Below are 284,524 nucleotides of genomic sequence, written 5' to 3' on the forward strand. Positions count from 1 at the left end.
ATAAATAATTGTGATGTGCTTTCAATTTTGAGCAAACTTTTGAAACACATTGTTGTAGTGTCATCATCATAGACTAAAGAAGCCAACAAATGCACTGGGTCAATCGGCAATAATGTTGTTGTCATTTGTTGTCAGTCGGGTTACCCCAATATTACTTCTTTGCATGTACATACTTTTCTTTGAGAACTCTAAACAGTGAAATAAATATTTAGACACAAACACTGCAGTGACACACGGAAAAATCATATGACAATACTCGTAGGCATAGACCACAACATTCTTGTTTGTGTTTTTTTCAACAAATCTGTGCACCCCACTGCCACCTTGCAGGCCAAGACGAGCACAAGTCGTGAAACAGAACCATATTAGAATGAATTTGCGTTTTGAAAAATGTTTCATTGTGTACATAAGCGTTACATGTTCATTAAAACTTTAACAGCATGGCAACAAACAAGGTAACATTGTCCAATCGCAAGCTGAGGACCTATCCAAATGATCTTTCAGCTGTCACTTAGAGCAGTTTTAAATGCTGGAGGCTACACCCATGACTTCTGATTGCATTCTGTGTGTCCTGAGTAGCATGCCACAAAGAAATGAATCAAACTTGTGATAAAGCAAGGCATAAAAGCATACATTCTTAGATTTGTTGGTGTCATTGTGATTTGATGAATTCTGAAGCTGCAAGGCTTGACTGAAAAGCAACAAAAGCATCTTGTTTGTAATCGACAACACAATGCGCAACTTTGGCAAGGAAAGGCGATTCCATTCAAAAAGTGATTATATAGAAATCAAAGTCACTAAATTTATTTCGGACTTTTAACTGAGCTCTTGGTGGAAAGAATGAATAATAAGGGTGGGTTTTTTTTTCTTCATTTTTTTTTCTCTTTCCCTCACTTCCCTTGCGTTATTTCCTGAAAGGTGGCCTGCCGCTGGCTCCAAGCAGCATTAGCAAGCTCACACCCTCCCACAGACACACACACACACACACGCGTACACGTACACACACATACACACACATACACAAACACAGTGGTAGCCGCCCGTGACATTCCTGCAGCTGCGGCGCTAGCTCCCCCTCGCACGCGCCCCCCCAGCAAACTCCCTAGGGGACGAATGCCTAATGAGTCACGCGCCTGTCTGCCGTTACCTCGCCGTGTGTGTGTGTGTGTGTGTGTGTGTGTGTGTGTGTGTGTGTGTGTGTGTGTGTGTGTGTGTGTGTGTGTGTGTGTGTGTGTGTGTGCGTGCATGTGTGAGTATGTGTGTGGAGGCGGGATGGCGGGATGGCGGGCCGACTTGGCGTGAGCGCTTTGGGGAAGGGGAAGGCGGGGAAGGCGGGTGAAGAGATGACAGGGAAGGGGTGGGGGGTGGGGGGGGGGGGGGGTGGCGGCAGTGTGCACAAGGCATGAGGGCTCAAATAAAAGCTCAGAAAAAAGGCCAAAACAAACAGCATGTCCTCTGTGCACGAGCTCGAGGCCCACTTCATCACCACGTAAAAAATCTTATTTTGTTTAGTCTTGCCACCTCATGTCTGGCCCAGGCGCTTGGAAACCGAGGTGGCATTTTCACAGGTTCGTGCCTGGGCAGTGATTAGCCACTCGCTAGTTAGATTGAGATCACTCAGTATGCAAACATGACCAAGGTAACCTGATTACTGCCAATAACAGGATTAAAGTACTAGTAGTTGATTAAAGTGTTCCAAGGCTGGCAGTAACCACATTTCCCCTCAGCTAACCATCTAAAACGCTGGGTATGATTTGCGTATTCAAGACAATATCAGTATGAAATTCGTTATTAGTGCCAAAATTACGTGATTACAACGTGTTGCACCATCACACAGAGAAGACAAATGCTATTGACAGTGCTGTTGCTGTAATGGCAAAGTAACTTTTTGTTCACCAAAACACACATCAGCATCACACGCAACTCGTGGCCTTTGTGACGCTGAAAGGACAAATACATTTAAGGCCCATGGCCAAAAAATAAAATGGCAGCATCAACCACAGTACAAGCAACATAACATCATTTAGGCACAGCAAATGGGAGGGGAGCAACTGTCGTGTAGAGGCTTCGAAATGAACAAGGATGTTGAAGAACCACTGTATACCGAAATATTAGGAACGACTCATCATCAAATAGCCTACAATGTATTTAGCCCATCAAGTGATTCCGTAGTATAGTGGAAAAAAACTTTGTTGTGTGTTTTTAGGCTTTTTGAGAGACAAGAAAAGTGAGAAAGCATCGTGAGGCGGGCAGGCATGCGACCAAGTCCCCCACCTTCCCACACGCACACACAAAAACAAAGACACACACACACACTCGAATTCATCTGCACTCTTGGCCCCCACGCGCTGAGCCGAGCGGCAGTTTCAGCCCAATGGAGCGGCACAGGGCAAAGGGGGAGCGGAGAGGGTAGGGGGGGGTTGCTGCAGGGGGGTTTGCGGTGACGGGAGGGGACGGCGGTGCACAGAGGGCAAGAGGGCGGCGAGGCGGAGGGAAGGGGAGGAGGGGTAGTGCTGGAGCGGCGCTGGGAGGTCAGTGGTGGTGCAGTCAAGCGTGCCAACGCGCCTCTCACGCTCCCCTGTCCCTCTTGTCTCAACCCAACCCCGCCCTTCGCCACCCCCCTCCTCCTGCTCCCTCATTCTCCCGCCGCCTGCGTGTTTGGATTGGACCGCCGAGACCACCGCGGGGGAGCTTTCCAGACAGGTTGCTACTGGATCTCTGTGACGGCGGAAGTGGAGGCGAAGACAAGGTTGTATCAGAAACACACCTAAGATGAGTTTCTTAACATGAAATGGCACAATTAATTAAAAACACCACTAAAACGACACCCCCTCGAGGTTTAAACAAACACTTTGATGAGGTTTAGTCACGCACACACTCACACTACCTCTATAGAATGCAATCATTTGGAATCATCAGTTACGTCAGGCAAAGGGAATCAAGATAAACTTAGATTGCCCGCGTTTATCTCCCAGCATTTTAATTCATCCACTCTTTATCTCAACTTCATCTTTTTTATCATCAATAACAATCAAAAAGTCATTCTCACAATATGCCAGTTGCGGCATCATCATGTGATTTCTATTACCATGCTGACGAACAGCCAATTTAACTTCTCTTCAAGCCTTCTTGTTGGAGCTTGTTGCTAATGTATGGCAGAAGATGTTTCGGGAGTCTGCGCAAGGGCCCAGCAAGACATCAAACTAGCAGAAGTTACATGTTGCAAAAGCGTGCGCCCACAGATGTTGGGAAGAAGCTTTCACAACAATCGCTCTTGGCTTTTATTGCGAAAAAAGTACCAAACTAAGAGAAGGATGCTTTGACTGATTTACATTGTTTCACACTCAAAATGAGCCACGCAATAGAACGTTCAGTTTTTAAACACAAACATAGATTTGGCTTTCAGTCCAAATAGCGTGTTTGAGAAATTGGACACCAATTAAAGCCAATCATTACCTAACTCAACTTGAATGAATTTAGGAGGGGGAAAACAACCGGAGGATGTACGGACAAGTGTCGGCAACATGTCTGGCACATGTCGCCGTTATTATTGATCTCCATTAGCGTGCTTAAAGGAGCACATCCTTGGAGTCTCACTTAGTCTGAAAGTGCACAAACACACTCCATGTGACCACAATTCTGCACACTTCTCAGCCAATAGCCTATTCGGGCGTTACCATAGCAACATAGCTTCAGCAACACATACGCAAACACAAGCCCAGTGACCCAATGAAGACTCCACCTCACAAATTAGCTTTTATTTTGGAGCACAATAGTGTTTGTGGCCATTTCCACCCATGTTTGTGAACGTGCGGGTTTTATTCCGTTTTGCAACAGCGTGGAGGGATGGGGGTGGGGGCATGATTGGAGGTGGGGGGCCTTTATGAGCCAGAGGAGGCGACTGTAATTTCCTCCCATCCTCCGCCAGTTCCGCTGAAATAACAGAGTAGAGGAAGCCGAGCTCTCCCGGGAGGAGACGCAAACACACGCATGCACACACAGCTTGCTAATCAGCCGGCCACCCTGGGCTCACCCGCACACACACGCACACACACAGACGTGCACACATAAAAGTGAACAAACACCACATTTAGAGCGAGGGCCATAGTTTTAAAGTTCCGCCGGAAAGTTTCTGTCTTTTATGGACCCAGTTTTGCAGACGAGGCAGCATTTAATACATCCATTAAAGACCGTTCAACACCTGATGATCACATACAAGGCTAAGGAGGAGGGAATAGCATGGCAATCAACAGCCTATCAATCACTCAAGTGTGAACACATGACGTTACACATATAATTTCATCACTAACTGTCAAGCGTTTGTGTGCCAACATGACAAAGAGCTCCAGTCCCCGCTGACGCTGCAATTATACTTGCACGAGGCCTGAGCAGGCAGGTGGAACGTCTTCCCACCAGCTGCACCTTTTTTCTTTCTTTTTTTTTTTTTTTTTACGAACGCTCGCCTCATGCCTATAGCGAAGTGAGATCACTTAAAGTTCAGCTGTCAAACTTTCAAAATAAATGTCTGCATGAGGTAATTTGTGTCAGTAGGCAGGCGTATAGTGTGTGAAAGGGAGTGAGAGAGGGATGTGGGGATGGGAGCGGGGAAGAGTGGCGGAGGGGGCGTCGGGCAGTGCTGGCTGCCATGCCCTGAGGGGAGTCAGAGGGGAGGGGGAGCGACGCCATAGAGGCCATACAAGCCCCACTGCCTTCCCTCCGCCGTCTCACCCTCGCCGCCCTCGCGTGAAACTGCTGACATTCTTAGCCTGCGTGTGCGTGCAAGTGGGAGTCTGTGTGAGTGTGTGCGTGTGTGTGTCTGTGTGTGTGTTCGTATGTGTGTGCGTGTGTGTGCGTGAGTGAGTGTTCGTGTGTGTGTCTGTGTGTCTGTGTGAGTGTGTGTACATGTGTCTGTCTGTGTGCGTGCATGCACGCTGTGCACGTGGGTGTCCTGAGACGTCATGGCGGTATTCACTCGCCGGGTTAAACTTTAGGCTTCGCCGCCAGACGAGGAAACGAGGACCATAACAACAACAAGCTTCGGGCCCTCGTATCCCCGCTTACGTCAATAGCAACGTTTCACTCCATCACGTCTGCAAATTGAGGTTGAAGAATACGTGCCCAGACAAGCAAAAAAGTCAATCAACGATAACGCTGCACTTGAGCGTAAACACATGCAAACATGCTGAAATGATCAAATTCCCGGAAAAAAAGAAATCAGACAGCATCTGTTTTCTCAACCCTTCCCTCCCTCAGGTAACTGGCTGGGGCCGAACTCTGCTTTTGGGTAGAGCTCTTGCGAAAATGTCACCAGTTTACCTGTATCACTTAAACCCCTCCGTCTTATCTAACGCACCCTCGCCTTGCGTGTCTGACACACAATAATCAGCGGTAGCCACACTCAGTCGCTCGCTAAGCTTCTTACACCCTTCCCTCAAGATTAGGGCTCGGGGGCGCGCCGTGCTGATGAAAACACACACATGCAGACCCACGACTCAGCGCACCTGTGTGAACAGATCTGCCGTGCGTGCCTGTGATCTTGCGCAAAGCCGACACACGCACAGAAAGACGATGCCTTAATCGTGACACATCTGCGGGGCCTCCGGGTTTGGCGCGCCAGGGCCCCCTAGTCAAGGCCCGGGGGCCGGACGGGCAAACAACAGCTTGTCCGCCAGGTGAGAAGCTTGACTGGAGAGTGACCGACAGTAAACACCAAATGCGCCTGCACGCACAAAGCCCGACAGCTCATTGTCTCTGGATAAATGGCCGTTTGATGCTCGGCGTCTGAATGGCTGGAAGTGCATTCGGTATTCACGCTGAGAGAAAATTACTGTCAAATCTGTCACAGTGTGCCTGTAGGGTCTTGAGCGGAAAGGTTATAAACAAAGGCAGCGCTCCCCAAGCACGCTTACCCATCATGCATCTGTGCGACAACACAAACACGGCTATGAAATATTTGTTGCTGCTTTCTGACACAAACAAGATCGTCCGTGGTATTTAGTCGTGTTTATTAGTAACACTCTGATTTCTTTCACAATTCTAAGTTATGTCATATTTTTTGGCACCTTTTTGTGGGTGGAACGAGACACGCGGCTGGCCAATGATTGGTTGACAGAAAGGACATTTTTGGGCTGAATTCTCTACACCCAATCTAGCTGATCTTTGTCAGCCCATAACACAGGCAAACGAAAACAAAAACGTTGACAGGAGATGAAATATCCTTACCACGGGAGAGGAGATTCGACAACCTGGACAATCACAGATTGGAGGATGCACCTGTAAGATTCCTTTAGACATGAGTGTCTTGAGACTTTTCCCTGCAACACAAACAAATGAGATGCTACGAGTGAGTGGAAAAGTACGTACCTGAACACACCACAGGCGTCATACATGATAAGTTAACAACCCTACTTTTAATATTCTTTTTGATCGCCAATAAAGCAATGTCATGCTATTCATAAGAAAGATTTTTTTTTTTTCCTTGTGCATGCGCGCCTGGGTGTGGGGTAGAAATATCATCACTTTTCAACCTCACATCTGAAAAAAGTCTGTTCAAAACATTTTGAGTCAACTCAACTTTTTAAAAAAAGGTTTGGGTACCCACTCCCCAAAAAATGAAAAAAATAAAAATTGATGGAAATTATTTAAATAAAAAGTTTATTAAACAGCTGGAATGTTCATATTAGCACTTTTATGAGTAAAATAATCATGAGACCACACCCCCTGATTGGGTATCCCTGCACTACCGTATGTATTTAAAAATAAAACTTGTAGACAGCCATTCCACAACAAATCTATTCATGATGACAGTGTCCAACAACTTCAAAAAGGCGTAGCCTATTTCTGAGATTGGTGTGTAACACTGCAGATTTTGTGCACAGCTAAATATGCACACTTTAGATAAATCCTGTTCATAGAAATAGTACATTTTCAAATCTCCCTTGGTTGATGGTGTTCCCATAAAAGTATTCCAAACATTTTAAGCCACACATCCACTTCAGTATCCAGGCAACCCTTAAAAAAAAATCCAAAACAAAGCCTTTCATAGCCACTAAAGTTGTTTCATTGACAGTTATGCAAATGTGACCATGAGGAAGTACTCACGTCAGCGCTCTTAATTTGTGGGAGTGGGGGCAAAACAATTATTGAAGCGGACCGGCACCCCTAAAGGTGAGCGCACCACGATTTGGGAATCCCTGCCTAAAACGTGGATGAACGCAAGCAGCTCTAGACTGAACATAATAAAAAGTAGAAAATAATGAAACTGCTTTAATGAAACTACCACAATATTTACAACTTCGGTTCAGACACAAACCAAGAGGAAGAAAGTAGGCTAATGTAGTCGTTCTGTTTTCCCACTTCAGCCCCGATAAAGAGCACTGATGTTGACTCTTGCTCATGTAAAGTGGAAGAACTTTACCTTAACTGCATGTAAGAACTCCACTCAGCGAAACAAAAGTGAGCCTCTTAATGTATCCGCTCCCGTGCGATGATGCCGCGGCTTACCTTTGTGTCGAATACTCCGCTTCCAGTCTTTGGCTGTCTCCCGGCCACTGACAAACTGGAACTCGTTGGGAGTAAGCCACTCGCCCCTATATTTAATGGAGGGTCCTTTGCTGCCTTGACACAGTTTGTTAATGTAAAGCAAAGCCTTGTTTTCCCCGCACTCCACCTCGATGCACGGCTCGCCGTTGTCAAAGAAGGGCTGGAAGTCCGGGATGGAGGAGAACCTCTCCAGCATCAAGTCGTCCGTGGCGTGCTGGAGGTGCTGGTGATGCAGCGTCGAGTCGTGGAGCCCCAAATACGCGCGGTGGTGGGCCAAAATGTGCTCGTAAGGCGGCGGGTGCGGGGTCACCACGGGGATCGCGGCGGCATTTAAAGGGGCCAAGTATTCGGACTGGTTAAAGGCGGCCAGAGCCATGTCGTCGCCGTCCAGGCGCTCCTTCTTGATGGCAGGCATGCTGCTGTTGTGAGCCGCTGCAAGTCGGGAACAAGTGCGGGAAAAGTGGACGTCCGATCCGAGCTACTGAGCGCGCTCGCCGCCTGTGGGTCGGCCCGAGCCGCACTTGGAGACGCGCCGCTTGGTTTTACGCAGGGCGCGCGTATGAGACAGCGGTCTGCTGGAGTTGCCGGATAGATTCCCATTCAGCAGTGTGACGCTCGAAGCGGCGGCAGCGCTCTCCGCCAGCCCCACAGCTTCCTACAGCTTCCTACCTCCCACATGCACCCACACACACTCTCTGCTAATACCTGACATGCTGCGCGCGCCGGGCGCGGACATGATGCTGCATACGGGGATCATTAACGCACGCAGCCCCCCTACCCCCGCCTCTTTTTTTTTTTTTTCGTAATGATTTATTGCCTTGGCTTAGACTGGAAATTATTTCTGCGGTGTCACTCGTGTTTCGTTTTTGCACAATAAAGCGTGTATCTGTACATTAAACCAATTCTCTCGATATATATTTGTATTTTAGTAACTTAAAGTTTAGGGGGTTGTTTTTTTCACGCCATCGTGTGTTTGCGCACGCGCGTATGTGCGTGTACGAATGTGCGCGTGCGTGTGTGCGTGCCTATGTGTGTGTGCGTGTGTGTGTGCGTGCGTGTGTGTGTGTGCGCGCGCGTGTTTGAGTGGAGTCAGGCTGAAGTTCACAGACGCAGACCAAACAAGATTTGCACTCACCGCCGCGTCTCAACTTGGCCCATTTAAACCGCGGAGGCTTGGCAGCAGGCAGCAGCAAAGAGGGGGCCCGCGACATACGACGCCATTTAGACTCAAATGAAGGACCACATTTTAGTAGTGAGCATGGGACAAGTTTGATTTACACTTGCATATGGATGTAAATCACCTTCATGATACGATGCATACTCATACATTTGAAAATTGCAATTGGATACTATACCACCCTTTTTTGCAGCTACAGCATCCCCCCAAATATAAGATTTCAGTCTGATTTGCTCCATTTTAAATGCAATTATTTTCTAATAATAAGACTGAGTGGACTTTGCTCATCCCAGACATAGATCATGTGTGCAACTGTCTTTATACAGGTATATAAAATAAAACTACTTGTATGTAGATGCCAATTCACAACAATTCTAACCAGTATGTTACAATAGTAACTTCAACAAGTACTTGGCACAGAGCAGTCTCAAGATGACAGCAAAACATTTTTTTTGTCTAAATGATTATGATATGCGCATATAATTGATTATCAGTTATTAGTGTTCTTCCACAGACCATATTAGGTACGGGACAAGAGCTGACTTACATTACATCTACAATTATGTATGTAAACAAACACTGTGCAGCTCAGCCTCTTGCTCGCGAACATCATGGCTGGTTCATTTTAAATCATTCTTTATGCCTTTTGTTCCCTTACTGTGCTGAACGTGAACAGAACCGTGACCTTAAAACTGATTCATTCCCTGGGATATATTTTTTATGTCTTTTAAGAATCCAGACATTCAATCCGAGGTACATATTTTTATGTCTTTTACGTCTTTTCATGTGGGACGATAAAGGAGGGTCCAAGAATGGCTGGCATTAAATGAGTTAAAAAAAATAAGGTACTTACCTAACTGTGGTGGTGTGGTGGTGACACCCCTGCTTCATACTAATTTCAGCAAGTATTACTCACATAGTTGTCATTGTACTGAGTGCAAAAGTGTTATCAAGCTCAGATGAAACGCAAGTGCGGGACACATGCTTTTTGAATCATTGAGTCCATAATTGAATTGCATGATCAGGCTAAAACGTCCAACTAAAAACATTCCGTTTCATCTGTGTTCCTCAGCCAGTCATATGTCTCAGGCCAAAAGCAGGTGGAACTGGAGAATAGTTCAGAAGAAACGGATGCTCAGATGTGTACTTGCACTGCTGGAAGCATGCTGCCTGAACCTGGGAAGCACATTTGGTGAAAGCACCTTCTTGTGCAGGCACGTTGCCCTGAGCTCCTGGAGCTCGTAAGCAGCTCCACATCTGACCCCCATCAGTGGAGAACCACCCAGGTGGATTCCCCACTGACACATGGAATAGCCATTGGAGCAGGAGAGGTGGGGTCCAAAGTGCTGTGTGTCCGGGGCCCATAAATCAGGCCAAACGGCCTCTGACACACACTCACGCACACACAGACTCACGCACACACAGACATAGACACACACACACACACACAGGAAGGAGGCACGCCGCACCGCAGGCGGACGGGTTGCTCGGGAGGGCCAGAGACCACAGAGCGGCCAGATCTGGTAAAAGGCCCGCAGCCAGAACCGGGCAGGCATAACCGCTGCAGACATTAACAAAAACACATGCTTGCTAACCACAGCAAAGAAGAAGACGGACAAGTCTCCTTTCGGAACTCGTAGGCTGTGACGTGTCGAGCCAAAGGTGGGAAGAGATCAGAAAGAGACACAAATCAGAGCGTATGCGGCTTTAAGAATGAAAGCAGATATATTTGGAAATAAACAATAATGTCACTTGCCCCATTTATGAGTGCACCTAACAGTAGCACTGACATAAATCGCGACTCGCTGACATTTATGGTGTGTGTCATTTCTAGGAAGAGGAAGACTTAAAGATGAGAAGCTTTCAGCTTGTATCAAACCAACCTTTATCCAAATGTCAAAGTATCGTCACGGAAACTTGAGTTGAGCAGGCGGCCCTGTCAGGAGAGCCGTGTTGAAAGCAGTCGGCAAAGGGAGCCCCCATGCCCACTCGCCCACACCCACTTCACGCCCCGAGTTGTGACTCATCCTAGAGGGGTTCCCCGAACCTTTACAATGTCAACGCCTCAACTTTCACATCTTCAGCCAGTCGTTTCAACTCATTGCAGACTTTTCCATCACTCTTTCTGCAGTTTGACATGAGGGGAAAACTTTGCTTAACCTTCACCTCTGTGAGAAGTAAAAATAAAAAAAAATCTCAGCTTTTACAACAGCGTAGAAGGAATACCCAAGGCTGCAACAGTGTTCAGCACAGTGAAAACTCTGCCACGGACAAGTATTCGTCGATCTTTTCGGCAGTGCATTACAACTATTATACTACAATAAGCAGGGCATTTTCCATTGCAGCTAAAATTTGCTGGATTTAGTGCCCCAATGCAAGCAGACTGCAACGGCAAATTCTCAATCTACGTACGTACATCTCCATCCAAATCGCATTCTATCTGTTAGCACATCTAGGGTGATTTGCACTGTTAGCATTGTGCTAGTAAGGGCTCCTAAGGTTTTAAACACATTTTAAACACACTATGTGTTTTTCTTTTTGATTTCTGTTTATTTTGACAATAAACCACATCTAGGAGTTTTTTGTGTCTGCCACCTGTTCTCATCAGCACAAAATCTTGTGTCTATCAATCAGCTACCTCCGCCACTCGTGTCTTGTCCAGATAGTCCACATTGTCTCGTCAGTTGGCTTGTGTCTACTTCTTTGGTTTCTTTCTGACTCTGTTGGATTGTTGCTTTTCTTGCTTGTCTCTATTATTGTCTGTAGTCCTGTCCTCCAGTCATGTCAAGTCTTGTCCTAGTGTTTGTCTGGACTTCTGTCAATGATTTTGGTATGTACACCATCTTTGCTGTTTGAATTTAAATACAATTTCTGGAGCGCACTCGCCTGGCCTCCCTATGCTTGGGTTCTCAACCAGAAAAAAACATGAAACTCGAATCCTCTTTCTTTATAACAGCTGGGGAGTATTCCAGAAAGCAGGTTCATCATACCCTGAGTCTATCCCTGAACTCTGAGTTGACGTACTCTGAGATGGGAGACTGAGTATTCGGTTCCAGAAAAGCTGATCTGAGTTAGTTCAATCAACTCTGAGTATGTTAACTTGGAGTTACGCGCGTGCACAACCACTATAAGAAGCCATCATCAATGGAGCCCCGATACCAACTGAGGTAAAAAAGATCACCTTATTTTACCACGATGGAGTTGGAGGTCCTTATGCAGGCCTACGGTGAGTATGAACATATTTTTCGCCGCGAATCTAATACGGCTGCAGCAGCGAAGGAGGCACAAGACATCATGGGAGGAAATTGCTGCCCGAGTCAATGCCTAAGTTTGAATGTACTATTCCACTGATGTAACATTTAACCATAAGATTGTAGCATAGCCTATATTTATGAATTTAAGTAGGAATGAAATCAGATTTTCATCTAGGTGTCACGTCTCATCACCGGGTGCTTTATTATATCTAGGTTGGTTTCTGTTCGTGTCGCCCCTCCCCTCCTGTGTTGCCGCACAATCATTGTAATCAGTCACCTGCCTCTTGTTACCTGTAGTGTATTTAAGTCCTGTCTGCCCTGCACTCCCTGTCGGATCGTTGATGTCCTTTGTCTCTCGTCTCGTCTGTTGTCGTCGTTCTTGTCTTTTTTTCAGTTCTACTTGTCCCTAGTCGAGCTTCTTGTAGTCTGTCTTTTGAGTTCTCCAATAAACCCTGGTCCAAGCTGCATTTGGTCGCCCTGCTCCATTCGTTCCGTGACACTAGGTGTAATCCAACAGGAGAAAGGTAAGGCATATTTGCTAGGCTGTGATTGTGCCTCACTTTGATTTGAATGTAATTATTTTAAATGGATTTAGACCAGGGGTGTCAAACTTTTTTTTTTTTTTTTTTTTTTTTTTTTCCTCAGGCCGTATTGTAGTCATAGCTTCTTTCGGAGGGCCATTATGACTGTCAACCCAAATAAATGTATGAGCACCTCATATATACAGTAAAAGCTACAAACAAACTGACAAATAACTCGTTTTCAAATCAGATGAGTAAAAACTGGTCAAATCTTTAAAAAATATATATATTATTAAAAGTGAAGACAATTTGCAATTCTAGTAGTGACACACGAATTTGATGCACAATTTGTCTTCGTGGGCCACATAAAATTATGTGGCGGTCCGTATCTGGCCCCCGGGCCTTAAGTTTGACACCATTAAAAGTCAATATTTATTTAAACTAAAATATTAATTCAGTGTCTACTTTGAATAATTTAAACCCCCCAAAAAATGTTTTCCAATGTCCTCTCAGTTAATTCTACACTTTGTAGATTAACACTGGAGACAAATGAAATTTGTTGCTAGAATATAATTTTATTTTTACCATACAATCACGTGGCACGGCTGAGAAAATCCATGCAATTCATTTGATCGGTGTTGCTGAGTTTGCATTTGTTGTGACGTTTTGTAATGAATTATGGATGATGATCACTTATCAGTTGAATTTATAACATGGGTGTTAGAAGGGCAATTGGAACGAAAAAAGAAGGGAGCTCATGCAGTTATAGTCTCCTATGGAGTGCTTTTTAAAGAACTCTTTAAACAATTATTTAGCCTTAATAAAATGATATCATAGGACTAAAGTCTACAAGTGACATGCAAAGAAAGTGACTTGTTTACAGGTCCATTGCGTTTTCTGTTCGTCCGTCGGCGAACCCCCCAGCCGCGGCCCCCGCCTCTGCGCCGCCGTTACTGGCAGCGGCGCGGAGCCGCAACGCTGCCGGCGGGGGAGAGAGGTAATAAATAACCCGGGGAGAGGAGAGGAAAGGAGACCGGCGGAGACCGGCGGGCGGTGCACAGTCTGACCTGACAAATACTCACTGGAAAACCATCAGAGGGCTGGAGCCCACCCCGGGCGCTTGGAGCCACTCTTTCAGACATGAGCTGCAAAATATATAGCTGGCTAGGCCGGAAAAAGACAGAAGCGTCGCCATGCCCCCCGCCCGCGCGCCATCCCCCCCTGTCTACACACACACCCAGAGACGGTGCGAGAGTAATTAACTATTTAAAGCACTGAATCAATTCTCAACTCTTGAGGAAAAAAAATGCTGATCCGTTCAAATGCAAGTAGCCCAAAACAGATGATAAAGAAACTTTTTTTCTTTGTATGAGTTTGGGTTAGACCCATAATTAAATTCTGCATAGTTAACCAACATCCTTTTTTTGTCCCATACCAGAATAAAGTATAATCGCACATCCTGTGATGCTCTCATTTGTTTTGATTTTGTATTTCAGGCAAATATAAACAAAATTGACTTCAAATCTTTTATGTTACAGACTATAAGATACTATCAAACGTATCCCTGTCAATAATTTAATCTATATCTTTTCATCAGTGTTAAGGATACAATGTTATGTTATAAGATGTATTTGTAACAATTTCATTGACAAATAACGAGCTGGTCTACTGTTTCAATGCCGGGACGGTGTCATATAAACAACAGACATATTTCCAACAAAACAGCTCCGTAAGTGTTGGAACAGCAAAGTTCTGAATTTGAGAGTTGGCGAACAGGGTAACACTAGACCAGTGATGTGGATGTAAGGGGACGCGGCGATGGAGAGGGCTGGGGAGGGGCGGGTCATGGTGTCGTGCCGGCGCCCTGAGCCTCCCCCGGTGGATCTGAGGGGTCAGGCGGCTGTCTGTGATCCCACACAGCGTCCTTTTCCACACGGGATTTATTTTCTTGCTGGATGGGCAGGCAGGCGGCCCATGAGGATTCTCATTTTAGACCAGCAGTCTGTAGCTGTCAACGCCAGTCGACAGAGGCGAGCGGACACCCGACCCCGGGTATCCTCCCTCAACACCCCCCTTTTGACTCCCTGCTTTTATTCCTTGATCACACATGCACATAGCACATGGACCGCCCAAGCACACAAACAGGCACATGTATTTACATATACATGTACGTACTCAGAGTCTTATTTAATTGTGATGTTGTTGCATCCTACATGATAGTCTATTGAATTTTTACTTTTAAGCAGTGATAATGCTACATTATAGTCCATAATAAAGCTGTCCAGTCAGGTCTCTGTAGCTCAAACAAAAAAAAACAAAAAATGCAGCACGTCTCCTCCCCTGCGCTGTTAATAATTTGTGCTGTAAAAGATAGCATGCCTCTCTGAGTTTGTGGGAGTTATTGGCACAGTATTCCCCACCATATTTGTGCGAGGCAGTGATAGAAACATAAATTATTCCTTATCTCTTCTACAATCCATTTTTCAAAGGGTTCATCTCATGTTTGAGTGGTAGCAACAGCCACAGCCCAGGTAGCGGGCTAATTCAAGAGATGCAAGGCGATGATTTCAAACCCTAGAATGAGAACATGACCCATTGGTTACAACTGCACATATATGATCTTTAAAGCACTTTGTTACGGCGACAGCTGTTGGGAAAGTGCCATATAAATAAAGATGTAATGTATTGTTTTGTACTAAATGAAGCGCATAGAGCATTAAAAAACAAAGGTGAACAAATGCTGTGACGTCCTAAAGATCCAAACAGAAAAAAGATTCTTATCAAATCAGTTCTGAGCCACATTGCAATTTATTTCGACATGAAAACCCCTTTTTGGTGTGAGTATATAGAAATATTTTCAGCCTAATCGCTGAATTATGATTATGGATCGAGCCAACAAAAATCCAAATGGCCACCATCTCTCATCCTCTTTGACTCGTAATCACTTTTGTAAACAGTTCGACCTTGCTAGTTATCATTCTAGTTTAATCAGCATTGTGTTGTTTCCATAGCACCCGGCAAGCTAAAGTGAAAATGTCTGGTGCACACTGAATCCTTTGGATGAAGTCCTTGTAGAATCACAGGCCACTTTTGCCCAACAAGGCCACTTTGGTGCTTTGCTGAGGTCAAGAGGTTCTCTCTCAGTGGAAAGAACAGGAAAAGATTTTCAATTGAAAAGTCAAATAATAGCTAAGTCTGGCTGCTCCACAAAACTTGTCCGTAGCAGTACGCAATTTAGATACACACAGTGCGGTCTGATCTGCATAGACAAAATGACAAATGATAAATATCAAACCCTCCGCTTCAGGGCATTAACGTTTCCATGCAAAGAATAAACCCGAGCTCTCCTGGCTATTATTGATTTTTTTTTCTCTGTGTGATGTGAAACCAGCAATCCGCACTCAGGCTGGCAATAGCTTGAAACGGCAGCCGAGACGTCGATGAGTCGCCAACACATTTCAATTAGCCAGCCGCCCTGGACGATCTCTCCCCTGGGGCAAAGAGCAGGAAGGGTGGGGCGCACTAAGCCCGGGTCCACATATGGTTCTGTGCTCACTCAAATCAATCAGATAAGGCACTGAAGGGCAGTTTATATAGGCTGCAGCCAACTGACTGATCTAGTTGTAGCTTGTGTCTGTCACAGGGTAAACTAGACACTCGTTTATGTGTTGATTGACACAGGCGGTGCAATGGTCACATGGTTAAACGCTCACTAGCTCTTGCAAATTCCTGCTCAAGCACGTCATACCAATATTTCTCCCAAAATTGTAGCACATCCGTGGTAGAAACCTCTAACGTAGAAACCCTATTTGCCTTTACAAGACAGTTTACCACCATTTTTTGACTTGTTCTTTTGTACGAGCAACAATGGTACAGAATGGTGAGAAGAAATCATCTAGGCATTAATTCGGCTTCAGTTGGCATATCAGAGTGATAGGAAATACAAAGAAGTTTAAGAAAGAGACACTAGCATAACTCTTATCAGCTGCAAAAAAGAATATTGTTCCATTTTATTTGGGCAAATGACTTGTGAGACGCATTGTACGAAAATTCAGCCAACTCGCTGCTCCTGTATTTGTGCATGATAAATGCACAAGCTAGCTTCCTAATTGGCTGTTGTTCCTTAACACGTCTGTCCCGTGGCTCGATCATAAACATGTTTAAAATTTAATGTGGTCAGCCCGACGGGTTGCCGGACTGATCGGTAAATAGAAATCACTCTTAATGCAGCCCAAACTACAAGATAATTGCTTGGAATAATTATTTTTAGAAACATTCCACAATTGAGCTGGTAGTGACTTTGATTAGAAAATACTCTTTTCAAAAAAAGAATAGAGGAGGAGGACATACATAAACTCTAATGGCGATGTATTTGGGGGAACCTCCAAAAAAATTCCAACCCATATCAGCCCTTGTTGAATGTAGCAGTTTTGCACTCTGAAGGTTTACCTTCCAATTTCTTCAGCATTCTAGATGGCTAAATGTTAGCGTTTGTAACTACAAATTAGCTTTTAGGGTCCCACAAAATTGTATATAACTGGAGTCAGGTGTTCTAATGAGGAAAGACAAACTGTTGTTGACTACCATTTCAGAAGATCCACATCACTATTGTCAGTGTAATTACTGCTGTATCAGCCAGCTATCTATTTACTTCACCGTAGGGCAGTCAACAAAAAAACACACAAAAGTGGGAACATTTTGTGTGTGTGTGATTCTTTTGAATCAATTTGGAACAGTCTTAGCATGTTATGTGTTGTGACATAATCGGCTTTTAAATGCAGCCTCCAAAAGATGCAGTCTCCAAATTGGGACAAAATCCAAACACTTAGTCAATGATTATGGATTTTATTACTTAAATGTTTTTCAATTTCTTGAGTTCAGTGGTGGATAAAATTAATCTGGATTCAAACAGATTCTAAATCTTAAAGGCACAACCACATGATGCCGTCGGCCTTGTTTCATTTTCTGACAGCTTTCACTAACAACAGATTAGTGCAGCTATCGTGTGTGCATGAGTTGCATGCATGCAAGCATGCGTGTGTGTACGTGCTGCTCATTGCCCATTGAGGGGCCAGGGGGTTTGAGGCTGGAGCCACGGGGACCACAGCGACAACCCTCCTCCGCCGTGCCCCATAGAGCCCTTCTGGCCTTTTGCTCCTCGCCTGGCCGGCAGCCAGGCGAAGAGCAGGCAGACCACAGGCTCCACCCTGTGCACATACACACACCACCACAATGCCCACACCTCCCGACATCCTCACAACAGACACACACCACCTTGGTGGGTCGATACAGCTCTCTTTGCCTTTCATCTGACCAGAGCTTTGTAGGAGCCGCACTTCCTGGAGCAAACCCAATACAGCGCCCCCTCCTAGTGTGTTTGTGTGGGTGGGTGGACGGATGTGTACTGGAAAGATTGTAAAGGCTAACAAGCCTGAAACTGGATGGATGAATGAAAAATAAAATCTCTCGTCTCATATTTGTCTTTAGATGTCAAACCCAAATGTTTTCAGTTAACCGCAAAAGTAGCTTTACTGTTCCAATACTTTTGGAGTGAAGTGTATATACAAGACGTGCCTGAAAAGTTTGAGCACTGTTTTCTCAAAAAAGACATTTTTCAAGTCAGGTTTTTGCCCTTGCAAAGGTCTCTGGTGTCTAGCGCACTTTCCCAGCCTTCTCGCCCATGCCTTCATGCACTCTTGGGAAGACTCTTCCGGGATCCTCCGCGGCATCATCGTCACGGCCATTTTGAGGTCATCCGCATCTTCAAAAAGTGTCTCCTTGATGAGCCCTTTGAGCTTGAGGAAGTGGGGAAAATCACATGGAGCCAGGTCAGGCATGCAGGCAGGTTGATCCGGGACTGTGTTGTGCAAGGAACTGTCAGAGGCTCAGGGCACTGTGAGCTGAAGCAGGAAGGAGCTGCCCTGCTGCAACTCTCATCACTTCTCACACAATAAACACAGCAAACGCCACAGGATCGCTTTGTGAAGCTGCTCCTTCATCTTCTGGCCCACAATGAAGGGGAAAACTCGTGATTTTACGTTTGACTTTCTTTTGTGACACCAGTCCTACAACTTTTATGACACACCTCACAGATGTTCTATCCTGATTGGTTTGGACTTGCAGCACAGCTTTAATTCCCGATCGTTGTATGTTTTACGTATTAGTAGTAATGTGGTACAATGAGCTTGTGGGTTATTGTGTCTAAATAATAAACCTTGTGGGGTTGATCACTTGTAGTCATTTGGATGATTGCTCTATTGTTGCTTTTGTTAAGCAATATTTAGTGAGAATTCTGCTTTAATTTGGTAGGTTTTTACTTCCATTTTGCTCTCACCCCTGCATACTTGATTGGAAAAACAAATCAGTTGTACAGTTCATTAAGTTTGGATGATGGTGTTTGGACTCTGGAAAGCATTCTTCTGAATATAAATGCTCTAAATGAAAAATTATCTTGCAAAAGTCCATAAAATGGGAGTTCGACCAGGATCACGGAATGGACAAACTCTGAGGTAGAACTGAATCATGGGATTTAATTGACATATCTCCAGAAGTGTAACCTGCATGTAAAAAGTAAACACATGAACCAATCCTAAATTGATCACTCCACAGAAATGTTTTTTTCAATGTTCAGAAGGGGTACAAGGACATTTGCTCAGTCCAGTAGTGCAACATTAAACGCCGCCGTTTTCAGGTGCGAGTTACGGTCACTTGGCTGTTCCCTGCGGTCAGACGGAGGGAGGAGATGAGTTTAGAGGGGTGGAGGTGGGGAAGGGGTCCAGGAAGGCACTTGGCAGCAAGATGAAGAGATGAAGATCAAACGGGCCAGCGAGAGGGTGATTAATGCAAAAGGAACATGCAGGATGAAAGCAAGGCAATAAATCAGCCGTTGGGCCTCTGTGCTAATTGTAATTGAAATTAATTAGTTTGGAGCATGGTGTACGGAATCGCAACTAGTCCAAAGGATGTGAAGCGTCGGGTATGGCAATTCCTAGTCAAGGTCAATGCATCATCTAGCATATACAGTATAAGTGGAGTCCATCAAATAAAAGATGCAGAATAAATTCAAACTTGACATTCACTCAGTATTTTTGGGTGGGAGCGGGTCACTGTTTACTTGGTATGTTTTTTGAAGACTCATTTCTCTTAAAAGGGCAATTTTGAGTATGGAGGAGCTTAACCAGCCAACAAAGACTCTCAGACTGCATGTGCTTGTTGTGGTCTAACATGTCACTAAGTCAATGCCTTCGTAGATGCAGAGAGTCATCCATTAACTTGCAGTCCATCCCTCATGAGCAAGCAACAAGCTGCCTATTCATTAACCCAGCAGCTCACCAGCTAATTGGCACATGCAGAGACCTGCCTGCGTACGTGCGTTTACCTGAAGTGAAGGGCAGCCAAACAACACGGACCTAAAGATGACGAATAATATTATTTTGGGTTTTTCAACGTTATACGTCAAGTTACTCTTCTTGTATTTTGCTGCATGTCTTCCACTTGAGCTCAGTACTGCCCGGCATGTTCAAGTCAGAATGTGATACGACACAAACCTTTCCTCCCTTTAAAAACTCCCTTTCAAAAATAATCACTGAAAATTTTGCAATATAGCGAGGGACATGAAAGATGAATGGTGGCGTAGCAGGGGTTCACTCTATAGCCATAGCTGTCACAAAACAGCATCCTCAGGTACGAGGGATACGTGTTGTGTTGAGGACCCAGTGGATTTTTTCACAACTTGACTCTCTGTGGGATTCAGTCCCCAAGTTCAGATCTAATAAATTGCCCCCATGAGACCGCGGATAGCAACCATGCTGCAGCAAAATAACATCCACTGCTGTTCGCACACAAAGAATACCTCGAAAATCGCCTTCATGGAGAACCCTTAGCAAGGTACGGCACACGGCCGCATCTGGCCCGCCCACAGTCTCTGACCAACTCGGTCGTAAAATATATGGTGCTTGTATTTTGAAAATGTTGTCTTTATTTTATGTGCACACGTGTGGAAAAAAATGAATTGCCCACCCCTGCTTTAGATTATAGTACTTTATACTACTACCAGCACAGTGGGTGCAAACTATAAATCGCACTCTTATACAGTACATATTGTGATCGGCAAGCATTTCTATGGTGAGAATGATGGGAGGGAAAAAACTGTTTTGAAATTATCTTTGCCATTTTCAATTGCAGACGGTTCTGAGTTTACAACCGTCCCGGCATATGTTTCTAAATTGTAAACAGCGCAATGACATATCAGTGTGTCCTACTCACTGCTATACTCGTTGTTTTGCCTTTACTTTTTTGTAATTATGGACTCAAATAGTTTTTCATACAAACAGCAATTCCTATGCTACCACGTTGGTATAGGTCAGTGATCGACTATGTGTTACGAAGTAGAAAGAGGTTGTGATGTACAGTGGTATCTTGACATGCAAGTTTAATTTATTCCTTCACCGAGTTCACGACTTCATTTATTCGTATGCTGAATCCGTTTTTCACTTTGAAAGTAAATGGTGCTAATCCATTCCAGCTCCTCCAAACCACAATTTTTTATGACGTGTTTTTAATTAGAAATAACATTTTATTTAATTAAAACAATAAAAAGTTCCAACAACTGTTTGCCTGAGCTGTATGGGAGGGAGATAGAGGCTAGTGATTGTACTTCGGAACATGGCGTGTTCCGTGAACCTCTGGATGGGCGTTTTGGCGATAGCGACTTGCAAGTGTTTTCATCTTGCAAATAAAGCAAAAAAAAAAAAAAAAAAAAATCAACCCAGTGAGCTATGGTGCTGGTCTAGGTCCTTCTATAGCTTTGACGGTTTTGTACAGTTATCTACAAATTTCTGCTGCGGCGTGGGGCCTTTGTCCTAGCTGTCGGGGCTGTTTGCTCGTACACACTCTTTGTTAGGACCTGGGGCTTTTCTCTGATTGCACACTCCCTCCACCACAAGCACAGCTCCCCTCCCCAACCCCCAACGCCGTCCTTCCCCTCCGTCAGGAATCTATATTTCATAAGCGAGCTGTGGAGCTCCAGCGCCCAATTATCAGCAGATAAGGCGCAGGAAGCCCTGGAGCGCCGGCACGGCTATTTAGACGGGCGGCGGGCGGGATGGGGGAGGGAAAGGGAGGGAGGGGGGCGGCAGAGCGAAAAGGCAGGCAGGCAGGGACTCAACCCCCCCAGGGGTGCGTCGCCCTCACCACGCTATTTTTTCCCTCCCTTCCCCCCCGCCTCTCCCTCATTGACAGACCCCGCCATCCCCTCCATCTCCCCCCACCCCTCACCGCAAACCTCGCTTCCCTCCCCCCATCAGAGGCAGAGTTCAATTAGTGCCGGCGGCGGCAAGCACCCGCAGCCTCGCTAAGCCTGCGAGCTGAAGCGTCTATCAGCACACACCAACAACACGCAAGGCTGACTTCATCCAGCGCGCTTGCGTCACAACTGACTTGCAAAACCTCTCAAGTGAGCTCAACAAGGCTAGCTATAGATTTTACTTCGTCATTTTTTGCTCTACGGTTTTATCCCGTGGTTATTTTAATTGACCTTAGATAGAGACGCAGTCTGCAATCATAGCAGGGCGTAATTTAATTGTCGACTATGACCATATGCGGTGCTGAGCCGTCGCCTCATCCCAGCGGGCTTAAAACTTGACGTGCCTCTCACGTTTTCAGAGTCCGATGGAAAAACAAACGGCGAGCAGCACCGCTGAGCAAGGTCAATCAGGGGTCAGGCACAGCTCATGGATATACGAGACGGATATCGATTCACGGGGACAGGCCGCAAGCATGCGTACACACACTTTCTTTCCCCTCCTCTTTTTCCTCTGCAGTCACAGGGCAGGCGTCAGCCAATAGATCAGCCAGGGGCAGGAAATGGCCCAGGTCAGAGGGGACAGCAGTGCGTGCGTGCGTGCGTGCGTGCGTGCGTGCGTGCGTGCGTGCGTGCGTGCGTGCGTGCGTGCGTGCGTGCGTATGATGAAAAGACTAACAGCCTGCTGAAAGCCGCTCTCAGACAGAGCCGTTCAGGACCTTCTGGCTTTGTCAATTCACCTCGAATCAGCAAAGAAAAATCGCCCCGGCTAAGCACTGATGGTTTCTATTTTACTGCCCCTGCATGTCTTACATCTCCACACACACGAGTCAGCCACTATCGGCAGGATTTAGTGTTGGCCAGAGCCATGCAAGTCACTGTTTGTGAGTGCATCTATCCGGTAAGATGCTGTGATAACGCAGGAGGGGTGCGCACTCTTGATGCCGTGGCACGGGGATAAGATGGAGGTGAGGCTTTGGCCGACTCTGGAGGACCCGTGGCTCAGCTGGAGTCCTGGACGTACAGCGTCAGCCAGAGCACAGGGCGTCATGTGTGTGCATGTGCCATGTATGATTGCTGTGCATGACTGAGTCTGTATAGGCCTGTGTGTGCGTGCGCGCGCGCATGTGCCCAAATGTGTGTGCATACCGAATATGTGAGAGAAAGTCAGAGGGCAGTGAAGCGGAGGAGGCCAGGCGACGCTTCCAGGCATAGAAAGCAGGCCATCTCCCACTATGGATGCGTTCAAAGAGGAAAGGGGGGCGGCTGAGGGCTGAAAGAAGTGAAGCGGCCGAGGATTGCAACCTCGAAGAGTTCATTTGCATGAGATAAGCTTTTCTATTCCGGTCACACCAAATAATAAGTGCATATCACAGCAAGTCTAATGGGGGAGTCATGTAAGTGTTCAACGGTGGTTTTGTAACACTGAGGGATGGCCAAGGTGACACAATCTGTTTCCAGAAGAGCCAAAACACAGGTTGTTCGGACTTCAAAGCATTAGGGAAGGCTTTGAATGCCACTTTGCTAACTTCACCCGCAGTGTTCAGTATTTATTGGGGGATTTTTGTTTTTCACAGTCCCGCTTTCTTATCTTCTCCAGTGAGGGTATTGCATCAAGTCAAATACCAAACATATGACCTGCAAAAGACGATTCGTGAGTGTGTTCCCCCATATCGTGGCGCCCCTACTATATCTAAGATTTATGGGATGCGGTATCATACTTATTGGTCTGTCTCAGAAATACCCCCCCAAAGCATGGAAATTTCTCATTTATACCAATCATTTTGGGAGGTTTTTTACTGGAACACCCAGCATGAGGAATTTTATTTTATTCTATTTAATTTTTACCTATCTATATTAGGCGATTGAGAACAAATTACTTTCTGTAATGCTAAGATGTCTCCAGACGGCAGACTAAATAAGGACAAAATAAAAGCAAAAAACCCCAAACAAACATGGAGAGGAGAGCCACAGCTACCACATTCCCCTGCAGCCATTTTTGAACATCGACATGAAGCAATACAATGCGGAAACAAAAGCTGCTGTTGGCCACAGCTTACAAGCAGACAAACACTCTTACTCAATGGGCGGTTCATAATATGGTTGCGTTTCCTACATTTTTTAGGTCCCTGAATGCAGCGTACGCATGAGCGGTTGAGAGCGTGACTGTTGCTTGATTTTTGGTGGAGACCCGGGAAGCGAAATAGTGTGCTCAAAAGGAGCCTTCGCCCAGCGCCAGTCACCATGGAAACCAAGGCCAGATTTCAAGGCTAGATTCGAAGGCCGCTTGAGTTTGCAGACTGGCATGCGGTCGAGGTGCCACAGAAGTTGCGTTATGTGGCCTTGAAATTTATCTTTGGAGGACGCAGCTTTGGACTCAGCTACGGACAAGCTTGGAGCTCCACTTGGGACGAATGAGCAGGTTTGCTGTTGATTCCTAATAAACTCTCTGGAAAGAAGCAGCATCTCAGGGCCTCTGTCAGGATGCTACAATATTTATAATCATGCTAGCACTGTATTTGATGATGAACTATACAGTGGACATGGAGGGAATATTGACTGGAACTGATTTGGCATCGAAGCCTGATCTTGAGGAGAAAAACTGGTACTTGAGAGTCCATGTCTGACACAGTATGCATCCATCATGCAACCGCTAAGTTTTTTGTGCATCTTGGTTGAATTCCACACAGAACAACCAGAGGTTTTTCATGTACTATATATGTAAGTTTGTTGGTGTGTTTTTTCTTCATTAGTCTCACCAGACAAATAAGCTGAAGACAAACGACAAGCTCAGAGCAAGCGCAAAAGAGCTGGCGGAAGCAAACTTCCCCAGTTGACACTCCAATTCCACGTCGAGAATCCTCCGGCAGCTAACGTCAGACATCTGGTTTAATTTAGCTCCCAGCGCCTTGACGCGTTTCCTGTGCTGCTGCTTCACGCAGGGCCAGCCGGCCACGATGCAGCTCTTCCAACGCCACCAAAGCCGAAACCTGGAGACCATCCATTGCGTGACTTAGAGACCCACGCACAAACACATAACAAACCACATGAAAGACAAATTTAAAAATCACGTCTAGTTTGGCTAAAAAGCTTGACGATCAACATGAGAGGACGATGACATCATATTTGTGATCTTTTGACTTTGCTCCGAAAGCTAAATGAGAAAACAGCAATGGCAAATAAAGATTTAGAATACCTGGCAGTAAATCCAAGCAAATGGAGGATTCCAGGCCAAAATTTGGCAAATTCGCAAAACGAAGCCTTGTAGCGCTACAGAAGAGCCCAGCAAGCTCACAGGTCACACACGGGATTATGGGTAGCAAAAGTAGTAACGAGGGTGTCAAAGCATAGAAAGACAAAAAAGCAAAATCACTGCAATGAAGAGGAAGACACAGTGACAGGAAAGAGCGTTTGAAAAGGATTTCCTGTATTGGAACGACTCCCTCACATGCACAGCACCCAGAACAATCTTTGGGTTGACACAAACCCGCTTAATGATGCACTAAAACACCAAGAAACGTTTTTTGGGAAGTCCCGTTTTTTAGAAGACAAAAATGTCTTGCAGATTGGGACGATTTGGAAGACCACAAGGGAACCATTCAGAAATAGAGACATCCGAAAATCGGGACTTTGATCGCAGGAGGGAAAATGCTCAATTGTGGCCCAATTGTCAGTATGTGTGTGCGCGCCACTTTCGTCTTGGTCTGTGTGTTGAATGTGTTGTGTTTCCAGCCACAGTTTTGATACGTCTTCCAGCAAGAGCATGCGCCTCCATTTGCACAAAGTTTAAATTCCAAGAACAAAAGTTCATTTCAAGCATTAAATCACACTTAAGATTTCCATTTCCATACTAGTACACACACACACACACACACACACCTTATCGTATTTTTAGCGTACTGTTTCCTATCTAGCCAAGGCTCCATTTTTTCCAATCTGTCTGGTGTGAGTGTGAACAAGGACGAATGAAAGTTTAAGGAGGCGGTATCGATTTGTGTGAAGGTCAGGGTCATCGCTATCGAAAAATCAACAAACAGCCGCCAGCACCCTCCTTAGCTAAGCCACTCACCTTTTGACCTGGTCAGCTGTTACCATGGCGAATGACCCTGAACGTCAGGACCTATATTTTTGCCCCATTGCAGCGCTACGCAATGATGGCAGTACAGCCGCCGCTTAAACATCTTAGTGAACACCCGCTATATGCATGCTGAGGGATACAGACTGAACCCAGCTACAAACAGTGATAAAAAAAAAAAAAAAAAGACAATTGCCTTTATTCATAGTGCAAACCAGGAATGGGTAACTTATATGATGGAAGGGGCCACCATCTCTCGACATGGACCACTATTCTTCATCAAATATGACATGAATGTCCTTTTAAAGGCATTGCCTGTTGTGAATCATCACACTGGGCTGTAATGAACATCACCCGAACGTCACCACTATGCAACCGTCCAACTCATCCCCATGAGACCCGTGGCTCACCCACTCTTTCCATCACGCCTGCCTCCAACTCACCCCTTCATCCCTTGCTCCCGCTCATGCCGCTCCCTGCGAGGCGGGCAAGCGGTGCGGTGAGCGAAGCAAGCCTCTGGCAGTGTGTTCCTATCCTGCAGGAGCCCTCAGGTTCCAACCTGTCAATATCTTGGGAAAGAATCTTGGCTCTGCTGTGGCTCAGTTAACTTCCTCACCCACCGCAAACGCAGATGTGGGGGGGAAGGGGGGGGGGGGGGTTCCTGTCCCTCTGCCAGCCCAGAGGCAAGCGCCGTCCGTCACCCTCGGCCTATCGCCGCCCCCCCTCCGCGGTCCCTCTGCAAACACACTGCGTGCGCGGCCATAAAGGCCAGCATTCTGGCAGCCACAGCGAGCAATATGGCAGCTGAAGGCAGTTTTTCTGCTTGCTGACGTCTTAGATGTTTTGGATGGCGGTCACGTCGAAGCTCGCCGAGGGTAAAAGGGAGGGGGGAGGGGTTGGAGGGGAAAGCTAGTGTCCTCAAAATTAGAGGGAGAGAGAGAGAGAGAGAGAGAGAGAGAGAGAAGGCGAAAATGGAAGACATTTTGAAATGATGTAAGTTGGGTGACAGAAAGTTGGTCTGTCTACTACACGCACATATGCCTCATCCCAACGTGTGACAGCATGTCTCTGTGTGTGCACGCTCAGACACACACACACACACACACACACGCACACACACACACACGCACACACACAGTTCCTGACTGCGAGGCACCGCGGCTGTCTGCTTGGAGCTCAGGTTACTGCCAACCGGCGGGACAGACTTTATGGAAGCCTGCTCCCACACCCACTCTGCCCGTCCACAAGGCTCCGGAGGAGGTATCGGGTTGCTAGTTCAGCGCCGGACAGGCTTTGCGCTGGCGGCAGCTTGTGATCTTAGTCCTATGTGTGTGTGTGTGTGTGTGTGTGTGTGTGTGTGTGTGTGTGTGTGTGTGTGTGTGTGTGCGTGTGCGTGTGCGTGTGCATGCATGTGTGTGTGTGTTTTATCTCCCACTCTTTGAGGTTAGCAGCGTACAAAGCTGCCGTCTCCTCCAGGTATGTAGGTGTGATTTACAGTGCAGACGCCTCAGCACACACGCAACCGCTTCCTCCACCACACAACGGCAGGAATATTCCAACCTGTGCGCTCTCTCTGCCTCTAATAAAGCATGATGAGGATCTTGATGCCGCTTCATCATCTTTGCTTTGAACTCTGGGCTCCACTAATTGATCCGAGTCTGCAGACCTCAGAGCCCTAATATTCCATTAGGATTTCTGTCATATATTCACGCCTGGCCATTCAGCAAGCAATTTATAGACCAGTCGTTGAATTTCTGGGGGAAAATTCACATCTTCACTGTTTTTGTGCTCAGGCCAAGCCCCTAACTAAGGGCTAAAAGATTCATTTTGCGGCATCTCGGTGCCAAGGAACTAAGGGGAAGTGAAGGGAGGCAATCGGCCTGTTTAATAAGACAAATAATACCTTGCTGGCGTCCTGTGGCATCTGTGGACAATTGAAAATTGTTGTAGAGGGGAAAGTTTTACCCAACTGACTTTTTTGTATAGGATAGAGACCTGCCAACCACTGTCCAGGGAAGTCTGAAATTAGATTTGCAAATCAGATATCCGCACTAAATTGTAATTGGGCACTGAGACATGCATTGTAAATCCAGCCTGGGCAGTGTAACAAACGGAGCTGCAGGCATGACGGAGGCCCGTGTCAATGTTCATGGCCCCGGGTGTCTCTCTTTGGAGTTGTTGGCCCGGCAGAGTCGGGGAAACTGGGACGACACACAATTGCCAGTTCTTTACATCCTGTGACGGCATGAGGGAGCAGCAGTCCAGACGTGCCACCCAGAGGAAGCTCATTCAAGCCACAGTGATGTCATTCTTTCAGTCACGACCCAAAGCTTGTGAGCGTGACAGAGTGGAACATAAATTTTCTGCTAAATGGAGATTTTCACCCTCAGTCCATGCCAGGGAAGTTGGCATTTCCGCCTTTTTCAGAGGAGAGCTGGGAATCCCGACTTTTAGGTGATGCACTGCCCCCTATTGATTGAAAAAGTGTTTGAAATTGTGAGCCTTACAGCTGGCGCTTTCATAATTGAGTAGATTCGAAAGGTTTGAAGCTTCCAAAAGACGTCATCCCAACTGAAATGGTGTTGCAATAATAAAAATGAGCTGAATCTATAATTAAGACAATTTTCTTCTCCAAGCCCACATTTGTCAGAAATTACACGAACACCTTATTAATCTGATTTTTCTGCCTGCACGCTAAAAAGACAAGTGAGCTCTGACATGAAAAGTGACCTATTTGCACGGAAGGGGCACTCCAAAGGTCAACATTGAGGAGTCCTGCTATATGCAAAGACCTTGCGATGCTTCTCCAACTGGCTGGCTCGCTAGCGTGGCATGGAACGGCACTCATGCATAATGCATGGGGACATCTGCCACCCCTGAATTATAGATCTGTGCCGTCCAAGCATATGGGAAAAGCCCAGCAAGCGCTAATGGCCAACTCCCCGTGACAAAATATGGGTTAGAGACACGTGAACGATAGTCGGGTCGTGCAACCTTTCAGTCATGTGACTGCGAGATGGACTGTAAATGTGATTATTTACATGCGAGCCGACACGTGTAATATGTATGTGTGTCGGCACTGCTGCGAATCTCCAGTAAATGAGCTCAAGGGATTCTAATGTGTTGGGGACGTATAGTGGATCCTTCCTTGCTAACCGTCCCGCAGAAAAGCCACAGTCGTTTCCACGCTGCTCAAAATAGAATATTCCATGTTAGTTTTTCCACACAAGGAACAATCGGCCCTTTTCTTTCTTAACCAAATTGAACTTAGTAAGTTGATGTAGCTTGAAAGGATCCTCCAAAAGCCGTCGCCTAACAAGCAATGGCTAAATCTTTGAGTCTTTCATGCAGGCTTACTCCACTGAAGTGCAGACTGCTTGAATATTCTATATGGCCCCCTTTAAAGAAGCATGGCAAAATAAAGGAGGTGGGGGGGTTGTTGTTGCCGTGAGTTTTTTTTTTCTGCAGCCCAGCTGAGCAGGAGGCCCGGTCTAGAGGGGACCACTACGATCACTGCCTTTCACTGCAGGATTATCCTCTTATCAGCGCCGTAAAAGCCCGGTTAAGAAGCAGTGGTAATTAGCCCATCTTTAATTAACGAGCGCCTGGTTCCAAAGCCACCCACGGCCCACGCCAGCTCCCGTTTGGAAGGCAGTCAGCCCAGCATCAAGACCAGCTGACTTAATCTTGTTTTTGTCTGAGTAAGAAAGAGTCAACGCGCACAAAGAGGGCAAAGTTCATCTTGGGGCGGTCACACCAGACAGAGGCTTCCCCCTTGTTTCAAAAGGGTCTCCTACCAGCCTTGTACGCTCCATGTTGCTATGCGGAAGAAGCCCCGAACATGTGTTGCGCTTCCAGGGTATGGATGGATTAGTGCAGTCAAATGATGCCTGGAACCATGTGAAGACGAGGGCCAAAGGTCAACATAAAGTCTGTGACATGGTGCCAGAGAAAGCCAAAATATTGGGTTAGTCCAAGGAAAACTACCTGTTTTTTAAAGGATATATATGTATATATTTTTTGCAATTCAAAACAGCTGCGTGTCATATTAGTCCACGAACCGGACAGTGCGTGCCTGCTGTGTGCTCGTGTTCACATCTTTCCGGACTCTGCTGTGCATCGGGAGCGGCTAGCGTGCTATCACTCTTGATGTTGACTTCTTGTTTTATTTTTCCTGTGTTGTTTACTTGTATGTGCGTTGTGAACTCTGTCTTGTCACCCTGGGATAGTGAGAAACGTAATTTCGTTCTCTTTGTGTGTCTTGACATGCGGAGGAATTGACAATAAAGGAGACTTTGACTTTGACTTTGACATTCCAAAGACATGCAAGGGCATTCTGAATTGTCTTTAAGTGCAATTGTGAGTGTGAATGCTTGTTTGTCTATGTTTGCCCTGTGATTGGCTGGCAACCAGTTCACTTTTGCCCAAAGTCAGCTGGCTCCAGCACGCCCGCGACCCTCATGAGGATAAACGGTTTGGATAATGGATAGATGACACATGGACATATTTGAAGTGGAAAAGACTCTGGTGGTATCTGAGTAATTTGTATTGGATTAGCCAGTGTTTCTGTGTCATTTCTGTCATTGACTGAGCCCAATTATTTTTTATATGTAGTATATTAATTGAAGTTTAGAGCAATCCGTTTTATTTTGGTAAGCGGTCGCTTACTGTTGCCATTTCCGATAGCTTGTAACTTATAGTAAAGAACTTTAATTTGGGTCTTCTATGATGTCATACATTTTGAGTGCATCTATTGGTCCTCTGCTCGAGCCAAGAAGGAGCTCTGAATGAAGCTGCAGACTACTTTCTTATGCAAGCCTCTAGCTAGCGACATGCCGACTGCCTAGCTGCCATATGCTTCTCACATGTGATTAAAAGGGAGAGTGGTTGACGTCTGTAATGTTTTCATGCTTTGCATTACAGTGGGACTGAGTTTATTTTATACCTATCTAAGAGTTAGCTCCAGTAATCCCACCACTTGCTACTGAGTGATACGCTAAGGATGGGAATTCTTCTTTTATTTTAAAAATTGCTAGGTGACATTAATAAGTAACTTATCCACTTTGACATCAAAACAACACCCCTGAACAGATTGTGTTTTGCCAAAGAGGTTAAGCTGTAACGATGCTTAGCGTCACCTACAGTGGTGGAGGTGTACTTATTTCAACCAGTCAGTGCATCATCCTCCCGTGCATGTATGCTGGAACAATACAAGTAACATAATTTGAGGTATAGTGGCAGCTTATCTAAACTTTGCATATAAACAGATAATGGTAGAAACCCCAACACAACATGTCACATTTCATTTCTGCATGACTGGTGCACTAATTGTCGCATGCTAATAGAATCCAAGCGCACAAGGTCACAAGAAGGAGAAAACAACGTGATGGCTCAAGACAAAAAAGTGCTAAAGGGAGAGCAGGACGCAGAGCTGGCCCGGACCTGGCACAGACGAGAAGGGGGGCGGGAAGGCTGCCCCAGCATGCATACATTAGCAGTGCTTAGGCGCACTAATTGCTTCTCACTTAGACAAATCTCCTGCAAATCACGACTGCGCCGCCAGCACTGCCCAGGCCCCCCGGGAAGTAGAGACGGCAGGCAGGCGGGCGGGCGGGAGGACGGAGCGGGAGGCTGTGGGAGGAAGGGGAGGAGGAGGAGGAAAGGGGGGGGGGGGGGGGCAGTGGCGAGTGGAGCGTGTGTTGTAGAGGCGCCTCAGAGCAAGATGGAGGAGGAAGAGGAGGAGGGAGGATGCTCCCATGGGAAGGAGGGAGGGAGAGAGGGAGTGAGAGAGCGAGAGAGAGAGAGAGAGAGAGAGGGAGAGAGAGAGAGAGAGAGAGAGAGAGAGAGAGAGAGAGAGATCCTACTCTAGTCTTGTCTTTCTCTCTCTATCCTTGGTCAAAGCTAGGTACCACCCTCCCCAAACTTCTTCCACCCATCCTACAGAAGCCAGATCCCCCCGCCCCCCCAATATCCCCCTCCTCTCTGATCTCACCCCTTCTCCCTCTCGCTCTCTCGCCCAACAGAAAAGTGTAGGAAAGATGAAACTCTACAGGGTGGGGGTGAGAGGGGGGTGTTGATGGGGGACGCGGGAGAAAATCAATAAGACAGATGGATAGCCGGATAACAGGGTCCGGCATGCTTCAGCGGTGAGGCAATCCAGAGGGTGCCCACACAACTTCCACACAGACGGCGGCGCAGACAAAAACAGGACGTGGGGAAGAGCGTGGTGATCAGCCTCAGGAAAACGGCGTCATCCGCAACACACACACACACACACGCGCACACGCACACACACAAACACACACACACACACACACATGCAATGGAGAGATTTAAGCACTAAAATCAGAAAGTAGAGCTCCACATAGGATGCAATGTCAAAAGGCCTGATACACATGATTTTACACACGACAAGGACAAAATGGCTAACTTTGTTCTGATGGCTCTACAGGGTGACCAACACCACACAGCACACAACCAGGTTGCAAACTGGTTTATTTCCATCCCTTTATTCCACAAAGGTCATTTTTGACTGTGTAGAAAATTTACACACACACAAAGGTATCAGTATGATTCATCTACTAGTTTTGGTAACATGTCAGGAAATGTGGCAGAAATGTTGATCATTCTTTTCTAAATTAAAACCAGGTGATTGCAAATGGGGCGACATGGTGGGAGACTGGTTAGCACGTCCGCGCCACAGTTCAGAGGCTGCAGGTTCGATTCAAGCTCCGGCCCTCCCTGTGTGGAGTTTGCCTGTTCTCCCCGTGCCTGCGTGGGTTTTCTCCAGGTACTCTGGTTTCATTCCACATCCCAAAAAATAACATGCATGGCAGGCCGATCTACCACTCCATATTCTCCGTAGACATAAATGGCTGTGAATGGTTGTTTGTTTCTGTCCCTCTGTCCATCTGTCCGTCCCTCACCACTTCGCTCATTCACTACCAGTGCTATTTACTGTTTCCTCGGTTCTCTTCATGCCATGCAGAGGGTAAGAACAACATTTGAGTCTGGCGCCATCAAGCGACCACAAACCTACAGCGCACCTCAAGGCTACAATGACATAATTTCCAGTCTCTATAGGTGTAACCATCTTACCGCCCAAAGACCACTGGGATAGGCTCCTGCACGCAAGCGAACATTGTGAGGATAAATGGTTCCGAAAATGAATGGATGGATGGATGGATGGATGGATGGATGGATGGATGGATGGATGGATGGATGGATGGATGGATGGATGGATGGATGGATGGATGGATGGATGGATGGATGGATGGATGGATGGATGGATGGATGGATGGATGGATGGATGGATGGATGGATGGATGGATGGGTTAGTGGGTTAGAACTAGGGTTAGTGTTTTATAGCAGTGTTTCTCAACCAGCACACTGGTGTGCCGTGAGAGATGTTCAGCTGTGCCGTGGGAAATTGTCCAACATTAAATACCGAGCGCATTGTAAACAGGATCGCCAAACCACAGGTCAGTTAGCGCAAGGCCTGGTCAGCCACTTGCTAATCGTGCATGCGTGTAAAATCGGAGAATCTTGGGATTTCATGTTGTGGCATCGGCACATACTCAGTTTATTTGTGTGCTGCCGTTAGTGTTGGCTCGTGAGTGAACGATTCGTTCAAAAGAACGATTTTGTTTTCAGTGAACGTGAGTGAACGAATCATTTACTAAAGTGATTCGTTCTTTTTTCAGTTCATATGACTTCAACCAGTAGGTGCCGGTAATGCACATTGAAGCTGGTGCCACCTCGCCGTAAAACAAAACAAAGAAGAAAATGACGTAACTTCCTGTTCACGAACGAGTGGTGAATTGCATTTCCCGTTCACAACGAACGAATCTGTGAGTGAACGAATCAGTGAGTGAATGATTTGCATTTCCAGTTCATCACGAGAACGGATCAGTGAGGGAACGAATCCTGACTTTCCCGTTCGCGAACGAGTCAATGGGTCAACTGCCTTCCTTCCCGTGCATCAACGGATCAGTCAGTGAACGTGTTGCGCCTCCCTCCTGGCGTGAATTATGTAAGCCAGAATGTCGATTTACGATTTGCCAAGGAAAGAAAGAGCCACTCACTGAAACACCACTTCTTTTATGCGTGTTTTCTCCATGCTATCGGCTAACTTTATTGCCGTTATGCAATTACGGGGAGATTATGCTTCTCTTTGGGTAATCTTGGTTTTATAACACATGTAGTAGTTTTTAAATAGCGTGTATGCATATATACGCCTAAATATTGTTATCCAATATATCTACTGCAATTTCACATTGGATTGCTGGGTTGAAATGTAATTTTATTATTATTATTTTAATAAACAAATATGTTAAAACTTGTCTGGTGTTTTATTCCTTGTTTTTATATTCGCCAATTAAAACATAAAAATCAGACATTTGGTTCACTGCTTTATATGACAACATGTGTAGGTACACGTCATGGACACTTCAATAGGTACACTACACGAGGTAAAAAAAAAAAAAAGAATAAATAAATAAAGGGTTAATTGCACAATAAAAGCACATTCAAGCATTTTCTCACACCCGGGACCGAACCAAGATCTTTCCGACCGAGAGCCCGCATCACTAACCAGTCGACTGTTTCGACATGACAGGTCATGGTCGACTGCACTGTTTTGTACTAGTGGTGTGCATCACAGGCCAATAGGGAAAAAGCTTAAGTGAAAGTGAAAAGTGCCACACCCGCCCTCAGTCCCACCTCCTGATTGGCTGTTTGAGCTGTGACGTCACTTGGACACTCCATTAGGTACACCGCCATTTTCAAGTGTACCTAATAACAGGCCACTTTATTAGGGAAATATCATGGTCAAAGGTCACAGGTGTCAAGCTCTAGTCCTCAGGGCCGCGTTCCAACATGTTTTCCAAGTGACCCTCGTTAAGCGCACCTGCGGGAAAAGTTTTTGGTCACATTCACGTTCCGCAGGAGCTAAAACTTTTCACGCAGGTGCGCGTAACGAGGGTCACTTGGAAAACATGTTGGAACGCAGCCCCGATAACTAGAGCTTGACACCTGTGACCTTTGACCATGATATTTCCCTAATAAAGTGGCCTGTTATTAGGTACACTTGAAAATGGCAATGTACCTAATGGAGTGTCCGTGTGATTCCCTCGTTAAGTGCACCTGCGTGAAAAGTTTTAGCTCCTGCGGAACGTGAAAGTGACCAAAAACTTTTCCCGCAGGTGCGCTTAACGAGGGTCACTTGGAAAACATGTTGGAACGCGGCCCCGAGGATTAGAGCTTGACACCTGTGACCTTTGACCATGATATTTCCCTAATAAAGTGGCCCCTTATTAGGTACACTGGAAAATGGCGGTGTACCTAATGGAGTGTCCGTGTGATTCCGTCATTAAGTGCACCTGCGTGAAAAGTTTTAGCTCCTGCGGAACGTGAAAGTGACCAAAAACTTTTCACGCAGGTGCACTTAACGAGGGTCACTTGGAAAACATGTTGGAACGCGGCCCCGAGGGCTAGAGCTTGACACCTGTGACCTTTGACCATGATGTTTCCCTAATAAAGTGGCCTGTTATTAGGTACACTTGAAAATGGCGGTGTACCTAATAGAGTGTCCAAGTGATGTCACAGCTCAAACAGCCAATCAGGAGATGGGGGTGAGGGCGGGTGTGGCACTTTTCACTTTCACTTAAGCTTTTTCCCTATTGGCCTGTGATGCACACCACTAGTACAAAACAGTGCAGTCGACCATAACCTGTCATGTCTAAACAGTCGACTGGTTAGTGATGTGGGCTCTCAGTCAGCAAGATCTTGGTTCGGTCCCAGTTGTGAGAAAATGCTTGGATGTGCTTTTATTGTGCAATTAACCCTTTATTTATTTATTCTTTTTTTTTTTTTACCTCGTGTAGTGTATCTATTGAAGTGTCCATGAAGTGTACCTACACATGTTGTCATATAAAGCAGTGAACCAAATGTCTGATTTTTATGTTTTAATTGGCGAATATAAAAACAAGGAATAAAACACCAGACAAGTTTTAGCATAAATGTTTATTGAAATGATAATAATAAAAGTAAATTTCAAACGAGCAATCGAATTGTGAAATTGCAGTAGATATATTGGATAACAATATTTAGGCGTATATATGCATACACGTTATTTAAAAACTACTACATGTGTTATAAAATCAAGATTACCCAAAGAGAAGCATAATCTTTGGGTGCATAACGGCGCATCCCTTTATGCAATAAAGTTAGCCGTTAGCTTGGAGAAAACGTGCATAAAAGAAGTGGTGTTTCAGTGTGTGGTTCTTTCTTTCCTTGACAAATCGTAAATCGCCATTCTGGCTTACATAGTTCACGCCAGGAGACGCAACACATTCACTGACTGATCCGTTGATGAACGGGAAGGCAGTTCACCCATTAACTCGTTCGCGAACGGGAAAGTCAGGATTCGTTCCCTCACTGAGCCGTTCAGGCGATCAACTGGAAATGCAAATCACTCACTCACTGACTCGTTCACTCCGTTCAGTTGGTGAACGGGAAGTTACGTCATTGTCTTCTTCGTTTTGATTTACGGCGCGGTGGCACCAGCTTCAATGCGCATTACCGACACCTACTGGTTGAAGTCATATGAACCGAAAAAAGAACCAATCACTTTAGGAGCCCAAATGGCTTGGATATTTCACCAACGTAAAATACACAGTCAAGTCGACTGTCGACACCTCGACTGTGATAGCCACTCAGCCGCTGTCAGAACAGCAGAGCGTCTTTAAAAGTGACTTTCTTCTTAATGTTGCAATATCTTATAAAGCTAGTCTAAAACAGTAAACAAAGCCATATTGATTCTTTTGGATTTTGATCACAATCACTCTCAATAGTTTATTCCTTACTCTGTCTAAAACCTTTTTTCAAAAACTGTCACTTTCAATTACAAAAGAAATACAATTTAAAGAATATTTAGTATTTATTTGTATTCAATTATTCGACTCTTCAAACATATATAGGAATAGAACTTTACGTCTTTTGTTGTAATATAACTGATTTTAATATAGAAGCTGGTGTAACACTTAACAGATTTTTGTTGGTGGTGTGCCTCGATATTTTTTCCAATGAAAAGGTGTGCCATGAATGAAAAAAGGTTGGGAAACACTGCCTTAAAGCATCCAAAGATCGCATGACAGCTGATGCTGAGCTCTCATCAGGCAATCATCCACTAGAGGGCTGTATACACCAAATTTTAAACCCAGTATCAATGCAGTTAGGTAAAGAAGGCATGGTCAAACTTTTACTGTCAAGAGCCACATCTCAGTTTTAAAAGAAATGGTTGGGGTACGTAATTTGAAGATGAGGTTAGATATAATTTGAATTTTAAAATATGAATGTAAATTATGTGCAATAATTTCTTATAATATACACGTACTAATAATTCCAATGGCACACGAGTTAGGAATCATTAATTAAATCATTTTCCAAACCACTTCTCTTCAAGAGGGTCGCGGGCGTGCACAAGTCTAGTTTGGGGGACACCCTGATCTGGTTTGCCAGCTAATCGCAGGGCACACCGAGACGTACACCTCCGATCATAGTTGCAGTGACAACTATATAAGAATGCAGCACATATGTAAGAATGTATAACATAAGAAAGTGAAGGAAAACGGGTTGCAAGTTAGTTTAATGGACAACTATAGCTTCTGTGGCAGCATACTTTACGGTGTGTACGCGTGTGTCTCTGTTCTTTGTTGTCAGCAGAGCATATGCCGCAAGGCCTCGTTGTGTTTCCTCAACAGCTGCTAAGTCCATTAAATCTGCAGCCAGTCAGCCACCGGAGGGGAAGGCTTACAGGGAGAGGGGATGCAGGAGCTGTCTGGTGGTGGTGGGGGCTTAGCTTGGGGATAAACCATCAACTGGAACACCTCCTAGCACCTCCAGGCTGCTGCAGAGCAATGAACATACTGCCAAAAGTTGACGCATAATGCAAAATGTGATGTATTATGATTTCAATCACATTGGGTTCTTTGGGCAAACAAGTTAAGAAATACATTCACTGCAAAACAAAAATTAGTTAAAGCAAATAGAATGTTACTTTAAATGTTTTGCACATTGCTATTTCATTGCTACATCCTTTGTTTCCAACCTTAGTCTGGCACTTTCAGCAGATTGTTTGTGTTTGCACATTCTTCAATTCAATAAAGAAAAAGACAATTCAAGTAATTTTCTCTTGTAAGGTGAAAGCACCTGGATGCTAGGGGTAATGGAATGGGTGAAAACAATGAGAAAATGCCAGAGAGTAACAGCTCAGAGCAACTTTTTTTTTTTTTTCTTTTTTTGATTGAATGAAGAAAACTATGAACTTTTCATTTTTGGAACAATAAAGTTAGGTAATAAAATTTCAATTATGAACTATGAACTTAAGTTATTTTTAAAATTTTTGAACTGAACTTTGAAATAGTTGGTGTAGAAAATTAACTTTCCGAACAGTGCTCACATTCCATGGTCATTTTTTCACTAAAGAAAGTCATGCAAATCATGTTTTTTTTGTTTTTTTTTTTTTACTCCACTCATTTTGTTCAGGTTAAGGTTTACTATACATTGTCTTTTTTTTTTTCCATAGAAAAAAATCCTTACTATACATGCATGGTCTTTTTCTCATCCTAAAAAGAGCTTTAATGTACATGGTCTTTATTCATTTAAAAAAAAGCTTTACTATACATGGACTTTTTCCATAAAAAAAGCCTTACAGTACATGGTCTTGTACTGCTCTAGTCTCAATTGTGAATGCTTGTCTATGGTGTGTGTGTCCTGGGTCGGCTGACAACCATGCAGTTTCTAACACTCATGAGGATCCACAGTGAGCTGAGCCTATTCCAACTGAATTGGAATGGGAGGCAGGGTATCCCTCACCAGTTAGAAATTCTACAATGTAGCTCAAGGGTGCTTAAAAGGGCTAAAATAGATTCAAATATCTTCTTTTGGTGCCCACAAGAACTTTTCAATGTGGTGGATTTATCAGGCAGCATTGCACGCACACTGTCCTCCATGGCCTCACATTGGAGCTAAATTACAACTTGGAGGTAAAGAGGGACCAAACAATGGCCAATCCATCTGAGTCAAGAAACAGCGGACAGCCTCTCGGTGCAGCGGCTAAATGTTTTGGCAATGCCATCTATCACACCTGCACAGCCATTACACAAACAAGCTAGGAAGGGGGGGCTCATTGTACCTTCTGCAGCCCCCCACTACCATGCCATGCCTACCCCCAGGTGTGTCAGCAGTATTATTGCAAAAGGTGGCTAACTGACAGGCCGTAGACTGAGCTGAGGAAATTGTGGAGGGGGAGAAGATGTACAGGCTCTGATCGATTTATGACAAGCGGCCTTTATGAAGCTCCCACGGCAGGTATGACACCCAAAGTATGATGGGAGACTGTGGGACTGAAGGCAACCAATGGCATAGACCAGTGGTTTCTTAACCTGGGTTTGATCGAACCCTAGGGGTTCGGTGAGATGGCCTCAGGGGTTCGACAGAGCCCCCACTGAGGAGGTCCGAACAAACCTGTTGTGTCGTGTAGCTTCTGATTTGCCAGTATGTAATTTGTTGCGAGTTCATGCATTGTGTTGGTTTTGTTCTTTGAACAAGGTGATGTTCATGCACAGCTCATTTTGTGCATTCGTAAAAAACATCTATGTCTTGAATTAAAAAAACACACAAACATTCAGGAGGACACTCCGCCTCATTGAACGTGAAGTCTCTGCCAGCTGCATGTTTTATGACAAGGCATTAAAGAGGAGCCTGCAAGTCTCGCCTGCTGCCAACAAGCCAACCTGCTACGCTTTATTGAACTAAGCCTGTCTGCTTCGTTTGCGGTCTCTTCCCTCCAAAATCAACCAACAGAAAGAAAGAGGAGAAAGACGAGGAGGAGTGGAAGGAAGAGGAGTGCGTGGGAGTTCGTGAGATCTGCTGGGTGAGGAATGCACGAAGCGGGCTAGTGACCACACTCGGTTGACATACGGGTGAGGACACAGGCTAGGATGGGAATGCTGGAGCAAGATATTATTTGACGTATGAGAATTGTAGACCAGGTCCCAACACATAGCAGGCGTTCTCGCAAACACACGCACAGTGAACAATGTTACATGGCAATAGAATGACTGTCATAGCAAATGAAAATGGCTGGGTAGCTATCAAACAAATGCATCTGAGAAGTGAGTTCAGCAGCCTTGAAGAAATGAGCTGTAGCACGAGGAGGAAGAACAAGAGAAAGAGCTCAAATAAGGACTGGAAGAGCAGAAGGGAAGGCAAGAACTGAAAGGGCAAAGCTGGAAGCTCCTAAAGAAGGAGTTGCAGGAAGACAAAGAATAGGCCCAGCAGAGACACTTCTGGCTCAATTCTGGGCCAAAAGTTGTTTACTTTTAGGACATGACGTATGTTTCCATGGCTACAATAGAACAGACACAGATTTATAAGGGAATGTGCGCCAGAGTGCAAGGTAGCAATTTAAGTATTTTACCATCCTGCAACTTCCCCTGTGTAGTTATCACTTTACAGGAAACATCACGTCAAACCTTTGCTAGAAATATAAATGCTCGTTTCCTCCTAGCAGGGCTGCTGAAATGCACAAACTGGCCCCATTCCTGGAAAAAAGGCACATTAATGTATTCTAGTGTCCCTGCAATTTGTATTTGTTGAATTACCTTGACTTGCGAGCATCACATTTCCACAGAGGCACTCACTTAACAAAGCGACAGTTCACATAACCACTACGTTCCCGAGTTTGCAAAAGCAGCTGCTCCAATCTCGGTGGGAGACAGTCTAAATAGGCCGAGCTGGAAATCAGCAGTGAGCCTCTCTAAAGCGTGTTGTGTTATTATCTAGCTCAGAAAAACAGCAGAGGCACGTTTCCTCTGATTCAACAACACGGTTTGAGAAACATGGCGGCTGCTACCTGCTGAAAGAACACAGCGGCTTTTCCGAGTAGCACGCAATGTGGGAAAGACGGCGGGATGATACTGCGGTTCAGACACAACTGGTACATTTTGTGTGTGTGTGTTTGAGTTGATGTATCCCTGCATGACCGCCTGAGGGGTACACACAGCGTCATGAGAGGGATTTGACTTGACACGAGTCGCAGTCGCTCCATCCCCAACGTGGAAGAGGAGGAGGGGAGATGAATTATTCAACCAGCCAGCGCTTGGCCCTGACGTTGTGTTGTCTAATCACGAGGAACTGAGGCGGCGGCGGCGGTAACAGCAAGCAGCACCTCCTCACTGCGAGGACAGAACAGCCAGCCTCCATTTGCTTGAGGAAAGGCATTTCAGAGCAGGAGTACAGTCAGAGCCAAAAAAAGGCTGCCATGGCGGCGGGTAGCATTAGATTGCGGGTTCATCACTCCCCGTCGTGATATCAGGAAAGTTTCTTTCAGCTTAGCACGGCTTAGACGTTGTTATGCCACTGCGGCGTAATATCCAGCTCGCAGATTTGCTACCTGCTGTCGAGAGCTCATTTTCAAAAGCTCAGGCCTTGTGAAGGAAGGTGAAAACGAGACATTCTTGATCCGCATTCCAATAAGTTCCCCATGGAGCAAAGAATTTAATATTCAGGTGTTAAATGGGGTATAATCAGAAGAGACTCAGTGAAAGAATCGTAAAGAAATTTCAGCTTGTTACGCTCCAAATAGTTTCATTGTACAGTGGTGACTTAATCACTTGACTCTGTTCTGTGAACAAGCTTATTAATGAATTGAAATGTTATCAATCTGTTCCAGCCCCTCCAACAAAATACCACTAAAATGTTTTTTAATGAACAAAAATACAAAAAACAAATATGTAAACATAATGAAATATAACACATCAGTCATATAGTGGAACTGTGCCACACGCACACACACAGTTGGGGTGCCTTATTGGGTATGGCGCCTAGTGTTTGACTTTAAGTCAACCCTAAAATTTCTTTACAGTCATCAGAATGAGCTTTATTGACCAAGTTTGTGCATGCCAAACAGGGAATATGAAATTGGAGAATTAATGTGATTGGCAACCCCTCCTTGTCATACAAAGTCAGTCATAAGATCCAACTCGTAGTAGAAAATATAGATATTGTTGTTACCCTCACTAGTAATATGTCACCAATTCAAATTTGAGTCATAAATTGTGGTGTAACTTAGAAGTTTATTTTAATTCCACAAATTTTTCAAAAAAATTACAAAATACTCAAATGGAGAGAACACAGGACTCACAATTTGTCTTATTCTTTCTACTTTTTGTTTACATTGTGTCATCCCATGGCGACTACTCATATATACAATAAGCTTCAAGATACCAGTATATATAGAAATCTCGGCAGTCAGAACGGACATTCTGCTGCTGCCGCTTTGAAACGAGAAGCTAAACCATTGACAACACTGGACACCAAAGGTTTGGAGACACAAAAACAGGGCGGGAAAGGCAAAGGACGCTTGGGAAAGGACGGGAGGATGAAGAGTGCGTCAGTAAGAGAAGGTCAGAAGACTTTCTGCTTGCAAAACATAAAAATAGTGCTCCGAGGAACTATGACATGGTCATTTAAATGCGAGTAGTTTCTTCATTTGGCAAAAAGAAAATCATAAAAAACGAATAAGCCACAGTTTTGTTGAAATCCATGACAAGTCAAACAGTCTTCGTGCATCGAGTTGGAAAACTTGAAGCGCACAATAGTGTGAGACACACACACGCACACAATCAAACACGATCATAAGCATACACACAATCATATGCACACGTACGCTTCCTGATGGTCGCATGTTGGCAGAGCACAGTGAACATGACGGGAGAGGACGCCACCGTTAAAAGTCCTACGGGGCTCCTGTGATATATAAAATTCACCTAGCATAAAAAAAAGAGACTTTTGGCACTGTCCAAATTGTTGAGAAAAAGGTCATTTTATATTAGTTGCTGTATTGGGCTTAAATGACAATGGTGGGAGAGGATAAAAATAAATGTCAGTGCAAATGTCCGTTGTAGTTGTCATCGTGGATGAATTGAAGCTTCAAGTGTTTCAAGTCTCAAGGTCAACATGCCGCGTTGACACATTCTGAAAAAGCTGGCGTGTGTGTGTGTGATGAGTGGGTGTGACAGGTTTTGGGTCGGGGCGGGGACCATCACATGGGCTACTTGGGACTAAATCTAACACGGCAATGTCAGACCAAGGTCACAATTCAAATGGCTCAAATCATAAGAAGAATAATGCCATGGTGCTCCCCTCTGAAACAAGGGATAATGCATCAACACAACTGCAGCGGATGTTGAAACAACTGGTTTGTCCACACCTAGTAATAATAATAATAATTATAATCATCATATGTTTATATATACTATTTACAAATTCCAAAAAAGGAAGAAAAAAAACTCCATGCGGTAGCTCTTTTTCAAATGATTAAAAAAAAAAAACAACAACAACGTATTAAAATAAATGTTGAATTTAAGATAGCACTTGTTATTTTCCATAAGCGGCCACATTGTTTTTTGGATAAGCACAGTGTGTCTTCTTGTTCTAGCACCTACACAAAGATGTCAGGGAAGCTTATCATGCAGGAGTCTTCAGAATGTTGTGTCACGTTTACTGGCTATATACCAAAGAAATGTCTTGGGGGGGGGATAAAAATATAAAGCATAGGATCCACTTGGCCTTTTTGCATTCTTCAGCTTCCTGCCAGCTCCCTCAACACGTTACAACTGCTTGTCACTCTCTTTCTTCAGTCGGCTGAAGGACAAAAATAAAAGGCACGAGACGTGTGAGACAGAGTGATTGTGCAGAAAAGAATCTACGATTGCTTCTGGCCTGACCTGTAGTAGTCCTCCTGGCCGGGCAGCGGACCTCCGTGCATGTGATGGTGGCCGTGGAGCCACTGCTGCTCCATGGCCAGCCTCTGGAGCTCGGCCGACTGGGCGTGCATGGCCTGCAGCTGGTGGGCTGCCGACATAGGCGGGGGCAGGTCCCGCGGATACGGAGCTCCTGCGCGCAACAAACATTTCAACATCCTGATTGATGAATTGGCTACATGCGAGCCTTACTTAGGCTTGCAAAATTGCAGGAAATGTTTTTTGTTTTTTTTTGATGAAAGGTGCATTTGTTTAGTTTTGAATGAGTTGGGTCAGCGAGTTAGGCTTCTTTGACTGTACCCTAATGAGGGGTTAAGAGTTGCCTACCGAAGACCGGGTGGCGTAGCATCTCGTGTTCGTGCGGCGGCTGTCCAAGGAGTGGGTTGGGGATGGCGCCGGGCGGGTAAGGGAAGCGAGCCAGGTGCGGTCCGGCTGCCAGGGGATCTACGGCCAGGGGGTGGGGCGCCGAACCTGGAGGACACACAAGACATTCACCACCACCTGCTGGGTGTCAGAGCCTTACGTTCAAGGTAACATGGGAATTCAACATACAAAGTCACAAATTGTTATTCATTGCCATTACTTTGTTTTGCCTCTTATTGTTACTGTACAGAAAAGCAGTGCAAAGTGAAGCTAAAACATTCTACTATGAAAACAAAATCATTTCATCAGCTCAAAACATTATCTTTATCTGTATTTATTTGAAGGCAACTAAAAAATAAGTGTTTAAAACAATATGTTCCATACAACTCCTTAGGTCTAAGCACTATCATTAATTATCACTTGCAGTGATTTTCAAAGGAAGCATCATGACTGCTTGGAATACACATTTTTCTGATTTTGTTTGTAAATCACAAACTATAATAATTAGTTTATAATTTTTGAACCGGGCAGACTTTGCAATAAGTCATAATAAAAGAGGTCAATGAAAATATGAGTGATGTAAATTTTATCTGAAACAATGTCAATGTCATGACTATAATAACCAACATTAAAGGCCCAGAGACACCGGTATATGTATAAATCGGTTTTAGTTAGCTTATGGGCTTACAAATATAAACTGACGATCGAAACAACGAAAAGGAAACTGTTGCTCTGAAAAATATAATTTAAATTTGCCGCGCAGACTAGTTTGACTGCACCGAGCCGCCAGCCGGAAGTGAAGTCTCATGACGTCTCAAGTTGTACGCGTTTAGCTTCAGTGAATGTGAACAAAAAGAGAAGAGGGGCCAGCGCAGAGACATCGGGCCAGGCTTGCGGCCAACCCAGCTCGCCCAGCCGTGCCTTCCATTCTCCTGGCGTACGTTCGTTTGCGGGACGACAAGATGGGTTGCGTTCGTCTGATAGGATCCACGAACCTGACAGTGCGTGCCTGCTGTGTGCTCGTGTTCACAGTGGCCTGGTTGACTGTCATCTTTCCGGACCCTGCTGTGCATCGGGAGCGGCTAGCGTGCTATCACTCTTGATGTTGACTTCTTGTTTTATTTTTCCTGTGTTGTTTACTTGTATGTGCGTTGTGAACTCTGTCTTGTCACCCTGGGATAGTGAGAAACGTAATTTCGATCTCTTTGTGTGTCTTGACATGCGGAGGAATTGACAATAAAGGAGACTTTGAGACTTTGAAAAGTATGTCGAAGCGTGACGGGAGGGGCACAATTCAGAAAACGTGCTCAGCTCGTCGAAAAAATGCGATTTCAGCAATAAAATTAAAAATGTGCCTAAAACCTAAACCAAACGCTGCAGATGTTCATTTCTTCATGCGCAGTGGTCAACTCGGCACTCTAAAGCCCCCTGAGAACTTTTTACTATGCCAACCTAACCACAGTGACGGGAGAGGCACAATTCAGAAAACGTGCTCAGCTCGTCGATAAAATGCGATTTAAGCAATAAAATTAAAAAAGCGCAAAAAACCTAAACCACACGTTGCGTGTGGTCATTTCTTCATGTGCCGAGATCAACTCGGCACTCTAAAGCACCCAAGAGCACTTTTTACTATGCCAACCTAACCAGAGTGACGGGAGGGGCACAATTCAGAAAACGTGCTCAGCTCAGCCCAAGTGAACTGCTAGATTCATCATATTCTGCGTCAAAAGAGGTTTCTGAAACGGATAAAATGATGCTAATATTGCCGCTAGAAACGGAGCTGTCGCTATCATCTGCCATGTTGTTTGGGTTTGTTGAGATCCGGATGTACAACTTGTGACGTCACAGTAATGGCGCCACCAGTGTGGCTGCGTGCGGAACCCGATCGATAAACTGGCATTTAATTTTAGTTTTATTCTTAGTAATCGGTGTCCATTTTTAATTTCCAATGCGGCAAATGTGTTCTCTTTATACATTCTATCAAATTCCGTTCTAATTGAAAAAAAAAAAAGGGATGTCTCTAGGGCTTTAAAATACAGTAAATCTAGCTAGAACATGAATTAACCCATTCATTGAGAAGATGTCGTGAGGAATATTTTACATTGCGAATCAGTGTCAAATGAGGAGACCTGGGACCTTTACGGGGATCTAAATTTGACCTCAAAACTCCAAACTCCAGTTGGATGTTTTTGAAACTTTTGATGAATGAAATATCTGTTGTGAATTTTGCAGAAGTTATGGAGCTGGAGAACAGCTAGTTGTGCACAAAGTTAATGAAACAGTCAACGAATTAAGTTGTGCATTTAAAAGTTTAGGCCAAAAGAAAACGCTTTGAAAATACTTTGAGAATGGGATGTAATGTTTGTGTATAAGCAGGACTTTATTTTACCTTGGTGAAGGGGGTCTTGCTGGTGCAAGTGCAGATGGGAGTGGATGTGCGAGTGCTGGTGGTGGTGCGGCGTGACGTTGAACATCTGGAGCCTGGCGATGGGGTCATTGGCCACGGTGGCCATCCTCTCAGCGTGGAGTCTCTCCGCCGCCAGCCTCTCCGGGTAGCTCATGTCCTGCCTCAGCTGTAGGTTTTGGGCCAGCCGCTCACGCTCCAACGGGTTCAAGCCCGGGTGGAAAGAGGCGAAAGGGTGAGGGCCGGCCATGGGAGGCAACGTGATGGCCCCGTGCCGGGCAAAGTGCTCCATGGGGTTTGTGGAAGGGTGGAGCGTGTCCATTTCGGGAGGTTTGACCTCAAAACCGGGCTTCATCCTTTCCCGCAGCTCCCGCTCGCGAATCTCCCGCTCGCGCATCTCCCGCTCTCGCAACTCGCGCTCCCGCATGGCCGGGTCGGCGTTGTAGAGGCCGGGCATGTGGTAGGCCAGCAGTGGGTCTGCGGGGTTGAGGGACACAAAGAAGGGGTGGTTTCGATTGGTGGGGGACATGACGTGAGGGCGGGCGTATTCGCTCAGGGTGCGCAGGGCAGGGGTGTCAGGCCCGATGTACGGAGGCACGGCTGCAATAGTGGTGGGGGGTCCGTCAAAGGGGGGACGCATGTGGGCGGGCCCGGCCATCTGCGGTTCGCCCATTCTGCTCTCGTGGGCCGAAGAGGAGGCTTTCTGTGAGGCGAGAGCATCCGTGTTTCCAAAGCGTTCACAAGGAAATGGCCCCAAAGTAAAACAAGCACGCCAACTCACCGCTGCTCGCTCGGCCTCCTTTTCTCGTTCCCGCTCTCTCTCCCGTTCCTTTTCCCTCTCTTTCTCTCTCTCCTTCTCTTCCCGCACTTTCTGCTCTGCTTCTCTCTTGGCCTTCTCCACAGCTTCCTCTCGTTTCTTGGCCAGTTTGGACGAGGCCAAAGGAGTGAAGTAGAAATCGGTCCTTGCGCATGAGTTGTAACCGCGGTCCAGATGCTTGTAGAACCTGTGTTCACAAACAAAAGGAAATAAAATCAAGATTAGGAGCAGTGACAGAACTAGCCCACCTCAATCCCCGCTGGTCAATCCATAAACGTTGATTGTGTTGTTTTGTTCATCAAGTTTATCCTCGTTGGCACACCACCAAAATACAAATAAACAGCTTTACTTGCGTTCAAATAAAATATTCCACTCTGAACGATTGCGTCTATTCGCATTCGTTTGCCTGGCAGTTTCAGAAGCACTCAAGGACACAAAATACAAACTAACATTCCAACGGAGATTATCTTCCTGCTCCTCTTACATAATTTCCAGCCAGCAGCCAATTGTGGCTCGAAATGACTGAGGTTGAAGAACAGTAAATTCTAAAGACTAACTGCTGTCGCACACGTTCCGAGTCATTGCCAAAGTAATATGAAAAAATCTGAGCTTGTGCGATGCAACCATATCGTATCAAAATCTGCATTGGAGTGGAGAGGAAAGCATACCGTGCAGACTGGCTGGCATGGCTCGGCGTGTTGACGACGGTGGGCTCGGGGGAAGGACTTCTCTGTGGGGGCGGGGGGCTCTCAGGCTCTTCCGTCTCGTCCAGCGGCTCCTCTTTGATGTGAACGGGCGGGAGCCCTGTGCCCAAGCCGCCACAAGCGACGGACGCAGGGAGCGGCATGGAGATGGAGGAGGGTGGGACGGAGGAAGATACAGGTTGCAAGCCCGGCATAGAGTTTGATGAGGACGCGGAGGGGCCAGTTGGAGGTAGAACTGTGCTGTAAGGATGAGGGGAGAAGGGCAGCTGTGGCGGCCCATTGGGGTGCGACGCCCCCACAGAGGGCGGCAGCGGAGGAGCTGAAGGAGGCTGGTGGCTGGATGATGGAGGGAGGCTTTGGGACTGGGTGAGAACCGGAGGCTGCGCTGGGGGAGGCTGAAGCTGCTGCCCCTGAGGCATGAGCTGAAGCGGAGGCGGGTGCGCCGACGGAGGGTGGTGGGTGGATAGCGAGCTGAGGGGCTTGAGGGCGGGAGGCGGAGGCAGGTTGGAAGGCATCTGCGGGAATGGAGGTGCCGACACGTGCGGCGCGTGTTTGTGGGACTGTGGGGTGGGGATCTGGGAGATAGGTGTTGTCGGTGGGGGCTTGATGTGAGGCATTGACATAGGGGCAGGTGGAAGCGGCTGCTCCCGGGGAGGCTGTCCTCCGCTGTGAGAAGACGACTGAGAGGGCGGGGTGTGCGGCCTTGGCTGCGACTGGCCTGAGATTGGCGGGGGCGGGACCTGAGACTGACTGACAGGGAAGCCCTGGGCAGGCAGCGAGTGAGGGTGAGGCATGTGCGGGGGGCCGGGCTGCAGCGGATGCGGCATGGGGCTGTGATGCGAGCCGGGTAATGACGGCGGTGGCACCGGGGGACCTGGAGGTGGGGCTTGAGTCAGTGGTGAATGCGGAGAGGGGAGCCTTTGAGGATGGAGGGAGGCTCCCGACTGGATGAGAGCCATGGGGCCCGCTTGAGGTGGCAGAGAGGCGGAGGCCGCCGTAGGGGAGACCTGTGGGGGCAGTGAAGGGGCCGAGGCTGCGGGAGGAGGCGGTGGCGGTGCAGGGGGAGCAGCTGATGAGGTGCTTGGCTGACACTGGATGACCAGAGGGTGCTGGCTCTGCAAGAGCTGCTGTTGCTGGGCAGAAGAGTCCGAGTCACTCTCATTGTCGCGGGGACTGGGGATGCTTGGAGAAGAGCTACGGTTGTCCTGGTCAATGTCCTTAGGATCGCTGCTGAGCTCCTCATTGATACTGCGTCCATCGGAGCTCTCACCCTCGCCCTCACCTTCTCCCTCACACTCGGAGGGGGAGTCTGGTCGACTGAGCTCCTGAGGAGGAGGAAATAGAGAATCATGAGCCCCAGAGGTTCATGCACATACGGATGAGACAAACAACTAGCGCAACTCACTTGTGTTTTGGACTTTTTGGCACAGGCCCGCTCGGGTTCCTCCGTGTCCGAAGCTCCCTTCTCTCTCTGCCGTTTGGCATTCTTCATGGGTGAAGGAGCCTCTTCTTTAATCTTCTGTTGGGGCCACAGATGGACAGGCATGATTAGATATTCAAGAAACAAGTTGAAGGCTGTCTGCTCCACATTTACCTTGCTGGGCTTCTTCATGGTGTCCGTCTTGCTGTCGGTGCTGTCAGTACTTGCAGCACTGGGCGAAGTACGTCCGCTTGAGCGCAGATCCTCATTGATAGGCGAGGCTCGGCCATCGGGACTGGCTGTTTGCTTCTTACGACCACTACGTAGTGTTGACATCTATTGACAACAAGTGGATCATATGAACCTCATGTCGGAGAGCTAAAACGAATAACACTTTCAGACAAAGTATGTTAAGTTGGCTTAAGATGACGCACCGAGCCTCGGTTCCGTCTGGTCCTCATGCTATGCTTGCCGCTGAGCCCATCCTCTTCCTCTTTGACAGGTTTGAACATAAATGGCGGTGGGTCCACAGGCTTCTCGATGGGAGGCAGCTCTCCGTACTTCTTGAAGTGAATGCGGCAGTCTGTGCACAGCAAGATGTTCTCTCTTCCTCCGTGGTGCCAGTCCTTGGAAGCTGAAGGAGTGGGAAAAAAAAATTAACAGCAGCGTGAAGCATAAACAAGACAAAGACGTGACAAATTGTCAGTAATGACAATACTAATGAGATCTGTAAAGCTGCGAGATCGACTTAGTGGCAACCCTCATTGTGGCAGCGTTAATCTGCGTGCGATCAAACGGGAGCCAGCTGCGAGTCGAGAGGCGATGGATAATGAGGTGGTGAGCGATTGAGCTTTGGCCTCATGTCTGATTTGATCAAATTAGTCTCAACTTCATCTGATGCCCATCTGTCTTACAGCGCGGCGGTAAGCGGTGCGAAGCCGACACCTTCCCGGCAAGTACCAATAAATGAATGACGGCGGCGGCTTACTTGTCGTGAAGCAGTGGCGGCAGGCGTAGCCCTTCAGCTCCTGTTCACTGTCCTCGCTGTCAAAGTCATCTTCACTGGCTGAACTGAGGTCCACTGGAAGACGAGAGGATAGCACACATTGTATACCTATCACCGGTGCATACGAGGTCTGTGGCCACACACCCGCGTGTGTGCCTGTTAGAGGGTCTAAAATACGTACAAAATTCACTAGAGGGTGGACGGGAAGGCGTATTGACAGGAGTCGAAGCCGTTCGTGTCTTGATGCGCCGAAAAACTGGTTGGCGGCGATGTCTGCGATGGGCTCGACAGCTGGCCGCCTCTGGGGTCTTCTTCCAATAGTAGTAGAAGGTAATCAGCTCACCCTGAAATAGAATACAAGTAGCGTCAAGATGGCGAACAAAACAAAACAAACAACACTTATGAAGAATACAGAATTGTCAATATGAGGAACCGCAGCAGTTCAGTCCATGCCAGGATTTGTGGCTGGCTTGGGCATGTTTGTGCCGTGGCCCTGTCTGTTCACGGATTAGCCGAGAAGGCTGAGTGAATGCGAGCATATTAGGATCAGTGCGCTGCTGGCTGCCTGGGTGGCAGCACTTTGAATGCGAACAAAAGAACATGTCAGGCAGCACTTTGGAGCTACAAATAGGGAGTGAAATGGCTCCTCGCCCCTTCACTGGAAAAGTCAATTGAACTTTAATCAAACATTCGGCCAGGCCATCTCGCAAGCAAATAAATCCAGCCTGCAGAAAGGTCCATCAGGAACTCAATACCCAAATGAAACATTAACACTTGCAATCATGGACAATAAAGCACCGCCTGTATATATTAACTGCAGATCGTAAAACAAGCATGTTGCCTGTGTGTCTCGAGCTATTTTCCCACTTGACTCAAGACGCCCCCTCCCACAATTCTAAATTCATGGAGCCGTTGTTTGGTTGCAGGCTGTATTGTAAGTCCACAAATGTTTTTCCATTTGCCATCTAGAATAACAACAACGTTCCAAAGGTTTAATGCCGAATGAGGAAACTTAAGATTTGCAAAGGCATAGATTCTTGGGTGCATCAATAGTATAGCATCTCTTAGTATAGCATATTTTATCTATTAAAAACATGCAATCGGAAAATGTTTACTATAAGAATGAAGAAAAACAATGCATCTAAATTCCTATTTTGTGAAATGTGAAAGTAGTGAAATGTACTACTACTACTACTACTACTACTACTACTACTGAGAGCAAGCTGATGTCTTGTTTATTGTGAGAATTCATTGGGGGGGAGATTGGTCAGTGGTTGCTCATTAAATGCCGTTCCATGTTATGAGTAGCAGACGCGAGAGAGTGAATTCATGCTTTCTCTACGGCTGCTTTGATTGGCAGAAAATGATTACTCGCTTAGTGGACTCAGGCTAGTTTAATAAGATCTCCCCTCACAGCAGCCGAATTTATGCTTACAATGCCAAGAGGACTTTCTTTTCTCAGGCACGTTGCAAACACTTGCTGCTGCTCTGTTTACAAGAAAGTAGAGGCTCTAAAGTTCCCCTAGCTCAAAGCTACTTTTTGCAAGCTGGATTTGGAATAGATGAATGGATGGAAATGGAAAGACAAGGCTGCTTGAAATGAATGTTGTGTATGACAAAAGGATGTTGAGCTGTACGACAAAACCTTCTTGTCTATTTATCCCTCCTCTTTGGCCAGCATTGCATTTGTGCATGTGGTAACCAAGTAGAAACAAGTTAGCAGTGATTTTCTAGTCTCCTTTAACTTCAATATGGCCAGCTGCATGGGGCAGACAGGACTCAGGTGCTAAGTGAGGGAAGGAAGGCAGGCGTCCTGATGTGACATCTAATTGAAATGTGCAGATCAAAAGTGTCGAGCGGCGGCGTGCGCACGCGCCATAAGGACTCTTCTCGGCGGTGCCTTTCTGCCTCCTTGCTGGAGGCCGACAGCTACACGGCTTCAACAACAGCTTGGCAAACAAAGGGGCAAGGTCACGCTGCTTCATCATTCACACCGTGTCGAGTACTATTGCACTGGGCATGAACTTGAGCCCTTGAATGGGAATTAACAGCTGCCCAGATTGAAAGGCTGCTGGATACTAAATGTGTGTATGCTAAAATAGTGTAACAGACATCTTTTTTAGGCGACAAAAACATTACATTGGTATATGGGTAAGCGGAAAGAAGAGCAATCCAGAGTGGCCTTGGCTTGCTGGGCTATAATTCCCCACGCCCGTCCACTAAATAAGACCAGCACGGTACAGAGTGTGCTGCCACTCGGCAGAACATGAAATAGTGACAACATAAGCTCGGCATTATGAGGCCTTTTACAGCGCTTCCCATCTGCAGGAGCTTTCTGGTCGGTGGATTATCCTACATAGAAAGGGCTTACTCGTCTAACACGACACTCAGAGCTTCCATTCCATTCGTTTATTGCCACTTAAAATGGTTGCCTTCAAATAAACAGATGTGTGACATATTCAAGGAGTGCGGGATTCAAGTGTGCCAATGTTTCCACTCCGTAAAGACAGGGCTGAGAAACTGAGCAAGGACTTGGATTGCAAATGGAATAGGAGTGATGGGGATGACTCACACAAAAAGTATTTAAAGAAGCATTTGCATCAAGGGGTGAGTCACACCATGTTAAATGACGCTGACATAAAAAATCTCTTGTTTTTGACCATTAGACTTGATGAGGTTCCATTCATCTATAGCCTGATTGCCGGTCGCAAGGCCAAGTGGGAATGCTCGAAGGTTCCGAGCGCACGGGTACGACTGAGGGCCACGGCTAAATTTGTGCATTTACACCCTCGTCGCTGCTTCGGCTAAGGCCTGAACAGATGGTTTCTGTTTTTCCTGGCAGATTTGTGACAGAGCCACAAAAGGCCCCTGCTTTGACAGGAAGCCAAACGGTTAAGGCCGTTACTGGCAGGAGCACGGGAAGAAAGAGCAAACAGAAAAGCGCACAGGGAGGGGGAGGGCCGAGTGTGTGGGACAGCCGAGAAGGAGGAGGAGTAAAAAGCCAGCAGTGGATAACAATGGACAATCAAGCACACAATCCGACCACAACCTTTTCCAAAACGGCGCTCGGAAAATAAAAAATCTTTGCACTAAATGTCGGCATCTGAGCGCGCAGACAAAACGCCTTCACCACTATTTCTGGGTTACGGTGACTGATGGCGAGCTGTGTAAACATCATTAGTGCAAGCGAAACTGGCACTCTTCCTGCTTTACTGACGTGGCACCAAGCACTACAGTTTACTTTGTTTCACCAAGGTGAGAGTCCAAGAAATATTTCCGGATGTGGTAATAGTTGTAGCAGCTAGGTAAACGTGATCTAAAAAACTATATCATGGCAATAAATACATTTTTGGGGGTGCGTCAATTATATAGATAGCGGAGGTTTTACTGTACTCCACTTTTAAACCTGCATTTGGTACAAAAAGGGAAGATTGTTAAAATGAGGTACAACAACATTCGTGTGCTTTTTGCCATTTCAGAGAACGGAACTTTGGAATAGTGTGTACCACAAACAACTAAATCAAGCTATAGTTCCACAAATATATATGTGCTTTCTTGTCCGATTAATTGTGGTCGTACCGGGCTATGCCTTACTGCTTCTCTGAACTGAAACCCTATTGATTAATTTGTAGGCCATCTGGGCCGTGACGTTATCAGGGCCAATACGTACTATAGAAAAGCGGGTGTGTAGAATGTGCATTAAGAAGTACCAACAAGTGTTTAAGCACTGTATAACTACTGTTCCTTCTGTTTGTAGCTCAAATTCCCATAATTGCCATCCCAAAAACATGCTTGGTAGGATGAATGACCACCCCAAATTGTCCCTAGGTGTGAGTGCGAATGGTTGTTGGTCTCTGTGTGCCCTGCGATTGGCTGGCAACCAGTTCAGGGTGTCCCCCGCCTACTGCCCGATGACAGCTGGGATAGGCTCCAGCACGCCCGCGACCCTCGTGGGGACAAAGCGGTATAGAAAATGGATGGATGGTATCATGATTCAAAGTGCCTGCAGCACACTCATACAAATAATTTAACTATTAACTAAAATACTGTAGCTACATTTTGTACTCAAGTTTAAGCCTCGTAGTTTTCAGAGGGTATCAAGTGAATAGCAAAAGACCTTGGTTGGCAAAGCAGCGTGCATGTGAAAGGCGGTTAAATAGACAAGCCTTCCCCGCTGTGCGGAGCTTTTCAGCGGGAGAATGACTGAATAAGCTCTGCTTTCATAGGTCAGGGATGCACAAGCTGAAGAATCAGCACTCGTGTTTTTCCTGCTGTAAGCGCTTTTCCCAATGAAAGCAGATTGGATGACAACAAGAGTCTTTTTTATTTTTTTATTTTGCTGCAGGCTTGAGCCTGTTGTGCTGATAAGCCTGTTCCCAAAAAAACACAACATGAAGGCGAGCAAAGAACGCAATTATAAAGGGAACTATAGCTGTCTTTCAGGCAGAAAGAGGGGCTTTTGCCGAGCCCCTGCCTGCTTTTGCCTCTTGTCAGTTAATAGAACATCAATACGATCAGAGGCGAAAGCTACCAGCCCACAGCCATTCCACTGCCCGGATGAGTTAGATCATTTGCTCGACACGGATGCCGTTCTGTGCCACTTGTGACAGCTGCCGCTAACTGGCCCGTTTGTAGCTGCTTTAATTAGGGTTTCAACCCAAGTATTTATAAATCAAGCTCATGCCCAAGGTTCTGGCTGCTGATCTAAGGACTTGACAATTAATTTCATTTGACGTTTGAACAGATTGGACGAGGGCAAACATCTGCTTTGAGGTTGAGTTGAGAACAGTTTTTTCCTGTTGGACATTTTGTTAATGACACGACCCCGAGGGATGCAGTGCTCTCTTTTCTTTGAAGAAATAGCGATTCCACACTTTCTGGCCTACCTGCGCACCAATAAGGTGACGCTCAGAATTTTTTTTTTAATGGTTCACTGTTTAGGCAACTGGGGCTCTAAGATTGCAACGTAACAGTCAACCAACAGACTCAAGGCGATTACAAAATATAAGAATGAAAGAAATGCAAAGTGACAATTTGGAATTGCCGTAATTTTTGGACAAAATGTCACTCCGGAGTACAAGTCGCATCAGCCATAAAATGCCCAAAAAAGTGAAAAAAAAAAAACATATAAGGCGCTCCGGAGTATAAGTCGCATTTTGGGGGACAATTTATTCGACAAAATCCAACACCAAGAACAGACATGAACGAGCAACAACAGGCTAAACGATACGGTATGCTAACGTGACATATACACAAACAAAGAGCTGAGAACGGGCCTGACGTAACATTCAGAGTTATTAAAAAAAACTATTACATAAATAACACGATTAGAAAACCATCTGTGTCACTCCAATTCATTAAATCTATTGATCGTCCTTTGTCAACAATGGGTGCGCGCCGCTGACGGCGCTTGCACTTCAAAATATTCCACAGGCCCATATAACGATATATAAGTTAGATATCAAATAACTATTATATAAGCAATGATATTATCAAACCATCTGTGCACTCTAAATCATTAAATCGATCAAATTCCTCGTCTTTTGTCAACAACGCCGCGCGTGCGCCCTGACGTCAGCCTCATCGTTATTCCACAGATCGAGTATATAACTAGATTGTAGCGTTAACAAAGTACAAGGAAAGACGTGGGTTTGGTAAACAGCTCTTTATTTAACAAAACAAACTTCCAGGCGTGTGGCGGCGTGGACTTCCAGCCACGGAAGTGGAAGAGAGCTCTATAGAATAGGACCGGGCGTGCGTAAAAGCCATGTCCGAGCTCCATCCACCGTCCCCGGACAGCCACCCGGCCGAGCCCCAGCCCACGACTTCCATCCACGGAGGTGAAAGAGAGCTCCGTAGAGTAGGACCGGGCGTGCGTAAATGCCATGTCCGAGCCCCATCCACTGTCCCTGGACAGCCACCCGGCCGAGCGCCGGCCTCCAACTTCAATCCACGGAGGTGAAAGAAAGCTCCATAGAGTAGGACCGGGCGTGCGTAAAAGCCATAATAGTTTTTCAAACCTTCTGTGTCACTCCAAATCTTTAAATCCTTCAAACTCTTCGTCCTCCGTGTCACTTACAAACAAAGCCGCTAATGATGCCGGTAGTACGTGGAGCCCTTCGTCATTTTGTGATCAATCTTTGTCCTTTTTGTAAACAACCGCCGCGCCACAGTCACTTGAAATTCAAATTACAGCAATCCCTTGCTACATCGCGGTTCCACTTTTTTGGGGGGGGAAAATTTTTGAAAAAAAAACATAAGTCGCTCCTTATTATAAGTCGCCCCCCCGCACCCAAACTATGAAAAAAACCTGCGATTTATAGTCCGAAAATTACGGTACTATAATAATCTCAAGATGTGTATTGTTGTATTGAAGCTGTGCAAGTCACAATATTTAATTGACAACCACCTGAACTCAGGTACTAGTACCGAATTCTCCACATACTGTATCTGATCCATCATCTCATTGACCCTATTAAAAGAAGGGATTTGTTGAATTCAACAGTTTAGATATTTGTTTATGTATAGTAACATGCATACTAATAAACATGGAACGCTGATATAGTAACATTCAGTCTTTGGTGAGAATGATTCGACATCTGAATGGTTCTATTTGAATTTGTCCACCGAGCTGAACAGCAAACGGAACTTAAATTCATCGATATTGCTGATGTTCCCTTACTCCTGTCATTTTTATCTACAAAAAAGGGGGAGGGCAGGAAAAAAAAAACCCTCCAGTGACACTTATTTAGATCTGCTGTTTCTGCATGTTCTCTTATTTAAACTTATCTAAACACTGGCAGCAGCAAGCATGTTCCCTCTGACGTCCACTCCGGACTGAAGGAAATGGTGGCAGCAAGGCCGGTCAGACGACACACCCACTTCCCCCTCTGGGCCTTTTTGTGATTTTATATGAAACATTCCTGAGTGTTAGTCAGGCCTGGTGTGTTTACACAGCGCCGGGTGCTCTGCCCTCAGCCCAGACTGTTTGAGCCACACTAAACATTCTACGTCGGCTTGGCTAATAGTGTTTAAACGTAGGAACAGACAGAGTAGCGGAACCCTAAAGCCTCCGAGGGTCTTTATGCTCTGCACTAAAGCTCAATCTTGTCTCAAGTAAAACAACATGATGCAATGTTTTTGTTTTGTCTTGCAGTAACACAAATGTATGTGTGGAAATAGTGGCAACATCCAGAATTACTGTTGGGTTCGTGTTTTAGAGGTAGAAGGAAATAAGAGCTTTCCTACGGGTATTAAATGGCACTCGCTTCGATCAGCACAAGTTCAGTCATAAGCAGTTTGCCTCTGTGTGTCACAAGTCAGGCTGCTCAAAGTCGACCGTGAGCTAACGCCCAGCCTTCTAAGCTTTCACTGCTTGCTGTTACACTACACTGCTCTGTCATTTTCTCCCTTTTTTAAATGCGTTTAAAGGGCAGTTTATTTTCCATTTGCACAGGGAAAATTAATCTTCCCCTGCCGTGTGGTGGTGGCAGACCTCGAACCTGGAGGAGGTCTATTACTTCTCCTGCCAAGATGACTCCCCTACAGGTTGAATTGCACTAAAACCTTCTTTATAGCCAATCAACTGGACCAGGCATGTGTTTTAGAAATAATTTAACAAGGTTTCGGTGACAAACTGTATTCATTCAAGAAATCCAAGCTGGGCTTTGATAACTAAAAAATGTGGCGTTCAGGCAAAAATGTAAAACTAACAGCAATAAATCCCTAAAAATACGTTACATACTTACATAAACATTTTCTATGAATAATCTGGCCCATTTTACTGAATTGAAAATGGACTGTGGCTTGAGAGCAAACAAATTTGCCAACCCTAGAAGAACACACTGAACAGTTCTTGGGGCAAAGATACAACATAGGTATGAGAGGTAGAGATGGCATTGTCAGTTCCCAGCTGAGAAGAAAATGAACAGTGTAAGAATGCCACACACTTTTGATTTGGTTCCTCACAGGAACAACAAAGTTTGCCTGACTAGGAGTCTAAAGTTATGAAAAGTAATAATCGCCCCCAACCCCAAGTCAAAAGAGTACAAGCTTGGAGCAACATGAGCATTCACATATCATATAGTAAACAAAATCAAGTACTTTAAAGGATAAACCCAAAAGGACAATGTTTACGCGTGAGAGGCCATGTTTTGTTTTTATCGTAGTCACACTTATACGTGTTAATTGTGCTCTGCTTTAGATTTGACCCAGTTGTGCCATTATACTGGTGACACAGTCAGTCTGGGATGATTAACACGCTGTAGGTTGAGTGCACACAATTGCGCATCTCCCCAGCCAGTGGACAGCAACAAAACTACTTTTTGGATTTGTTGCTTTCAAATAGCTTTTTCATAACAAGGAACTCTTAAGTCCTTAATTCTGGTGAGTCTAATTGGTTATTTGACAAAGTTAAGGATAGAAGCCACAAATAACACTTAATATATTACGACAAACATTACTGCATAAAAATAATTATAGAAAAAATGATCATTTAAGAGGAAGTCCGATAAAAAGAGTACTCGCTTGTGTGCCGTTAGAATTCAATGGAACCTGGAACTACCTGCTTTTAAAGTACCAGTCAGTGGTCTCTAAAATACTGCACTGAAAAAACTCCCCCAATGTAATGTGATTAGATTCCCAATTTAACCCATTAAAGCTTTCCACTTACAGGTGGCACATGTTTGCTCTTTAGCCATGACAAATGCAATAAACGCAGTGACGCATACCACAGCTGCACAACTTGCTAATGCAGATTAATTTCATTTCAATTTTTAATCTTTTCATGGGGGTGGCGGGTGTATCACATTTTTTACCGTGTCCTTATAAAATATTTTTGGCCAGCACTTTAAATTATTTTTTTCTGGTGGGGGCAGTGTTACTTGTTCAATCATTCAGTAACATAAAACTTGGAAAAAGTAAATTGAAAAAGGAGAAAAAAAAAAGTAACTGTACCGTTTCTTTGTTAGGCAGGAGCTCCTTCCGGATCCTGAAGAAGTTTTTGCCGAACTGTCTCAAGCCTTTAATGAAGCGTTTCTGCAAATTTTACAAACAAGACCACTATTAGTATTTATGATTCAACAACACTGCAAGATGCATTGTTTCATTTCACTCAAAATGTGGCCCAACAACCAGCATATAAATAGAAAACTTGCAGAAGCAATTTAAATTGTGGTGCCAGAAAACATAGTCGTGTCAGAATAAAAGTCAGGAAATGACAAGTAGGGCAAAAGAGATTATGTGCGGGGCAGATGTAAAACAACAGACACACCGGGAGGACATGTTGATCACAAAAGTGAAGTTCAAAGACTACACCAAAACTTCCTCCCCAAAATAAACCTGACACACGACCAGTTCCCCCCCTCTTTTTTTTTTAAACATTTGAGATAGACAAACAGACCTTGATGAAATTGACAGATGACAGAAGGTGACACTTAAGGTGTTTTGGCAAGGTCTGCAAAGCGAACGTCAGCTGAATGAGAAATGTTTACAAAAAAAAAACACTGCCCAAATACATCGCTTCTCCTTTAAGAGGCATAAACTGCAAGCCATAAAAAGCAGAGGCTGAAAACATTCATAACCAGTGAAGCAGACAAGCACCAGATTTACTTTCTTGTTCCAGAGGCGAGCCCCCCGTTTCCACCAAGTAACTCCAACTAAAAGCAGGCAAAAGTCCAGACGGACAAGCGCAAACCTCTAAATCCAGCCGAGGGAAAAGAAAGAATCAAGTGATAAATCCACAATTTGCGTTGGTATAGCGCTATTTTCCCCTGTTGTTTTTTTGGTTTACAAGCAAGAAATAGCTTGTCACCCTCGCTCTTCCACTACAAAGGGGAAGGCTTTACATGTGATCTTTCTGCAAGAGAGCCTCTGGTTTGCAGCTGGGGGGAAAACCTGGAGTGGAATTGCGTACTGCCAATCTGTGTCGTGAAAAGCCATCATTCCAAGATGTTCATACTTCACACCATGTCTTGCACACCGCACACAAATACCCAGGCCATTAGATATAGTGTCATTTTACATGATGTTGACGCACATATAGAAGGAAGGCAACAATCCCGAGCAGGATGATATGCGACGTGTGGAGGGCACAGGTCTCGGACATGGAAGGAGGAGACAAGCAAGAGGGAAAACCTGACACAGAATTTTCCAAAGTCTTAGCAGTTCATTTTCCATGAAGCGTACTGTATGTTATGTAACCAACACACTGTTTACCGGCTGGCGTGGGGAACAAAAGCCAAGTTTACAAGACATAAAATCTGCTACAAACAACAACAACTCTCTTTTAGGAAAGAATGTCATCATTCATAAAAAGGCAAAAGATAGAGAAATCTCTAAGTTGAATGTGTTCATTTCGTTCAAGGAAACAAGCAAGGAGTCTATACGTGTCGCAAGAAAGGAAAAAGGTAAATAACAAAACAGCCCACCACACACAAAAAACGTTGCAGGACTGAGGTGGAGGTATAATTTGCACTAAACACACTGAAGGTGTAGTATCCGATTAACCAGCAGATGGCGCCATCTCCAACTGACATACTCAGGCCAAGCTTTATTGCCTCCAACCACACCCCGAGGGTTGAGATTAGCAACTCAAAAGTACAAGCAACTCATGCTGACATTTGGCCATTGAGTATGACAAATAAAGGCAAAACAATATTTACCATTTGTCGACGAAAACCTTAAGGATTTTAAACATGCAATGGCAAAATATTAAACCAGAAAATAGTGACTAAGTAATAGAGAATTCCCTGCTATTCGAATATCCTATCAAAAAGAACTCCTTGATATTTCAATAGCCTACTAGGAATAAGTTTTGATGTATTTCCATGTAATGCCTCCTATAGCCTTGAGGTTCAATTTGGTTTATATGTCTGTCCTAATTATGTCACCTTAATTATGTTCCCAACTATATAATTTACACCATCTGTCATGGGCTCCCCCCTGCTCCTCTTCACTTCAATTTTCTTTCTCTTGCTGGCTCCCTCCTCCCTCTCTACATGTCGGCTCCAGTTTAAGACTCCATTTCAGCTCACTGCTCTCCAGCCCAGCTAATAAATCATCCACCAATCTGCTCCCTGAATCACTCTGCCCCTGCTCCTATTGCTCCAGCCCTCCGTTGCTGGGCAACACAGTACTGGAGGAGGGGTTTGCTGGAGACAGAGAATGAGGGTGAGGGAGAGGAAGAGCGAGGGGGGTTAAGGCTGGGAGTGCTACCAAATGGCCAGCCGCTGTGCAGAAACAGGTCTAGAGAGCTGCCGCTTTTGGCCAGCCCCAAGTTTCCCGTCTCCATTGTGAGGTGGAGAGGGAACATAGAAAAAACTCAATAAGTCTTTGTTGCATGTGCGCACTTCCTGGTTTTTAGTTCATTGCTGGAAGTTGTAAAACTGGTTTGGATAACGTGTACATAATCATCACTAAGCTGTATCACGATTGCATTACATTATGACTGCTATTTTGTGAGAACACGATTGCAAGTCCGGCCTTGCCCAAAGAAACCTCTTTCATGCATTATGGATCCATTATAGCCGACTTGTTAAACGTCAAGCTTGCTGAGCTGGAAGTGTATAAACCTAGGGAGCCAGGGGGCGATGGTACATGGCCACCCAAAGCCAAGAAGCACCGCTATTTTTAATATGATTAGCTCTTATATGACAAGAAGTCCCAACATGACCACAATTTTACCCTTTCGTCAAATAAATGCCTTTTAGCTGGTTAAGATATTTCATATGTAGTTTTCAGAGTGAACATTGTTTGTCACCTTTGTATGGCTCAGATTGTGCAGAAGTGGTGGGATGATACCAGAATATTGACTTGAATACTACACCGGCATGAAGTACCTCGATGCCTGTAGTGAAAGGATACCATGATACAAACTCAAAACATCAGTACAAAAGGGACTACTAGTTCACAGCCAAAGTTATTTATGTCCCCTAAAAATCATGAGAGGGTACTGGTACCTATACCGTACATACGTATATGTACACATAGAGCTCCCTCGGTAGACCACACAAAAGTCACCTCATTTAAAGTCTGCCTCCCACCTCAGCACTGTTTGCAGCCAGCTCGGGGCATCCATCAGCTGAAGACGCAGGCGGAGATAAGCCGTGGCACAATGCGGCTGGCTGAGGAATATAGACCTACAGCCCCACCGCAGTCATAGATCTCTGACACAGCCACAGACTGCTGCAACTGCTGTTTTGTTTACATGGCAGCGCCTGTGGTTGGCATTATTGGCACGCATCAAGTGAGCTTTCATTGTATAAGGCTTACAACAACAACATTTTGTTGTGATGGGAAAACAAAGGAAATGTTTCAAAACATTAACAACTCCTTCACTCCCAAAGACATATAAGTCTTTTCAGACGCTGCACGTTCAATGCCAGGTACTTGCTTGTATTTTTTTCAAGACTTAAAAAAAGGGTCTGACAATGGTGGGTACTGAATGATTTTTCATTATGGCAAGATGTCCATTTCAGCAACAATGCAGGTTGTTTTCTTTGGTATGCAATATGCATGACGATGTCAAGGAGCTTTTTTCTCGTACATACAAGCAATTGTTGTTGTTTTTTTTTTTTAATTTTCAAGTACTTCTCTAATAAGCCTGAACGATTCATTGATTCCATTAGTTCCATTTGATAAAACACAATTTGCTACTAATTGCATAGGCTACAATTTGACTGGTCTGCTGAGTCGCAATGCCTTCTGGCAAGTTTTTAAATTCGAAAGATGTTATGTCACAAGAGGGTTAAAATAGTTTTGGAATCATTTTCAGTTTTGTCTGATTTTGATTGAGTGATTAATTGACTAATTAATACAAATTGATTAATCTATTGAATATTTTGTCAATTAATTGGACGAATGTCTTTTACTTTGTAATTTCAATACCTCAATTAAAAAATAGGACAATAGTACAGAATTATTTAATTTTTGATTTAGTTAATGTTGAATCTTGATCACTGTTTTCCAAAGTACACTCAAATGTTTTGATTCAGTACAAAGATAATCAGTCTGCTTTCATGGTGAATGACACCAATCAGAGAATACTTACTGTTGACAAACTGAAGTTCTTAGATTTGGACCATTTTAAATCAAAATAGGTATCTAAACCATTAATGGATTATCAAAATTCATTGTGGATTAATTGAATGATCAATTAGTTTTTAATTAATTGATTAATCATAGCACCTTCAGTTTTAATTGAATTTCAGAGCATTTTTTTCATGTTTAATTATTTTTTCCAAAAATACATGCACTTTAGTGCTGAAAGCAGATGTTGCATTTGCGCTGATGGAGCCACCTACGTAATTATCCTAAAGGTTCAAGCCACAACATCTTTTGAACACGCCCATGTCCTATTTCGATGTCTGGAAGAGATTAAGGCCCTGTTAAGCTTTTGATGCCTCAATTGACTGGGAATACAGTGTGAAAATGGCTGGTGGTAGCCCACCAATTGTCCACGGTGCCTGATAATGTAATTTTTAGTTAGAATAATGGTAGAACATCAATCTATCCGAGTCTACTCATGATGACATATACTCTGTGCAGGAATGACAGTCAGATATGTGGAGGTCCAGGATTATGTGTCAGCAGCTGCTGCCTGAGAGAAGTGTGAGGGCAAGTCAAAGTGGAGGAGGGGAAGGAGGCTGACAAGTGACCTTGGAGACAGGCCACTGCTATCATTCCAGCGGCACCCGCTGTCACTCGTATTCACATCTCTCATAAGTACAGAGGGGGGGGAGGAAGAGCAGGGAAGGATAACCAAGCTCAACCTGGAGGAGAAGCCATGTAAAAGGAAGGCACGGCCGGTGATAAATAAATGAGGAGATGCTGAGGTTGTTACCGTGGGCTAAACTGAAATTGTGTCCCTCGAGGTCACGAGGCTGAAAAGGCACAACTGGTGAGCAGATTGCCAGGACCTACTGGATATCCAACTGCCCTCAAGTTGTTGTATAAATGGCCTGTCTCCATACGACACGCAGATACTACAAGTGCAGACGATTAGCTCCCGATGGAGTGTCAACATTCCTGTGTGTTTCCGTCGCAGTTTATCCTGGTGCCTGTCTGCAAGTGTGAAAGCATAACAAGAACTCCTAACTGGGCCAACATAAGGATGGCTGACTGAAATACCTGCTGTCAGCTTGGCTTTTTAAAAATGTGCCCATCGTGCTCAATTAGGCACAAAAGAATACTGCTTCGCTCGCACTGCATCTGAGCCGCTAGACACAAAACTAAAGAAAAAGAGGCCAAGCTTTAAAAAAAAAAAAACCAGAAAAAAGAGGAGGAACAAGACCCCACAGAAGCAATGCGGTGAATGTGCTTCACTAAAAGAACAAAGAAGGGGGGACTATTTAGGTGCGGCATGTTGTCCCTTCCTATCCGCCATTTTCTTATTCCATTCCTTGAACAGCTGTCTCGAAAAGCACATCTAAATTCAAATAGGTGATAGGATTACCAGCTCTGAGCCTGTACCCTTTCCAGCCAGCTACCCTAAAGATTTATTCTGTGGGTGATAAACCGGATGCAGCTGCTCTTAAGGGTGGGAGGAGCTGGGAAGTGCTTTGCCTGATGTCTGGGGACTAGGGCCAAAAGCACCACTTCAACTTGATCTCAACGGCGCCCTCCACAGGCATGAACTTGTCTTTGTCAGCTGCTCAACATGCAATGCAACAATAACACGCAACAGTGAGAACAAGTTGAATAGACAAGCATCCCTTCAAGAATTCACTTTAAGCATCGCAAGCATGTGTCGCCAAATGGCCGCTGTGCTTCTCTTACCACTTCATCCTCGGACCAGCACTTCTCTATCAACTTTGGCACTGGTTTCTTCACCAGGCGCTGGAGAGCTTTGCCAGCATCATAGCTGCTCTCATGAAGCTGTGGGAAACAGGTAAAAAAAAAAACATTAAAAAAAAAAAAAAACTATATGCAATTAAATGTAGCAGACTTTTATTGTGAAGAGTGTAAAATTTTAAGACCCTGCTTGCTTACAAATTTATTACATCCCGTCATTATTTTTAATCATCAATTTTTTTTCTTGATCTAAAAAAAGGTTTCTGGGAGTACCTTTTTCTCCTGAGTTGTTTGCTTTATTTATGGTATTTCCTGTGTCTTTCGCAATTTAAGTCCCAGTGGAAGCATTCCTCTCATCTGTTTGTGTGTGTGTGTCTTTTATTGCGTTCCTACATTATTACAGACTACAAAGTATATATCAAAGAATGGAAAGTCTCAGAAACCTCAGCTTGATCATGAAAGGAAAAGCGAGATGCCAAACAACACAGAGACAAAGGAAGTCGCAATGCAGCTTTGTGCCTGGTGTCACGTTAAATTGGCTGATAAATAGACATTAGTAAGGCTATTCCTCGGAAGAAAAAATATGTACAACTCATTGGAATTGCAAATCCTCAGAGGAAGGTTGACAGACAATGACCAGCCGGCTCCGTTAATGCGCCGGTTTATAGAGTTGGAATACAAATGCCCTGTTTACGACTCCTCTCATCTCCTCCATAGGCTTTTATACCTCTGGATTTAAATTCAGAGTGACAGACACATCTCTCATTATAGCTGAGGTGTTAAGAAGCCCCCGAGGGAGAGTTTACGACACGAGGGCTGCTCTACTGGCTCGGGGGCCGTATTATTACCATCACTGAAGCACATCTGTAATGAGTGGACTCGTGGTGATTCAAACTTTACGACGGCCTTTTTCACTACCTACATGAAACCCAGTGTTTAGAATGATTGTCCTTACAGTGTTGAGCGCGTTTAATGTAGTGTCATCTCGAGAGGCTGCAAGACATCCATCCTCTGTTGAGCCTCCGTCACACATCCCTGCAAAGGCGGCCATGCTCCTGTGGATGAGGCAAATGGTCAATATGAATGAAGCGCTGCAATGTCCCTTGAGCGACAAATATTGTCTCTCAGGGGCCAGTGAAAATAAATCATAATCAAGTGAAAGAAAATGAAATTGATTTGGGTAACTTAAAAAAATATAAGAATTTTACATTGTATAATCAAACACCCTCAGGTGACTCTGAGGAATGAGACTCAGGCTCACCTCGCAGCTCTGAGGTACATAAGAAGGTCACAGTCGTTGACTCCCGGCATCCAGACCAGCTCCTCGTTCTCCGTCACGGCCTGGCCACCAGAGGAGGGGAAAGGCTGCAGCTCTGGAAGCTTGGCCTAATTAGGAGAAGAACAGATGGTGTAACACTACAAATAGCAGGCAGGCTTGAAGAAAATATCAGCTTTCCAACCCGTCATCAACATTTCAGTCTGCGTGCCTAATCGAGGGCGGCGGCGTACAAGAGGACGGCGGGCACAAGACGCAGATGCGGCAACTTTTTTAAGTGGGTCCTTCTGTGCACCAAGCATAATAATATCATTATAATATAGCAGAATATAACTACTCTTCAGGAGGCAGATATTACTATTGTATTTTTTTTATTATTTCAAATTGATCGATTGTGATAAATGATAAAATCACCAAAGCTCAAAACAACTCAAACCTTGGCCAAATGATGTATTTTTGTTGAAATGACAAGAATTTGCCACCCCCCCCCACAAGCATCCCAAGATTTTAAGATATTTTTATTAATTTTCTATTTCTTTTGTTTAAATGTATTCATAATCAGAATTTGGAGGAACCTAAGTCTAACATTATTTGAAATAATTCTGTTAATTTCAAGCATCTCCTGGGCTCAGCAGACAGTGCCAAAAAATGTTGGTCGGCTGCTACCATCTGGATTTCTGGATTGTCCCGTTTCTGCTGCTTAGTGGGGGGATTATTTTCTTTTCTCTTTTTTTCCATAGGGAGCAATCGTAATAAAAAAAATGTTTTACCTCATTTGCACTCGCAGTGAAATGTCTTACAGGTACATATATTTTGCACTAAATAGGTTATAGCCTATCACTTACGTTGAGGGTTGTTGAATAGGCTATGCCTGATATTTTGTATGCCTTTTAATTAGATTCACTGAAAGTATATTTTAGCTGTATAATGCTCGAGATATTGAACTTTTGACATTTTCCAATGGAAAGGTAGCTTACGCACTTTCGTTCGGCGCAATGACTTACTTGGTGACTGGGGCCCACCCGGATTTCCCCCTGAGTGCTGTTGAGCCGCCTGGGGAGACAAAAGAGAGCCGATTGAAACGACATACAGGATCTACTTGGAAGCCTTTCAGTTAGCTGAAAGAACGCAACATGCATTGTACTTGATGAATGAGTCTGTGCTTTACTGCGAAACTCAAACAACTCTTAAATGTGCCAACACAATGAGAAGGACCACAACACATTTGTAGGCTTGATATTGGGAATGCATCCATAAAACCGAGTCTGGGGTTCGGATGGGGGGGAGGGGGGGGGGGACTGGGTGTCTACAAGGGCCTCTACAACGGCTGCTGGTACAAATGTCGGTAGCCATAGCAACTGCACTTTAATAATAGTGTTCCGAATCTCCAGCTGCAGTGGATTAAAGAAAATGACTAGCTGTTCCTTTTGAAAAGCCTTTTCCTTCGGTTGCCTAGGTAACAGCGCTGATTTTCAGAGAGCCGTGCGCAGGGCAGCCCAGAATGTGTCAGTGTGATTTGCACCCCGAGAAGCTCGCACTCCATCATCGGGGCTTGGCTGAAACATGAGAGGCCTGCTAGTGTCTTTACGGTACTGCTGCATGCAAGCTTTAGATCCAGCAGACAGGTTCTTATTTGATCCAACATTCTTTTCAGCAAGCCTGCTGTTCCTCACAGTGACAAACAGGACAGTGACTTGAACCTGTAAGCGAGACATACTGTCAGCAGCTTAGGACATTCCTTCTACAGCAATTTCAGGACTGTCTGCTGCTTCTTGGTGTGTGCAAAAATATTTTCAAAATTATTTTTATGACAAACCAGATACTTTACCACCAGATATTTCCTACTGTAGAGCAGCGATTTCTAACAACTGTGCCCTGGCACATTAGTGTGTTATGAGAGATCATCAGGTGTGCCACGAAAAATTATGCAATGTCTACTATTTTGACAAAAATATATAAATATATATTTTTCTTAGATTAAGTGGGGTTTTCATCCACTTATTTTCATTTGATATTTTCAAAACAAATAAACCTGAATGGAAACGCTTGAGAGTCGTAAAAAAAAATCTAAAATTCACAAAAATATTTTTTTGTGCTTGGAGGGGGTGGATTTTTCACAAAAGGAAAATGCAAACTTTGGCTATGGAACAAGGTATTGTGAATAAACAAAAGGAGCAGATACTACATTGCACATTTTAACCAGATTACACATAAAAATTGTAATCACAAAAAAATAGTGACGGATGATTAAGGTTTGGGGAAATGAAGAAATGGAAATATTTCTGGATTTTTTCTTCCTCTTCTTTTTTCCAATCTCTTTTTTATGACGGCTCTGTATGGGGTGAATGCTGGCACAATTGAGTATTCTTCCAAACACTGAAAGGTCAATCCGTCCATTATCACGTTTGTTGTCACTTGGGCAAGTTTATTGTTTCAGAGAGACGCTCTCATATGACATCACTTGGCATAGTCTCATCTCCTTTCAGTATTCGCAAAATGACAACAAATGGAAATGGGCATAAATTGCATGTATGTTTAGCACATTTTCACTAAACTGGCTTAAGAATTCTGAAGCATTTGGATGGAAACATCACTATTGTGTGGCATGTTAGAGTGTTACAAAGTGCACAAAAAATAAAGTGTGAGTTTTTCAGGTAAGGATCAGCTCCGGGCTTTTGGGGGTGATTAAAAGGTGATTGGGGATAGTAATCCACAACTAGGATGGGGTTTACTGTATTAGTATGGAATTAGATGGCTTGAATTAGCACTGGGTACATCTACCACACACATTTTTCATTAATTCATAAATTATTAATAGCATTTTTAATTGAACATTTTTTTACTTTACAGGTCACATTAGGTGATGCACAAACTGGTTGCATTGTTTAAATAAAAAAGATCCAATGGCATTTATTTTTTCTTAAAATACACAGCATTGAGCCGCAATTTAATAAACTACGTACGTGGAACAAGCTCAGCTGTTAATGACAGACGTTTCAAATCCAAACATGACAATTGTGTGTGTGCGCGTAATCAAGCGCAGCCCCGCCCCCTTGATCAATTTCACCCAATAGCGGCGCGACGATGTGGCACACTGACATAATTGCAGCGCAGTAAAAACAAGAGAAGAGCCAATTTGAATGGTTTTGACAGGCGCCACGCGTGGATGATGTCGAGCTTTGTGTGCAGCCTGCTGAGCGCCATGAAAACCGATTGTAAACAGGAGCTGCAAAATGGAACCACACTACCCTCCGCGGCATGTGAGATCGTCGCGTAAACGCATGCATGCCCCCCTTCCTGCCTGCGCGAGCGAGCAACAAACACGTTATCACAGGTGTGATTCTACGGTAGCGCGAGCAAGAACGCACAATGTCAGCGAAGAAAGCGGACAACAGATTGTTTTTTTTTAAAGCGGAGTCTACATTAACAGGGCTGCTGAGAGCTTGAGGAGAGCGCGCACCTACCTCCGCGGGCTGAACAAGTCGTCCATGTCGGACATGGAGCCCTCTTTAGCGGGTGACACTGCGTGTGTGCAACGCTACCACGCTCGCACCTATATGTGCGTGGGAGCTCAAAATGGAGAGGCACGCACTGAGTTTGTGCCGTGACCTCCGCAGCCTGCGAGCGCCAGCACGCACGCACGCACGCAAGCAAGAACGGCGCCGACAGCTCGCCTCGCTGTTTACGGGGACGCCACTGAGCATGTGCCGCGACCTCGCAGCGGCGGACGGCCAACCAGAGGCGCAGACACGCGTACGCACGAGACGGAAATCGGTGCCCCTCTCCACCCACGAACCCCCAGTCCCCCCACCCCGTGTGCATGCGCCATTATAAACACGGGTGCAATTGCGAGGCTGCAGAAGCGCCGCTCGGAATACCAAGCATGTGGAGCAGAGGAAGTGAAGGGAGGGGAGAGAAGATGACTGAGGCAGAACAAGAACGAACAAAGCTCGGAGAGCGGGTGCCTCCAATTGGCAACCCTCACAGAGCGGACAACCGTCGGTGCAACACGTGACAAGCCCCAAAAAGTGAATGAATGATACTCGACTGTAATAACAAACACGGACGCCTCTACATTAGCAGCGAGGAGGGCAGTATCCAGCATGACCAGCAGATGGGGCCATTTCTCTCTACTGAAGAACCTCTGTTCACGAACAAAAAGGTTCACAAACCAAATGTTGACAAATTATGACAGTCACAGCATCCATGCAGACGGCTCAGTTTTGTGTTGTCTCAAAAAGTCTGAAACCTTATTTGCTCCATCTTTGTTTCTGTTTATGTGTAGAGTTTTGGATGTATTTCACACCATAAACAGGATTGTGCTTCAATTGTGATATTTTTGTGCGCATTGTATTTATTCAAATAATGGCAGGAGCATTTATTATCCTGACTCCCAGCAAAATGATGTGTGTATTTGAAGAAAAGCGTCTGGTTGAGTGAGAGATTTATTTGTACAAATGGGAGCGCTGGAGTAGTGTAGTTCGTTCCATATTTTGTTTATATTGAACATTGTTTCCATGGCCCCAGGCCCTGTGTGCAATTTGTGAATGTTACATATTGGGAGTGAAACAACAGCACTGTTTATTTGAAAAAATAATAAATGCATTTGGACTTCTTTGAATTAGCGTGTGACTTTGAATACTCTCCTACTGCTCTATAATAAATATAAATTATGCACACACACACACACACACACACACACACACACACACACACACACACACACGCAAGGATTATGAACCTACAAAAATTAGTAAATCATATCTATTCTGCTCCATTTTGGCCATTTGCTATTTCAAGGGTGGTTATTAGTAGGGAAAAGGAAAGCTCCTCACCTGGTCTCGGGGTTATATCCAAGGATATAGAAAAAGGAGTCAATACGGGCTTTGAACTCCCTGGCAGCAAAAATGTCGGAGAAATGTGAAATGTTGCATTTCCCCCTGAGGAAGAGCAGGGAAACATTATCAGATAACATTGCAGAGAGTAGACACTGCATACATATAGTATATTATGTATATGTAAATATGTATACACGCACGCACACGCACAAAATGGTGAATACAACAACTATTCAAAAAAAAAAATTATAAATTGTCTGAACCGTTTTATCCTCACAAGGGTTGCAGGTGTGCTGCTGGTGCCTATCCCAGCAGCCAATGGGCAATATGTGCTGAACCGGTTTTATTTTATTTTTTAAATATTGAAGGAAGGAAGGAAGAAAAAAAAAACAATTTGCGAATCTGCGTGTGCTGAAGCATGAGTTTGCGGGAGGTCTCGTGTGTTTTAAAGCCTGCCTAATTCAAAGCAAATCAGCCAGTTTTGGGATGTACTGTACCCAAGTAAATAAATTAGCAGTGGAAAACCGCGGCCAGACTTGCGAAACACTGTGTGCGATGATGTCTTCCTCCTTGCACCAACATCTTGGTACTATTTGTGCAGCAACACCCACCCCAGTGTCGACCACAGACAACACGGGCATAATTGTGAAGATAAGCTGTCTCGCACAGACATCAATCACACACCACCTCCATGAAGAAAATTAAAGGGCACTGCATCTTTAGAGATCTGCTGCAATAGAGCGTCCCACTGGAATGCCATCTCATTTATATAAAGCCTGTAGTAGAAGTGAAATCAAAGGGTGCTCTATGTAGGACAAGTCGCAGCTAATTTGCCCTAAAATCAGTGGTTTCTGGAAGACGTGCACACACAGATGGTTTTACTTAAGGGGGAAAAAAGAAGTAGGAGGGGGGTGGATGATTGGACAGAATGAACACATCATATTTAAAATCAAGGAATTCATCTTTTCATGAAGGCATTACTTTTCCCATTCAGAATGAAAAGACACAGCTAGTGTCTGTTCGCACTGCTGTGTGTGGAGTATGCTGAAGACAAAGACGCAGAATAACCGGGGTTCATCGTCTGTGTTTATTATTCAGTATGAATGTGTGGACGCTTTGCCAACATGCTTGCAAACTGCATGATATGTGACTGCTTCATACAATGAATACCAAATCCGAAGTCCTAGATTACTTTCTGCTGTCGTTTCACAATGCCAAACCACTGTGATTTATCTTGGATGTTCCCATTGTAATTTGTAGTCATGTTTAGTTCAAAACGCAATCCAAAGTTTTTGTTTTGGGAATTGCATTTGCGGCAGTTTCAATTTTTTCAAGAGATAACATTGAGTATGCGAGTGCGGCAATCATGCCGAGATACGGGAGCGTTTGCGAGTACCTGAGAGCAGCAGCATGATAAGTGTCCACATAGTCAGAGATGAAGAGCTCTCGACTCCTGACCACTGGGTCTGTGATAACCAGCTCACGTCCGGAGTCTAGAAAAGAAAAAAAAAAAAAAATGGAGGATGTTATCTGCTCAGCATGGAGAGGGAAACATGTCACATGTATTTAATTAACATAATCAGCAAAATCTTTCTATATATTGCGAGTTGTAAGTGCATTTAGAGAGGTCAATAATATGCCCCATAATTCAATAAAGCCAATAAAGTTTGTCCCCCTGAAGAAAGGACATCATGTGCAAGTCCTTAAATGAGCCCCGGTGCTGAAGACACATCAGCAGTATAGAGACTGACTTTGATGAATGAGCTGAGTTCTTGTGACATGCTGAGACCACTGCAGTACGACCTTATGACATTAATCCTAATCATCCATAGTCCCCACTGCAAGGACGCAGTGTGGACAGACGGCATAACGCTATGCTGATACGTCTAACCTGCGGTGGATGACTCCAAAATATGAGTTTGGTTGCTGGCATAAGCCTTGCCTTTGACCCCGTTTACTCTAAACTATACTGGTTGGTCCATTTCACCTCAGCTCTGGGACAGTTTAGTATATTTAGAGGTGTTTGCATTCTGGAGGGTAAACTGAGCACAGCGCAGTCACCGGGGTGCCGCTAATAGGATTTGTCAACAGGTGAGCAGCTTGTAAAAAGGTGTTGACATTAGCTTCTTTTTAAAACCCTGAGTTGAAATAGAAACGCTCAGAGGGGCAAGTAATACAAACTAGAATGGCTGGTGAGTATAAATTGAACAGGGATTTGAAAAAAGCCACACATTCTTATTACTATTAGAGGGGTTTTTTATTTTTTTAAGATTGTTTGTTTGACCGCTCATGTACAGAGATTAAATCATCTGTTTTTTTGTGCCTAGGGCCTCAGTTGATCCATCCTTGACACCCTTTTGTTGAGAATGTTGAAAACAGGGATTGTATTTGCTCCTGGTCAAGTCGATCACAGTGAGAGTGACTGGTGTTGCTGCGCGTGTGTACGCTCAAGGGCCACATGGCACTGCAGGTTATTAACACTTGACAGCACTGTTGTGTGGCCTGACAGAGTGTTACCAGGGGAACAGTGGAGCACCACTGATTTAGCTCCTCTGCCCAGGACCCTGGGCCATGTTTTCTGTTTCAAATATAACCTACAGCTCCTTCCTGTAACCCTTGCACATCTGGAGAACAGAGGCGTGTGTGTGTGTGTGTGTGTGTGTGTGTGTGTGTGTGTGTGTTGGAGGGATACTAGTGTAACAGTGTGTAGGCTCACCATTCTCATTGTTGCGATCCTGCACCAGGTGCTGGTAGACAGAGTCGGGCACTTCTGATTGGCGGTAGTACCATTTCACATTCATCAGCAGATGGTCCCGTTTACTCTGCAACACAGAGAGAGAAAACATTTTGTTTGATCATAGCGTCACCATCTGACCCTCTGTCAACATTGATGCTGTGGATTGAGTCGGATTCACATGGGCTGATGCTGACGTGGCAAGCAGGGAGACTTCAATCAATTGAAAAGGGGTTGCAAGTCATTTAAAGCTTTGATCAAGGATGATAGGTTGGAAAAGTTATTGTCAGAACCAAGTGGGCTTCATTTTACCCTCAATGAACAAAGTAATGATTTGTTTGCGCAATTCTTACATCATTTTGTGAATTTAAGACCAATGGACTACCATCTACTGGTCTTGTTATAAAGTGCAGTTGATAGAAGTCTTGTACTTCCTTACATAACCAGCAGGTGGCGGCACAGCGGTGAGGAGAGCCTCACATCATTGCCAGTCAAAAGAAAAGGAGGAGGGTGGGGAGAAATTGCGGTGAGGCATGAAAAGGGTAAAATACTGTTTCCATTTCATGTTATGATTTTTTTTACTGTTATTATTGTGCCTTCACATAAACTCAAGTGAGCATCACTGTCGTTTTGGCGGAACATTTACAGACACTGCTGGGCTGTGACACTATCTGGTGTGCATTAAACAACCACTTATCAGCACCAGAGAAAAGAAGGAAATGAGTGAAATGTGAGTGTCCCCTTTCTGTCTTATCTGTATGGAGGGGAACATGAGGTCAGAGTTAAGATATTTCGAGTACATTGTTCAGTTATGTCACTGGGGAGGAGGCAGAGCCGAGCAAATCGCCCTCAAGCCCACCTCTGCTTTTCCCATTCCACCCCAACTCCCTCCTTCCCCACTTAATCGTTCTCATTCCAGTCCTCCATTCCATTTTCTTCCTCTCAACCTTGAGCAGGGTGGAAGAAGTGAGCCTGGACGTGTTAAACAGCAGCTGCTATGCACTCAGTCAGCTGCATTGACTCCTCTGGGTGACTGTCAGTATTCACACATAACCAACCACACACTTGGACTCGACAGAGCGCTACACTAATGGACTGGGACAGAACCTCAGCCGAGTGTGAAGAAATCTGCGCAGTGACGTCATGAGCTCCCCCCTCCCCCCATCAAGCAGTTTGCACACCCACCCGATCTCCTCAGTGTCTATCGACTTTATAGGCATGATTGCCTTTTGGACGTTCGAACGGGCACAGAAAAACAAGCCGTTATCCAGTGCTTATACATAATGAATACGACTGTGAACGCTCCCCGTTTGCTTGGTGAACATTTCATTTTATGCCTGAAAAAGCACCAGATGTGGATACGTAAACAGAAAGGTGCATGTTAAAAAAACAATTTGAAGAGGAGCATCGCAAAGACAAGGGTAAAATGTTTCCCCTTGCCATGAAGTGTCCAAAATAGATATCCAAGATAGCTGTTTGGAAGCTCGGAGTGGCGTTAAGCCCTCTTGGGCAACAGTGGAGGAGAGATGAAGAGGAGAGATGAAGAGGAGAGAGTGCCACATATGGAGTGGATGTGGGAGAGAAGCATGGCTTTCAATTATCACAATACTATAAAGTATGTGGCGATAAAAATGTGGAGTGTAAATTAAAGGGGGTGTTGAACAGCTAAGAGTCGGGATAAAAATATTACTTGGATTGACCCGGATTTTATTGCATCCATTACAGAAAACAGACAAAAGAAAAAAAGGTGCCGCCATGAACTACAAGGAGCGCTTCCCGGTCGACTGCGGAGCAAATCAAAGCCCCGTATGACGACGGCGGCCATCTCGATACGTCCCGCCAGAGGCTAAACATGGCGCTGCACTGCCTCCTCCTGAGCCCTCAACCCTGGGAATGCTGCTCACAAGCCGAGGGGCCTAAAGACAAAGCCAGTGCTGAGAGGTAGAAATGAAAAAAGGTAAAGAAAGAGGCGTAGGCGGAGACTTGGATTAAGGTGGGGGGGCAGACTTATAAATACAAGTGTCCCTCTGCTTTACTGAAAGTCTCAAGGGTACAAGGCGAGCCCTTCATTGAGTGTGGAGATATAAATCTGAGAGTCATGCTTTAGGCTTGAACACAATGGCGCTCCCCCCTCCCTTTACGGGCTCATCTTGGCCTGTGGCATTCTTGGCCACGCTCAGAAAGCCAGCAAAGGAGGGAGGGATGTAACGCTTACACAAGAAATACTTTGGAAATATTCCCCTAAGACAAATACAAAGTTGATCTTTATGAATAAAAAAGCTGATGGAGGCTTTCATGTGGTGCTCCGAGACAAGACGGTCATTATGCGAGTCAGTTAATTCTCCCTCTCGCTGGCTTCAGTGTGCCTGGCCCCTTGAATCCATCATGGGTGAGCAGTTCTCTTTGTGTGGCTGCATGCGTGTGCAGTCACCGCGATAGCTGGGGGCCCAGTCTACACACATCACAATGCAAAGCTAAGACGGAAGAAGGAAAATACACGTGTTATTCAAGGGCGTGTCCTAAGAAAAAAAAGAGGGAGGGGGGGCACAAGAGTGACATTAATTCTATGTTTCCACTCATAGTCTGAAATCAATAGAGTGCTTTTCATTGCAGAGAGGCTAATATTCTTCCGTGTAGGTCTTTACCTAACATCTGTTCACGGCAGCCTTTCCAATAAAGTTATTGCTGAGCAAGCAAGCGAGGGTGGGAGGGAACATTGTGACAACCTGTAACCTGCAAACCTCGTGCCTGCCATTCCTGCTGCACACAGTCACACGAGCGCTTTGCTTTTAAACAAAACCAGAGCCTCTTGCTCCCACATGCCAGGCCCCCAGTGCACCTCATTAACAGGAAACCTCTGTTTATTTTCTCTGCTTTTCAAACACTCTCTTCTTCCTCTGTTAACTCTGTTAGTGACCCGCCCGGCCGACCGACCGACCGCCCGCCGCCTCCATCGGTGACATCAGCAAGCAGGATCTATGACTTCCTTCAGGAACTGGCAGCCAAAGGTAAAGAAGAAAAGACAGATCTGCAACACATGCAGATAAACGGACAGCAGCCGCTCATCGTTAGCGAGGAATGTCTAACTGTTCGCTTTAGTTGGAAGCTTAGTGAGGCAGCACCCCCGGGGGCAGGGGTGGGCTGCAGCATAGTCAATCAGTGCTGGTAGCCGTGTGACATTGACAGGCAGAGACTCAAAATGGCACAGAGGACAAGCTTTTGGGGGCGGGTACGTTGGAAGGAGTGTTTTAGCTCCCTTGCTGCAAGGGGAGAGCCAATACGGCCCAAGAACAAAAGGCTGATTGTGGAATTTGGAGGCAGAGATGAGATCAGGGAGGACTAATCTTCCACTCTAACATGATAAGATTAGGGGGGGGGGGTTCACACATGCACTAGCAACAACACACACAAATATGGTGGAAGCCTATTGGAAAGGATTTCCACTTCTTGATTTTACGTCTCGCTCTCCTCTATTTACTCCCTCTTTTTTGTGAGGCAGAGAGATGTGCCAGCACACCAGCACTCAATAAGCGTTTCCATCTGGACGACACACACTTCCAAACAGTATTTTATTGTGTGCGTGAACATAAACCGGAGAGGTAGACAGGATCTGCTGTGCTCATGCAACCTTCAACATCTCGATGATTGACAAAGGAGAGGGGCTTAGAAAGAAATGCCAGTTTGCAGTGAGCGAACACACACGCGCACGGATACACACACACAAATAACAGGCTTTCAGTATAAGCATCACTTTTTCTCTTCCAAGCCCGCAGTAGACGAAGGCAGGCTGAAACTGTGTGTCAGAGGTAAAAGAAAGCACCTCTAAATCAGGTTGTCAAAGGCAGCAGCGGCAGGATTCCTTGCACCCCCACTCAGTATGGGCTTCACATCGTGCACTCGGCCACTGGGACAAAGGAAGGACAACCGGGCCCTCGAGCGTCTTCAGTACATTTAATAAACACTAAACAAATGCTGATTACAATGTTTGGGAAGGGTAACTGCGCACAGTCTGCTTTGCCTGGCTCACAAAAAGAGCAAATATAGTCTCGGCGTGTGTGGGAAGGGTAGATGGGGGCGGGGGTGAGTCCCAGCTGTGGTGGCGGTTCTGGCGGAACCTTTGCTCCTAGCCTGCACAGGGACGCCTTTCCCCCTGCATCCCTTTGGCTTGACCTGTTTGGATATCGAATGGGTGAGCTCTGCTTTGAACGCGCCGGGCCCATCTGTCAGCACAGCTCCACATTAGATGAATGCTTCAAAGTGGGCAAATTTGCTCTCCTCTTATCTGCCTGTGTGTGTGTGTGTTTCGGTTTGTCTTTGAACGGCAGCGCCCATGCCAACCTTACATTCAAAAACAACTATGGAAGGAACAGCCAGGTATAAATCAGTTTCCCACACAGCTATAGATGCATAGTGTTTTCTTCCATTCCTGCAGCTTGACAGTGTACAGTATAATAAGAATCCCTCGATGCCATGCTAGCTCAAGGCTGCGGGTAGCAAACAAATGACATCATTTGCTAATCTGACAGAGTGACTTAATCCTCCTTGCCGCCAAACGGCAGCATTCAGTTCAGTTTTTTTACAGTCGGCATTTTGGAGTTTGTACTTGGAACTTTAGCGAGTAATGTGATATAATGACTTCAAAACAGACCTTGCTAGCAAGAGGAGCACTGTGGGGGGGGGGGGGGGGGGGGGGGGGGGGAGTAGTAGTTGCAGCAGCAAATAATAATATAATAGTATACAATACCATGAAAGGCGCAATCCAAATAAACTACGTGGGAGGGGAGACAATAATGATTTATTAGGGGTTGAAAAATCAGTAACATCGTGCAATGTGTGTTGCACATTGGCTTTTCTCTACTCGTAGTCATATTATAGTTTCTATAAATAATGTCTACATAAATATAGACTTTAGAGTCTCACACGTATACGATATCGGAGGTTCGGTTTGAATGTATGGGCCAAAAAGGGGCCCTTTGTGGGCAGGCCCACACACTCTTTTAAAGTGATTTAAAGTGTTTCAAAAAAGCCCCAGAGGGAACGACTATATCCATGGCAAAAAATAATACGAAAACGGATGATGTTGACCATACTACCCTGCCCCCACTGAGCACAGGGGTGAGGACGGAGCTCACAAACCTCGAGTCCAACAAAAATATTTGTCTTTGACTCCAGCAAAATGTTCACGACAAATGTTATTCGACGCAAAGGGAGAGCGGATTTAAAAAACAACACAATCACTCATAATGATGATTATCTTCAGAAGAGCAAGACAAAGCACCGACGAGTGATTTAGTCCTCACACAAAAAGAACAAGGCTATTGACGAGAATGCAGATCCAAGTGAGACTTCAAACGCGGGCTGTGTGAGGACAGATGGAGGCAGTTAGGGGAGCTCATATCTGGTGCTCAGATCATAATACTGACTTTATTTCTCAAGCCCTGCCGCTCAGCCAGACACAGAGTTACAGCCTGCCAGAAAACATTGTCATTTCTGCCTACAGCCTTTCATTTAGAGGCTTCAAAGCAAACTCGCTTTGATACCTGCCTTTCTGCATATGTGTGTGTGTTTGCGTGCATGCAAGCCTGGGATCTACAATTGGGACCAGAGACTTGCCTGGTCTCAAGGCAATACCAATGAGTCAGACCCCCACCCCCATGCAAAAAAATAAAAATAAAAAGAGAGGAAGGCTGACATTTTATAAACAACACACGTTTTGGTGCTGCCAAGTGGCTCAACGTGTTTTAGTTTCCTGCAATCCATTGTTTTAGCTTTGCCTAATTAGCATAATAGCATAGCCTGAAAAGCTAATGAGACATCTCACTTGTACTGTACTGTCTGGACAAATGAGGTGGGGGGGGGGGGCACAGAGTCACGTCAGGAGGATATGAATATCAGGCTTTGTGTAGATGTGTGTGGACATAATGGACACTTGCCCGGCTGACTAATCCAAACCTCGGGTGTGTGTGCGTGTGTGCGTGCGTGCGTGTGTATGCGTGTGTGTTTAGCCTTCTGGGCAGAGCATGGCAGAAAAAGAGTTGTGGGCTGACTGTGAGCAGTAATGGAAGACAGGAAATGAGAAAGCTTGCTGAAGCCTGCGCTAATTGACACCGCCCTACCCGATTTAGCGCACGCACACATACATGTACGCTATAAACACATACTGTGCACTTAGATTTCCCACTAAAGTTGCTTGCTACATCAACAAAGGTACAAATTGCATACAATTTGAAGAATTTTCAATTTACAGCCATTTTCAAAGTAGAATTGCTCGATTCGCCAACCATTTTAGAGCATTTTGATGGGTCTTTCAAGAGCCACTCATAATATTGTCTTCTGTGACAAACCCTTTGTTTCATCCAAAACACCGGTTTCTAACCAAAAACCTTTGTGGACCGCCTTGAATCTATCTGTGTAACTTTGTGCATACTCATCAAGCTAATATGAATATTTGTCATTCATTGAATATGCAGCAGTACTTATTTGCGTATGCACGCTCAGAGACGAACATCCAAAGATGTCTGTGAAGGAGCAAACGCGCCCAGGAGAATGGTGATGCATGGCTGGCACTTTATGAAGTGAGAGGGAAGGCATGCAAAAAAAAACCCCACATCTTCAAGCCTAAAACCGGACAGACCGCCTCTCACGTGGCTTAGAACAGCTCAAGCAGTAGCGATTGTATTGTTTTATCCGGCTTCTGTCGATATCCATCTCTCTGCCTCCCTCCCTATCTGCGCGCCTGAAGGTGACCTTGCCTATCAGTCCATCTTCACCGATGACACCTGTCCTTATCAATAATACGTCATGTACGCTGCCAAGCACTGAGCAGTAGGTGGTCCATCACGCACGTTCGCTTTTCGCAATATTATGCAAATACATGCATGCAAATGGACAATCTGCATGCAATGATAACATCAGCATAGATGCAAATTAAGTAGTGCATGTGCGTGTGTGTGTACTGTTATGTCCCTACAGCCACGGCACACAAATTCAAACAGCTACTCAGGGCAAATGAAATACTGTCGAGTAGCATGAAAACAACACGCGCGCACACGCTCGCATACACACACATGCACAAAAGCATTGAGCAGTCTCCTGCTGTGCTGCAACAAGAGATTTATTGTAGACAAGCCAGCTGCAATAACAAGGCACGGCCAGTGCTCAAAAGATGTGAAACACATGATTCTCAGTCTAGACTGACACAAAAAAAAAAACAGTTGCCTTCTTGTCACATCATTATGGGCGTGACATTAGAAATACAATATGTGACCAGCAAAGTGCTAAAATTATCATATTGACTGTTTATTTTCTTTTGCAAAAGTCACATGCAAGGAAGAATGACAAACGGGGTGACATAATTGCAGATAAGGGTGACACCCAAAATGAGCAGTGTTAACGACCAATGTCAAACGAAATCGCACAAGCTGCTCTGTAATAATAGTAATAGTGTTCTTGCACTATTTTTTAACTATTAAATCTTTAACGAAATGAAAGACGACCAATGCCACAAAGCTTAGTGCATTGTGGCGAGAAGGGATTGTGATTAATCAATTCCACATTTAACACCAATAATGTGAATTAAATAAACTATTAGCCATTACTATTATCTATTCAAAAGTAAGTTGGTGAAATATAATCACAACTAGTAGCCTAAAAATTGTCATCAATTTGCATTTTTAGAAATTTTATCTACAGTTCCCTAATACTGTGAAGCGTTCCAAAAATTGCCGTTGAATATACTTGAGTGCAGTCACGTTGAAAAGTGTTTCACAAGCTGTCTTTAAATCAAAAATAATACTATGCTTGGTTTGACTTGGATAAAAGTGGCTCACGACTTCACCATGGGAGACCAATTGAAATGAAAATCTAGGTGTACGTTATTAGCTTACTTTATATGGGGCTCACTGTATTAAAATAAAAAGTGGGGAAAAGATATATATACCTAGAGAGAACAATGAATAACATAGTTCCGTCAAGAACCAAAGACAAAGAGGTTGAACAACACACTTCAGGCCAGACAATACAAGAAGTGTGCGTAAATCAAAAGGCAGATTCGGAGCACCCATACATGGCGACGATGACTGCATTTGTTTTGTCAGGTAGGGGAGGTAAAGCATTTTAGTGTCAATGGGGGAATTACTCGCCTCAGCTCACTCTGTCAGGGAAGAGAGAGGATGGCTGTTTATCTGCAGTGAGAAGGAGGCAAAAAAAGGGGAAAAAAAGCTAGGAATGAAAAGACAAGAAGAGCTGTTGCTCTAATGGTGTTTTTCTTTATGTCTGTGTCTGTCCACAATGTCAGTGCTGTGTGTTGTATCATAGGCCAGGTCAGTAATTAGCTGTGAAAGCGTGCTTGAGGCAAGAAAACAGAAGATGAACAAGCATATCAAACACACGGAGGCACTTATTATAAGGAAAGGAAAACAAAAAAAACCCCAGCATCACCTCACATAAAGTGGCTGATGCATGTGCTTTGGAGGGGACTTCCAAGCAGCCGCAAAGGAAGCGTCCATTTACAGCAGTGAGTTGTTCCCTGTCACATCCTGCCTCCCAGCTTTGAAAGGAGACACGGGTTCACCGGATCACGCAGAAGCCTGTAAAGCAACCACCGAGAACCAAACACCAGCCGGATGAAGGATGATAAAAGAGCTACGAGCTATATGTCGTGCGTGTGTGTGAACTTAGGTGGCTTATTTCCTTTTTATTTTATTTTTTTGCAGAGGCTATCCTTGGCTGCCGGCCGATAAGGTGATTGCGTGCGTAATAGTTTGGCTGCGTAAAATAAATTTGCCTAACAGCCTGCAGAATCCAATGGGGCGGGCGGGGCTATCGACGGCTCTCTGAACATCATTTCCCTGGCAGCCTATAAGTTATCGCTGTCCATCCACGCCCGCCCCCGTGGCACGGCGGGACCAATGGGGGAGCGGCAGCCAAACAAACAAATCCTCCGATCCTCCCGCGGCGATGGGATGGAGGAGAATGCTCAAAATGTGCCGCTTCAGCTGGTGATTGACACAAAGCCTCTTGTTTACCGGCGCAACAGAGATTTGCATACGTTTACCATATCCCTCCCTGTGCCCCCTCTGGTCTCCTCATGCGTAGCCCCCCTCAATCCCCGCATGAAGTGGATATTACCCCACCCTGCTGCTATGATATTGATCAGCCTTCTCCCTCTTTTCTCTCTTCTCTTCATAACCCACTGCATTGATTTCCCCCTCTCCCTTCAAGGCCGCTAGCTAGGAGTGATTACACACGCGGCTCACGCACACACACGCCCACACACAAACGCTGCTTCTCAGGCGCGCGTGCACATGCGCGCGACAATCTTTGGTGAGGTATTTGGAGCTGTGCTTTACTCTGGAGGCTATGAAGCTAAGTGGCTGTTGCAGCAGCCTGTGAAAACACAGTTTCTTTTCATTCCAGGTATGCAGCGACTTCAAGCTTAGCATTCCATATAAACATAATAAATACCCTGTTAGCATAGCATGTTGACATGCTGGCATACAGCCAAATGGGCTCTTGTGTTTTTTTTGTTTGTTTTTATGAAGCTGGTGCTAAAGATGGCTGTGGCGGGACTTGACAGGTGGGCTTCAGACACCTTGTGATTCTGTGCAGAGCCACGCTGAGCAGATACACGCTCCTTATATGGGTGTGCAGTGCAGCACTCACCAACCAGCTCAAACCAAGCATCCAGCCCTCTCCAGTCAAGCTAGTTATGTGGAGCAGCAAACGAGCAAATGTCACAGGCATAAAGGCAAAAGAAAGACAAAAGATTTCAACAGCCTGTGTAAACTGGGTGCCCATTGAGGGAGATTTGACATGCTTCAATGACCTAATCTGTGCCAGCAGCCTATTGCAGAGCTAAATAAACTACCCACCAGAAACAGGGGAACGTACTAAAGGGGGAAAAAAAACACAGTCTCTTGGTTGTATGGTGTGGCATACATTCTGTAAGGTGGTTTACCATTCTTACTAAAGACATTTAATTGGTGTTTTGATGACGCTAGAGTACATTCGAAAATGCTCAATTTGTCCTGGGACAATTTTTTCCCCGCATGGTAAAGTGAGTGCATCTCAACCCACATTAACACATACAGTAAACATGAGGTTTACAGTTTTAGCTAATGAATGTACAACTCAGTGTGGGCAAGATCATCCCTTGCTTGGCATTTAGGTGGCATTTTACTGCAGCAGCAAAATATTTGCACTTAATTATGGCCAGTTGCTGTTGTAATCCTGACAGCCATTTTACAATGCGCATAGCTATTATTTCCATTCCCTTAAGAATAACACACACCGCTGCTATTAGATTTAATATTAAGGTGTGCTCCGGGTAAGTGTTTGAGGTAAGAAAAGTCCTTGCAAAACGGGTTGAGCAAAGTCAATGTGTGAGCTGAATCAATAGCGGCCGTCAATGTTTTCCTCCTGTGCCTTTCCCTGTTCAATTAGCACGTTTACTGCTTGTGATGTAACGTCTTACAGCAGCTCAAAGTGATTATTTTAATTATCTTATCTGACAATAAAAACAATCCATCTCTAATTAAGCTATAGTGCCTGAAACTAAAGGTCTTACAAAGGAAACGGACACAAATATCATACGAAGTAGACAACAAACACGTCATTTATCAAATTGGTCATACAAAACAATTCAAATTCAGCACAGTCAAAAGCAGGGAAAAAATAAATCAGTCATCTACAGTCACCACTAGGTTACACAATAAAAACATACAAGCTATGAATTCCTGTGCAGGAGGCCTGGAATGACAGAACACCCCCTATACAAAATGCACTAGTAGACCACATCAGTCACTTTGGGTACTCCTTTACAATCACATGATATACTAGATAAATCAAGCCAATCAGTAATACCTGATGTAAGGACTTTTAAAGCCTCCATGCCGAGCCACTGCAAGTAAATGGTCCACTCTACTCAAAATGCCTTGAAGCAAAAGATTCATCACGCAGACCAGACAGCAGAAGAGAGGGATAAAAGGGACGTCTGGGGAAGCCATGTGGAATAAGGTCAAGAATGCCATAAGGTATGGAAAGCGCAAACCATGTGAAACCGTTATTCAGCCTCCAAACGGGTCATGTAGCTAAACAGATTAAAGCTAACCGTGAGCTCACAGTCAACTTCAGCGAAGTGAAAGACCGATCATTGAATAAAAACGGAGCAAATTGACAGCTGTTTGAAAAGGCTATTTCGTGTTGTCATCGAGAAAATTTAACAATAGGCAAAATGCTGCATTTTTACCTCCCTCTGTTCTGTACAAAAGCCGTAACTGCCTGTTGGAACAAAGGCATCCCTGTCTACAAACAAGCTGTTGAGTACATTCTTTTATGAGCGTGACAGGAACAGAAATGAAGATACAGAGAAGATAGCAAAGCTTGTCCCTTTGATGCCAGAAAATGTATTCTCCATCTTACAAAGATTTAACGTTACTTAACAGCAGCAGTCAACTGGTACTTGTGTCAAAATCCACCTACATGTTTAGTTCACAATTGGAAAGGCTTTTTTTTTTTTTTTTACAATAATTTTAATCATGTTTACAAAAATGTACCTGTACAGCTAACAATATTATGATGGCAACCATTTTGTACTTTGATACCCTTGACAACATGTCTTTTTTTTTTTTTTTAATCAGATTTAACTCGAAGGACCGACTCATTCTGAAAATGAGTGAGACTCAAAATGTGCACATATGAGGAGGACGTGATACTCTTGATGAAGATCATCCACAGGCAGTGAAGCGACTGACGGGCAAACACAATTTAGACTGAACCTTAAAAAGCACACAATCGCAAACACTGCGGGTGAAAATACAACGCCCTCAACTGAGAACATAGAATCCTTTGTATCCAAGGAAATTCCATTCTATATTTGGTGAATCCCCAAAAGAGACGAGTGGCAAATATGCAGGTTGCAGTCTTTGAAATGTTGCCAAGTGTCATGGGTGTCTGTTGAGGATATTGCCGCATTTTATGAACTAAAGAGCCATATTTGAGTGTCAAGCTTCAGGATTCAGCGCTTGTCGTTGCCTGTTTATCGCTTATTGGCCAGCCGCAGCGTATAAATCTTTATGACATATCAGATAAAAGCTCTCTTGGTTTTGCAAAGCGTTGCTTGAATACACTGTGTAGACTGTGCGAGGCATGAAAAGGAGACTTTTAAAGAGATTTCAAACTGACTGCTGTTACTTTCATGATCAAGGCACCATGTGAGTCAGCTGCTTTAGATCAACAAGTATTTCAGAGGTGCCGAGGACACAAAATAGCTGCGAGTCAAGCTGAAGCACATGTATAGAATGTCAAGAGCGTGCTCTGGGGAGCCGCCAGAGATGCTGGTGCTTTGGATGCGATCGGCCGGCCTGGTTCACGGCTACCAAGTGTGGACATTCCTCAGAGCTCACAGCTATCTCTGAAATTTCCTCTTATCCAGTCTGTCGTTTCCTTCCTTTGCTCTTTCTACGGGGGGAACTGTGCATCATGTGTTCTTCAATGGGGGTTGAGAAAAAAGTGTGTGTGTGTGTGTGGGGGGGGGGGGGGGGGGGGGCTGGTTTGAATACGATACCACAGTAAATCTTTGTTTCCACAGCTATAGCCACCTTCTCTTCTGTTGTATCTCAGTCTTTTTTATTGGCACGACACACACTGGGCAAGCTGCAAATTACTCTGAGTTGAGCTGAAAACCCGCAGAGGAGGAGGAGATGGGTTGTGAATGCAGAGGAGAGGAAGAGTGGAATGGAGAAATGTGAAGTGGGTGAAGACAAGGACATGGTGTAAAATTAGCTGACTGTTTTTAGAGCAGAGGCCAATCCAATTAAAGCTTGACCAATCCACGCAAATGTGTTTAGTGTCTGGTTACTACACGCAGCTTTTGGTGGCCATGCAAGGATAAGAGATCATCCAAAGAATACAATAGAATGAAGCCAAAATTTAAAAAAAAAAATAACAGAATAACAGTAAATTAATTTACAGCTGTATAAGGAATCCGATTGAGAACTCACAAACACGTAGGCATGTCTGTGGTGGAGGAAGATATGACAGCACATGAAAAACGATTTTGGCTCGAGCGTTGCAAAAACACATAAGGGTTATGACGACAGTAAAATTGCTGCTTGGGGTAGGAAAAAAGTCACAAGAAACTAATTTTGGAGTTTGTTTTTGCTGCCTCGGTTAACATGTGCAGAACTCCAAGATGGTGGTTGTGTTTTTGTTTCATGCGCATGTACCTTTGTTTGTTAGCACACAAAGAACATCCATCCACATCAGCCGTGTCAACAATACATCGTGGGACATTCACACCTCTGACGTGGAAAGAAGCGGTGCCAATTGTTGTCATCCTATAAACATCTTGACATGTTTAGTACTTGATAAATATGCAATGTAAATAATAGGGCTGAAGAAAACTACAAGGTGCCAGCACAAGCAGGAACCTTCACAACTGAATAATTTAGCAGCGGTGGCTATTGATTCGGCTTTTTAAAAAGCCTTATGAAATGCCCACTGGCCTCAAAGAGACCGACCCCCACTTGGAAGGAAGGCAACACCGCAACCATATTTGGAAAAGGCAATCACCACGCTAATACTCTGGAAATGATATGACTGGGTGGGCAACTTGTTTCCATAGCAGCACTTAACACAAATGGAGGGCAGTAAGGGTAAAAACAAATTGCGAGAAGATGTAATAAGAACAATGTGTTTTATTCTCAAGCACCTTTTTAATCTACTGTGGCTGAGCTGTGTTGCTCATCTCAACCTTGCCATTTGTATCGCTTTATTTATTCATCACGGTGCTCTTGTGAACAATCAATCAACCATCTTCTTCCCAAAGAGGCAGAGCCTGTAGCTGTCTAAGCAATACAATACGCGAGTTGCTTCATTGGATGTGGAAAAGGCACCGAGCTTGCAGCAAGTGTGTGCTTTGGCACATGATGCCGAGAAACATCGCCTCCGCTAAATGACCCGGTGTTATTACAAGAGCACCATTAATGGCTTCATCTCAATGAAATATCAAGAGGAAAAAGCATGCACAACTGGTGCATTGCTTACCTCACACAGGGACATTAATCATAAGTGTCATAATGGAGAAAGTCTCGGCTCGTGGAAAATAACATGCTTTGCTCCCAGGGCCTAGTCACAGCTAATAAAAGGGAGACTGTTTGTCAAAGAGTTGATTATAAAGAGGAAAAAAAATGAAGCGTTAACCTGCCGTAGCCTTTGACAGGTAATGGCTACAACCATTTTTTTGTCCAGTTTTCCTTTTGAAGTTAAGCGACAACGAGTGGTCGGTAGCTGTTGCCGTATGCTTGTATTGCTTTAAGGCTGCTGCCGTCGCTGCTCAGCGGAGAACATTAAAGGCAGAATGCTTCAATCAAACAGCTTGCAGCAGGCTCAGCTGGCTGGCCATGTCTACATAGGCGAGATGCCCTTGTCAAAGCTGCTTCCTCTCAGAGAGTGCGGCTACAAGCAGACATTTGAAGACAGCTCTGCGCACACACACACACACACACACACACACACACACACACACACACACACACACACACACACACACACACACACACACACACACACACACACACACACACACACACACACACGAGTGAGAAAAGCAGAAGCTCCAAATGTGAAATGTAGCAGCTCACTTACAGCAGCTGAGTGGACCGGGGAATTAAAAGAGAAGCTTGACGATTCGCGCTCTCTCTCGCACAGAGACGATTGCACTTAATGACTGTGGCGCCCCTTCCTCAAGAGAAGGCGGCGGCTGCTGTTCCACTTGATAAATATTAACAAGAAGTACGACTGATGGCGGTGCTCACTGATCCATAATTGCGTTTCAAAATGTTCAGTGGGCGATGGTGGGAGATAAAAAACAGGGAACGCAGCCCTCGGGAGTGACAAGTGATGCCTGTCAAGTGAATCCCTTGCCATCGTGTCAATGGAAGAGAATATTTGGTGAAAGAAATGCAACGACAATGCGACATTTTGCCTTTCATGCGACATGCATCGTAGGGCACTTCAAACAAAGATAAAATGGATCCATAAAGGTTGCGATAAGACGACTGCACTGAGTCATACATAGAGGCCGTAGTTTCCAACCTAATTAACAAAAGGACATCATCGCTTCGCTAATCAACAGCACTTTGAATTCCATTACGGCAACAATTAAATGTTTGCATCTTCATCAAACATGAAGATAAAGATGTAAAAACACAGGATTGTGCAATCATCTGTGCGTAGAGGAAGTGCTTTGCTTTTATAGCCACACAAAACTAATCACAAACACACGGATGTCGCAATTTACTCTGAAAGTTGTCCAATGAAATGACTATTCAAAATGATTTTAGGAATAACTTTTTCAATACCTTACATTTGTTAGGCGATACTTTAAATTGATAATTATGTCCCATCCTATTAAAAACATTTAATTGTAAACAAAAATAAATTCAATCAAGTCATTGATGATTAATAATCCAATTAATCACCAAAGACTAATAAAAACAGATCATGTAAGACGGTTACGTACACACGCTTAGAGTGAAACCAATGTGGCTAGCAAGGTCAACTTTCAGGACTAGTTTCAACCAACAGCATGTGGCACAATCTTTTTTTCTTAAAACATTTATTTATATACAATCTATATTTGATCAATTTAATGTTCTCAGCCTTCTGGGGTGTTTGGATATGTTCAGACTTGTCATGCTACTAATCTAAAGTGTAGTCGACTGATTTAATCATGCATATGCACACAGCCCATATGAAGACAATAAATCAGAACGCTGAACAATGCGCCACCTTATCTTCCAGTTGAGCATCCTTCTCCCTCTACCTCAATTGTCTCCTCAGTCTCAATTTCTCTCTCAATCTCATCTGTCTCTTCCTACCCCCTCATACACACACCTTCCTCCCTCCTCTTTATCTACCGTCACTCATCTACCTCCTCCCATCCAATGTTCTAGTCATTGTGTCTACGTCCTCAGCACTCATTGACCCCCACCCCCAGCACCTCCTCTGCTTGTATCTAACCTAATTTGCTGTTATTGGCCAAGTCAGCTGCGTTCAATCCTGGCTGCCCCCCCTTGTCCCTTCCCCACATCCTTTCTCCCAGCATCCTTGTACCCCGCCCTCTCTATCTTATGAAGCGATTGCAGTGTTTCTCCCTCCAGGAACAGGGGAAGTATGCCAATGCATACGCCCACACACAGCCTCTCTTCCCCTGTTTAATTACACAAGCATGTTTGGTACAATTGTTGTTACCAGCAATCCAATTTTCACCATCGCAGCGTGGAGGGTCTATGTGTATGTGTGTTGACAGATACACCATATTTGCACATTCAAAAGTGTTTTGTGCAGAAAAAAAAAAAAGGCTGTGGTACTTGGGGTTTCCGGTAGTCTTACTTGAGGGCGTTAATGGGCATTACTGTCCTTGAGGAGATATTGAGTGCTTCTCGTCCTGTATCGCAACACTGTTATTAATCATCAGCAATGTAAAAGGGGGATATTTTTGCTTATTATATTCTCTCAATGGACATTTTAAATCGCACTCAGGTCAGCTAGTTTAGACTGAATAAATAGCGCCTCTGCTGGTTGCAGACAATTATTGCACTTGTCTCAAATGCTTCAAGATGCAATTATAACCAATTCCACACATTCAACATTACTATCATGAATTAATGAATGTATCAATTACTAAACCCATCAAATTGTGTTAATATACATTAGGGCTGTAAGTAATTATTTCAATAATAGATTATCTGTTAAATATTGTGTCAATTAATCACTGAGTCATACAAAAAAATACACGTTTAAATTTCCTTCAATTTAATCAAAAAGGACATAATTTCAAATCAACAGTCCAGAAAAATAACAAATAAATTCAGATACAGTTTTAACTTTAAAAAAGGAATCTAAATGATTCATAGATTATCAGAAAATAATGATTGATTAATTTCATAATTATAGTTGCTGCCAATTAATCAATTAATTGTTGCACCTCTAATATGCATAGATAACACGGTATTCCAATTTCTTCTACCTTCCTAATGGATGAATGAGATGAATAAGATGTCCTCCAACTAGAGGCTGCTCTTTCCGTGCAGACATTTTAGTAGGACGAGCGTAAAATGAGGGCTGTGCAAATTGATCAATATGTCAGAGAGCTTGCTGTTAGCACTGCAGTGGCAGCCGGTGACTAAACAAACAAGGGAAGATGATTGCCCTACGTTGCAGGATTTATATTTGGATATGCTTCTGTTGGCAGTCTGCTCTGCTTGTGTTTATGTGTGTGAGTAACATGGAATGACAAGCCAGTGAATCATATCAAAGTAGAATATATCCCCCAAGTGAAAAAGAAAAGGGACAGGCTTCAATCCACAAGACAGCAAGCCAGAGTGATGGCTGCTTTCGGCATTTCTACACACTAATTGGATTCACAGGTCATTAGCTAAAATACACGCGTGGGACTGTTCCAGGATTGGATGGAGAGATGTGGAAAGGCAGAGGGCAAGGGATACTGATAAGGTTGTTTAGTTTGGGGGTAATAAAATGTCCTTCTCCTCGACTGCGCCTTCAAAGCTCAGCCTCGCGCAGAAGGGGTGCGGCCATGTCAATCAATGCTTAGCGCTGCTTGAAAAGAATTGGAAGCCAGAGAGAGATGCGGGAGGAATTACAAGATGGGAAATAAATTGCGTTGATGCCTTTGAGAGCTCATCTCCAAGTAGCTTGCGGTCTACTCTTTTCAGTATGTGGTGGCAAAAGGTGGAAATACAAACATTTCAAGTACAACAACAGAGCAACATGTGAGCGAACCCTTGAGAAAATTGTCTGGCCCGCTTTTGTGCTCAGGGGTACATTTTAGCTTTGAAAGTGAGAATGTACAATTACTACTTAAAGGATCTAATATTATCCTCCGAAGACTCTTTTATTTGGCCGAGTAAACAGAGATTTTTCAAAGCCGTTTTGTAGTCAGCCTTTTGTGATTTGGAGCCAGCCGGGCAGACCTAAAAAAATAAAAAATAAAACACTTTTGGAAGAGCCAGCGTGGCTTCTTGTTGTAGCAAGATATGGTCAGCTCAAACAGATAAATGCATGCAGATGGCTGTTCATTAATTACAGGTGGAGGGGGGGATGAGACACACATGTGAAGCGAGCCAGAGAGTGAGAGATCCATCAACTGGAGGAGTCGGGTTTTTTTTTCTTTTTCTAGACAATAATTTCTGTCGCATCTAGGTTTCTGCTGGCACTCTTGGTCAAGGTAGTGAACTGTACCATGGACTTTTGAGGGCCAAACTGCTCTGTGACCAGGATTAGGGTCTTTAAAGAAATTTAAAAAAAAAAAGCCATCCACATAACACTGACCTTCACAGTCATAAATGTTCACACATAGCACATATGAATACATAACACACACGGACGCACATCCATAGCAATACATTTGCAAAGCCAGTGTGTGTGCGTGTGTGTGTTTGTGTGTGTGTGTGCGTGCGCGTGTGTGTGCATGTGTATGCGCATGGCCTCTCAGCTGACCTCTCATCATCACCCTGGCTTTTGCTAGCCATTATTTGGCTCCCCTGGGGGTGAGCCAACACTAAACAAGGCCTCAATGGTGTGTTGAAACAACCAATCTACTAAAAGACAACGAAAGCTCACTGACAGAAGCAAGTGTACAAGCCGCCGCCGCCTTTGGAGACGTAACGCAGCTCTGTCCATTACATTGAACGAGAAGGAGTCGTCGGCTGACAAGGAATTGACCAAGGATGATTTTAACAGACAAATAAGCCACTATTTGGCAAAAGGGTCAAGTGGGCAGTTTAATTAGAAACAAAATTCAATGAGAATTAGAGGCCTCAAATTAATTTAGTCAATACGCTGACAAACACGTTTGTTCACATTTCCAGCATTAATGCACCTCCACCTGACGCAAAAATCAACTGGTTTACACAGTTTGCACAAGTCAACATGCGGCCTCTTTTGGCTGGAATTTGGTAATGACACCACGCTCCAGCACCTCAGAGCCTAAGCGCGAGCACACAAAAAGAAGACAGACAGGAGGCAATTAAACTACTCACCAGTTTGAACTCTTGAATGCTACAAATGAAGTAAGGAGTGTTGGGCCGGCGACTCTCAATGTACACACAATCTGTAAGAAAACAAACAAGTGTGTTAGCGTGAAGAAGTTCCCATTTCCCGAGGCATTTATACTTTGATGCAGCCAAGCTCAGTCAGAAATTATTTGGAGTGTTGTTACCTCAGTTGAAAAGACTCCCCCCCCCCTAACTGAAGCAAATTCAATTGGAATGCGGGTAATAGGATTAAGGACTTTTGGAGCACTACGAGGTTGCTATTCCAAAGCAAACATTACGCCCAAGGGGAATTATGCCATTGTTCCACTCCATTTATAAATCAGGGCACAATTCTGGAGTTAACCCTGACCTCCACCCCCACCCGCCTAGTGTAACCTGGTTTGGCAAAAGTTTTACATTGTAGATATATCCCTTAAAGAAGGGAATCCACATGCTTTGCCAAATGAAACAACCCTCACAAATGTAAAAAGCAGTTCTATCACAAAGTGTTGCAAGGAGGTGGGCTAGCGGGCGGGCTTGGTGGTGTAGCCGGGTCATGAACCGCAGCCGCCCCTCCCCTTCATGGAACAAAAACATTCACACCGCAGCCGACAAAATACAGCAAGCCACTTGAGAAAAGAACAGAGAAGAAGCAATTGAGGAGGGGGGCTAATGGCTGCTGCTCCACCTGGTGTAGTCTTTGCACCGCACAAAAATGTGCACAAGTCAAAAAGCAGATGTCTTTATTATGGATGGGATGTGACTACATATGACTCATAGATTAATTATTTGTTTTCTCAATCTAAATGTTTTGTGCTCCACCACCGTTGAACTGGACAAAAGCTAGTTGCGCTCCACTGCAGGTCTGTATTAATCTACCGCAACATCATCATGTCCTCCTTTAGACATCTTTTCAACAAAACGAGATGTCGTTCTGTGATGAATCTAATACTAATTCATAGCAAGATTCTGACTGTAAACAAAGTCAATTTCGGCATACGGCAAGCTATTTGTTCCCTGGGCTTAAGATTGCATCCACACGCCCATGCGTGAGGCAACATTTTAATAGGCTACAGTCAGTCACATTGTACTCGTGTCATTAAAACATGCTGCTCCGAGCTCCCTGTCAAAAAAAGGTGTGCGGCAAGCATTTTCTCTGACATGCGATCTCTGTTATTTATATGTTTGTGTCAGCTGAGTTATTGATCTGGCTGTGGTTTATCTTACGGCTTGCAAAAGGAAAAGAAGGAGGTGGCAAAAGATATTTAATGGCCTTTACAGCCAAGAGCCCATTTGTAGAGGTGCGCCTGTCTATACATAAGAGCTCTTGTGACATCACTGGCTTTGTTTTGAGGCTGTGTGTGTGTGTGTGTGTGTGTGTGTGTGTGTGTGTGTGTGTGTGTGTGTGTGTGTGTGTGTGTGTGTGTGTGTGTGTGTGTGTGTGTGTGTGTGTGTGTAACCCCAGGGTGGGCTTGTTATCTGCTAAGGGGTGAATGAGGTGTTTGGAAGTGGGGGGTGGTAGGGGAGGAGGCAGTTATCACCCTGGCTGGCTCTGAGCGATGCATTATATCTCTCTCAATGCCGCCCTCCTGTCGTCTTCCCCCAAAAGCTCTCTCCTTTTGCTCCCATTTCTTCACCATCACAGGAAGTCATTTACAAGATAGCATGAATGAAAATATCCATCAGTACTCCCGTGCGATTTGTGAGTGACACAGTGTCTGAGCATGTTGAGAGAGGCGGCCAAACGAGCAAGATGAAGGGAGGGAGGGGAGAGATGCAGCGACTCGGAGAGCGGAGAACAAAAGAGACTAATCTGAGCGAGTGACATGTAAGTGAGGAGTCAAATCGGGGGAATTAGGGGTTAGTGTCCCTTCACCCCATCCGCACATTTATTTAGAGGGACCAGATCAGATGTCTCGCGACGAGATCACATCAACAGACACAAACAACAGACACTGAGAGTGGAGAAGATGGGGAAACTGCCATGGTGGTGGAGTAGTTACGATCTGATTCATTCACAGCGTTTGAGCCCAGTTTGAATGTCAAAAGCATCTTGTAAATTCATTTCCTCTGCGACCTCCAAAACATGTTTGTCCTATTTCAACATAGATGAAAGAAAAAAAAAAGAAGCTTTTTTTCCACACATCTGTGCTATAAGCAGAAAAGGAAGGAAGGGGGCATTGGGTTTGAGCTGTGGTGGGTGGGAGTCTACACATGAGGGGGAGGGCTTGCTTGGTCTTTCACTTTAATTTTGGGGGGTTGAAGTGTGTGCTGGAGACGGACGGGGGAACCACAGCAGGGACTTTGTAGTCAAGTGCTCAGGAGCCATTCGTTTGGTTTCTTTTACTTGCCTCCACCCTACAATAAAACTGCTGACTAGCACACCATTCGACGTTAACAAAGTTGTGTCTTTCAAAACGGGGAGATAAATAATCACGGGAGAACAGAAAACTGGTCAGTGCTTCTCTAATCACATTGTCACTCCTGCCTGAGATCAGATGTCAGGATATTCGATGCATTATTTGCCGCACATGCAAGAATTTCTTCTGCCTGGCTCATTGTTCAGCCAGCCTTTCTCTTATGGCTGCCAAGCGTAGCTAATCTAAAACACACCTCGTCTCAGCTAAAGAGCTGTGTCCAACTCTCTCTGTTACAGAGCAAATAAGATGCTGTTTAATTTGCTGCAACGTTCCAGGAGAGGGGAAGGGACGGGGAGGGGCGAGACAAGATTAGGTTTCTTGTAGCGAGGCAACACCAACAGAAAAACTGCAATGAAATAAATAATAATAAAAGACATGTGTAACAGTAACATGTCAATACTTATTGAACGTATGCAATGAACAACATATTTCGGATAAAAAAATGGTGTTGGGTCTAGTCTGACCTTTTTCCAGAAGTCAACTGCCTAAATAATTCATCACAATATCAAAAACAGAAGCTGGAGCTTGGCGATTACCCAGGCTATGATAGCACTTGTGATTTGAAAAGTACCAAATGATATTTGGTCCATTTTTCCCCCGCACATTTGGTCTTGGTTCACACTGTGAGGTCTTAAAGCTCAATTCGGATTTTTGGGTGGAATTTTTGTGTGTGTAAGCATTCACGTTTACATATTCAATGTGATGGTGACATTTGCCTGCAGTATGAACTTAGCCTTAGCATTGACACTGGCTAGCTTTTCCAAACGTATCGAGTGTGAACACCCTATAAAGATGAGGAATGTTTCGATGCATAATAGAAAATGGTGTGACAATGGCACATAAAAACAGCACATGGGACAAAAGTGTATCTGGGAATACTACGTCTGCCAACTAATGTTCAAATGTCTATCACCCTAGAGTGCACTGATCCCAAAATTAAATTGCAAAAGGAATGCAATAAGGGAACCACAGGGGTGTAAGGGGACCCACAGGCAAACCCCCCCCCAAAAAAATCCAGTGAGGAAGACAGACTGATGAGGAAGACTATGCAGGAAGGTTTCCTGGAAAAAAAAAAAGAAAAAATAACAGCTTCCAAATGTTAGATTTAGTGTACACCATCTTCATAAGGAGAGAAGTGTCTGTCGTTGCCATGGTGAATCACCTGCTTTAGCAATAAATAATATGTGTCTGGTTGTGCTGTAGCGTATTCACATTCAGCCATTTGAACCAAGTTGATCTCTGTTAAGAAACGCTTTGCCTTCTCTGCTGTCTTGTATTCATGCTGTTCTTTAAATTCTATTCATTTATATTGTGCAAAGTGGCGGTTAAAAACTGAAAAGAGCATTACAGTTAAAATATTAATTAAAAAAAATACTGTTCCAATTTATATAAAGTGCTTGTACAATCTTTTATTTGCCCCGTTCATCACGTTAATGGAGATTAAAGTGGAGCCCGAGGGTGAGTAAAATAAATAAACTAATAAATCAATAAATCAATCAATCAATCAATCAAATCTCATTGTTGATTTGTGGTTGTCAGCAACACCAAAATCTTCACCGAAACACCGAGCATGCTTTTGTTCACATGACAAATATTTCGTCTGGACAGCAGGCAGAAACCCGGCAAAAAGGATGTGTTTCTTAACTCCATGGATGCCACTTCCTGCTGGGTTAGCCCAACAGCACGTAATGAAGGCCTGGAGGGGCACAGACACCTGATTTCTCAACTCTCTCCCTCAGCACCTGCCCAACAGTTCTGCCTTGTCCGGCCTGGAAAAGCAGTGGGAAATACCTAGCAGGCCAAATTGTCAGCCCCCTTGCCTACAGCTGACTGAGCTCCTAAGGGAGAACAGAGGCTCTTTGACACCCCCCCCCCCCCTCTTTTCCGCTCAGCAAACCCACACTTTCTCATTTAGCGGGCGGCAGGTGGTTGAGTTTCACTAAAAAGCTCTTTCCCCCCCGAGTCTACAGCATGGGGAGACGTGGGAGAGAAGACCAGGCTTTTAAAAATAGATCTATGCAGTTTAGGGACAAGCTACACACTGTTTTGTTTCAATACAAGATGACTTGAAGGGCTTGGCCCCCTTGTTAGCCGGACTGAAAAAAGAAAAAGCGAGCTAATCAGCGGCTTGACTCGAGATGTGCTGCGCATATCTGGCTCGAAGCCCAAACGGTGTCCTAGCTACTGAAAAAGTGGCCCTTCACATACTGAACCACACACTACTGGCTTTTCAAGAGGAATCCATACTCAGGAGTAAATATTTTATCGATTGTTTGGTCAGCACTGAAAAAAGATCAAAATTTCTTGTTTCTGTTAGAATTAGATTGCGCAATGTCCAATCAGGGTACAACAAAACAGTAACAATGGAATGTTGCCATTTTAGGTCTATTAAATTCAATTTTTTTTTTACATACATACGTGAAGTGATTAAGATGACGTTGATAAATTACAAGTTGTGAAACAAAAACGACTCCACTCACATGATGAGTCTTACATTCCTAATAGATGTAACTCATTGGTGGCACATGCTGTTCGTTACCGCTAACAGTTGGTCCTGAGTAGAAGCGAGAAAAGGAGGGGTAGGAAGGGAAGGGAGGCCTGCTTATACAGCACCGTGTGTCAAACACACTCATGGCGCACAGCTTAATGTGTGTGCACATGACACATGGAGCGACACACACGGAGACAGACACTCCTGACTTGCATAGCAAAAAGCGCCAGCTGTCCGTCCACTTCAACAACTCACCGAAACAGCCGTGCACACGCACAAGGTGCTTTGCTTCTGGTGAGCTTGCAATCTCACTGACACACACAAAGGTGCTGCTACTACACTAATCTGACTCTCTCTGGGGAGATTTTACAAAATCAAATCCATTGTCTTCATCCGAGCCAAAGCAAATCCACCTAGCACCGCTGTGGCAGCCATGTTGTGTGACATACACACGAGGGGGAGGAAGAAGTGCCGAGTGAGATGGGGAGGGCAGGTGGTTTCCATTAGTGCTCGCCATTTTTAACAAAGCGGCCGAAAGGGAGAGTTCGGAAGGAAGGAGGCATGCTATGGCGGCCTGCCACCTGCAGCACCAAACAGTTCCGCTATATGTGTGTGTTTGTGTGTTTGTGTGTCACCACAGCAGGCGGGTGTTTGTCAGAGATAGGACAGCACTAGTGTGACCGTTTCAAAAGAAATGCATTGTCCATACTATGTGGTGTCGGGTACTTGTGAATTTTCACAACTAGTCATTAGCTTTCTGTGTGCCTTTTTTGTTTTTGCACCTGTGTGCCTCTGTGTACTACAGTACTGTATCACTAATCTCCCTCATGGCTGTTTCTATAATCTCCAGAGAGGATCAATAAACAGATTTTTTTTTTTTTGCAGCTCCTGGAGGTGCCCATAGGAGATGGGGCTAAGCCACAGGGCACACAGATTGATTAGGTCTGTCTGCTTGCACAGAATGGGACTTGGATACAACCAGTACAGGACAACTCCTCGTGCACACCTCCATCATTTTAAACTGCGGCTAACACCTAGCGGCAGACCGCACATCTTCCACCCTTTAACATGCAGTCAGCGCTAAGCCGCCCGAACCCATCTCACAGGGATAGAGAGGCTAAGCTGTGCTGGTGGCTGGAGATTGGGACTATTTGGGACTAAAACTATTTCAATACGAGCTCACCTTATGTGATGACACAAATGTGTACTTGTAGGCCCAGTGATAAGGAAGCAATTAAAACCCCATTTGGGGTTGTTTCGTGTATAGCCATTTTTGTTTTGTTCCTCTCATCCCAGTCCCTCTTCTACCCGGGTAGGAGGCGGTGCAAATCCCTCACCAAGGGTGGTCAGTTTTACATATTGTGTGTCACTAGACGGCTATAAAGGGATTTAACATTTAGTGAAGCATAATCCATCGCAGGCTTTGTGCCTGCCTAAGCTGCGCACATCAAATCTGATTGCAAGAAGGCTGCTAGCAAGCAGGAGGAGGAAAACACACTGCACTCACACACGGGGCTTATCACTTGAACAATAAGCAAAGGAGACAGCAGGAGGTCAGTTACCGAGGTGGAAGATCTTCTGTGTTGACAATAGGTGGTAAATTGCATACTAGTGTAGCGGCTCATCCCTGATCGAACACAGCCGAGCAACTGGAGTGTGGAGGAGCCAGGGGAGGGAGGGGAGGGAGGGAGGGAGGGAGGGAGGGAGGGGGCAAGGTTGTGACAACCAGGCAGCTCTCGACCTGTCAAACTAATTGAAGAAGAAGAAGACAGGAAACATAAATATTCCCCATCAAGCGGGCACCGGCTCCGCTGTTCGCTCAGATGTGGAAATATAAATATTCGTCAGGGCTAATCCACTGAGACGCTCGACTTTGTTTATGTGCCTTTTGAATGTTTCATTGATGTGACTGACTGCTTACGTTTTTTTTCTTTGTCAATCTCCTTTACCGGCCCCCACCATCCGCATGGTTGAATTATGAGACAAAGCCTTGGTGCGCTGTCTATTAAACGTGGGGGGGGGCTTCGGTGGAGCCTGTGCCGATTATTAGACAGAGACGAGAAAAGAGAGCGATGGTCGGATTTGGTTTCAGCGAGTGTGCTTGGTGGTTTAAGGATCTGTATTGATAACAGAGGAGAGAGCATTCAGCTAACAGTCATCAGGGCGGGCCGTTTTACAGCATTAGTCCATCCCTTTTTGCAGCTCATGGGGGGGGGGGGGGATTGTGTGATTGCGCAGCAACGTGATAACGAGGACTGTCTAACACAAGGCTTTAAGTTGCTTTATCTTTCTGTTTAATATACAAACAGCCCACAACTTGACCTTTTGCTTGCAGTTAAATAGGCACGACACAACAGATATGAGACAAGGGAAATTTCTAGCGCAACAAACGCGTGAGCGAGCGTTCAACAACTGCTTCAACAGGAACATTAAGGGAGATTTTTAACTGGTTGGTGATTTTGCCCAATCTATTCAACATTAAAACACCTTTTGGTCTGGGGAGAGGAAGGCACACTTTCCAGTGAGTTCAATCACGTTTGTATAAAGTCATTACTGTGACCGCCGCCACTATCACATCTATTGAAGTACCACTTTTCTTTATTGACTCAGCCTGAGACAAAAAGCACAGAGAGGGTCAACTTGGAATTGATTGCATGATGCACTGGCCTTTAGCCTGAGGTAGTAGTTGCAATCTGGAAGGAGCAAATTGTAAAGGGCACACATTTATTAGTTGTTTTTTCCAAAGCGAGTGTATCAACAACAATGGGGGGAGGTCAAAAGAAACCACAGCGCATTGTTACTCGGGGTGTGTGAGATGATCTTTCTAATGGGACTTTGATGAATGGGGACTGACTGGGCTTACTGCATTTGCCCGGCTGTTAATTAGATTAGACGGGACAAGGACTTACCTCCTGGTCTGTAAACAACATCGTCTTCCGTGATGAAGGACGTGATTTCTCCGTTCTCTGTGCGCTCGTAGCGGGACTTCTTCTTGGGCATCTTCTTCTTGCCCTTCTTGCCGGCCTCCTCGGCCGTGCCGCTGCCTCCGCCCGTGCTGCCGTTGTCGTTGTCCTCGTCCTCGCTGTGTTCGCTCTCTGCATAGTTCTTGGCGCCGCCCTCCAGCGTGCAACTGCGCCTGGGCCTGGAGCTCTCGCTCTCGCCCCGTTCCCCGTCTTGCCGGCGGGACTTCCCAGACTCCCTCTTGTCCCTGTCCCGATCTCTGTCTCTGTCCCGCTCTTTCTCCCGCTCCTTCTCTTTGTCAGCCGTCATGATCCGCCACGTGCCTTCCTCAGTCCTCTCACGGCTGGGCCTCCGTGAAAGGTAGACTGTGAGCCTGGGCTTCAGTCTTCTGAATTTACTGGTCAAATCCAGGGAAAATTTGGCCACACCAACAACCCCAGTGTTTCAGAAAAGCTGGAGAGAAAGGGGGGAACAAAAAGAGGTAGAAGAAAATAAGAGTGAGCATCATCTTTACTGGACAGAGGTTAATAGTTTGTTCATGGGCAATACAAGATTGCTCCAAGAGGCTGGGCGGCTGGGGAGGCTAGCAACGGTAATTGTTGGCAGCATCCTCCGCAATCATTAACACTTGTGAGAGCAGCTTTATCAAACGGCCAGAACCTTCTAGCTTCCTGCAAAACCACTTGCCGTCTCTCGACAAGGCATTACGATGTGTACACAGTAAAAGGATGTTGAAAAGAAAGTCAGAACATATTAAATGGAGGTCATGGCGGAATAACTAAAACAAAACACGGAGGATGAGGCTAGCAGCCAATAAATGTGTCAGGGGGGCTTTTCAGTATAAACAGCACAAGAGCGAACGGCATGGAGCTCACTGACAGTTTGCTGGCCAGCTTCTCTGCAAACCATCTGTAATGACACTCTTGTTTGCTGTGTACGTGTGTGTACTCTACTGGACCGCGCCTCCATCCAAGTCCTTCGCCACAAGCACCGCTGTGTTAATGTCAAATGACAGGTCTGGAGGGAAGAATGCAGCAATCGGGCGGGTAAGGATATGGGGCATTTCCAGCTATTCCAAAAATGTCCTTTTTGGTAGCATAATGAAAGCCTCCGAGTGGGCAAAGTTGAAGAAGCCCGTTGTGCGCACAAAATTCTTACTACACTTGAAAGCAGCATCAACACTTAACGCCCGCGTTGCCCTGGCTAACTCCACAGTAACAAATTAACAGGAAATAGTCATTACATTGCCACGCGGATAAGGCAAGCTGTGTTACCATGGCTGAGGTAGCAGAGTGGAGTGTCAGGAATGGCAGCAATCTGTGAGGAAGCCAGCATTTACAGCAGGACTTGCAAAATGTGAAACATACGCACACACACACACACAGTACATACACAAGAGAGGTGTTTGGTGACGACCATGCTCCTAAGCAGCGGGTGCTGTCACTTTGTGAGCAGACACCAACTGACAGGGCAGCTGCTCCTGTTGTCGGCTCGCTCGCAAACACCAGGCTTGATTAAACCGCAGCCTCGTCACAGCCCCATTAATCACCTAATGATGAGTTACCACGGCGACCGCTGGGCTGCCAAGCCTGTTGTACGCACGGGGGACACATTAATGCGCCCACGATATTCATGGGCTCGGGAGAGTTCCGTGCATGTGTAAGGCACCTTCGAAACTACCCCTGGGCCCCCCTGAAGTGTCCATATCCAGAAGCTTGTCTTGTGAGGTGTGAGGAACATGAAAACACTGATGACTGCTGTATTTGATAGCACAGCTCTAATCCTGGAGGCCGTCAGAATCAGTGCGTGAGCTAAGCACCTCTTCTCTCTAATTAGAAACATAAGCCTCTTTCTATGAAACCGACAACGTAACGATTTGAAGGCTAGGTCATTCCACTTTGAAGTTGCGGGCTCACTAAATATCTTTACAATCTAGTTTTCATCTGGATTGACTTTGAAACAATCCAAATTTACGGAGCTCATGGCATCCTCAATGAAGGAAAACTGTTTAGTTTGCAGTATTTCGAAAGGTGCTTTAAAGGCATTGCTCATCAGAAGCTGGAGTGTGAAGTTGCTCAAAAAGAGCAGTTTGAAGCAGGCCGCAGCCGAGGTGAGTTGCTCTCAAGTCGTTCGGTTGAAAGAGCAGAAGGGAGACACGGAGCAAACGGTGACGGCGGGCAAGGAAGCTCTATGCCTACTCGCCGAGAAACAAAGTGCTTTGTGGGAAGCGGCTGGGAGGGGGCAGGTGAGTCTTGGAGCTATTACACATCAATCACGGGGCCAGGACCCTTTGAAAGATACCAGCTGTCTTAATGGAAAAGAGAGGGAGGGGGAGACAGTGGCTGGAGAGGAGTTAAGAGAGGGTCCCACCCCCAGCCAACGATGCCTAATCCACCATTTACATTAGTGCAATAAAGTCAAGGGGGTAGCAGCCAGCCGGGCACGGGCTCAAATACATTTCTCTCTTCCCCGAGTCTTTTCAGATGTGACCTTTGCCCTGAGATAGTCTGCGGCTCGATTAAAACATCACCCCCCCTCACACACACAATGGCCACACATGAGGTTCCTGTTACAAAACACTGCCACCCATCCTCCAGCTTCTCCCGCCCGCCTGCGCATCCTTGAAACAAAGCCATGTTTTATTCATTTACTCGCTGTCATTAACTCATTTTGATGATATTTTTACCAAAGCCTGTCTAAGCCTGAGCAATTTTGTCAGCGCTCGTTTTTAGCTTGAGTAACCTTTTAGAGAAATTTGCAATGCACTTGGTTGTGGGAGCAAATGTCTACCATCCTTCTGGAATATTCATTTGCACAACTATGAAGTAGCAAAATGTGATTGGCAAGGATTTACAGGCAGCTTTGCAAAGGGATAGAACACAATACTCCCGTGAATAGAGATTAGAGAGGAACAATGCTAGCGTGAAGATACTCGGGGGTTATTAACAATGGGGGTAGCTCCAATTAATCCCGATCAACCGAGCAGATCCTCGGCAGTGAGCGGATCCCGGCTGGAATGTTGTGGAAATGCAGCGGGTTTTTGTCAGCTCCAATCCATTACTCAGTGAGTGCGATATAATCTGAGCCGTCATCCGAGCCACCGAGAGACAAGCGCACAATAAAAGGCTCAGCTGGAGGTACAGTGTAGGGCACTTCACCGGGGATTCATTGTGGGCCTTGCACTCAGCGCCTTTGTCTTACCTTGTGTAATCACATCTCGCTTTATTCTCAAGAGGCCCTTGTTTTAGTTTGCTACGAAATTTGCCTGCGATTGTACGGCCTAAATTTCATGGATCGGCACTAGGCGTGGAGCATTATAACAACGCACATGGCATCGGCTATGGAAGCGTCTCGAAGCAGCAATTTTGCCTCCCTATTACGCTGACATCAGAACATTCAATGAGAGATTCTCCAAACCTTTTCAAAAATTCTATTAAATGGCTCCCCATAAGCACCCTAATCAGTGCTACGGCCACTTTTCAAAATGTTATTCTTCTGCGTATCTCTAAATGTTTCATCACACAGACAAAAAGAAAGCGAAACTCAATCGTGGTGATAAATGAAATAGTGATGAAAAAAGTAACCTCTTACGAGAGGAAACGAAGCAAAGAAGGAGTCTACCTGTACAACGATTAATACGAGACTATTCATAAAGCGCGCCTTATCGGTGTGTGTGAAATGTGATACATGTGTTGCAATATATTAGAGAAGTAGCTGCAGTCGAGTGCTTTCCACCCACCTCACGTTGATGAGGATCAGACTGTGTGCACCACAGGGTTTAAGCTGCTCTTCCATCTCTCCAAGAAGACTAAACCCTTTTCTACTTACTAGGGTGTGTGTGCGTGTGTTTGCCACGAGTTCGCCAATGGAGAGTGGCTGGCACAATGGTGCTGTCCCAGGATGTCCATTATGCCAGCAGCCCCAATCGTGGTTGTCGCTTTTTCATGCGGTGCGAGCGTGAGGCCAGTCGAGTAGCTCAGGGGGTTTTCATGAGGAATCATATTTTCAGGAGGCTCCGGAGGGAAATGCCAAGGTTGCAGGCATGCTAACCTCTCCCCCTTTTTCCTCAATGAGACACTCTCGAGAGCAGTGAAGGGCCTCTCTGCCAGGGCCATTGATAAGAGAAAAGCGGAGAATGTGAGGCATGTGGTGGCGAGTGGCGTTATCATGAATGTGACTCTTAATTGGGTTTCTCTTCGGTTCTTTGGGATGGCCGTTCGGCAAGGACGTTTCTTTTTCAAAGACGTAACGAGGGTCGTGCGATGTACAGGGGACACATGCAAAATGTGCTTAACCCATTCACAGCCAACCCAGTTAATATCTTTGACGTCTATAACCGTCAATGGCACTGAATGAGTTAAGTGTAGTGAATCAAAAAGTGGTCATAAATATGTAGAGTACCATAACTAAACACAAGTGTAATATGGAATATTGCTCAAACTAGAATAGAAAATGTCAATGTGACATTTAATCAATCAGATGGAGGTGAAAAAATATTTTGGTTTTGTTGTCTGTCAGTGGAGGTTTAAATATTGCAACACTCACACACAAGCCACTTCTTGATATTGAGCAATCAAACAGCCCAGCTTTTCTCTCTCCGATCCGATTGTCTTTTTAATGATCTTATCCATGAGTTCAAGTACAACTGGTCGCCTAAATGGGCGTGGTGAGGAGGGGAAGGAATGTATTCATGAGGCTGCCCTACATCCTCCAGCTAGCACCCAGAGTGACGTGACAGATGAGACAGCTCGGAGGCTTGAGACTGGCAGCACTGGGGACACTGAAGGGTGTCTTGGCTAACATCGCCTAGAAACAAAATTAGTAGGTCAGTGCATTAAAGCATTCCCAAACAGATATTAGCGAGCTACAATGAGGGGAAATTTTGCACACAATCGTTGAGCAGATGGTTGGGAGTGGCCGAGGGACAAACGCCCTATTCAGCAGCACCATAGGATGATATTACATCTAATTAGAGAAGTCTGTTTTCATAACCCAACCGACCGTAACCCTTTCAAAACAATACAAGAAAAGATCCATCTTCCAAACATGTTCATTGGCTGATAGCCTTTATGTTAGCGCAACAGCATTGCCGCAACCAGAGATATGACTCACAAATCATGGCGGACGAGACACAGCAAGACGCTGTCAGCCAACCTTCCCGGTTTGACAGTTTGCTTGCGCAATGAAAAGAATGGCTCCCGAAAGCAGTGGGTGGGGGGAGTGCAATATTCACTGTGTTCAGCTTCGACACCCACCATCTCAGCCGTGGTGGCCGCTGATCCCCGACAATGAGGAGTGTGCCCTCTGAAATGCTCATGAGGAGAAAATCATGAATCTCCTCATTGTGACCGCAGCGTGCAAATAGTCCCCATTTATAAAGCCCGGCTATCAACTTGGTGGCGAGGTATACTTTCTTTTGCCGGATGTGCTTTTACTTCCTCACTGCACACACATAAAAAAAAAAAAAAAAGTCTGGGAAGTGGCCAAGAGTGATGAAAACACTGCTGGAACAAGCAGGATCTGAGCTCAGTGCTTCATATCCTTTGAGGAGAGCTCATAAAACATGTAGCCTTCACGACTGGGCCTCTTACAGCAGCAGTGCCATTTTAGTACTAAGCCACAAAGACACAGGCCACCTACATACATATAGGTAGGCTAGTTAATTTTAAAAAAAAATGTTTGAAGGAAGCACGGCATGCGTGATTTACAACCTGCAGCGCAAGCGAATGTTTAGCTCTTCACTTGAAAACACACAGAAGCTGTAACAGGCAATTATTTTTCTAAAACATGACCAGAGGGAGCCAAGAACAATCAGCTTCGCAGTGCAACACTACAGCGTGCAGATCATCGACAGATTAGACTCGAGCCCTTTGAGTGCGATATTGAGACTCAGTTGATCTGATGGCACCTGTCTTGTTTCTCTCCGAGCACACACGCACACGAGGCATGTTTATGGTTAAGATTACTCATTACATCCTCTACTGTGCACAGTCCAATGAGGCTACAACACAGCTGACTTCAGTCCTGACGCTTTCAAAAAGTGTCGGCAGAGCATGAGAGAGGCTGTGAATAAGCCTCAGATATTTCTGGAATGTTAATGTTGAGCTTTGACCACAGCAGTCTTTTCTTCTGGCTTCTCTTTCTCTCACCGGACCATAAATGACAGCTAATAAACGACAGTGAAAACGTTAAGTAACCTTGAACATTTTCGCAAAGATTTTCAGTCCTGCCTTAGCGCTGAAGCAATTACATGTCAAGTACAAAATACTTTGGAACCTCTGAATTTGAATGCCCCCACCACAAACCCTTCTATCGCTGCCAGTGCCGAAATAAATTATCTATTTACATTATTTATTTATGGGGTGCTTTCAAAATCAGAACAATTTGGAGGTTGACCAGTGACCCGAAATGAAAGTTAGAGCTTCGACTGTAATGTCAAGCGAGTGACATGTTTAGCGCACGTCACGGCTACACTTATGGACAGAAAATGTGCTTCAACTACTTCTGCCATCTCCGAGGGCAAAAGCCGGTTTTGTGGAGCTACGGTCAATGTTCAAACAGTTTCCTCGCTGCATCTGCAAGCGTACAAAAAGCCACAGAGAGCACATTCACTACAGTGGCGCATTCATCTTTGTTGACACACGTTTCAATCTTAAAATGTGTAGGCCATTGACGCACATGGACACACACGCGCAAACATGACTATATTTGCAGTGCGGGGTCAGCCTGTGCGTTGGGCTCGTAAATGGCCGGAGTGTAATGCACCTTGACCTTCTGTCTTTCTTTCAGATGCACCTAACGTACATTGCTGTCGCTCCTCATATATCACAGGGGCAAATGGCGCCCTTCACCCTGCTCCCTTCTGTCCTCTCTTTTGAAAAGCTGGGGGGGTGGGGGGGGGGGGGTTCAATTGACAGGCCCGCCGCTTTCCTCACTGAGCACAAGAGGGGAGGGGTAGTTCAGTGAGGGCAAAAGCTGCAATGAATAATTATACCTCATAATGTGACCCGCTCTTATTTCCTTACCATCAAATGATAATTAATGTGAGGGACAAGGGGGCACTAGAGAGTCTGCCTTTCGCTTTCTCAAACAAAGGGTCCAAACCCTTCATTTCTGCTCGCTATCAAAGCCAACACAGTTTATCTCTCTAAAAACATGCTCTTAGCTTATTTATGATGCCGGTGGTTCTGCTGGAGCGAAAGAAAGCACGACGTTGTGCTTCAGTCAGCAAAACTGGCTGGATCACTTTACGCAGCAGTTCCCCGCTTCCATCTCCTCGCTTGCTACTCAGCAGGGCAAACCAAGCACGAGTAGGAAATGCCTCCTAATTGATGTGTCCGTGGAAATCTGAGCAGCTGGAAATACAAGCAACAGGACACGGCCCTGCCTTGATATCATTTTTGTTTCCTTTAAATATGTGTGCGGACAATCTGTGATGAGCCAATCCTGATCAAAACGTTTTCACACGAAGAGCTTTACTGATCTTGGCGCTCATTTGAGCAGGCTGAAAAGGGGCTGCTGGTATCCAGGAATGGGAAGTGCTTCAAGAACTGCGTCATGTTTACCCAGCTATTTCCTACACGGATATCTAAGATGTTAATGCACACCACTCACAGGGCAGGTTGGAAGCTGCATGGAAGCTTCAGTGAAATGGAATAAGAGCGGCGGTGTGACCCGAAAGAGGGGAACATGAAAGGTGAAAGTAGTTGCAATCGTGCAATGAGTAAACAGGAAGGCTGAATCCAGACAAGCCTGAGCCCCGTTAACCTTCATCGTGATCCAGTCCAAAGATGCAAAAAGATTACACACCACCACAACAACCTCTTACAAATGATGAACTCCATTTTTATGGAAAAATAAACAACGTGAGACAAAAGCCCAGAGGGCGAGCGGTGCAAACGGCGCAAATCCAAGGAAGCGAAGGGCAAATGCTGTTCCACCTCTAGTTCAAGTGACATGTGCCATAACAGTATCCGTGTATATTAACCTGTGCGAGACACACACACACGTACACAAAGGGCATGTATTTCATGGAGGATTCAAGAATGAAACACACACACACACACACACTAATAACCTTGAGCTGGAGTATCTACTAATGCTGTGGCCTTATGGGAAAGTATGGGCTCTAAATAGACGGTCCATTTCTCAGCACTAGTATGTAATAGCTCTATTTCAGCCCCCCAATGTTGTCATTAATTATTTATCCTAGCAGAGTGGCAGATCACGCCAAGGTGAGAACCATTACAAAATCCGAATCATGTGTCTTCCCTTCACGCCGCACACAACAATGGTCTGTTTTTAAAAGGGCTTATCTACAAGTGTTCCTTTAATCAGCACACGGTAGAACTGTAGAAATCCCTCAACAACCCGGTCCCAGAGGAATACCTTTCTGTGAAGCCTTATCAGGAAAGGAATCTCCTTCAGCAACAACATACCGAGCGTTTGAGGATGAAAAGCCCGGCTGGTACTACAACTCCTCCCTCGTTATGATGTCCTCTCCAATGATCTCTGAACAAAGGCCCCCGTTTGGACGAGGAGTTATGTTGTGTATCCTATTGCATTCAATCCTCTTTGTTAGCTTTGTTATGCTAGCAAGATAAGCCTCTGTGGTGGGGTGGCGGGGTGCACCGGAGCAAGTGGTGTAACGCGCGAGCACCAAGAGGCGGGGGGGGGTCCTGGGGGGACCGTGGCCAGTCCAGATCTCCAGGACACGTGTCCGGTCTCGCCATGACTCACACTAACCCTAAGAAGCGCATGTTTGCAAACTGCACTGCTCATGAGTGGGTGTTAACATGATCTTTAGACTCGTTCGCAAAAACTGGAGTAAAATAACAGACCTCATTTGCCCGACTAATCAATTGCTAGTCCTGCGTAGATAAGCACACTGGAGTCTGTCGAACGGGTATTTTCAAAAAACGTTCAAGTCATTCACATTTCCTGTTTAAAATAATTGCCAGCACCATTGTGCCTTTTTCTTTTACTTGTTGAACTAATCGGCCGATGAGTCTAACTGGTTGGATGCAGCTATTGTTATTCAGCCTTAGTTCACACCCCGCAGTGGAATCTCACGCCAGATCAGGGTTTTATCACTTCAAACTGTCCCATGTCAAGATGAAGTCAAGTGTGGCGCTTGGTGGAGCATGGCCACACATCACTGCCCAAACGCTAGACGTTGGCCTTCAGAAAGGCATGTGGGCAAACTGGCCTGCTTCAGAGCTGGTCTTTGTCTAGCAAATGTAGTCATTCCACACGGTCATAGTCGTGTTACTGTTGGCCGGCTTTGTCATTTATGCAACTAGAGTCGCTCACTAAATCAAATCTGGAAAAACATTACAAGTTGTATTGTCTAAAGGTGAGAACAGTCAACCCCCACGCTTTCGCACTTGAGGAAACGCAAATTCACCCATTCGCATTTTTTGGTGTCAGAACGAAACCCACATTTATCAGCACTTCCCCATCCCCTACCAGGAACTCACAATCTTCTATCTGAAGTTACAGTTGTTAAACATGACTCTCAGCTTGCTAGTCTATCTCGATCTTCTCACAGTTAACACACGCGCCAGCAACAGCAATAAGTTCATAAAACACACTTGAGCAATGAGCACTCAAATGAACAGAACAGCATATGGTTCCCTAAAGTCTCTCCTCCTACAGTAAGATAAAACATCAACACACAAAGGAACCTAGTTGCTGCAATATATATTCATCTCTAAATAGTCCACTCCACCTCTCGCCAAACGCAATTTTGTTGCATTGTTTATACTGGTAGCCCGGTACTTGGAGAACAAGAATTTTAAAACCAGCTTCCTCTAGAATGTAGATTGTTTTCATTTTTTTCTAACATGCTATTGAAGTGAGGAAGTGGAGACTGTGGGAGGCCATGACTTCACTCCATGGAAAAAGCAATGCAGAGACTGGTGAGAGAATCTGTCATTTGCTCTATGATGGTTCTAGGATTGAACTATTTTTAAAAACATTGCCATTTCATGTGTGATTATTTTTTTCAAGATTATCTTCACCTGTATATTGTAACAATCACAATCAGTAATTGAATCTGCATTACAATAAAGAGTATCATCATTGTTTTGGTCTTACGGCTTATGCTAAAATAAAGGCAAATGGACCATGAATTAATATGAAGGGCGGTTTATTTAACTACTTTGACGAGAGTTGTTGACACTTTGACAAGTAGTCTTTTAAGCGTTTGTGACGAAGACTTGAAATTTTACCAAACAAGAGTGGTGTAAACGTAATTCAGTATGTCAGATAATCAGTCAATCAGATTCCAACAATAATGCTAACAAATCTGTTTCATGAAACAATATGTAAACATGTCGACTGCACTTGTTAAACACTGAACTCATCCAGCCACTATATTAATAAATGAAGAAAATATACAAAAAATGAAAAAGCCAACTAAAATGAAGCTGTTTTTATTTTTTTCAAATTGCAGCCTACCATTGTATTAGATTGCAATGTCAATTTGAATATGATTAATTGCTCAGCCCTCTCCTGCACAGTACAGCAATGTTTAAAAACTAAGTGTATGAAATGCCTTTAAAGTGTTTAAGGAGTATTTGTTTACAGGCGAAACGTTTAATATTGGTAATTATTAACTATCTCCTACAACAAATGGCATCATCTTGGCGGCGGCAGGGGTAGGAGGGGGGGTCATTTATTTGCAGAAATCACAGCCTGGCTCTGTCTCTATCCCCAAGTAATGGGGGAGGGTGGGGGACTTCATTATATTCCGAAGCTTGTAAATGTGCTGCAAGCATTGGCAAAAACAAAACAAAAAGATTGTAAAAAAAAAAAAAACGATAGAAAAGATGTAAGATCCCTAGATAAATGCATAAACATGAACAGAAACGAAAGACACCAAATGCCTCTGGAGAGCAGATGAGTGGCAGAGTATTAGCCAGACACAGCGTCATTGTCTACTGTTTAGACTGGAGAGGTCATGCTCCAATAAGCACAATCAAACCATGTGAGCATCTGTTGCCTTTAACTCTCCCCTCTCTTTGTTTTATGGCACACGGTCACAGTGAATGATTTACTCAAGCGCTCCCATTTTCCGCGTGTGGTTTACATTTTTTAAATGCGCATGTCTAGGCAAAGCTTGGCTATTTCCTTTTTCAAAAACTATAGCCACCAACGGAAACACGCTGGTGGTATCGACATAGTGATTTCAAATCTTTTCACTTCTTGTTTACATATTTGGATTGTGCAGTCACCGCTTCCTAAAAATTGCTCACCCCCTCCCCCAAAACGCACTCTCGCTCTCTCTGCTTGACAATCAACCCAATTAGATGAGCTTGTGAATGAACGCTAGCAAGCACTCTTGCATACACACACACACATCAAGAAAAGCCATTAGCCTGTCTTTTCAGCATTAGAAAAAAAAAAAACATTCGATGATTTGCCGGTTCAGAGAGAGATCAGCCCCTGACATGCAGCCTGGGGCAGCTCAGAGTGTCTACCTCATTATTTTTGCAGGAACAAGGGCACTGGTGATCCCTGTAAGGTGCTCTCATTATGACCGGGTCCACGGAACAGACTGCTATATGCCTTAATCATTCATTATTAGTGGTTAGAATATTGGCAGCCATCCAATTGATACAGTTCCATGACTCTAGCAAATCATTACTTTGGGATCGCGTTAACTGTTTTGCACCATTTCAGTTTAATTTGGGCAGCTAAAAGCACTAACTGACGTCCTGATATGAAAAAGTTGAGCATGATTGTTTATAGCGGTCATGCAGCATAATTGCCGGTTAATTGTTATTGTTAGTACTACAGTGTCCAATTAGCCAGTTAGTAGGAATGTGTAACAAAAACAAACCAAATCGAACTGTAACATTTAAAAATTTACCGCCCTTGAATATATTGCACCACATGTATTGAGATACAATTTTTTAACTTCACGGAGATTTAAAATAAGCGTTACCTCACTCTGCTCAATGTAAACAAAAGTGCCTTAAAATAGCATTTGTCGCTTATGTGTTGAGTCTTATTTCCTTTTGCCTGTCATTTTGCTTCAGTGGAAACTAGAGGTAGTTTGGATGGAGTCTATCACTCCCACACAGCAACTGAATGTTGGATTTTTTGCGGGTACAAGTTGACAAGTGCAAATGAGTGACAAAGCCATTCATTGCGGCTTTGAGAAGAGTCTTCCAGATGTGATAGTCTGAAATGGTCCAGCACTTCCTCCATAAATAGAAAGGAGGCTGCCATCGTGTTTTCCAATTTGCGTTGCCAGGGTGACAAATGAAAAGCAAAATCACCCTCACGCCTAATCAAATGACAACAAGTCAGTCTTTTCTCAGTTTGGTCAAGCAATATAGTTGTAACGGGTAGTGTGCGTTTGTGTGTGTGCGTGTGTGTGTGTGTGTGTACGCACTTGTATCACGACTAAGGCAATGAGAGACTCACAGCAGTATGCGGATAATGTGCCAATAATCTGGCTCGGCGCAGCTGTTAAATCCACCGCCAATAAAGACGGGTATCAAAAGAACCTTTTCGAAGTAGAGGTTAAATTACCAGTCCAGCAGACAAAGTCTAGACTGCGCAGTTCAAACAAACACACTCCATCCTGGAACGGCTACAAGCTAGTAAAGACAAAACTGTAATTGGACATTGATCTGTTGAAATCTTGGGATGAATAACTCATCTTAAGAGCAGCCAGGAGAAAGTGTGGGCCTTTCAGAGAGCTTTGTAATGATGGAAGAAATGACATCTCGAAATATGAGCTTGAGAGCAAATGTGTGTGCGTGCTCTGAAAGGCTACATCCATTTTGTTTCCATCCCTAAGAGGTTACTTGTCATTTCCAAAAGACATCGCAAAATGAAAACAGCAATTAGCTTGCTTTTGATTATCTCCTTTTTAAAAAAAAAAGTCCCCCTTCCCTCAAGACAAAATAGAGCTACATCATTTCTATCAGCTTGGTTAAACACAAGCAAGATCAATGGCTAAATGTATCAGCAAATATTACCATTCGTTGCCTGGCGAGTAATCATTACGGGATGGCACAGATGCATTATTCATGGGCTAATGTATAATTCAGAGTTAACAGCAGATTCTATGCATAAATAAAGCGGTGATACATTTAAACGCATTAAATGTTTACTCGCTAAAATAGGATACGGATGCTCAGCGTGGACACTTGCTTCCTCGCTGCGCTTATTTGATGATCATATTTTGTAACAATTGCTCAGGAATCAGGAGGTGGGTACAGGAAAGTGGAGAGTGTGGAAAAACATGTTTGTCGGAGAACCTCCCGAAGGGCGACTGGATGCTTCTTTGAGGGATTAAATTGCGGACAATTGGGAGCGCTCCATAAAAACACACATTAAAGTCTTAACGATAGCTGCTTTAGTGCCCTGACAATGAATACACTGTTGTTTTATCTCTCATGATTGTAAAGTCAAGCCTGAGTGTTGACACCACAGAGCCGCTGTCAGATGGGATGTCAATAGGCAGGGACAAGGAGGCTCTGCACGACAGTGTTCAGGTAGCGCAGGTAGCCCCGTGGGGATCGCCATTCCACTTTATGACCGCGTACTGGCTTTAACAGAGCCAGATGTCTCTCTCTCTCTCTCCTTCTTGCTCGCTCTCACACACACAAACACACACACACACACACACACACGCACACACTTAACATGTGTGAAAGTGCCCTCCGATGAGCTGAGCTGCCTCAAGGATGTGCACACACAGAGGGGAGGAAAGAAGATAGGACCTGTTTTCAATTATGCCAATTTCTCACTCATTCGTGGCTCAGGGGGTTTATGTTAATTAAACATATCGGCCTTTCCACTGTGCATACAACAAATTAGATGGAATTTTTTATGAACAATCAAAGCACAACGCCACTTCTTCATCATGCTCGAGTTCTGTATTCACCCGGCAGAAAGTAATGCCTCCTTAGCGCCCTTTCATGTGTGCTACATCAAATATGTGGCAAGTATGGACTTGGCTCACTGGAGAACCGCAACCTGTGAGGATTTACCATTGTGGTTTCAGTTCTGACCAAAATAACTGTGATTAGCGTTTGCTTCACAACAGAGCAGCTCTATGTTGCAGCAAAACAGTACTCACATCCGTAAAAAGGCTTTTGAATAACCTTTCTCAATGTATAGGTGATATCTGTAAAGTTACATGACACAAATGGACACGATAGCAGGGTCCAAGATGCCGCTGCGGCCAAGAACATTTAAAACTAGTCAAAACTGGTTTACTTCCTGATTGCTGTTGTGATGACGTTTAGCTGTAATCTGCTTTTTAATTGCGGCGCGCAACCAAAATATATGGCTGTGTAAATGGAGTTTCTCTTGAGACAATGACTAGAATACATTAACTCGCCAGCCCAGTTGAAATGGATCGTTCACATGTATAGCCAATGAATAAAAATGCTAGTTCAGCATTGACGTAAGTGGCAATTGTTATTTTTATTATCAATTATATCATGCACTGATGCACACCTTAACTGGACCAGTCTTTGGAGCTGCTATCGCTTTCATCGCTTGTAGGTGTCACGTAAACAAACTACCAAAATGACAGCAATTCTTCATCTGTTTTGTTCAGTTCCAAACAGTGGCGTGTAAAAGCCCTGAGTCCCTCATACAAGCATGTCTGGCTGCTTGTAGGGGGATGGCAATGATGGCAACAATGGCATGGAAGCCAAGGCTTCTCATTGATTTTCTGCCTCTCTTTATGATGAGGCAGCTCGCGCAAATCCTGCATTGTTGAGGTCAAAAGTGGGAGGGTGACAGGAGGTTATGTGTGTGTGTGTGTGTGTGTGTGTGTGTGTGTGTGTGTGTGTGTGTGTGTGTGTGTGCGTGCGTGTGTGTGCGTGTGTGTTTGTGCGTGTGTGTAACCAAGCAGCATTCACACAGCCAAACAGACGGTAGTAATTAAGAGATATTTATCTAACCAGTATATTACAAATGGTTTTAATTGTTCTGTTTTTTCCCCCGTGAGGCAAAGCATTTTTTTTCTCATTCACATCAACGACTACTGTAACAATTGGGTCATTTATATGTAATTGAAATATAGCCATCCAAGGCATTAACAAAATTTTGATCCCAGAGGACCTTGGATATTAGAAAGAAAATGAGAGGCATGTCACCATTGCATCATTTACAACTCTTTCCTCCAATTCTTTGTGTATTACATCATTCGCGATGAGAAAAAAAAATGAAGACAACCTCTAGATATTTTTGTTCTTCTTCTTGTACCAGCCAGCAGCTGCCATCGTCCTGTCACAGGAAGGAAAAAGGGCCAGCGAACAAAGTGTGGTGCAATCCCAGCAGGGCCATTGTGTGAACACATTCAATAATATTTTTCCAGTTCTCTGTCAAACATTCATCTGCCTCTAAGCGGCCCGTCTCCCCCTCTTTCTCTCCTGTCCATGCTCGGAAACAGTCTCTTTGATACAGATGTCAGATTCCTCAGAGGTGACATTCAAACATGTGCCAGTGTGTGAGTCGAATGTTTACCAGCTCCCTGCTATAAGTGCTGTTTGTGCAGAGCTGACTCACTCTGCTACTTCACCTCCCTTACTTTACATGAACACCCACTGCACCGAGAGGATTCGGACCGGGATCAAAGGGCACACCAGTGCTACATTTCAAACATAACATTAGAAAGTAATATAAGCGGTATAATGGTGTGGTTTTGCTCCTGCTATATTCTTAACAGGGAAGACCACTTCCTGTTTCAACCTGTCTGCAAGTCGTGAAACTAAATAGATAGAGGAGACGGGAAGAATCTGTTTCAAATTGTAAGGAGGGAATGCATCTGTTCTATGAGCCCATTCACACAACTATGAACAGAACAGAAGGGAACCAATCTCCTGGTTAAACATTTCATTTGCTCACCTACAGAAGTGTCAATAGTTAAATAAAGCACAAGAGTGTTTGGAAAACACTCATTCAAGTATATAGTTCATTGTTTTTTGCAGCAAAAACAAATTGAGAGGTGGAACAATTGAGATTGGATAAAACAGGAACAAAGCGATCTGTGGTAACATCGTATCACTTGTGATACAGCCACTGTGCGTAAATTCTGAATAAATCAGATAATCCCAGCCATCGTGTCGAGTAGTTGCGCCATATTGACGATATGGAAAGAAAGTCTGATGAAACAATGTCAATGTGACGCGGTTCTAAGTCAGCCTCAGTCAAATGTTTAACCAGAACTGCACCTGGTGTTTATACAATGCCACACAGCTACATTCCGCTACGACTTTTCTAACACAGGCTGCCCTTTACTAGTCAGACCGTTTTTGAGCGCTTAAACGTCCTTTACATTCAAATAACATGTCGTTATCTACAAAGCGAGCCCACACTGCGTCTCGTAACACCAGGAGATTAATCACATCGGAATCATTAAACGAGAGGTCGCTCGTCTTCATCGGTAGTGTGTGCGTGCGCGTGCGTGCGTGCGTGTGTGTGTGGGGGGGGGGGTACAAGAAGCCAGGCAGGCACGTTAGAGATTAGCGCCTCATAATTAGCAATGCAACATCTGAGTTGGGCGAAACATTCGACGAGGGGGGAAGAAATTGTTTTTACAATGGCAGCGAGTGGATGCAATCACTACCCAGCTTGTTTTGAGTTCTTCTTTGTGCTTATGTGGCCACATGTGACTGCTGTCAAATGAACCCTCACTATGACCAATTTTGACTTCAGTGCGTTCACACACAAACTTCTCGTTCTCATAGACTGGAAAACATTAGATAAGCTTCCTTTCAGACAAATAATTTGGTCTGCTTTCAAATCCTCATCTGCCCCCCCTTAATACACACATCCCACCAACTAAGCGCCCACCCCCCAGCAACAGGCACAACCCCTCTTCTTTTCACCCCCACAGTGAGACCTGCATGTGCAGGGCCGGAGTTCATAGCCTCCGGGGTGCTGAAGGGGGAAGTCAAGTTAATCTGGTGGCCCTTCAACAGTTTTCAAATGGTACACACCATTTACAGGCACAGTCCTTTCCCTCCCATAACAGTCACCGACTTTCTATTATGACAGTTGCAATCCCACAGCTAAATCGGTTAAACTTGGGGAAATCCCGCTCTCGTATTGGAACAGTGGAAAGAGATACTTACTTGTGGTTTCCCCCCCCTTGCAAAAGCATCCTCTGATCAGAACAGCAGCCAAGTTTTACAACAACTGAAACCAACTTTCATTTTACTCACAACAGATCATGTCACACACGCACTCGCTGCACCCGTAATAAAGACAACAACTTAGGTGCGCAATTTAAATGCCACCTGGATTTAGTCATCAGATAGTTCTCATTTTACACACACACTGGCGGCCCACCTCCTTCAGAAGCACCCCCCCCCACACACACACACACACACACACACAAAACCAACGTTCAACTACTCACCCGCCAGTCTGCTGATTCTTGAAGAGTCTCGGTGCAAACAAGTTCTTTAAATCCTCGCCCGGGATGACCCAACCAACTCGCCGCACCAAATCCAGACACACGCACAAAGCAGACTTTTTTTTTTTTTTTTTTTATCCCTTACATTAATAAACCCCCACTGGCCGCAAGCAAAGGGAGCTGAGGCGAGCGGCACTTGTTTCAACAAAAGACAGCTTCACCTCGCTCCTAGGTCCGAAGGCAACGAGGCGAGCTGGGCTGAGACGAGCGAGAGCGGGGTTCGGCGGCACCTCCTCCCCCCCAGCCCGGTTCGAAGTATTCCTACTCGCTCTTTCATCGACGACGAGAAGGGGGCGGGGGGGAACAAAAAGTAACCCGTAGCTGCTGGTTGCTTGGGGGGCGAGAGGAAAGCGGTGAGTTCGCCGTTTACAGGCTCCGCTTCCTTTTTTTCCACACACACTCTCACATGCACACACGCCCCCCCTCCTTCTCCCTCCTCTCGTGCTTCACTTCTTTGTGCGCGCGCACACGCGCGCAAACACACACACAGTCCTTATACCCCCCCCCCTTCCTCCCCCCTCAGCTGTTCAACAGACGCATACACATGGCTGACCTAGTCTTTGCTTAGACACAATCACCTTTCAACTCAACACGAGACACAAAAAGAGAGTGGAGCGGATTTAAAATAATTCTCATGGGCAAGACGGTGGTAAGTGGTGGGTTGATTGAGGGGTTTTAGGCACCGCGCATGCGCGTTTGCATTAACGGTAAGTACGGTGGCCCACAAGGGAAGATTTGTGGAGGTCACGCCTGTGTTTTACGCCAGGAATTTGTATGGCAGCACTATTGAATTCAAATTAATTTGTCTCAAATACTGAAACCAAGAAATGTAGCTGGCCCATACACGTTAGTGAGTCAAGAGTTTTCATTGTTAATTTTACGTTTCAAAGTTGAAACGGATATTGTTGGTATCAAAAACTGTAGGATTTTTTAAAATCTTGCGAACTGAGATACCCCCTGCATCTCTTGAATGCAATTAATTCATTCAGGCTGGACCCACAGGCTGGTTCACTCTGTAGTTGGTCCTGGGCCACATGTGGCTCGCGGGACGCAAAGTGAATAGCTTTGCTGTATGGAGTAACAAAATAATCACAGAACATGCCCGGGGGAAAAAAATATTTTTAGCCTTTATTGTTCCACCATGGGAAGTTTTTAATGCTGCTGTAATGTTTGACAAACTTCCAGGCAATCATATTGTGAAATCACACCACCAGTAGATAAAGAGTGATAGATACACTGTGAGTTGTAAACTCTTAATTTGGTCAGTAGATCAAGAGGCTACAGAAGCCACTAAAGGAAACAAATATATATAGATATTAAATATTTTGATCGAAGGCTCTAAATTAACCATAGGTGTGGAGGTGAGTGACAATAAATGTTTGCATATCCACTATGTGGCCTGCAGTTATCTTGTGATTAATTCAGGGTTCCCCTTCACTCACAGTAAGTCAGCTGGGATAGGCTTCACTTACATGTGACCCTAGTGAGGATAAGCTGAAAATGGTTGGATGAGATCATCTTGAAACAATATTTTGTCATCATGTATAAGCTGATGTTGATTGACTAGACAATGGCTAAATAAAGGCACGCACAAGTAATGTTCAAAATTTTATTTTTAATTCTATTTTGCATTTCACTAAGGAGTGAATTATGTGGTCTGCTAAGTAGAAATAAGATAAAGAAGACTAGGGAGTAGGGAATGAGTGAAAGATTGTGAACACAGCGCTCGTCAACACTCGGATCACATCACCTCTCAATTTGACACCACTCAAACCAAAATATGTTGAAAGCAAATCGTGGAGCAAATTTAAAATAATAACCAAGGGCAAGACAATGGCAGTTTGATTGATGGCGCAAGAGGAGGGGGACGACATTGGCACCGTACATGCATGTTTGCATCGGCTGGTCAACGAGATCTGCTTTGCGGGATTTGAAGTGAAACACTTTAGAAATATATTTTTTCATATAGACGATATACTGTAAATTTGAGTACAATGAATAAATACATAAATAAATCTACGTCTGACCTGGCCTACCAGTTTGTTCTAAAAATAAAATGTGCACAAATGTTCCCCCACCCCTATTTGAGTGGGAAGATACGCCGGCAGCGAGAAGCAAATGGATGCTGTTCAGGCTTGGAGAGCTCATTTGCATTTTGGGATAATGAATTAATTAGTTACCCTGCCCATCCTGCCCATTAAAAAATGGGCAGGGAGAATCACGTGATTAGTCCATTTACAATATTACAAATGGTCCCATTGTAACAATTACAGAGCGCCTCTCGTCAAATGTATTCACGGGGATTTTAGTGCTAAAATGACAATTTGCTTTGTCTCCACAAAAACAGCTCAATCCAATCCAGCCCTACCCAAGTGTTGGTAAAACAGCAGGGCTGCGCTAAGTTATGAAACAACAGCAGTATTTCTATTTCATTGAGCAGGTGGTTTGACACATTTTCATTGTCTAAAACACGATATTGGATCACTGTCAAAATCCAATTAACCAAAGCAAATAGTCAGCGCGATGGGCTCTTTTTGCACAGAAGCCAAACATGAGCAGGAGAGACAGGCAGTGGGGATCAATAGAAATTGAGTTGAAGGTGGTGTGTTCTCATGTGTGCGTGTGTGTGTGTGTGTGTGTGTGTGTGTGTGTGTGTGTGTGTGTGTGTGTATGGGGGGGGGGGGTCCTTCATTGTCCTACAAAGCATGTGTGCCGTCTCCTTTTCAATAGAGGCAAGGGGGCGGGGGTGGTGGTGGTTTCTCCTATATGCAACCTCTTCCAGCTCTACTCGCAGCTCTGGTGGTAAGTCATACTTCCCTTCTACATTCTACATTCTACATATTTCGTTCATTTGGAAAAACACCACTTACGGTTCTCAAATGAAACAGGCCATGTTTTGTTCAACAGAGATCAAGCGCTTTTGGAAGTTGTAGTCGAGCCTTGCAACTGAAAACCTCCAGTACATACATTTGGAAAATGTCCTCTCATCTATCAGGTGACTTAGTGTCAAAAACGGACTACACCTTGGACTGGTCGAGAGTCAAGCACATGACAAATGTGAAGACAGAAAACGTTTACACTCAACCCACGCTGCCTGCATGGAGTCAGGCGAATGAACCCGTCACACAATCATGACACAAACGTATTTCATTTCAGTAATAATAATGCTGTTGACAGTTATTATTTTTTTTCACCTATTTTAAATAAGAAAGATTATTAAATCAATTAAAGCTCAAATTTAAATAAAACCCAAATTAAAATTAATTTAATCAATTTAATTAAAGCTAAAAATTAAATAAAACAACTAACAAGAGGGAAAGAAAATCTGATAGCCCCGGTCAAATTTGATCATTTCTTTTGCTTTGCACTCTTTGAGTCACTTCCTAACAAAGAACCACACGTGCTCTATGCTTCTCTGTTGGGCTCAATTCCATAGTTGAATCACTGCAAGCACAGACAGGATGTTGTTACACAATGACACACCTTCTAATAAAATCTCTCTCTTCACAGCAGCACTTACACTAAGCTAATCTAAAACGCGACGCTACCTAACACTGGGTGGTGCCGGCCGGCTCATCTTTACGTTGGCCCGGGAGAGGAGAAGGAGCGGCAAAAAATCCTCCGACACGGCTTTGCTGAGCAAAGCTGGATATGGGCTGACGGGCGCCAGTTCCCCTCCCCTGGTGGATGAGATCCCATTATCGGGCCCACGAGAACTCCACCTCCAGGATTTCACAGCCCCTCTGTTTATCACAAGGCTCTGTCAAGTTGGGCACCATTAACCGATAATGAAAGGAGACAACCGGTGCAGTTACAAGCGAAGCAGTCCAACATTCTACAGGCCTACTAAGCATGTATCTGAGAAGCTGACTGTGTCTATTCATTTCTATTCAATTTTCAAACAATCCATCACAATCCCTTTTTGCCTCCCATGAGCACCTCCTCCTACACTACTTTCAATCCAGGCGGCACCAAAAAATGCTCAACATGATTACATCATGTTTTTAACATTTGGCTGCTCCACAATTCTCCAAATTGAGCTGGTGCCTGTATCGTCATATCACCGTTGATAAAACATATTGGAACATAAGCTATCAATAAGATACCGTCATATCTCCGTTGATGAAACATATTGAAACATGAGCTACTCTGATTTATTCAGTTACTGATCAAAGGCCAAAAATGCATTCCCCTCCCACCTCGGTTACATTACTTCATAGTAATCTGTCCCCACTTGCACTCATTAAAAATAAATACTTAACAAAAGCTGTGGCGGGCACAATCAACACACACAGGCACACGCACTGTTTGCTTTAGCCTGATCGCACAACAACCCACTCAGAGGCAAAGCAAGACCTCAGAAACACAAATAAGTGAGCCCGTAGTCGAAACAAGAGGGGGGGGAAAAACAGACATGGATGAGTGAGCCAAGCTTGAGAAAAACCTCAGAGGCCCCAGCCTCTTAAGTACTCCTATCTTGTAACTTCATTTAATACATTCACCAGGGATGAGCCGACAAGTTAGGGAGGTGGGGTGGGAGGGTGCTTTGACTAAAAAGGAACAGACTTGTAAACTGAGCGGAAAGTTTGCTTTATGGCGGAAGGTGGTGCACTTGAGGAGGACTTTAACACATGACTAAATCTTTGCAGTGTAACAATGACGCCGGAACATAATACGTATGCGAGGGCAATTTCACCATTGGACAGAGTGACTTGCTTACATTAGAAAGTTAAAGAGAGCTTTTCCAGATGGAGCTTTTAAAGCAGACTATCTCAACTGCACATATTCTACCCATAAAGAACAAAGGCCGTGTGACTGCTTCAACTTACAGTTTTCAATCCGTCCTCGGCAAGCATTTTTAAAAAGGCCCTGTTAGTCCTTGTGGATCGAGAATTAAATGAGGAAAATAGGATCTTACGCCACTAATTAAAACACTGATCGCCTCAGGGTAGTTGAGAAAAGGGGAAACAGTTAAAACAAAAAACGCTTTCCAATCTCCTTGAAACTCAAGGAAATTACACAACTAACTATGGCAGTGTCGTGGGCATGGATATGTGAGTATGTACTAGTGGTCTTATCGAGGGGGAGACAAAAGACTGAGCGATAATCAAGCTGTCCACTGGAAGGCATCCGGAGAGACAGCGTATAACCATGACAGAATGTTAATTTATGAGCATTAGCAGTGAAATGGCAAGTAAAGCCAAGGAACGGTATTTCCCTTCAGGCAATCAGCGCGAGGTCTCGGCTCACACACGTATCTTGTTTACAAAGCTATTCACACTCCCATTTGGCAGCCTTGCAAACACTAAGGGAAAGAAAGACACTCGCAGGATACATATGTCTCGTCTGTGCCGAGTTACTCACGAGAGGGAAAGTCGATCACAAGAGCCATTTTGGTGAATGCGAATGATGGTAAGTCTTATTCCATATGGATGCAGTTCAGAAGAGGGACTTTTTTTCCCTCCTACGTCGCCAGTAGTAAACATCATCTTACAAGTACACGACAGTCAACCCAACATAAAACACAAATGAAAACTGTGCTTTACATTGAAATATTTTACTATCGGCGAATTGTTATTGTTTTGGAAAAAAATCAACTGCTGTAAAAGCTATAAGAATATGCCATGGGTGTTCTGGAACGTATGATTTACGTATCCCCCCCGCAATGGTGGTAGGATATAGTGTACTACATATTGAAATGTTTTGGATCAAAGTTTGTGGGACAGTTGTGGTTTAAACTATCAATTTAGGCAATTCTCAACATTTCTAATGGGAGAGGTTTTTTTTTTTTTTTAACATTCACAGCAACAAGGGAGCGGCCAATACCGCAAAAAAAGGGAATCACTTCCTTTAGCGAATTTCAACACAATAACTAAATATAGAGTGCACATAAAAGCTAGTTAGGCTACACACCGTTGTTCGAATGCTTGAGTTTTTGTACTATTAATAAAAGACCAACTAAATAATAATAAAAATAATAACTAAATGCTTTGAGAATCTGCATTGCAATACTGTACCCACGTAAAACACCATAACATCAAATAACTTGAAGATGAAAACTTTATAAAACCTTTCAGATACTTTTGTTCACAGAGCGTCTTTACACATCCTGCTTTTTCCACAGGCTTTCTATGTTCTCACATGGACAGTCCGTGTGTCTGATTCTGCAAGCAACACTGGACCCCATTCATTGGAATAAAAAGAAGCAGTTCAGGTCACCAAGTCTACACACACAACAGTCTGTAAGGAATGGACTGTGTATTTCAGAGAGCGAGAGAGAGGGTGTGTGTGTGTGTGTGTGTGAGAGAGAGAGAGAGAGAGAGAGAGAGAGAGAGAGAGAGAGATCCTTTGTGGACTATATAAAACAACCAAACAATACATGGGCCTGACACTTAACCAGGAGTGGATTAGTGCTGGCTGAAAAGGTGTTGGGGTGTCACGTGAGCGTAGCAATCTAGTGCAAGATCAGGGAAGCAACAAAGAAAAAGGGCGGTTGTGTAGTGTGCTTCCTGCATGGTGCAAGCTCATCCTGCTCAGTTTGCTAGTGAGCCTCTCTATACTGCCACCCTATGGACAAAGAGTACACCTGCAGCCTCGTGGCAGCGCAAAGATAAAGAAAGAATGGAAAAAAAAAGGGCAGGGGTGTGTAGAGATTACCTACCAATCACAACATTACGACCACTTGTCCAATATGAGATCCCATCCAACTACTCTCCCTTCGCAAAGATAATGTTTATCTTTGATTGACATTGGCAGAAGAATGTTCCACAAATTTTGTTTTGCGGTTGGCGTTTGCAATGAAAGATGTCTTACGACTTGGCTACAAAACTATATTATGAGCTTTCAGTATCACGTAGGACAGCACCAAATAGTGCAATTGACATTTAGCCAAATTAAACCCTTTTTAACCATTTTAATCAGAAATGAACATTACTCTGTCTATAAAGCAAAACATCTGTTAGATATATTGTGCTTGCTTGCTTGCTTGCTTGCTTACTTCCATCCATCCATCCATCCATCCATCCATCCATCCATCCATCCATCCATCCATCCATCCATCCATCCATCCATCCATCCATCCATCCATCCATCCTAACCCTAACCCTAACCCATCCATCCATCGGGGGTCACGGCTGGAACCTACCCCAGCGGTCGTCGGGCAGTAGGCGGGGGACACCCTGAACTGGTTGCCAGCCAATCGCAGGGCACACAGAGACAAACAACCATACACACTCACAATCACACCTAAGGACAATTTCGAGTAGTTTTTAGAATGTGGGCGTGAACCCACGCTGGCACGATGAGAACATGCAATCTCATAATGTTCTTGCTGGTCAAAGTGTAACAGTATACTTGAATGACTCCCAAGCCAGCAGTACTTATTTCAAAATCAATTATTCCATGCCAGTCATACTCAGCTGCTCATTGCATGAGTGATTCGGCTCTAGAATTTACAGATAGTGGTAAGTGGAATATGCACAGCTTTTATAGGTTAGAGGAACAGGATTTCAAATCATTCAAGACCCTTTTACTAGCTCATGTGCCCCCTCCCCCACCCCTCCCCTCCCACCATCTGGCATGACAAATAACAGACAGAAGTAATCTGGAAGGCGAGTGTGCAGTCAGTGTGTCAGCAAGGAGAAACTAATGTGTTATTCGGAGTGACGGCACAAAGGCAGCTCTCTTTGAAGCCCGCGTTACCAGATAAAACTATTTTTCGCAGGAGCGATCATGTAAAATTTGTCTGAGCAGACAGTTTGGATATCAGTGCCGAGGTCAAGAGGAGCCACTTAGCTGTGCTTTGGCCCTCCAACCCCTGCAGTGTTCAAAATAACCACTCCGCTGTGGGAGAACAAACCCCCTCACCCAAAAAAAATTGCCAGGCAGCAGCTCTGCGAGAAAAGACAAATCTATTCCCTCGGGAGTGCTTTTTTCTAAGCTGCAAAACAGAGGGAAGGGTGAAAGGTAGGACATTGCAAAGCTTGTTCATTAGCCAGACTACAGTGAACCCCAATCTTATTTGTAGTCCACCATTAACCCGTTTTATTTTTCTGTGGAACAGTCAGCTATTTGCTAGAATTTTATTTATTTGCTGCTCTCACATAATTTTGTGCTAGTACTTAACACACCAAGAAATGTAGAAAAACAAGAAAGTTAATGATTAAGTGTCCATCTTTAGTCTTGAAATGTGTTTTCAAATTCAAAGCACATTATGTTCACCATCATTTGTGATAAGCCTCCTTTTATGACTTACACTTTGGACTAAATAAATGGAACATCTATGCATTATACACACACAAACACACAAACACACGCACACACGCACACACTAGAGATATCCTGCAGGTATGTTTTAACATTATGTTGTTCTGAAATGGTGAAGCGGAAACTGCAAATTGCTTGTGCGGATGAACATATTTTGCATAATGCATGAAGAATTTAACATTTACTGTGTGTTTGTGTGCGTGCGTGAGCAAGAAAGGGGGAAAGAGAGTTTGAGAGAGAGAGATGGGAAAGATAGAGTAACAGTGTTGAGGCACGCAGTAACCTAACATGCTGCATGCTAACAGTCAATGTAATAGGAGCAGCGGGGAATAGACAGAAGAGGCTTGGCGCAGCGTGAGCTCCTTAAATCAGCACACAGAATATAGAGGACGGATGGAGGAGAAAGACGGATGCCACGGGAAGTGAGGGAGAGGCTCATGAACACATCAGCAGCAGGAGGGCAAGAACTAAACTCATTAAGTCGCTCGCTACTTGGCTATGCTCGAGTCCAGTGTTTAACATTTAATGAGCGAACATTAAATAAATCTTACCACTGAAGAAAAGTGCCACAAGTGTAAGGAGTTTGTCCATATTAGTGTTGTCACAAATGAATCATTTTGTAGTCCATTATCCCATTGATTACTCAGGGAATCGGTATCAGTAGAGGTGCTTTTCGAGTATGTGTTAAGCCAACCAAATAAGCATTATTATTTTTGGGGTTTGATTATTTTTAAATGGCCAGGGCAAAAACTAAATATCACTGGACATAAAACCTTAACATGAAATGCTCATGACAAAGACACCCGCTGTGAGTGACAGGGCCTGGCACAGTGTGTGTAAGGCTATGAAATATGAGTTAATCCATTCAGACACAAAGCTTGAGCCAGTACATTTCCATTGATCGTGAAGGCAGCAGCACAAGTGGCAGGGAGAAAATAGGAGATGATGATGATGACGGGGAGTAACATGGATGAGAGCATAAAGGACAGGTAGAGAAAGGTAACAAAAGGTCCACCGGGCAAGAATAGAAACATTTCTTTGGGGAGGCGCAGTGTTAGTCAGCGCTCTAGCGTGTCATGAGGTGTTGTTGACTAACCTTGACTGCATTCACCTCCAAGCTCACCGGCTCTCAACAAGTATTGACAAAACGACAATCTGCAAGAGAAACACTGACGGGAAACGGACACACAGAGGACAGGGGGAGGGACAGGCGGGAAAATACATGAATGATGCAAAAAATGGCACAAGCCAGGTGACAACGGCTCGTTGTACGATTTTTGGAAGCACACTGCATGGACATGGACGTGCAAATGATAAATAATAGAAATCACGGTTAACATCATCGAGGAGGACAATTTATTCAGAACCGGTGATCATTTCCCATGACTCAATAAGTGCACATCTCGGCACTCAGCCGCTACACACAGAATGAAAACACACACATGCACGCACACCCCTGAACACCCCCCCCACCCCCCATTATCCCTTGAGCCCTCTCTTCTGCGCCTCACTCGACAAGAGCTTGGAAATAAAAACATCACAGCACTGCCTGCCTCGCAGCACCTGTTCAATAACGTTGACATTTCACATTCGGCATCGCCAAGTTGAGACGTTGTCTGCATTTAAACCAAAGACACGCATCAATCTGCAACATTTCAATGCAAGCAGTTTCACATTGCACAGACAGAAGACACATCTGCGTGGAAGAGTGCACAGTAATTGTCTCGATTAACCCTCTCATCGAACTGCCGATCATTAAGAAGCATGCATTGAGAAATCCTGCGTTATGATAATAATCTGCCATCAATGCTCTGCAAATCAACGGATTCCCTCCAATGGAAGACAAGCAACCCCAAAATTCATATAGTAACTATTTGCACCTGTGCTCATAAATATTAGGAGATTCATGCTTGACATTTTATCTTTGCTGTGGTTCCTCTTATCCAATTATTTATTGACTGCAAATCTTGAAGAAAACAAGGCCGAAATCCCTGGATATTTGCAAGTGCAAAATGCTCCTGTTTGATATTATTCATGCTCCACTTCTGATGCAACACGTCTCCTGAAATACACTCCCAATGAATAGTCCTCTCGCTTTTAAATTTGCAAGTATGCCTGGGAATAAAAAAAAGATCACGCTTCTCTCTGCAATCTCTGCAGCACATGCCAAGTGTGAATTGGACTGATATTTGACAGAGCCGAAGAGAAAAAACAACAACACAGGTACGAACAACCATGAGAAGCATTTCGGATGTTGGCACTGACTCGAAATGGGCATGCAATTTGCAAATTGACGAATCACAGACAATCAAAACTAGAGACACACATGTCAAACAAAAAAAAGAAATTGTGAGAGACTAACATCTATTTCAATGCCAGTGGTAGGGGGAGTTGGACTAGCGTGGATGGGCAGGTAGTTCAACTTCACATCGATGACATCATCTTTAGGTAGCAAAATATATATTATACAATCAATAGGGCCTCTGCTGGTACACTTCATTTTACATTACCCTTAAAAACAAAAGGCTCACTGATAACTTGATCATCCCTGATATTTAACAAAATCTGATTCTTGTGAGAGAAATAAATACTTTAAGGGCATACGGCCTTTTTCAGTGTCATCAAAGTGATCTTGTTTCAGCCTAGTTGCCAAAGGCTAGGGCTGAAAATGGATCCACAATAGATCATCTTTCAAGACATGGTGTTAAAACACAGATGAGCTATGCTAGCTTTTGGCAAACATTCACGGCCTCTTGTGGCCTCTTTTGCCACTGACTATGTTCTTGTTGACTCCATTTAGTTGAGCTAGAAACTAATTTGTTACTTAGCTACTTTTCCATCTAACCATGCCACGTATGTGCCCACAGTGGCCTGTGATTGAATTAGCCACTTAATGAATTATTAAGCGACGGTTGTTCATTCTGCGGTCAGAGTCATGAAACGTCAGAATTTGATGAAGTGGTAAAGTTGAGCCGGCCAGAAAATGGATGGCCACTTAAAAGGCTACTTTCTTTGCTTTCAGGTAACTAATGTTATTGTTAAATGAATGCTTGACAATGTCAACTATCATTGAGAATACTTCTAGCCGGAAGCTTTTTTTTCCCTCATACGTCTACTTTAAATGCATCACAAGACTGTTGTACTTCTATTCCTGTTTTGATAATTACTACCTGAAGGGGAAGGAAGAAATTTGCCTCCATGGTGCCAAGGTTTGATGGTCACCAGGTGCAACCTAACTTGGACGGCTGAGCAGAGACATCTGTTTGATGGCATTAAAAACGCCAGCACCCTGCCATAACTACAGATTAAACGGTAGTAAATCCGAGGATTAGAACCGTATATGAATAGTCCACATTGATTTTGTAACCCTTTGGCAACACTGGGATTTCCACTGCGACAGACATCATGGCCATCAAACACTACAGGACCAAGACTTTATTGATCCCACAGCGGGGAAATTCACAGCTTATAACAACCAACAATAATATCTTAGATTACGCATAGATCAAACATGATCAACATAAACCAGATGAGACGTTAGCTGCAAACACTATCAAGCTAAACATTGGCAACAAAATGTCAGATGTAATGTTAAAGGACTCTGGTTTCTGACTTGTTAAGGGTACGAAAACCGGTTTGTGACTAACATTGCTACCGCTTTTTAATCTCGTTTAAAGGCAGGGCAACACCATTCCTACAACAAACAACTCATCCCACAAGTCGTAAAACAGTCAGTGAAAAGAATGTCAATGGCCTTACACATGTACATCTCAATATTCTAGGACGTACGTAAGAATGTAACTTTGGGGCTGTGAGTTGATGAGGATTATATGTGAGCACTTTGAGGGTGACGGGCATGATGAAAATGATAAACTGGCCTTTCCCTCTTTAGCTGTCTGATGGTCTCGGTCTTTGAATTTCAAAGCTGGAGCACAAGCACAAACGCACACAGACACACACAGACACATACACACCCATGCTGCGATTCACTCTGCTGCAGGGAGACCTTTTTGACACGACAATCCCAAAATCCCGTGCTGAAATCCTCCTTCCCCCCTGACCACCACAGCCCTTAGGAAGGAAGCTGGCTCACATCACAAGAGCAGCATCCATTACTTCAGCTGGCCTCACACTTTAAAAATGTATTACTGGCGGTCTTCGAGGGCTGCCAAAAAAGACTTGGATACTATTTGCCATTAGTCGGCGAGGGCTACCAAAAAAGACTAGGATACTATTTGCAATTAGTCGACTAAACATATCGCACCCGAAAGCTACCGCTCTAATGTAACCAACATTATCTTACATCTTGAATTCAAAATAAAGATTCAACAATTCAACTTTGCAGCTTGTACAAGCATTCCTGACATGTTTATAAATGACAGTGACGGTTACTTGCTAAGGTGCAGCCTTAACATATTTAGCTGAAATGAAAGGCTTTAAAATATCACAAGATGGCACCAGAGCACCGAATAGTAGGCAAGTAGCAATGTGTGTCAAGAATGTCAATGTCAATCTCGATAAATAACCCAAGAGCTTTGGATGTAGGCAAGTTAAGCTAGGGGTCGTTGCGGCAAACAGTCCGAGTCTTTGCCGCATGTGTGATTTTGCTCGGTGTGACTTTTAAAAAGCTGAAACATTTACAACTCATTTTAAGGGTAAAATTGTAAAATGAGTTTAAAATGACAAAGTGTTTGTACATGCAAGCCGAGGTGCTAGAATTGATTAATTGTAAAATAATTGAGTGTCAAATTAGTCAACTATTTTGATATTCCATTAGTAGTCACTTTATAATAATAACGATTCTAAACATTCTTTCGGAGCTTAATTCATCCTGTTTTTATCCATACCGTTCACGGCAAGTTGTCATTAACCAAGTCAAGTGACGGAACAGCGTTGTTCAACAAACTACAGTTTACATGCATCTCTAAAGTCCAGTCGGACTCACCAAATAATTCAATACGCCATGTAAACATATCGACTGTCTGAGCCTACAATGTGCCAAAATCAATGGCCAGAAAGTGTGGCTCTCTATTACTGTATTGAACTATTTTAAATACAGTCAGTGCTGTAGAATAGACTGTGAATGCATCACATCCAAACATGTCATCAGCGAGAAGCAAAGCCAATGCAATATTCAATACAGAATACACAACAAGCTTCGGGAAATGAAAACGTCCACCAAGTCCACCGTCTAAATTAGGGTAACATCTGATTTTAGCCTTCCTGACAATGACACCATTGTCCTCACGGCAAGCAGCAGTGCTGCCGTTGAGTCATTCTTGCATTTGTATTACCATATTAACGTGCACACTGTGCCGCGCTAGTGTGCCTCTGTTAAATATGCATGCTTGAAGGACTGAAGACAAAACATGGCGGCGCAGACGGGTGGAGGAATATCCATATCGTAATAACATCACAGCACATTAGCTTCGGCCGCATGCAGAGAGATTTGATTTTGAATAATACGCTGTGATTTATGCAATCGGGGAAAATCACGTTTGACATTTTTATGTGTTGGGAGGAATCCGTAAAGAGACTTTAATGAGGTTATTAAAATAAGTGAGCATACAAAGCCACAGCCAATGAAACAATAAGACGTAAAAATCAATAAACGTATCATCAGTCGTGTATCTTGATACAAAATAAGCACTTTCATTTGAATATGTTGAATGCAGACTCATTTACATACATCTCAGTAAGCGTCCCTAATAAGGGTTCTCCATATCTTAATAGCAACTTATCGAGTCCCTTGGCTGCAGTGTGCTTAGAATGCCAATCATTCATTCGTACCCGTAACAGCCAAAACATCAAGTTTAACAGCGTACACATTGCCGACATGGATTTGCAGACGTCTACGTTGATAGTGCTTTCAACTGCTGTTAATTAACCTTTTGTACTCTTTAAACAGAAACCACATATACAAATAGAACTCAATTGCAGAACTGAGGAAGAGAGGGCTTGCTGAAGGTTGCTGTCGTAATGGATTGCATTATATTGAACAGATATTGAATTGTGTCCGACTCCTAAGGCTTCAATCATTAGCCCCCCGTCTCTTTCTCAATCGTGACTGTCATTTGAGAGCAGGCTGATTGTGTTAGAAAGTAGCTGATTGCGATGATGAGCACAGTGCTACTGATGAGAAGAAGATGGGCGGTCTTAAGGGTGGCGATAATATGCCATACACAGACACAACAGTGACGTAAGGATGTTCAAACACACTGTATTATTTCCAAATGAATAATCTCTGATCTCATCTGTAGTCCAACAGTAGTCCTTGGGCAATGTCATGCGAGCATATGAATCAAATTTTAACGAGGCTGTTCTCTCTCTGATGTTTGGACTATCACTATCCTTACTAGTGTTGACAAGGATGAATGGAATTGATATTATCATTCAAAGCCCTCCTCCATCAGATTAAGACTATATATTGTTTCTGCCATGTACATGCTTACACAATATTTGGCCTGTGTCTGCATTTAACCCTTCAGGTACACATGGTACATACAGACAAAAAAAAAAACATCCACACCTATGAGCGGTTTACACCCTTAAATAAACCTAATGTGTATATTTTGAGAATTTGGGAGGAAGCAGGCGTTGTTTTTGCTTTGGATTGAGAGATGCACCTTGCTGGATGGTGGCGGCAAACTCAACTCACTTCAGTTTAGCGTATAGTCTTTTTTTTTTTTAATTAATATAAGAGGCCCTGAGCTATTTTCAGTGTTACAAGGGCTGATTGAACACAAATGGTGGTGCCAAAATGTGGACAGACAGTATAACAATACTCACAGGCATTCTTTATCCTCTACAAAAAAGACCAATAATAATGCAACTTAATGAGAGCATTGATGACTTGATTTCAAAATGTTTCTATCTCATCTCCTCATGAGTGTATTGCGTTACAAATGTGGTCATGGAACAAATAAAGTCATGAGCCAAGGCGCCACTGCAATTACTCCATGGGAACAAAAAGCTTGGATGTTCCAAATGGGAAATGCAGAGAGCAAAAGTAAGAGTGCTGCTGCAGCTTTATGCTTGAGACCATTGAGAAGTAGTGGCCCTCAGCGGCTATCCAAATCCTCGAGGCAACATGACGCCACTTATCTCTGCATACAAAGACACATTTGGCGAAGTCGTACCTATTGGACTGGAATTGCGGTGACACGGAGCCAGCTTGAGTGGCCGAGAAATGAACCTTGTTATGCGTCCTGACACCGGGGCCACGCACCCGGGCAAATAAAAACATGACTCTCACTTACTGCCCGCCTGCGACCGTAGGCCCATACATCAGCATTAGAAAAGGGTCTCGGCAGCCTCAAGGTCAGCTCAATTTCCTCCCACTGTTATGAAGTATCAGAATCACAGCAAGAGAGGGCGGCCGCACATGTGTAAGGAAATGATTTAGAGAGGACTGGGTGCAAAAGGAAGAGAGGTGATTTGTAATACAAAAAGAGGAGCTGTGACGAATCACTCGGTGAGAACCATGCCGCCTCTTGTACAATAAAAGTGTGCTGGTGTGGGCATTAGGGAGATAATGTTTAAAGACTACTTGCACATTCTATTCATGGCATCTTTGTTGTTGTTGTAAACGAGTCAAAAGCCTTGTTAATTGCTCAAGTGTAGCCAGTTAAACTATAAAGCAATCAAACCGTCGACATAATTCTTTGAGCGAATGTGAATACAATGCTTAAAATTCACTGTAATCACATTGGAAGCGACCTAATGTATTTTTTTCCTCCTCTGATGAGACCTGGGTCCATTTACCGCATGCCCAAGCAATTTGATAAATTACACAGAAGAATAAAAGGGGATTGTGTGTGTGCGCGTGTTGTGTGTGTGTGTGCGCGCGCATGTGTTTGTCGCCTGTCATCCTTGGCTGCCTCACTGGCGGAGGTTTGACATCTTCAGCTAAGAGCCAGGGGAAATAACAGCAAATTCACTTATTGGCACCACCTCATCTATTGCTCATACGTGGGGGGTTGGGGGGGGGGGTCCTTGAGGTGCTACAAAATGGTGCTGTGTTCTGTCACTGAAAGTGTATGTGCAGGGGTAAACACGGTGTATGTTGAAATCCATCACTGGCTTTGATGGGGGCACCGTCTGTAATTTCAAGTCAACTCTGACCCTATCTGGGGGGGGGGAAAGGCAGTCCCACAATTGGCTTTCTTTTTTTTTAATGTTCTGACAGCACAACCAGGTTTGATGTATGTGGGTGGTCCCACTTGGAGGATGTGCGCTACGACATGAATACTTGGCCGCATGGATGCGTATTTGCCCAGTTGCATACGTGTTTTTTGGAGAGCGCCTGTGGGAGTGTTGCCGAGCAGCTGATCTACTGCTTTAATGGCCTCACTCCATCTCAGTTTGAGGTACTGCAGAACAATCCAGGGGCGAGCGCAGCAGCTGAGAGTGACTCCAGGCTGCCTCGCAGACAGAGAAAATGTCAGGGTAATAGCAGGTGTGATATCGTTGCAGCCCAAATCCCTTTCAAGACGAGATATGGAATAATGCGTGCAAGGAGATTATTTGGACAAAGTTGCCAAAGTTGGTGACGTGGGGCCAACCCCATTCCATGCCCTTTTTATCCAAACGTGTGTCAGCAGACTCTCTTTCATCATCAATGTTTGTCCATTATTATCATTATTATTATTATTTTTGTATCCTATTGCTTTTTTTTTCTGGAGAAGTCAAGAAATTCATTCAGAATGTAACCAACCCAGTGACAGAGTCATCTATTTTTGCTCACCGCTTTGAATTCATTGGTGGGTTACACAAACTCTAGCATCACAGTTAGTTTGCAAAAAAAAAAACCCTCAAAAGCAGTTTATGACTGTCTCCACATTGTACCTCCATATTTCTGAGCAGCTTTACTTTTCACTTTGTTTGGTATGCCGGGAACATAACTCACAAAGAAATATGCAGCGCTCACACTAGTATTTCTGTCATCAATGAAAATTAGGACAAAATATCATCGTCAACGAGACTTTATCACAAAGACAAGACGCACCAAAATTTAGATACAAATACACCCGCGTGGAATAATAAATCACACATGAAAAATTGCAAGAATGACTCTTGTAGCAATCCAACATCTTCATAAAAGCGACAAAAACAACAGAACGAAGCACGGTGCTACTGTGGAACGACCAGAGCAGAATAGGGCAAAACCAACAACACGTGTAAACGTTATGAATAAAATGATTTGGAAATGAGGAAAAAAACATCCCCACAAACTGCTGGCAAAAATGTTGAGCTCAGAATGAGGTGAATATGTTAAAATCCGCATCGTACAGTCTTAAGCCTGAAGTTGTGGTTATGGTGCTGTGTTGTTGTTGTGGGGTATTCAGCCATGATTAAATGGTCTAAAAAAGCAAACAAAACACTCCAAGGCGGAATGAATAAGAGAGACGGCTACTTGCACAACAAATAAATCCACCAGCCTTGTATGAGTGAGGCCTTTTGAATAAAAAGCAGCGGTGTGCATTGGGAGAGCAGCTGATAATGGCTGAGTAATAACTAGTGGTGAGTGAAGCGGTGCTGGAGGATAAAAAGAGGCAGTGGGGGCAAAGACTCCTGTGCGCTGTCCAATTACAAAAAGCTCTCTTTGCTCGGCCATCTCACCACTAGCTCGCCCGGGCCGACCCATCTCCATCTCTTCTCTTTCTCTGCACCTGACATTGCAGGTGTCCTGACACCAACCTCTCATCACCTCATTGAAACTCACAGCAGCCCCTTGAGGACAGTGAGGCAAGATTGTCATGCTCAGTCTTGCCATGGGAAGATACTCTTAAATTGTACTCAACTTGGTTGTTTGGCAATATAGTTTACTCCATTTTTAGCATTCCTTCTATACTGCCGTACTTGTGTCATTTTTTTCATTTTCCGGCGGCACTGGGCGAGGAATTCAACGGCCTGAACATTGGTACTTGTGTATGTAAAAAGGATGTCGGCAACTAAAATTCAGTCGAGAGTTCATGCGGGTTTTTTTTACGACTACATTTATCACATTTTTATGATGCCCATTATTTATGGGTGGGAACTACTTTTTTCATGTCTGACTGTCATGAAAGAAGGGAGGAGGCAAGCATTGTAAAACAGTTCCCTGGCTTGCTTTGTCTCCTTCTGTTCTCTAATCGTCACCAAAATTCATATGCACAGCTCTACTCATGTCCACTCCGACCTTTATGCCACCAAGCGCTCAACTGAGAGAAGAATGGCGGCGAGGAAGAGTCGATGAGAGCCCACGGTCATGTGTGAGATAGGGCACAGTTTTAAAATGGTTAAACTGTTAAAAATCAGTACGCATGTTCACTGCTTTACAGTACTCAGACAAAGACTCTTTTTCACACACAACCCTGACTACATTCTGAAGTCAGCCAATCACAAGCCTGTCCCGGCTGCCCTTGACTACACTCTCTAAGCTCCCGCCACAGTACATGTCAAAACCCTCAGCACAGATTTTCTTTGCTCCCCGCGCTCTGGCTTTTGCTCGCAAATCTTTTACTCTGTCTTCAGGCTCTGAAATATTTAGCAGGCCCATCTGAATACACCTTCAGGCACAGAGTTGGTCGGGGGCTGCCTACCTCTCCATGTAAAGAGCGATGACAAAGAGAGCATGTGAGCGGGACTGAAGGTTGGCGTAATAGCTCATCAACATTATTAAATCATCCCCCGTAACCCCCCCCCCCCAGTAGTCCCTGAGCGGTCTTGGCTTGTTTTATTTCTCTGTCAAGGTTGGGTGGCCTCAGCTCCAAAGGTTTAGACTTTAGCTGCTCGCCTAGCTGGTGCTGTGCTAAGCAGGCGTCAGGGGAGTTTCTCCTCAATTAAGCAAAGGTAAAGCAATGCTGCTGACTGTGGCAGCGCTATGAATGCATTAGTCTTCCTGTCACCACAGGCTACGTTACGTACGACATGAAGGCGCAGGAACATGACAGACAGCGGGTTACTTGAAACAATACCCACTTGCACCAGGATTGTATGAATAAAGCACCGAGAAGGTCGTACAATTTGGAATTCATCAATTTTTTCAGGAAGAAAAAATGCGCCATCTACTATTGTACAAAAGGCAAAAGATGTCAGTGCCTCGTGTGAGACCTTGATTCAGCAAGCATCAATAGATTAGCATGTATGTTTAGCTTGGGGGAGGAGGGAGAATGTGAGACAAGGTGAAATATAGTAGAATACAGTACTCAAAAATTGTGTTTAACTTCATTTTACTTAATACTTGCTGCAAAATTAGAATGAAAACCTACTTGCAGTTCACTATTCACAAATTCACCTGTTTGTTCCTCCTGCGGTACCTGTCCAAAGCATTTTGCTGAAACACTCACCTATCTGCGGTTTAATGCACTTGCTGTAATGTCCCAAAGGGCCACAAGAGGGCAGTGATGCTGTGGCTAATTGGAAACATTTGAGTTGTTCATCATAGTTTATTGTACTTAGTAATTGGTGTCAAGAAATCATATTGAAGAAATAAACCTTGACTGATAGACTAAAAATCTTTGAAAGTCAGGGAGGAGCAAAGTTCAGCTTGGGAAGTTATGAAGCTCCTTTGTATCATCTATGTGTGCATGTGCATTTTTGGTGTATTTTTTTGGGGGATCAAATCATGTCATATTTTTTATGGTAGCTGAAAAAACATCACTACGGTTTAGGATCACAGTTCAATTCATAGGTATAATTTCAACTATTGATCGAAGCAATTATATTTTCCTCAATTCTTGGCAGCACTTGATTTTTTGTATTTATATGTTGGCAACAGTTTGACCCTGAAAAGGATTGCGTTTGCCCTTACAGGTTCTGCTGCTGAAAACTCGAGATACTGCAATTACAGTGCATCAGGAGAATCAATACAAACGTTACTCCAGTTAGGTTAATGAGTTTTTGTCGGCTGCATTGAGTGGGTGACCCTGAAGAAGGGCGACTCCTTGCAGTGTTAATTCAAGCAGAAAGGAATGATGAGAAAGTCAACATGACATCCCGGTGAACCTCGTCAGAGAAGTTGATTTCTGCTTTGTTTATGTTTGTCCAACTTATGAAAGATTTCAGTTTTAATCATTTATGAACACTCATTAACCTATCATCGCTGTAGGTGAGCATTTGCGAAAATAATTATACTACCCACATTTTAAGGCTGCAACTAACGATTATTTAAATAATTGATTAATCTGCTGATTTTTTTTTACCAATTAAGCGATGAATCAGATTTGGTTAATAACTTAAAAACAGGACATTAAGTCAAATTGAAAGCATGGAAATTGCACAAAGAACATAATTATGATTCAGTTACTGAAGTCTATAACTTGTCAGAAGATATGCAAAAAAAATTGCTATCTGTGTTTGCCAAACAATAAGCTAAGTTTGATTTCAGTCAATCAGTCTGCTTTCATGGGAGACTAAAGAAATTGGATTAATACTATATTGAGAAGCTAAAAATCCCAAGAATTTGAACAAATGTAATTTTAAAAATATCTAAACAATACATCATCAAAAGTATAGTTGTCAATTAATCATTGCACCTTAACTGCATCCCATTTATTCTACTACTAAACTTCAAAATAACAACCAGGTTAATTCGCAAATGTGAAAAATAGAGATACATTAAAAATGAATGGCAATTGCTTTCTATCATCACAGCAAAAACATCTGAGCCAGAAACCAACAATCATCCTGCTCTCTTAAAATGAGGACCAAGAAGAAAATAAGTGAAAAATGTCAAGAGCAGCAATAATGTCTTCCTTCACCAGTTTTTATGGGAGTAAATATAGTGTTGCTGTACTAGCGTGTAGAAAAGGACTGATTGACAGTTTCACTCTCCGCCAACTGTCCACTGCCGCTTTCCTGGATGAAACATGTCAATGTAAAGACACATGAATGCAGCAGCCTATCCTCCATTTTCTCCTCCTCCTCCTCCCTTCACAGAAGCAGGCCGAGTGGCGCAGTAAATACAGATGCAGTGTGCTATGGAGTTCTATGGAACGTTGTCAGTCTTTTATCTACCATGAGAGCGTCTGCTAGTGCCGAAAATCAAAACGTTCGGGCGCGAGAAAAAAAGCTTGCATTTGCTTTAATAAATTACCGGCGAGAGTAGAGAAGGGGGCAGTAAGCTCTGCTCTTCATTGGTCTGGGCAAGCCTGGGGAGGCAAAATCAAATTGGGGTGGGTGCCCCCTCAGGTACGGCCTGGTAGTATGCCACGCACGTATCCACAAAAGTCCAATGTGTGCGAGTACAAAAAAACAAAAAAAAACCCTCACTGGGTGCTCAACAGGAAGCGCTGGATCACGTCGAAGTCGGCACCTGCCACTGGAGCTGCCAAGGTCAATTAATTATGCCTCCGTTAATGTTGTCAGACAACAAAAGGGAGCTCTGAACTGACACAAAGAGCCGCACTGTTTCAGAAATTCAAGAATACAAATATCATTCCTCGGCAAGGTGGCACATATGTGAGGGCTTTTCTCCTTTTTATGTAGATAGATGATAAATAATGTAAAAATAGGCTTTGAGTGTTGATTCTTGGCACAGTTACCTCCTAATTGTGCCATTCGTAGAGCGCTCGCTCGCATGTGTGTGAGTTTGAGAGAAAAGGATAAGGCAGGCTGCTGCTTTAGAAATTGACAGCTTTTTGTTCTGATCCCACAGCTGTCACTAGAAAAAGACGGCGAGAGTGAGAGCGAGAGGGAGGCTGTCACTGGCGGCTCATATAAGCATAAAAGCCCTGTTAAACACACACGCCCCTTGACACTGCAGCAGAGGTCGAACAACGGGGTTGGGCTCGAGGTGCCCCATGAGGACACTGCTTAGATGCACATTAGAGCGAGGATGCAGATGGGGGTAAATCACAAAATACCTGGTCAGTGTTTAGAATCCCGCTGCGCCGCTGGGGCCGCTAACACTATTACCGTTACCTTGCTTATAATCCCATTATGAGCCCTGCGTATCCTCGTCAATCAGCCATTTTCATTTGAGCCTTCTTTATCACCGTTACCGCTGCAGTAATTGGGGTGGCACTCTGGAGAGCCAGTGCAGGCTTCCTCCATGTGGGAGGTCAAGAGGAACACAATTGGTTGACAATGATTGCGCTCCGTCTGATTAGGCCGTGGGCTGCCGATGAATATGTTGCTGTGCTTCGACTAAAACCTCTAAAGGGCATTGGCGCTCACAATAAAAAAAAAACAGAGAGCAGCTGTAACGTAGCAAAGAAAGACGAGGAATTGACTGCGCTGTGAAACGTGTTTGATACGGACATGACAGCAAGCCATGTATTTGAAGATGGGATTAAGAAATGTTTACAGCAAGATTCCATCAAAAGAGTAAAAACGACAAGACACAGCCACATCTCAAAAGGTTTGTTAACTGCTAAATGAGTGATTGAACAGCTAAGACTAGACAGTGAGTGACAACACAGAATTAAACAATAGATAATGAAAGAGGGTAACCTCCACATTACTCGACTGACCGATGTCAGTTGCCCTACATTCGCATAATAATAGATTTATGGAAGTTGTTCTTTTTAACACAGTATTTGTGCTGCTTAGAGTGTCTATACAGCACACGTGTTTTGATTAGAGGTATCAAAAAGTATCAGTTAATCAACAACAAATTAATTATCAATTTAATCGTCAAGTATTTTCATTATCGAGTAATCGTTTAGAGCCATTTTTAACCAAATGTTCTGACTTCAGTCTCTCAAAAGTAAGTAATAAGTGATTTCTATAGTTTTTCATCAAAGCAGACTGATCTTTTGTGTTTAGTCGAAATAATACATTTTGTAACATCTGCTAGTATTTTAGAAAACAACGACCATCAGCCCTTTTTGTGTGATATTGCTCAACTGTCTTTATCATTAAATACCAAAGAAGCAGAAATAATTGGTTGATAAGCAGTAAGCAGGGAAATGCTTTTATACACATAAAACTGTATCAGATTAATGGAATAATGGCTAGAATAATCTGTTTTTAAAATATTCAATACTTAATTTTGATTAAAAAATACATCGGTCTATCACTTTAATGCTCAGAGATATACTCGCCAAATCTCCTACACTCATTCACAAATGCTGTTAAATATGCGAGTCAAGAGCAGATTTTTCATTCATCGTTTCATCAACATTATCTAGCTATTATAAGATGTGAAAGTCAACATATGGAAAAAACGGGAGATAATCCAGGGAAAGGGACCATCTGCCACGGGCTCATCAAGTAGAAATCATGATTATTTTTGTTTTAAATGGACGCATTGTTACAATGTTGCAAACACCGAGCAAAAGGAATCGGCGAAGATGGGTCAATTGCGCTTAAAAGAGACAGACACGCGCATTGATAAGTAACACAAAATGGCTCCCTCTAGTCCCCGCGCAGAGACGTCAGCTCTTTTCCTCATCAGTGATTGCGGTGTTTACACAGAAACTCAAGTGCACTCCTGGCTGAAAAAAAATGAAGGGAGTGAGCGGATGAAGAAGCACGGGAAAGGTTATTGAGAGACGCACGGGGAGGGAGATGTAGTGAGAGCGAGACGATGACGGGCGTGAAGGATAACCCCGCGGAAGAAAACAGGGAGACATTCACTTATTTGCGGCGGCTTTAACAGTCTTGATCCTCAATAAAGAGGTGAAGCTGATTAGGTTTATATCAAACGGCCGCTTGTAACGGCGCGCCTGTCGCTGAAAGCACAAATCACAGTCGAGTCAGGTTTCGCTTCCTTTCCATTTGCAAAGCCGAACGGTCGGCTCATTCGTCCCTTGTCTTTGCCGCTCTCTTTTATTCAACAGCGCACACAGAGGCTTGTAAAGCACCAGCCTGTCAGTGTGACAGATGCGGACACGACCGCTGACCTAAATCACTCTTTTCCACCACATTAACCCTCATGCCCCATCCACCTTTCACACAAAACACAGAGCGGCAGCAGCAGCGGCGGCGGCGGCGACAACACAACAAACATTACAATAGCATCCTTACGTGCACACTGCATGATGAATGTGCCGTTTGACAATACACAATTTGCACTCTATCCTTCTACATTTAGGTATTCCGCAAAGTAGGTGAAGACTATAAGTCAATACCAATTTGTGAGTGTGCTTGTGTGTAACCTTTCTTTAGCAATTTATAAATAGATAAATAAATGTTGTAGGCGGCTCGGTGGCGCACTGGGTAGCACGTCCGCCTCGCAGTTAGGAGGGTGCGGGTTCGATTCCACCTCCGGCCCTCCCTGTGTGGAGTTTGCATGTTCTCCCCGGGCCCGCGTGGGTTTTCTCCGGGCACTCCGGTTTCCTCCCACATTCCAAAAACATGCTTGGTAGGCCGATTGAAGACTCCAAATTGTCCCTAGGTGTGAGTGTGAGTGCGATTGGTTGTCTGTCTCTGTGTGCCCTGCGATTGGCTGGCAACCAGTTCAGGGTGTCCCCCGCCTACTGCCCGATGACGGCTGGGATAGGCTCCAGCACGCCCGCGACCCCCGTGGGGACTAAGCGGTTCAGAAAATGGATGGATGGATAAATGTTGTCTCAGTAGTTACTTGTGGCTGTCTGTAATGCCCTGAAATGGCACCAATAAAGTAGATAGCAGTAGTCATTTTTATATGTCGGGGAGACATTAACGGAGATTCTGGAGACCCTTTGCCACATGTGAATGTTTTTGCTCTGCTGATTGGCTATTAAAAAGATCAATCTAACAAAAACAAAGGTCTTTCCAGTTGCTATTTTTGCAGGTTGGGAAGGTGACGTGTTTTGCCAACACTTCTCATGCTTTTTTTTTTTTAAATCAAATCATCTGTAAGGCATCTTTACTTCAGTAATATTGTAAGATGAGTTTGAAATTATATGAGTGTTTTGTGGATGTATATTTACAGTTTAAACTGCTAAACATTTTGGGAAGGTATCATTACTCAATATATTTTCCATTGTAATTTCTATTCTATTAAGGGCAGAGTTAGGTTTTTTTCAGGTTTCCACCACAATAAGTTGGGGGGTATTGTATCATCATTATGTTGGTTGAGAAACAAGGAAAACAACGTAATATGACAGCTTTTCGTGTAACAAATTGATTTCAAAGGAAATACGTAGCCTGTTATGTCATACGTACTAAGTTCCAAGTATGACACAATAAAATGTTACACTGTTGTACAAATATGTCTTGCAAAATGCAAGACCAGCAGTAATGCGAACACATGCCACCTACCTGTGTGAATTCCAGCGGAATACTGCCAGCATAGCATGTCACAAAAATCCAGGTGGCACACAAATGCTGTGAGCAGCAGTCATGACAACATTGCAATTTAACAGGGCCCTTTGTATGTTTCTGGCGATGCGATGACATCAGTGTCGCATCACGGCTGTCCAGTTTATCACTCCAGCTTTGATCTTCTTCCAGACAAAGTCTTAACTGTTTTACACAGAAAAGTCACATTCATTTCTCTACACATAGTTACACATAGTCTATTGATTGAGTTTGCATCTGATGAGTCATTACATGTGATAAAGATTGCAGCCACACTCAAAGTCAGAAGGTGTACTAGATGGAGGACTCGATGCAAGTATACAAACTTCCCATTCTAAAAACTTGCCGAGGGATGCGGCCTGACCCTGACAGATCTGTTGTCCAAATCGAGGGATTCTGCCATGAAATTTCAGGAGTAGCCACTAATTTCTACCGCGATTACAAATGTCATTCATTGAACGCTTTTGCAATGCTGCGGAAATAACAGCCGATTAAAAATGCCAGGTCAAGTCACAACAAAAATTATGTTTTTGAATACAAACCGACACCTAGCCAGCCACCGCTAAGCTATACCAATATAGCATCTACATACATATTGTGTTTTACAATAATACTAAGTAGTATTTATAATTCAATTTGTACCGACAGCTGAAAAAGTGAAGTGTCAAGAGTCTCCGTCACTACAATGCACACGTGCAATAATGAATACAGCAAAGAGCTTCTCAAATATCCACCCTCTCATTTACTTCTCACTCATTCACCTCTTTGTATTATATTATAGCTACAGTGGCCAGTGCAATCTGCTTCTTCCTTAACAATCGTACCATGTATTTTTTACCTATTAAAAAAATCTAAATTATCGCTCAACCCTAAAACAAACTAGCATCTTTGAAACAAAGAAATGCACACACACACACACACACACACACACACACACACACACACACGCACACGCACACACACACACACACACACACACACACACACACACACACAACTCGAATGTACAACAGCTTTAGTGTGAACTCTCACCTCCAAGATACCCATCACACAATCAGACGATATACAGGCTATTGATCTTTTTTTTAACTGTCGACAAGAAACTTGTCCATGGTGAAAGGCAACACGTTCAATAATACATAAAGTCGCCAATTTTGATCAAATTCAATTATCCTTCATTAAAGATGCAGAGAGAAAGGCAAAGTATGCGGCCGGCCGGCTGGCTGGCGTGCAGGGGTAGAAGAAGGCAAGGGGAGGACGAGCGTAAATGATTCATGGTTTGATATCTTTGCTGTATAATGCGCTCCTCCGGGGAGCTGCTGGGCTTCTTCGGCAGCCGCACAACTGCCTCCCTTGCCCACGCTCCACCTTGGCACCACCACTCAAGATTTTGTGTTTTGCCTACCATGAAAGGCGGCCGAGCAAATACAGTACAAGTAAGCTACTTGATTCCACAAGGTTTGACTAAATATCATGGGGAGCGCCACGGAGATGCACCGACACAGGAAATAGAAATAGACTTCTAGGGAGAAAATTCCGCAGATACAAGCGATGGTCTGAAGGGAAATAAGGGCGCATCCGGCTCCTTCGCCAGCTGATCACCCCCACTCACCCGCCAAGAGACAAAGGGGAGGGGGGGAATGAAGAATTAAGGGTGTAACGTGTTGGGCTAATCATAACATAGACAGTTTAGTGCCATCTTGCATAATTAAATGCTTTGCACTAACCACCTAATGCATACTAATTTGGAACAATCCACTCGAGGAGTTGGCAGACCATGAAGCTCCTTGCAAAGGAGGTGCTCGTTTCTCCTCCAGTCCCTGCCAGTGTGTGTTTGAGTCACACACACACACACACAACACACACAACACACACACACGGGCATTTGAAGGGAGGCTAAGGCGCTAAAGGGCAGTTGGTGGACCCGGGAAAAGGTCAAGCATTATTACAACACGACTAAATAAGCAGGCCGCTCACCGCCCGGAGCGTCGCCATGGCTGAGGCTACAAGTAGACACCTAAACGCAGCACAACCTTCCTGTCTCAATAACGGAGATTCACAATTCAACACTTGCCTTTATCTGTCCAGCGGCAAAGACAGCTGACATGACGACTGTCGTATCCTACTTGGATTTTTATCCTGTTGGTTTTATTGCTCTCTTCCTCCCCTGCATTGTACACATGCATGCACGAGGGAGGGAGGGCGGGAGGGTGGGAGTGGTGGTGGGAGCTTTAAAGCACATTAATATTAATTGCAGCACTAGCGGAGGAGATAACACAGACACGATGCCCCAGCGAGGCAGTCCTTGCCCCTCACCCCCTTTATTTTTTTTTTTTGTTCACAGCACCTCTCTGCAAAATGATGAGCATTTCATCTCTGAATCACTTTCATATTAGCAGGGGCTGACCCGTGGCGTCGAAAGGAATATTTGTTTGTGTGTAGCTACTTTAAGTGAGCGTGTGTGTCTATGTATGTGTGTGTGCTGCGCGCTGAGTGATAAAAAGTCAGCGAGATGAATTATTATGTTAGCGGCTCCATCAACAGCGGTAGAAATGTGCTTCAAATAACAGAGTGCTTCAAGCAAGCTGCTTTTATCTCCCCTACTACTCCTGGTTTGGCTACCTTTTATGTTCTCAGCACCGAGAGCACTTTTCATTCAGCTATGAGCTCTGCTAAATATGGATTCAATCTGCTGTTGGGGAACAGAATTGGACTGGGACTATTTAACAGTGTTGCAATATCTTTATTGCTACAGTATCTATGTTAGATATTGATAGCTGCCATCTGGCAGCTTTGTGTGGTTATGCGCTTAATGACGAGTACTTACTACTGTGATGCAAATCTCCACATGCTAGAAGTGTTGCTAAATCATATGATAAAACACGTAAAATCTTTGGACTTTTGGTCTCCGTGATTACCACCTAAATTGTATACCTGGACAATGTAAGATACTTTTGTAGCCGTGACGCCTTGAGATACGAGTTTCCCAATTTACACATTTCTCAAGTTAATGGGCGTTTTTTGGATTATCTTTCTGCTCAATTTAAGGGGAACATTTTGAATGGTGGCTGTGGCCTTAATTCAACTCACGTGACAAGCAGCAGTTTAGCAGACAGTAAAAACAAAAAAGGTGAAACACTCTTTAACCCCCCCAACCAGTTTACTGTCAAACAAAACAAACCAGGGAGCACATTGTTTATTCAAAACAACCACACACTTGATGCTAACACACAATAAAAACACTATGGACGGACTAGAATCGATATTTGAACATAAATGGTGCATCAAGACATTTATATATATAGTAAGTAGTACAATATAGTAAGTACTATACACACAGGATTCTTCATCTTATCTATCAACCAAAATCACTCCATTTTAGTCAGTTGTGAAAGTCTTCTTTGTTCGTCTCTTCATGCTTGAATTTTTTTCCCCCTGGTGGTCAAGTTAGGCACACCAAAAGACATAGCAATATAATAATTGTAATGCACAGTTTGTTTACATTGTTTTTAATTAAGTTGCTACAAGTTTTATTAAATACAATATCATCGAGGGCTATTTTCCTTAAATCACCCCAAATAAAACAAAGAGCGAAAAAAAAAGTAGGCAGGTATTGACTGTAGTAGTTTTAAGTTGGAATATCACAATTCACCACTATATGGCAGACATAGCTAAGTTGTCCTTATACTGTAACGTGAGGAGCCTAAAAACCTTTTGCGGACTTGGGATGATATGTAGACTAAACAGTACCGAAATAATATTCCAAATTTGTATATATTGATATGTTTTGTCCATTAACGTACCTCTGGTTCGGAAGTGCGTGGTCTTATGTGGGTCAACAGTGTCACGACTGAAAAGGTGAGGCTAGGCTTTAAGAGACAAATATGTGAATAGTGAGGTAAAATAGGCTTATTGATTTTATTTTGCTCACTATAATCTTGTTGCAAAATTTCTATCTTTCACCACGGCGTCCGCACAAATACATCCTCTTTTCAACAGCCCCAAACAAAGGATGGAGGGGGGAGATAATGATTTCTATTTCTACTACGCCAAATGCAAAATTTCCTCTCACCGGCGACACTCTTAAGAGCCTGAGAGTCACTCTGTCGTCGCCATGGTTCAATTCAAGCCTGTGAACATTAGATATACTTAATGATGTAGACTAGTGTGCAGTTTGGTCACACTGCATCATTCTTACAAACATCACGCAGCGGACAACAGGCATAGGAATCACAAGAGCTGACGCTCGATTATAAAAGGAGTCATTTCAGTCTGATTTACAGTCTGATTATGAATTGTGTCGATTCCAATGTAAAACATATATGGTGGCGTTTCATGCACTGTCTTGGCAGCACAGCTTTGCGAGCCTTTTTCAATTCCCCCAAAGACTCATCAATGGCCCATTACCAAGTCAAATCAGGTGGTGCTGCAGAGCTGTGCAGAGAACAAGGACTGCAAGCAAACACTGCAAGCAAACACACACGCTCAAACCACAGGATTCACTCGTGATACCCGGCAAGGTTTTCTTCGGGCCTCGGCACAGGATAACACATAGCGTGAAGCGAAATTGCTGCTGGCCAATTACCTGAAAGAGCTTTATGTCTCGGAAGAAGCAGAAGGAGACATGTGCAAACGCATTTCTCGGACGCTCTTCTTAAGCTGCCGACCAGATTGCTGTCTCCTGGGGCCTCTAGTCACACATTATAGTTTTTCATTTCACATGCCACAAACAATTAAAGCACGCCTTTCAATCCTCATTGCCCGTGAGCTCCCTTACTGCTAATTAGCTTACAAATACAATATACTCGGAATCTAAGAGCAAACCGTGACCTCTACCACTCTGAGTTTATTTATCTACAATCAACTCCCAAAGAAAAGCTCGCATTTTTATCTCGCCGCAACAGAAAGTACAAGGTGGCCGAGGCCGAGGTAACACAAGCAGCCACACTCCAAAGGTAGAGTAAAGCAATCAGACAAAAGAGACGGAAATAGAGGACGTGTTCTTTTTTGTGTTTTTTTTTCCCCTCTGTCTCTTGTCATCTTTTTTACAGCAGCACGGGCGAGACAAATAAAACTCTAGGGAGTCAGAAGGCGTCTAGTTTTATGTTCGGAATTTCACAAGCTCTCAGTTTGTTAATGGAAACGCTCGAGTGTTAAATACAGAGCCTAACTTGGAGGGGAAAAGAAGCAAGTCTGCTTGGTTCTCAGGGGGGGACCCTGTGCCCAGTGGTGGGGGACTCTCATCCCCTGCGACTCCAAGCCGTGCGATCACATAGAGGACTGAAATTTAAACCGCAGCCACCAGTCTTGCTTTTGGCATGTATTCTATTGAGCCACCATCTTCTGAGCAACACTGGTTTTGTGCAGAGCAGAATGTTTGCTTTACGGCTCGAACCTCTCCGACAGTTCAGTCACACGCGTGAAATCTGCAAAGATGTCAACTTAAGTGAAAATCTGCGCGACAGCAGGTGCTAATCATTTCTAAAAAATCAAGAGCTGATCGAGACGGACCCTGTGGGGGAGTCCAGCTGGGATGGTTCCAAATGAGGCAAGCATTTAATCAAGTTCGTTCAAGTTAGAGGCAAATAATGAGCCGTTGGAACTGGAGTGCGGTGTTTACATCACAACCTGACCAAGTTCACAGGCAAGATGGAAATGTGGGTGTGTTACATTTCAAAGATTCCCCCTTTCAACTCTATAGATGTTGATATAAATACACTATTTCCAAATACTTTCTACCATATACAATTAATATAGAAATAGCCTTGAGGATACTGATGAGTCGACACGTAGCTACTTGGCAATTTGTGCACGCCACAATCATAACAATGAGCACGATCATTATATTCCAAATAGGAAATGCAGAGAAATGTCCACCCTAAGTTTGTAAATATGTCTATTTTCTTCCATTCAGTAGTTCTCTGAAATAGGACAGCACAATATTGGAAAACATGTCATATGTAATATGGATGTTGAATATTGCAATACTGGTATTCTTGAAATACAGTATTGAACACGTACGTAAAGAAATGTCATTGAAAGAAATACTCCACTAGCTTTTAGACACTGTGCACCCCACACTTCAACTATGACACAAACAAGGGATGGGCAAGTATCTGTATCAGGACAATACCGGACTTATTTCAAAGTATCGAGGTTTGCGAAGGGTGCCGATACCAGTCAACGGCATTTTTTTCCTCCTGACGATTGTAGTTGTTTAGATTTTATCTTTCAACATGTTTTTCTTGTGATGAATAGTTTAAGTGAAAATCTATTTTAACATCATCTGATGTGAAAAAAGTGCGATACATTTTTCAAGTTTTTCAACCTCTTTTCCAACTTCATAGTGTCATAGTTAACAATTGAACCTGTAGTACTTTGCATTTCAATTCATTTTGAACAAAGACTAAATCTCAGGGAGGTTTCAGTTTTATTTTTCATTTTAAATTTTTCACAAATTGATCCAAAATAAGAATGAGCTATTTGTGTTTCATTTGAACAGTACACCATTTATTGCGGAATGACTGCTCCGCCTTTAGTCAGATGTCAACAATCAGTTCTTTATTTGAAATGATCTGACATGAGTTTAATAGCAATGTTATGTATCAGAAGTACTGGTATCAATTTCTTGGTATCTGTTTCAGTGACTACTTAAGAGTTGAGGTAAGAGCCTGAAAAAAGTGGTATCAAACATCACTAAATTAAACAATAGAAGATTTTCGAGACATATTTACTGTACTGCTCTATGATACAAATGCTAATATCACACAGCATCGCCTGGAGTGACGTACATAATCCGAACAAAAATGGATCCCTCCTGCATTACCAACCAACCAGCACTTCATATTTTCTGCATTTGACAAATAAGACAATGAGCCTCCTGGTGTGCTATACCTCAAGGTAAGCAACTGTGAATCCTCCTTTTGTTTCGTTTTTTTGAGTGCCTGGAAACCTGTCTGTCTGAGTGCTGGTGAGGGAGAAAGATGAAGAGCTTCACCTTTTGCTGTCTTCTATTTGTCCGTTTGTCCCCAGGGGCTTTTGGGCTGCCTGCGACAACAAAGAGGGGAAAAAGGCGACAAGGGGAGAATATCGCAGCCAGCCAGAGGGAAAGGGGAAAAAAAAAAACAATGGAGGAAAGCTGCAGGTAAATAGTGTGTGGGAGCTCGAGCAAGCTCTGTTTTCCAACAATCAATCATGACCCACTCCTCCTCCACCACATGTGCCTTCACTACAAGCACTACATCAGATCATATTACAGCTACTTTGTTGCCCTCTAAATTCAGAGCGCTTTGGCTTACATGGAGGCAGTGCTACAAAACCAACATGATGTGCTTCAAAGCATGCAACGTGGCGGCACTGACAGAAGCCCAAACAAAAGCGAGCAAAGCGAGATTTAACCTGACTTTCAACTCGCAAGATGATCACACAACGCGGCGAGAGCTTTGGGGCGGCTGACGGTGACAGGAGTAATTTGCTACTCCGCTGATTTGAAAAAGGTGTGCTCCAAGATGACACTAGGAACAACTTTATTGTCATTTTGAAGAGGATCCACGGAATCGATAACAAGAGATCAATGTTGTCTCTCCCACTCTCAATATATTGCACATAAGCGACAGTAATCATCATCTAGCTCACCGATTTCCTGTGCAGGACTGCCGACACCTCCTGGCAACAGAAGAGCTTCTCTCTGTGCATCAGTGCACAGCTCACATCCACGATTTCACACATATTACAGGAGGGGGTAGAAAATACCTGAGGCGAGCCAAAGCCAGATAGACAGCGCTGGAAGCATGCAGCTAGAGGAGCATCTTCATTAGCAAAAGGCGAGCCGCTCATCCTCTCAGTTAATTAGGGCTTGTGCCGCTTCATTCCGGGGCTGGGGAGAGGATGTTGGAGGCTTCATTGCCTTTTATTTCCCAGCCTAACGCCTGGGCTGCTTCTGTCGCTTTATTAACAGGAAATATCTTGCAGATTTACAGCTCTGCGGAAAAGATAAATTTCAATAATTACTCGAAACTCGTCAAGAGGGACACAGCGCTCTCTTTTTGATTTCACATTAGTGTTTTCTTAAAACCTCTCTAGCAGCAGCAGTGCCTCTTTCCGAGGATCTCATTTCCATAAAGGTGCCGCTTTAATGATTGCATATTATATTAAAATGTACACTGATTTGCCACAGTCACACTTAGCGCTTCAAACACTATGTGACCAATCAACACCCTGGAGGGCTCAGCAAATACTGAGAATGTCACATTTACATTCCACACCATTACTTCAGCAATTCTGCTGTCACTAAACAAAACAGATGAGCACCGGCAGAGGAACTGGCTGGACCGTCGGAATATGAATGAACACTATGCAAATTAATGGGAGAAATTGTGCGCCGAAAGAAGGGATTACGAGAGAAGTCCTTTTATTAGCTGTACAAGTGCACGCATACGCTGGCCCGATGCCTAGAATGAGATTGTATCAGCAGTGAAGGTTGCTCGCCGGGTAAGGAGGAAAGGCATACAATACAAATTACACCTTTAAAAAGGCACAGAAAATTTTGCTCAGCGGTTCAATCGATACGTGCGGCTTATAGCCTTCCTGTCTCCTCATCTTGCTTGCTAATGTTTCTTTCACAAGACCAGCCCACTGCTGGTGACATTATAGCTACAGCATTCTCACAAGTCCCTGATGGATGGGTGAAAATGGCTGGCGTAGAACACAATTAGTACGCTCCATATGGCTGCTAGTGGAGGAGGAGCCACGGGATCCCACGAGAGACCCGTTCTTTTGTTACCTGCACTGATCAAACCGTTGTCATAATAATAGAGCCCTTCAAATTGGACTCCCTTAATTTTCAGGGGGGGATAAAAGCAGCAACTACAACACATCCTTATATTGTGAAATGACCCTTGGCGAATACATTAAGCAACCTCAGCTGAGAGTTTAATCAATAGCTCCATCATCCTGATGAATGGCTCATATTTGATAATGGGGAGAGTTAACGTGACAGTAGCGTAGGTCATTTCAGCTCTCGGTCACGTCGATTGGTTACAACCACACCTGTTATTTTTTTGTGCCCAACTGAATGCACTGATAAGAGAGCAGCAAAAGCGTCAGAGGAAAAAAAAAAAAAACCCAAAACAATTAAAAGATGAAGCGAGCTGCAGGCGCTCTGCAGGTCCGGCCTGACAAACATTTTGTTGCCGGAGAGATGCAGACAACTTATAGTGAGTTGGACTGAACAACAGCTTGAGGCAACAGATTTATTACAAATTGATCTATTTGATAGCATTGCTGTGCTTCACTTGTTCATTCGCTTTCTCTCTCTCTCTCTCTCTCCCTGCCTGGGTGGAAGTGCTACATTGGCAAATCTAAACCCAATCCTCAAAACTCATTTTCTCTGTGACGGCTGCTGGAACTGCGGCGCAGAGACACCACGTTCATCCTTAAACCCAGTCGATCCGGCCTTAAGTACCAGCATACTAAACTGGGGGCTCGGGGCGCTCAATAGCCGGGTCGAGACGGCAAAGGTGTGAGCAAGGACAGAGCATACCCGAGGCAAGCCACAAAGAGGAGAGTGGAGAGTGCCGTGGGGGAGGGCGAGGGCGAGGGCACCGGGTGGTTATTTCCTTAGAGCCACATAAGCTGGGAACTCAGCATTGGCTTGTGTGGCGTCTCCATGAAATCCGAAATCAGAGATCCGTAAGCACACTGGGCCTTCTGCGCAATCGCAACGAAGCAGAATAAAATAAATAAAATAAAAACACGACTGTGTTGTTTGCGTATATTTTGAGCAAACAATAACAGATAGTCTGCTTTCAACAGAAATCTGAGAATAATTACTGCTGAGAGGCTGAAATCAGAGGAATTGGACAATTTTCAGTTCAGCAATGGCTCTCAATGACTAAATTAATAAAATGGTTGCCACATTATCTGATAATTAATTAATTGTCGATTAATCGATTAATGCAACTCATGACTTTGTATCCAACTGCAAGTCCAACGGTTTAAGAAATAATGTCAGGCAATGTCTTTCTGAAAGCGTGTGGCAAATTTTTAGGCGCAAAATACAACACCAGATATCAAGTACCTCAATAATTAGTGTCCTCAATTCCCAAACGCTTATTGAGTGTTGTTAAAAGGAAAGGTGATGTAACACAGTGGTATCGCCATCATAAAGCAAGTATTGATAAATAACATTGTCAACTGTCTGACACGTTTAAGATGTTGCTGTTTAGTTTTTTATTGTGTTATTTTCATATTCTTTTTTATTATTTTCTAAATGAGTGATTTTATACCCTTGGCGTTTTTATTTGTTTACATGTTATGTCATCTTCTGCTTTGGCCAGTAGAATTGTTCTTAAATAAATAAAGTTGGACTGGAGCGGCAACATCAAACGTACTCACCCATTTATCTGGTGATGAATATGCACACAGGTAGATTCTTTTGGTCTTGATTTTCTTTACTTTGCTAAATTGGACTCAGCAGCCTGGATGGAGATGCGTGTACAGATGAGAATGAGCGCTTCATTTTGCTCATTATCATGAGAGACCAAGCGAAGAGGCCGCTGAATTCCTTAATTGGAGAGACACCAGCAGCAAAGCGGCGCACTCAAAATCCAATCAAATTCGACTTTTGCTTTCTTATTTAAGTCATCCAAGTACACTGCCTTTGTCCTTACATAATGTGTTCAAACTTCTATTCGACGATTGTCGTTGCGAGTCACTTTTTGTGGCGGCATCACAAAACATGAAAACATGCTTTATGTGGTCAATTTCATGAAGTCTCTTGTGATGTCACAGATGACAACGATCGATACATCACAGATTTCTGAGGCATATTTTTCCCAGTCGGGGTCCAAATTACCCACCTAAAAGCCAATCAAAGTTTATGCTTCCACTCAACTAAACCAGGTCATTGCTCGATTATTATAACAAACAGGGCAGAGTTAACATTCGTGTTCATACGGGGTCAAACATATCAATGGTGACCTTACAGGGACAAAAAAAGGACAAAAGCTCCCCTTGTGGTGGTGCTCAGCAAGGCAAACAGAGCAGGTGATGAAGCCTTATGTGCCAATATAGATTGCAGCTGAAAACTACTGCTGCCGTCAATCGAAACAATGAGAGCAGAGAGAAAAGCACACCGATCTATTGTACCGCGAGCCTTAAATCACCTCCATCTCTCAAATGCGCCACAGCAAGGAAGTGCGCCGAGAGAAAAAAAGGCCTTTTGTCTTGCCCAAGGAGTAAACGTGTGTCGCTGCCAGGGAAGGAGAAAAGGGATTCGTCGGAAAAGATGTCAAAATATTCTAGCTAGAAAGTATGTCTAAGCAAAGTGGGCAGCTGCGCAGTAAAACACTGGTATGCATTGTTTGTGTTTCTGCACTACTAGCACCATGCCGTGTCATTAGATGAGGCAATCGCTTACCTAATAAGTACTGACACCCACACAACGGCAAAGCGCTCCTCCTGATCCTCATCATCTTACCCCCCACCCACCCTTTTCCCCATTTCCTCAGGGGCAAGCCAGCTGATCCTACACCATTTCATTTTCTTCCTTGACTGCGATGGCAAATGGCTGACTGTTTTTTTTTTTGTAATCACGGTAGTTTAATTGCACTACTGTTTGCCTTTGCTTCACGGATTCTATAAAACCGTCTGTCATCTGCGTGAATACGTTGAACAAATACTGAGACGGTGTCAACTCAGTGCAAATGTTAGCCAACGCTTCATTAGGACTTTCCACAATCACTCATGTGGATCAAGCGCAAAAGAAATACGCTCACACAATGCACTTGAGCGAAAATTGTTGTATGCGAGTTTGAACAGGACAAAGTCAAAGCTCATCTCTGCAGTATGAGGCTAATAAGAGTCTTAAAAACAACACAAAAAGACTACTGTAGTACCTCAACTTTATTGTAGAAAGGCATGTATTTGAAATGAGCGAGGCCTTTGTTTGTCAATTGAGAATTGCCACTTAAGTTTTGGAATGGGAACAGAACGTACAACTACCTCACGTGAGCAATTTATACTCACGTTTGTTCTACAGCCAAACCCAGCATATCCAGCGTTCTATTTCACAGCTTCGCCTGTTGGTATTTTTTTATTTTGGGACCTCCATCTTCCTGCCTGATACCTTTGAAGAATGAATTCCCTCTGTTGCTGCGGAAGCTCTCAGCTTGTGTTTATGCAGGAAAAGACTCCTAGAACACATTTGGGGTTAATCAGAGGCACTGGAAATGTTGGCAGGTGCATGCCAACTCCCATTTAAACGCGAGTCTGCGATCGGTTCATTCTGAGCACAGTCAGCTACCCAGTTCGAAGAGGGTGTGCACACTTGTGCAACTACATTATTGCCATTGTTTATTTTAACTTCCCCTCTCAAAAACATTTATACCATATTCTAATCGAATAAGATGCATAGTGAGAGTGTGTGTGCGTCATAACATACAGTGTACTGTTTGTGGATACACATATTGGTGACACAAAAGGGTTGCACTGGACCAACCGTTGTGGCACTGCAGAGCTGGGCCTCAATCAAACTCGGCTGAGATATGAGACAGCTTTTATGAGCGGCGAAGGGAAACTGACAAAGAAGACACAACACATCCAGTATCTCGCCTCCACCGACTTGTTGGGATAAGCCGGGAGAAAATGGGCTGCTAGTGATGGTTGGAGTGACGGGGAAGGGGTGTGTTGTTTCTGCCTTCTATCTGCCAGTGTGGCTTGCATGTGTCAATCCAAAATCTTAAAACAACACATGCCAGGCTTTTGCTACGGCCAATTACTGAGATCTTGGCACAGGTAGCAAGAAGCACCTTCAAAAAAAAAAAAAAAAAAAAAAAAAGAAACAAGAAGTGTGAGCCACTTGTGGGTACTGACAAACAATAAACACGCAGTATTAAAAAACAGTGGAACTTTCTTCATAACATGCAGCAAGGAGACGCCAAGTATTTCCACTTGAGTCGCTTTGGGACGCTTTTGAACTGCTATATTTTTGAACAGTCTATTGTAGAGTTGCTACAAACGATTATTTCAATAAGTAATCTGGCGGATTCTTGTCAATGAATCGTTTTTTTAAAAAAGAAATCATGTTTCAGTTGACATTTCTTAATAAAACACAGGAGACAGTTTCAAATTGACAAGGCAAAAAAAATAAAGTGCATTTCTGGTCGTAACGTGAGAAAAATTGGAAAACTATCGTTTTTGTCCAAGTATAAAAAAAAATCTTATGATGCAACACAAAGATAACCAATCTGTTTTCATGAAGGAATGCAGAAATCGGATACTGCTGAGAAAATGTCAAGCATTTAGACAATTTCAAATTTAAACGATGAATTGATTATCAAAAATAACAATTAACTTGATAATCAACTAGTTGTCAATTAATCGAATAATTGTTGCGTCTCTAGTCTTCTGTAAACATTGTTTTGCATCACTTGAATGGAAGATGCTTCATAAATTCCTTTTGTTTTGATTTGGAGCAAATGTTTTCCATTGTATGTGTAGCTTTGAAAATCCACAAAACACAATCATGAGGAGTTTTGAGCTTCACTCTTCACTGCAATTGTTCTGAAGACGTCTGAAGACAGTCGACAGCGTCGATTTTCACGAGCAAACGTTTCACTCTGCTTCCAGCATAATTTCAAAGTGTAAACAAAACGCCCACAGAAACCACTATATCAGCTAGTCACCTTGCTTTGAAACACAATAGCCTTGCAGAAAATGCAATATCTGTTTTACAATACAGGCTTGGCCACACCAATGCCTTTATTACACCACCTCGCGCAGAGCCTGACAGAGCTCGGAGACCGCAGCCAGGCATTATAATGGCCAATCATCTTGGCCATTCATGGGAGGCAAAAAAAAAATATCCAGTGACGGCATGCGGGTGAAAAACAGCAAGAGGCAATTCGAACGCAGCGTGTCAATGTTGAATTGCCGAGTGTGTGTAATGACAAATCATCCTACAAATAGTCTGAGTGCCAGACTGTAGTGAAAATGGATTTTTTTTCCCCCACTTTACATTTTTCTGTCCTACATATTATTGCTCACGGGGAGCTGGTGTTCCTCTAACACACATTAGCCATTAAAGGGAAATAAGTGAGGCTATTTCTCTTACGATTAATCTGCAAGCGCTGGGCTGCGTTAACATTCAGTGGACGGGGTGTGTCACTTGTCATTTTTACCACTGCTGTGCTTGAGCTCAATTTGAAACACTATAAAACACCCTGACCTCCTTTAACCCACGAACTAGTCAAATAATGGGGATTGGCTGCAGTTCTGTATATAAAAAAATACCACTATAATAGAGCTGTGAATAACCTAAAAAATTACTGTCAAATGTGTCACGAAACTACTTTATTAACTCCTTCAGACATTAACCATTTATGGCCACAAGCCTGGGCAAGTGTCTTGAGATGTTAGCTGTATAGTCTATTGGAAAATAGCCCAACATGTCTACATCGGGTTGTTTAAGTGCATTAAACATAATGTAGTGTTGAGGATAGCGGTGATTTAGCAAGCAATGCTTTTAAGCTTTCAGGTAATTCAATTTCATGTAAGCGTAGACTAACAGCGTAGCAATCTGACAAGCAGCGAGACCAAGAATCCAGTGTCACTGCAAAGATGAAGGAAGGGCTGTGTCTCTGGAAATAAATAAGCGAGTCGTTGGTAATCTATGAAGGTAAATCACACACATTACCAGGGTGACTCAGTATATTCGCCATGCTCACGATCGGTTCGCTTCCTGTTTTTGCAACATAATAAAAAATGAAAAAAAATCAGAAGCGTGACATCTGTGGAGTATGAGGCTTTGTCCATCATGGAGTGGTGTTTACGAGGCAAAATACAAACTAAGGAAACAAACAAAAGTATCGAGTGTGCTGCCAAAGTGACGAGACGGCCATAGTATTACTAAAATTGATTGGCAAACCTTAGACATTGATACTGGAGTCATTTGAAGAACGGTATTTGCAGTAGCGTACCACAAAGGAAATCAGTAGGACTGTGTTCAACTATGGAGGTTTGCTTCCACTGTATCAAGCCTAGTCACAACACAATTCAACCAAAGGAAGCAATATTGCTCACAGACAAGGGCTTATTTTGGAATCCAACCAAAATATGACTGAGATGTAATATTCCCAATGCTGTCCTTGAGCTGAATACCAATAATACATCTGAAGTTGATTATTTTTGAAAGAGACAAGAGGAAGCCTTTTGTGCACACATCTGATTTAACATGAAAAGGTCGCTTAGTCTAATCATGCACTATGCCTTGTCTTATCAATGCCCTTAATATCCTTCCAAACATTCGACGCAAATCACACGGACTACTAAATATATACAGCTGCAAGATTATACTTTTGACATTAACAATAGTATCACCATATTCGTTAGTGGGTGAGCCAGCTGACTTGGAGCAAGACAACCTATCTGAGGCGGAAATAGACAACCAACCATCCACACACATTTACACCACCGGACACTTTAACATCTTCATATGCATGTTTATGGAACGTGGGGATAGAAGAAGATACAACTTTTTCAAACCTGGGACAAGGCAGAAATGCTAACCATGTCACCAAACTTCAAAACTAATTTTCTCAGATGTAATAGTTGATGTAAGGTTCATTGTAGACTCCCTTTACATGATTTAGGGAATGGGAAGGAAGCCGCACTCAAAATTGAAGAGGTCACACAAACTCCAAACAGGAAGGCCAGAGCAGAGGTTCAATCCTTGAACCTCAGAGATGTGAGGAAAGTCGTGTTATCGTGCAGACCACCATGCTTCCCTCCCATGATTATGATAGCTTCATGCTGGCATGAAGTTCACAAACCTGAACTTGTAAAAAGAACATTAAAGTTCTTACTTCTTAAGTTAGTTATCACTGTTTGCCAGACAAAGACTTCTAATTGTTGACAAGCAACCTTAAGTTGCACCTGTGCATGTTTATTTTTTCTATACCTTCTCACACCAAACTCAACAACAATAAAAGCAGCCCTGATCTAAAAGCTTGCATGCAGTTAAAACAAGTGTGACACTCTCCAATCAAGCAGCATTTGCCAGCTAACATTTCCATGAGCTAATTGACAATAGCTCAATGGGCTCCGGCTACTCCATGAAACACATTCGCTCGCACGCACGCGCACCTCCGCACACGCGAACACGCACTACACAGGATCATTTCAAATGGGAAGCGCTCTCTTGTGCTGCACGCTCGCTCTTCCAGTACATGTTGAAAACACAAATGCTGATCAAACAAGAGCCGCGAACTTGCAGACGCTCAACGGTGTGGAACGAGCCGTTCGCACCCAGACAGTACACCGCTCCTGACTGGCATTCCCGACCAGTACTAGCGACTGCTGCTAAACGGCTAGCCGCGTTAGCTCACTGATCAGCCCGGTCTTCATGCTAACAGGGAAATTAGCCGAGCGGCTAGCTAGTTTACATTTCCAAACAAACCACATTGCAGCGCATCATTTGGCACATTCTGCACAGGAACACTCATCGGAAGCAAAAGAAGGAGGCTCACAGGGTGCGCTCACGGCACTTACCTTGGAGAGCTTGAGCTACAACATCTGTGATTTGTTTGATGAGAGGCTGCAACAACAAACAATAGCGGTGAGAAAAGCAAAGCGGAGCTGCAGCGGGGGCAATTAGCCAACGTTAGTTAGCCAAGTGGTCGCCACTACAGACAACCGCAGTGCCACCTTGTGTGTCTTTTTCTCGCCTTGCACGTGAACGCACCACGTTTGGGGCAAAGCTGTCATAAATGATGGAGTTGGGATTCAAAGAGGGAGTAATGGTAGCCGGGATGCTCGGACTGGTGTGTGTGAAAGGCACTCAGCGTGACAGCATCCTTCTTCATGTTGGGGTGAGAACAGTCGGGGGCTCTCAAAGTTCAGCCGGTAAAATGTCGTCACCCACTGGTCGAAAAGGAGAATACCACAACACACCACGAGGAAGGGCCTCGACTTACGACGGAGTCCCGTTTCTGCGGCGGCGACGTAACCGGATTTTAAACGTAAATCGGAACTAACCCATACATCTGTTATTTCCATACTAAAATGTCGTTACGTGTTATTTTTAGTCCTACTTGGAGTTGAAACACGTTCCAAGGCCTGTGCTCGAAATGTACTGTGATACGTGATCGCTAGATGGCGTACGTTCCAAACGCTGCAGCAACAGATTTGCGCTTTGAGAATTTGATCTGATAACAAATGCAAATTTTTATCCATTGTGTTTGTGCCCACAATGAAACCTAAATTCAATTCATTCATTCAGCCTCCGTACCGCTCATCCTCATGAGGGTTGCGGGCATGCTGGATCCTATCCCAGTCGTCTTAATTTCGTCTGAACTAAAGAGGAAGATTGACGTAAGGTTCAAGCAAGTGAAAAGCCACAGCTGACGATCGCCCCCCATGGTGCCATACCTCTTGAGAATAGACTTTTATTTATCCTGTTGAAGCTTACTATTAAGGCTCAGCCTTCAGAGGCACAAATGGCATCCCCGTGAGGGAGTACTGTGCTCATGTTTCTGCCTCCCAGTGGTACTCAGATTACATCAAACTTGTCACACTGACTGACATGAGAAGCCACAAGAGAGGAGATGCACAAGTTAAAACATTTTACTTTTATCTGCTGTGAAGAACTAGGATGTAGGCTAGTCATTAGTCAACCAGCAAAATAACCGACCATCAGTGTACAAAAATATCGGTAATTTGAAAAACTAAAAAGGAGCCACATAAATTACCATTTCAAACTATATTTTTTATTATATATTTCTGCCAACGCTTACAGCAACACAAGACTTTTGTCAGATGACACACATTGCACACTTAATACCCTTTTCTAATTCTCGACAGTACAGTAAGTTACAGTAGCTCAAACACTCAGAGCACCAAGATTCACTACAACTCACAAGAAGCTACACAGAGGCTTCAGACAAAGATAGACACAGAAGGGATTGTTATTTTTCAGGAGCTAAAGCATACTTTGAGGAGGCGCTTGATGCTTCACCGTGCCACAGATGACTCAGCGGTGGACACGGCAAGCGACTTTGCGTGGCATTTCAGTATCATGATTATGAGCGATGAACACAGAGGCCTGAGGGTGAAGGTGCATCTTAGATGGGGTGTCTGTAGTTCTTGCCGGCAAAACGGGCCTTGTCGCCGAGCTCCTCTTCAATCCTGAACGAGGGTGAGGACATTGTCAGAATGGCCGACAACCCCGCTTCCCCGATCCCCACCACAACCATAGATTTTCAGGTGGACTTACCTGAGCAGCTGGTTGTACTTGGCCAGGCGCTCAGATCGGCAAGGTGCGCCTGTCTTGATCTGGAAACATACAAAGTTGATTGGACATTAAAAACGCTTGATTCCTAATTTCTGTGCTCTGAAATGCCCTTATATGCCACAAGATGGTGCCAAAGCTAAGTTCAACCCAAATTCTTAGTACAGTCTCAGTAGCTTGTCATGTAAGGTCTGTACAATTGGAGTGTATATTTTTCAAAATCAAGTTAAGCCATTTAATTTGTTTGTGGGATCTTTACATTTCAACTATTAGTAAAGGCTGCAGTACCTGTCCAGTGCAGAGACCGACGACAAGGTCCGCGATGAAGGTGTCTTCGGTCTCTCCAGAGCGATGGCTGACCATCACACCCCAGCCATTGCTCTGGGCCAACTTGCAGCTGCCACACAAAAACACACACACAACATGAGCTTTGTTTCCAGCAACAAGATAGGACTTGACTGCAGCGCAAACACGTACGCCTGCAGAGACTCAGTGACTGAGCCAATCTGGTTGACTTTGAGCAGCAGGCAGTTGCAGGACTTTTGGGCCACGCCCTGGGCAATGCGCTTAGGGTTGGTGACGGTGAGGTCGTCGCCCACCACCTGGATGTCAGTGCTGGCTGTGAATTTGGACCAAGCTTCCCAGTCATCCTGATCAAAGGGGTCCTCGATGGACTCGACTGTGAAGGGTCAGGAGGCAATGATTAATACAGGGGGTGGGAAAACTTGGGGGATCAAGAGCTCAGTAATGTGACCAACAATGCGAGAAATGCATCATAAAAAGCCATTCTTTGTCTGACCCTTTTGTAGCATCACAAATCTTTTGGACCTGGCTGGCATTAAACCCGTTACAAGACGGCGAGCAAGAACACAAATGGCTATCACCCACCGGGGTAGTCCTTAACGAAGCTCCTGTAGAGGTCAGCCAGCTTGTCGGAGGAGATGTAGCGGCTAGGGTCATCAGGAGACTTGAAATCCAGGTCGTACTTGCCCGCCTTGTAAAACTCGGAGGCGGCCACGTCCATGCCGATGACAATCTTGTCAGTGTAGCCGGCCTTGGCGATGGCATTCTTGAGCAGATCCAAAGCTTTCAAATAAAAATGAAAAACATAAAGAGTTCAAGCCTGATACAGATTTGCAAATTTGCAGACAAATGACCTACAACTGTTTTTGGTGCTTGCCATTTTAACAACAAATGCACTCCAGTCGAGGTCTTTATTTCGCGACCGTAAGTCAGCGGAGGAGTGACACAATAAACCAAATAGCTCCCTGCAGGCCACTTTTGAATGCTTTGTAATTTAGGCTTTCCTCTCACCTTCCTTGTTCTCCAGGATATTGGGTGCGAAGCCGCCCTCGTCCCCTACATTGGTGGCGTCCTTGCCATATTTCTCCTTGATGACGTTCTTCAGGTTATGGTAGACTTCAGCACCAATGCGCATGGCCTCCTTGAAGCTGCTGGCACCCACGGGCAGGATCATGAACTCCTGCATGGCCAACTTGTTGCCGGCGTGGGAGCCACCGTTGATGACGTTGAAGGCCTAAAGGGAAACCCAACGAAGACGTGACTTGCAGCAGAATACAGTTTGTGACTTGGCTCAATAAAGTTTAGGAAAAACTGACTCAGACGATGTCAAACTGAATATTTTTCCCTCTCTTGATTAAGTAATTTATCTCACAGGCACAGGGAGGATGACTTGTTGGTTTCCAGCCAGGTCAGCAATGTGGCGGTAGAGCGGCACCCCTTTCTCAGCTGCACCAGCCTTGCACACAGCCAGGGACACGCCCAAGATGGCATTAGCACCAAATTTAGCTGAGGGAAGATATAAACACACACAATTTAATTGTTTTCTCTTCAGCAGGCTTGGGTCCACGGAGTAGAGGATCTGCGCATCTTACACTTATTTTCTGTTCCATCCATGTCCAGCATCAGCTTGTCAATCTTCTCCTGGTCCGTAACGTTTACAGCCTGGATTATGAATAAACACATTAAAGAGAATTCAACCCCAAAATTTTCTTTGTAATATGTTTTGTGGAGCCCAACACAGTGTTCTGATTGATGTTTTGTTTGTGGAATATGAATTAAACAGGAAAAAAATCACTTGCTTTATCCATTTTACGGGCAGCCATTTTGCCACTTGCTGTCGACTGCAAATGACAGCACAGTTGCCAAGTCTCAGGTTACAACCAATCATGGTTCAGCTTCAGAAAACTGGCGAACTGTAATTAGTTGAGACCTGGCAAGTCATTTTCAGTCGACAGCAAGTGGCAAAATGGTCGCCCTCTGAGATTGATAAAAGCAGGCGGATTTTGTCTGTTCGATTATATTCCACAAACACAATATTGATCAGACTTTTTAGGCTAGAGGCAGCACATACGCCTTATTAAAAAAATAATGTAAAAATAATGTAAAACATTTTTTAATGTAGATTTCCATTCAAAAACGCAAGGCACCATGTTAATTCTAAGTCAATATTGTGCAACATACACAAAGTTAGGTTAGTCACAGCATTTCATGGTTAAAACCACAAAACTTAAAACCAATTGATCCATCTGTTACCAAATGGCTAACTCATGCATCCACTAAGACTTGTCGGTGCATTTAAGGAATTATTATTGAGGAGGTGATGTGCGGTAGGTAGTATGAGTCGGACAATAAATGGTCCTACCTTGTTATTAACCAGTGCAGGTGCAATTGTTTTATTGATATTGTCAACAGCTTTTGAGACACCTGCAAAGGACAAGCAGACCATAACTGACCCATGCTGAGGAAGACCATGCAGAGCATGGGAGGAAGATCACCTCGGCACATGCTCAAATAAGGACCTTGCAGTAGTTTTGACAAGGAAAACAAAGAAGCTAACCCCAGTAAAACCTCACCAATTAATGACATAGTATATGCATGAATGACGCGGAACTCTATAGTCTTGAAAATCCAATCAATTTCCTAATATGACATCACTCATAGGCAGAATGATATATTCCTGGGTTACTGGGTATTCGACCTATGCTGCGCAATTTCCTTATAGAAGCCATTTTATGTGGAAGCAAGTTGCGTCACCTTACTGACAAGGATAGATTGCAGGTATTGCCAAATTCAATGTCACCAAAAGTGCAATACCATAGCCTTTTGCGGTTTCCTTCCACTATTGGCATCTGTGTCGCAAGGTCTATTGTGTTGAAATGGATAACCTTCTACAATGCAGTTTCTAATAATCTGTGAACATCCGTTAGTTCCCGCCAAGGTTAGTTTCACGTGGAAATTCCATTCTTCATGCTTCTGCGCTTTGCAATATGTTAGTTACAGCCTTTATTCCACACTTTTGTTTACCTGGTTACACAATGCAGGGCCCAAGAATTCATTAACATATTTTACTGCTCTTTTGACTCCTAACAAGAGGAAGACGGAAATAAAAGTGGTCATAAGATACGAATGTGAAATTTGTGAGAAAGGAGTGAAATCAACAGATGATCTAAATTTTTTTTTTTTACCTTTGCCCATGTAGCGAGTTTTGTCATTGTCACGGAGCTCCAGAGCCTCGTAGATTCCTGTGGAAGCACCGCTGGGCACTGCAGCTCTGAAAAGACCTGGGCAGTCCAGACAATATTTGTTTTCGTTACTTAAAAAGCGCTGGGTCATGCCTAGGAGGAGTGCCTGGAAATGAATGTGAAGTCCAAACACATGTTATTTATGAGAGGCATTTCAAAGTATACAATGCAAAAGTGATTTTTGTCGGTGAGACTCAACAAGGTGCCAAATCCCTCTGCGGAGACAAAAGGACCATGTGAAGGGAGAATTGTGCTGCTGGCTGTGCTGCATTGCGCTATTATGTAACAGGGCCAGCCGGGGGATCAACTGAGCATCTGTGAAAGCATGTCAATCTATTGAGTTTGCCCAGTAGACCAACATGAGTGGAATTAAATGCTTGGAGAGGAGGGGGCAGGGCGGCCATGCGAGCCAACAGTGCAACTTTACGAAACAATGTGTGTATTTCTTTAATCGAGCTGGTCCTTTACAGCTTAGCATAGCTGCTGAAATGCAGTCACAACTGCAACATACATGATAGGGAGGTTGCTTACGTAAGCGGCTCATATGATAGACATGCCGTCATCTAAGATGCCTGAATGGCTGCCTTGAAAGGGAATCCCTTAATGGAGCAAAAAGGGAAGGAAGCCGTTTACAGTTAACGGGGAGCACTCAGCAGCCGTTCATTCCAAATGAGAAGGGAAACAAAGTGGCGAGCCATGTATTGAGGGCCTTCCATGTCAGTGGTCATTCAGGTTGCCTCATTGACATTCCATGGACTTTTCATGGAGTCGAGTCTTTTGTTTCAACCTTCAATGTGGTTTAGCAACCAAATACAAAGTAGCACCGGCTCAGCATTATCATCATGTCCACTCAGCTGCAATAACAATCATTTATACAAGATGGCTGCAGTGAACCAAATATTCACTTCAACATTTGGCTCATGCATCCAAGCTACTGTAACTGTGCTCTAAGACAGGAATCATGACAGTGACACGGAACTGTGAGGCCATGGTGATACTATTACATGCGCTATTTTCACATGCTCAACATTGAGCTCACCAAGAGGATCTGAAACTGGTAAGTGGAAAGGGTAAGAGCTCGAAACAAATTTTTCCAAACTGCAAAGAAACTATTAAGCGGATCAGGTTTTTGTTCGACGCAAATTATAGGTAGGTATTTGCTATTTGTCATTACAAGCACACGTACAATAATAATTTCTCAATGTGCACCACATTTATTTACTGTGAAGATTGTGTCACACGTTTCTATTTTATTAGTTATTTTATTACTCTCCTAATAACAATTGTTCCTTTTCATATCATATTTTATGCTAATGGTCAGAATAAAGGGAAAGTTTCCTTTATTCAATTAGTTCTTTGTTGCATGACTCATAATCTTCAATTTCATAAAATGTATTTTTCCAATACATCGATTGTTACATCGACCACTGTGGCTATAAGATGTGACTACAAAAACAGAAAGCAAAAAATGTCAGGGAAGGCCTTCTAAAACATCTGAACTTCAGTTTGAGGTCAGTCAAATGGCGTTTTAAATGGTGGAAGACTCCCGTTTAACACAAGTTTGAATATGGTTGGTTAATTCTAAAATTTAAACACGACTTTTGACGTTACTGGAGGTAGATACTTAGACGATACGACAATGCAACATAAACCGTTTCGAGTGTGCAGTACCTTTCTTGGTGTACAGGTCAACCTCCACGGTGGGGTTGCCACGGGAGTCAAAAATTTCACGAGCTTGAATCTTCAGGACAGACATGGTTGCGTTGGATCTGCGGACACAACAACAGGTTGAGAGGTCAGCACAATCTTGTCTGGTCATCTATCTCATAGTAATAAATACAAATCACATTTGAAAAGCCAAAACAATGTTTTGCCTATCCTATTCGATACATTACCATGGGCTATGCGTGTCAGCACTGAGAGATGTCTGCTCAGAGAAGCAGATGTACGAGTCACAGTGAGGTGTGGCTTGACTAAATACATATGCTTAGTCTGGATGCCAAAAAGATTGCAACATTTTTGCAAAATTCCATGGAGGATAAAAAACATTATGCAATAAGCACAAAACCTCAACATCAATAGTATCTTTAAATTGATTAGGTGGCCTAGCCAGAGTCACGATTTTATCTTACTTTCTTCATGTTAACCCCCATGTTTCTTAAATAAATAATGGCAGTCACAGATCCAGACTTTTTGGCCCAAGGGTTCACTGTGCCAATATTGATTTATCAAACCGTCTCTGCCCACTCTGAATACGTGAGGGGATGCTAATGCAGCGTTCCCTTGCAGCGCTCTCTTTTTATGCTTTTTATGAACTACAAACCAGAAGTTTAGAAAATACACTAGAATTTGTTAAAAGTAATAAATATGTATTGATATCCGGGAACATCAATTGTGCAGCCATCCTTTTTCTTTAATCATTTTCTTTACTGACAGAATTATTACACAACTGAATCATCTCTTCACTTTAACCAGAGCAAAAACAAAAGAAATCTTTAACAAACAGTGAAAAAAATAGTTCTGTTTCATTCTGCCAATGAGTATAAATCAAAGAGAGAACGCCTTTTTACTTGTCAAATACATTCAAGACTTTGCCTAATACTGTATAGTCATTATCATGTCATTGCAACAATAAATAAGGTGTTGTCCCAATCGTTTCCTCAAGTTTGCATAATTTTGGGATTACTGCATGATCATTGCAGGAAGCATAACAAAATGGCAGCACAAAATGGCAGCCGCAAATAAACCATCATGCATTGGATTTAAGTGCAATGCAGCATTCATACCATCTTGTTTGGAGTGCACAAATAAATGCTCGATATGAATCTTTCTTGGGCTAAAAGAGCAATGGTATTTGAATTCACGAGGAAGGCACTTTTAAAAGTCGCAAAATAAACGTGACACCCAAATATCGATCGTGCGTGTCTTTTCTGAAGTTCTCACTGTATGATCCGTGGAAAGAAGCCTCAAACATACAGTAATTCGCTACAGTCAATAACACGATTTAAAAATGATTCTGGTCGACACGCCCCCCCAGCCAGTTTGAATGCGGCAAGCAACTGGTGTCGCTACTAAAAATGTCCGAAACGCTGTCATGTTTTGCATTCAGACGTTCCGCAACACACTGAAGAGACTGCGGGAAGTTTGCAACATGACGCCCGTTTCTGACACCCACCGCAGTTCTCATAAAAAAAAAAAAAAAAAAAAAAGTGGGGGCTTGGGGGGGTCCTTGCCAGCTGATGCCATCGTTTTAAAAATAGTCGCCGGAACACAAACGACTCCACCACGGTGCCCACCGAGGAGCATAAACTGAATCCAGACACGGTCCTCGACACGATATACAATGTTCAAGGGCAACACTTAAAAGTGTGCTTTGACGATGATGGAAAACGCAATACCGTTCGCGGTAATACACATTGAAAAGAAATGGTACAATAGAAAAATGTCAATCTGATAGTTGAATCAAAACGGCTGTTGCAAACACCAAATGACGTCGTCAAGAGGATTTTGAAGTTACCTTTCAGGCCTAACTGTGTGCAAGGACGGTGCTGTCTGTGGCTGTGTCGTGCAGGAAAGCAGACAAGGGGAAGGCGTTCGTGACGTGCCAGACTCGATGATAAGTGGACCGCATCGACGCAGAACCGAGCCGCGGAGCCACGCCATTGGCTGGAGCCACGTCACGTGGGACACGACTGCGAGGTGGGGCGCACGTTCGCCATGGCTGGAATCAGGAAGATGCGCAAGTAACGAACGTGAGATGATACGGACCTAAATGTATCTACGTAGATTTGTCTTTTAGCACCAAATCTTACGTTGACGGGATCGCCATATTGGATGTGTAATTGGCGTATATTACTCCCTACATTTCCCCAGCGAGTCAAACCCTAATTTAGTAAAGTATCTTGGGTTGTGGGAGACATTGTCCAAATTCAACACAGTCGCAATGTAAAACTCTCCAGCTCGTTCATGAAATTTTGAGCACTATTTTCATCATGCCCCGATTTTTCATGACAAAATAAAAAACAAAATCCTATTTACCTAATTTGTATAACTTGCTGTAACTACATTGCTCTGACAGTTGTGAGGCCATGTCAATTTCAGAAATTTCAGAATTTCAAAGATACATTTTATCATGCCCCAAATTCTCAAAACGATTTCTTAATTTTTTTCACAATGCCAACATTTTCATAACAATCATGGATTGTTACATAAGCAACCTCCCTATCGTGTACATTGCAGTTGTGAGTTAGCATACACATTGGGTCACAAAGAACATAAGTATAAATACGCCTCCAGAGCGTGCCTGATGGGAGAGGCCTGTTCTAATGACCGCCACACGCCCCAACACCCAGAAGGACACTAAATCCAAAAACCTCAAAGGCATTGAGGGGGGAGATCTGCCACATCCAATATAGCGGACACGCTGATGTATCGCAGTAACAGACCAACCAGCTGATCTACGGAAGCAATTTTTAATCTAGTGAAACATGGGAAGTGTAGTTTTGGGGTTTTTTCCAGGCTAGAGGAGCTACGTGCAGAGAGGCGACGCAGGATGGGGGCGTGCAGTGAGGCAGTGGAGTTTTTTTTTTTTCCCTTGGTGCAATCGTTGATCACGTGTCTTTCGTGGTCACGCTTGAGGGGCATTGACACTTCCTTTCCCACGAAGTGACTGGCGTTTTGGAAAATACACACTATGCACTGTGCTAACTGCATCCAAAAACAACCCGGATGAAAACCAATGAAACTGCTCTCGTATGTTTACATAAATCTATCTGGAACAACCATTCATTGTTTTAAGCTGTCAAAAAATGTGGGATGGATGGGAGGAGTTAAAATGTCTGCACCCATTCAGGAATGTTGGCATAAAAAATGTGCAACAATGAAGAAAAAAGTGAATTAACGAATGCGAAAACAATTCGTAAGATTTTTTTCATAATGCGGAGGGAGATCGTGAATACGATTAATCTTTTAATTTGGCCACTTTATAATTGTGAATGTTTGGGGACTTGGGTAAGGGTAATAGTCCGAATGGTGATATTCAGAAATGGAAATTGTTTGAATCGCTTCATTAAAGTGAAGTATATTGGAAGTACAAGTTAAATTTGGAAAATGTCTATAGTTTTTCCACTCATACGCCTGCAAGCCTTTTGACTGCAGTAGTTGTCATCCTGGACTTTTTGTGTAACTGCGCCATCTGCAGTCCAATTGTTCGTGGTGACGCAACCATTGAAAAGAGAAACCCCAACTTGTTAGGGGGTGATTTTGAGCATTCCTTTAAAACTGTGGTTCTCAAACATTTTTGAGCTCCTTAGAAAAGAGATATATTTCCTAATTGTAATACCGATTCAGCCTAACCAGCATCTGTACCACTAAATGCCATACGAATGAATAGCTTGCCAATTTCCTGAGAAAAAAAAAACATATACGTAGTTACAATAACACATAAATATTTATTAGGAGAAAAGAAAGAAAGAAATACAGGATACAAGCAGCCGAAATGAGTTTCCTCCGCAGGGTGTCCGGGCTCTCCCTTAGAGATAAGGTGAGAAGCTCGGTCATCCGGGAGAGACTCGGAGTAGAGCCGCTGCTCCTCCACGTTGAGAGGAGCCAGATGAGGTGGCTCGGGCATGTCACCAGGATGCCTCCTGGACGCCTCCCTGGGGAGATGTTCCGGGCATGTCCCACTGGTAGGAGACCCCGGGGACGACCCAGGACGCGCTGGAGAGACTATGTCTCTCAGCTGGCCTGGGAACGCCTTGGGATCCCCCAGGATGAGCTGGACGAAGTGGCTGGGGAGAGGGAAGTCTGGGAGTCCCTCCTAAAGCTGCTGCCCCCGCGACCCAACCCCGGATAAGCGGAAGAAGATGGATGAATGGATGGAAAGTTGTGATAATATTAGAATAAAGTCATGCATGGCGAATAACATAAATACCCTGAGATTGTTTTGCTCTTTCATTTATGAGATTTTATCACAAAGTAAATCCTGGACATTTGTGATGCCGGTAGAAAAGAAATGGACAGCTATGAATCAGCCCAGTGGTGGCCGAGGTGCTACTTTTGCCATCAATCTGCAAAATGGTCAGGATCATCTTCAGTGGTGTGAAACAGTCGGTCATCACCATAAAGCAGCATGGGTGTGTGAGTGGATAATCATGACCCAGCTGTTTCATGCTGACGAAAGGTTCTGATCATACATTTCTACAGACAGAGTGAGGCAAGCTGCTCAGAGGTGGCAGAAGATGATTTGCCATTTGGCACCCTCAGTCCGTTGCATATTTACATTTCTGGTACCTCAGCAAGAGCAAGTCATCCACACAAACATTGACTGTTTCTTGAAAATTCCTTCTTCCTTCTGGTGAGAGGACCTGGATGTGAGCTTAGGCTGTGGTTGAACTTAAAGGCGCATCGGCTTTAGTGTTGTGAAACGTGTGGCCAACAACAAGTAAGGCTCCTATGCTCTGATATGACCTGGTAGCTCTCAACAACACACACTAGCAAAAAAAGAATGGACGGATACACCTAAACTGTAATTAGGCAGGGAACCTGCGTCCATACTTAAAAAATCACTGCTCAGAATGCTCATTGAACTAATGTATAGCAAAATTATTTTGCATCTCATGTCTTTGTCTTTCGGGGCATTTCCAACGCACGCTCTCGTCACAGTCCATCTTTTTGGATTGAATTGGGACAAAATAATAGGTAAATTGATTTTGTCAATATAATAAAACAAAAATGTCAACTTTTTTTCTTGTAGCGTTAACAAAATTCAATTTAATCAAGAAACATTAACACAGCATCACAAATAATTAATTGTAACTCGTAACACAATAGTTTTGTAATAGATTATTTCATTATTAACAAATACGTAACACAATAGTTTTGTAATAGATTATTTCATTATTAACAAAGAGTTTTATTTTTTTCATTCTATTTGACCTGAACTACAATCAATTCCTTTGTTTTTAAACCAAAATTGATCTTTAAATTTTGCTCATGTTTTTGGACGATAAATCTTATACGGAACCGGAAAACGACTGGATTCAATCAGAGGCCACAAGCTTCCAGTGCAATATTGAGGGTCTTAACTCAAGGTGCGCTCTTTGATCATTTTGTAATTCAATCGTCTCTTTCCACACATACAAATACATGCACACACTTAGACACATGTGCGGGCCATATGAAGCCTCTTGGAATTTGTTTTTGTTGTAGTAATACTTTTATTTGAATCTTTTAGAGTAGGGTGGTGTAAAGGTTACCAACACAGGAAAATGATCAATTTATTTTAGAGTGTTAAGAAGATTACACGATCTTTTTATGTTATACAGGGCTGAGAACTTTTTTTCTTCCTACTCATTTTTGGACTGCTGGTGTTAGTTATGCTTCTAAAGTTCCAGCAAGCTTCCAGCTTAGCTCCAGCCATCCTGTGTGGCGTTTTGTATGGAATCCCCGGGCTTGCTGGAGGACTACGGCTCCCTCAAAAACATGCACATTAATGTCACCCAAAATGTTAAATTGTTCTTTGTTGTGAAAGTAATTATGAATGCTTGTTTATCTATGAGGGCAAACAGGGTGAGTGACAACCGATCCTGGGCGTTGCCTGCTTCTCACCCAAAACCACTGATTAGTAAAAGGATCCACTTTGCATCTCATTTCCCCCCAAAAAACCCAAATGCAGATGAAATAGTCTCATTTTATTAAATACACATTTGATTTGAATATTTTCATAAGAAATTATACATTTATTAAATATTAGCTAATATGTGAATTTACGGCTGCCAAACTGCAAATAAACATCATCTGGTTAGGAGGCACGTAATCCTGAGTAGCACTGATGGAAAATTGTGCCCACCTCTTAAGCATTGAAGTTGCCCTTTCATTGCCCTTGCTACTACTTGTGGAAACGTGTTGCGTATGTTTGGTTTATTGGATTCGCGTCTGCTGTGTTTCAGCTTCCAACATTATTATCTGAATGTAAATTTTGTTGTCTTGGCAATAGAATTTTGGGGAGGATCAACTACAAACATTGGGTAACTCGTTTTGGTTACTGGAATGTAACATCTTACATCAAGTCCTTCTTGGCTAAGTGCAGAAACTTCTCGTGGTTTTACTGCTTGCCCCATAAATTTGTTTCCTGAAGTTAGCCATTAAAACTCTTGCCATATGGTTACATGTCGTTTATTACACTCTCACTCATTTAAAGCACTCACCAATGCTCCCAGCTTGTGTTTTGCGAGGCTAATTAACATTAAAAAAAAAAAAAAAAAAAAAATTGTGTCCAAACAGTAAAAAGAACATGTCTTACTCAGCACACTCATAAGTCTGGCATCTGAGGCAAGGGTATTGGACATGCTCTAACTAGCATGCTATCACACTGTTTGCTGCCAGCTCTCCTGTATGTGTGTGTGTGTGTGTGTGTGTGCATATTTATTAGCTCGTGTTGTCATTTTAAGTCAACTGGAAACTTCAAAAGGAACTGCAGGAGTATGCACCAAGTGACGTGATGCATGAACGGACTTGCATCCATAGTTGCTTTTACAAACATCCTTTGCCAAACACAAATTGTGTCTGTTTGATTTATTGGGGCATTGAGCTACTTTAACAATGTTATTTCATTAATTATTTAGTAATAATAATAATAATAATGCCTCATCTTTGCATTCATACATTTTAAAAAAGCATCTGAGTGAGACAACTGTCGATCACTAATCATTTTGATCTGCTTAGAGTGCCATAATTTGAATGTTGCGTCTGCTTTCCAGCTACAAACAAATGGTTGTTAAGTTTACTTTACAGCAAGCAACAGTATGACATTGCAAACGAGACAAGCAAATGAATAGCATCTATCTGGGAGTGTCGTCCCGCTTAAATGAGCTTATATTTGAATACAAATGGTGCAGCAACACATGTAAACAGACAATCTGAAAATACAAGTATATATATTTTATTCTTTAATGGTATTTCTATTCATTACGGTGGGGAGATGGTGTGACGTATGCGTGCTTTGAGTCCTGACTATACTCACCGAACAAATTCAACTCATATCTCAACACACATCTAGATTTGCTGATTGGCAGTGGGACCAGAGATTTCACTGAAAGTTTTAATCACACGGTATGTATGAAGAAAGAATTGACTCAGACAAGTTAGACAACAATAAAATTATGTTTGCATAAAAGGCAATTCTTTTTTTGACAGGTGCTGAAACATTTCAATAGATTTTGTTAATGAACCCCTTTAACTTCTAATTTCAACACTTTGAATGAAAGGATGAACTTTTTTTTAACAATTTAATTGCTGGTATCTCTTTTATTATAATGAATTGCTTTCCTAGATTATGAAAGTTTTGTTCGCCCCTTTTGATCTTTATTGACAATAAGCGGTTCGGAGAACGAATAAATAATTCTTAGAGTTATCATGCATATTATGACAAGATTATTCAACTCTTACTGCGCGCAGTGCAGTCACTGGGGGGCCTGCCTCTGGGCGTTTTCTGCTGTGATTCAAGCACATCCCTTTCATCCTCTCACTTGAAAAGTGGAGCGCAGTTCCGTTCGAGGTGTCACAGTCGTGCGCACTAAACAATTCCAGACGGAATCATGCGCGGAGACTGCGTGTTGCTCGCTGTTTTTTGGGTCGGTCTCGCCGCAGGGCTCCCTAACGATGCCATACACTGGACATACGCAGGTAAGTTTTTGTACACTTGGCACTTTAGCGCAAAGGTGAAGGAGGGGGCGGCGCGTGGAGTCGCAGGTTACATTTCACGTACGGCTAAAACTGATGCGTGAAATCTGAAAGATCAGACGCTTTGGAGTGGGTGGATTTGATGATGATAATAATAATCATCATCATCATCATAATAAAAATAATTGCAGTTTGTTTATATACCACTTAAACTCCCAAAACAACAAAAAACATATTTCTTTGTGATAAATTATTAAACACAGTAACAACCACAATAATAATGATAATAATAATAATAATAATAATAATAATAATAATAATAATAATAATAATAATAATAATAATAATAATAATAATAATGATAATAATAATAATAACAATAATAATAACACGAAGAAGAAGAACAACAATGGTTCCTCGGACACAGAATATACACAGCAACTAAATGGTTAATCATTTATTACACTGTTGAGAAACAATGATGAGTTGCAACAACATCAAGTTGGGCAAGTCCTGTCTGTGACTCCTTTAATCAACAATGGGAGGGGGAAAAAAAACGTAACAAACGTCCCATAAGTATGCATATAAAGTCACTTTGCGATGAATCCTTTGTTGATTTGGCAAACTGCGGAAATCACAGATATAATGCCCTGTACTCCATCACCCAAAGATTTAAAACACTTCCCAGATGTCATAAAAACATTTCTGTGGAATGTTTGCCAAAAGAGCGGCATCATTCCAGCCTGGACTGAAGTTGACTGGAGTCACTTTTTTTATTGTTTGTGACTGGAAAAAAATGTAAATTAATGTCATTTAAAAAAAAAAATAATTTGCTCTCTACAATATGGTAATTTTTAAAAACATGCAGTAGCATCATTGAATAAAATCTAAAGAATTAAACAGTTTGTACTGCCCATCCTGGTGTACCTATTATTATTATTATTATTATTATTATTATTATTATTATTATTATTATTATTATTATCATTATTATTTAAACCTTCTCACACATTGCTGTAGTATGTGTGGAATTGTGAGGCAAGAAATTATTTATAGTACTGTATTCCATTTTCAGCAAAATCTGGAAATAATGAGCACTATGAATACTTTCCGAATGTACTTTAGATAAAGTAAATTGAGGCATAAACCCCCTATTTTTTTGCTGATTTTATGTACAATATATATGAAGCGCCATATTTAACCATACCACATGAAAAAAAGTAGTCTTGTGAATCGTTCCAGATGTAAAGTGGCAACTTTGTGACATAACAGAAAATGCCCATAACATTTGATTTTCACACAGAGGGAGCTTTGGACCAGATGCACTGGCCAACTAAGTACCCCGCATGTGGGGGCAAGAAACAGTCCCCGATTGATATCCAAAGGCGCAGTGTGAGACACAATCCAGATATCTTGCAGCTGGAGTTGAGTGGATATGATGCTCAGAGAGGGACTTTTCTCATGTCTAACAATGGACACTCAGGTAAGTAAGTGGCACCGAATATCGAAAATGCTCTTAAAGGAAAGCAACGCTTTTCTGTCAATGTTTTCAACAGCTGTAAATATCGTATCGCCTATTTAATGAATGGATGGAACCTGACTGGAAGTTAGTGGTGTGGTTAAAAAGTTTGGACTACCCACATGTTTGCATGTTGTTTCCCAACAGTCCAAATTGACCTGCCGCCCACCATGAAGATCACAAAGGGCATGCCAGGAAAATACACAGCCGTTCAGATGCATCTGCACTGGGGTGGCTTGGACCTGGAGGCCAGCGGAGCGGAGCACACCATCGACGGAATTCGCTACATGGCAGAGGTAGACCAAATAAAACGTTCAGATGCAGCTTACCTCCATCAAGAGATGCGATAGGCGGACACCGGTGTTGTACAGCGCACGCTCTAGTGGTGACAGTGCTGTGATGTGAAACGCAAACATCCTGCAGGCTGCAAAAACATCAATTTGTCAAAGTGACAGTGCCTATGCATCAGTGGTGGACAAAGTAAGACCGGGTGGCTTTGTTCATCCGGCTCACCATCAAAGGGAAAAAAAGGGTCTCATCATTCATACCATTAAAAAAATTGTCAATGTGTTGTATAATACTTACAAACATTTTTACATTTACATTGCATTTTTAAATCTTATTAAATGGTCACTTTTTAACAATTGAATGATTTATTAATAACATAAGGGTGAATCATTGTATGAATTACTATATGAATTAAATTTCATACAGTGTACTCAAACGGATGGCCTCTTGTTATTTTTGTGTCTGTTCTTCCTTGTCTTTCAGCTCCATGTTGTCCACTACAATTCAGACAAGTACAAGAGCTTTACGGAGGCCAGAGATAAACCAGATGGGTTGGCTGTACTTGCCTTTTTCTACGAAGTATATAAGTATTCTTTTGCTTCTTTGACTGGCCATTTGCACATGAACACATCTCAGTCCTGCCATGCTTCTTATTGCTGACAATGAGATAGAGACATATTTAAAAAAGCTCATGTGAGATAACATATACCTAATAAGATTTCAAGTAGTTGAAGAGAGATTGTTAACCGAAGAATGTGCTCACGTGTCTTTTGCTATGGCAACACAGCCTTTATCATCCCTTGCGAGTTCCAACCGACCCAGGCTGGGGAGGGGTTGGTAATAATTAGAAAAATTATAGTAGAGAAACAAGGCAAGCTGATAATGGCAGTGTTTTTAAAATAGGCAGACTTCATCTTGACTCGCTTGTTGAAAAGGTCACGGTTCATGCGCACGCACAGTTTATGGACATGCAGATTACAAGCAGTGCTGTAAAGCAACTTTTATTGCTATGTTTCTGCAAAATCTATTTTTTCCCAGGATGGTCATTTTGAAAACACCTACTACAGTGACTTCATCTCCAACCTTGGCAAAATCAAGTATGCAGGTGAGTATCATGCATGGATGTCCTCACACGAGACGTGTTTGAGTCTCATGTGTACTAAATGACCCGTGGCAGGTCAGTCCATGACCATTTCCAGCTTGGATGTGCGCTCCATGCTCCCTGAGAACCTCAGCCATTTCTTCAGATATCAGGGCTCCCTCACCACACCGCCCTGCTACGAGAGCATCCTCTGGACCGTGTTCGATACACCCATCACGCTTTCGCATAACCAGGTAGGCTCAACGGCAGATTTGAATGTAATCTTTTAGAATCTTTACAATCCAGCTTCAATCCAGAGTCACGGGGTGCCTCCGTTTCCGTTTTTGTTGCATTCAGATCAGGAAGCTGGAGAGCACACTAATGGACATGGACAACAAGACCCTGTGGAACGACTACCGCATCGCTCAGCCTCTCAATGACCGAGTGGTGGAGTCGTCGTTCCTTCCTAGACTTGGGAAAGGATGTGCGTATTTTATGTACCGTATACTTGAGCACTCGGTCATTCAAAAAGAGATGAGACAAATGGTTGCCGTGTCCTTTCATTTCACCAGCCTTCTGCCGACAAGACGAGATCGAATCCAAGCTGCTGAAAATTGAAGGCCTGATAACATCTCTTGGAAGAACCGTGTACTCAGGTGAGTGACGTCTTGGCAAACTAGAAGGCTGAATCCAAATTCAAGCACTTGTTAATTCTTCACTGCTGTATGGCTTAGGTGGGCGACATGACTCACATCCAACCAAAAATGGTGAGCTCATGTATTTCCTGTTCACAGTACAGAAAGTGACTTACTATATAAATGTATCATTTCAGTCATGATACTTTTGAGACTTTTTGTTTTATTTGCTGGTGTGCCCTGAGATTCTTCTAATACCTCCATAACGATGGAGAAATTTACCCTTAGAAATATTACAGGTGTCTGGTTGCTTATAGTCTTTTTTTATCTGTCTTCATTAGAACGTCAAGCTTCATTTCCTCTGGTGCTGAACTTCCCTCAAGAGAATTCTGGTAGTTACGCCAGGGTTCACCTCGACCATCCGATGGATCTCGACTCGTTCACCATCTGTATGCACGTTGTACCCGAAACGGAGGGTGCGCACAACCTCATCTCCTATGCCAGCGACGGAGTCCACAATGAGCTGATGATCTCCATCAGCGAGGACAGAGATGCCAAGGAGATGGGCCTGTGGATCGGCAACGAGTTTGTTAACCTGCCGTACAACATCAAATCCCAAGACTGGGTCAACTACTGCATCACCTGGACGTCCGACAGTGGAGGAGTGACGCTGTGGGTCAACGGAATGGTCGGAGAGCGACGCTACCTAAAAAGTGGTCACACCATCATCTCCGGTGGGGTCTTCATCCTGGGCAACAACCAGGACGGGTTGCTGGGCATCTCCAACACCGACTCCTTTGCGGGAAAGTTGACCGATGTGAACGTCTGGGACTATGTGCTGACCACGGCAAATATCCGGGACCAGATGTCATGTGTGGGGGACGGTGTGGCACAGGGAAATGTGTTGAGTTGGGGTACCACCAAAATGAGCTTGTATGGGGGGGTCCAGCTGGGCAGTCAGCACAGATGCACCTGAAACACTGTCATGCTGCAGTTTAATCTTTCAAACGCATCGTACTGTAGCCTATAAAACCTAAAAAGTGGCTTAGTGTGAAACTCCTCACTTCCACTGAAAACCCAGACAAAGCATAGCTCCTCATTTAAATGTATCTCTCAATTGAAATATATAACTTCAATGTACTTCCTTCACATCATTTTATTTTTATTTGACTATAGACAAGGGGGTTTTAGTGACATTTTAGCGCATTGTTAAAAAAAAAGTGCAACACATAAGGCACAACTCCATTTTTTTTCTCTCCTGGGGCTTGACGCATATATAGAGGCTGAGAAAATAATCTACAACTATATTGTGGAATATCAAATAAAATTCTGAAGGTGTTAACCAGGGCTACAGATTTCTGACAGGGCTATTCATCTGAGGGTTTTTTTTGTTGCAAATAACAGCAGATATGATCAGGCAGAGGACATAAATGGTGACTTGGGGGCTTTGAATGCTTCACTAATAGTATAAATTTTACATCAATACGAGGCGCGGCAATCACAAAGAAACGAGACTGTGGCAGCTGCATTCGTGACTCAAAAGCAATGGCAAAGCATGACGGGAGTGTGTGATACACGCAAAAATCTGCAAAAGAAGCAAATGAGAGCGGAAAATGAAGGAGACTGGTGCAGAATAGTGATGAGGTGACAAAAGCAGTCAGCCATGCTGCCAGTTTCTTTATTGTCACTCCTCGTATTAAACGTCAACGGGGGCTTTATTCATACATTCATCATCTTTCTTTTGGGAATAAAGTTACATACTTAATGTCTATTTATGCCTCTAGTCGTGTGGTTATTTTTTCACGTTTGCTTCTGTAACATTTGTTAAAAATACAACTAGAGGAACATGCAGTGTGATGCAATTCCCATACCCCCCTAAAGCGAGGACTTCCTCTCATGTGAAAGATCTATTGGTGTCTTCAAAAGGCTGTGACCTTCTCGACTTCCTGCTGCTTTTCTTTGCTCCCTTTCAGTGACGCACTGCCATCGCCCAGTTTGATCTCCACTCTGTTCCTCTTGGCAAACATCTGGCAGATCTCAAGAAAGGTCTTGTTCTTGGTCTCGGGGACAACCAGCCAGATGTAGATCAGCGTGGCCAGACAAATAAAAGAAAAAACGACAAAGCTGTAGGGGCCAAGGCCTCTCTGAAGGGAAAAGGACACAAATTCTTTTTAAAGATGCAAAGGAAGAAAAGATGAACGAAACATGCATTTCCAAAGAAATTTATCAACCACCACCTGAAATGACATCATGAAATAAAATACCTTTCTGCGCTTGAGTACCACCAGTGGGATACATGCGCTCTCTAGTGTTCCGTGGAATAAACTACTGCAGCGCATATTCAGTTGCGTTGAACTTTTAAGTTGAGTATATTTGGATTTGAATACAATTCGGCTCAATACATTTTAATTAAATCATGGATAGCGTGTTCAGGTGCTCTTTTTTTTTTAAATTGCCCAATGTTTCAACCCATGGCTTTAAATAATATGAAAAAAAAATACTAAAACGTTTGCCTCATTTTTTAGGACCACTTGGGTCAAATATGTTAAATAAAAAGTTCGACAAACACTATTCTAGAGCATTCTGGACATTTAAAACATTGGCTATGCCTGCAATTACAATTGGCAGTATGTTATTAACAGTATGTTATTAACTGGGTGTGGTGATAGAGGGTGAGACTCAAGTGGTGCAACTAACCTCCATAAAAGGGAATAGCAGGCCAACGGTGAAGTTTGACAGCCAGTGGACAGAGCCTGCCACCATGAAGGCAGCAGGCCTGGCTGACTGCCGAAACATCTCAGTAGTCACCACATAAGGGATAGGACCTGCCAATGTCAAAGGGGGAACTTATGAGACAGATGATCAGTCACGTAGAAAGTGCAAAAGTCTCTAGCTGCACTCACTGGGTCCAATAGCATGACCACTGATGTAGATGATAACACACGTGATGCTAACATAGGGCATCCACGTCACACTTTCCTGTTGGCACAAGCAAGTTTTGTTATGTCAGTTTTCAAAATTAAATCCATCACACTATCTTAACTCACTGCAAGGGCAATGTTTAAAAGAATGTTTAATTTTAACATTCATGGTACAAGGTAAAATATAGGATGGGGAAATTATTTTTGAAAGTATTTGTAGGGAGTCAAATTTTCATCACTCTGGGTGTTGCAAATTTGAGGGCCCACTTTAAAAAAATAAAAAAATAAATCATCTACAGTTGGAAATGTGGGTATCACAACAAGTCATTCTAACAATGAGCACTTGAGGGCAGCAAAGCAACATAAAATAAAGTGATTGAGCTTGTCTGGGCAAACCTGGAAGGTGAGCGCCACCGTAAGGAGGATACATGCGCCGCAGCAAATCCCAAAACCACAGAGGAGTAGGAGTCGTCGTCCTGAGGCTTCCACAATGAAGACCTAGCGTTACAAATGACCAATTAATAATTTTTTTTAGAACTACAACTATCAGCTAAAATGAGAGGACCTACAGCCGCGATGGTCATGAAGACATTTACGGCACCTGTTCCCACTGTGACATACTGGATGTCATTCTTTGTGACTCCTGCGCTGGCATATATGCTGTCTGCATAATAGTAGATCTAGAAGAGTCAGAAAAGGATTTGGCATTAGCAAGAGTGTAAGAGGGCATACAAATGCGTGGAAAGTGAACCCCTGCAACAAGACCAAGCCCTGGCTGCCAGGAATGGCAAACAAATCAAGAAGGGTCATTCGTGGACTTGGATTGTCAATGGCGTACAGTCAAGGCCTGCATTCTCTGCTAGCCCAAAAGCTAACATGAAATGATTATATTTTATTTGTAATAGTATCTTGGCTGCACAGTTTCCAGTCATTTGTGGGGGGGGTTTGTCCAATCAGATTTGAGCGCCATGTAAACGTAATCTGCCCAATTACCTTCAGACTCCATGGGTGAAGTGGCTTTCTTATTTTAGCCAATTAAATTTTAGCTTCACCACTGCAAAGCAACAAGGATTATCTTAACTATGTGTGACTTCGTCTATGCTGAAAATTCAAAGAACAACCGGACAGAAGCTCCCCCAAATTCGCCTTGCATGGATAAAAAAGCAGGTCTCACCGCATTCACCCCTGACAGCTGCTGCCCCATGTTCATGACGACAATGGAGACCATCTGCCAGCGAAGGGAGCGCTGGCCAAGCAGGGACAGCACGGACAAACGACCCTCCACCCTCTCCGACTGGTCTTCCAGACACATCTCTGAAAGTTCTGCAGTCACATCGTCCATGCCACGCAGTCTCTGCAACGCTAAGGGAAGGTAGAGTCTGAACCGTTGTCATGTCAAAACCGGCTTCCCATTTGCAAGTCACCTTTCTTTGCGGTCGCCTCATCGCCTTTCTGGATGAGTGTGTACCTAGGGCTCTCCGGGAAGAAGGGCAGCAGGATGAGCTCAATCACAGCAGGAATGCCAGTAATGCCCAGCAGGAGGGTCCAACCTGAACAAACACGGGAAGTATGTTAGTTTTGACACAGGTTACTTGTAGAATTAAGAAAGATGCGAGAGCCATGAGACAGAAACACTCGAACGAATGTTCAGTATATTTTGACACAACAATTGTATTTGGTACTATGTGTGGCGGTGTCAACCTTTGCTGTTGCCTAGTAGGTTTCTGATTCCCAGCACTTGGGCACAGAGGATGCCAATGGTAATGAAAAGCTGCGGTACGATTCCTATGGCTCCTCTCAGGTTTTTGGGAGCGAGTTCGCCCAGATACATGGGCACCACGTTGGATGAAAGACCTGCGGCAAAAGGGCATGACGCTCCAGATGCATTTGAAACCTGTGGACTTCATCATTTTCAACATGTCAGACCTGCGCAGATGCCCACAATGAACCGAGCCACGATAATGATCTCATAAGATTTGGCCAGCTCACTGACTCCCATCATCAATGCGGGCACGATGGAGAAGATGTTGTTGAAGAGGAGGGCGCCCTTTCTGTCAGGCCACATAAATATTGTTTGCACTATTTTGCGATGCACGACAGGTGGCATGCGCACTTACGAGACACAGCATTAGGTACCCCTGCAGTGTTGTAATTAGAGCAAATAGGAAAGGTGACCTTTGTAAGCATATTATCATCATAAGGTCTTTTGTACTGGATCTCATTACATTGTACAGGTGCTTTAGCGTGTCAAGCATGATTACCTTCCTAATTTGTTGACCAGCGGTGCCACCATGAGAGAGCCAAAGAAGCCTCCCAGCGGGTACATAGACACGGACAGAGACCATAGCACAGTCAGCAGGTTCTCCTCCATTGGTTTAGCATAACGCTCGAGGAAGGTGACGTTGTAAAAGTGCTGCATGAACTAAAGCGGGACCCAAAACAGAACACATGACCTGAATCCAGCATCATTGACGTGTGCGTTTCTTGGAAGGTTACCGGAGCTGGAGAATTGATGACAGCAACATTGTATCCATACTGGAAGGACGAGCCAAATGTAGATATGAGTGTGGCCAGTGCCAGGACCACAGTTAATCTCTACAAAAGCCATACAGTAGGAATGTTTTTATCCAGATTACAATCTGGAGTTCTTTTGGATGAATGGCATGTGTGACACTCACCCCTTTCTTCTTTGCACATTCCTCAGCGTCCATCGTGGCCATTTGTCATTCAATAAGAAAAAGTGCACTTTGGTAAACTGCACTTGTGGTTTCTGCCCTTTGAACATGTCTTCATGGCAGCGAAGAGCAGATATTTGTTTATTGCTTTTATGTTGCTGACAGTGCTCACTCACTTAGTGTGGGTTAAACAACTGTTGCGCAATAGGCTGGAGGCACACCTATTACACAAAAAAGAATTGTAACAGAACCTAAAAAAGTGGCACAGCCGGATCGGCGCCTAAATTACACGGTCGTGTGTTTGGTTTTCATTTCCATTAAGAATGCTTATTGTTAAATACTACAACAATGACAAAATTATAATTTACTTCTACTGATCATGATTATCATGAATATTCTATTTACTTCTTATACATATATACATATATAATCAGCATCATAAAAACAATTATAGTTGTTTATTGGCTGAGAGAGAGACCTTTCAAAGTCATTTTTTAACCACTCCTGACCTCCACCACCCCAAAACAATCTCATTTCATGGGGCTGGCCAACTCTGCTAAAGTCACCCACATCCTTAATTGAACATATCATTGGTAAAAGTATTTGGCAAAAGAAGTTTGGTGTTATGAGGTAAACTTAAGATGGCTGTAGGGTGCTCATCTCATTTGGTAAAAAAAGCATGCCTTGACATTTCTAATACTATAAATAGTATCACAGTGTGCGCCTCTTTTAGTTTTAATGAATTACATGGGCAGCAAGCCAACTGACTAAAATCCCCTCATAAGGTGTCTGCACACGATGGAGCCTTCAATGTCAGCCAAGACTCAAAGCTGACACAATGGACCCAACACAAAACATGATTGTGGGCCTGAAGGACAAAAAAAAAAAAAAGGATCCTCATCAGGACAAAAAAAAAGGATCCTCATCAGCATTTAACCGTAGTCGCCACTTCTCCATTTTTTGGGGTATGCTATTGGTGACTAGTCGTGTCAAAGTACAAATTTTGTACAGCGGTAATGAGATGTGCGGCAGTCGTCATGTGGAGGACTGCTTCCGTTCAGCAGTTAGTTGTTCACTTAGGAGAGTTCCTGCTTCCTATTTTCGTTCCATTATTCTATTCTGTCTCAATCCTGTCTCTCCAGTAGTGTGCAGAACCTTTTTTTTTTTAATGTGGCCAAATATATCTGAGAAATTGCAGCCTTCAATATTTTGAGGAGCACTGCAATTAAGAGACGAGATGAGCCCATAAACACAAGCAGAATAATTAAAGGCTCTTCCACAAAACGGCAAAAGGTATAATTCATAAAAGAGAATAAAAGTTTTGTATTCAAGAAACATTTGAGAGTAATTAGTTTTTTTAATAGTGTATAAAATATGTATCATGGCTCAGCAAAGGTTGAGAAACTCTGTAACCAATAATGCTTTGCAGCATTAGGAAGCGACACATTTGGGGTCAGAGGAGAAGTGAGCCTCCACAGTAATAAAAGGCTCAGATTTTAAGGAGGAAGAATGACATGTGATGATGGGTCATATACATCCTGACAACAGCAATCATATTAATAACTGTGACACATCAAGCACAATGATTTTGTAACACATTGTGAGGCAAGAACAAAGAAAGAAACACCTCACTGCCAGTGACATCAAGCCAACTACTATCTTGCATCAGATTGTGTTCCTCTTTGGAGTCTCATTTGTATCTAACTTTTTTTCATCTCAATACTTCTTGTTTGGCAAGACAAAGGAACGGTGATTATAGCGTGACAACATTGAATGAGTTTATTGGTGCAGCTTTCTTTCAAAGTATATAATGATTAAATTCAAAAATGGCGACAATGCTATGACTATAGCCAAGAACATTCACATATTTTTTATCTCCACAAATACTTGATTAAACTGATTATGAATCGATCCATACAAACTCGAAAAATTGAGTCGTGATAAAATCATTCATCTTGGAGAAACACCAACTTAAATGCAAGGTGCTTTTTTTCTCACCACACGCCTGTTAAGTAAGTCCACCTTCTGTACAACTGAGCATCACCTGTCAGTATGGTCGCCACTCGTGAACTCTACCTCTTTCTGATTTGAGACAGGAAGTTCAGGCGGCAGCTCGCGACTGTCATCTTGCGCTTTCTGCCGCTCTGATGAGCCCGCACGGCAGCAGCAGAGAGAAGCGAAGAGGCGCATCCGGACCGGTGCGGTGAAAAACACAAACATGATGCAGTTGGCTGCTCCCTGCGACGTGTTGCCAATGCCCTGTTGTGCCACCACAGAAGACAGACAACAAGAAAAATCTTATAAACATGCAACCGAGCATAAGCAACCAAATGATTGAAATGTCATGTCCACTCACATGTAGCATGACCAGCACAGGGTTCTGGCCCGCTGGGGATCCGGCCAGCAACAGAATAAAGCGGATTGTACTCCAAATGCGCAACGTGATGAAGATGAGAGGGATGAGAGTCAGCTTCATGTCCGCCATGGTGGAGAAGGAGTACGATGGCGTCCTATTGGCCAAGAGGGGACGATACTCAGAAAGGGCTGCATGCTGTGTGTGGTACCAAAGGATACAAGACAGGAGGAAATTAATGACTTTTTGGAAATCAGTAACTAGTGTTGTCACAATAGCAAAACTTTAACTACAATACTATACCAGCGTAAAGTACCACGATACTGAAACAATACCAAGCAAAAATGTAATTCAGTATAAATGGCGGAATCATAGATGACAAAACATGAAACTTCAGAATCCCAAAATGTTCAGGAATTCAAAATGGTGAATGGTAGTGGATATTAAATTAAAGTAGTATTACATACATACACAAATTATATAGTTTGGTTGAACATACCGGTGCTTAAACTAATTGTAAATTGTGGATGTTGAGTCTCCCTTTGCTTGTCTGGCTTTTTGTTCCTTCTACATACCATATTTTACAGGAGTGACTCATAAACAGCTTGAAGCAAGTACCGGTACACAAACTAGGAGCATGTTTCGATTTTGACTTAAAGGTATTGCAGTACTTCTGCAGTGCAAGTGTACCATGATCCAGCTCTATGAGTAACACTACATCGTCAACTTTCTCCTTGGGTCCTCACCGCTGTGTGAATGTGTCTCTTGATAAGGATATAGAGGACAGGGAGGGTGAGGTAAGCCAAGAATTCCCAAATCTTTCCACTCAGCAGCATCCATAGGACACGATCAGGGATGTGGATTCTGACCCAGCACCAGCCAACTGACACCTCTGACGCTGTGTAGCCAATCTTGTTGAGGCACACGCCTGCAATTGTGATGGCCAGAGGAACGCCCCAGCTAGATAACACAAAAGAGTTAAAAACAGAAGTGTTAAAGAATGACATCACACACAAAAAATTGTTTTACATTTTCAAATGCCATGTGGGTTCAATGGCCAACGACACGCAGCACCACGAAAAAGACTATCGTAACGTTTGCTTCACACATACTGTATGGTAGTCAGTACGTCAAATATAACTCAAGGATATTTTGTCTCTACCAGCTAAGAATATAAATTTTCATGCCAGAATGACATGTTTTTAATAGTCCATTGCCAAGGGGCAGGCTGTGTGCTGCTTATACAAGGGGATGAATAGCTCTGTTGTGACACCCCAAATGCAACGGCCTGCCTAAGAATTTGCAAAAACAAAAGTCGAATATTCACTGCAGATGTTGTGGTGAGAGTACCATGCGGTGACCATGTGATTTTGAATCTCATAATTGTTGACTTATTATACACTACCAAATTGTTGCGTATGGCCACTTACAGCCTGCTCCATTGTTTAATTAAGTTTACAATACCAAGAGTCCGAGAATATTTGTTGCATTATCATATTTGGTTTTAACTGATTCCTTAACTTGTACAGTGCTTATTTTTCTTAAATGTATCTAATTAAATAATTGGTTGATTGTGTTATTGTAAATAATATGTTATTTTTAATTGAATAAGGCAAATTTACATTCATTCTATAAAAGAATAAGTTTACCAAGAATGATTTAATTCTATATAACAAAATATACACATTTGAAGAAATTCTTGCAAAATTGAAATCAACCATTTAACAGTTTTTAATTTTTTTGTTGACTTTCTACTCCTTACTTGATCAAAACGTTTTCACCTTTTATGGATGACTACAATGTAATGAAATGTTAAAAAAAAAAAGTAATTCAAAGATTTTCTCCCAATCTGAAGTGATTTTAGCGAACATGTATTTTTTGTTTGTTTTAAAACCCATTTGAACTCTTTTGTTCAAAGTTAGCAAAACTATGGGAACATGTTTTCATGGGATTCCGTGATTTTTGTTTTGTCTTTCTTATAAAAATCCCCTTCTATAGACATATATATCTAAAACAAATAAAGGAAAACAAATGACAAGTTGTTTTCTTCATTAATTTCATGAACCTGTTTTAGTTTACAGATTGTAGTTTATGTATTCCGAGATGCCTCGGGGCGTCTTAAAGAGACAGTAACAGTTTATTCTCTTAGCTACCTGACCAGGTGGAAGACCAGTACCAGACTGTCTGCAGCTCTCCGACTGGACTGGACGATGAGCACATACAAGTAGACTGCGATGGCCACCGTCCAGAAAAAGGAGCTGGTGTTGGCGAAGGTGGATATCGCTCCTTGAGCGACGCAGTCCGGCGAGTCGGAGTCGAACACTTTCCACACTCCGTAGGCATACGAGAGCGCGGAGAGCCAGTCGGCCACCGAGAGGAAGAGAAGCAGTTTGCGCGGAGTGGTCCTCAAATCCGCCAAACTAATGTAAGTGACGATGATTAGCGACGAGCCCACAAATGACATGGCGCATGAACACAACACAACCACCTGCTCAGACAAGTACACAACTGTGTGGTTGTGTGCTGCCATCGTCTTCTTTCTCGTTTTGTCTTCACTACACGCGGTGCATATTTGCAACACAACGCGCTGCCTTCACTTAATGCGTCCGTTTCCCTTGAAGACTTGAGGAAAAAAAACAAAAAATCTGTGTTTTCCTTTTCCCCCACCCACTGCAACTTCTTCCTTCTTCTCTTCTTCCTCTTGTAGCTGAGGTCACAGTCAGCCGGTCAGTGGCACGCTGTAGGCTATTTTCAGAATTGGATTTAAAACGATTACCTACTATTAATCCTAAAACTAATTACCCTGCAGAGTGTGGAAAAACACAAATGCCACGTAATCGTTTTTTTCCATACAAATACTGTACAGAAAAATAAAAAAAAATGCAGAAAAAGTTGGTCGGACGTTCAATGTTTGATATTCGTTCTCAGTGCCTATTTAGGGAAGCGTACTAGGCAATTAGTGAGTGGTGTGGTGCATTGATTTTACGAGTTTCATTTCATTCATTTAATGACCGTGCTTGCAACTCAAAACAGTTTTATCTCAAATTCCAGCTATTTCGCCATTGAGACAATTAGAAACCTCTTGGCATTACTTTTTGGTGTGGTTGCGCCCGTCTGATTTACGAACCTGCCGATATGATTGTCTCCTGAAATGTTGGACATTATTCTGTAAAGAGACGATCGACGCGATTGGTGAATCGGACCTTGAACGATTCCATTTGTACAGTCCATCAAAGAGAAACAACTTCTGTTTGTGGACACAATACATTAGAGAGAATAAAGACATCAGAGAGGAATAAGACACTCTCCAATAACATTTTTTAAATTAGTGTACATGACCGCGCAAGCTACTTTGACTGGGAATTTGCGCTACCCTGTGGCTACTTGCCATATTTTTGTTGCAGACAAATTTCTGCCTTGCGCTTAAACTCATCTATCAGTAATATATTGACAATGAGTGGCGTGAATATTTGCTTTGCACGTTAACTTACAATTTTATAGGGTTAGGGTTAGCCTAGAGGCAATAATGTTTTCTATATGTCTCTACCAATGTATATGACAAGAAACACTTAAATGCTCTTTCTTCCATTAGATGTCAAAAGGTGCAATAAACGTGCATCAATCTGTTACCAATGGAATAGGTAATTCCTGAGACTTGATCAACTTTGTGTTCAATTAGACAGACCCAGATTTCATAGCGAGTCAATTGTTTAGATTGGGACAAGATCAAGAAGGGTAGTGTTTGTGGACACCAAGTAAAACGGACACCTCGGCTAAATAAAGGTTGAGAAAGTGATCAATAGAACTTTTACCAAATAGTTCCCTGGAAAACACAACTTTGTACAAAGCTATCGAGTAGAGGCCTCCTTGGAATTCAGGTATTGCTGCAGGCCGACGAGACTACAAATCATTCCTTAACTTTGCAGCACTGCAGTTGCTTTTTGCCTTTCTTTCCAGGCACAAACATCTGTGCTGTCGTAGAAGAGTTGCCCTAGGCCAACCACCAGTCATACAGACAACCACTCAGTCTTATGATAGTTGGAATGATAACATTGCTATAGTTAGATTTTTTTCCTACCCCTTAATCAGCCCATTATTCTCTTGTTGGTCTTCTGTTAAAAAAACAAAAACAGACCTTTATAGAGGAGAGTGTGTATTATTGTACAACAGTTATTCAGGTGCACTGAAATAAACAAAACAGCCGATCTGGATTTTTTGTTTTTCATTTTATTTTATTCATCAAGTTGTAACAATAGAATAAATAACCACATTGGAACAATCACAATTAATCAGTATTGTGTTTAATTAACATTTTTGGGACTGTGTCAATTATATCGAAGGATTATTCATTTTGTAAACGCTAATTTTAACATACAGCTCTTGAATTGGATCTTATTAGATTTAGCAACCGGACAAATTGTTTTGACTACTTAGTAAATCAGCACAAATTTATAAATCAAAGCGACTGAATTTACATGAAATTATTGTGAAAATCAATTTCAGGCAGGCAGACATAAAACACACATCAGCAAATAGCCATTTTAAATTCATGCTTCTTTTAGCCATCAGATGGCAGCAGAAGACTTTTTTTTTCACAAACTACAACGCAAAGCTTTGAACCAACAGAATGTACTTTTCATTACTCACATGTTTATTTCCACTATGTCTTCATGTGACAACTTAGTCCATAATGGGATGGTCGATACAAAGCAGCTTAAGGTTTCCCCCTCCATTAGTCAATGTCATTGCTGAGGACTCTTATTGCAAAGAATTTCTGCGGCAGTATACTTGCTGATTGCTTCGTTCTCACTCCTCACAACAACCAGCTAAGACACTGCCAGAGAAACACCCACAGCAGCCAGCAGTATGCCTCCTTCTGCCAACTGGTCCTTGCTGCCATCATTCTCCTCGAGAGTGGCATGAAAGCTGGCACTTTTTTTTTTTTTTTTACTCTGATGAGCTCTCGAAGTAGAAGATGATCAGTGGTCTCTGTGAAAACAGACACAATGCAGGTAGGCATACCTTTTTCTAAAAAAATTCAATGATGATAAAATGCACCATTGTGGCTTGGATAAGTGATGAGTTTACACATGGGTGCTCAAGTGATCAATAGCCTATTCCCAAATTGATTCTTGACACCCCCCCCTTTTTTTTCCTCTTCTTGCCTGGTGTGCCTGTGCAGCATCACTTTAAGTTTGCACAACTTGAGCAAGCAACTCCCCCCCTTCTAAGTCCAAGAATAGATTTTGTGTCATGACTCATGATTTTGCATCAAAACGCTCCGATTGATTCACCTCAATTTGTAGCGGTGTGTTCAGATTGCTGCTCTCCTCATGTAAAGCAAATGCTTGAGTGTTGTTCAGCAAAGAGGTATCAGTTAAAAGTCTCCCCGCGATCTCTGCAGTGCTATTTTTGTCCGCCGGACTGTTCTATATGGTCCTCTCCCCGAGGATTCCGCTTGCTGACAGGACATGGACACGAAAGAGCGCTCTGCGGTCGTCCGCTGTAAGGACAATGAGAGGGAGGAGGAAGGCAGATAGGGCTTGAATCTGCTATCATATGATCCATCTCTGGTTGTGTAACTGGAAAGTCATTTGACTGGTGCTCAGACAATTCTCACCTCGTCTTGCATCATAAAAAATTACGCAAGGTGTTGGTCATGTATGACCGAATTAATACCAACCTGCTTTATCACCATAAAGCAGGTCGGTATTAATCCTATCTAATTATCTATCTAATTCAAACATCCGAACTAATGTTAATGTATGCCAAAGACAGCTTGGCATGTAGTCCTCTGTTGTTATTGCATAAAATCTGGACCTCCCAGAAACCTTTCAGTCTTTTTTCTAATCTTCAGCCCACCTGTAACAGTCGTGGCTCTTTCATAGAGGACAAGCCTCTACTAATGGTTTTGATTTGCCTTTACCAAGAACTAATGGAGGATCCTTAAATTTTGGATGACCTTTAGGTAAGATATATGCGACCTGGTCATTCAAACTGAGGTTGTATTGCAAAACATCAAATACATATCGAATCTAGGACCACATATATGTGACCCATGTCAGATTTGACCAAAAAAATCAGAATATACGCAAAAAAATATCTGATCTGGGGTGTATTTGCCTGCAGCGCTTCAAAAACAAGACATGTTTTTTTTTTTTGCTATCTCTTCTTGCAACTGACCAATTTTCAGAGTACTTCCTACTTGCCTCTCTGCTGCTATCACCAAACTACAACACTCCATGGCACACCAAAATGGCCGTCAAACAAGGCAACTCTGAGTATCATGGAGGAGCGTAGCGTTTAGCCTTGCAAGCTCATCCGAATATCACTAGTCTTAAAAGATTCACACCAGTGGGGGCTGACGTCAAGGAATTAGGGTCATGGCGTGAAGTGAAGCTCCATTTTCATCCCAAAAATCTACTGTCTTAAGGTGAATTATATTCATTATTAAACATGCATCTCCACACAGTTTAAACATCGATGTCAGTGTTGTAACACTATGGCACAAAGAAGAATGATACAAGCATATGAAAATATTTTACCACAATTTAAAACTCGCATGGCGAAATAATGCATGTTTATCTTCAAAAACAATAAAAACCCAAGTTAAATAAAAACATTCATTCATCTTCTGAACCGCATATCCTCACGCGGGTCCGCGAGTGTGCTGGAGCCTTTCCCAGTAATCTTAAATGGAAAATTCTTCATTTATTTTTAGCCTTGCTATGATGTTCTGTCTCAAGCTAATTATCACGTTGACTGCCATTGACAGCTATCGACGTCAAACATCCATTTTAACTGGGCTGGCAGCGAATTAGTTAATTAGGAAGGTAGGCTCTGTTGAGGGTTTGGGCTTGGACAGTAGAGAGAGTGCTGGAGGAGAGGACACTCTCGAAGATGAGGACCATACTGACCAACAAGAGCCATCTTCTCCCATTAGAGAAGCTACGTAAGCTCCAGGTTCCGCTCACTGGGGGCTCCACAAATAGATCAGGTTGTATCTTCTAGGAGGAATGGGAGCGTAAGACCTCCCAATATTGTCTAATAGTGCCCTGACTTTTATCTTTTGCATTCAATTTATGTTATTTATTGTTTATTAGTGTCTTTAGCTATTTCTTCAATGTAAGCAACAACCCAATGAATAATTTCCCTTGGGATCAAGAAAGTGATCATCTATCTGTTACAGCATGCTGTGCTATCGACGTTAAAGAGAAACATGCACAAGACTCTTACTAAGTACAGCTACATTCAGCATAATGGGTGAGTTGTACCTTTAATCATATAGTTTTATTTGTATCTCTGCAGGTATGTCCTTACATGAAATTGGTTTGTGCACTGTGCTGAAAAATTATCAATGACGTCACTAATGAATCAACTTCGACGTTCATTACATTAGCTAATGATTAGCATTGATCACAAAAAGTAAAGTGACAGTGTTAGAGTGCTCCTGTGATATTCACCTAAAGTTTCTATTTCCTTATTTATTGTAGCAAACAGGTAATTTTGTCACAGTGCACTAACACAAGGGAAAAATGTAAGAAATATGTCAACATAAGCGAGGCCTTACAAGACGTCCATGGCCTGTCATTCAGTCTATATTGTTTATAAAAACCAAAAAGTGGTCAGGGTTTCTTGGAGGGTTATTATGACATGAATCCTCTTTGTATTTGTGCCACTCGTGTTTGTGACATTTAAGTAATGCTCTGTGCCACAGCTCAGTGCTTCATAGTCACAGTTCGCATCAGCGGAGCTTCATCTTTCCCTTCCCAAACATTCATTCATTCATAAACAATGACAAGCCATAACATTATAACCACTGATGGGTTAAATAACACTGATTGTCGCACAACAATGGCACCGGTCGGAAGGATATATCAAACAGCAAATTAAATTTTCGTCCTTGAAAGCAGTTAGTGTGGGACAGCATAATCCTAATGAGTAACTTTGACAAGCACAAAGCTGTGATGGCTTGACAGCTTTGTGGTGAGAATTTCTTTAACCGCACATCCTGCCAGGCATTTTCTAGGCAGTGTTCTGCAGTACTGGTCCGTAGGGACATTGGCCCCCGTGGCTCACTCAGTTACAAAGCATCAGAAAACATTTCATTATTAGGCTGCTCCCACTAAGACCAGACTGTCTCTGAATGACATGAATCAAAATTGAATGGTTTTGCTAACGTACCTTTTAGTTGTTGTGATGAGAAGTTTAGCGGCATGTACGCAGTTAGGGAATTCAAGGAGACAGATGCAGCATCTGCCGTCAGCTAGTTCACTTTTAATAGTACCACAATTTCAAATAGTTGGTGGTCATTTGTAATGGAAGTGAAGAATATACATGTACAGAGCTCGCATTGGTAGTTGTTCAAAACCAGCTACTTTGTATGTTAAAGACCTAGGGTTAAAGGCCACCTGTAAAAAAACATTAATAAACATTACAAAGGGAACAGCACCATCTTTAGTGGTGGAGGAGGCCAAACATTTGGCTTCTGTGCGTCCTCTCTCGGATGAGGAAAAGAACTGAGCTGTCTCATTGCCTTGATGGGCAAAAACATACCTCAGCTCCATAAGACCCTCGTCACGTTTTTACCAAGAAATATTTGCACTATAATTATATTTATGATCAATTGCTCTCTGTCGTGTCAACGACTTAATCTCATCAAGACTCCCGAGAGTCTGACATGTTTATACTTCTTGTCGGCAGTGTAACGGAACGCAGATTACATTGGCATTTCAAACGTGTACTAGGACAACTCATTCATCCAATTGAATATCTTACTTGAGCTACACAGCGTGAGCCAACTGCATGTAAACCTAGTCAGTGATGTCCTGGTCAAGGTTACCCCCACCCCCTTCCATGTAGTCTGATCCCGCAGAAGATTTCACCGCAATGCACGCATTTCCTGAAAAAGTCAATTGTGTGCTCCCGATTAAGGTGTCAGAATACACAGTGCACTGCAGTTTGCTGCATATGCACTCAAAGTCCACAAGCTGATCTCCACCTCTCAAAGTCCCCTACAATGACCACGAATCAACGCAAGAGATTTGGGATGCAGACAGTGTGACGCTTTTGACAATATTCTGCTTGTGTACGAGTTGTACTCATCATATGGACTAAAACATAGCAAATATTTGGCACTTTATGCTAAAGCTAACTCCGACACTGTACTTTCTGTTCCTTGGTTGTTTCATTGTTGGCTAACAACAGTTATGCTCCCTCATCCAATTGCATTCCACACATCTAATCACCTTATAGCTAACAATGACATCAATATTTACTGCAGTGCCATGTTCTTGTGCAATACCACACTCACGATTCACACAGCTTAGCGTGTCACGTGCAGTGTATTAAGTTCTTCTGACTGGTTGAAGGCTTGGTTTTGGCTTCCTTACCACACTTTTTCTGTTTGATTGGGAAGGCAAGTCTCCATAAGTTGGTTTCATATATATTTATTGACCTGCGTCACAATTCATTCTGTTAATTATTGTCATCTTCACAAAGAGCGCTAACCCTAGAGGTTGTTGGCGCAACTTTTTTTTTTTTTTTTTTAACTTCAGAAACCAGACTAGCGCACATCGAGTCTAATCGCTAAGCATCTGCGATTATGTGCAGAAATATGGACCCTTTGACCTCACATCCTATCGAGTGTTCTGACTTCAGGCATCGATGTAGTAGTGAGTCCAAAGTAGACATTTTGAAATAGGGCGCATTCTGGTTCTCTGCTAGGTCCAGTGACACAAGTGGAACATCAGTCAGAAATGAGACATGGCTAACAAACAACAGCAACAGTGGATGACGAAGGTCACAGCAATAAGGGCAGCAAGAAAAATGACCACTGCAGTAAAGTGGAGAGTGTGGAGCGTCATTCTAAAATGACCAGAGATGAGGCCTGGCTGCAGCGTAAGCAAACTGGCACATTTAGTACTAGAAATCATAACTGCTTATGAAAATTTATCAGTGGCAAATAGAAGCATGACAAAAGGTGCTTGAACAGCAAAGTAACCTAGAGACGTTTCCAAGGTGTCATCTTAGCGTCAAGACGCTGATGCAGTAGCACAGGTCAAGAGTTCAACTCAGCGCTCAACTTACATGTATTTTGCTGAAGCAAATTAAAGGGAGGACTTTTAGCGTCCCATTTCCCAATTCGGATCACGAAGAGTTTCGCTTGTGTTCTTTGCTCCTTTTAGCAGCAACATTTAACCTGGGCATTCACATGAGGGCTGTAACATTATATGTCGGGCACTTTAAATCACTCACCCAAGGCAGTAAAACAGCTCCCCAGTCCACCTTTGGTACCAGTCGGCCGTTGTCCTCAGGTGTTGTGCAGGCTTTGACCAAAAGCCACCTGCTCTCTCTGCTCTCTGTCTCTGTTGCACTTGGTCACTGCAACAAGTCAAGGCATGTTCCTGCACAGCAGCCGGCCGGGTGCACGAGGCTGCTCCTAGACCAGAAGGGGAGGAGCAGAGCTGTGAAGGAGGGGGGGTTAGTCCAAAAGCCCCAGCATGACTCAGCCTGCTTGACTTGGTTGGTTTGTATGCAGAGATTGAACCTTTTTCTTGTTGCACAAGACAATAAAATGATTGATAGCCCGTCGTTCATATCATAACAAAAGATTTGATGGTAGATGACGTGTTACACAAAGACTGCATAATGAACTTTGGACGGGTAGAGGCCAGAAAACTGAATTCTTGTTTGCCTGTGATAATCGACCTTTTTGTCTTTATTATTTTTTGGACTCGCAGGAAAAAAAAACACTTTTTGGTGTTATATTTGATTTGTAAAATTACTATTGTAAAAGTAAATATACTTGAAAAAAAATAACATTTCATTAGCCTAATAACATAACTGCCTAGATAATTTAATTGATAACATTTTTGGTGTTTCTTTTCTTGTTTTTCTAAAATATTAAAAAGTGACTTGGGCAGTTATGCTTCTAGGATAATTTCTTTGTTGTTATTAATATCAATTATTATTTTGCACCATTGACAGCATTGAATGGCCTATATTGAAAAGTGAATAACTTTGGATGTAGAACATTTTTGACAAATTAAAAAATCTAACTTTTAAAAAGCAAATGTATCTATTTTTATTAATTTCTTATCTTTTATTCGCTATCTCTTAACAATGTGCTTCTTGTTTCCAGCTAAAACCAGATCAGTCAATGAAAATGGTCTTTAAATCGTAAACTTTTTACACTTAAATATCATTTGGGGCTGACTGTATATTTAAAAGCTTTTCTAGTGCATGGAATTATATTTGATAACCCAAACTGACATGGACATTGTACCAACTGTGAAACAGTCGAGCCTTGTTTGTTATACTTGCTATTCTAAAATGTAATTAATTTAATCTTACTCTTTTTTGTAATTAAAAAGTTAGTAAAGTATTTTACGAGTGACCAATAAAATATTAATTGGGTCATTGTATTAAAATTTATTTGCATTCTTAATCGCTACCTCTTTTACTTGTACTTGCTCTTTAACATACTGCTAAATGAATTGCTCATTAAAGCTGTAATGAGGCAGTATGGTAATTCATTACATCGCATCATACAATACAGGAATTTTAGACGAAGCCCACGATTGCAATTAAAGCTTACTCACTGACAGATATGGATTACGCTGATGTATCCGAATGTGCCTCGCATGCTTTTTTTTTTCCTTTCCTACTGACACACAAAACCTCGATCAGATGTGCAGATTCATCAGCGTCCATGAGGGCTAATTATGCAGTGCCGCTCTGCTGCTTGCGTACTACCCCCCCCCCCCCCCCCCCCCCCATCCTCATAGGAAGGGTGAAGCCAGTTCAGAACTGCTGTAGTGGAAGTTGATCACTAGGCAGATTCCAGTTGCAGCAGCAAGAACCAGCTCAGCAAAACTCACCTGCTACAATATGCTCTCAATCTGGCTGCCTGAGCATCCTGCAAGCGGCCGAGCGCACCTTTCTCTCCACTGCATCAGGCAGCAGACTGATGACCTTATCAATGGGAGAGCCAAGTCTCTGATCTTGTGCCCAGAAAGCACTTTTAAACTGTGCACCGTGGTTTGTCTTTTCCATGCTGACAGCAAATGGAATAGATGCTGGGGGAAAAAAACGATGCAGTTGTCTGCAGACCACTGCTTTCATTTATTGGAGCCAGTGATGCAGCCCTGCACTGCAATGCACTGGCGGACGTCTGACTTCTGTCGCACGCTTGCTTCGAGATGTACGAAAGCGTGAACACTTTGCACTCAGGTAAAATACGGATGAGCATTCCGGCAACTCTTTCTTGCTGTTGTTATTATTTATTTATTGTATTTGATGGGACAGTGCGTGGGGGTGGGGCCAAGGAGAGGAACCTGGAGCACAGCAAGTTCAAAGCTTGGTGCATTGATTACATCATCGCAACTGAAGAGCTGGAATGGGACAATGCACCATCCCAAGGTGCGTGTGTGTGTTGAGGGTGGGGGCTGGGGGGAGTTTGGTGTGTGGGGGGGTGTATATCTCTTCTCCAAACTCAGGCAAGGTCCCATTTAGAGTGAGGTAGTCCACCTGCAGTGCGTGCGTGCGTGGTGTGTGCGCGTGTGTCAGCACTGCAGGAAGTCAGCTGATGCTGTAGGGCATTGCAGGATTGCTGCACTGCTGCTCTCTCCCTCCTCTCTTCACTCAGGCATATTGCTCAAGGAGGTGGATGGTGATGAGTGCATGTGCTGCATACTTTTTCAGCAAGGGAGGGGGGAGAAGGTGAATGGAAGCGAATTGTAGGCTTGCAATGCATGCCGGTAAGGCGCTGTGCTGGGCTACTTTACCTCTGAGAGACACTAGAAAGTAGAGATGGGGGTGGAGGCGGGGGGAGCAAGGAATATCAGGTGAGTGCGGCAGATTTCCTTTGCAGACATCTCTGCTGGAAGTATGCGCAGGGGAAACTGCAGATGTTCCTAGATGATGTCAGGCACCAGATGTGGCGTTGGGCCATTTTTTTTTTTTTAAATAGTCAAAAAATCTTCCCTACCTCCCCCACCCCTCCCTTCCTCAGTCATGTCATCCTGCTGCAGTCAGCAGACGTCCCCTTGGAGGTGTGTGTTTCACAAAGAGACGCCTGACCACTCTTTCCAAGGTCTTAGCACAATTACCTGATGTGAACTCAAAGTGGAGTTGACCGGCATTCTGAGCTGGCAGGACCCACTCCAAAAAAGTGGAATGTTACAAGTTTTGATTTACGAGAAGTGTCATACGTGACCACACAGGGTATCTCGGAGGACAGCTTGTCTAGTGTGGCCTTTAAATTTCTCTAGTCATAGCCATTAGATAAAAAATTGAAGACTTTTTCCAACATGCAACGTGAGCTATCTTTGCAGAAAAGTAGCGTTAAACTTCATGACTGCACCACTGCACCCCGTCCCATGCAGGATCTTGTAGGCTCACTCTCTGATTGGCTTTTTAAGCACGCATGCACGCTGTTTAGCAGTGCAAACTGTCAAATCTAAACCTTCAAAAAGTAGAGAACATAAATTGTTCTCCTCCAAACCGCAGAACTATCATATTTAGCGTCTCACTGCTTTCTTCCTTTTTCTTTTTTCTAAAGCGAGCCCTCTCAGCAGACACTCTGGTTGCTATTTCAAGCCGGTACCGTGTGTCAAATATTGATAGAAGAAAAGACTAGTCCAGCTGGCTGGCTGACTTCAGCCTGGTGGTGCAGAGGCGGAAAGTGATGAGATGGTAGGCATGCACACACTGTATACTTTTATCAGCTGCTGCAAGGCCGGTTTTGAAAGTGTACAATGGAGGAGGAGAGGCGAGTAGACCGCAAATGAGAGGCTTGAAATGCGTACCTGCAGACGATCGTCGGTCGGGCTGCATCAGCGGTGACGGAGCAGGAAAACTTCAGCGAGCCTCTTGGTGTGATGATGTGCCTTCATGGTGCTGCAAAGTTGACTGCAGCATTACCTCCTGTACAAAATGACATTGTTTGCACTCTCTCTCTCTCCTTCCCTCCTCCTCCTTCTGTGAGCACCCCCACCTCCCTCCCTCTCCTCTGCACGCTTGCTGGCAGCCTAAAGTGCACAGCTCAGCAGTGTTCCCCTACTGCCGCAGCAGATCCTGCATGAGCTCTGCGTATCCAAGCGGGATGGGACTTTTAAAGGGGACCGCAACCTCCAGGGTCAACCTCTACTCTCTCTCTCTCTCTCTCGCTCTCTCTCTCTCTCTCTCTCTCTCCCTCCCTCCCTCCTCTTGGTCCTCCCCTGCAAACACTTTTGGCTCTTGGCTGTAGTTAGGATAGTCACCTGAAACAAGGCTTCTTCCATCCCATAAGAGAGAGTAAACTCAAACCTCACCAAGGAGAGTATGCCCTTTTGTATCCTTGAATGCTTTCATTAGCAACAAAAATTCACCCATGACTGTGCATAGTGGAACTAACTTTTTTCATGCAGAACTGAAGTGCTACAAGCAGCAATCTTAAAAGTGGATTAAATAAATAAAATTCCACAATCAAAGAATTTATCCAACATTACATTATGCCGTACCTGATGGAACAGTGTGACACCCCTCCTCCCTGCCCAAAAATGTATCCACGGCCCATTTTTGTCCCGAACCTAAGTTTGGGAAACACTGATGTAAGGGAGGGATGAACGCCATCTATCCATCCATTTTCTTATCCTGTTCAAGGTCACAGATTAGTTGGGGTTTGTACGCATTCTACTAGTTGCCAGACAATCACAAGGCACACACAGATATGAATATATGTTTGAGCAATAATTTCTATTTATAGAGCCATCGGTACCTGGGTGCTAGAAAGCGACGCATGTGTGGGTTGGGTTTGTGGGGAGGGCAATTATTGCCAAAAGGCATCATGCACATATTCCCCTTAATTTATTTCCTTTGTCCTTTTTGAAGACAATTTACTTCTTTCTTGTTTTTGTGGTTAAATACAAAGATAATACACAAAGCTTATTTTCTATTTAAAGCCTCAAAACCTAATAATGGGTCACAATTTTTCCATGGCAGTGCTTTGATAGCACAGTGTGAGGAGAAGAGTCACCAACTGTAATTTTTCTCATGCTAGTCTTCTTCACTTGTTTTCAGCCACATTGCTTGGTGGGCGGCGGATTTAACATGTATGTTTTTGGAATTTGGGAGGAAAACCCACACAAGCACTTTTGAAGTGGAAAAGGAATGGCGCTAATGCAAGTCAAGCAGGAATTGCGCTAGGGCAAAGCAAGAAAAGTTGACAGTAATTGTAAAAAAAAAAAAAAGGATGGAACTCATCTTGACTCACACTGTACGTACTCTCCAGTGCCTTTGTTGTGCATCATAAATGATGTGAATAATGATATCTCAACTTCGTATTAACCCTCTGTCAGCTCTCAACTGAATTTATAGAGCACTTTAAACAACAATTGCTGCATACAAAGTGCTGTGCAAGGAATAAAAAGTAGTCAATAACAGATGGGTAAAACAATAAAATACATGAAAACAATAACAATAACCGTCACTAAAACAATGCTGAATCTCATGGTGGTTAACTTTTTTCCTCCTTGTATGACCTTTAAGAGTACATTGCACGTGGTTGGAACTCTTGAGCCACACTCGTGAGATTCTCATCTCTAACACGCTTGTGTCGATGGTTTGACTCTGCAATGGCTTAAGCTTATATTCAATACCACTTTATCTTAGTAGTCACTGATACCTAGTATCGATACCACTAACTCTTTTGATACATGAAATTTCCCTCCAAAACATTGACAGATTTTATTAAACAGACCCTAAATATGTGAAAATAATGACAATTTTTCTATTCCTTTAATTTCCAAATTCCACTTCCTCATCGTAAAATGGCCACAAGAGGGTGGCCGATATTTGTGTCGGCCACCGTCACGAGTACCTTGATGTAAATACTGATACTATGAGGACCCTGTCTTTATTTTGCATTCTTCTTTTATTTTTCCATTTGAGACAATGCACCAAGACAGAATCCAACCGGCTAGCAATGCACTACAGTCCAAACGTTTATCTTTAACCAAGTTGTCTGTGCACACTGTCCAACGTGATAAGTGTAAAATCGTTGAGCTTGAACTATTCTCTCTTTTCTTCTGACAGAGCACATCCAGCGTTTCGAAGATCAGTGTGTATGAGCCATCCGCTTTTGCTGCAGCAGTGCAGCACTTTGTTCTACTCACTGCAGGAGGACATGACTTTGAGCAGCCCTGGGCCAGACTTGAACCCGCTTAATGCAAAAAAAAAAAAAAAAAAGAGCAGCTTTTCTCTTTTATTTTTCATATTCCCCACTGTGGTTTGCACTTTACTGTTTTACCAGCACCACTCTTTTCTGACTTGATAAACTGCAGATTGCTGAATCATCGTAAATCTCACTAGTTATTTGTGATCAGCCCCATGCTACTTGCCACACTGTCCTGATTAGTTGCTATCAGTAGGTTAGCAAAATCTGCAGTAATGCATTCATGTGAGAAAATAGCCCGTAGCCTTTGCATGTTAGCATGCAGTGCTGTTGTACTGCATGAATCCGCAGAGCCCTCTCCTCCGTACAACGACACCTGCAGGAAAAATGCCTCCAACAGCAACTTTTTTCATACCACCAGCAGCATTCTCAGCAATGGCGTGAAGAAACGACCATATCCTGTGTTGGGTTACAGCAATGAAGTCTACCAGCGGAAATGATCCAAATACACTTCATTTATTGTAAAATTAGTCACGACAAGTGATGTATGTTCATCCATCTAGCCAGTGACTTATTGCGGAAGCTAGAACAATTAGGTGCTCTTTCACTAGATGGCAGAAGCTACATAACATTTGTCCACTTAATGTATTTTTTATCATGCTTTGGCTCAATAAAGGTATAGGGAAACTGTTATGTACCTTGCAAATCAAACCATAGAACCGGTAAAGTCAAACAGCCCCAGAGGTTGTATAATATTTGGGGAACAATCTTCCTCCAATTGCACTAAACTTTAAGTTACCCTCCACTGTATAGTAGGCATGACAGAATGAAAACAAGACATGACCCCCCCACCAAAAAAAAAGCTTTACTTGAGGTGGGCAGGCACACCAGAGACTCAACTCTTTTGTATACAACAGTCAATTCTCCATATGCGACCTTTAAAGCAAGGTCCTTTGTATATTGCTCAAGACTGCAGCAATTTGGTCAAGACAGCATTGCATCACTGAAAAGCCAAGCAACTGACACTGCATGCAATCATTCACAATCGCTGCATGCACTTTTCCTAGCCAGGAAGGGGCGCTTAATCGATGTCTGAAGCGGAGGCAGTGAGCATGTCTGCTTTTCCCTCCTACGTTGTAGGAGGGCCCTGAGATTATCACCGAGCTCAGCACATTGCTGCACTAAAACATTGACTTTTTCATCTGGAGATGGGCTCAGGGAGGAGTCATTCGAGAAGCCAATCAGATGATTTAAAATTTGCTCAGAATCGCATTTCTTCTCATTCAGAAATCCCTTGGTAAAGTTTTAAATGTGTTTGGAATTAAAAAGACGACATAAGCCTCAATTCATCCACATAGAAACATTCGATCAGGCTATACGCTTCTTAATGGAGTCAAACCTTTACAATGTATTCCTGGAAACCCACTTGATAGCAGTATGTCCTAGTTGTTCCTATGGAGAATCTGAACCAATTTAAGCGCTGTCTTTTACACAGCGGACCAACCTATTAGTTCTCTGTCACAGTAAGACCCTTGTACACAATGAGTTACATTTTCCACGTGTTTACAACCCTGGAGTATGGCAGTTATTTTGAATCTCATGATGTGAAGGTCACCTGTAAAGCACCATACGTAGCATTCTCCACAGATCTGTGCATGAAGTCAGCACTTGGGTCTCGGCTTTACCTTGTTGGCATCTTCTGTTTGATAAACTGCATCGCATGAAAATTACCTGCGATGCATATTCCTGAGCAGCAGTGTTTCAGCATGAAAGTGGACATGATTCACCAAAAGGCCAATTGAAGTTCTGTAGGTGTGACAGGCTTGTTTGATGATGAATTGCTGCTCACGAGTCCTCTCGAGTCAAACATCCAGTCAGCCATAACATGCGACATAATTACTCAATTTAAATGTATCATACTATAGACAAAAGAAAATGTAACGCTTCACTCTTAAGTCGCCCAGAAAATAAAATGCAATGGCCTGTCTGTCCTATAAGTTGTCCTAGTAATAATGAGGTGAAGCCTCATAAGGGAGCGAACCACTTCAGTCAACTGATTGGAGAAAGGATTCATTTCTCGAAGCTTCATGTGCACAGAAAACCACATGCTGGCCTGGTGTGTAGTAACAAGCAGCTGTATTTTAACCACATAATGTGAGATTATAAATATTTTAATTTACTGAATTCTCAATATATTAACATTTAAACATTTATTTTTCCCCTTTTCAAGCTCTTTTCTGTGAATTTGGTTTTGATGATTAAAAAATACTAATATTACCGAAGCAGCCAACAAGGCTATAGCAACTGCTCTCCAGAATAAACTCCAAATTAAGCATTATTTTTGTAATATTTTAATTAGCATTATACCAAAATGTAAGGTAGTATTAAAAAAAAAAACAATTTAATTGTTTATATATATATTTTTATATATGTTGGCTACTGCCACAGGACCCTTGAAATATTGGATTGTGTGTATGTGTATATATATATATATATATATATATATATATATATATATATATATATATATATATATATATAAACACAACAAAATATGATATGAAAACCAAAACAGCTAGTAAAACTTTGATGGTTGAGCGCGACTGATTGTATGGTTTGACGTTAAAAAAATTAAAACGTGTAAATTTTTGTTACAGAAGTTACCCTCCAATTGTGGAATGACCCATATAAACTAGCCATCCCCGCGAAGACGGCACCGCTAGAGCTAGTAGTCTCTTATAGGCGATGCGCTGAGCTGACGACTCTGACTTGGACTGCAACGGAGACGGACGGACGGGGAGGTCCTAATGAGCACAGCAGCAGCTGGGAGCACTTCACCACGTGACCCGAGATATGTTAGCTAGCAGCCGTCGTCACTTCATCTAATTCATGTCGTCCGGACTCGGATGGGCAAAGGTAAGCCGACACGGAAACACAACTCAACAACACCCGAACGCTAATCTGGCACATGGCGTCGCTTCCGTTCAGCCGACAGCAAGGGCTGTTTTGAAAATACAGACAAAAAGAAAAAACAACGCCTTACAACGAGCTGTTCTTACTAGTCTTGCGGTAGCTGCACGAGCGTCTCGGTCGCTCATGTTGGAGTCCCATTTACACCATTCCAGTTTAGACGCTAGAATGCGTTTCGCGGCCCCTCATTTTCACGAGCTTTTTGATTTTTTTTTTTTTTTTTGGTGCAATTCTTGGGAATACGTTTTGCGGTGTTGACGTGTGTGTGTGTGTGGGGGGGGGGGGGTCAAATATGTAGGTCAAGACGGCGCATTAGAATGATCAGCTCATGTGTTGGCTAGCATGACAAGTTTGCTCATTGCACGTTTTGCTAGCTTGTTTAAGACCGCATTCAGTCGACGAGGCGTGCCAGAAACGTTTCAATTTTCAAACCTAAATGACAAATTTCCCCTTCAATGTCACGATCATCTATACTGGTGTGTCTTAAAAACATCCTGCTGCACTTGCTTCATTCGAAGAAAGTGAGAGTTGAGATGACTCAATGCTGCTTCACCATGACAACATGCCTGCTCACAGTCCCCTGAGCATCTGACGGTTCCTGGCGGAGAAAAAAAAAACCTCGTAGGAATGACCTGCCTACTTACCCAACATGTGTGATTTATTTATTTATTTCCCCCCCCCCCCCCCCACTTCTCCCCGAGTGCAGCTGGGTCCATTTTGAAGACATGGTTGTCATCAAGATGGTCCTGACCATGGAGTTGCTGGGAAGAATTTGTGCAGGACTGAATTTAGGTTCTATTTAATCACTGGACCCCTAACGTTTCTGAAATAGACAATGTCATTAAAAAAGCACATACTATGGAATTAATGTACCTTGTTTGTATACTGATCCAGGTGAGTCTCTGGAGTCTCTGGAGTGCCTGCCCACCTTTCTAATGTGTAATGAAACAACACGGTAAATCAGATTATCCTATTTCTAGAAATGTAGCTGTAAGCGAGTTGTTCTGCCTGTTGTTGTTGTTGTCACCTAACAGTGAGTTCACATAAATCGTCTTCCCTGATAGTTTGGCAACTTTGCTGGCCAAAGTTCCAGAACAACAGAATCACTGACACGGCAAAGTCAAAATGTCAGCAGAGCTGCAGTGTTAGCCCAAATCAATGTAAGATAATGATGCTAACCATATTATCTTCTGATAGTAATGTTATGACGGAGATTGACTGAGTCTGAGTTGTCTCAGGGATACTTGGTTGGCGGCTTCTTGTGCCACAGTGTTGCGTATAATTCTGTGAATTGGTGCTAATGCAATGGAATCTCTTTTTGGCAGTTGTATGTGAGATAATAGCCTTAGCTTCCTATAAATGACACACTTGAAAGCTCCGTGAAATTGTATGGAGGGGGGTGGGGGTTGTATTGGTGTGTTGTCCATGTGATTCAAAAATGCTTCCATGGTTTTTAGGATTAGGTCGCTTGCTTATTTCTCACCCTCTGGGTTTTGCTTACGCTACTAGTAGCACGTACAGTCATGAAATGTCATTGGGGTAATTTCGCAAAAAAAAAAAAAAAAAATTGAACATCACACAATCTAATATGTAGTAAATCTTTTGACGTAACATTTTCCTATTTCAAAAACAGAAGTGTGCCAAAAGGCATCCAAAGCAGCGGCAACTTCGACACCTAGTCATTGAAATGCGCAGGAGTGCCATTTTGTCCGTTTTCATTTTCATTCATGATATTGTGTGCTTAATGATGATTAAGACACCCATGTATCAAAGTCAACTTGTTAGTGACTTAACAAACAACTTAACCACAGCGCATATGATGATGATGATGATAGAACGGTGGGCGTTTTTAACCTTGCAGAACAAACCAACATGTTAGATGCTCGTCTCATGCGCTCGGGAGATGGAAAACTCACCTGTAATCAAGCGCACTTTGTGCGGCAGGTTTAAATTAGTGTTGTCGCCCGTGCTCGCTCTCAACTCCTCCGTTCTGCTCCCAGTGACTTGTCAAATTAGCAAATTGCATTTCATCAAATGACGATTAAATTGTCATCTATATAATGGGATTCAAAGTGGCTCCCAATTACACCAATATTGCTGTACGTAATGATTGTTTTAATAATCGATGGATTTGTCGATTATTTTATCAGTCAATCAGATTTATAGTGTTTTAAACTGTTCAATTCCAATTTGGATGACTTTGCAAATCCAAAGCCTTACGTACTCTGCAGGCAAACAAAATGACATTCTGATTGGGCCAGACCATATTGTGCTTTAGAATCCAGAGCAGTGTTTCCTTGGCTTAGCAAATCTATCCCGCTGTTTTTCTTGCATCTTAATCAGTCCCAAACTCAACCAACCAGGGGCCCTGGAATATCAACCAGCACAGGCGTATTTTTCAACGGGCTTGTTTATGTTTAAGGTGTTTTACTTGTTCTGTTGGGGCTGTTTACTTGTTTGTTGTAACGTGGTGCTTTACCAAGGGATGAGAAATAGTGAAGTGCGAGCCCCAGCCGTGTGCAAATGAACATGTTTGAATCTTTCTGAATGCTGGACAAGGCATTCAAAGAGAGATTGTTTACATTCAAATGCTGGCCACCCGTTGCTTGCTTTTTCATGCCCCCTGTTTTCCAATCATTGAGGAGACATGACCCACTTAAATGGTTGTTTACTTGCATTAGAAGATGGGCTAAGGCCCTCCTCAATGAACTCTTGTCTACAATTCAATTAGAGGCCTTCCCAGCAGCACATTTGCCAACTGTGCAATCACATGCCCAAAAATCATAAATGATGCATGATTAGCAAGCCAAACCAGACCAGCCTCACTCACGTTTAAAATTCCATACAAAAAAAATACAGATTATCTTGATCACGTTGTAGGTGACTATTGTGTCAGATGTACAAACTTAAGTCTCAAGTTGGTAGTCCGCAAGGCGGTGGTGTTAGAACATTGCTGCGGATGTGCGCAGGGTCACTGTCCTTAATTTTGTGTGCCAGTAAATCGATAAAGCTTTCAGACACCAGTTTACTTTCAGAAAACAATGGAAAATTACTTCCACATTGGTTCGCAGAAAAGCTTAATGAGATCATTTTGACAAAAAATATTAAAATGGTGATGAGGCAATAAGTTTCTTGTGCTTTGTTGTGAACTTGACCAGTCAGACGCAAACAAATTGCATCGACGTCCAATTGCTGAACATCATCCAGGGTAATTACAATTAGTAAACTAACATTGCATAGAGATTGCTTATTTTGTAGCATGAAAAAAAGATTTCAATGAATAATAAAAAAAAAAATTCTAGGTACATGTTAAATATCACAATATCGATTATCACTATATTCAATGACGATCGCACATCACAATTTTCTACTGTCGTGCCGCGGCATCCCTACTAGAAATGCTGTTGTGTGTATGAACTGGTTAGAATTAACTTGCTTCTCTCCCCCCCCCCCCCCTTCAACCCAGCTTCCCAAACCACATCTTGACCTTCTGAAACCAGAGACAGAGGAGCATAAACCTGCTACTTGGGTTGCAGGAGTCGACCGGAGCTTAACTACCCCCCCAGTGGACTTTGAGGAGGGGGGAGTAGGAAGAAGGCGAGGGCGCTGCCGTTAATGCTCAGAGTATGGGGCAAAAAGTCCCAGGTGGTATAAAAACCATTGATATGCGAGATCCAGCATTCAGCCCGCTGAAGCTGGAGTTACAGGCCCTAAATCACACCAAGCCTTCTCGACTGGACCTGCTGCTGGACATGCCGCCCGCCGACGCGGACGTCCAGGTCAAGCACTCCTGGAACAATGACGACCGCTCACTCAACATCTTTGTCAAGGACGATAACAAGCTGGTTTTCCACAGGCACCCCGTGGCGCAAAGCACGGACGCCATCCGGGGCCGCGTTGGCTATACGCGGGGACTGCACGTTTGGGAAATCAGCTGGGCCATGCGTCAGAGGGGCACGCACGCGGTGGTCGGCGTGGCCACGAGCGCCGCGCCACTCCACTCGGTGGGCTACACGGCGCTGGTGGGAAGTAACAGCGAGTCTTGGGGTTGGGACCTGTGCAGGAGTAAACTCTACCACGACAGCAATCATTCTGGAAAGACGTACCCTTCCTTCCTCGAGCCGGATGACACCTTCCTCATACCGGACTCCCTCTTAGTTGTCTTGGACATGGACGAGGGGACGCTGGGTTACATCGTGGATGGCCATTACCTGGGGGTGGCCTTCCGAGGACTTAAAGGCAGGAAGCTGTACCCGGTGGTGAGCGCTGTGTGGGGACACTGTGAAATACGAATGCGGTACATCAACGGACTTGACCGTAAGTACAAGCTGCTTGGCGTTTATGCTCAATTTGCTCTGTCTTCAGCTTTTATACAATCCATTTACAGCTCAGAGATGGTCACACTTTTGCTACATGTCCCAGTCGCATGTTTGCTTTTACATAGTGATGTGTACTGAAAAAAAAAATATTGGCATGCTGATTGCAAGAGTGTCACCTATAAAAGGGTCCTCTACCATAAATGTTCCCCAAAGATGTTTCTGAGATCATGCTGACTTGCATGATGGTTTAAGCTCCCACATTTGGAGGCGTGTATTTCCCACCAAATGAACACCAAAAGGTACCGCTGCTGCACAGACTTTGGAGGGTCTAGTCAAGTGTTATGCAGTGTTTAGATGTCAGCTATTCACTAAAGTTGACCCCATTTGCCATTGTTGTTACATTCGTGTTTTGATTAATTTGTCAGATCCATCACATTCTCAAACAAGACCCCCCCACTTCTTTCCTCAGCTGAACCTCTGACTCTAATGGACCTGTGTCGGCGCTCGGTGCGTGTGGCTCTTGGGAGGGAGCGTCTGAGTGAAATTCCAAGGCTGCCCTTGCCGGCCTTTCTCAAGAACTACCTGCTCTACCAATGACGACACTTTCAAGTTCAATAGTAACTATACCACCCCTCCCCTTGTCCCTCTCTTATTTCTCTCTTGTGCTTCTCTGGGATCCTTCTTTGGTCAAACTTGTTTGACAGCATTTCCGAGGCTTGTTCGACAGAGTTGGGCTCACAGATGTTTCAATAAGTATGCTTTTGTGATAGTGGCTGGACTTTTTTTTGGAGGGTCTTCTCCTGTTTTAATGGCTTGTCCAGTTGTACTCTTAACTTAAAAGAAATCAAGAATCACTAAGTTTCTATGCACATGCTGATAGGACAAAATATGCCTTGACAGTCAAGCCAATAGTGGTCAGTGTCTCATGTAAAACTCAAGACTGTCTGTCTTGGTAATATTTTAATATTTTGATTGCAATAAAATTAAACTTGTGCTAAGGCGCAGTTGCGCAATAGCCACAAGGTGGCAGCATTTATGCGTGTCATGCAAACATGAGCACGAGATGAGCTGCAGGTCATCCATGTCCCTGAGGATATTAAATATGGAGGATGAAAGCAGTTTCTTTTTTCTCAAGTGATGAATTTTAGATAGACAACCGAAGTGAGATGCTGACCACACCAGTGAGCCTAATGTAGTGCGGCATTGACCCGGTATTTCCTGCTCACACGCGAGGCATCTGACTAGAACTACTAACTAAATCAGCAGAAATCTTCTGAACTATGTCACTGTGATCATTCATCGCATGTATCTGCAAGAAATGATTCTTTTTGTAATTGCATTGTTTTTAAAGTTTCTTTCATTTGTTTCTTAGTGCAATTTTGACTTCTGTCATTCCCACATTCACGGTCACAGGTTAGCGCACAAAATAAAAACCAGCTCATTGAGATGTGTGAATGGAAGCGGCACATATCGAGGCACATGTTTGTGCGTCAACACAACTGTACATTTATAGCACCATGAGCGACAAATCAGAACGACAATCCACAATGTGCTGCTCTGATGTCATCAAGGTTCTGCGCTGCCATCATTGTCAAATGGCACGCGGTACTTCATATCACGCCTGTTGATTCTGGTGTATCTAAACGCGTCGTGCAGGTCTCTGATCTTCAGTCAGCACTCCATGTGCCACCGCTGTTTTCCTTACTGCTTGCATTTTATTTGTACTTGTTGATGTAGATGTGTTTATGTAGCTATTAAAGATTATTTCCTGTTGATCCGTGCATTGATTTATTTGTTCAAATTCAATATTTTATAAATACCAAGAATTATGACCTTTGGAATATGATAGTGAAATACTGAAAAAAGTGTTAATATTACTGTGGTACTTCAATCACAACAGACATAATTATACAAAACTGACTCAAAATGTCCCTGTTGCAGTGAAACACCGTGTGCTAAAGCAAATTCTAAATTAAATGTATTTGGATGCGCATTGTGTTAAAGAGGTGGAGTTATTGAGACGAGAAATAGTATGAGATATTCGAGGTGTGAAATTTAAGGTTGTGCCTTTCACTCTTGTATCAGTCTTACAGATAGACTGAGTTGAACTCTCACAACAGTTTAATGATTATATGAGGTTTATTAAGTCGTGAATTGAAATTACATTGCACTTTAACAGGTGGAAAAGTCATTACGATTAGACAAAGTATCCCATCAGCCATTGTAAATACTACAGCTTCATCTTTCATTTGGTGTCAGTAGCTCCGATGTTTGTGACTCAAGACCAAACAACGTTACTCAGTCACTGCAGTGCTGAGAGTATTTTTCTTAAATATGCAAATACAATTTAGCTGACCAACTTTGTTTTCAACTGACCTTCCTGTTGTGTTCTATTTGAAATTTTACTGCACTTCACCTGCGTCACATGTCCACTTGAGTCCAAACCAGCCAACATTCTTTGTTGTTGTTCTTCCAGTAGAAAAGATCACGTTGTTTTTCTTGCTCCAATATCTCCTGTTATTTCCAGTTCTTATCACAGCTAGAGGCGGCTAACTGCTGGTAGATAAACATCTGACTGGTAAACATTGGGGCGTACTATTGCAGCAAGAGATCGCATATCATGCAACTGAATTAGCATAATGACATGGCCTTTTCTTTTTTTCCCTCAACAGTGGAACTTAAATTGCGTCCTTCAAAAAAAAGTAAACAACCATTGTTGCACTTTGGAGGTATTTCTGTGATGTGATGTATTAAATACTTAGACACCTTCCTTACATTTATTCTTATAGAAACACTTTTTTTATTTTGTTTTCAAGTACTGTATTGTTTTCAGGCCCTTGTGAAGTATTCAAGAATTGTCCATTACATTTTATGACCCTATTGAGTGTTGTGAGGAGCTGGGACCTTTTAAAGTTTTTGATTTGGTGTCACTTGGTGACATCAATGTTTTTGGTACCAAATTATGCATTTTATACTGTTCCTGACCTCACTTTGAAAATGTTCACAAGTGTCTAACTGAGGACCCTGGTCTAAGGTCATTTGAAAATATAGATGTCATTGTTAAAATTACTGCCAGAGTTTTTTTTTTATGCTGTACCGCAACTAAAGGGCACCAACGTGAACTAGTAACACTAGCTCACAGTTCTGTGGTTCAGGTATCAAATCTCAGCTCTTGCGTTCCTGTGTGGAGTTTGCATGTTGTCCCTGTGTTTGCATGGATTCTGTACAGGTACTTTGGCTTTATCTCAAATTCTAAAAACATGTAGGTTGACTAAAAACCTGTTCCACACGGTTCAATTTTGGAATGTCGGACAGAGACAGAGGCCGAGGAAGTAAAACCCCTGTGACAGTTTCGCTTTAACCAAAGGTGCTTCTACTCAAACTGCAGGTAAATGAGCTTGTTTTCTATCTGGACCTGGATTTACAGTCTCTAATGTGGGAGAAAGCTGGAGCACCAAGAGAAAGAACCATTGCTAATTTGTGGACAAGCAACGATATATTCAACATCACCATATGCAGCCATTATATTAACCACTCGCTGTGTCAATTTCACATCGGGTCCAAACACGATTGACCTCGTCCTCTTTTTGTACCTCCGTTATTTAGCCAAAATAAAGCGCGACTTGAAAAGGTCACAGGCGCAGTGTCCAGAGCACGTGTGCTAACGTCACAGACGACGCCCTCATCCGGCCCACTGTCGTCATCATCGGCGACGCCTCCTCAGCCGGTTTGCCTCTGACTGACAGCTCCGCCCAGCCGGATTCACAGCGAGCCAGCACTCCACACGTGAAAAAGCCGAAGGCTCTGTGCACCGAAGCGTCCGGTTTTTGCATTCGAGAGCTTATTCAGGAACATCAATATTAGTATGGTGGCTGTTTGAAAAGAAAAGACCAATAAGAAGAAGTAGGAAGATGGCCCAGAAAGACACACTTCTGCATCTTTTTGCTGGAGGGTAAGTCAGCGTAATACCACATCTTCTAAACGGGCAAATTCGAAACGTCTCTCGACGTGTTTTTTTTTTCTTTTTAACGGTAGGATACAATTTCACAGAAGCGAAGAGTTTCTGGCTGCATACCGGACCGTTAGCCGGGGTGCTAACTGTTAGCACTAGCTAGCTCGCGTTAGCATTTCATTATCATTCAGAGCTAACGTTTCCTCTGTGTTTCTCCATACATTATTTCTATATTCTCCAGACAGACTGACTGCCTTACGAATAATATCCATATGTTTTAAACTCTTTACACGGGGTTCAGAAACCTTGTCTTGAAGTCACCCGGCAACATCATAACACGTTCATATCTCACCATAGATACATCATCGCGGAGATTAGCTAGCTAAGCTTGGCACGATTTACATCTGTACGATGTCACGTTTGGAGCTGATAATGTTGCGTTTTGGGCTTGAAATGCCACATGAAAGAGAACTGCCTTTCTAAAGTTGAAGTTTGGCAACCGGGTTCTTGGCACGACGGCGAATCGCACGGGTTGTAGACTGCTGCTGTTATGTAACGAGAGGCAGATTGCCAGAATGTTGAGATTCCTGCACGTCTAAGGATAGTAGGAACATTATCGGGATAATTGTTGCCAGTAGCGCAACGGAAACCCCACCAAATAAATCGCCGAGGTGACTAGAAGCGACACGATGGATGATGTTAAGGCCAGGTTTTGACAAAGCTTGGTTAGTTAAAATGACGCCATTTTACCCTTGAAAAGTCACGACAACTTTGGCAGCGTGTGTAATTACAACATTCGACACGTAAGGATGATCGAAATTGTTAAAGATTCCATCATAACATAGACTCTCTGAAATCAATGTTATCTCATCTAAATTTACCCGGTGTTAAAAATAGTTGTCTGTTTTGTTGACCTCAGAGCTGTTGCGTTATTCTGTTGGATGAAGTGTAACGTGTTGAGTGAGCAGTTGATTATTTTGCTTGTCACTATAAACTGCAGGCCTGAGCGCAGACTCATTATTTGTAGTAAATGAATGTCATTTCTGGGCTGAATAACACCGCAGCACACCTGATGTCCTCAGATGCAGCACAGCGGTTGGGAATCAATGACTTTCATACACAAAATGACCATATATCACTTTGCATTCACATCAAGAGTGAAGAATTCCTTCAAGTTCCAGAATAGGCTTCATGTAGGTTGCTTCTTTCGGCTTTTGATGTCATTGTCATAAGTGTGACAGATTTGTTCAATGTAGGAAAGTGACACAGATCAAAGATGGCTCACTGTAAGCTGTTATGAGCACATTACAATGTTACATCTCCTGTGGCACGCAGCTGTAAAGTATGGGAATATAATGCATTTCTTGTAACATAGGGAAAGGTGTCACCAAAGGGAAAGCAGAAGTGCCAAGTTAACCCTTGGACAGCCACTAAAAGTGCTGTGCTCTTGGCAGAAATTCTCATAGGTCGCGTGACAAAAATATTTTGGTCTCAGGGGAGGGAGGAGGGTCTATTGCAGGGTTTCCATCTTGGGAATTAAACAGTACTTCAAAGATACCAACTGAGTAGTGTCAATTTTCTCCTTATATGTTTTTGCAGGTGTAGTGGTACAGTGGGAGCCATCGTGACCTGCCCCTTGGAGGTGTTAAAGACACGACTGCAGTCCTCCGGACTTACCCTCCGACCCGTCTTCCAAGTCCAGCTTGGCGCCCTTACTGGGACCGGGGTCATCCGACCAGGCACTGTTACGCCTGGGCTGTTGCAAGTCTTACGGTAAAATGTTGCCAGCAGTTCATGCTGCACTGTACTCTGTGATGAGAACACTTTGTTCCTACGCATGTATAGGCGGTACAACTTATCTCCGAAGACTGTGGAAGACCCCAGAATATCATAATAAATGCCTCCTTGTATTCTTATGTACGGTCAACACGATGACTTTTTCTAGGAGCTGTTATGTCACAACTTAAATGCAGTTTTTTTCCTTATCGGGTAAAAACTGCGGCATAGTCTGCTGTTAATCTTGTCCTGCATAAAGCAGGATAAAGTACACTGTGTTCCTGCTCTTGTTTGGTCTTCCTAAACAGCTGCATGCTGTGACAGGGCCCAGCATTTTCCACCAGACACCACAATAGCGGCAGTCCTCCCCCATATCCATATTCATTGGGCACTCAAATACTATAGTATATGTATATATATATATTTTTTTTTTTATGGAATGTTGCCTCAAGGAACAGCTCACAGACTACAAGGGAATTTCTTTAATGGGGTGCTGTGGCGGCAGTGTTAAATTACACCCAGATGACGAGGACTGCAACTGGTCTGGTATGCTGTCAACTGAGGCTCAAAATGTTGAGGCCCAAGACACCCAGATAATAAAATAGTGTAAATGCAACACACTTTAGTATGCCAGTTCCAGTCTCAGGCGCTTTTCAAATGTGTTTTTCACTGTTGCGTCTTCTCTGTCTTTGTGCTGTCTTTGTAATGGCAGACAGTGTTTTACAGTGTACCAGATAAGGCATACAGTAGTATACGTAAACAACCGGCTGCCAGTGACTTTGACCTCAAAAACAATCAGTTTCATTTTGACCTGGCTCTTGTTTGAAAGCAGCTGTTCCCTAAGTGAGAGGGCAATTCACAGGGCTAATGCGCATTTTGGAGACAGGGCGTATGTTACAGAAGTGCAGAAATGCAGACTGACACCTCCCAGCCGTCTGACTTATGAAGGTCACAGAACCTTAAAGGGTTTGTGTGTAGCAAGTAAGCCAATTGAATGTGACTTGTGGTGTGTCTAGATCTGTCTCAAGGCAGTACTTCTGATGCAAGACTTCATCAGCATAAGAGGATGTTAGAATAGTCATTCTATTAATAGAATAGGGGTCCACTCCGTGACTGCTTGTTTAGTTTTTTGTTTTTTTCCCCCCCAGATCAATCCTCGAGAAAGAGGGGCCAAGATCTCTTTTCCGTGGTCTGGGGCCAAATCTTGTTGGTGTGGCTCCCTCACGGTAAAGAAAGCGCTGCACTACATATTTGAGTTTCTTCCATATTAAGCCAACTCTCTCTCACCATGTTTACATAATAGTCTTTTGTCGCACAAAGTCGAACTATGTGGCAATGATGTGAGGCCTGCCAGTTAGTGTACAAGTCACTGATTACACACTCTAACATGTCCTTTTACTCAAAAACAAAAGCCAAAACTTTATATAACACAGTTGATTGCACATATGGACAAGACGCTGTTGTCATAGCGTCACTTTCCATGTTCTTATAGTCAGTTAGCTACCAATATCCTTCTTACAAGGCCTCACATGATTGAATAATATAATTTGAGTGTGCTTACGTCTTTCCAAATGTTTGCACAGTCAAACTAAAGCGTTGATACTGACAAAGGTGCTTCTATGGCAAAACATTTCAGTGTCAATTGAGCTGCTACTCATCACTTTATATCGACTCACGTTTCTGTATTTACTCATAGAACTTGCGTGATCATTTTATTTATTCATCTGTTTAGCCTCCAAACTCCGTCTTGGCTGGTAATCACACTAACACTTATTCCACATTGCTGCCACTTTTTTTCTACATTTGTCTAATTTCTCGCACTGCTGCTCCTGTATATATGATGTGTGCCTTGGCACTGTGTGTTGTCTTTTTTTTTTATTTTTATTTTTTTTATTATTATTATTCAAGGAGTTTCACATCTTTTTTTTCTGCATCATGACACTTAAGGCTTTCTATTCTGTTGTTTATTCTTTAAGTGTGTCAACAAGCAAAACCATCCCCACCCCCCCCCCCCCACCCCCCCGGGTATTGTACCGTTACCACAAATGTCTTAAACAAAACATTGATTGGACTTTGAGACTTCTGACTGAAAACACTCATGGGGTCACATTCGCCGCACTGGCTAATGAATAGCGGTATCAGTCATTTATGTAATGCTACCACTATGCTAGTCTGTGTGCCAACTTGGACATGCTCCCATTCAGAGCAGCTCTTTTGGCCATCAAGGCTCTCTGCTTATTCAGCCCATTCTGGTGCAGTGTCAGTCTGTTCCCGAAGTGAGGTGCAGGGACCCCACTGTCATTCCCTCTACAATCACTCGTGTCATGAACCCTCACGTTATAGACCCACATTTGCGCATTAGGCATTTTGAGAATGGATTCTCTGTTGATGTGCAAATTCTTCCGACACTTTCTGTGGTCTATGAGTTCTCACCAGTTTGTTCCCTTCTTTTATTTCAGAGCCATTTACTTTGCTGCATATTCCAAATCCAAAGAGCTTTTCAATGGGATGCTGGTTCCCAATAGTGGTGCTGTACACATGTCCTCTGCTGGTATCGCAGGTGAGCCCTCTCGCATAATGTCATACATAAAAGCAGTGGCACGTGATCCAGCGGCCAGTAAATGTTTTGGTGTTCTTCAAGATTAAAAGGCAAACTACATTTTGCAAATTCTCAAGTGTTCATTCCTTTCTGTCTTAGAATGATTTAGAAAAAAAAACATGTTGTCTGTTCCTCAGCTTTTGTGACAAACTCCCTGATGAATCCCGTCTGGATGGTCAAGACCAGGATGCAGCTAGAGAAAAAGTGAGTATGGCCTTAAGTGCACCTGCCCCCTGTGCCCATGCGTGAAGCTTCTAGATTGGCATAGAGTGGACCAGTGATTGTAGTGGCGGCATTTTAGATCCACAGCACACCACAACCAGACTCGAATGGACGACCATCTAAAAAAATGACAGTTGCTACACAGTATTTGGATAGCTAGGCAGAGTCTTTTTAAACATATCTGCAACCTTGCGACGCACCTCATAGGTGATTAAGATTTCGAAACCAATGGTTGACCATTAGCCACTCATTGAAACTAGCTGTCGAACTCTGCACCCTGAATGACGTTTCATTTGTGTTCAGACATATTTTGGAGTGTGCAGTGGGCCTTAGTGTGTACTACAAGTGATCAACAGGTGTGTCAAAGGAAATGAGCCACTTTGGCTTAATTGGGCCAATATTTTTCATGTGTACTTTATGAGATCAGCATGTGTGTCAAAGGAAATGACCCAGTTTGGCTTAATTGGGCTAATATTTTTCCCAAGTAATTTATTTTTGTCCAATTATCTTTGCCAGCGACGTATAGTGAGTCAGAACAATGACATGCTGTTTCTTGACCTGACAGAACAAATAACCTGTGTATCCAGATTAATACATTTACTCAATGCAAAAAGTATAGTGCAGTTAATTTATGAGTACATTGAACTGATACTATAAATACTTTGGTATATGTACAAATTAGATATATTTGTTGTAACATGTAGTTTTCCATGAGATTTCTTTTGCAATATTACATAGCTTGTTGCAGCGACCTTTGGGGAATCGCTGGAGGAGAGTATTTGAAGGCAGGTAGTCTGTGTGTAGAATGTCATTTGCAATACAAAGGCTGACCGCATGACAGCACTTTGCTGTCCTTGAGCCTTTCACTACGTGACTCTGAGCTTGTGATCTATGTCCGTAAATACACAGCTCTGACGCATTGGCAGAAGTCTATATTTACACTGGATTGGGGGGTGCAAGGTCACAGCAGAATGTATGTCTTTATTTACTTGTGTTTAATGGTGATTTTTTTTTTGGGGGGGGGTGGCATTTTTGTTTTCTTCACTAGATAGTACTCATCCAATTCAGAAAAAGTCAAGCGAAACACTGACGGCTCATTATCCATTTAACTCTAAACTTAGACAGTGACAGCACTGTAATGAATGATAAACTGAAGATTAATATTTGAAGAGCTCTTTTGCAGAAACAGGAAGCAAATCTTTTTTATTGAACATGTTTTATGGTGCGTATTTTAACAATGGCACGCCACGAAACCAAAGTGCCATGAAAAGGATATAAACTCAAGTCATGATCAAAATATACTCGCGTGTGTATTTATTTATATTTCAGTGTGAAATGTGGGCCCATTTGGTTGAACACAAACCAATCATGCTGTTGTATGAAGAGTAATAGGTTATGCGGGTTGATTGTACCTTCTGCCATCTAGTGGACGAGTATTTAATGATGCTGGGATGGATAGGTGGTCAATTATGTTTGGTAAAATGAGATGGGGCGGGGGTGAAATGGAATCTGTCATGACACCAAATTTCTGCGGCTTAGTGGTTGGGAATCAGTGCTTTACTGAGGTCCCATTCCATGTCCCAAATATTTTGATAAAACAATCCATTGATTGATCAAAGTACACTTGTTTGACTTTTCAGAGCCAGAGGAGAGAAAAAGATGAATGCCTTGCAATGCGCCCGCCACGTTTACAAAACGGAGGGCGTTCGGGGCTTCTACCGCGGCCTGACGGCATCCTACGCCGGAATCTCCGAGACCATGATCTGCTTCCTCATCTATGAGACGCTCAAAAAGCGGCTCGCCGACCACCAGCTGGCCTCCCCGAACAGCGAAAATGAGAAAAGAGCGTCTGACTTCCTGCGCTTGATGATGGCAGCTGCTTTCTCAAAGGGCTGCGCGTCCTGCATAGCCTACCCACATGGTAAGCAAGCACACGTACGAAGCAGGCCTCCTGTCACAACTATTTCCAGCAGCAAATCGCCTCACAATCATTTGTCATTTTTCTTCACAGAGGTGATTCGGACAAGACTGCGTGAGGAAGGCAGCAAGTACAAGTATTTCTTTCAGACCGGGAGGTTAATAGCTTTGGAAGAAGGCTACGCTGCTTTTTATAGAGGACTCATTCCACAGCTAATTAAGCAAATCCCCAACACGGCCATCGTCCTGTCTACATATGAACTCATCGTCCATTTACTGGGAGAGTCCAAGTGAAAAAAAGGGATATTTTCTTTTCGGCAAATGTTGAATGCCACATCATGGCCGGACACACTTTAAAAGTTTGAATTGCAGCACGTTCATGTAAGTGTGGTGCCCGAGAGACTGCTATGTTGGACCTGAAGCGACTTGTTCTGTTATCTCTAGAACACATTGTTTATCGGAAGACAGCAACAAGTTGCTAACCTGTGTGGGGGGAAAAAAAGGCCATCTCCTCTGATTACTTGTGTTAAGTTAACTAAATTATTTTGTGTTTTCTTATTTCAGGTCAATTTCCTTTACATTATCAGTAATAAGAGAATTTGCTTACATGAGAATAGAGGTTGGCTCATGTAGTTCTGAAGGGAAACTATTCAGCTATCAGTGCTATTTGTAGCTCTGTTGGACACCTTCCAATAAACACCATTTTGGGACAATACAGTACGCTTGTCAAGTTAAATTTATAGAGAACCGTGTCATATTTTTCTTTTTTATATATATATCTTTAAATACATTGACTTGCTAACCTCTTAATTTTTTGTGAAAAAAGGATGGTTACATTTTATTTCGAATAAGACAACGTTGATGCTCATTTGACAAGTGAGTCATTAAAATGCATTGAGACTGATAATGTGTTTTTTTGTAGTGATTTTTTTGTAGACTTTAAAATGTGTACCATACAAAGACGTCGTCATTAAGATGATATAAGTTTGACCAGACACATTTTCCTTTTGAATATTTGATAAATTATTATAATTATTTGCTTTTAACAAAATGCTGTCATCAATCCTGTCATTTCTACGTATGTTATGCGTACAAACATCTGCATGTTGTTTGGAGATCTATAAACTGTGGGGGGTTGATACGAAAGACGCCTCTGTGCTCATAATGATTTCCAAATGGTTTCCTATTTAGAGCAGTACAAGTTCTAACTTGGAAATTGTAACAAAGGACAACTTGATTTACTGTAAAACCTCCAGTTGGTAATGACGCAATAGCCAAACTGAAAACAATCATACGACGGTAACTGTCATTTGTTACCTCGTGATTAACGCGCTGTAAACGGAAATAAGGGGCGCGTTTGGAAATTTCGCCCGGACGCTGTTCTGTGAGTGGGCGTGTTTGGAGGGAGAGTGCGCTTTACTCCCCTTAATTTCCGAACGCGCCGGTGTGTTTTGTACTTCAGGGTGCACTGTGTCACTCAGCTTTTGCTGCACTATGAATTTCCTAACAGCAATCGAGCAACACGTTAAATTTACAAACGTTCAAACTTGAACCACTGCGCACTCCGAGTAAATTTCCAAACGCCCAAGAAAACAGCAGCTTGAATTGTCAGACAGCGTGACCATTTTAAAACCTTTCAATGATTTGCCCTTTAGGAAAAATGTATTTATAAATGTGCATATGATTTTGCTAGCAATTAATCATTTCACACACTGAGTGATATCAGGTTGTGACAAACCAAGCCGTGAAACAATACTTGCCTCCCTTCTGAGAGTAGAAAGACAACAAGGAGAGCTGGCTCCTTGCTGGCTCCGGGCGGACCAGTTCTAGCATTCCTCAAAGTCCTTGAATTACAAAATATTCTTTAAGTTACGTACATTTTAGTGCTGACATCATTTTCACATATAGACGTATTATATTACTGCCAATACTCAGCTTGCTGGAGTCTCTTTAAATTTTAACAATTTAAAACATTCTTTTAAAGTTTAAAAGAATTAAGTGTTTTGAACTAAGAGACTGCGGTGTAATGCTGACCCCTAGCGGCTGCCTTGAGAACCATTAACACCCGGTCAGGTTGGATAAACTCTACTCTTGACCCAACACATTTCCGATATGGACGTCAGATTATTTTGACTGTCTCACTTTCGACATTACTGTAACTGGCGTCGCTTTTATGAGCAGGAAATGTCTATCGCTTGTGGACATTACCGCGATATAGTACGAGGCATTAGGTTAAAGCTCCCCACTTGGTCAGCATTTGTTCACTTCGCTTGCTAAGCTAGCACATGCTGCGTGTTTGTAGCGTCTTTCAGCACTCAGCCGTCGGCCGGGCACCGCTCCGACCCCGCTGTTGGATGGAAGGGTGAGGGGAAACTATGTTAACATTCCTCTACATTCTGCTAACAGGTAAGTTTATTGGGGTGCTTGCCGAGACTCAGATTGACTAACGTGCTGTTAGCCCAGGCTGTTTGTGTCTGAAGTTACGCAATGTTGTGGCCTGCTGCTGCCTCTCATCGTTGAGGAATTTAACTTGACACCACTGTTTTGCGTAAATTAACAATTAGTTCCGTTGTTTGGACATTATTCTTGTTGGGTGTAGTTCTTTTAAATTCAGCAACGCAGTTGACATTGCTGTTCACGTGATGATAATTTAGTTTCTCATTTCATCAAGGTTTGTTAGGTGTTCTGCGGGACAAAGTCACCGCCTTAGGTAAGCCAGGATTTGGAACTCCCATCATTCATACCTATGCAGCGTGGTCCTGGTAAATGTTGTTTCTGGTCCTCAGATCGTATCAGACTTGTGGATGGGGAAAACAAATGTTCTGGCCGCGTCGAGATTCTCCGACACAACCAATGGGGTACGGTGTGCGACCACGGCTGGGACCTCCGCGAGGCGGACGTTGTGTGCCTGGAGTTGTCCTGCGGCTTGGCAGAGTCAGCCGTCCACGGGGCGGCTTTTGGTGCGGGCAGGGGAGAGATCTGGCTGCGGCATGTTCAGTGCACGGGGCACGAGTCCAGTTTGACCCGCTGTGCCGTCGTCCTCCATAGTCACCACCACTGCACCCATGAAAATGATGCAGGGGTGAAATGCTCAGGTGGGACGATCTTAATTTAAACACGGGTGCCGCAGCCTTGCTTGCTTCAAAAAGTCATACTTGCATATTATACAAATTCGTAATAGTAACACTCTTCAAAGTTCTATAAAATAAATAAATAGAATACAACGGTACTATTTTGAGCTGTGATTGTTTCACGTTTTGAATTTAACTGCTGAAATAATTTCTATGTACAACATGCTAATTTCTTGAAATGCACCTGTGTATGTAGATGTGTAAATATAATTATATGAATAAATAAAGTACATTTTACAATGTAAGAAAACAAACATAACAGTATTTAACTACTTACAACACTTGTTAAGCAACCATTCACATTGCTTTGTCATGCCCCGTATACTGGCTACTTATATTATAATTCATCGTTTTATTGGCATTTTAGGTCAGTCGCAGTCTCTCACCCGAAACGATTCAGAGCGTTACGCAATTCCCCCCAATAAAATGTTCTCGAGTGAAATGTACTAAGTTTAGTGACTCCCCTCTGTTTTCCACACAGGTACCCTTCACATGCCCATCCTCTCCCTGTCGTCACCTCACAATGTGTTCTCGTCTGGGGAGGCGGCTCGGTTCAGCTGCAGTGTCCTGCCGGGTCATCACGTCCGTGAATTCCACCTGTACAGACATGGCCTGTCCACGCCAGTGGTGACGCAGAGGGCAGAGATGAGTCAGTCACGGGTAGAGATAACTCTGCCCAACATCAAGACGTTCCAGCAGGGCAGCTATAGTTGTCGTTACAGGGTCAGCGGCAACTCACCTTCTCAGATGCTCAGCTCTCCACCAAGCAACTCTGTTAACATCACCGTGGGTAAGTCACAGTCTGCAGGTGTTAGTGTTGGCCAATGAAAACATCAAATCAAACATAAGAGGGTTGTACATGAGATACAGACAAGCTCTTAACACCTTTGGTGTGATCACAGTGGAACTCCTGACCCCCCAGCACTGGTACAACACGTCCTCTGAGGCCCCGGCTGGTTCCGTCATCAAGGGCCACAGTTTTAACATCACATGCTCCACACCGCAGCCGTACCCCGGAGGCTCCTTTCAGCTGCGACTCATCCGCCCCAATGGAACAGTGCGCCAGTCTCTGCCGGCCCTCGGCCCCTCTGTCACTTTTACCTTCGCCGTTGCCCAGAGCTCAAATGAGGGTTACTACTACTGTCTGTATCGGGTCCAGCTTGGAGGACGCACCTTTGTCTCCAGAGAGAGCCAAGCCCTGCCCATATCTATAAGAGGTCAGCCCCTGCACATTTTCACCTCACTAAATCTGGCCCTCTTTGTTTGGGCACCCCAGTCTCAAGACACTTTAGGATAAGGTACAGCATACAGAAGAGACCTAGACAGTTGACAGATAAATATTTATGAACAAATTTACACCCTAATGTGGTGATTATAGTAAAGCTATTTGTGGAATTGTTCAGTCTAGCAATTTTAATGCTCGGGGGACAAATACATTTTGTATTTTCTGCAGCCAGCCTCAGCGTTTGCTGTCAGTTCTTGTTCCCTAATACTTATATTGAGCACTAAATGGGATGTTCTTATGTCACTGACAAAAATGTCTCCCACTTTCAGACCCAGATCCAGTTCTGAGTCCAGTGATGATCAGCTGGCTTGTGTCTGGCCTGACATTGGTCATCGCTGTCATCGTAATTATTGTTATGGCCAAGGTGTTGTGCAATAAGGAGAGGAATCCCTCTGAGCTGGAGCGAGAGACCAGATCCTGTAAGTGGTCCACAAAACATTTTACAAGTCTCACCCCCCAAAATATTTCGCTCTCCAAGTATCACCATTTTGACCAACATTAAAATACAGTGTAGTTGGCTGTGTTCATCAAAAACAAGACACGCTTGGATGAAAGTCTAACAACATGTTTCCATCTACAGGTGTGGAAAACACTTATGTTGCCTTATCAATTAACAAGCTATGATTGTACGACAATGGATTCACGTGGCACCGGAGAGCCAGTTGGCTTGCTCAGCAATCACTCCTGCAACCACTTCATGGTCTGGATAGTACAAGCTCTCTTCTATGTTTGAAGTTTCGGATTACTGTGTCTTTCTGTATTACCAGCATATTTCCTAGCAATTTAAACACTCGGGCCTTGAGCTTTGAGGGACATATATTATGGAAAATTGACTTGTATGCAATTAGTAATGGCTGGACTGCCTCTCCACCCATCAAGTGTGAAATTAAACAACCAAGCAATTCTCTTGATAGTTGCCTATTATTATTGTGACATTTTGGAAGTTTGTGCAGTTCCGTCATGATTCCAATCGTGCAGCATCATCCTGCAGCACCCATACCAACCAGCCACGTCACATTACAAACACTTGGATAATTAGAATGGTTACTTTTGACTGACATTGTCAGATGCGATCATGATTGTGGTCGTAGTGTACATCACAAGATGTGTTGAATGTTTGGGTCACCTCAGTTCATTCCATGAATCAAACTTCTCATTATAAGGTGGCATATTTGTACCAATTAAATCAAGTAAATTACCTCTTAGTTTTATTCATCACCAAAAATAAGGATCATTATACAGTAGTGTGCAAGAATGTTATGGTTGGCTGGTATACAGTAACTGAATTTTAACTACAGTTTACAGCTTATGGTCTAAGCAAAAGTGTAGTTGCCTAATTAGTTTGTTTGGTTTAACACTAAGCAAGCAAAATGCTTTAATCGTTTGTATAAAAACTGTCAGGTGAATCTGTTGGTAAAATGGCAAACAGGGTTTCGTTTTACTTTCGAGCTGTTGGACACAGCAGTTCTCCAGTGTTATGATTTTGCCCATGCTTTCCCTTCATATTTATCTAAGCCTTGCGCCATGCGCCCCAGAGAGGACTGAAATACAGCCATTGTGTTCAAAGTTAATGTTCGGCCTCAATTCATCATTAAAGCACATGTATTTTGAGCTGCTTCTACTAGCTCGTGGCAAAATGTGACTAACATTTTGTTTTATTAACAGACTTCTAAGGACAAACTCCACTAATTTGTGTACCTGGTTCTCCAGCGCAATGATTTATGTAGAGAATGCTTCTGTATTGTTAACCCATTACATTGTCATTTTATTTACATTGCTGCATATCAACATTTAAATGTCAATGATTTATGTAGAGAATGCTTTTGTATTTTTAAACCATTACGTTGTCATTTTATTTACATTGCTGTATATCAACATTTAAATGTCACGGTTGATTAAAATGTTTGAGTTGACTATGTTCCATTTAACACCCAACTTGGACTTTATTTATTTAATTTTAAATGTTATTCTTTTGTCAGCAGATAAAACCGTGTGATTAGAATAGTAGAAAAATATCCCATCCAAGAGTACAAATATCTGTAGTTATGAATTTGCATTAAAACGTCATGCAACTTGTAACAAAACCACTGAGGCACTTTTGTTTAGCAGCTAAACTGATGAAGCAAACATCTAAACTTAGCTCTTCCACTGTCTTTTAAATCTAATAAGCAACAATGAACAGTAGCGCTGACTTCTTCTTGGTCACAAGATGCTAAAAGGGCATTAAGCAAAAATAAAACACTCTGTGATAAAATATGTCATTTGAACTATACCAGCCCTATAAACTGGGCATAGTTTTGCTTAAATCATTCTATTTTCCTAGTGTAATCGTTTGTCTCCATGTTGGCAAAGACGAGGTAGAGGAAGACTGCTGCCACGAGGAAGAACAGCAACTGGACCCAGACTGGGATGAAGCGGGATGACTGAGGTTCTTTGGGAATGTCTTCATGAGATTTCTTGGGTGTTCCTTCGGTGGCTCTCAGCCTGGCGCTTGTGTACGGCGACGACGCAGGGTCGTATGTGTAGCGTCTAAAGACCAACAGGAGGTTTGTCACACACTTGCCAGTAACTTCATGTTCACAAAGACCCCAAAAAGTCAAAAGCATGTGTCTTATCTGATTTGACACTGAGTCACTGAGCTAACATCAGAGTTGGACAAATATAATTGCTAACATTTTTCAACAAAGTACTCACTCGTGTTGAACTTCCCTTTCAGTCCACTCCGGTCTGGCACTCGTGTAAAGTCGACTACTGTAGAAAAACAGTGCACACTAAGTAGTCAAATCAAAATATGATTAAAAAAAAAACATGAAATTGGGTCAAAATACACAAAGGATGGAGAATTTTACCACACTTAAAACAGCTAGTGTTAATAGCTACTGCTCACCCTGCCCCCTGTACTGCAGAGCAACTTTGGGTACGATAAGTAGGGGCAGGTCTAGGGCATTGCATCTTGTCGAGTAGCTAGCCCAGAGACTGAAGTCAAGCGAAAAGCTATCTCTTATAAAGATGATGTAGAAGCATTTATATTTTCACTCAAGGAGTAAGCCTTTCATCACTAAGCAATTTAACTTAAATATTTGGTAATGTCCCCTTTAAGATGAATTTTACAGCAAACAATGTGTAATATAACTTACTAGTCTTCTGGCAAATGACTTCTGACCTACAACAGCACAAACAATTGTAGTAAACAAATATTGATAATAAACAGAAATAAAAAGTAGCACACCCAATTAGGAAAATATTTTGGAGATCAAATATGCATGCCTTACTTACAGGTGGACTGTAAACATATGTAACTTCCTCCTCTGAAATCGGAATGAAAAAATGACACGTTATAAGCTATGCAATTTACAGATGGACCAAAAAGCATCCTGTTTGACATGGTAATTTTCTTGCGCATTCCAATACCCAAGTCGATGGAAGTTGTATTGTTGAGCTATAAAGTGGGGTAACTACATCCAGATGGTTTATGTTTGTAGTAGAACGTAATGCTTCATCCCCTCGAGCTCTTGAGGGTCTTATGTAGAGTTGCACAGGTGAGGTATATGGCGACCTCTGCAAAATATTTGCGGCTTGGAAACATGTACCCCCGTGTCAAAAGTTTCCAACGTGTCGATCAATCACTTTGTTTCCAACACACAAATGTTGACCAACCACCTATCTTTATTCACATTTAGCGCAATGCACTAAAATAAAATAAATAATAATCGTCCTAACAAATTTAGTTGATTACTTCGCCGATAGTTGGTGGGTGGGGCATGTTGCGTGTCAAGATTGTGCCACACCAAATTTCTGCAACTTCCGCTGAAATGGTTGGATTAGCCCACTATGCGGTTGAACACAACTACTTCCAGTCCCCGTAAAACTGTTCCATAAAGGTGATATGAATATGCAACATTTTTTGGTGGCAGAATGTGACAGGTTAAAAGTGTTGACCTGATGTTTTCTGTTGTGCGTGTTTTACCTTCTTCTCTGTAGTAGGTTTTGTCCGATCTTTTCGGATAAACTCGTTTCTCTTTGGCCATCGCTTCTCTAATTTTTTTCTCGTACAGACTTCGGGTGGAGTCTTGAATATAAGAGAGGCATATTATGAGCGAGAATAACAATACAGCAGAGAAGATAACCCCATTGAAAACATGATACTGTCACACGCGTGTGGGTTCACTGCTCACCGACGACAGGACCATGCTTGATCCCGTATTCATCAAGAAGGATTCGGAGCTCATCTGTTGACTTGCTGCTCAATGTATACATAATGCGTCTGTAATTTACAGTCTTACGTGTAGTTTAATATCTGATAGTCTCGATTGCTAAAAATAAAACAGCTTGGCTGCTCTCGCAAAACTGGGGCGCTCCTTTATTTTGCCACTTTTCGTCCGAGCGCTTTTCAGTCCAACGCTGTACCCCTCGGATTTTTCTCACCCTGATTAAAAAAAAATAAACAAACTAAACAATCGCATCTCGTGAGCGTTTATGCTGCTCCCCAATTTGAAAGCGTATTTCCATTCACACCTCAACGGGAGCAAAAGTTCTTTGAAATCCGCCCGTCGTTTTTGCTCTAGTCTTAAAATCAACCGTACCTCCTGAGTGTTAACGTCAGCGTTTTGCCCCGCCCCCTTTGTTAAACGGTCAACTCTAAACGCAGCGTCGCCATGTGGCTACTTGTGGTAACCATCAAGTGTTGATTATTGAGCGCTGGGGTAATCGACGCAGGGATGAACAATTTAAATGCAGCAATGTAAATACAGGACCTAACCAGATGTATGACAAGAATACATTTTTTACTCATTTTTTCCACACAAAAAAACCCCAACTCACTCAAAAGTTTTAATGTTCAGATACTGTTTGTTGAATGCTGAATTGAGGGCAGAGGCGCAAAAGTCACACCATTAAGCAATAACCAATAATATACAGTCAATGCTGGTATCGAGGCACATTTTGAATAATGTTTTTAATTAATAGGTAAAAATAAAGTGCGGGTGATTCCAAGTACATCTCAGTCTACAGCTCACTGCGCAGTAGGTAATGGTGCTTTGGCTTCAGGTCGACCTCGACAGGGAAATGGTCACTCACCCCTAGGGCCTAAAGTTTAAGCACAAAGAGCTGTTGAAACATTTCATAAACAGGCACCTCTAAGTAATTCAAATATCATAGAAAAGTTCCATTACAGGTTGTTTATCATTCATTCAAATACCGCATTCAACATGACATATCTCGTTCAAAATTTAAATCGTTCAGATCATTCAAGTCACCTTGGGAATGACCCAAATATTTCCACTGACCAAAAATTCAACACAATACCCACAAAAGAAATCCCTCAATACATAAAGTTGCTGTTGTGAAACATGTTTGAAACACATTTACCTCCTCCTCTGTCAGATGGAAAGCCTCTTTAAAATTGAACGGCTGAGCAGAGCCAGGCACTATGGTGGAAATAATGTCACGTCCATGGACGATGATCCTGAATTGGGGATTAAAAGAGATCCAAATCAAATCCTAAATCATCTTGCCATTGCTGGCCAGTACTTGACTAAGACAGTGTGTGCCACCAATTTCCCACCTGTCGTACGCACAGTGCGTCTTCTCCCGGACCGTCGTGTCCTGCTCGTCTCCGATCAGCCACCGAAATTTTGGGTCACTTCTCAGGCGAACAGCTCGCCAGCCCTTGATGGTGACATAGCCGCAGGCGGCGTTCAGGTCGCCCAAGATCATCACATTCTGGCTCGGTGGAAAGTTTCACATCATTACCTAAGTACATGAACTGCCAGGCAAGTAGGATGTAGATTTGGGAATAATAATAATAAAAAAAAAAGCACCTCCGTTTTCCACTCTCTGTAGATTTCCTTGAACACATTATACAACTCATCCATCTCCTTCATGGCACTTTTGGGACTTGTGTGCTGGCCAATGAAGACGAGATCCTTCGTGACTAAAACATAAATACTGTGATTGCCATCATGTGACGATGATTCGCTATTAGTTATTGAACAAAATAATAAAGCATGTTTATTGGAGGCTGTAACAAATCAATTACTGAATATCTAATGTAAGGTCATAAATTCCTTAAATTAACAGCATTAGTTATAACGAAAGCAGCCACCAACTTTATTGTGAATTGATTAATTTCAAATGATAGTTACTTGTATTCCTAATGATATATAAAATATATAAAATAAAATATTCTTTTAGTGGTTGAATTCCATTCTTGTTTGATTAACTCTGAGTCCAATTTGGGTATAAAAATACGAATTTAGTTTGAAATAACTCATTCCTGTTCAAAATACAGAGAGCTCCCTGAAATTAAAACAGAAGCATGGAATCACTTCATGTTAACAGACCGTTTTGTATTTGCTAAGTACTGTACACTGCTTTGTCTATAAGTGATGTAAAACATTCTACCAACTGTATATATGGTATAATGCATGTTTTTTTATTACTCTGGGTCTGACTGCCAGCTTTCTTTTTCAGTCCATCTCCACAATCTCATTCCACTTCCTTGGCCCGCCACAGTGAAGAAAGACAGCACCCCCCAAAAAACAAGGTAAATGAAATCATCATCATCACTTCATTACATTAGTCCTTGCTGTATATTACAGTGGTGCCTTTAAAACGTTCCAGATAACCCCGCCACCACGAACAAGGGAATATTTTCGTTCTAAAAAAAAAAGTAATAATAGCACATCTAAATGTAATGTAATTGGCAGTTTGTGGAGCATGATTAATTCAATGCAGCACTTTCTGGTGTAGTTTGGCCACTAAGAGGCGGTGTAGTACATTCCTACTGACAAATGATTCATTTCATAACTACTGTAAGTCAGTAAACTGCTGCTAATATTACTCACAGAGGATGTGTGAGTGTTGTAAAGTCTGGTTCAAATATCTGTTCCTTAATGAGTTATTACGCAACAACAAAGATAGTACTACTAATTAGCCTGGAGGGGGTGGGATTATTTACTTTCTGCCAAACTGCTGCTTGATTTAAAATAAGATTTTTATCGCATGGCAAAGCAAAAAAATCCCAGAAAAAGCCATTAGTTGGGTCACCCGTATCTCAAGGCACCACTGTAGCAGTGTTTTTATTTCTAGGCTTCTTCCATTTAAAACTCATGTTGTGCATTGTAGTGGAGGACTGTGTCGTGTCTGAATCTTACGAGTGGTCGGGGAGTGAAAGCGAACGATGAAAGGCTCTCTGGAGAAGACGTTTGTGTCATTAGTGCCCTGCGCCTCTAATTTAGCATACTGATACTGCTCCTTCACTTTCAGCACATTGTTTCTGTGGAGATGATGAGGGGGGGGGGGGGTCAAACGGTGTCATCAGATTGACCTTTTACCCTGCCAACTGTTTTTACCTGTAAATGTAGACGTACTGTTCCTTGTAGGTTTTCCTTCCCAGCCTCTCACTTTCTACGTAGGAATACTCGTTGGATTCGTCAAATCTGTGGGAAGTCAGCAGTGTGTAATTCTGCATGAATTTCGTTAGAAACTGCTTGTCTTCTTTAAAAGTCTTTCAGTCTGACAAACCTGTTAAGATCTTTCACCAAAGTTTGTATTGCTCGTCCTTTTGAGTCACGGACTTCCTGAATGAGACTCAAGTCGCATCGGGAAAGAATCTTGGGAAGAAAACAATCAGACAAAAATCATCTGTGCAGTTTTGTGACAATGTTGCTCGGATGTGTACCTTCAGTAGAATCCCCACAACCTTCTTATTGTTGGCCTTAGATTCTCCAAAGCTTTGAACATTAAAAGCGCAGATCTTCAGGGAAAAAGCCACATTGAACATACACAGCCACACCGCACAGAGCAGACTCGCAGTCCTCATCTCGATTATTGCCCCGTAGATGAAAGAAAATTTTGCGTGATGCCCTCCTCACTGGCCCAGTGCATCCTCTTACCTCCACTTTGAGCAAAGTCCAGCCAGGGTGGGATACGTGACACGGAACATGCAGGTAAAGTGCACATTTGTGTGCTGGATGTGCTGTGTCAGTGCCAGATGATAATAGAGCTTTATCTGGAACCGTTAAAAGCCCCTCCATACAATCAACAATGACCACAAACACAATTCACCTTTGAGTGTGTTGTCTCTTTAAAAAAAAAAAAAAAAAAAATTCGGTTTGAGTGCAATTAGACAATAGATTCTGTGTTTCACGGGAGCTGCTGTCCACACTTGACGAGAGCAATCTAAATAATTTCTGAGCTGGAATATTGTAGTACATGTCTGGCAGGGAAAAAGTGGTAAACTGATCCGATCACACAATTTAAAATAGATGATCATTATGGTTATTAATATTATCATAGTCATCATTTTAGTAGGATGATGATCATCATTATTTTATATACATATTTAACAGTAATAATAAAACAGGAATAGTAGTAGAGATGGCAGTAATCTATTAAAGCAAAAAGTAAGAGATTGCTTTTATTGTAAAAAATATATTTTTATTATCACACACATTTGCATTTCTTGACAATATCAACAACTAACACAAAAACCTTTAAATGTTAGACATTTGAAAAGTGAAGGATGATGTTCCTCCAACTGTGACATGGTCACACTGGCCTAAAACAGCCTGAATTTTTGGGGGAGACCATTTGCAAGAAATAATTCTCTATTCGTTTCCCAATGTCAAAATAGAATTCTTCTAGTTTCTCCCCGAAAAGTGGACGCCACGGTTGCAATATGGCAAATCCGGTCACAACCCACAGCAGCAGGAGCAGCAGCAGCAACAGCAGCAGAACGAGGAGCAAGCACGGACTCCATCGGGCTACGCGCCACATCTGCACAAAGAGGCAAGAAATGCTTCCGCTCTCAGCAGGTATTCTGGATACACATGGGGAAAATTATTTACAAACTTTTCAAGAGATACCATTATTTTCACCCAGGCCTGTCTTGTGTTTTTTTTCCATAAAAATAATTATTTCAAACCACAATTCAATTTGGTTTTTGTAGTTAATTTTCATTATATTTTTATTCATTATTACATTTGTCAGATTCAAGCTATTTCTGTGACCACCATTGGAGTTTTCTTTTCGAGAGGCAGGGTAAACCTTGGATTGGATGGTAGCCAAATAATAGCAAGGCACATAAACAAGCAGGCATTCAAACCCTTTTGAGTGATAAAAACTACAGGCCATAATACCCAGGCCACGGTTCATTGTTTAAGTCAAGTCAAATTTATTTAAATAGCCCTTAATCTCACACACACACAGAGAACAACACACACGCACACAGAGCTTACGGCTTTTTTGTGGTGGTGGCCAAGTTGCCCAAGTTCTTCCCTGCACTGCGACAGTCGATCCTGACTTGACAGAAATTCTTGTTCCATGGTATGCAGCTCAGTCTGCAGGGCCTCGCACTGTGCAATCATTCGCATTGACAAACAATTTAGAGTCTTTGAAATATCTAATATTCTGCACATCATGTATCATCTTTAACCCTTGAAATGAATGGAAATGCTATGAATGTGTCACCCCCCCCCCCAAAAAAAACAAAAATGGTTGTAATGTATCAGTGGTGTCCAAACAAGCGAAAGGTACATTATTATTACTATTGCTCAAAGAGTTATAAGATTGCCAATAGGACTGACACTATACATATTCCTATCTGTGGCATTTCCCATTAAGTATTAGCATTAAGCTAGTAGACGTTAATATTTTAAAAATCAAACATGGCCCTTCAGCGCCAACCTTTGCCCACCCCCGTCATGTCATCCTCCATGAAGTCGCCTGACAACTAACGAACACACAAGGCTCTTAGACATCTAGCACTGATTCAAAAGAACCTGTCCTTGTCCTAGTCACCTCCTTCTCTTTGAGGCGGAGTTCCTCTTGAGTGTAATGAAGCTTCTCCTCGACGTCGCAGTCCCCTTTTGGAGATGTCTCTCTTTCTTCTGGTGCGCTCTGAATGCTCACGTCCCGTCTCTCGACGCAGTCATCTAAAACCAGAGCAATAATACAGAACAATAATCGTATGAATACATTTGCCACTTCTGTCTGTTTCCCTCTGAGCAGATTAAACGCATGTGTGTTTTGGCGGGGGGGCTTACCACTTAAATTTTGCTTTTGGTTCTTCATAAATTGTTGATATTCCTCCTGGAGACTTTTATGGAACAGCAGCTCATTCTTCTGTTGTCTCAGTGACACCAGCTCTTCAGTCAATGTGGCTTCTCTGGCCCTGGACAGCTGCGAGCACAACCGCACTTGACAGTTAAAATGTCGGACCACTCATACAGCAGATACGAAGGCATCTGTGTGCCAACCTCGAGCTGTACTTCCTGCTCTCGTGTTCGTTCACTGCTGACTTCCAGCTCCCGCCGAAGTTTTTGACTTGTGAGAGTCAGCTCCTCGTAAAGGTTCTGCAGCCTCAGGATGTCCGATTTTGCAGCAATCAGCGCTTCCTGATGACACATTGGTTTGGAAAAACTGGGTGCTATTCGTACCACCAAGTGGCCCACCACACATGTCTTTGGAATGTGGGAGGAAAACCGGAGAACCCAGAGGAGATCCACACAGGGAGAACATGCAAACTCCACACAGGAAGACAAGAGCCACAATTGAAGCCTGAACCCCTGAACTCTGAGGCAAATGTGCTAACTGTACCGCCTGAATTGGAAACTATTAGAATATAATTGACTCGCTAAAATCTGTAACTAATCCGATGCAAAATATAAACTCCATTTTCATTCCTTCTTTACCCTCCCACGTGAAAAAGACGTAAATATACGTACCTGGGATTGAATGTCTGGATTCTTCAAAGTCATAAGTGTGACAATTTTGCTGAGTTCCTCCTCTTTCCCCTGGGTGACCTTCTCAATCGCTTCTTCAAACGTTATGTTCTGCTTCTTCATTTCGAGCGCCAGTTTATTTGACACCTCCTTGGGAAACCTCTGCAACGATACACATGCTTTGTCAAATCCACTGATGCGCTGAAAGTGTGTGTGTGTGTGTGTGTGTGCGTGCGCGCGTGTGAGTGTGTGTGTGTGCAATTTTCTGATTTAAATCGTAACAAAATAATTCACCATTACTTTTTGTATTATTTATAATAAACTCAATTGACCAAAAGATGTTAGATGCTTACATTACTATTTAATTATTTACAGTATGTAGATCATTTATTTATTGACATAAATTACTAACAACACAAATTATATATTTTAATTAACCAAATTTAAGGAAAAAAAGAGGCTACATTATTCCAACAAATATTTTCAGACTCTTGATAATAAGTGCTTGGACAGGGATCTGTACTAGTATATTAGCTTCTTAATCTTTTCTTCATTTTATTGAATGCTTGGCTGGATAATTGTGTTCATTGTTCAAATGTTACCTACCTGTTACCCGTTGGCAACAGTTTGGATTGAGAAATTCAGTTTTCGAAGTTGACCAAATCAAATTTGACCGATATAGTAATATAATAGATTGTGGTCAACTTAGTTACCATTGTCAATAGCTCAAAAATGTTCTGGAGCTTTATTTTTTATTTTTATGAAATTACCTCAAGGCAAGCTTGCAGCTGTGTCTCCAGAAGCTTAATCTTGTTTCTCAGCACATCCTCATTGCTGTGAGCCTGTGGGTTTAGAAAGGAAACGACTAGCTGTAATGCTGCAGCTTGAAATGAAATGGGTCATGTGGAAGGATGACATTTCATGACCAAATACATACTTCCATTTCAATCAATGGATAGTCAAAGTTAAGGCAAGTCAGAGTACATTTAAATGGACTGCTATCTGATTCAGTTGATCTACATTTTTTTTTTAATCAAACAAAGCCACCCAAAAGCTGCCCTACCCCCCACCCCCCCTGCGTAAAATTAACAACTTGCGCTCATCGGTAGAGACAAGAGTTGAGGCAGGAAACCACAGAGCTAGTCGGCCTTCCTGAGGTGACAGGCATTCCTCCGCTGCGTAGGAATGGTCGCACTTACCTTCCGTAATGTGCTCAAGGTCTTCTGCAGCTGTGTGCAACACTGCTGCAGCATTTCCACTTTCTTCTTGATGGCCATCTCCCTCAACAGGCCCTCCTTGATAGAGGAACGGTGTCAGACGAGGTTAGAGTCGTGAAGCCATCTTGATAGTGTCATGAAATACAGCGGATGCAAAAAGTCTACACACCCCTATTCAAATACTTGCTTTTTGTAGTCTCATAAAAACATGAGTAACTTTGTTAGTTTAAGTCCTAAACATGTTTAAGTCCTTCTATTTACACCTTTAACAACAAAATATAGTGGGGGTGAAAACTGAGCTCACCTCCATGTAGTTCTGTAACTGCAGAATATCCTGGAAAATATAAATTATGATGTATACATTTGTTATGATGTATTACTGTATCGGTAAAAATAGGAAAATATTGTTTGTAAACTCACAGATTCTTCGATGGTCACAAGACCTGACCTGCATATGTGGAAAAACAAATATTTTTTAATTTTTTGGGGGATGGATGGATGGATGGATGGATAGATGGATGGATGGATGGATGGATGGATGGATGGATGGATGGATGGATGGATGGATGGATGGATGGATGGATGGATGGATGGATGGATGGATGGATGAAACTTCCCTCCATCCATGCCTTTTCTTTTTGACATTTTTTTTCTACTAAAAACAAACCAAAAATTGTCACTTGTTTTTCCACTGAGTTTGTTTACTCTAAAGTCACATTCGATCTCAGGAGGTTTTACGAGATTTCCCTTCCGACATGCAGTAGTGGGGTCTCTCATAGTTTGAATAGCAAGAATGGCAAAAAAAAAAAACTGACGATATGAAATAAAATCATTTAGACCATACAGACCTCCAAGGCTAAAATAAAACTGTAAATACTTTTTGTTATTTCATTGCACTGTAAGTTTTGTAGAGCGGAATCAAAGGGATGACACTCACTCTGTCTGGACACAGGATTCTCTCATCCTTTTGTGGGAAGTGTGTGCATCTTGGTGAACGATAAAAAAAAAATCATATTTAATCAGAAAACAACACTGCAGATACTTCCATACAAACAGTACTGTAGAATGACTCATCCACCCACCATTGTTGACACGGTCCATTTCATGTGCGCTCTTTTTCACTTTGATCACTTCTGTGGAGGCTTCTTCGTGCACCATCATCTTCATTATCATCTGGGGAAGCAAGAAGAGGATGTGAGTGCCTTCCTTTCACTTCACATCATTACATTGGGTGATATTTATCAATATATTGATACAAGACATCATAGTGTCACATTTGAAAACACATATCTGTACTTTCTACAATATACATGTTTGTCAAACAAGGCTGATTACTTTTTTCGTGGATGCCAACACGAGTCTAAAGGTACTTCAGTAGAAAAACAGAGACAATCTACATGGAGGATCGATTTTGAAACTTATGACATGTAGTTTCAATGGGTTAAACATAATAATATTTTGGTTGTTTTTGACCATTTCAGATTTCGTCCTTTTTTCCTATTAAGTACAGGAGTTTACTCCCTATTTGTACTTCAACCAGCATCATTCATTTTGACACGACTTGTCGTTAAGGACTTTTGGTACTTGTCATGTCAAGTGATGAAAGGTAAACACTCACGCGGTCGTCCGTGTCCGGGCGCCCACCGTCACTGAGGCTGCTCTGTAGGCTAATCCAATCTGACGTGTTCCACGGGGAGGAAAAGGATGAAGAATAGCAGGTGGAGATGCTCGAGAACCAAGAGTTTCTTCGGGTGATGGGCAACAGAGGCAGCGATCTCCTCTTCATGAACTCCACTTGTCTCTTATTCTTCAGTGTGAGTTTAAGCAGCGCTGTGTCGTAGTCTCTCGTTGGAATCCGGCATGACGTCACGTTCGTGCGTCTTCGTAGCTGCTCATGTTTCTCTGCTCTGATCTCCTCTTTGCGATCAAAGTCTCTCACGGGGGATGATACTTTGAGTCCGCGGAGATAAAGCACGTCCATAACCCGGGTCAGCAAACCCACTGCCTACACGCACACACACAAACATTCGTTACGCTTACACATCACGAGGAGACTTTTTTTTCCTCTCTCTTTTTTAATGTTTAATCTATATCATTGGAATCCATCTTAATGTCCATATTCAAATATTCTCACCTTCCTCACGTGTTAAGACAGTACGACGCACACCTACTTTATAACAGTATCATACAAATAATGTTTTTTCCCCCAGTCTTATATGCACGCAATTAACCCTTATTGTAGTACACTACAGCGCTGCACTAGTTACACTACGAGGCCCAACCTTTATGCATGTGTATTTTGCTTGTAGCAACTTGGATCAAAATGCTCAGGAGTAACAAGTAGTTCCTCCTATAGTATGACAAAGTTTCTGTACCAGCGTGTAGAAAAATCATACGTAATGCATAGTACAAATGCACAAATGTAGTATGTTTGTAACACAAAAGTAGCACACTGACAAAGTAACACAAAATATTGCTATATAGTTCCATAAAAAATAATATCAGGTTTTTGAAATATTTCAGGGGGGATGCACTTTATGTTACCAAGGCTCTAAGAAATTAGCATCTGTTTGGGTCTGTGTTTGTGTTTATTCAATATGGCTACTGAATACGTAAAGTAACCCACAAGCACTGTACATGTGTATATTGTAAATGCAGCGCCACAAAACTATTTTATTTAGCGTAAATACACCAAATTATAACAATAGATAGTGCAACTAGTGAGGATATTTGTGGTGTGGTAAACACTGTGCGCTGAATGACACTAGTTGTTGTGTAAAGAATGGTGAAATGTGCAAGAAAGTGCACAGTTTAAGAAAAGTTATCTCAGGATGCAGCAATTAGAAGCCTACCTACCACGCCATCTCATCCAGACTGGAAAACACTTCATGCAGCTATTCAGAAATCATCCTTTCCCTACCCCCCAAGTCTTTAAATTGAGGTTCAGGCTGTCTCGTCCTTCTCACATAACTCTTTCTACTGAGCAGAATTTTTCAGGAAGTGAAGAGGACCACCACGTCATATGTTCCTCTATCTCAACAGCCACTCATACCAAACTGATGCATTACCAGGGTGGCCCCAAAGATTAGCTACAGATAGACCAACCCCAGTATTTGAGGGAGGGGGACTTTCATTAGTTTTCTTTTGCTGCAAAACTAAGCATTCTTTTCTGTCCACCACCTCACTCCAGTCATGCTTTCATAACTTTTGTTTTTACTTTTTTCATGACACTGATCCAAAGCTTCAGATTCAAATACTATGCACAACTTACTGCATATGTTTTTGGATCCTGTGTTCGCATTTTAAGCTCTGAAAGCTTTTTGTTGTTATTTTAAGTTGCAAGAAAAGTTAAAGACAAAACAGGTAAACAACAAATGTAAGACCTTGCATATTTCTGAGGTCAAATCTGGGGGACTGGTTTAACATTTTGTAATGATGTGTTTTTGGACCTTACAAACTTGTCAATGTCAAACATCTTGCAAATAGCACCATCTAGCGGTAATTGTATGTAGGTGTAGGTTGTATTTGATATCGCGAGATGTCGGTGGGAGTTCTCGTTTTGTCCGCCATTGTTGCTGCTCTTTGCAGAAGGGCACGAAGAGACCGAAACACGGTGCCCGGTGTCGCGGACAACTAGGCTCTCCATTCATCCAGCATGCTGTCCAGGCTTGTTATCGTTTCAGGTATGAACTCGTGGAGAATTTCAAGGTCACGCAGAATGGCTGCGTTCTGCGACGAAGGATAAGTGCAAATTGTGGGAAAAGCTGAAGGGTAAATTGAAGGCCGCGAGTTGAATGAGTTGACAAGCTAGTACCAGCTAACGACCCATGCCAGGATGACTTATAAATACGTGTAACGCTAAGCGTACATATTCGGGACATAGTTATTTGACAAACTGTCGGCGGTGTTTATTTTTGCTTTGCTTTTCAGCAGACGACACAATAGGTTGCGTGATAGCGCAATGCTTCACCGCAAATGTCACCTTTCTTGACAGCTAGTATGGGGTCTGCCTCCTTTACTTGGTCTGTTTACCCATATTAATTCTCACCAGTATCTTCTTTATGCTCTCCTCGGACATTTATGTGCGTTTATCATTTTTAAGTATTCGGCCATGAGTTTGGTTAAAGTATACCTCGTGGCACACACGGCACTTTGTAGTAAATGTTCATATCTTTCACAGTTGTATCTCCTTAGAAAAGGACTTGCAATCTGTAGAATTTAATGAAAATTGAATTGTCGAAGTATTAACTCAACCTCTACACTTATGGGCTGACCGATCGATCGGGGAGCCAGCCACCAATTATAGTGAATGAAATATGTTCTTTTGGTCACTTTCAACTGTAAAGATGAGTTACAGACAGAACATTTCACTGCTTGACAATACTTTGTCCTTTAGTATTTAACTTGACACCGCAGACTGTAAAATCCCCCACTTTTATTGTCCCCTGATTTTTTGTGCGGTGGGTTTTTGAACGTTATTGTCTTATGTTGTAATAGAAAAATCGAGGGGTAGAAAAAATATATCTTAAAGCTGTTTGTTATTGAGAGTACATGTTTGCCTCAAAGGTTCAAATGGCAAATTTGTGGAGGGCACACAAGTAAACTGTATCATCAGAAAGGTTTTGGTGTCATTTTGTAGTGGCTTACCTGGTGAAGACATAGAGTAACTAATGTTTTGTTGTCTTGTTTGTAGCTAATGCCCTGAAAGGCAGCAGCCCCCTCGGAGCTGGGTATGTGTGTAAAACGGCAGCAACAACAGCAAAACTTAACAGATAATTTTACATTATTTTTACCCCTTTTCTTACGCTTATTCTGTTTTTTTGTTTGCTTCTCCATGTAGCCTGGTCCAGGCATCTCGCTCCCTGCATTCATCATCCCAGAGTCTGGCCCCGGTTCCCCCTCTGCCAGAGAAGGGAGGCAAAGTCCGTCATGGCATCATCCCAGAGGAGCTTTTCCAGCTCTTGTACCCAAAAACTGGAGTGACGGGTCAGTTGTCTTCAAATGGAAGCATTACAGTGGACCCCTGCTCATTGCGGGGGGTAGTGACTTGTCCAACCCACAAATGGCACAAATATTCGTATAATTGCCGCACATTGAATTGCAGAAAAAAAAGACACACTGGTGGAAAATTTACAAAAATGCTGATAAACCTCCAATATACAAAAAAAGGGTTTTAATCTCCACTAGATATTTCTACGGCAGGTTCCTATCTGGCATTGAAAGTATCGCCTGTCTTCTAGGACCCTACATGCTGGGCACCGGCCTCATTGTCTACCTGCTCTCCAAGGAACTCTACGTCATCAATCATGAAACATTTGCAGCTGCTTCCATTGGCGCCGTCATCATCTACGGCGTCAAGAAATTCGGCCCGTCTGTTGCGGCTTTCGCCGACAAACTCAACGAGGTCAGTGGACATCTTGGATTGGAGCTCCTCATGCAAATGTGGAGGGAATCCTGCTTTAAGTAAAACTGCAAGATTTCAGCATCTTTGTACATGATTCGTAAAAAGTCCCGAAATTTTAGTAGGATCATAAAACTGCACTTTAACCTTTGCTGGTGAAGTAAACTAGAATGTTTCTAAACTTTTCAATGCTTTTCAGTACTTTATGTTGAACTTTTGGTTCATTGAGAAAATTTCACCTGAAAGTCCAGATTATTTGTTGGTAATCTCGGTCTCTGATATCTTTTAATTCTAGGACAAAGTGGCCAAAGCTCAGGAGGTGAAGGATTTAGCTATGTCCAGCCTGACCCAGGCCATCGAGGAGGAGAAGAAGGAACAGTGGCGAGTCGAGGGCCGAGGGATGCTCTTCGACACTAAGAGGGTAAATTAACAATTGTTGTCCATGTGGGCTTTAATTGAACTTCGGGCACAGAAGAGGGTGTTTCCCAGTATGCTGTGGAAACAAATCTAACCTCAGATCAAGCATCCATTTCCTACAGTGCTTTGAGCCTAGCTCACCTGACCTTGGACTGGTTGCCAGCCAATCAACAGATTCTTGCAGACAGCCATTCACACACGTTCATAAATGTAACTAATTTAGCCTTCCATGGACCTACCTCAATATGTGATAAGCAGTTTAGGGTGTACTCTGCTACACAAGTCAGCAGGGTTAAGTTCCTGCCCGCAACATTCCTGTTTGGATAATGGATCGTGACCCTCCGGTTTGGATGTAGGATAGATTGATGGATGGTTTGTGACCTGGCCTTCATTGAGACTTTTTGTCAACCTCTGCAGAAGTGAAGTGAATGGAATTGAACACATTAAAGAATTTTGCAACTGCACTAAAATAATAATGTCTTTTAGTCGTGCTTGACTATAAGATTCTTCTTAGCTTGGGTCGTCTAATCAACGCTTGTGTAGTTACAGTGTTGCTTTCTGATCAGAACAATGTAGCCATGCTGTTGGAGACCAACTACAGAGAGCGGCTACACATGGTGACCAATGAGGTGAAGAAGCGCCTGGACTTCCAGGTCGCCCTGCAGGCTCTCCAGCGTCGCATGGCTCAGGAGCACATGGTCAACTGGGTGGAGAAGAACGTCGTCAGCAGCATCACGCCTCAGCAGGTAGGCTTGCCTCCCATCTGGATTTTGCCAACTTTGTCATAATAAACATGTAACGTTTCCCATTTAGTGTTGATGGTAGTGATTCATCTTCCTTCCCTCCATAAAAATCTGCCGAGTGCCATGCTGAACTATGCTTGTTGGTTGTGTTTCAGGAGAAGGAGAGCATCGCCAAGTGCATCACAGACCTGAAGGCTCTGGCTAAGGCCACTCAGGCCAAAGCTGTCGTCTAAACTTTCAGGTCTCCTGCGCGACTTGATCCTCCAACTCATTGTTCCAAGACGAGACGGGCATATTTTTTTCTTTTACAGAATAAACTAATTGCCCCTTATAGTCGATCTCTGTCACTCTTATGGGTGTGTACAGTATTTCCACATCAGCTGATAGTCAAATAAATGCTTGTCTTTACGCAACCTCAGTGGTCTGATTGTTGCTTTTTTGGTTACTTTCTTTTTGCCCTGTTCAAAGCCCTTGCACTGATTTTATGGCCACATTAAGTTTCCACTTCACCAAATTATTATGCAACAATGAGTGTTTTCTAATGTCTTGGCAACCGTTGAACCTTTGCAAGGAAACAACAGGTGTTTGGAAACCTTTGGACTCATAACAAACACTTCAAATAGCTTTCCATCTCTGACAAGGGCCAAGCCTGCTGATCTTTGATCACAATGCGTCAAGCAGGAAGTGATGGGAGTAGTTTGCGTTTGCGCTGTGTGAGGAAGACACGTTCCCCACTCATGGAATAATGCCACTGGAGCAAAGCTGACAGGTAATGTGATTTCAAACCCCAAAGCTTACATGTTGGAATTTCCACTTCGTCTATTTGATGTCTTTTAATGTTGCTTTTGTGTCCTGTAGATTTGTGGCTCAAAAACAAATTGGTAAGTTTTGATGCATTTGATAATTGTATACTAATGCTTTTACTTTATGCTGTACCCAATCATTTGAAAGATTTTTTTCCCAAGTTTAATCAATGTAGGTTTGACCTTGCGTTTTATTTTCCTTTCAGCTTGTGGCATTAGGGGCTTGCCACATTTGACCTTATGTAATAAATGTATAAATTATATAATCACTTGTGCTTATTTTGGATATGGCTAAAGTCGTATACTGTATGTTGTAACTCATTCACTGCATTGAAAATTATCATCGTGTTGTCTTTTGTTTTAACATGTCCAAATAAATAAACACAGCCATTCATCGAAGAGTTCATAATTAACTCGACTGCTTATTTAGTGTACTTGTGATATGTAATACAATCCATCATCTTCTGACGCACTATGAATAATATCAAATGTGTTCCCTCTTCAGGTTTGGCGTGAGAGTGCTGTTCAAGAATTTATCACAAAAGTAAAAAAAGATAGAAAATGTTGGGAAACTCTCGCCCCTATTCTTATACTCCAAGGTCAGTGTCATTTTCATGCTATATGTTAATTCGCATGATTTCATTTAAAGAATAGATGAATAGATTGATGGGAATATGATGCAAAAAATATGAGGCAACGAGTTCAGTGCCTGCCCACCTATCAACTGTTCTAAGTATTTTGGTTAAAAACTGACAGAATTATCTTCCTATCTATGAAAATCTGTGTAAGCTGTTCCATGCTTCTGCCCTATGGTTATAACTGTGCGACTAATCAACATAACCACCCCCACACTAAAATTCTCAACCACTGACACAACGTGCTTAGCCGGTGGTAGTTAAGGCATTATGTCAAAGGTAAGCAGAGCTGCGGTGTTAGGACAGATTATCATTAACCAACAGTGCTACAGCATTAGCTTGTGATAACCGGTACATATGACCACACCGGAACACATTCAAATTTCACTTTCAAATGTTGAGTGTGCAGAAAGAGAAAGAAAGAATAAACTACCGTAATTTCCGGACTATAAGCCGCGACTTTTGTCCAAAATTTTGAACCCTGCGGGTTATAGTCAGGTGCGGCTTATATAAGATTTTTTTTCGTGATTTTTATGATGACTTGATCACTTTTATACACTCGTAAAAAGGCTGTGGACCACTGTTGTGCGGTATCTTGAAGAAAAAAACAACAACAAAAATACTATTTTGAAACACTACTATGGCTGCTGCTTATTCTGCCTGTGTTGCTTGTGACTATTATGAGCTTTAGTAGGAATGCACGCTAGGTGACCTGCATCAAAGGGCTCTAAACACACCATACAACAGTGTACTGCACATGTACATAGTATTAAACAAAAAACACCTTAAATTGTGTTGCAGGGGTTTCTCACCAGAAGGGCTCCCTCAGTCAAGGTGGGCTTTCCAACAAGATGATTCCAGAGGATCCTCACCTCAGAGCTCGCAGAGAAACTTGCCCAGACTGACTTCCAAATCCATATACAGTATGTTGACACATGACAAAACACCATTTCAACTATTCTCCAAAATCCTTCATATCCAATCTCAGATCCACCTCTTAGTATGCTCTTTGTCCTTACTGTACTACAAAACAAAACAGCGCACTATTAGAATGACAGAATTTTTTTCCACCACGTGCATCTTGTAACTTCGTCATTTGGCATCAAGTGCGGCGAAAGGAGTACTCGGAGGTGCTGAGCAAGCAGGCAGACAACCTTAACGTCAGAGTGGAGGTAAAGTCCGCGACGTGCGCGCCAATGCGGGGCTCGGCCTCTGCCTCACGCTCTGACCCCCTCGCAGCACCTGCTCACCTGCGAGCTGGACGGTCAGCAGCTGACCACTGTGGACGACTGCGTGGCCAAGATCAAGCGACTGAACGCCAAAGGTCGCCTGTGGCCTCAAGACATGGTCATGGAGGTGCAAGGAGGCTACCTGTTGCTCCTTGACAGAGAGAACAAAGTTAGTAACACCCATCTCAGTCGACTATGGGCACCCGCAACGTTTTCATTCCAAACCATGTATGCAAATGTTATTTTTTAATACTGTTTTTACCGTACATCCAAATGAGTCTGCTACAGATGGTCATGAAAGCGATTTCCTGAAGTCCAATTAATTTGCTACTACAGTTCGTCATCCAGCCTAAAGCAAAAGTGCAGCAGGATGATAGAACTATTAAGACCAAAAAAAAAAATCTGAGAGTTCATCCTTTCTGCACTAGTTTTCAGATCATGTTGTACGTTTTCATGTTTACCTTGGCAGTCCACAAAAATGATTATCACCCTGGTCTTTGTCTTAAAGTCAGAGCTGGAGGTTGTACCGCTGATCAACATCCAGCACACCGACGCTGTGTTGGACAGCTGCGCTTACGACTCGCTGCTGTTGGTCACCGCCAGGGAACGCAGCAAGCGCAATCCCCAGGTCTTCATTTTCCAGTGTGAGGAGACTGCAGTGAGTCCTCGTCCAACACTGTTGTTGTCGTCCCCTCAACTCAGTGAACTGGACAAACCTTTGCAGATGCGTGCTTCACTTTATTTGTATCCTGGCAACCATCAGGCAACATGTGCAGTCATTGACCTTGCTCTGCTTGCCAAGGGAGCTACTCATACATTCAAGACTTTTGGATCATGTAGATTCTTTTGAGATTCAGGACTCATGTGTACCCATTGTCTAGTGATTTCATTGAAAGGTGAGTTTTGATGTTGATTATAAGCTAAAGTACCTGTTTCCTATCGTAATAGGCAGACATCCTCAAGAGTGACCTAGATAAGTTTGTCCAAAAGGGAAACGGTCCTGTGGCGCCACCCAGAGAGCAGCCACTCATCCGGTACAACGGATACAAATCCAGATACAAAGTCCAAATGTAAATGAGGCTAGCTTGATTTTCTCCTTGCTGTTTTGCAGGAGTAACTTCGGTCTGCAAGCTCCTGAGAGTTTCCGGCAGGCCGCCCCTCGTGCTGTGCCAGACAGAAGCCCACAGCTGGAGCGGCCTATCCCGCAGTGGACTGACAGAGAACCTGGTAAACTTTGATTGTAGTAGTGGAGTTATAATTAGTTTGTTTATCTCAGTGTATTGCGAGATAACAACATGTGAAGTGGGTTACCAGTCTGCTCGATCATTTTGATATAGCCGCTGTCATTTCAGAAGATTGTGCTTCTTAAAGCTAGAACCTTCTTGGATGTTGGGCTGCAATGCAACTCAGCATTTAAGAGTGACATTAATATGATGACAGACATTTTGGTAGCTTGTGCCCAATGTGGTGTCCGCTGAGTGTGAATGTTCCCCGCAAATATAGTTGTACTCTTTCATGCCTCAGGAAGTTTTCATCAGCCTGCACCTCGTGTTGCGCAGAGAGAAAGAACCCCGCCAGAGTGGGCCCACAAAAAACCGGGACACTTATGAAATTCTGCTTTCAGAAAAATTCTAATGATTAAAATTTTCTTCATTCAAAGACTTTCCTCCTCCCCCTTATTTTAACCCCCCACAAGGGGAAGCCGGGTACCAGCGTGATCTGCGTGGATCCCGCAACACTCCAGATGTTGCCGAGCAGACAGATGTTGAGAGGAACACGGTGAGAGAGAGATTCTGTTGTGGTAACATGTTTACATATATTCATCATGGGCATATATTTGTAGTTGTGTTGGTGCTACACTGCATGCACCACATCCACAGATCTGGACACTTCAATTGAAAAGAGACAAATTCAGCACATATATAGACAAATAAGTAACCACACTCACATCTATGGAAAAGTCAATCTTTGATCAACCTAGCAAGCATGTTTTTGGAATGTCGGGAGGCAGAAGTCAAGATCTGAAGACTTGAACCTCTGAACTGTGAGGAAGATGTAGGTCCAGACTGAACGAAATAATAATTTAAGATAGTGTAGTCGAACACCATCCATGCCCATGATGAGTATGTCAACTTTTGAGCACACTGAAGCGTCGTAGCTGTGCTTTCACCGTTCCATTCCCACAGGAGATTTTAAACCATGTTTTGAACGATCTGGAGATCTTCTTGGGCAAGGTGCTCACTGTGGGGACTGCGACTCCCTCGCAGATTGACAAAAGCAAAAAGAAAGGCAAGAAGAAGAACCACGACAGCCCAGGTAAAGTCCGTTCAGTTTTCTTGACCCATAAGACGGATTGTGCATGCAACTCGACCCGTTCCTTTGCCTCCAGCTGCCCAACTGCCTCCTCCTCGGGAATTTATCTCCTGTCTTCAGAAAATCAAATATGGACTCAATCTGTTGGTAAGTAAGTAGCTTTGCCCCAGCTTGACTGGACTGCACACTTGTGCGCATGTATGTGTGACTGCATGCGTGTGCTGTTTCGACAGGGCCAGCTGGATGGCATACTGGTCAACACCAGCGCCTCGGACTACATTCACTTTTTCTTCAGCAGTTTAGCAACAGTGAGCGAGTCACCTTAATACATCACCACGTGTACATTTCATCACTCTGGACTTAAGTAGAAACATGGAAATGAATGTATGAAAATGCGTAGCTATGTTTTCAAATATCGAGAGTTAATTTTAAAACCTTCAGGAAAATAAATACTCAAGCTGAGAGAGGAAAACTCTACTAAAGCAATTTTGTTTGGATGAAGAAATTAAACTATACTTCCCACTGCTCGAAAGATTGCCTTTGTTCCCTGCACAGATTCTGCCTCACTACCATTCCCAACTGCCCCGAGTCGCGGTTTCCCCCCTGCTGACGGAGTCGTCACTGCGCCTGCTCAGACAGGTGGTCACCCCGGAGGAGGACCAGCTCTGGAGGTCTATGGGAGACAGTTGGAACATCCCCAGGTAGCGACACAGCAGTGACGCAAGTAGGAGCCTCAAAGTGATGAGAAGCAAGAGCTGTGGCATGCTTTGCTGTAGAAGAACGTCCTTGTAAGGAACCAGGAGATTTTTGTCACTGACCTGGACAAAAATGTTCTCTTGGATATTTTTCATCTTTAAAGTATGGCAAGCTCTTTCCTAACAGAGTCCCCTGTAGAGATATGTTATCTCGGGACACACCCTGAGATGAGGTGTGAACTGCTGATATGGGAGGGAAAAGTTGAAGCAGTGATGTTGTTTGCATGACACATGGAAAATATAGCATTTCGCTTCTGAGGTCACCCACAGGTTCAGAGATGGGTGCCATGGAAACACAATAAAAAAAAAAAAATGGCCCTGCTATTCCCCATGAGCTCTTTCCATCCAAGTCTTGACACCAACACTCGTCTAATGCGACATGGATGAATTTATTCCTTCTGCGTTCTCTTTGCTGCTCTAAACCCCAACTCTATTCGGTCCTCCTCATAGGTCTCGATGGCCCGATGATGACATCCCGCCTTACATCCCAGAGTTCTACGACGGCTGGCGGCCATCTGCTCCCCCGCACAAGGCCGCCCAACTACCTTATCAGAACGGCCAATTGAGCAGGAGCAGCAGCCAGCGCATACCACCGGGACGACGCGACGGCAACACAGATGAAGGTCGCGACCGCATGCGTGTCGTCTATGACTTCATGGCTCGCAACAACAGGGAGCTCACTGTTATGAAGGGCGAAGTGGTTGAGGTGAGATGATGTTGACTGTGGCTGGTTGACACAGAGCCAGATATTGTCAGTGATTCTAAGCACAACTTTGTAATGTATTACACAATTTTTGCACTCAAAATGTTTGAGCACACCCGATTTGAGTGTTGTATGCTTGGACTTTCCCAAGGTGGTTCAAAGGTCCAAGCAATGGTGGCTTGTGCGTAACAACCATGCAGAGGAAGGCTACGTTCCTCAGAATGTTCTGGACCCTGTGAGCAGTGGCTTGGCCATGGAGGTAATGGTACACTCATGTGGCTCAGTAGAGGAGAGATTGCCAATTTCTGTGGTTTGATTCACTTGATACAGCGGCCACCTCGCGGCCCGCCAACACTCGACATAATCTCGTCACCTGCAGAGGTGAGAGCCTGGCTGCAGTACAGAGGCTTCTCCAAAATGTGAGTGGTACAATCCAGAGTTGGCCTTTGTGGTTTTCCGCACGCATGACAATGTCACGCTTTTTTTGGAGCAGCACCGTGGCCAGCCTCGGCGTGCTGACTGGTAAAATGCTGCTGCAGATGGGCAAGGATGAGATGAGGACTGTGTGTCCGGAAGAAGGAGCCAAGGTCTTCTTCCAACTTCAAGCTATTAAATCATCTATTGCGGTGAGTGGCGGACATAGAAATTTACACAAACTTGCACAGATGCACTTATTGTATCCTTTCTTATTGCTGCAGCTTGCCAGTGAACCATCAGACCTGTATGATGCCCGCTACTAAGCACACTTTTTTTTTTGCCTCAATCTTCATCCACTGATCAGCATCTGAAATTTGGTCGAATCATTTAGCATTATGAATCCTATATCTTGTGTGAGGTATGTTAAGGTTAAGTGTATGCATTAATCTAGTTAGAAGTTTAAAAAGCAAAAAAAAGTGATCTGAAAAACAAAAAACAATGTTGCCACATGAATTTATTAACACCAAGACATTTATTCGAAGGCAAGTCAATAAAGGTGCAAATTGAGAAATGAGTTTAAGTTTCATCTGCTGGGTATAACCATTTCGCAATGCCTGAAATCCATCTTTTCGCCATTCCCAAACAGTAGAATCATCGTTTTGGATGCATGTTGAATGCAAATAGAACATTTTTGAAGACGCAGAACATTTTCACGTTTTTTTTTTTTTTTTTTAAGCCTTTACTCTTTCTTGTTGCCCCATTTGGCCATCTTGTTGTTGACAGGGGTCTTTATGAATCTACTGGACTTCATGTAGGCTGCAATCTTGTCGAGTGCCTGCAATGGCGATAAACAAAAAGTGATTCACTGTCACCGTGAACCAAAAAGAAATTTAGCTTTTTCCCTCACCTCGAAACGATCTAGAAGGTCTCTGAGGTTCTTGAAGTCATCCAGGCAGCTGGCATGAAACATCCTGTGTTGATCCAACAACTCATACATGATGAAGTCCACAAAAGTAATCTGCAAAAAAAAGTGTCATTTTCACCATTCTGAGCAAGACCCCCTTTTTGCTGAGCAAACAATTTAAACACCTTGTCACCAGCAAACCACTTCCGATCTCCCAGGAAACTGGAAAACTGCTTGAGTACACCCGGCAGCGCCTCAAGGTACCCTGGCTTCATCTTGTCCTGAAATCATTAGATGAGATTTAGACCTATGAGACTTGTGTCATATCCACTTGCAAAGTGATACTCACAAAATCGGTGTAACACAACCTCACAAAGCCATTCCGAAAGTCCATGGCCTGGTTCTCCAAAATGTCCACACGGACCATCTCATCCTCGGTCTCTCCACCTGGGATCACATTTTGGACACTTATGTATGTAACTGACTAAAGACTGACATTGTGATAGTACCTCCTAACTAGCGCCAAGCATTTTTAGATGGGAGGAAAGGATGATGATAATAATAATAATATAATAGTGCTGTGCCATCATTGTCTCAATTATTAAACTTTAGATCTCCATTTTACAGTAGTCTCTAAAAAGGGAAATAAACTTGGATAAAAATCAACATGAACTGTCCTCTTTTGAGATCATAGTCCAGATTATTTTTAATAATTAACTTAATTTTAACAGTTTCCAAGTGATTGACCGGTGATGCTCGGTGCCGTAGGACAGGTTGGTCTGAACTACCCTGGTATGGGGAAAACTGGGGTTTTAAGAGATCCAACTGCAATAGCCAACTGTATAGAAAATTCATTTTGTGAACTTTTAAATTTTCCTGAAATATTTATGCAATTCCAAAAGTAGCATTCTTGAAAAATCCTTTAGAAATATGAAATATTTAAAAATCTCACATAGCCTCTGGATTATTCCCCCCCCACACACACACACATTGAGAATCACTGTACTAGGGAATGGATCAATGTTACTTAGAAACAATACCTGTATAGTTAATAAAAAGTTAATGTTTGACAATAGAAGGGATAGGGTTTGAAAAAAATGGGAAGGCCGACCAGTGTCCTCAACAAATTGTGTTCAACCTCAAAGATTCCACTGTACCATAAGTGCCCCATTATAGTCACATATGAAACTTACACAAATTGTTCTTTCTAGCGATGTATCTCATGATGGCATTGCTCTGCACAATTTTCTTGGTGCCGTCCTCCAAGTAGGGTAACTGCAATGAAGCGTCGATCGTAAAAGGTTTTGGTCATAAGCATGCGGTCAGACACCACTCACATTGGGAAAGTCCATTCCAAGTTTGGGTTTTATGTCAAACCAGCAACTCTTGTCATAGTTGGGAGCTGCATGCGTAGAAAGTTGACAATACAAGTTATTTGGATGAACACGACAGCCCACGGTGGATTTTGGTCGTGTGCCGCATTACCTTCACCGCAGGAAAAGAGCTTCTCCTCATATGATGTCCCAGTGTACTCGAGCAGCAGGCGAATGGGCTGGGCCAGCTGGACAGCAATCACAAGGATGGGTTTGTTTGATTCAGTTGTTGTAAAACACTTAAGTGGCCTTTTGTGTCTTGAATTTACAGGTGTGTGCTGAGAATGAATCTTTGTATTCCAAGTATTTGTTGAGGCAATATTTATAATGGTTACGATGACACTTAAAGCCTGTCCTTTAGCAATTTGCTGAATGAAAGGATTAGATGAACTACGCCCTAACATGCAGTTATTGTATTTCCTAATCCTGCGCATAGGATTTGAAACGAACCATGCTTTTCTTTTATGTGTTTTCACCCCATTGAGTTGGAACTTGACACACAGCGAAATTTACAAGTTGAGGCACTTAATGGAATGCATTTTCATCTATTGACTCCCCCCCCCCCACTATTTTCACCCCAAATGATTCACATTCATTAAAAAAAAAAAACAGTATGCTAGGATATTATATAATAAACACGTCTTTCGTATCTGCGATTGGCTGCAACCTCCTACCGCCCAGATTGCTGGGATAGGCTCCAGTATGGCTGCAACGATACTCGTGAAGCCAAAGCGGTACGGAAAATGAATAAATTCATGTTTTATCGCGGTACAGTTTAATTAAACTGGTTGGCTGGGAAAAAATCATGTGGTACGTTTCTACCTTAAGGATAGACATGTGACCAACGAATTGCTTCATGTGACTTTATGAATGGAAGCAGCGCTGGATTATGGAATACTTATTCAACTCTTAACGCATGAATCTATTCACAGCGAATGTTTTACGAGGGAAAGCGATTGGATTACATTCATAATCATAATTCTTAATAATAATCTTTCCACTTTGCATACAAGCAAATTATTCTAATTAGCAATACTTTCGTGGTCCTCTGAATAGAGGGAATTGTGTGCAGGCTGGCCGGGGACCGTCCGTCACGCAAGTTAGCTTTAGCCTGATCTACAGAAACTCCGTAATTTCATTGTATTGACACGCAAGTCTATTCACAAGCCATTTCGCTAACGTCTGCAACCATTGTTACACTTTAAGCTGTTATGAAAATACTATGAAAAGAAAAATGCTTTGCAGGCTGCAGAACTCACCCCACGAATATCCCAGTAAGCAAGTTTCATGGTATTTAGTTTTGATTTTAAGTTTTGCCTTGTGTCTTGTATTGCTTAAGAGTTGCTGTGAGTCGAAGGAGCCCGGACTGGTTCGCTGGTTTTGTACTGCGATAGGCAGTCGGCAGAAATAAGGTGGGCGGGGTTTAGTGTTGGCTCGTGAGTGAACGATTTGTTCAAAAGAACGGGTTTATTTCAGAGAACGAGAGTGAACAAATCACTTCCTAAAGTGATTCGTTCTTTTTTCAGTTCATATGACTTCAACCACTAGGTGTCGTAATGCGCATTGAAGCTGGTGCCACCACGCCGTAAATCAAAATGTTGCAATATTTTATAGAGCTAGTCTAAAACAGTAAACAAAGCCATATTGATTCTTTTGGATTTTGATCACAATCACTTTCAATAGTTTATTCCTTACACTGTCTAAAACCTTTTTTCAAAAACTGTCACTTTCAAACACAAAAGAAATACAATTTAAAGAATATTTAGTATTTATTTGTATTCAGTTATTCGACTCTCCATACATATATAGGAGTAGAACTTTACGTCTTTTGTTGTAATATAACTGATTTTAATATAGAAGCTGGTGTAACATTTAACAGATTTTTGTTGGTGGTGTGCCTTGAGATTTTTTCCAATGAAAAGGTGTGCCGTGAATGAAAAAAGGTTGGGAAACACTGGTTTGGCTGTTCTAAAACCTCAGCTCGTATGCTTGATACATATTAGATGAGGTAAAAAAAAAAAAATCCCGTCATTTACATTTACATATGGTGTACCGGCACAAAAGTTTGCATTGCTGAGGACATGTGGAGCGAAGTTATATAATATATATATATTGGCACGAGTTCACTATTTTGAGATTCAGTTCACTTAAAAGAACTGGAATGCACATCACTAGCGGGGTTAATTCCTAAATCCTTCTTCCTGGCATTCTTGGTCTCGACATACGACATTTCCCAGTTACGCATCGTAAGAGCAAGAAGACTCGCTCAGTTTCCGCCGGAACGAGCACTGGCTTTCTGATGATTATCTTATACTTGGGCCTACAGGTGTTTTCATATGCAGGTCATTATACAGTATTAGTTTAAGACAATGTACTCGGAAACATTCTGTATTCTATTGAAAACGCGCACACACACGCGCGTACGCACGCACATCCTTCAGTAGCTTGATGGTTATTTTAAATTGCTTATTTATTTAATTATTTATTCATCTATTTATTTATTTTTAATCCATACATATTTTATCGAAAATCATTTAAAAACACATGAACATTCTCTTAACTATTATCCTCAGTCACTCTAATGCACTGTTCCTGTTACCCGTATGTTTTAGTAAATCCCAATACAATCTCTCAATGACCTCAATAAACCTTTTTGTTCCCAGCCTTTGTGTTCATCTCAAGTTTCAGTGCAGACGAGTACAATTAAGTTGTGGTTTTGAATTAAATTGCATTCTTTAGGGGCAAATTTAATGTCAATACGGTAATAACGGCCAATACGGTAGTTGACTGCTCTCCATCATGAGCCATAAATCAATCCATCTCCATCTATAACATTTGTTCATGTTGGCCTTCACTGTCCGTAGGTTTCTGTTGATATATATATATATGTCAATTATTCATATATGTTGTATTTGTGTTAGATGTTTGCTAATAAGATAACATTTATTGATAACTGAATAGTGTGTTACCTTGTGTGTAACTGTGTTCATCTGTGTTGACTACAACTGTCGCACACGCGCACACACACACACACACACACACACACACACACACACACACACACACACACACACACACACACACACACACACACACACACACACACACACACACGCACGTAGGAAACGCAATTTCGATCTCTTTGTGTGTCTTGACGTGAAGAAATTGATAATAAAGCAGACTTTGACTTTGACTTGACACGCACATACACACACACACACGCACGCACGCACGCACACACACACACACACACACACACACGGAGAGCAGGACAGGCAACATGAACTTGTATTTCACAAAACAACTACAGTGCAGCATCACCTGGGTGGAGACAAGCATTGCCTTGAATTGCAACTTGTACTTCTCACAAAGACATTAAGACATTGAATGATATTACGTAAGAATCTCAACCAACTTTCATTTCCTCAAATGACTCCCATTTGGTAACAGTTGACTTTGTACAAGGGTTGGGAGTGCAGCGACATATCATGCATCTTCGCACAAGCAGCACATGTGAACAGAAATGAATTCTTAGATTGCTTGCATTATCGCTGGAGACGAGCAATGACCAGAGCCAGATTATGGGGGATCTGGGCTCCGGGGCCAGGAGTTCAAATATTCACAAAAGACTGAATAATTACCAAACAAAGAGCAATGAGATGTCAGGTTTATGACAATAACAGCTTGGATGCTGACACAGAAAAGCTGACAAGATATGACCATCAACAAATCATATAAAAATAAAAAATAATATTTGGAGACTTAACAATGAAAAGTTACACCTCATGGAAATAAACACAAACTGTTTCAGAATTTTCCACAGTGTTTTAACTATTTTTGTGTTCCATGGGGATAGGTCATTGCTTTGCTTGTGGAGCAGCCATGCACAGACTCTCTTCCTCTTCAATCGTGTCCAGCTCGTCCGTACGAATGGCCTGCGTTATTAAATTGAGCTCTTCACACATGGTCTCGTAGCGATATGCCAAGCGGATGTCCGGGACGTTGGTGCGCCTGATGTCGTTGCTCTCTTGACCTTCTTTGACATAGTCCGGGCCGAGCCAATAGCTCTTCATCTAAACCGGAATGATAATAAGTTTTAATTGTATAGCGCAGTGATCCCCAGCCATGTTGCCGTTGCACATTACAGTAGATGCGTTATAACAGACAGAACAATTCCATAGGCTTCCACTAGATGGCAGACAGTACAATGAACCTGGGTATCAATAAGGATTGTGTAACACCAACAGAGCAATTTTTTCAAAACTTTGGACATGCAGAGTCTTGGGTACCTGATGAGAAAAACCGCTCATCAGCACACTGTTTCTGGCCAGCTCACACATGTCACAAGAGCTCAGCTTCCACACCTGAGCAGCAATGCTGTACTCTTCCATCAGGGGCTCCTACAACAAAAGTGCACACACTAACTCTCATGTTCCAGAGAGTTGACTGTCTGTGTGCTAACCTTAGTAAAGTGAAACTGCAAAGGATCGTCTGTGGACAGGGAGACCATGAGGCCTCTGGAGAGGTACTCTGGCAGAGGGTTACGATGGTAGCTAAGGAACAGACTGTTATTGCTGAGTGGAGACATGGCGATGCCAATCTGAGCCAAATAGTACAGATATTGAAGCACAGGAGCCTGTGGACAGATAAGACATCATCGCAGGTGTACTTTTTCCATTTAGATTTACTTGATCAGGATGGTCACTCGGTTGGGCAAAATAATATGGTGGTTGTTGCCTCTGGGGTTTTGTGATATTGTGGTTCAAACCTTCCGGAGCAGTAGCCCATGGGAGATGTTCTCTGATAGCATGAACCCAGACACCAGGTGATGGATGGGGCCTGCCTCGCCACAATGTGGACGCAGTACAAGACTGTGGAAGCCTCGCTGCCTGCATTGAAACACAAATGGCGAACACACGTCTCTGGATTGGAACATATCCAGTAGGTGGCGCTGTTTGTAGTAAATACAGAGCAGGCAATCGGTCTTTTTAAAGTGTGTTTTATTGATGGTCTGTTTGTATCCGCACTTGGTTTGTTATAGGCCAGGGTGTCTTGTGCCTCTTTTTTTTCATTGAGGCAGGACATTTGTTTTGATATTGCACGGTGGATTCTCATATTCTAAAAACGTTCACATTAGTCATTGAATCCCTGTATGTCCACCAGATGGTGCTACCCTAACAGGGAAATCAATCAAGCATTTAAAAATGTCTAGAATTGAACGAATTGAATAGAACTGCACTGAAGCTGCCTAAGACATTTCGACAACAAACAATACCTTATCTTTTAAAGGCCTTCCATGTATATGATTGCTATAAAACTTTAGACCAGTGGTTCTTAACCTTGTTGGACATACCGAACCTCACCAGTTTCATATGTAGATTCACCAAATACCTCTTAAGTGAAAAATAAAATGTGATTTTTTTTCAAATTCAAGACATAGATGTTTTTGTACTGGTGCACAAAATGAGCCGTGCATGAACAATTGAACATCACCTTGTTCTAAGAACAAAACCTACACAATGCATGAACTCACAACAAATTATATATCTGCCAATCAGTGTGACTTCTGCTGTTGGCTTTGAGTTCAGTTCAGATATGCGTCAACACGAATTTGCACGATAAATCAGGTGACTTCCACAGCGGAGGCTCTACCAAACCCCTTACAACAACTCACCGAACACCTCGGGTTCGATCCAGTCCAGGTTAAGAACTACTGCTCTAGATCAATGACGAGAACTTCTCAACGGCCACATGTGTTGTTTATTTATAAATTCCATACAATAAAATCAAAAATTCATATGTATATGTAAAATATTTGCGAAAAATATTTGCTATATTATCATCCATATTTGATTTTTAAGATGTTAACTATATTGTGCATATTGATAGTATTTTCTATTTTGAAAAACAGCTAAATTAATGCAAATATATTTCCTGGTAGTCGTTGATCGTGTAGGGGTACTCATGCCTGATTTGTTTGCGGGCAGCGTGGATCAATTCCCACTCAGTGGCTGTGTGCATGTGAATACGAATGGTTCGTGAGGTTGTTCGCTTGTGAGGATAAGCGGTTAGGATAATAGAAGGATGGATGGATGAATGGATAATTACAGGAGTCTTGACAATCTAAATGCCGAAGAAAGAATGAAGCTCGCAGGCTATATCAGCGGTGCACCAGCCCATTGAGATATTACTCAATGGTAGTGTATCCATTTTACATTCATTAATACAAAGGTTGTTTCCAAAAAAAATCTATGCAGATAAAAATGGTACGAGAAGATGGCATGAAGACAAAGGATCATACTACAAGCCACAGGGAGCCCACATACCTGCGCAGGTGATTCAAAACAGTCATATTTGCGTACATATAGTAGAGGTAGTAGGAGTAGGGTGGATTGTCCTCCTCTGTCCAATTGGCTGGCAGCGGGCTGTCCAGGTTGAAGATATGCTGCTCTGGTTTGGACTCATCATCCACACTGTCAAAACCCACAACCTGCAAGAGAGACCCATAACATGTAACTCTGAGGGGCTAACAAATGCATTGTCATGAATGTAATACAGTACATGCTGAAGGAAGAGGTGTAGCTCAGGATGTTTGCCTGGATGGATTGTGACTTCAAACAGAGGCTGGAAAATGTTCTCCAGCATCTCTTGGAAGTTGGACAGCTGCTTCTTGGTGTGGTAGACATCACTTGGAAGAAAACAAAAAGTTGTGTTAAAATAGTATTGCTTATTTTCTCCTTCCTTGGCCTATCATGCAGTATTTCAATTTTAATCTTTCCACAGCCATGTATCTCTCTCGCTGTCTGTCTCTCTCTGTCTCTCTTTTTCACTCTCTCTGTCTCTCTTTTTCACTCTCTCTCTCTCTTTTTCACTCTCTCTTTCACACTCTTGTTCACTCTCTTTCACTCTCTCTCTCTCTCTCTCTCTCTCTCTCTCTCTCTCTCTCACTCCCAAATCCAGGAGCTAGATTTTTAGCTGAGTAAAACCTCTTTGTGTCACTTACAAAAGTCGTGGCATTTGCACCAGCCATCGCACATTGTCCGAGTAGACCTGGTGTTTGACAGCCCACTTTGCCAACTTTTCCCACTCATCTCTGGAGCGCCCGTACACGGACAATCTCAGCTCCACATTCTGATACTTGCTTTCCTCCAGGTCAGCCATCACCTCCTGAGTGACAGTTACACAACGTGGTCACCATGTTTTGTTTGTCTCGAATGAAATATTGATACTGAACTGTACTTTTAACTTCTATCCTTGTCAGGCAGCCACTTGCTGTCAAATGACATCATAGTTGCTAAGGGCTCAATCATGCCTCATGTTAGGAAGGTCACATGATCACACTCTAAAAACAGGTGATCTCAGGATGATAGCAGCTAAGAAGGTTTGCATTGCTTTGCACTGATGGCTACATTTGAAGGCGCATCGTTACCTTAATAATGTGGCCAAAGTATTTGCCTTCGACGTGATTGTCCGTTTTGATGAAGATCTCTCTCAGGATGGATTCACCAATGGGATTGTATTTGGCATTAAACTTGTCAAATCGATGAAAAGTATTGCGATCCTGCAAGTGGAAGAAAAAGGTGAGTCCATCCATTTATCCCCTACACCAAAAATTCTGATAATCAGGCTTCTGACTTACTGCGTGCATGTCCAAAGTGTCCACGCTGAGGTCAAAAGCAGTCAGGTTCATCGTCTCAAATACCTCCATGAGCGTCTGACCCTTTCCTCTCTCCACATGCACAATCTCCTTAGAATACTTCTTCATGGCTCTTTTGATAAAGCGCAAAAGATGCTTTTGGTTCATACAGGAGGAGGCATGGATATGCGTGTCAACCTTGACACATACAAACAGGAAGCTGATTACACAACCTGGACGGAAAACACGGATTTGGCAAAGTTAGATCCTGACGGCGCTACCTTCCGGATATTGTAGAAGTCTCGATGCGGGACTTTTTTCTGCGCTGCCAATTCTTTCATTTCATTCAAGAGGATGTGCATCTGGAACTTAGAGCTTAGATACTGCAGGCGACGGTAGCAGAAAGACTTCCTGCGGGGAAAGAATGGAAATAGTTATTAGAAAGAGGAAATAAATATTAGATAGCTCCACGGGGACACCAGTGATTTTCTTTTGTTGTAACGGGATTATGTTTAAATAGTACGTTTGTAACATACTTAATATCTCAATATAGATAAAAAATGCTCTTTCTGTCTTTAATTTTAATTAGAACATGCCATATCACATGTTGAATTAATAAAAAGACTTCAACGGTGGAAAATGCATTCAAAAAAAGGATAATAAAAGTACACTGGTCCATTGATGATGAGGGCCATCATGACATTCATGTCAGCAATGTACTCCTGCAGGTCCGGATATGGCAGGTCCAGCTCGGTGCTCCTGCAAGCAACATGGAAAAAAATGATATTTTGCTGGACCATATTTTCTGAGAACCATCCATAACTCACTTGTCCATGGTCTCTCTTGATGTGTACACATGCATGACACCATCCACCATCGTGCAGCCGTAGCCCACGTCGGGCGGCATGCTGCTCGGGTCCTTGTTCTTGTAGGGGTGCGTTCCAGAAACAGGTGGGTGCACTGTGGCATCTGAGGGAGCACAAAATGTCACAGTAAGTGGCAGGTTTGAAGGAGGTAGAAATAAACATGCGACTCATCTCTCAGCGTAAGAAGGCCTTCACGCTGGGTGGCCTGTTCGGAGGTGTGCAACAGATGGATGGTGGTTGAGTGTTAATGTGGGAGTCATGTGCAGGATGATAGTAAAGTCCTGGTTGTGAATATCTCGAGATAAATCAGAAATAAGGCTGTGACGAAGAGCAATAGAAATTGTGACTTTAAGTTATGTTTTTACTAGGTCAGGCATGTCCACTACCATTTTGTGGCAATATAAAGCAACAGTTGTAATCTACTGTACTGTGCTAAATGGGATTTTCGAGACGCGCTGGAACCTTGGTCTTGTGATTACTTCACTCCAAAACATCTGACTAACCAAATTATGTGAAAACTTGCAGTATTTCTCATTGGGAATATACACCATTGATTTATAGATAATAACTATAATTTTACATAAAGACGATAATGGGACCTATACATGACTAATTAAAAAATAATGATAAATGCCCATTTAAGATCATTTGACCGGGATTCTCACCCTATTTCTAAAGTAGGACCTTATTCTTCCCAGTCATGTAGATCAACTGGTAAATTTCAGCTCAGCTCCTTTATCAACATGACTGCGCCAATCTGCCTGTCGATCCCCCTTTTCATTCTTCCCTCACTCGTGAACAAGATCCAGAGAGTCTTGAACGGTAGAGTGCCACAACGCACCTGCTGCGACACTGGCCTCCGTCGCCTCTTGGAATTCTTCCTCATAGATAGTCAGGTCGAGCGGTCTCTCGCTTAGCTCTTGCAGGTACCGGGCGGTGGTCCTGCAGAAGCTCTGCAACGACAGGCCCATATACTTCTGTCTTATGAACAGGGCTTTCACCACACACTTTGCAGCATCCAGCAAGTCCGTGAAGGGAACCTGCATTGGGGTGCAACAGAACAAGAGACGATGAAGAGCATGTAATATATCTGGAAAAAAAACGTTTGACTTACCCCACATTTCTCCTCTCCAGAGATGGTGACCCGCTGGTATTCTCTCTCGGGGAGTAATTCTCTCTCCAGCAGATCTGGCGCTTGACTTTGTTGCTTCATGTATCTGACAGAAAATATGCCTTTTTTTTTTTTCTTCCTGAGCACATGGATTAGGTAATTGAACGGATAATTGCAAGGTACTCACTCGAGATCTACGGCGCTGTCTGTTTTCATGAAATCCTGTTTGGCTCTCAGCAAGATGTCTGGTTCAAACCTGTGGACAGAGAGGTTGAGCTCACACCAGACAATTCATTTGGTAGACCAATAAAGATAACAATTCATGTTACTGACACGGTCAGTGACTGCGGCATGCTGTGGCTGATAGCAGCGCTTGACTAAATGTGAATTCTGTTACCATCATGGTGCGTGTGTGACAGTGAATGGCAATGATAATTGTACGTTACTTTCTGCCATGTAGTGAAAAAGCTTTTAAGTAGTTTTCTTGTCACTATATGTCGCTTGCATAGATATCTGAACAAAGGATTGCAGTAAATAAATATGTTTTGCACCAATTAAGTAGTACATTATTCCCTGTGGCAGACCTAACGATCTGTATTGTGTTGAAGCACAATAGTTGGGAATTAATGTTATAGAGAGATATGCTAAATTGCAAAATATTTTTTCCATGAAAGAGGTGTCAAAGCCCTATTCATCAATGTTTGTGCAATTACTTTTTTCACATTTGTGCAATAATACATGGCAACTACTGTGTAGTGTTTTTACCTCCCTCAATTTTCTTACCTAATTTATCTTTTTGCCTTTTTTACATTTCATTGCTAATTCTTGCACTGTATATATTTCTGCATATTTCTGTATATTTTTATCTCTTATATTTTTTTGTATATTTTGTATTTTACTGCTACTGGACACAGAATTTCCCTGAAAGAGTAATCCCAAGGGATTAATAAAGTTGAGTCTAAGTCTAAGTCTAAATCTAAGTCTAAGTCTAAGTCTGCTTCCTGAACATGTGTTATTCTTTTTTTCCCACTCACTTAACATCTTGGCTGATCTGCCGCTCAAGGCGCTGTCGTCTCTCCTCGAGCTGTTCAATGGGGCTGTCCTCTGGGAATTCATAAGGAGCACTGCGCATCTCACTGTCAGCTAGGCTGCGTGAGAACAGTTCCTTCACAGATACACAAGCACAGGTAGAACTATAATATTGGATATTGAAGTTCATTCAAACGTGAACGCCATCGCAGCTACTGCAGAGAACCGACCTCGGCAATTTCTTTGTACTTGCCATCCATGGATGTACGGAGATCTATGGATTGTTTTAAGGCCACGGGGATCCCAGGCAAGGAATGCTGGGGTGTGAGGAGGTGGCGGGCACCACGGAGGTCGACTAGGAAAGGAGAAAGTAATTGTTCCATCTCACTCAGACTTGTGATCAAATTACACATTTTGGATGGACATTTGCCAGCAGAAGAGCTTCGTTCAATCATGTCTACCCTCTGGTTTGATAGTGTATATTTGATCAAAGTCAAGACCAATATGCTCTTTCTCAAAAGAGCCCTATATAGTATGAAAGATGGCAGTGAAAAAAATCCCAGCGCTACACAGAAAAACACTTCTTAAAAAGGCTGAGTGAAAATAAATAAAGACAAACGGAGACTACAAAGTCGCAGCAACTTGTGTCGTGCAGCACCTTCTGCTGAGCCCCGCCGTCTCAACACATCCTACTCAACATGTAGAACAAGTTTGTCTGAATAACACAACTAGAATCATGAGCAGAGTCTTTGCTATTTAATACTTATCTTTCATCATAAGAGCAGGGTATTGGGTAACTTGACTTTACTATAGGAAAAGGGAAATATTTCACACCCACTCAACTCTCCTCACTGACCATAAATTGTATCTTTTGTCTATGAAATCGTAATAAGTACACCTCTTCAAAACATTATATAATTAACATGTTGGTCACACGTGCCCCACCTGGCATTTGACCTCACTTCAACATACTTCATGGACAGAAACATTTTTCAACATGGTGCCAAAGCACAACTTGTTCATGCACAAAATCAGTAAAGAGGTGAGTTTTTCCAGAAAAAGAAAAGCTGTGCCATCCAATCTACTGCAGGCCAGTAGACAAAGTGATGCCTCACTCTTAGCCACAAAGCCACAGATGTGCCTGTGCTATGTAAAGCAATGGCCTGCCAAGACATTATCCTTGCCACCCGTCACCTTGGGACATATCAGTTCCCCCTGATAGCACAGGACAGTGTTGTCGAGGGCAGCTTGCGACCAGCGGCAAAGACATCCAAGCTGGGCCGCGGTGAAGCCGAGCCGAACGGACCCGCGGCTAATCCCCTAATGGCTGCTATATTTGGATGAGATGCATCTATGGTTACATAATAGTATCTCATCTCTATACAACCACACACTAACGCATGACTTACTTTGATACTACATAATCTTTTCATCGTGGACTATTATTGATATAAATGAGCAGGGCAAAAGCAGCAGGGGGTGAAAATGCAGCAAACAACCTTGAGGAGTGGCCAGATGACCGAAAAGAATCAACATATCATTTTTCACCTGTTACCAGTAACCCTAGAAATGAGGTCAAACCATCTTGTCAAGAGACAGCAACTGCATGAATATTTCAATAGTCCAATTCAAAGCGTTACATACTGTTTAATGTAAAATGCACAGGCAGGTCATTTATACAGTGGATATCAAAAAGTCTACACACCCCAATTCAAATATCAGGTTTTTGAGAAAAACAAAACAAAACGTTGCAATTTAAAGTAAAAACTAACAACTGAAATGATTGATGCGGTTGCACAACTGTGCACACCCTCTAACAACTGGGGATGTGGCTGCATTCAGAATTATCCAATAACATTCAAAGTCATGTTAAATGAGAGTGAATACACGCCTTCCACCATTTTTGAATTCTCACATATTGACTGTGTAGGCTCAGGATTTACTCCGTACGAGATTCCTATGACTCAAATGTGTACACATAGACATATCTCTCCTGTGAGAGTTGTAAAGCACGCACGTCCAACAAGCAATACCAGTGACTATCTGATGTCCTTGGTGAATGCATTAAAAAGAAGCCTGCAAATGTTCAAAACACGAATGAAAAACCCAGACAGCAACTTACAACCCACAATGCAGAGTGATGATGAGGCACTATTATTCTTTCCTTTTAGAAAGCACCTCTCAGTTTGCAGTCATATGATGTGTACGCACATCAGTCTTATGGATTCTAGTGGAAAACTATATACAGCCAAGTCTTGTTAACAAAAGATAACTTCTTTACATGACAACCATTTTGACCAAGTTATTATTTGTTTGTTTGTTTGGTTTTTTTTTTTGGGGGGGGGGTCATTCAATCCACATGCATACTTCTTAGTGTGCTGAAAACTGCACTGCTGTCAAGGGACATGCAGGAGGAGAGTATAGAAAGCAGGGCAGGTATAGAGGAGAGTGGGATTTGTGCTTTTGCTCAGGAGAAGGCTGGCAGAGCATACCTGTCAGAGCCCATTTACCAGAACATAGAAAGGGAGAAACATGAGGGAGAAAGGAAAAGAGAGATGGAGCATGCCCGCTAAATGGCCAATGGCCCAAGATGTCATCTTCCTTCCTTTTTTAAGATGACTTTAACACAACAGAGAGGAAGGAAACAAGAGAAACACCCAGAGAACAACAGACACACACACACGCACGCACACACACACACACACACACACACACACACACACACACACACACACACGCACACACACAGACGCACGCAGGCACGCATTCATCCGCAGTCTTCCTTCTTGCTCTGTCCCTGTCATACATACAAAAAGGTGGTCCAGCAGATCCATGAACTCCCCCTCACATGCCCCCTCCTTGTTCAGGCCAGCTGTCACTGCACTAGTTGCCTTTGGAGCTGAGCTTTCTCATTTAAACGCCTCTGACATCTCTCTGGAATGTACCATGGGAGAGCTCAGAGGAGGGGGGGGGGGGGGTAAATGACGTGCATCACTGTTGGATGTGGGAAGTCCACTGCAGTACGTCCCCCCACCTCCCTACTCCTCTCCTCCCAACAGTGAATTCTGCCAGTTTAAGGTGCCATGTACTCCAGATATCTGTGTAGTCTATGTTTCTCAATCAGAAAGTGCAACATCTTTTTTTTTTTGTTCAAGAAAATGAGGACTGTCCAAAAAACGGGAGCCTCATGTCCTCTCACGAGGATGAAATTAAAGGGCCAGCACTTTGCTGACCCCATTATGATTGAGGACGCACACATTCCCGTTTGTGTATGTGGAATGTAGACAAAACACAATACGCTATATTACTCAATCATTGTGAAACAAATTACACATTGGTTTGCAATTGTAATCTGCCTGCACGCAAGGTAAATTTGCACTTGATAATAACCATGGTTGCAAAAATGTGAGCATCTAGGGCACGGCTGTATAAAGTCTGGCTACAGGTCCAAACAGCATGTCTGCTGTTTGTGTCAAAGGGTTTCACATGCCCACAGTTGACTATTATTCTCTACATCCCCTGATTTTAACCCTCAGAATAAAATTATAAAATACCCAAAAATCTGGCCTGGCACCTGAGGGGCCCAAGCATCTTTCACAGGGGGACAGTGGTCCTGTGACCCCGCTTCTAGCTATGCCAGTGTTTTGTTCCTATCTACAAATGTAAAATGTAAGTCGAATGTTTTTAAGTTGAGGACAACCTGTAATTTGAAATCCTATGACTTAGCCAAATGCCAAGCTGTGCAAATAACGTAGAAAGTACATAATTATTTACTGTATTACTATAAACAACTGTTTGAAAACAGAGATACTTCTTATGATATAAGTGGAGCTGATGTTCTCAAAAAAATGTCAGACGAAGGCTGACATAAAGCAAAGCTGTGTCTCCGTTAAAGGTGTACATATAAAATGTACCTTAAAAGGTGTCATTCAATTAAGTCTTTTGAAAAAAAGTTTCAACTTCAAGTATTCAATAAAGACTGTATACATTTATGACTATTCCAAATTTGGGTTGACTTTGTCTTTGGTTAAAAAGGAAAAAAAAAGTTTTCTTTTTATGGCTTGATTTCAATATGAGGTGATGAAATTGGTGTTGGCTCTTGGATAATTTTTATTTTTTGAAATACATGTTTGTCTTACGCTGATCAAATCAATCAGTCGATAGATCAATCAATCAATCAATCAATCAATCAATCAATCAATCAATCAATCAATCAATCAATCAATCAATCAATCAATCTGCTAGTTCATTCAATACATTAATTTCATGAAATTATAAAACGATTATAAAATAGATTTGTGTGATTTGAAGTTGATGTAAGTTCATGGCTAACTAAATGATTAGAAAGCCACTGATCCCTGAGAGATTAGTGATGGTCACAAATAGTACCTTTTCACACCAAATCAAGTCGTTTTGCAGGATGACAGGACTTAAAGTCCCACACACATATGGAGAAACACCAGATGAGAGCGCCAGCGAGACAAATAGATGGCTGCGATGGCAACAGGGTCCAAATCCATGAGGCGTCTAACAGAAGAGACGTTGGATGACCAACAACAGTAGCAGATAAACTGTAGTGCAACATGAGGGCGTGTCAGGAAAGACAATGGTGGGTGGGAGACCAACCACACAGTCAATCACTAGAATGCCATATTAGTCATGGAGATTGTGTCACAGGAGGGAATGGCAGGGATCTATTATTCATTATTTTCCCTGTCACAATTACAGAACGTGTTCTGGCAATGGACCCCAGACATGTGTGCAAGATGTGGGCAAAGTGCAAAGTGTGCACACACGCACACACACATGCACACACACACAGACACACACACACACGCGCACACACACACACTCGCGCGCACACACACACACACACACACTGAGTTGCCCTGTGTATGAAATGTGCTGTATAAATAAAGACGTCATGATAGTGGTTGTATGATGGCAAGACGCTGTGCAATTGACACAAGAGTTTATTCACACAACATGGCTATGAACATTAATTACAGACTTCTCTGGCCTCACATTACATTGATTCTTCGTCTCATGGGTAACACTATCATCATTGACATACAAAAATCGATGAACCTTTAGCCATAGTATCTTCCATCCATTTTCTACACCACTTGTCCCCATTAGGGTTGGTGGTGAGTGAAGCTTCTACCAGCTGACTTTGGGGGAGTGGTTGGGTACATTGGTTGCTAAGGACAATTAGGTCTTCACTTGATCTTAAACATGGTTTTGAATGTAGGAGGAAGCAGGTGGAAAACCGCACAAGCACAAAGGGAATAGCAAAAACCTAAAACCCACACAGGAAGGCTGCAGTTGGGATTCGAACCCCACACCTCAGAACTGTGAGGCAAATGTAATAAGCATTAATTCACCATACCACAATTTTGCTACTTGGTATTCAATACATACACAATATGCTCCAAAATAGCCTTGAATAGGCTAAAAATCTGTTGTTGCTTCACCTTTGTGTACTCATGTGGAATGATTCTCAATACAGCCTTTACAAAATGAGAGAAATGACAGCAGAAATGTTGAATGCCCCGAAATCTAATCTGTTGCCTTGACTATGTTGGCCAAATATCAAGCACGTTTATCTGCGTTAGCCCAGTAGGAGAAGTCAGCAATCCGCTACAGACCAGCTGGATCATCATGCGCAATTTCACACAATAACAATATCAATACAAGACCTGTCTCAAATATTCTGATTTGAAAAACAGTTCTGATATTCAGATTTGTTTGACACTATAAGTGAGATATTTATTTCACAGTATGTTTATTATTGTGGTTGCAGTGGCGCAACTGCACTGCATCAAACTCAGAGCTCCACCTAAATTTGGAAACATGACTCTCTGGTGAAACTAATTGAAATAACCCAGGTATTAGATCAAGCCCTCATTATACAAGTCATTTATAATTGAATAAAGATAAGCCAGCGGGCAGTGGTAGAGGGCATGTTGCAAAACAGGACAAGGACCTATTAAACATTCATATTAATTTCTCAGTTTTGACTGACCTGAGACGGTCGTACTACACTGCATCACACAGGAGGGATAATCCACTCATTCATGCTGGGGATCAAATCCTGTGCAGATCTCCCTGCAGGACACATGACACTGTCTTGCAGCAGTGTTGTTAGTGTTGCACTTATTAGAAAAGTGTATACCACAAGTAACATCCTGCAGCTCTACAACGGCATAAGAAAGCAAACCATGAACCGAAAACACAGTAAGGAGAGACTCTCAAACAGACATAATTTCAGCATCCATGTCATGAATATGAATGTTTGCATGTGATGTCCCCGAGTTGAACACAGAAGAGTTCAATTAAATGAGAGCTGCGGTCTTGTTGATTTGCCTCGCAGCCAATCAACAGGTTATGTTCTGTCCATATTTCAAAGTGCTTCACTGTCTCCGTGGCGCTACTACAATGACACAAAATACTACAGTAAGCTCTCAATCACCTCGAAGATGTCACTCACCTGTACTGGTTGTGTATTGCAGGCTTCCTCGCTTCCTGAAGGGAGAGTGGGGCTTGCTTTTGGCTGCCCCGGGGGGCACGTTGGAGGACATGGTGCTAGTTCCTGTGCTTCCACTTGTATGGAGAACTGAATGAGTCAGAGCTGCGGAGGTTGTCAGCGTCTATGGAGAGACAGTGAGACAGGGGTCGAGAGAGAAAGAGAGCGAGAGGAAAACAGATGATGAGATACGTATTAAACTGATGCTGAATGCTTGGGGGGGGCTCAAGTGCAGTCTACTTTTGCGCGTGTGAGTGTGTGCATACGCTCTTGGGAGCCAGGTATTGCCAAACTGGTTGGTACAGTGTGAAGCTGCAGAGTATCCCTCTGCAGAAAATCTGGTCCCGCCCTTAATAAGAAGACATCAGCGCTGGAGCTGCAGCATTGATGGAGGTTGGGGGTGTAACAGGGAGACGTGTGGCCACCCCACCCACACACACGCACACCTTCTATCATTCAGCACATGCAAACATGCACGTGCGCTCAGAGAATACAAATGATCTACGCACTCAGCAGTATACGCCTCCTGGCTGCACTGTTGCCATGGCAACCAAAAGTCTGCGTGGGTAAATCAAGGGAGTGGAAAGTTCTGATTTTGGAAAAGACATTGTGTGTGGGCTTTAAACTTGGATTCTTTTTCAATTGAAGAAACAAACAAAGTAACTAACTGACAAACAAAAACGGTATAAAATCCATACAGCAGCTGATTTATTTTGACCGAGAGTTGATATGGTATCATGACAAAATAATTTCCAGAATTATAAAATTACTTCTTGATAAAACATTTAATCCCTGAATAGGGATGAGAAACCTACACTCATATAAAACGTCCCCCCAAATGCACATCGAAAAACAAATAAAGCCTCATGTGAACTGTTAAGAAACCCACAACCCATAAAAAATAAATACTTGTTCTAGATTTGATTCAATATTTGATTGTTTCTGGTGGCACATACTTCAGGCTATAAAATGGCCCATTTTCCTGTTGTAGAGTAATAATGTTATAGGTATACTTACATACAGTCACCTGAGAAATACGAATTATGTGTTTCAGAAAGAGACAAAATTGTTCCAAATAATTTGCACGCATGGATACCTAGAAATTCCACTCTTGGTCGTTTTACATCAGCAATGTTCAGAAATGAGCCAGCGCCCTCTTGTGGAAATGAGAAATAACTGTCTGAAGACTGCAGCAGAATTATATTTCTGCTCTATGCCGTGGGTTACATTCAAAACCATCATGATATCTAAAAACAAATATCATTATTGTATTACATATAAATAAATTGTCCCAAACAAAGGCATATGAATCCAGTGTTCAGTCATTTAATCACATTCAGAAACAGTCTGTAGTCAGTAGCCTGCATCTTTGCATCTTTGGATGATGAACCTTTAACAAGGGACGTGATACTGTGCAGTATTGACACAATGAATTTATCACATGTAAATAAGACTACTTGAATTTGTATTGCATTCTCTTCTTGCATCTAATATAGGAGCAAGTGAAACTTCTTGAAAGATTTGAGCAATGACATCCTGTAAGTCAATGTGATGTTGTGTGAAACATGAGCAGACAAACAAGAAGTTAATGAAGTGTTTCCTTACATGAAAGCACCCTCACTCCCCTTCCCCCTACAGATAATCTGTCTGTGCGGCTAATCCCTCTGCGGCAGCAGCACAAGCAGTACAAGCGCCATTGAAACTGACCTTGGAAACACACTCATCTGTCTATTCCACGACCTGTTAACAAGTCACTGCAATTTGCTTGTTTGGTTGAAATATGCAGCAGAGGGGAAAATAGGTACCGCTCTCAGGAGTGCAACCATATGTTGTAACATAAATACCACGGGAACCTGAGCATACTTGTAATGAAAGACATGTTTTCTTTTGATTTTATTATTTCCTATTCGAACGTAAATGAGATCGAGCCAGCACACACCTGCCATCAATAAAGTGCATCTGTTTCTTTTCTCGTAGGCTTTTCCTGACATTTAACTGCTTTCCAGCTGAAGCTAGGAAGTTTTGTGCTACTGCTGCACAACATTAGCAATTAACAACAACTTAATTTGAGCGCAATGGCAAGCTAAAAATAGATACAATATAACACCACTCAGAAGCCCATGTGTGATTTTTAATGGTGATTAAGGGCTGACTGAAGGTGCCACTGCAGCTGCCACATGTAAACGTGACAACATGGCATCAGCGAGCATGTCAATGCGTCATCAGTGAGAGTACAACACCTCTCTCTTTGGCAGACTAAAAGATTAACATGGGGAAAATCTAGCTGAGCTCCTCAGTGGGTGGAACCAAGTGGAGTCCAACCTCAATGAAGTATCACAAATGGAAGAAGAGACACCAACTTTCCCTCAACTCTTTACTGTCTACAGCAGGGGTGTCAAACTCATTTTTGTCAAGGGCTGCATCATAGTCATAGTTTCCTTCGGAGGGCCATTATGATTGTCAACGCCTTCTATATACAGTATAGGCTACAAAGCAAACTGATGAAAAACTAATTTTGAAATCAGAGACTAGTAAAAACTGTTCAAATTTCTTAAAAAGACGAATGGTAATAAAAATAACAAGCAATATCTCTATTTGTTTTAAAAGTGAAGACAATTTGTAATTTAGTAACGACACAAAGTCGATGCAAAATTTGTCTTCGTCGGCCACCTAAAACGATGTGACGGGTCGTATCTGGCCCCCGGGCCTTGGGTTTGACACTATGGTCTACAGTTTACGCGCTGGTCTCCATGCGGTTATGCCCTTTAAGCAGTTTGACCACTCCACGCATCCTTACCAATTTGACGTTTAAAATGAATGCATTGAAGATTGTAACCCGCAAACCAAAATGTCAAGTGTTAATCCTCAGCCTCTGTGCTTGAGCCGAGGCTCTCTGAGTAATCTTGTCAACAGATCAGAACCGCAGAGACTGAGCACAAAGCGGGGCTATGCCATCTCCGGGCTAATGGGATTGGTCGGCGTCACTCGATGTGCCACCGTAGTTTGCCCGTTTTGTAGTGTCCAGGCCACAAGCGGCCTGCCCCATCAGTAAAACATCTAAAAGATGCAGGATAGAGGCTCTCGAGGACCAGAGTTGGTGACTCATGGGTGAAATATATTTTCTGCCCTCTGCTGGAGGAACATTTATTGTTCTGGCTGTCCCTGCAGTCACTGGCATTGTAGTAGATGAACAAGATTCCCGATTTGCAGTAAATCATAATTTCCAGACCAATAAAGTGAAATTGGATAATTTATCAGAGCACACCTGATGATCGCTAATTGCGATAGTTTGGGAATAACTTATAGAGACCAACAGGCATTCGTTCACATTCACAACAGATTCATTAAACACTTACAAAAATATGTTCAAGAAGGAAAATTCAAACATCCATCCGTCCATCCATCCATTTTCTGTACCGCTTGTCCCCACAGGGCTCGCGGGCGTGCTGGCGCCTATCCCAGCGGTTATCGGGCAGTAGGCGGGGGTCACCCTGAACCGGTTGCCAGCCAATCGCAGGGCACACAAAGTCGAACAACCATTCACACTCACATTCACACCTAGGGAGAATCTGGGGTGCTCAATCGGCCTACCAAGCATGTTTTTGGGATGTCGGAGGAAACCAGAGTGCCCGGAGAAAACCCACATGGGCACGGGGAGAACATGCAAACTCCACACAGGGAGGGCCGGAGTTGGAATCGAACCCGTAGCCTCCTAACTGTGAGGCGATCATGTTAACCAGTGTTCCACCGAGCCACATCAATTCAAACATAATTTCCATATTAAATTTGATTCATATTGTTTCTTTTATTACGTTCTAATTCCGTGAGAGGGCGATTTTGGGGTTTTCATTAGCAGTAATCATTCAACTGCTAAAACAGAATTTAAAAAGATTTTAACTTGTGTGTATCCCACTTCTCACCCAAAGTCAATTGAGAAAGTCTTCAGCTCACCCATGATTCTAATGAGGATAAGCGATTTGTTTATTTATTTCTTTACTTTTTTATAAATGATTTTCTTGTCGTTCTCTGGTCTTCTCTTCAAATGTAAATCTGTCCAAATCTATATTGACCACTTTGATGAAATCCTAGCGCCAAATGCAACAGTTCTTTCACTTTGGGAGACTAAATGCCACAAAGGCATCTGGCGTCATTTGTGGCCCAAAATATACTGCTTCTCTGTCTGTATCTAACTAACAACAGCATGTCAAGATGGCCCACATGCACAGCTGGAACTTGAGGAACTGACGCCCATCTCATGGAGGGCCTGTTGCCACAGCCACATTCATCTTCACCTCATAACATCTCTCCCCCTCGCCATAAAACACACATTGATTTACAGAGGGATTATGTAACCTATAGCGCGCGCATTTAGGTCATGCAAGCGTTCACATCCAACCAAATAACGCGGTACGGCGGCAGTTGCTCTATTTAGCAGTCACCGCACCACCTGAGATTTAAACGTCTTAACTGTAAGGAGTTTAGGAGACTTTAATGCCGCTCTCCTTGCTCGTCCATGTGACCGGAGTCAAGAGTACAACAGGAAGCGAATGCAATTCATCTCAAAGAGATGACACCCACAATCGTTACAAATATTTTCAAACTTGATTTTTTTTTTCACCGATTGAGGTGCTCTGCAAATTATATCACCAGTGTGCTGAAGCTGCAAACATAGAACACATACTAATGTGCATAAAATATGAAGCGCATTCTTTGCTTTCTGTTACACTCAGTTTGTTGACAAATAATAATAACAAATTGGATGGTTTGTTGCAATCCAGAATAAAACCTACAACTCACTACAAATGAGTGTTTATACTCTCGTCTCCTCTGAGTTGACAGCATTTACATTCATTAAGATAATTAGATTGATTGGCCAATCAGGAAGCGGGCTAAAGGGTTTAAGAAGAGGGAATTAAAGACTCTCTCTGTCTGTCCCTCTACTTGTCAAGGGCTGCTGTCCCATCATCTACTCGCCAGCCAAGATACCAAAGCTCAAGCACCTCCCTTCCTTCCAATCTCCTTCCTCTCGGAAATCTCCTTTTGGCACGATTAGTGCAACACCAGGATTCTCTGCAAGAGCTCACAGAGGGCCGTCAAAATTTCTTTCCTTGAGGATCTTGAGTGTGAGGAGGCAGAAAGAATGGGCGCTGGAGCGAGTGCCGAAGACAAAAAGTCCAAGGAGTTGGAAAAGCAACTTCAAGAGGATGCCGACAAGGACTCGAAAACGGTCAAGCTTCTGCTGCTTGGTAAGTGACCACCTGAAGGCTCACCAGGATCCCTCCATGCAGGTGGACAAAGCGATTGCTTTTCAGATCTCATCTCTCTGAATGACATTTTCCGACAGAAGGAAACAGCAGAGAAGTCCACCTGCAAGCTGGAAGCAAATGTCAAAAAATACATTTCTTTGATGGGTTTACCAACAGAAGGCGCATAAGGATTCTTTAAGGATTACGAAAACATTGATTTGAGTCAGAGGCAACGCTGCCGGACAAAAACTCCTCATAGTGTAGAAAGATTGTGATCCAGGCTGGCTTTATACTTATGAAAAAGAGCCTGTCACAACTGCTTACTACTTAGCCAAATGAAAGAAGCGTTTCTGTGGGGGGGAGGGGGATATTTGCAGGCTTGTTCCTGCATAAAACTTCACATAATTTTAATGGAAAGGTGACACCTGGGCACTCCAGTGAGTGGATGAAAGAGATTAAACAGCAACAGTGAATTGAGTCTACAAATCCAGCAGATTAATCAACACTGAAACAAGAACAATCTGCCAATCAATTTGTGTTTGCAAGCATCCAATTATATGTAAATATTCTTACTGGGATATCAGAGAAGCACGTCTAGTGTGAGAAGGGTGCACAAATTAGCTGCAAAGACGTTTCGGTTCTTATGTAAGGGCGTTGGTGCTTAAAAGAGCACAGCCTTTGGTCTAAATGAATCACAGTACAGCAGCGATACGCCAATCCAATTAACTAACAGCTTTAGAGCAGATCCACTTGCGGAGGCCTCTGCTGATCCCTCAGATGACAAAAAAAATGAACCTCTTTTAGACTTTCACCTATTTTGCTGCAGTCACATTCGTCCATCCAAGCAATGCACCTTCAAATGCCAACATGCCTTGTCTGACAGTCAGCACATACAACAAATTTAAACAATTCACCAGGCTCTCTTTAAAAAGGGTTAAGAATGTGGAGTGACTGCGTCTTTAATGTGTGAATTGTTTAGTAAACACTGCCTATGAGCTGTTTTGTCATCTAATTTTGAGATGTGTGTCCTTGTTTAACCAAGCAGACAGCAAAGAAAGCTTTCTAGTCAATTTTGGTAAAACTATTCCCTTAAGTTGCTCAAAAAGACATTCTTCTGCCGTTCATGGGCCAAACGGTGTCCACGCTGATGAGAAAAAGCATCTGCTAAACATTATGCTCTTGTTGCAGGTGCTGGCGAGTCAGGCAAAAGCACCATTGTCAAGCAAATGAAGTAAGTCAACATACAATAAATTGTATTGTGTCAGCACTAAACAGTCATAGTGGGCCATGAGGTTTTTGCAATCGTATTGGTTTGTTGTTGCTCAATATGTCTACTTTGGCACCACTGTTGTTTGGAAACAGTGTGAATGTGAAATTTTGGCTTTTTACATCGACTATAGCCAGTGTTATTCCATTGCTTGGGACGGAATGGATGCGATTTGCTTTCAAACTGTTTCTGCTCCACCTTGTGTACAGGATTTTACATCAAGGTGGTTACACAAAAGAGGAACAATTGGAATTCAGAGCCATCATCTACGGCAACATCCTGCAGTCTGCTCTGGCTATCATCAGAGGCATGGAGATGCTGGGGATTGATTTTGGCGCTCCTTCTGCACAGGTCTCAGATGACACTAAGACCACATGGGCTTTACGCTACAGTGCAAAATCCAATATGGGATGCTGGTTGCCCTCTTATTTGTTTGTATTTACAAACAAGTTCCCCATACAGCAGATTACAAACTGAATCCAATGTGAATTTAGATTTGTTTTGTTGTTTCAAAATATTGCGGTCAAACTCTGAATTTGACCACTTCCACTTTAGAGCTTCCCCAATAGTACTTCAGGGAACTCGCATAGGTGTTTTGGTTCTGACGGGATTTTCCTTATCTAAAACCTGCAGGAGAACGCACAGAAGCTGCAGAACCTGTCCGACTCCATCGAGGAAGGCACAATGCCTGCCGAGCTGGCTGACGTCATTCAGAAGCTGTGGAAGGACTCCGGCGTGCAGGCCGGCTTCGAGAGAGCCGCTGAGTACCAACTCAACGATTCGGCCGGCTAGTGAGTCTGCGTCTTTAGCTCTTGAAAAGCAAACAGATGCAAGCTTTGCATAGGAGCGACAGTGAGCTGTTGGTATCTATCCTTTAGCTACCTCAACGAAATGGACAGAATCTGCAAACCAGACTACCTCCCCACCGAGCAGGATGTGCTGCGATCTCGAGTCAAGACAACTGGTATCATTGAGGAACAGTTCTCCTGCAAAGAGCTGCACTTCAGGTGAGAAAACCGTCCTCCCGCTTTTCAGAAGCCAAATGCTAATAGCCTCTTTGGCGCGCAGAATGTTTGATGTGGGAGGCCAGAGGTCCGAGAGAAAGAAGTGGATCCACTGTTTCGAGGGCGTGACATGCATCATTTTTTGTGGCGCCCTCAGCGCTTACGACATGGTGCTGGTAGAGGACGACGAAGTGGTAAGTTGGCCCACAACATGTGAAGAAGCACCTTAAAAAAAACAATGACTGATGCTCTTCAACTTTGACTTTCAGAACCGAATGCACGAGTCTCTCCATCTATTCAACAGTATCTGCAACCACAGGTTCTTTGCGCTGACCTCCATCGTACTGTTTCTCAACAAGAAGGATCTTTTCGAGGATAAGATCAAGAAGGTCCACCTGAGCATCTGCTTCCCAGACTATGATGGTAAAAACAAATATGAATTCAAATTCAAAAAGCTTTTTCATGGCTTTATGTCTGATTATTTTGGTGTGCAACAGTTTCTACACACACTTAGTACATTTTAGTTGGGTGTGTCACAGCCAAGGCGCAAACACAAACATCTCATGGCTCACCACCAATCAACACCCCACAAGTGTAGTTCAGGTGGGACAGTCTGGAGGTCAGGATGGAGCCACCAGGGAGGAGAAGAAGAGGGAGGCTAAAGAGGAAGTTTATGGATGTGGTGAGGGAGGACATGCAGGTGATTGGTGGGACAGAGGAAGATACAGAAGACAGAGTGAGTTGGAAACAATTGGTCTGCTGGGGCGACCACTAACGGGAGCAGCCGAAAAAAGAAGACCGTCCTCAACAGTATTTACTATAAAGTTGTTCCAATTTAAATTACAGTTTTAGCCCCCCCCCCCCCCTTTTAAAAATAGACATCACAACAATTGACTTAGGTCAGATGTCCTGGCTGGTCCAGCGGTATCAATAGGACAGTCACTCTCTTACAGATTGTTACTTAAAAGTACCAGACAGCTTTGTGTCTGAATCAATGCAAAAATCAATGAATGAAACGTTTGTGTGTTGAAGGCCCGAATACGTACGACGATGCCAGCAACTACATCAAGGCGCAGTTTGAGGAGCTGAACATGAAGAAGGGCGTGAAAGAAATCTACTCCCACTTGACCTGTGCCACAGACACAAAGAACGTTGAGATTGTGTTCAATGCCGTCACAGACATCATTATCAAGGAGAACCTTAAGGACTGCGGTCTCTTCTAAGCAGTCCCAAAGTCGTAGGTATGCCAGGACCCAAACGTGACATGACACACACAATGCAGTCTGAGTCTTGTATCCAAATGAAAGAGGACATTCATAACCGATGAGAAAGATTATCAGAAAGCAGGTCACGCCATGTGATTTTAACGTCTGAATCAATTTGCTAATGTTTGACTTAGGAACGGGAAAGCAATGAAATATGTTTACAGGGCATTCAAATAAAAAAGAAGAGGACGTAGCATTAGCACAAGAAATCAGTGAAGCATGTTTGTTTTTCTTAATTATCTCCCTCACCAGTGTTCACATGCTTGCAGTTTAGTATTTTAATTGTGGAACATCAAATATTAAGCAAGCCATGGCCTCCATCTTCACACAAGATGTCAATCGGCCCTCCATTCACAATTTGTATCAATTTGAAACTTGGCGGGTTCACGAACTGGCGATTCAAGACATTTGATTTCGTATACTTGAGCAAATGTACTACTGCAGCAACTTTGAATTCTGCTTTGTCTTCTCTCTGCAGAACTTCACTTTGTCCCTCACATACTGGCACTAACTGAGATGTGTACCAATGGAGCAGCAAGGATCCTCTCTATTCGTTGTGTTCATGCCAAGTGACTCTGTCCAATCTCACATTCTTCCTGCTACACAGCTCATGTCCAACTGGGTCGAGACGCCCTACTTAACGGACATTCAAGTTTTTACTGGTTCTTCGGTTGTGAAAAAAAAAAAACCCAGCAGCAGCTGGTATTTGAAGAAGACACAATTGCTTCCCTTGCCCATCCCGCGTGAGCTTGATTAAATTATTTTGAACGAAAGTCAGTGAATCCAGAGTTGAAAGAGTAATGTTTTTGTGTAGCATCATTGCATCGTTTTTGTTTTTGAGTATTGTAGTCGGTGGTCTTGATATAATCGTAAGATGTTGCAGAGCAAATATCTGAAATTATTCCCCGTGTTTGCAGAATGTCCAGATTACAAACCAAATTGTATATGATTTAAAATAGTGCTGATGCTTTCTATACAACTGACCTATAAAGAGAAAAATACATTTCTGTTGGGCAAACAAGTTAGACAAACATTGTACATAAGAGAAGTTAATTCATACTTGTTTTGAACGATAATGTATATGTTACATATATTGTATATATATACACGAGAGAGTGAAAGAAAAAGGCAAGCAATATAGAAGGGTGTTGCTTTATTACTAAAAAGGGAATGAACATTTACAGTTTGTCCTTTCTTATAAAATGTAGAGGCATGAATTAAAGCTGCATCACGCATCTCTGTGAACTGTGTTTTTTGTTTTTACTGTCAGCATTCATTGGCTACAATGCACTGGAATTAGGATTATTGACAGTCTTGGAGAGATTTGGGCTGTACATGTACGTACATACGTACATACGTACGTATGTAAACAATGAGATCTTTTTATACTATATAGCCAACATTCAGCCTTCCACCGTATAGCCACAAAACATGGTGGACTATAGACACCATCAAAGGAAACATATTTATTCAATTCAACATTCATGTATTATTCTTGTTCAGTGGAACAAATGAAGCAAAGTGAAACAACCCGCCCCCATCATTTATAAAAGGTGAAACCGAAGCGTTTATATCCACTGAGCGAAGCACATTCGCAACAAAAGTGTAAATGCGGTCAGATGCACTATAAATAGGCTAACGTCTGGTATGGATAAGATTTCTTAAGGATCATTTGTTCCCAACACAGTAGTTAAAGATATTTGTTGCAGTCAGCACATTCCTGATTGTTTATTCACGTGCATATGTGTTGCCTTAGCACTATTTACATGTATTAGTTTCCATTCGTTGCTGTTTTTACAGTTGTTGACGTTTATGTCGTTTTGGACTTCACGGGCATTGGGTCAACATGCTTCAAACGTGTCCCTATAAATACCGTTTCCCATTTATATTGCAACGTTCAGTGCTTTGTTTGAAAGTAGCCGTTCTAAGTCTTCAAGGTAGACATCGGCCGTTTGGTGGGAGGTTTTCATTTAAAACAAAACAAAGGGAGGGCAGCTTTTTTCCCCTCTCGATTAACGCTGTTAAAATGAGCCAATATAAATGCAGAGCAGACATGCAAATTCTAAATGGGAAAAATAACCGATAGGACTTCTTTGAACAGGACAAGGGGGAAATAATAAAGGCTGCCTTAGTATGAGGTGGTAGCTATGAAACAAAAATGAACTCTTTGCATCATTTTGGGGAAAATGGCTTCAGTGCCGAACATCCTAAGTGAAAATCATTAGCCAAGAAATTGCATAATCTCCCTTTATGCACGCAAGTGCAGTGATGTAATTCAGTATAATAAAAAGATTGTGCCGCTGTGGGATATGTTAGACTGAATGCTAAGTAAACCCAGAACCTATGCAAAAAAATATGTCCTCTACATAACTTATGGCATTCCAAAGCAATACTGTGAGCCAGTTTCAAAATAACAGCTCTATGATCCAAATAATTAACACATCAGCTGTTTAAGTGTGAAAAAGTGACATACTGTAAGGTATGCAACGCTGGCATTACCTGCGCTGGATGCAAAGACCCACAAGAACTCACAGGGATTGCTTCGCTGGCCGATCTTACCAATCTCTTCATTCCAGCAAAAACTCAGCCGAGACTGAAAGGTATCACGATGCAAGTCCTCACAAAGGCGGATGCAACAGTTGGTTCACACAGCACAGGCTTAGTCCGTTTGTAAAAACCTGCACTGCACCTCTTGAAGATAAGATAGCAGCCAAGTTGACCAGAGTCCCCCTTGTGACGCCTGCAACAAACATGACATAAGTTTAAGAAATAACAAACAAGTTTTACATCATTTTCTTGTGATTGTTAAAATACATTATACATAGATTTTGGCTCGCAAGTCTGGATGCAACCCTGTGACTAAAACCTTTTATCCATCGAAAGAAACAAACCGTAAGCTGCATAACTCCTAAGTCATCTTTTTGATATTTTTTCTCCCAATGTTTTCAGCCATAATGGAATGTGTCACTCAAACCAACGCAACACACATCAGCAGAAAAAGATATGTCATCAAAGTCAAAGTTTTCGTTTTTTTTTAAATGTATGCAGCTAATTTTTTTTCTTATCCAATTAACAGAACAGCTCCATTACTTAGCAAGTTGTCTCAATACAGTAAAGGTTTTCCAGGTGTGTCTTTAAGGATGTGCCAAAAAGCACGATAGATTAAATAATGTATAGTATTCCATAAAAAGTGAAGATTGAGCTGTACTATTTGATGGTGTACTAATGGATTTTCGTGAACGCATACAAAACAATTATAAAATTAAAATTTCAAAGGTGGCTTCCGTGTTCATTAATGTCAACATGTCAGCACATACAATGATTGCAAAGTTGCCTGGTGACACAGATTGTAATGGTGATTTCCAGACAGCTCGGAAGTGGTAAACATTTCACTTGGAGCGTCCGCGGTTTGACCTCAACATATTTGGGTGGAATGTAAACATAAAACCATGGCTGCCTGACAACATTCAGAAGCCGTCACATACTCGCCCCCATGCCAACATACTTTAACATATTTATTTCCTCATTCATTTTGTTCAGTTTTGCCTGCCAGTTGCTGTGCCTCTTGTTAATATTAGTATTGCATTTATTTACAGCCCTGTCTGCTTGCCTCGCATTTTTCCATTCTGCGTCATCTCCAACATTCCAACATCAGACTGCTATAGTGTTTGTCACACATCCTGTGATCTGAGGCTGTTGCAATACTGGAAGTCACACTAACGTACATGTAAAACATGAGTAGCGTTGTAGCAAATTAAGAGATAAACCATTGTGTAAAACAAGAGATGTCAGCAACTATAAACTGACTCATACATATGGAATATTATGGTTATTCATAATGTATCCTGTTAATAAGGACAAGTGCTATGGGTAATGGATGGTAGTAATTGGATCGATATTTTCATTTTCGTGCACATAGAGAGGTCACCTCTCTTTGCATTACCAGAACCAAATGAAGATTCCACAATATGCCATAATATTCATAGTAATATCAGTCCAGCTAAAAAAGTGAACATGCACAATCTCCTTGATACCAAGCAGACATGTTAGATGTGAAGTCAGTGCTGCTCTGACCTTCATAGCTTCAGTAGAGCCCGATATCCGTCAGGTTGATTTTGATGATGACATCAGTAACTACATCAAACACAAACTGCACGTTCTTGGTATCCGTGGCACAAGTGAAGTGGGTGTAGATCTCCTTGCTGCCCTTTTGTTTATTTAAGTCTTCAAATTGGCTCTGGATGTACATTGCCGCCTCCTCGTATGAGTTTTCACCTTGACACACACACACACAAAACAATAAAGTAGTGCTAATTGTAAAAACAGCAGCAGAGTAGTTTAAACAAAAATCACAATGAACTATAAATGGGTGTACATTCTATCACGTACAACGAAAACATCATCACGAGAGAGAAACGATAAAGCAGATCCCATTAAATTGTTTAGAGTTAAGTCTGAAATACCGCTGTGTTATGCTGTTGTTTAATTTGTGTTCACATGGGTGTAATATCAACAAACTCTATGAGAGTAGTATTATCAGCTCAACGGGATACGCTGGTCGGACACATTCAAGATCTTACAACTCCATGTAATCAATACATTTAAGAAAACGAACTGAAGGAAGCTTCACTTCACTTTATTTGAGTCATATTGTTTACTTTCCAATACCATGGTGTCAAACTTAGCCAGCTGCACATGGAGAGACTCAATGATTATATGGCATCCTACAGTGACCAAGGGTCCTGCAATGAGTTTTCATGGGTTACTGACCCTCTGCGATTAGTTTAGTTTTGATTACAAACTGGAATTACAATAGCAAATGCACAGATATTATTTTATAACAATAATCATAATTAAAATGGAAGGTTATATCACAGGCGCATTCATAACAAAAAAAACACATGCAGTGTACCAAGAGAACTCCAGATCGCTGCGGCCAAGTCATTCAATACTGTATATCATAGGTGTCAAACGCAAGGCCCGGGGACCAGATGTGGCCCGCCATATCATATTATGTGGCCCGCGAAGACAGATTTTGCATCAAATTTGTGTCATTACTAAGATTACAAATTGTCTTCACTTTAAAAAAAACTAAAAAAATAGCGATATTGCTTGTAATTCGTCTTTTTAAAATATTTGAACCGTTTTTACTAGTCACTGATTTCAAAACTAGTTCTTCATCACTTTGTTTTGTAGCCTATAGTGTGTATATAGAAAACGTTGACAATCATAACGGCCCTCCAAGGGAAAGTATGACTCCAATGCGGCCCGTGACAAAAATGAGTTTGACACCCCTGCTGTATATGAATGTATTGTAAATAGATGTTTTTAAAAGCCATACTTAACTATATGTCTATTTGCATATATACAGGTGGCTAAAAAGCAAATTGCGGAGAGACTTTCTGCCGCCGAATTGGAAGCAAGAGTGTGGTCAATGGATGGGGCTATCATTGCCAGCAGCCTCTCATATATGCACTCTCCTTTCTTCTCGTCCTTTCCTTGATTGTGTTTTTTGCTGACAGAGAAAAATACAGTAGCTAGACTGGCCAGGGCAATCCATTTTTTTCTTTGAAAATCCTACTATCTTGTTTGTGGTTCACCAAAATATTATAGTACTATATCACTTCACTGGTTTCTTTTATATCAAACAAATTGTTTTAGGTTCATTACCTGACATGTTTCGGCGGTTTCTTCCGCCTTCATCAGAGAAGAAACCGC

The 284,524-nt window shown here is 43.1% G+C and overlaps 18 protein-coding genes and 3 long non-coding RNA genes across 41 annotated transcripts in view; 9 read left to right on the forward strand and 12 right to left on the reverse strand.

Moving 5' to 3' along the window:
- The window catches only part of samd11 (sterile alpha motif domain containing 11), a 45,962-nt gene extending 37,664 nt beyond the window's left edge, over positions 1-8,298 (reverse strand). Inside the window, exons 1-2 of one of the 2 annotated variants that reach the window (XM_088368858.1) lie at positions 7,504-8,298; positions 6,223-6,314 (exon numbers count right to left, since the gene is read on the reverse strand). In XM_088368858.1, coding sequence (XP_088224984.1) covers positions 6,223-6,314; positions 7,504-7,957 — 546 coding nt within the window. In that variant the 5' untranslated portion in view covers positions 7,958-8,298. The remainder of the gene's footprint in view (positions 1-6,222; positions 6,315-7,503) is intronic. The other variant, XM_088368859.1, reaches the window with a different exon arrangement.
- Positions 8,299-41,989: 33,691 nt separating this feature from the next.
- rerea (arginine-glutamic acid dipeptide (RE) repeats a) lies at positions 41,990-160,749 on the reverse strand. Of its 9 annotated transcripts, none has more exons than XM_088399111.1 (22): positions 118,379-118,870; positions 100,929-101,433; positions 93,115-93,185; positions 74,033-74,138; positions 72,713-72,809; positions 71,314-71,418; positions 67,483-67,531; positions 66,464-66,588; positions 66,158-66,257; positions 65,188-65,286; positions 59,368-59,448; positions 50,594-50,756; positions 50,395-50,487; positions 49,841-50,040; positions 49,581-49,742; positions 49,392-49,505; positions 47,951-49,311; positions 47,247-47,469; positions 46,451-47,168; positions 44,026-44,169; positions 43,663-43,831; positions 41,990-43,579 (listed from the first exon to the last, which is right to left on the reverse strand). In XM_088399111.1, the coding sequence occupies exons 2-22, from the start codon at positions 101,287-101,289 to the stop codon at positions 43,546-43,548; spliced, it is 4,575 nt and encodes a 1,524-aa protein (XP_088255237.1). In that variant the 5' UTR covers positions 101,290-101,433; positions 118,379-118,870; the 3' UTR covers positions 41,990-43,545. The 9 variants fall into 9 exon arrangements, with proteins under 9 accessions (XP_088255237.1, XP_088255228.1, XP_088255210.1 ...); XM_088399102.1 differs by having other exon boundaries at positions 44,026-44,199; XM_088399084.1 differs by lacking the exon at positions 118,379-118,870 and adding an exon at positions 160,460-160,749 and having other exon boundaries at positions 46,451-47,469.
- Positions 69,525-71,099, forward strand: LOC148402588 (uncharacterized). The gene is made up of 2 exons (XR_015863173.1): positions 69,525-69,812; positions 69,891-71,099. It is a non-coding gene; the product is annotated as an uncharacterized LOC148402588 (long non-coding RNA).
- A 905-nt stretch (positions 160,750-161,654) lies between the features above and the next one.
- On the reverse strand, positions 161,655-169,464 carry eno1a (enolase 1a, (alpha)). Of its 2 annotated transcripts, none has more exons than XM_088368102.1 (12): positions 169,260-169,464; positions 167,414-167,511; positions 165,686-165,781; positions 165,525-165,583; positions 164,093-164,162; positions 163,873-164,006; positions 163,512-163,734; positions 163,086-163,283; positions 162,675-162,876; positions 162,486-162,594; positions 162,183-162,241; positions 161,655-162,094 (listed from the first exon to the last, which is right to left on the reverse strand). In XM_088368102.1, exons 1-12 carry the CDS (start codon positions 169,403-169,405, stop codon positions 162,031-162,033), a joined length of 1,458 nt encoding a protein of 485 aa, XP_088224228.1. In that variant the 5' UTR covers positions 169,406-169,464; the 3' UTR covers positions 161,655-162,030. The 2 variants fall into 2 exon arrangements, with proteins under 2 accessions (XP_088224228.1, XP_088224226.1); XM_088368100.1 differs by lacking the exon at positions 165,525-165,583 and adding an exon at positions 164,863-164,924 and having other exon boundaries at positions 169,260-169,462.
- Positions 169,465-175,261: 5,797 nt separating this feature from the next.
- ca6 (carbonic anhydrase 6) lies at positions 175,262-180,717 on the forward strand. Its single transcript, XM_088369383.1, has 10 exons — positions 175,262-175,426; positions 176,727-176,906; positions 177,090-177,238; positions 177,714-177,809; positions 178,269-178,335; positions 178,408-178,565; positions 178,669-178,795; positions 178,884-178,967; positions 179,046-179,078; positions 179,288-180,717. The coding sequence occupies exons 1-10, from the start codon at positions 175,339-175,341 to the stop codon at positions 179,920-179,922; spliced, it is 1,617 nt and encodes a 538-aa protein (XP_088225509.1). The 5' UTR covers positions 175,262-175,338; the 3' UTR covers positions 179,923-180,717.
- Positions 179,527-184,696, reverse strand: slc2a5 (solute carrier family 2 member 5). The gene is made up of 12 exons (XM_088369384.1): positions 184,546-184,696; positions 184,364-184,462; positions 184,129-184,289; positions 183,794-183,918; positions 183,569-183,721; positions 183,292-183,417; positions 183,042-183,229; positions 182,437-182,547; positions 182,264-182,365; positions 181,850-181,925; positions 181,644-181,771; positions 179,527-181,090 (listed from the first exon to the last, which is right to left on the reverse strand). Exons 1-12 carry the CDS (start codon positions 184,585-184,587, stop codon positions 180,866-180,868), a joined length of 1,536 nt encoding a protein of 511 aa, XP_088225510.1. The 5' UTR covers positions 184,588-184,696; the 3' UTR covers positions 179,527-180,865.
- A 1,599-nt stretch (positions 184,697-186,295) lies between these two features.
- On the reverse strand, positions 186,296-189,732 carry gpr157 (G protein-coupled receptor 157). The gene is made up of 4 exons (XM_088369027.1): positions 189,049-189,732; positions 187,642-187,855; positions 186,899-187,093; positions 186,296-186,801 (listed from the first exon to the last, which is right to left on the reverse strand). The coding sequence occupies exons 1-4, from the start codon at positions 189,423-189,425 to the stop codon at positions 186,583-186,585; spliced, it is 1,005 nt and encodes a 334-aa protein (XP_088225153.1). The 5' UTR covers positions 189,426-189,732; the 3' UTR covers positions 186,296-186,582.
- Positions 189,030-203,233, forward strand: LOC148402593 (uncharacterized). The gene is made up of 3 exons (XR_015857117.1): positions 189,030-189,320; positions 191,722-191,907; positions 202,973-203,233. It is a non-coding gene; the product is annotated as an uncharacterized LOC148402593 (long non-coding RNA).
- LOC148402594 (uncharacterized) lies at positions 191,103-200,828 on the reverse strand. The gene is made up of 4 exons (XR_015857116.1): positions 200,707-200,828; positions 197,153-197,336; positions 192,190-192,398; positions 191,103-191,884 (listed from the first exon to the last, which is right to left on the reverse strand). It is a non-coding gene; the product is annotated as an uncharacterized LOC148402594 (long non-coding RNA).
- Positions 203,234-205,800: 2,567 nt separating the features above from the next.
- Positions 205,801-212,115, forward strand: spsb1 (splA/ryanodine receptor domain and SOCS box containing 1). The gene is made up of 3 exons (XM_088359217.1): positions 205,801-205,967; positions 209,488-210,338; positions 210,810-212,115. Exons 2-3 carry the CDS (start codon positions 209,648-209,650, stop codon positions 210,935-210,937), a joined length of 819 nt encoding a protein of 272 aa, XP_088215343.1. The 5' UTR covers positions 205,801-205,967; positions 209,488-209,647; the 3' UTR covers positions 210,938-212,115.
- A 1,945-nt stretch (positions 212,116-214,060) lies between these two features.
- Positions 214,061-221,713, forward strand: slc25a33 (solute carrier family 25 member 33). The gene is made up of 7 exons (XM_088359205.1): positions 214,061-214,292; positions 215,892-216,065; positions 217,217-217,294; positions 218,528-218,628; positions 218,805-218,871; positions 220,530-220,810; positions 220,901-221,713. Exons 1-7 carry the CDS (start codon positions 214,252-214,254, stop codon positions 221,098-221,100), a joined length of 942 nt encoding a protein of 313 aa, XP_088215331.1. The 5' UTR covers positions 214,061-214,251; the 3' UTR covers positions 221,101-221,713.
- A 1,122-nt stretch (positions 221,714-222,835) lies between these two features.
- Positions 222,836-227,150, forward strand: LOC148402597 (uncharacterized). Its single transcript, XM_088359230.1, has 7 exons — positions 222,836-223,212; positions 223,478-223,516; positions 223,593-223,901; positions 224,419-224,727; positions 224,840-225,154; positions 225,492-225,641; positions 225,803-227,150. The coding sequence occupies exons 1-7, from the start codon at positions 223,182-223,184 to the stop codon at positions 225,844-225,846; spliced, it is 1,197 nt and encodes a 398-aa protein (XP_088215356.1). The 5' UTR covers positions 222,836-223,181; the 3' UTR covers positions 225,847-227,150.
- Positions 227,044-229,787, reverse strand: LOC148402598 (uncharacterized). The gene is made up of 6 exons (XM_088359287.1): positions 229,398-229,787; positions 229,190-229,291; positions 228,499-228,530; positions 228,360-228,385; positions 227,917-227,973; positions 227,044-227,751 (listed from the first exon to the last, which is right to left on the reverse strand). The coding sequence occupies exons 1-6, from the start codon at positions 229,477-229,479 to the stop codon at positions 227,529-227,531; spliced, it is 522 nt and encodes a 173-aa protein (XP_088215413.1). The 5' UTR covers positions 229,480-229,787; the 3' UTR covers positions 227,044-227,528.
- A 362-nt stretch (positions 229,788-230,149) lies between these two features.
- Positions 230,150-233,259, reverse strand: dnase1l1l (deoxyribonuclease I-like 1-like). 4 transcript variants are annotated; one of them, XM_088359244.1, is made up of 9 exons: positions 233,118-233,259; positions 232,904-232,978; positions 232,747-232,835; positions 232,575-232,661; positions 232,377-232,498; positions 231,042-231,154; positions 230,786-230,943; positions 230,590-230,686; positions 230,150-230,307 (listed from the first exon to the last, which is right to left on the reverse strand). In XM_088359244.1, exons 1-9 carry the CDS (start codon positions 233,256-233,258, stop codon positions 230,227-230,229), a joined length of 963 nt encoding a protein of 320 aa, XP_088215370.1. In that variant the 5' UTR covers position 233,259; the 3' UTR covers positions 230,150-230,226. The 4 variants fall into 4 exon arrangements, with proteins under 4 accessions (XP_088215370.1, XP_088215398.1, XP_088215390.1 ...); XM_088359272.1 differs by having other exon boundaries at positions 232,904-232,955; positions 233,118-233,199; XM_088359264.1 differs by lacking the exon at positions 232,904-232,978.
- A 380-nt stretch (positions 233,260-233,639) lies between these two features.
- traf3ip3 (TRAF3 interacting protein 3) lies at positions 233,640-240,206 on the reverse strand. 2 transcript variants are annotated; one of them, XM_088368234.1, is made up of 14 exons: positions 240,016-240,206; positions 238,782-239,168; positions 238,246-238,336; positions 238,101-238,149; positions 237,584-237,611; positions 237,468-237,497; positions 237,146-237,241; positions 236,717-236,788; positions 235,950-236,108; positions 235,482-235,619; positions 235,269-235,404; positions 235,024-235,157; positions 234,462-234,578; positions 233,640-234,000 (listed from the first exon to the last, which is right to left on the reverse strand). In XM_088368234.1, exons 2-14 carry the CDS (start codon positions 239,142-239,144, stop codon positions 233,773-233,775), a joined length of 1,641 nt encoding a protein of 546 aa, XP_088224360.1. In that variant the 5' UTR covers positions 239,145-239,168; positions 240,016-240,206; the 3' UTR covers positions 233,640-233,772. The 2 variants fall into 2 exon arrangements, with proteins under 2 accessions (XP_088224360.1, XP_088224356.1); XM_088368230.1 differs by having other exon boundaries at positions 240,020-240,205.
- Positions 240,207-240,683: 477 nt separating this feature from the next.
- Positions 240,684-244,137, forward strand: atp5pb (ATP synthase peripheral stalk-membrane subunit b). The gene is made up of 7 exons (XM_088368236.1): positions 240,684-240,846; positions 241,857-241,893; positions 242,004-242,149; positions 242,404-242,567; positions 242,860-242,985; positions 243,548-243,727; positions 243,880-244,137. Exons 1-7 carry the CDS (start codon positions 240,819-240,821, stop codon positions 243,955-243,957), a joined length of 759 nt encoding a protein of 252 aa, XP_088224362.1. The 5' UTR covers positions 240,684-240,818; the 3' UTR covers positions 243,958-244,137.
- A 140-nt stretch (positions 244,138-244,277) lies between these two features.
- On the forward strand, positions 244,278-251,690 carry eps8l3b (EPS8 signaling adaptor L3b). Of its 2 annotated transcripts, none has more exons than XM_088368225.1 (19): positions 244,278-244,493; positions 244,583-244,605; positions 245,033-245,126; positions 245,964-246,085; positions 246,270-246,334; positions 246,402-246,560; positions 246,900-247,049; positions 247,340-247,425; positions 247,503-247,618; positions 248,052-248,170; positions 248,578-248,707; positions 248,781-248,851; positions 248,938-249,012; positions 249,260-249,405; positions 249,910-250,165; positions 250,314-250,421; positions 250,493-250,581; positions 250,656-250,788; positions 250,861-251,690. In XM_088368225.1, the coding sequence occupies exons 3-19, from the start codon at positions 245,089-245,091 to the stop codon at positions 250,900-250,902; spliced, it is 1,905 nt and encodes a 634-aa protein (XP_088224351.1). In that variant the 5' UTR covers positions 244,278-244,493; positions 244,583-244,605; positions 245,033-245,088; the 3' UTR covers positions 250,903-251,690. The 2 variants fall into 2 exon arrangements, with proteins under 2 accessions (XP_088224351.1, XP_088224353.1); XM_088368227.1 differs by having other exon boundaries at positions 248,088-248,170.
- LOC148402603 (glutathione S-transferase Mu 3-like) lies at positions 251,093-254,281 on the reverse strand. Its single transcript, XM_088368239.1, has 8 exons — positions 254,116-254,281; positions 252,969-253,044; positions 252,821-252,885; positions 252,677-252,758; positions 251,833-251,930; positions 251,669-251,764; positions 251,487-251,597; positions 251,093-251,414 (listed from the first exon to the last, which is right to left on the reverse strand). Exons 1-8 carry the CDS (start codon positions 254,143-254,145, stop codon positions 251,319-251,321), a joined length of 654 nt encoding a protein of 217 aa, XP_088224365.1. The 5' UTR covers positions 254,146-254,281; the 3' UTR covers positions 251,093-251,318.
- A 325-nt stretch (positions 254,282-254,606) lies between these two features.
- Positions 254,607-278,387, reverse strand: ampd2b (adenosine monophosphate deaminase 2b). Of its 5 annotated transcripts, none has more exons than XM_088369407.1 (19): positions 270,291-278,387; positions 269,989-270,148; positions 263,729-263,853; positions 263,504-263,634; positions 262,657-262,725; positions 262,473-262,575; positions 262,200-262,398; positions 261,320-261,461; positions 261,162-261,251; positions 260,774-260,903; positions 260,496-260,690; positions 260,286-260,417; positions 259,860-260,023; positions 259,418-259,544; positions 259,183-259,346; positions 257,625-257,745; positions 257,319-257,492; positions 257,146-257,256; positions 254,607-256,929 (listed from the first exon to the last, which is right to left on the reverse strand). In XM_088369407.1, the coding sequence occupies exons 2-19, from the start codon at positions 270,077-270,079 to the stop codon at positions 256,714-256,716; spliced, it is 2,484 nt and encodes an 827-aa protein (XP_088225533.1). In that variant the 5' UTR covers positions 270,080-270,148; positions 270,291-278,387; the 3' UTR covers positions 254,607-256,713. The 5 variants fall into 5 exon arrangements, with proteins under 5 accessions (XP_088225533.1, XP_088225534.1, XP_088225535.1 ...); XM_088369408.1 differs by adding an exon at positions 269,524-269,606 and having other exon boundaries at positions 269,989-278,385; XM_088369409.1 differs by adding an exon at positions 269,524-269,623 and having other exon boundaries at positions 269,989-278,385.
- gnat2 (guanine nucleotide binding protein (G protein), alpha transducing activity polypeptide 2) lies at positions 274,964-280,041 on the forward strand. Its single transcript, XM_088369415.1, has 9 exons — positions 274,964-275,270; positions 276,459-276,501; positions 276,747-276,888; positions 277,171-277,328; positions 277,416-277,544; positions 277,606-277,735; positions 277,811-277,964; positions 278,574-278,782; positions 279,285-280,041. Exons 1-8 carry the CDS (start codon positions 275,165-275,167, stop codon positions 278,762-278,764), a joined length of 1,053 nt encoding a protein of 350 aa, XP_088225541.1. The 5' UTR covers positions 274,964-275,164; the 3' UTR covers positions 278,765-278,782; positions 279,285-280,041.
- Positions 279,943-284,524, reverse strand: part of gnai3 (guanine nucleotide binding protein (G protein), alpha inhibiting activity polypeptide 3) — a 15,502-nt gene continuing 10,920 nt past the window's right edge. The window contains exons 8-9 of one of the 2 annotated variants that reach the window (XM_088369414.1): positions 282,881-283,081; positions 279,943-281,546 (exon numbers count right to left, since the gene is read on the reverse strand). In XM_088369414.1, coding sequence (XP_088225540.1) covers positions 282,891-283,081 — 191 coding nt within the window. In that variant the 3' untranslated portion in view covers positions 279,943-281,546; positions 282,881-282,890. Of the gene's footprint in view, positions 281,547-282,880; positions 283,082-283,426 lie in introns of those variants that run through there. The other variant, XM_088369413.1, reaches the window with a different exon arrangement.

Source organism: Syngnathus floridae, chromosome 2, assembly GCF_059516105.1.
Source record: "Syngnathus floridae isolate MCC-2025c chromosome 2, RoL_Sflo_1.0, whole genome shotgun sequence".
In the NCBI taxonomy this organism is placed as follows: Eukaryota; Metazoa; Chordata; class Actinopteri; order Syngnathiformes; family Syngnathidae; genus Syngnathus; species Syngnathus floridae.

What these genes read in the sequence shown, in the direction of transcription:
- rerea (XM_088399084.1), bottom strand. Translation starts at nt 101,289, where the DNA reads ATGACGGCTGACAAAGAGAAGGAGCGGGAGAAAGAGCGGGACAGAGAC. An exon ending in CATTAAACGCGCTCAACACT is followed by an intron (nt 65,287 to 66,157) that starts GTAAGGACAATC and finishes TGTTTCCCACAG; the next exon opens with CTTCATGAGAGCAGCTATGA. An exon ending in TCCACCCTCTAGTGAATTTT is followed by an intron (nt 50,488 to 50,593) that starts GTACGTATTTTA and finishes CTCGTCTTCCAG; the next exon opens with TGGACCTCAGTTCAGCCAGT.
- eno1a (XM_088368100.1), bottom strand. Translation starts at nt 169,405, where the DNA reads ATGGCGTGGCTCCGCGGCTCGGTTCTGCGTCGATGCGGTCCACTTATC. An exon ending in TGACCTGTACACCAAGAAAG is followed by an intron (nt 165,782 to 167,413) that starts GTACTGCACACT and finishes TGGACTGCCCAG; the next exon opens with GTCTTTTCAGAGCTGCAGTG. An exon ending in AACTCGCTACATGGGCAAAG is followed by an intron (nt 164,925 to 165,685) that starts GTAAAAAAAAAA and finishes TGTCCTTTGCAG; the next exon opens with GTGTCTCAAAAGCTGTTGAC.
- ca6 (XM_088369383.1), top strand. Translation starts at nt 175,339, where the DNA reads ATGCGCGGAGACTGCGTGTTGCTCGCTGTTTTTTGGGTCGGTCTCGCC. An exon ending in TGGAAGAACCGTGTACTCAG is followed by an intron (nt 178,968 to 179,045) that starts GTGAGTGACGTC and finishes TGTATGGCTTAG; the next exon opens with GTGGGCGACATGACTCACAT. An exon ending in CTCACATCCAACCAAAAATG is followed by an intron (nt 179,079 to 179,287) that starts GTGAGCTCATGT and finishes TGTCTTCATTAG; the next exon opens with AACGTCAAGCTTCATTTCCT.
- slc2a5 (XM_088369384.1), bottom strand. Translation starts at nt 184,587, where the DNA reads ATGGCCACGATGGACGCTGAGGAATGTGCAAAGAAGAAAGGG. An exon ending in CCTACTAGGCAACAGCAAAG is followed by an intron (nt 183,418 to 183,568) that starts GTTGACACCGCC and finishes GTGTTTGTTCAG; the next exon opens with GTTGGACCCTCCTGCTGGGC. An exon ending in TGAGGCGACCGCAAAGAAAG is followed by an intron (nt 183,230 to 183,291) that starts GTGACTTGCAAA and finishes ACCTTCCCTTAG; the next exon opens with CGTTGCAGAGACTGCGTGGC.
- gpr157 (XM_088369027.1), bottom strand. Translation starts at nt 189,425, where the DNA reads ATGGCAGCACACAACCACACAGTTGTGTACTTGTCTGAGCAGGTGGTT. An exon ending in CTGGTCTTCCACCTGGTCAG is followed by an intron (nt 187,856 to 189,048) that starts GTAGCTAAGAGA and finishes TGTGTTATCTAG; the next exon opens with CTGGGGCGTTCCTCTGGCCA. An exon ending in AGAGACACATTCACACAGCG is followed by an intron (nt 187,094 to 187,641) that starts GTGAGGACCCAA and finishes TACCACACACAG; the next exon opens with CATGCAGCCCTTTCTGAGTA.
- spsb1 (XM_088359217.1), top strand. Translation starts at nt 209,648, where the DNA reads ATGGGGCAAAAAGTCCCAGGTGGTATAAAAACCATTGATATGCGAGAT. An exon ending in GTACATCAACGGACTTGACC is followed by an intron (nt 210,339 to 210,809) that starts GTAAGTACAAGC and finishes TTCTTTCCTCAG; the next exon opens with CTGAACCTCTGACTCTAATG.
- slc25a33 (XM_088359205.1), top strand. Translation starts at nt 214,252, where the DNA reads ATGGCCCAGAAAGACACACTTCTGCATCTTTTTGCTGGAGG. An exon ending in CTGCATCTTTTTGCTGGAGG is followed by an intron (nt 214,293 to 215,891) that starts GTAAGTCAGCGT and finishes ATGTTTTTGCAG; the next exon opens with GTGTAGTGGTACAGTGGGAG. An exon ending in GGGCTGTTGCAAGTCTTACG is followed by an intron (nt 216,066 to 217,216) that starts GTAAAATGTTGC and finishes TTTCCCCCCCAG; the next exon opens with ATCAATCCTCGAGAAAGAGG.
- LOC148402597 (XM_088359230.1), top strand. Translation starts at nt 223,182, where the DNA reads ATGTTAACATTCCTCTACATTCTGCTAACAG. An exon ending in CCTCTACATTCTGCTAACAG is followed by an intron (nt 223,213 to 223,477) that starts GTAAGTTTATTG and finishes CATTTCATCAAG; the next exon opens with GTTTGTTAGGTGTTCTGCGG. An exon ending in CTCTGTTAACATCACCGTGG is followed by an intron (nt 224,728 to 224,839) that starts GTAAGTCACAGT and finishes GTGTGATCACAG; the next exon opens with TGGAACTCCTGACCCCCCAG.
- LOC148402598 (XM_088359287.1), bottom strand. Translation starts at nt 229,479, where the DNA reads ATGTATACATTGAGCAGCAAGTCAACAGATGAGCTCCGAATCCTTCTT. An exon ending in CAAGCATGGTCCTGTCGTCG is followed by an intron (nt 229,292 to 229,397) that starts GTGAGCAGTGAA and finishes CTTATATTCAAG; the next exon opens with ACTCCACCCGAAGTCTGTAC. An exon ending in GAAAGGGAAGTTCAACACGA is followed by an intron (nt 227,752 to 227,916) that starts GTGAGTACTTTG and finishes GTTGGTCTTTAG; the next exon opens with ACGCTACACATACGACCCTG.
- dnase1l1l (XM_088359244.1), bottom strand. Translation starts at nt 233,258, where the DNA reads ATGGAGGGGCTTTTAACGGTTCCAGATAAAGCTCTATTATCATCTGGC. An exon ending in CTTTCACTCCCCGACCACTC is followed by an intron (nt 231,155 to 232,376) that starts GTAAGATTCAGA and finishes TTTATGTTTTAG; the next exon opens with TCACGAAGGATCTCGTCTTC. An exon ending in ACAGAGAGTGGAAAACGGAG is followed by an intron (nt 230,944 to 231,041) that starts GTGCTTTTTTTT and finishes CCACCGAGCCAG; the next exon opens with AATGTGATGATCTTGGGCGA.
- traf3ip3 (XM_088368234.1), bottom strand. Translation starts at nt 239,144, where the DNA reads ATGGACGTGCTTTATCTCCGCGGACTCAAAGTATCATCCCCCGTGAGA. An exon ending in AGCTGCAAGCTTGCCTTGAG is followed by an intron (nt 236,109 to 236,716) that starts GTAATTTCATAA and finishes GTATCGTTGCAG; the next exon opens with AGGTTTCCCAAGGAGGTGTC. An exon ending in GCCACCACCACAAAAAAGCC is followed by an intron (nt 234,001 to 234,461) that starts GTAAGCTCTGTG and finishes CTCTTTGTGCAG; the next exon opens with ATGTGGCGCGTAGCCCGATG.
- atp5pb (XM_088368236.1), top strand. Translation starts at nt 240,819, where the DNA reads ATGCTGTCCAGGCTTGTTATCGTTTCAG. An exon ending in CAGGCTTGTTATCGTTTCAG is followed by an intron (nt 240,847 to 241,856) that starts GTATGAACTCGT and finishes TCTTGTTTGTAG; the next exon opens with CTAATGCCCTGAAAGGCAGC. An exon ending in TCGCCGACAAACTCAACGAG is followed by an intron (nt 242,568 to 242,859) that starts GTCAGTGGACAT and finishes TTTTAATTCTAG; the next exon opens with GACAAAGTGGCCAAAGCTCA.
- eps8l3b (XM_088368225.1), top strand. Translation starts at nt 245,089, where the DNA reads ATGTTGGGAAACTCTCGCCCCTATTCTTATACTCCAAG. An exon ending in CAGATGTTGAGAGGAACACG is followed by an intron (nt 248,171 to 248,577) that starts GTGAGAGAGAGA and finishes CCATTCCCACAG; the next exon opens with GAGATTTTAAACCATGTTTT. An exon ending in TCTTCAGCAGTTTAGCAACA is followed by an intron (nt 249,013 to 249,259) that starts GTGAGCGAGTCA and finishes TTCCCTGCACAG; the next exon opens with ATTCTGCCTCACTACCATTC.
- LOC148402603 (XM_088368239.1), bottom strand. Translation starts at nt 254,145, where the DNA reads ATGAAACTTGCTTACTGGGATATTCGTGGG. An exon ending in AGTGGTTTGCTGGTGACAAG is followed by an intron (nt 251,598 to 251,668) that starts GTGTTTAAATTG and finishes TTTTTTTTGCAG; the next exon opens with ATTACTTTTGTGGACTTCAT. An exon ending in ACCTTCTAGATCGTTTCGAG is followed by an intron (nt 251,415 to 251,486) that starts GTGAGGGAAAAA and finishes TCGCCATTGCAG; the next exon opens with GCACTCGACAAGATTGCAGC.
- ampd2b (XM_088369407.1), bottom strand. Translation starts at nt 270,079, where the DNA reads ATGTCCTCCAACGTGCCCCCCGGGGCAGCCAAAAGCAAGCCCCACTCT. An exon ending in ACTTCTACAATATCCGGAAG is followed by an intron (nt 260,691 to 260,773) that starts GTAGCGCCGTCA and finishes GTATGTGTCAAG; the next exon opens with GTTGACACGCATATCCATGC. An exon ending in TACACCTCTTCCTTCAGCAT is followed by an intron (nt 259,347 to 259,417) that starts GTACTGTATTAC and finishes TCTCTCTTGCAG; the next exon opens with GTTGTGGGTTTTGACAGTGT.
- gnat2 (XM_088369415.1), top strand. Translation starts at nt 275,165, where the DNA reads ATGGGCGCTGGAGCGAGTGCCGAAGACAAAAAGTCCAAGGAGTTGGAA. An exon ending in TTGGCGCTCCTTCTGCACAG is followed by an intron (nt 276,889 to 277,170) that starts GTCTCAGATGAC and finishes TAAAACCTGCAG; the next exon opens with GAGAACGCACAGAAGCTGCA. An exon ending in TGGTAGAGGACGACGAAGTG is followed by an intron (nt 277,736 to 277,810) that starts GTAAGTTGGCCC and finishes TTTGACTTTCAG; the next exon opens with AACCGAATGCACGAGTCTCT.